General features: G+C 49.3%; 5 protein-coding genes and 1 pseudogene across 10 annotated transcripts; 4 read left to right on the top strand and 2 right to left on the bottom strand.

Annotated features, from left to right (window-relative positions):
- Positions 1-11,606: 11,606 nt before the first annotated feature.
- Positions 11,607-12,579, top strand: LOC116408360 (probable E3 ubiquitin-protein ligase TRIM8; the record flags this gene model as incomplete). The annotated part of the gene is made up of 1 exon (XM_031895132.1): positions 11,607-12,579. A coding segment is annotated over exon 1 (933 nt), but the record flags the coding sequence as incomplete, so codon positions are not given.
- Positions 12,580-25,155: 12,576 nt separating this feature from the next.
- On the top strand, positions 25,156-26,864 carry LOC116408359 (annotated as a pseudogene).
- A 25,319-nt stretch (positions 26,865-52,183) lies between these two features.
- LOC116408358 (probable E3 ubiquitin-protein ligase TRIM8) lies at positions 52,184-53,187 on the top strand (the record flags this gene model as incomplete). Its single annotated transcript, XM_031895131.1, has 1 exon — positions 52,184-53,187. A coding segment is annotated over exon 1 (936 nt), but the record flags the coding sequence as incomplete, so codon positions are not given.
- Positions 53,188-56,216: 3,029 nt separating this feature from the next.
- LOC116412604 (protein unc-13 homolog B-like) lies at positions 56,217-103,813 on the bottom strand. The gene is made up of 11 exons (XM_031906798.1): positions 103,704-103,813; positions 102,805-102,938; positions 102,335-102,391; positions 101,916-101,949; positions 97,997-98,120; positions 66,499-66,555; positions 61,896-61,976; positions 61,660-61,807; positions 59,396-59,488; positions 58,242-58,401; positions 56,217-57,457 (listed from the first exon to the last, which is right to left on the bottom strand). Exons 1-11 carry the CDS (start codon positions 103,811-103,813, stop codon positions 57,172-57,174), a joined length of 1,284 nt encoding a protein of 427 aa, XP_031762658.1. The 3' UTR covers positions 56,217-57,171.
- Positions 103,814-123,675: 19,862 nt separating this feature from the next.
- LOC116408230 (E3 ubiquitin-protein ligase TRIM7-like) lies at positions 123,676-125,291 on the top strand. The gene has a single exon (XM_031894976.1). It carries the CDS (start codon positions 123,699-123,701, stop codon positions 125,289-125,291), a length of 1,593 nt encoding a protein of 530 aa, XP_031750836.1. The 5' UTR covers positions 123,676-123,698.
- A 3,569-nt stretch (positions 125,292-128,860) lies between these two features.
- Positions 128,861-287,295, bottom strand: LOC100489443 (protein unc-13 homolog B). Of its 6 annotated transcripts, XM_031894975.1 has the most exons (42): positions 286,806-287,295; positions 282,889-282,977; positions 264,892-264,921; positions 261,421-261,520; positions 254,937-255,054; positions 252,138-252,261; positions 247,180-247,253; positions 242,789-242,846; positions 230,963-231,182; positions 226,846-226,971; positions 214,297-214,590; positions 212,790-212,880; positions 193,448-193,494; positions 190,244-190,322; positions 186,292-186,366; positions 185,819-186,038; positions 180,926-181,153; positions 179,581-179,722; positions 172,246-172,415; positions 170,074-170,189; positions 169,151-169,314; positions 166,304-166,454; positions 166,130-166,198; positions 163,698-163,787; positions 161,067-161,201; positions 159,670-159,803; positions 157,339-157,424; positions 150,648-150,774; positions 150,408-150,504; positions 146,536-146,679; positions 146,344-146,421; positions 145,696-145,773; positions 145,065-145,153; positions 144,022-144,174; positions 142,316-142,439; positions 139,430-139,486; positions 135,262-135,342; positions 135,026-135,173; positions 134,604-134,660; positions 131,783-131,875; positions 131,009-131,168; positions 128,861-130,066 (listed from the first exon to the last, which is right to left on the bottom strand). In XM_031894975.1, the coding sequence occupies exons 2-42, from the start codon at positions 282,908-282,910 to the stop codon at positions 129,781-129,783; spliced, it is 4,935 nt and encodes a 1,644-aa protein (XP_031750835.1). In that variant the 5' UTR covers positions 282,911-282,977; positions 286,806-287,295; the 3' UTR covers positions 128,861-129,780. The 6 variants fall into 6 exon arrangements, with proteins under 6 accessions (XP_031750835.1, XP_031750833.1, XP_031750832.1 ...); XM_031894973.1 differs by lacking the exon at positions 134,604-134,660 and having other exon boundaries at positions 286,806-287,294; XM_031894972.1 differs by lacking the exons at positions 134,604-134,660; positions 226,846-226,971 and adding an exon at positions 189,335-189,340 and having other exon boundaries at positions 286,806-287,294.
- Between the last annotated feature and the right edge of the window lie 1,063 nt (positions 287,296-288,358).

Below are 288,358 nucleotides of genomic sequence, written 5' to 3'. Positions count from 1 at the left end.
GAAGTCTTTTTTTGTGAGGTTCGCTACATCTCTACCTACCCACGCAAAGGAGTCTCGGTCTTCTCTGGAATGTAACTTCAGACACATTTACGAGATGAGGTCCTGTCAACTGTCAATAGCCTTTACGATCCCCTAGGCTTAGTAACACAAGTTACCGTCCAAGGGTGATCCATACTTCATCAGCTTACCTTGAGAGTGATAGATTGGGATGCTTCTTTGCCAGTAGACCTACTGCCTAAATGGGAAAAATGGAGAAACTCCTTGAAGGTTCTGGAAGAACTTAACATCCCACGCTACTATTCACCCACTTCACTTTCAAGAAGTAAGAGGAAAGAGATTCACATCTTTTGTGATGCATCCACAGAGGCTATAGCAGCCGTGGCTTATCTCAAGATCATAGATCCCTCCGGAAGATCCCGTGTCAGTTTCCTAATAGGAAGAGCCAAGTTAGCTCCAAAACCTGCTCACACGATTCCAAGATTAGAATTGTGTGGTGCAACCCTAGCTGCTGAAGTTGCAGAATTCCTACAAAGTGAAATGGACACTAAAATTGATCGGCTACATATGCAACAGTGTAAGAAGGTTCTACGTGTATGTGGATAACAGGGTAGAACGAATAAGAAGAATCAGTAGACCTAAACAATGGAACTATGTCCCTTCTGGTTTGAATCCCGCAGACATCGCCACAAGGTCAGTGCCAGCAGTTGTCCTCACGCAAACCATTTGGTTTGCAGGACCCAAGTTTTTAACAGACCAGTCTTCTATAGACTCTGTTAAATATTGGGTATTGGAAAATAAGTTGTATCCCAGGCCTGAATGGGTTAACATGGTTCAAATGTGCACACTGACGACAATTCACAGTAACCCTCACATATAGCATTGTTCCTTAAGTCTGGAATGTGATTGACAGGAAACATATGGTCTTAGGGGTAATACAGTGGGGGAGGGTTTTCCAACAGGGATATATATCAGCAACAAAAGGCTGGTTACACAGATATACAGACACACACACCCTTACACACTCACACACGCTCTCACTTACACACATTCACTTTAACACATATGCATACATTGTTACTATTTTAAATTAATACATACATACTTTGTATTGTATTGGGCAGCTGTCAATATTGTTTGTGTCTGGCTTAATCATTGGTAATTTGTATGTAACTTCTGTAACTCTTTTCCACACATTAAATATACTTTAAATATCACCTTGGTGAGTGGTGTTTGTTGACCATAGTACTTACACAAATATATTAGAGAAAAGATAATTATAACAGATGGTGAGTCCAACCAAAATATAGACCTGGACACTACATATATACACACTCTGTCAGCTTCAAAGGGGGACAGGAGGGTGTAGCTGAACTGAAGCTTCCAGATGTCTATATGAGTAAAAGAACCTAGAAGTAACTTGTGTAAGTATTAATAGCGGGCGCAGGAGGAATATTCTGCTTTCCGGTGAGTATGGATTTTCTTGATAATTTGGCTAGGAAAAGCAAATTTGAGTTTAAAATCCCTCATAGCATTATGTCTGATGCAGAGATATGGTCAGATCTGTATAGTCAGTGTGTGGGGGCAAATGTAAAGTTAGAGGAAGGAATGTCATTTTCTAAAATGAAGCACAAAATTAACAATGTTATGTTAATGGTAAAAACATTTAATATGTTGATGTGCTCAGGTAGGGAGGGAAATGATGTAGGAAAGACTAATTCTCATTCTGGTGAGGGAAAAGTGGAATGTGACAGTTAGTACTGACTGTCTGGCTAAGGGGATTGCTCAGCATGAACTGAGATTGGCAGCAGTAGAATCAGTTTTGCAAAGGAATAACCAGGTTTCGGTTATTACAAAAGAACAGAGATCTATGTTTATTCCGGATCTCAGTGATCCAGAATTAGATTATGACAGGGCAAAACTGCAATTAAAAGTTAATAAACAACTTTTAAAAATTGTGAAAAACATTCCACATTTTAATGCAAATAAGAGTGTTTTAATGAATTGTGATCTGTTCGAGTCTCATATAGAGAGATATGATTTAAGTGAAGAACAGAAGAATAAAGCATTTAAGCTGTGGGTGCCAGTGCGTATTTCTCAGAGGTTATCAATCCCTGTGAGTGCTCCTGGCACTGATACAGATGGGAATCTAATACATGGCACAAGGAAGGGACAGGCTATTAATGCTTAATTATATAATTAATGGTGAAAATATGCTTGATATAGAGGTGCTTAATAATCTCCAGACCTCTATAGATGATGACCCCTTTACATTTCTGGTTTTGTTTGAGCAGCTTACAGACTGGTTATGGGTATTGGAGAAGATCAAGTTACACAGCAAATGATAAAAGCTTTTGTAAACAAGTTTAAATATCTAGATCCTGTAGCTAATATTTTTGCTTGCAGTCTGGATACTCTTCAGAAAGCAGCCTCACATATAGATAAGTACAGGAGACAGCTTATACTGCAGAACTCAGGCCCCTCAAACATTCACGTGATAAGGGAAATATGCCAATCAAATAAAGCAAAGATAAAGGCATATACCCATGCAATCTGCCATTTTTGCAGAAAGCCAGGTCACTTCTTTAAGAGATGTTTTAAGAGATGTAATTTAATCAAAAAGCAAATTAAAAATGATAAAGATTCTGAAATGATGCATGAGCAAGCTCAGGTCTGTACTGTTACACAGGCAAGGAAACCTGATGCACAGAATGGCCACTCCCAGGGTCCCATGAACAGACCAGTCTGTCGGTATAAAAGACCCAGGACTGAAGAGAAAAGGAGTTACTCATTGTTACTGAGAAAAGGAATAATCACATTATAGGGTTAGTGCTAAAGAAATGTTAGTACTTAATTCTTAAAGGTTTGTAAACATTGTGTAATTTAATATAATTGGGTATACCTATTGAGAAAAACTTTTACATGGAAATATGTAGCAGTGTTATTGTGATTGTAATGTTTTTTCATTGAACTGCAGAAGCAGGAAAGTTTAATGTGTGTTAAAAGTTTTATACTGTAGAATTGCTGCAAATGATAACCCCTATTTAGCCAAATGCCAAGTTAGGTTTGTTGAAAAGCTATTTTGGCAGTGGAATCATAAACATCAGAATTGTATTGTTATTTGTAGCATAAAGTGTCTCTGTATGCTTATGGGTTCTGAAGCCATATACTGCCTGTAGCCTGAATGTCAGGAAATGATTCTTGAGATTATGTAGCCCAGATATTATAATGGGTATAAGGGAGACAGGGAATATTTTAGGGAATGATGTCACCCAAAAGTTGTGGAGCAGAATTTATTAATCTATTATTCAAAGTTTGCTTGGGATGATCAAATAAAGGAGGTTTGGTGTTGATTGGTTCAGATTTCTAAGGCTGGGTGAATGACTTATTTTTAAGATTCAGTGTAGTTAAAAGGTATCAGCACTGTTTTCCTATTTAAACAAGGCTCTCAGGAATATTGTACCAACCCCCATGCCAGAGTGATATGTTTTTCTAGTCTGTTTTACTAGAACCAGGAGAATATTGTGTTTCCACTGACTAATATGTTAGAAAGATATTGTCTCTAACAAAATCCGAGGTGATTTGAAGAAGCATATGCCCAGTGATTGATTGACATTATGGGGCTGGATAGTCTTGAAACATATAATACAATGTATATGGCAGGCACATTGTGGATTCAGAGGGGGAAGGTAGGCATGGAGCATGATCTTTGATGGATGTGGGGGCCCAGAAAGTGTTAAGACTTTGTCTAGTTTCCATTTGTTTTTTCAGCTGTTGGGGCCCCTAACTCAGGCCCTGGGAACCCTTTTGTGTGTACATCCTCTGTCTTCATTGTGTTGTTTCATCTGGTTCTCCAAAATGCCATACGGTCATTCCCATTCATACAGGGGCCTTATTATAGCAGACTTTGGTTCCAAGGGGCACACTGGTAACATTCAGGTTACACCAGGGAGTGATGTGTAGAATTGCTCAGTCATAGGTATTGTGCTCATATAATGAGCATACTTCTACTGTATAAAAGTTGGGACAGTTAAACAAAGCTTATTTTGTGAAGATTGCATTGTATTTCCATGTAAATTGTTTCATAAACGGAGGGAAATTATTATTATAGGAAATTTTGGCATATTTGCCAATAAGGGAATTATTTCACTAACCTTTACCAAATAAGTACAGGAACAAGAGAGTAGATACATTTCTAATCTATAATTGCATTAGTACAATTTTTGGTTTGTATTTAGATAAAGGGTAACAGGGAAAGATGGGAAAAAGCTTGAATACACTAACATCTGCGAGGGGGATTCACAGAGAGTAAAAGGAAGGCTTAGGCCCTGAGTGATACATAAGGAGAGTAAAAGTTAAACAGATGAATTTACTGAAGGTGTAAAGAATGTTAGGACCTTGTAAATTAGTAAAATGAAAGCATACTAAGTTATATATTGTTTACTAATTGTGAAATTTGCCAAGTTTTTGTGATTTTTTCAGATGGGTTTCTTCCTCTACTGAACAGACCAAGGATAATAAAGGAAATGTGTTGTCTTCTGGTAGTCAATGGATAGACAATGCATGCAGTGTGGTTTTATGTGATGATTGTTTAAGGAACTTTATAAGGACTGTCTGTCAATCCTTTGTCTCATAAGTTTGTTATATGTTTGTTTGTAGTAACTAACAGGAGCATGATTGCACGCTTCCAATGCAGGGAAATCCTAATTAACATTGATTAATCTGCTCTCTGTTAACTACAATGTACTGGATCCAAGTAATTTTTATGTGTTTAAATTTGAAATTTAAAGGTGCACATACTGACGTCCTGCGCAGGTTAATAAATTGTTTTTTTTTATATAAATTATTATTGATAACGTACGTTTTTAATCCATTGATATTATGAATATGTTGGAAGAGTACTCTATATACATCTTATGGACCTTTGATGGTTTGGATTATCATATGACCTGGCCAGTTATGTGATGACATGTTTAAACCTATCAAAGATGATTATAAGATGTATATGTTTAATAACTATGAAAGTTATGATTGTGGATCCGATATTTTTTCTTGCAAGATCATCAACTGTATATACATATGTTTTAGTTTTGTTTGGAGGTATAAAGTCATACTCAGTGTTAATTTTTTTATACATGTAATGTAAAATATGGTGTCCAGCAAAGTTTAAATTGCACAGGTTAATTAGTTTAATCTGTATGGGGTTAGTCAAACTATTGAACTGGTTTCCAGTAGAGAGGTGCATTATTGCAAGAGGTTAACTAACTTAATATAAATAAGAAATGTTATCTAGATACTATTTCTAAATCGATGAAAGAAGATGTCATTATAGAAATGTTACTATGGACCACATATTAAGATATGATGCAGGAATGATGACCAACTTTAATGCAGGCAGGAATTATTAAGGCATGAGGCAACTGCTGGGATGGATAGGATTATGTTTTTTAAGGTCTCAAATAATGGTCTTTTTGACTATGTAAGTTTATTTGTTTTAACATGGAGTCTGGTTAAATTGGTTGAGAACCTTGGTTTTTAAGGGTCTTTGAAACAGATGGGCTTTGGTATCCTATTACACAAGGACACATGTGATTCCATACTATACACACATACTACTGATCTATATATTATATAGTTAATACAGGGTATAAAGTGTATGTGTTAGGAGTTTGATTTTGTTTTTTCTCAATAGTTATATTAACACTAATGAAAAACAAAAGACCATAAGAAACCAGTGACAAATACATTTCCCAGCAAAGAACAAAGAACTCATTCTTGTTTTAACAACATGTATATGTGGTAGCATTATTTGTATAAATAAGAGTAAAGTGTGTCATGGCTAATGGGCCAGCTCAGCAAAATAAAGCAAAGTTGGGGATTTAACATTTCATTGTACAGGTAATACATCTTATACACTCATCTGGATGAGAAGAAACATCTGAATAACATCAACTGCTGAAATATTTCTTTTATATTTCATAGGAAATATTAAATGTGTTGATCATGGGGAAAAGTATCACATGGATAAAAACATCCTGCGATAGATAACAGATTATACAGTTTAAGAATGTTTTCCTTAATATGCAATTATGTTGGGACCATGAAAATAGTTATTACTTACACCATTTTAAAAGGTTAAAGTAATGAATGGACAATAATGATTTTTATGTCTATGCCTGAAACACATGTTTGTTAAGAACTGGGAAGAAAGCATAATTTTTATATGTTTTCATTTTTATTTATAATTTTTTCCCATTTATTTTTTCCTTGCATTTTCATAAGATATTTATGATTTTCAATAGGAAGGACATTATTAATCATGAAATGCATAACATCATATTCAAGAGAATGGCATGGTAATACAGTGATAGAATTTTAGATTAGTATTAATGTGCAGTTTAGCAGTAGCTATAGGCCGCGCTGGACAAGACTCTGCAAAACAACAGAAGAGGAACAACATCCTTTGAAGAGAAGTGCTGGTTTTGGTGTGAAGTGATTTACAACACAGACTGTGACTCAGGGTGAAATTATACTTGAAAGATAACATTCATAAGGGTTACCGGAGAAATTATTTGATTCTGAACTTTATGAACTGTTCACAAAGTGACTGTCTTATCCCTCCTGATTCTGTGTGTGTCTGGTTCAGTCTCTAACAGACTGTTTTTCTAAGATCCTGCTAAAGACTGTGTTATTACTGCTTATTCAAGTCCCACCTTCCTTTCATTGGGTACGGCCTATGTTATGGCTGCAAAAATGCCAAGAACCCCAGAGGGGCATTGGTGATGCCGGTACTGGTACAACTCCCTGATTCTATACAGGTGCTTAGTGGCTGATCTGCTATAAGAGCCAAGGCTTAAATCCATTGGGCCCTACAGGACAAAGGGTTGCAGGGTGCCGGGGATTTACCCAAGCTACAGGGAGCCCATCTGGATTCATTCACAGGGAAAATGTTTGATGAATATGGAGTAACAGAATGTAACAAGGAATGCCAGAGACTGTAACTTGGTATAACTGACTGCCATAATTGAGTACCGTACTTTTATTTGCCACTTTTGATGTTTGCTGACACTTTAATGCAAGACCATGAAAGGTGTGGTAAGAAATTCACCGGCAATTGCAGTGAAACACAGGGCTATGAGCAAAGACTGTAATGGAAGATTTTTAAAGTCAAACCAGGAAACCGTGAATGGATGAGCAGAGGATGGAACCGCCTATAGATAATAGATTATTTTAATTCTTCTAAATTATCACTGTTTACCATCTCATTACATAATATTACATCAGTTGTCATTTGTACAATGAACATTTGGTGCATTGCAAAGAATTCCTGGAAATTTGTAGACTGGGTTTTCAAGGACTCTCTCTTCAAAGTTCTTTTCCAGTTTGTGTACAAATATTATGTTCTTGTCAAGTCAGTGTGCAAAGGGGGAAATGTTAAATATTGGGTATTGGAAAATAAGTTATACCCCAGGCCTGAATGGGTTAACATGGTTCAAATGTGCACACTGACGACAATTCACAGTAACCCTCACATATAGCATTGTTCCTTAAGTCTGGAATGTGATTGACAGGAAACATATGGTCTTAGGGGTAATACAGTGGGGGAGGGTTTTCCAACAGGGATATATATCAGCAACAAAAGGCTGGTTACACAGATATACAGACACACACACCCTTACACACTCACACACGCTCTCACTTACACACATTCACTTTAACACATATGCATACATTGTTACTATTTTAAATTAATACATACATACTTTGTATTGTATTGGGAAGCTGTCAATATTGTTTGTGACTGGCTTAATCATTGGTAATTTGTATGTAACTTCTGTAACTCTTTTCCACACATTAAATATACTTTAAATATCACCTTGGTGAGTGGTGTTTGTTGACCATAGTACTTACACAAATATATTAGAGAAAAGATAATTATAACAGACTCCGAAGAAGACATCGATTTCCACCTGGTGGATCCAGATACTGATCCAGAAATCTGACCAGAGGTTAAAACATTGAGTTCCAACATCTGCTCAAGAAGAAACTTGGAGGTGAGACATTTTGAACGTTTCTCTTCTTGGAAAAGATTGGTGAAGACTATTGCAAGATTGAGTCATATTGCACAGAGTTTCTGCAAGTCCAGTCAGATGTCATCTTGTCATGCATGGCATACCTGCAAAGAGTCACCTAATGCATTAGCCTTGAGAAGGCTAGATAGCATTTTACTGCTTGCAATGTTATTAGTATGTTAAAGGAAAATAATTGTGTAATGGTATCTCACAATACCAGGCGGGGAGTGTTTTGCCATGCAGCTTCTTACTGCCTAGCAGTTGTTATTACATGTTATGTTATAATGTTATTTGGTATCATCCTTTCGCCCCTGCTGTTTCTTGCCAGATAGTTGCTCCCGCCCTCCATTTTCTTGCTGTAACTCCCCTTTGGTTAGTGTGTTATGAAGAGACTGCAGTGTGTGTAAGCTGTGTAACTCTATTAGAAATTTACCTATGGAAAAGTCTCTATGTTTATACCTTTGCTACCTTGAAGCATAAAGAAGCATTGGAAAACACTTCTGAGTCTTTATTCATTGCGTAAAGGTGATCATTCAACCTGCTGCATTCATCCTCACAGACTGGGCCTACACTGAGCTTGTGGCAGGTACAACCGATGCTGAGACAGAACACTCAGGTAGGAAGAAAAATGATGTAGGAAAGACAAAGTGTGAACCCAGTTAGCGCTGACTCTCTGGCTAAGGAGATTGCTGAGCATGAACTTAGATTGTCAGAAGTAGAATCAATTTTTCAACATAATAATCAGTTTTTTGTTGTTGTTACAAAGTAACAGAGATCTATGTTTGTTCCAGATCTCAGTGACCCAACTTTAGGTTATGATAGGGCAAAATTGCAATTAAAAATTAATAAACAGCTTTTAAAGTTTGTAGAAATGATCCCATATTCTAACCCAAATAAGAATGTTTCCATGAATTCTGATACATTTGAGTCTCATATAGAGAAATATGAGTTATGTGAGGAACAGAAGAATAAAGCATTTAAACTGTGGGTGTCAGCACGTATTTCCCGGAGGTTATCAATACCTGTCAGTGCTCCATTAACTAATACAGATAAACATGATTCATGATAAACAAATCTGTCCCATTTCACTTCACTAAAAAATTTATGACGAAAAATTAGCAAAACATGAAAAAAAAATTTACGGTCATCATTTTTTCCCACAACCAATTTTTGTGCCCACTTCACAAAAAAATCTGTAAATGGTGAAACACTGAAATTCATGGCAAATCCATGCCTGTCGAATCATTTTGCCCATCACTAATGGGAAATGTAATACATGGCACAAGAAGGGACAGGATTTTATAGCTTAATTATATCATTAATGGGGGAAATGTGCTTGATATAGAGGTGCTTAATAATCTTCAGATCTCTATAGATAATGACCCCTTGACATTTCTGGTTTTGTTTGAGCAGCTTACAGACTGGTTATGGGTATTGGAGAAGATCCAGTTCCCCAGTAATGATAAAAACTTTTGTAAATAAATAGATCCTGTAGCTAATATTTTCACTTGTAATCTTGATAGTCTTGAGGAAGCAGCCTCACATATAGATAAGTACAGGAGACAGCTTGTACTGCAGAACTCAGGCCCCTCAAACAGTCACGTGATAAGGGAAATATGCCAATCAAAAAAAGCAAATAGAAAGGAGTATAAAAATGCATTGAGCCATTTCTGTAGTCGGGTGGGGCACTTTGTTGAAAAATGTTTCAGTAAAAAAATAAACAGAAAGGATATCATATTACTGAGAACCCTGAAATGATGCATGAGCAAGCTCAGGTCTGTGCTGTTACACAGGCAAGGGAACCTGATGCACAGAATGGCCGCTCCCAGGGTCCCATGAACAGACCAGTCTGTTGGTATAAAAGACCCAGGACTGAAGAGAAAAGGAGTTACTACTTGTTAATGGAAATAGGAATCATCACAGAATAGGGTTAATTAATAGTGAGATGTTTTTCTTACTTGGTAAAGGTTTGTATCAGTTTGTGTAAATGAATAAGGTTGGGTACAAAAAATATGCAAAGTGTTACTGTGATTGTAATGTACTTTACTGAACTGCAGAAGCAGGAAAGTTTATTGTGTAATAAATGTTTTATACTGTAGAATTTCTGCAAATAATAAATGATAACAAATGCCAGGTTAGTTTTATTGAAAAGTTATTTTGGCAGTTTAATTATAAACATCAGAATTGTATCTTGTTTTATTTGTCTATCTGTAGCCTCAATGTCAGAAAATTATTCTTGAGATCACTCCTCAGCCCCTCACTCCTCTGCCCCTCACTTCACTTAACCTCATTACTCTGCCCCTCACTCCTCTACCCCTTACTTCTCTGCCCCTCACTCCTCTGCCCCTCACTCCTCTGCCCCTCACTTCACTTAACCTCATTACTCTGCCCCTCACTCCTCTACCCCTTACTTCTCTGCCCCTCACTCCTCTGCCCCTCACTCCTCTGCACCTCACTCATCTTAACCTCACTCCTCTGCTCCTTACTTCTCTTAACCTCATTCTTCTGCCACTCACCTCTCTCCTCCTCACTCCTCTGCTTTTCATTCCTCTGTCCCTCACTTGTCTGCCCCTCACTCCTCTGCCCCTCACGCCTCTTAACTTCACTCCTCTGCCCCTCACTGCTCTGCTCCCCACTCCTCTGTCCTTCACTCCTCTGTTCCTCACTTCTCTGCTCCCCACTCCTCTGCCCCTCACTCCTCTGTCCCTCACTCCTCTGTCCCTCACTTCTCTACTCCTCTTAACCTCACTCCTCTGTTCTTCACTCTTCTGCCCCTTGCTCATCTCCTCCTCACTCCTCTGCCCCTCATTTCTCTCCTCCTCATTCCTCTGCCCCTCACTTCTCTCCTCCTCATTCCTCTGCCCCTTACTCCTCTCCTTCTCACTCCTCTGCCCCTCACTCCTCCTCTCCTCCTCACTCCTCTGTCCCTCACTTCTCTCCTCCTCACTAGTGATGAGAATTTTCTTTCAACAGGCATTGATTCGCAGCAAATTTTAAAATTTCACCATTGGCAAATTGTTTTGCGAAGCTTCTGTGAAAATTTGTCACGTGTCAAAAAAAGTCATGGTCGCGTCAAAATGGGCACGGTCGTGTCAACTCAACACTATTTCACAAATTTTCTTGTCGTTTTCAGAATTTTATGGCAAAGCAAAATGGGACAGATTCGCTTATCACCCTTCTCACTCCTCTGCCCCTCACTCCTCTGCTTCTCACTCCTCAGGAGGGTGCAGAGGCCCCAGCATTACCAGAAGGTACAGGGAGAGACCCAGCCTGTGTCTGTCAGTGAGAGAAGCGCTAATGCTGATGGGCCGGTAACTGGCAGAGCTGGCACTTTGGCTCTCTAGGGAGTGTGTGTTCTGTGCCTGCTGGGAAATAATTAACTGTGTAATCACCCCACATTAATTTTTTGTGGGAGTTTCATTAATGGTGATAAACAAATGGAAATTTGAATGGTTAACAGGAATCAAAAGTCCAAGTGATAAACTTGCCCTTCCCTGTGTGAGAAGGGGAGATAAACCCACTGGTTATAGGGAGAGAGAGGAAAGTTCAGTTTGGTTTCTTGTTCCTGATTTCAGCGATGGCGGCTGCTGATCTGAGAGACGAGCTGAGCTGCTCCATCTGCCTGAGCATTTATACTGATCCGGTATCCCTGCCCTGTGGCCATAACTTCTGCCAGGGCTGCGTTGGGAAAACATGGGACTGGCAGGAGGGGATAGAGGAAGATCCTTCTTGCCCTGAATGTAGACAGAGATTTAAAAGGAGACCTGAACTGACAATAGACTGGAAGCTGCGTGGCATGGTGGAGAGGTTCTGTCCGACTGAGACAGAGCTGGGGGAGACTGGGATTCCCTGCTCCTACTGTCTCCTCTCTCCTGTACCTGCTGCTAAATCCTGTCTCCTGTGTGAGGCTTCTCTGTGTGATACCCACCTGAGGGGGCACTGCCAGTCAGCAGAACATGTACTCACTGAGCCCACTGATTCCATTATGGGGAGAAAATGTTCTGTACATCACAAGGTTCTGGAGTATCACTGCTGTGAGGACTCTGCCTGTATCTGTGTGTCCTGCTGCCTGGCCGGGGAGCACCGGGGCCACAGGGTGGATCTGCTGAGTGAGGCCTCTGAGAAGAAGAAAGAGAAACTGAGGAAAGTTCTGGAGAAACTGAGCCCAGAGAGAGAGGAGACTGAGAGAGGAGCCCAGAGGCTGCAGGAGCGCAGGAGAGAAGTGGCAGAAGTGGCAGCCGGTGAGACAGAAAAAGTCACTGCCCTGTTTAGGGGCATCAGGGAAGAGCTGGAAGCCCTAGAGAAGCGAATCCTGAGTGACATCTCCAGGCAGAAAGAGAAGCTTTGCCTCCAACTGACTGAGCTGATCCAACAGCTGGAAATAAAGAAGGACGAGCTGTCCAGGAAGATCTGTCACATTGAGGAGCTGTGCAACATGGCAGATCCACTCACTGTCCTACAGGAACAATGGGAATCCCATGGAGCTGCCTTTTGTGGGGCTGAGGGGGCAGATAATGAGGTCAGAGAGAGAGAGAATACTGAGGGGGCAGATAATGAAGGCAGAGAGAGAAAGGATACTGAGGGGGCAGATACTGAGGGCAGAGAGAGAGAGGGTACTGAGGGGGCAGAGAATGAGGGCAGAGAGAGAAAGGGTACTGAGGGGGCAGATAATGAGGGCAGAGGGAGAGAGGCTATAAAGGTCCCGGCTGTAGGGGATCTGGATGTGGGTCGGATCTCAGAGACATTACTCACAGGCTTAGCTGGGATTGTGACTGGGGTAAAGGGAAGGGTGATCCCTGGGCAGGAGGCTACAGAGCTGGTACTGGATATAAACACGGCTGGGAATGAAGTATCTGTATCAGGGGATGGGAAATCTGCTTCCTACTCACTTACAGACCAGCGTCGCCCACAAACCCCAGAGAGATTTCAGATTTATCAAGCTTTAAGCACCAGGAGTTTCCCCTCAGGGCGACATTACTGGGAAGTGGAGGGCAGTGAATCAGGGGGCTGGGGGTAGGGGTGGCCTATCCCAGTATAGAGAGGGCGGGGGCTCAGTCCTACATTGGACAGAATAACAAGTCCTGGTGTTTGTACAAATGGAATAATAACTATACAGTGAGGCATGACAGGAAAGACACACAGTTACCCCACGCCCCTTCCTGCAGGAGAATCAGGATCTCATTGGACTATGAGGCCGGATGCCTGTCCTTTTATGAGCTGAGTGAGCCAATCAGGCACTTACACACCTTCACTGCCTCCTTCACTGAGCCCCTTCATGCTGCATTCTGGGTACTGGGGGATCGTGCATGTGTGAGAATCATTAGTTAGGGCCCCACCCACTGCCCAGAAGGGAACCTACTCTCGGAGCTGCCCTTAGCCCTGTGATGCCAGGAAAGAAAGGAAATGTGGGCACCATGTTAAAATTTTGATACGATTAGTCTGTTAAATACGGATATTAAAATCTATGTGAAAGTGTTAACTTTGAGATTACAACATATTCTTCCAACACTGATACATATTGATCAGGTTGGGTTTATGAAGGGACGCCAGGCTCCAGATGCCACTAGGAGATGTGTGGATCTTATACAGATATTAAAGAAAAATCGGACACATCTTTGCTTTTGTCTCTGGATGCAGACAAGGTGTTCAATAGAGTAAATTGGTTATATCTATCAAAGGTATTAGAGATTTTTGGTTTTGGTTTACCACTGGCATTTCGACAGGCTGTTTTGGCATTGTATAATTCTCCATCGGCAATAGTTAAATACAGAGGTTTTTTGTCACAAAAATTTAAGATTACGAATGGTACGAGGCAGGGGTGTCCTCTATCCCCTCTGATTTTTGTTGTGATAATTGAACCATTGGCCCAGGCAATAAGGGAAAATCCGCTAATTGAGGGAATACAGGTCGAGGAAATATAGCATAAAGTCGGTCTTTTTGCAGATGATGTAATAATCTATTTAACAAAGGCACAAAAGGCATTACCGGAGTTATATAAACTTCTGCAGATATTTGGTAAGCTATCATATTATAAGATAAATGAAGGTAAAACGCAGGCTTTGGGCATACATTTGGAGATGGAAGAAGTGGTTAGGCGGAAACAGAGTTATGAATTTGACTGGAAAGATAAATCTATACTTTATCTAGGAGTCCAGTTACCGAGCTCAATGCACTTATTTTATAAGTTTAACTTTATTCCTTTGAGAGATTGTATTAGAAATTAAATTTTGTCATGGAGGACCCAAAGCATTTCCTGGGTGGGCTGAATGAATGCTATTAAAATGTTAATTTTGCCAACGATTCTATATTTTGTACAAACATTACCAATTCAGTTACCAGAAACATACTTGCGTGATCTTAAAAAAATAATGTTAGATTTTATATGGAAAGGGAAATGACCGAGAACTGCTAGAAATATTTTGTTTCTGCCCAAAGAACAGGGGGGGTTTATTTCCCTAATATTACTCGCTATTATTGGGCAGTGGTGGTCGATCGAATGTTGGCATGGTATCTACCAAGGGGGGAGAAGCACTGGGTGGATATCGAGGCTTCATTTGTAAAACCAAATATGCTACCTCAAATTATGGGAGCAAAGGACCCAAATAAATATGTTGACTGTTTTTACACTTTATCAACTACTAAATCAGCATTGGATATATGGGCCAAATGTAGAAAGCAGGATGGAATGGCACCTTTCCCTTCATTTGCAGCACCAATAGTTTCAGCAGCTATTCCCTACTTATCGCTGAGGGATTGGCACCAGTCTAAAGAAACTTTTGTTGCCCAGTTATTGCAGGGCTCTAATATAAAGACTTTTGGGCAATTACAGGAGGAATTTGGTTGGCCTAAGAACTTTTTCTAGAAATATTTACAGTTCAGACACTTTTTAAAAGATAGTGGAATTTATAATAGAAGCGCTACAAAATTGGAGATGTGTATGCTACAATGCAAGTATACTAAGGGGGGATATCTATGGTATATAAAGTGTTGGGAGCGGAGGGCCAAGACCCTATGGGGCTGATTCACTAAAGTGCGATAACGCTTATCGCCATAGGCGGATTTTCAATAAGGCTAGAGGCCAAGCCTCCCCAAACCTGCTTGGCACATTAAAAAACAAACAAACAAAAAAAAACCTCTCTCGTTTCTGCACTGTCCTGGGAATCTTCTGTTTCTGCAAGCTCCGGTTCTGCTTTGCTCTGATTGGATCTTTCTTCTTGTGGATTCTCCAATCAGAGCACAGATTTCTTGACAGACAGTAAATTCACCAATCAAAGCACAGATGCAGACAGGGCTGGGGAGATATTACAAACTGAAGGCAGTGCAGAAATGAAGCCTGAAAAGAAGAATCTGCAGCTGTAACGGTTCTAAAGGCTGAATCACTAGCTGATATTAAATTGTTTTTTGCCTGACCTGACATCTACAATAATATATAATATATCCCCTACCCTAACAGATGGAGGGTAAGTTAACTCTTTCCCCCTGAATAAGCTCATTGAGCTTTTATATATTTGTTGTTGTTGTTTTTTGCACTTACTATTTTTTTGTCATTGTTTTGTTTATTTCTAGTTAGTTACATTGGAGCCAATGTTGTGTATCAGTGCCAGTGTTATAGTGTCAGGGCCTGAATATCTGCCATCTGTACCCACTGCCTCTCACTATATATAATGTGCTGGTTTTGTATATAAAGACTGCATCTCACTGTATATAATGTGCTGGTTTTGTAAATACAGACTGCGTCTCACTATATATAATGTGCTGGTTTTGTAAATACAGACTGTGTCTCACTGTATATAATGTGCTGGTTTTATAAATACAGACTGCCTCTCACTGTATATAATGTGCTGGTTTTGTAAATACAGACTGTGTCTCACTGTATATAATGTGCTGAGTTTGTAAATACAGACTGCGTCTCACTGTATATAATGTGCCTGGGGTGTCAGTACCCACTGCTTTTCTTGCTATAAAACTAACGTAAACACATCTAAAGGGGTGATTCACTTGTAAGTTAACTTTTAGTATGTTATAGAATGGCCTATTCCTAGCAACTTTGCAATTGGCCTTCCTAATTATTTTTTTTTATAGTTTTTGAATAATTTGCCTTTCGCTTCTGCCTCTTTCCAGATTTCAAATGGGGGCCAAAACTGTGTGCCTTAGCCCTCTGCATGCTGTATGCTGATTAACCCTTTGACTGCTGATAAGGAGGGTGTGTGTGTCAGTTCTTTACATTAACCCTTTCCCTACCAGTGTGCTTGGCATCTCTCATCGCCAGTGTAAGAAGTATGAGAGTGGGAGCAGCAAGTTGTGTATGAATGTGTGGGTGTTGGTTGGATTTTGGGGTGCTGTGCCGCTAGTCTGACCTGTGTGCCGGGTGTGTGAGACTGAGCAGGGGACCCACTAGACAACCACGCCTAAAGTCAAGTGCATCTAAAGTGGCGTAATTGTGATACCCCTTTTTAACAAAAGCACTTAAACTTGCCAGCAAATAATATAATGATTACTATAGCCTATGTGCAGTAGTTGGTGATTTGTATTATTAGACATATCAGAATTTATGTGCCACTGTGGTTTTTATGTGCCAGATTACTTTCCCCTATAGTTTGGACTGATTTACTGTATATAGCTACATTGTTCTGTAGTGAATGGTTAGTTAGGTGTCTGTATAGAAATTGGCAAATTATGTTTATAGGCATCAAAATGTTTGCCATGGCAGTTGCTATATCAGAATGGGTGCGGTTCACTTACCTTTGCTTTATAGTTAGGATGGTTTTATAACCGCCTCAGTTGTGTGTAGTAGAGGGCTGGTTAGGGCTGCATGTAGGAATTGGTCAATAGTTTTAATTACACATATAAAAATGTGCGTCACTTTGGTTTTCACATCTGAAAGTGTTTGGCCAGCTTACATTGGCTGTACAGTTAGGATTTTTTTATAATTGCCTCCATGGTGTCCAGTAAAGGACTAGTTAGGCCTATGTACAGCAGGTTGTGACTTCCATTTATTAGACATCAAAGTGTATGCCCATGGTGGATTTATTTTGGACTGGATGTGGCGAATTTGAGTTCTACAACAAACACATTTGTAGGTCAGCAGTGGTTTGTATTTATGTATTATGTATTTTATTTGTTATACCAGCCTTGTAGGCCTCATGATCAAGCAGTTAGCCCCCAAGTAGGAACATCTGTTGCTCCAAATGTCAGGCTTCTGGTTATTTGCCAATATGTTGTGCTGCTTGGGGCCCTTAAGGAACACAATGGCCTTAGCTCACCACTGGGCATGGAACCCTTATACATAGTCAGTGAATGCAGTCAGGCTTTAAAGTCCTGGAGTGGTGCCTCTTTTCCCCTCCCTAACTCTCATTACAGGTCCAATCCATACAAACATATTGCTCAGAACCATTCAGAACAGCAGGTTGCAGCATCAACAGGACAACAGTTGCAGCTACAAGCAAGTCCTCAGTCATTGGCAGGAGCAGAGTCACAAACACAGTAGGGCAAGTGAGAACCTTCAGTAACTGCTCAGTCGGGCAGAACAGCAGAGTATACAAAGGGCCGCACCAGAGAAGGGTGAGGTCAATGTGGGATTGCCTGAAATTGCTCTGCCCGATGGGTAAGTGTCAGATTTTGAGGGAGTCCTGCTGAGGAGAGGATTTTTGGAAATATTATCAAAATTGCCAACTTTAGGAAAGCTTTGCGGCTTGGTACTTTGGAGTAGAAAGACATGGGTACCCATTTTGAATTCAGGAGAATGTGTACTTTCCAAAAATATATGACTTTCTGGGGTGAATGTACTTTTTTGTAGCTTTATCCCACATATAATGATGCAAATGTGTTGATTTTGCAGGAGCTGAAATGACAGAAATGATAGATCATATGGGGGTATGTTCCCATTGGGGCCCCTACATGCCACATACTTAGCTAAACCTATACATATTGGGCATCAAACTGTTCAGGGGACCCCTGGCGTTCATATTTAGGGGGGTTTATCTGGTTACTTTATGGCCTCTAGGGGATAAGATACTATAGACTGGAAGCTTTGAAGCGATTTTTAAGAAATTTCACAAATGTTGATAAAAACCAATAACTTTAGGAAAGCATTGTGACTTGGTAGTTTGGAGCAGACAGACAGTTGTGCCTATTCTGGATTCCCCACAATCTGTTCTTTCTAAAAATGTACAATTTTCTGGGATAAACTTTCTGTTAGTGGAATTTTTGGCCTTGAAATCTAAAGTATGCAGCTTTCTGGAGCAGTGCTTTGGGAATTTGGTAGGTACTGCTGGGAGTTTGTGGCCTATACACGTGAGAAATCTCCATAAAACTATATATATTTGGTATTGGCACGTTCAGGAGACATGGGACTTTCCAAATCAGTTGTATTTTTGTGCATAAAATAATTTTTGTTTCTGGTGTATGTGTTTATATTATGGAATTTTTTTATTTTTTATTTTTAAGACATTTAGAAGCCTATATCTTGTTGCAGAATTGAAATTACACAAAGATTCTACCATATTTTGAAAGCTTAGGTTGTCCTGAAAAAAATGATATATAGTTTTCCTGGGTAAACTAAAAGTCCCCCCGAGGAAAAGCCCCTAAAGTGAAAGTGCAAAATGTTCAAAAACTGTCTGGCAATACAAGTTCCACTTTGTTCAAAACGGCTGGCAGTGAAAGGGTTAAAGGGCCAAAGGGCAAGAATCCTCACACAGTGAGAGTAGATCCAACAGTGTTAAAGATTAGAGCTGCTATAGCCGGGCTCTCTCATGTTTTTGTAATCACCTTTCTTTGTGTTCACTTGGGCCCTAAGTCCAAGAAGGCAGTTGTGAATATTTGTTTTGTGTCTTGGAGATTTCACAGGCGGCCATTGGGTTATACACAGGGGAGGAGAGGAAGAAGGAGATTCTCTGACTGAAAAGTTTTTCTGGTTTATGCTAATTACTAAAATAGAATCTAGAGCAGCTCCTTAATGTACTCAAATACTGATTTAATGCTTAATGTAATGTCTAGCCTTCTGGGAACAGAAATGCCCAGTGTAAGGGAGCAGAGAACTCTCTCCCCTGTTTCTCAGTCTGTGACATCATCCCGCCCGGCTACAGACTGGGGAGGAACCCGATTGGCTGGGAGCCCCAGTGCACTGTTGGGAGAGGAGGCGTGTCTAGGTTTGGAGCCAAAAATCAGGGGCGGGTCCAGCAGCTTATAAAGGGGCCCCTGTTATTTTGCCCGAGTTGAGACAGAGAGATCCAGTAAGCAGTGACTGTAATACTGTGCAGCTGTAAAAGAGATCTGCTATACTGGGTCACATGCCTTAACCCTGTGGATTGCAGTCAGGGATCCATCTGTGGAAAGGTATTGAAAGTCTTCTGTGTGTGTGGCCCTGTGTGAAGGCAGGTGTTTCTCAGGGCTGCTATGTGGGGGCAACTGCCTTGTCCAAAGGGAGATGTACTTTGGGGCAGGTAGTGCTACCTGGGGAATGAGCTCTGGGGGAGGGACTTTGGGGCAGGTAGTGCTACCTGGGGAATGAGCTCTGGGGGAGGGACTTTGGGGCAGGTAGCGCTACCTGGGGAATGAGCTCTGGGGGAGGGACTTTGGGGCAGGTAGCGCTACCTGGGGAATGAGCTCTGGGGAGGGACTTTGGGGCAGGTAGCGCTACCTGGGGAATGAGCTCTGGGGGAGGGACTTTGGGGCAGGTAGCGCTACCTGGGGAATGAGCTCTGGGGGAGGGACTTTGGGGCAGGTAGCGCTACCTGGGGAATGAGCTCTGGGGGAGGGACTTTGGGGCAGGTAGCGCTACCTGGGGAATGAGCTCTGGGGGAGGGACTTTGGGGCAGGTAGTGCTACCTGGGGAATGAGCTCTGGGGGAGGGACTTTGGGGCAGGTAGTGCTTCCTGGGGAATGAGCTCTGGGGGAGGTACTTTGGGGCAGGTAGCGCTACCTGGGGAATGAGCTCTGGGGGAGGGACTTTGGGGCAGGTAGCGCTACCTGGGGAATGAGCTCTGGGGGAGGGACTTTGCCAGGACTGAACTGGGAAAGGGTATTTCTCCCAGGAGTGTGGGACTGAGTCCCCAGAGAGACTGAGCCAGTAGTGGCTAAACCCACACAGGTTCCCAAAGCAGGGTTATTACTGTTTGCATGTTATAATTATTTTACCTTTACACCCAGTTATATAAAGTTGATATTAGCTGCAAACTGTGTGTGATTATTTCCTAGTGGAAATCCCCTTGAGGTGTGCTCCTCAGTGTCCACTAGGTGGCAGCACTGCGCTAAAATCCCAGTCCCAGTACCTTTTATCTGCAAAAGGAGACCAATTTCCTGTTTTAAGCAAATATACAGCCCAAAATAAGTGAGTGTGCCAAGAAAGGGTTACACTAGTGTAAATGCTATCTGCCCCCAGCGTTTGGCAATAAGGATCTGGGAACAGTAGTATGGTTTGATTTTACCATTTAAATCACAAAAAAAAAAGATTGGCAATCTTCAACCAACCTATCAGTTCTCCCAAGTCCTTCAAAAGTAAAACCTACAATAGAGTTGCTCTTAGGTAGAATGCAAAGCCCTTTCCCTAGCCTGCCAATCAGAAATCTGATAATTTGGGTGTAGTTCCCAAAGAAAAGGTGGGAAAATATAACCTCAATGTTACATAAAAGTGTAGCTCTGTAAATGACACTATTGAGGAGGAATTGGGAGTCATTTCAGTCATTTGACATGGCGGCTGTACAATTAAAAAAAACTAAGCAGGGAGCAGTTATGGCCCAGCCGCACACAGAGTCACTCTTTTGCCCCCACACCCAGGCAATTTTTACCATATAGGTTGTAAATTCAATGGAGGTTACTAGACTGACAAATCTTTACTGATGGGATGTTCTCGTGTTCATATTTCGAGACAATCAGTTCTTCTATACATTAGTGCCTGGAGCAGAGAGATAAAAGAGGGTGCAGGGCCCATTAATTGGATTATTTCATGTTAGTTGGCCCTTAGCTACTCAGCCATTTGCACTGAGAAAAGCTTTCTCTCTGAGTTACTGGGGAGTCAGGGGGGGCCCAGGGCAGAGGGTAAGTCAGTACAACCCCCTCCCATATTAACATGTATGAATAGAGATAGAGTTCCAGACTGGGTCTGTGTAGGTTACAGAGGGAAAACTGTAAAGTTAATGGGAGGTAATAAAAAAACAAAACAAAAAAACAAGGCTAAACTTAAAGGAGAATGCAAGTCAAAATGTAAAAAGCATACTGTCCCATAGCCCTCCTATTGTTTAGTAAAAATGCCACACTTTTGGCTCACCTAATCACATATTTAAAAGGTATTCTCCCTTCCTTTCCCTCCTTGCTTCATACTGCCCATGTGTTTCATTCCCTCCCCCCCTCCCCTCTGCCAGATCCACTTCTGATTGGCTGGTGGGCATGTGTAGCTCAGAACAGGAGACAGGATCAAGTCTAGGGGTGTAAGGCAGTTAGGGTTGGGCCCCCGTACCAGTACCACTCTAGGGGTGTAAGGCAGTTAGGGTTTGGCCCCTGTACCAGTACCACTCTAGGGGTGTAAGGCAGTTAGGGCTGAGCCCCCGTACCAGTACCACTCTAGGGGTGTAAGGCAGTTAGGGCTGAGCCCCCGTACCAGTACCACTCTAGGGGTGTAAGGCAGTTAGGGTTGGGCCCCCGTACCAGTACCACTCTAGGGGTGTAAGGCAGTTAGGGTTGGGCCCCCGTACCAGTACCACTCTAGGGGTGTAAGGCAGTTAGGGTTGGGCCCCCGTACCAGTACCGCTCTAGGGGTGTAAGGCAGTTAGGGTTGGGCCCCCGTACCAGTACCGCTCTAGGGGTGTAAGGCAGTTAGGGTTGGGCCCCCGTACCAGTACCACTCTAGGGGTGTAAGGCAGTTAGGGTTGGGCCCCCGTACCAGTACCACTCTAGGGGTGTAAGGCAGTTAGGGTTGGGCCCCCGTACCAGTACCACTCTAGGGGTGTAAGGCAGTTAGGGTTGGGCCCCCGTACCAGTAGCACTCTAGGGGTGTAAGGCAGTTAGGGTTGAGCCCCCGTACCAGTACCACTCTAGGGGTGTAAGGCAGTTAGGGTTGGGCCCCCGTACCAGTACCACTCTAGGGGTGTAAGGCAGTTAGGGTTGGGCCCCCGTACCAGTACCACTCTAGGAGTGTAAGGCAGTTAGGGTTGGGCCCCGTACCAGTACCACTCTAGGAGTGTAAGGCAGTTAGGGTTGGGCCCCCGTACCAGTACCACTCTAGGAGTGTAAGGCAGTTAGGGTTGGGCCCCCATACCAGTACCACTCTAGGGGTGTAAGGCAGTTAGGGTTGGGCCCCCATACCAGTACCACTCTAGGGGTGTAAGGCAGTTAGGGTTGGGCCCCGTACCAGTACCACTCTAGGGGTGTAAGGCAGTTAGGGTTGGGCCCCCGTACCAGTACCACTCTAGGGGTGTAAGGCAGTTAGGGTTGGGCCCCCATACCAGTACCACTCTAGGGGTGTAAGGCAGTTAGGGCTGAGCCCCCGTACCAGTACCACTCTAGGGGTGTAAGGCAGTTAGGGTTGGGCCCCCGTACCAGTACCACTCTAGGGGTGTAAGGCAGTTAGGGCTGGGCCCCCGTACCAGTACCACTCTAGGGGTGTAAGGCAGTTAGGGCTGGGCCCCCGTACCAGTACCACTCTAGGGGTGTAAGGCAGTTAGGGTAAAGCTAGAATGAGCAGCATTGAGCTCCTGCATAGGATTTGCAGTTTTTCTGGAGATAGTTCTCCCAGGCCACATTGCCTGTAGTGTAGGGATCCAAGTGAATAGGGAATCAGGATAGAGAATTCCCTGAGGGATCCACTACAGGGTGTGTCACAGAGGTGAAGGGAGATTCCTGCCAGTCTGCCCGCAGGAGAGTGTGAGTAAACCCTGTGGATGTTCAATAAACACTTATCATTTTGTTATTTGCAAGAACCTCTGGCGCCCTCTGTTTTCATTTTTCTGCATAGCAGCAAGAGAGGTGTAGTTGCACAACCCCCTCACCTTCCTCTTCCACTTAGCGAAGGCCCATTCTGGGTGAGAGAGTACAGTGTAACCCATGTTCTACTGGTACTAGCCCGGGAAGGCAGCTATTGAGCTGAAATAGAGGTTACATTTACAAAATGATTTAATGACCCGGCCAGTGGTGCAGAGACCCCTTTGTTAGTATGTCAGGAGGAATCACCCCTAACAGTAGAATAACTACAGTCATTTAGGGTGGGAGCAGCAAAAAAATACTGCTGCCAAGAATGGGGCATCTGAGTCGCAGATAAAGGGTTGGGGCATTAGTGCTCAGGCAGTTTTTATATCCTACATCGGGCATTAGTTTGGTATTTTAAGAATTTCTATAGCATTTCTATAGCATCCTTTTATATTGTCTTAAGAAAAAGGAATTCTGACCTGGGGGTGGCGCTGTGATACCTGACAAGTAACCACAGAGAGGACAAGAAATGAATCAGTCAGTGAGGAGGCTCGTTTGTTCTGGTTGGGGTTTCTCAAAAAAATAAAAAATATCATGAGAGTTTAGTCCCTGGATTGTATGAGGTTGATGAGTTGGTGCCCACCTTTTAGAATTAGAGGGATTTATTTATCCCAAACATCAGGGAGCATGTGATAAAAAACTTGGAGGTTACGTATAGGCGTTAGTTTGTTTTGCCAAACTCCTCTCTGTTGGTGGCGGCAATGCGGGCCCCATATGGGGGTTGGCAGGCCCTGGAACTGTGTGGGGGCAACTGCTGGGAATCCACCTGGCACAGACTCTGCTTTCTGGCCTTGGGGATAAACCAAACAAAGCCCATATTTAACGGAGGGGCAACCACTGAGGGGCTCACTGGCACTGGTTCTGCTTCCAGGCAGGAATCCCTACAGGAGAAGCCCATATATACTGACAGCTGGGGGTGGGCCTGCCTATTTGTAACTTTGCAAATTGTGTTCTCCCTTAAATGGGAATGATTTGGGGCCCGCATTTTATTTGGTGAATTTATAGTTAAAATTTTTAATAAACATGACCTCCCCCTTCTTTCCAAAAACTAATGATGTTGTCTGAGTGGTTATTATGATTATGATGGAAGTTGGTTGTTGGGGGTTTAGTGACAGGAGACCAATTACACGCTACAGACCTTATGGAGACCCCAGAAACCCATATATTTTCTGAAAGCACAAATTCTGCCGATGTGATTTTATCTATAGTTGTTTAAATACACTTTTCTACTGCAAACTAACAAACTGCAAAACTGTGCTAAACATAGTGAGTTTTATTTACATTTCTGAAAATTGTCACAAAGCTTGAATTTTACCCCATTATATACCCCACATTTTGTAATGTACCAACATCAAACATTCTTAATAATAACGCCAGGGGCCTACTGAATAGTTTGTTGCCCAATATGCATAGAGTTACCGAACTATGTGGGGTACAGGGGCACCCAAATGAAAATAGTGCATACGAATTTTCCCATCTGATGATCTGCCTGCCGCAATATAAGTACCTGGTATGTGAATTATGTGCCATAAGACCCCCTAGGAGTACAGAGACCCTGGAAAACCTATTTTCCAAAGGTACACATTCTGACAAAGCTACTAAACTATAAAGTTTTGCTAAATGTAGTGATTTTTATGAAACTTCTGAAAATTGTCACAAAGGAGTTCTTCTGCCCCTTACCCCTCTCCTCCTCATTTCTCTGCCCCATACCCCTCTCCTTCTCACTCCTCTGCCCCTTACCCCTCTCCTCCTCACTCCTCTGCCCCTTACCCCTCTCCTCCTCACTCCTCAGGAGGGTGCAGAGGCCCCAGCATTACTATAAGGTACAGGGAGAGACCCAGCCTGTGTCTGGCAGTGAGAGAAGCGCTAATGCTGATGGGCCTGTAACTGGCAGAGCTGGCACTTTGGCTCTCTAGGGAGTGTGTGTGTGCTGTGCCTGCTGGGAAATAATTAACTGTGTAATCACCCCACATTCATTTCCTGTGGGAGTTTCATTAATGGCGATAAATAAATGGGAACTTAAATAGTTAACAGGAATCTAAAGTCCAGGTAATAACCTTGCCCTTCCCTTCTGTGCAAGAAGAGGAGATAAACCCACTGGTTATAGAGAGATAATAAGAGAGAGGAAAGTTCAGTTTGGTTTCTTGTTCCTGATTTCAGGGATGGCGGCTGCTGATCTGAGAGACGAGCTGAGCTGCTCCATCTGCCTTAGCATTTATACTGATCCGGTATCCCTGCCCTGTGGCCATAACTTCTGCCGGGGCTGCATTGGGAGAACATGGGACTGGCAGAAGAGCATAGGGGAAAAACCTTCCTGCCCTGAATGCAGACAGAGATTTAAAAGGAAACCTGAACTGACAACAGACTGGAAGCTGCGTGGCCTGGTGGAGCGGTTCCGTCCGACTGAGACAGAGCCGGGGGGAAACTGGGATCTTCTGCACTTACTGTCTCCTCTCTCCTGTACCTGCTGCTAAATCCTGTCTCCTGTGTGAGGCTTCTCTGTGTGATACCCACCTGAGGGGGCACTGCCAGTCAGCAGAACATGTACTCACTGAGCCCACCGCTTCCTTTATGGGGAGAAAATGTTCTGTACATCACAAGGTTCTGGAGTATCACTGCTGTGAGGACTCTGTCTGTATCTGTGTGTATTGCTGCCTGGCCGGGGGGCACCGGGGCCACAGGGTGGAGCTGCTGAGTGAGGCCTCTGAGAAGAAGAAAGAGAAACTGAGGAAAGTTCTGGAGAAACTGAGCCCAGAGAGAGAGGAGACTGAGAGAGGAGCCCAGAGGCTGCAGGAGCGCAGGAGAGAAGGGGCAGAAGTGGCAGCCGGTGAGACAGAGAGAGTCACTGCCCTGTTTAGGGGCATCAGGGAAGAGCTGGAAGCCCTAGAGAAGCGACTCCTGAGTGACATCTCCAGGCAGAAAGAGGAGCTCTCACTCACACTCACTGAGCTGATCCAACAGCTGGAAATAAAGAAGGACGAGCTGTCCAGGGAGATCCGTCACATTGAGGAGCTGTGCAACATGGCAGATCCACTCACTGTCCTACAGGAACAATGGGAATCCCATGGAGCTGCCTTTTGTGGGGCTGAGGGGGCAGATACTGAGGGCAGAGAGAGAGAGGGTACTGAGGGGGCAGATAATGAGGGCAGAGAGAGAGAGGATACTGAGGGGGCAGATACTGAGGGCAGAGAGAGAGTGGGTATAAAGGTCCCGGCTGTAGGGGATCTGGATGTGGGTCGGATCTCAGAGACATTACTCACAGGCTTAGCTGGGATTGTGACTGGGGTAGAGGGAAGGATCCCTGGGCAGGAGGCTACAGAGCTGGTACTGGATATAAACACGGCTGGGAATCGTGTATCTGTATCAGGGGACGGGAAATCTGCTTCCTACTCACATACAGACCAGCGTCGCCCACAAACCCCAGAGAGATTTCAGGATGAGCTTCAGGCTTTAAGCACCAGGAGTTTCCCCTCAGGGCGACATTACTGGGAAGTGGAGGGCAGTGAATCAGGGTACTGGAGGGTAGGGGCGGCCTATCCCAGTATAGAGAGGGGAGGGGTTCAGTCTCTCATTGGGAATAATAATAAGTCCTGGGGTTTGTACAGATGGGATAATAACTATACAGTGAGACATGACAGGAAAGACACACAGTTACCCCACGTCCCTTCCTGCAGGAGAATCAGGATCTCATTGGACTATGAGGCCGGACGCCTGTCCTTTTATGAGCTGAGTGAGCCAATCAGGCACTTACACACCTTCACTGCCTCCTTCACTGAGCCCCTTCATGCTGCATTCTGGGTAGGGGGGGGAGGTGCCTGTGTGAGAATCATTAGTTAGGGCCCCGCCCACTGCCCAGCAGGAACCCCATTCCCAGAGCTGCCCTTAGCCCTGTGATGCCCCTCTCCATCTCTATTTTAGCTGCCTGATCGCCTTTATTGGCCTCTTTGTACCTAATGAAAGTCCCAGCTGCTTTTCTTCCCAATTTCCCAACAATCCATTTTCCTTCTGTGTTTAACCCCATGAGAAGCCTTTCCCAGCTGACACATTGCAGAGATGCCCTTATACTGGCACAGTGACAGCAAAATGAATGAAACAATGATATTTACACTTTAGCACTAGTCACACAGTAGCCTATAGGCATCATTTATAAAGCAATAGAGTATTATAGCGGAGTATCATTTCCAGTAAACAGTGGACATCTGACCCTGGACTGGCCGTCTATACACAATAAACAAAAACAGTGGGTGCGGCATCTTCACACCCAACACAATATTCTCCAATATATTCTCCAATATATTCTCCAATGTTACCCCCACCCTGAGTGGGGGAGTACACTCTAGATTATTATACAGCAATATAGGAGGGATCATCAGTTGGTTCTGATAGGTCCCCCTGTTACAGGCGGAGTTAGCTTGCTCAGGTTGTGATGTTTGATTGGTTCAGGGTACCCAAGAAATGAGCTTGCACAGGGCTGTTTAGCCAGAAACCCACCCAGGACTGAAGAGAAGAATCCCACCCAGGACTCTGAAGCAGCATTTTTATGTTTGTTTTATTTGCTGTAGTACTGTAGCATTGTGAGTATTGTTTTGGATTGCTTGTTGGTTGCCATTTTGTTTAGTAAAGTTGTGTGTGTTATAAGCCATAGTGTGTGGGTGTTTATTTCCCTGACATATTACTGCAACTTACCATATATACTCGAGTATAAGCCGATCCGAATATAAGCCGAGGTACCTAATTTTACCTAAGAAAACTGGAAAACCTTATTGACTCGAGTATAAGCCTAGGGTGGGAAATGCAGCCGCTACTGCTAAGTTTCAATAATGAAATAAATAATAAAGGACACTCAGCGTGACCCCATGTGAACTCTTCATAAATATAAATGTTGGCAGCTGCAGATTAGGGAAAGGTGGATGGTGTCACACAACGTATGACGTATGAGCCACTAGCACAATCAGGGAAATACCACACGTGCCACAGGGGTTGTTTCACAGGGGTTTATTACAACCAAACGTAGATAAACAGGGAAAGGGCAATACGCATGGAAGGTCCACAAGTCCAAATCACTTCAAATCCTCCTTCAGGGAGTCTTCAGGGCAACCCCCCTCTGCCCAGTCTCCAGGGAACAAAGGCAGAGTCTCCCAGCCCAACCCCCAATACACAAAGGTGTCCCACCCAGACAGTCCACAATTACCTGGGTAGCCTCCCCAGGCAGTTCCAATGGGAATAAACAAAGTTCCTTTTTGGGTAGTTCCACAGAAACACACTACCTTGGTTCCAGGGGCAAACAGTCCCCCTGCAGGGGAGAGGGAAATCCAGTTGGAGGGAATCTTCCTGCCAGAGCTAGGGTGGATTCCAAGGGACCGCAGTTGAGGGTGTCCTGCCGTAGCGAGGTTGCACCCCAGACCAACAAAAGCTCCTTCTCCACCCCCAACCTCTGTTTTTTCTACCCTGCTGCTGGTACCTCCCCTCTTTTCCACACCCCCTAGGATTGATTGGTTGGGAGGCTGACCTTGCTTCTGCTTAACCCAACCCTAGCAGGTCCAATTGGCAGGGTCCCCTGCAGCATCATTAGGGGAGGGGTTTAACCTAGGAGAGACTTGCCCAGCTCCTCTGGAGGGGACTTCTGGGAGCTTCTTTGTTTAAAACCCTTTCGGTGGGAAAACAGAACAATGGACTGCCACCATCTTGGCTAGATCATGCACTGGCTAAAAATGGGGCCAGTATAAGGGTTTTTGGTCACACTTCTCCCCCCTGGTGCAGGTGGTTTCCCTGGGGCTCCCCTTTCTTAGGGAGGGCCTCAGGAACCACCGCTGGTCTGTTAGTCCTCCTGGCGTGAGAGTCCATCTGCATTGTGATGCTCTTTTTCCCTTTCGGTGTTGAATGGTGAAGTTATACTGTTGAGGCAGGAGGCTTCATCTTAGAAGCTTTCCATTGTCTCCTGAGACCCTCTGTAACCAACTGAGGGGGTTGTGATCTGTCACAACAGTGAATTCTCTGCCATACAGATAGGGCTGCAGTTTTTGTAAAGCCCATACAATTGCCAGGCACTCCTTTTCAATGGTGTCATAGGCAGCCTCTCGGGGTAACAGTTTCCTACTCAGGTAGGCAACGGGGTGCTCCTCGCCATAGGTATTAACTTGGGAAAGTACTGCTCCAAGGCCAAAATTGGAAGCATCAGTCTGCAAAATGAAGCGCCGGGAGAAATCTGGGGCCGCCAGCACAGGGGAACTAGCCAGAGCTTGCTTTAGAGCGTTCATGGCTCACATTCTGGGGTCCACACAATGGTTCGAGAACGTTGGCGACTTGTCAGATCTGTCAAGGGTTTGGCAACAGTACTATAGTTAGGGATAAATTTCCGATAATAACCTGAAGTTCCTAAGAAGGCTAATACCTGTTTCTGAGTTTTGGGTATAGGCCACTGACAAATTGCCTCAACTTTAGCAGGGTCAGGGCGAAGCTGTCCACCCCCAACTCTATGCCCCAAGTATTGTACCTCGGCCATGGCTAAGTGGCACTTTTCTGGCTTAAGGGTAAGCCCAGCATCCTGAATTTGAGCAAACACTCGCTGGAGGTGCTGGAGATGCTCCTCCCCAGTCTGTCTAAAGACAGCTATGTCATCCAGATAGGCCTGAGCAAAGTCCTGCATTCCCTCCAGCAGCCTGTTCACCAGGCGTTGGAAAGTTGCGGGCGCGTTTCTCATACCAAAGGGCATTACCGTAATCTGGTATAAACCAAAGGGGGTGAGGAAGGCTGAGTTTTCCTGGGCACTAGGGGCAAGGGGAATCTGCCAGTAACCATGGCTGAGATCAAGGGTAGTCAAATATTTTGCATTTCCCAGCTGGTCTCATCTACCCTGGGCATTGGGTAGGCATCAGTGGTGGTCACATCATTAAGTCTTCTATAGTCCACACGGAATCGGGTACTACCATCTTTTTTGGGCACCAGCACCACAGGTGAAGCCCATGGGCTATGGGAGGGAGTAATAACCCCAAAGGCCAACATCTCATCTATCTGACTTTTCATCTTTGGCCGAACTGCTTCGGCCACTCGGTAAGCAGGGCTACGTATAGGTAACTGAGTTCCTGTATCAACTTTATGTTCAGCCCAGTGGGTGCGCCCTGGGTTCACCGAAAACATGTGAGAATAGGAATGTAAAATTTTACGAAGTTGGTCTTGTTGAGATAGGTGAAGGTGGTCACTTATGGTAACTGCATCTATTCCCCTGGCTGGAGTGGCCTCCTCAATAAGGTTGGGGAGTGGAGGATCATCAGTACCTTCAACTGGTGCACTGCATATGGCATTAACAATGTCCTCTCTGATGTGATAAGGCTTCATCATATTTATGTGGACAGTCTTGTAGTGAGATGGGTCCTCAGGGGGAGTTACCACATAGATTGTATCATGAAGCTTATGAGTAACCACATAGGGTCCTTCCCATGCAGCCTGGAGCTTGTCATGACGTGTGGGAACTAGGAGAAGCACCTTGTCTCCTTCCATAAACCTGCGTTCCCTGGCTTTGCGGTCATACCACACTTTCTGCCTTTGCTGAGCTGCGGAGAGGTGATCATGTGCCAGGCTGGTCATTTGTTCCAGACACTGGCGGAACTTTAATACATAGGGGATTATGGGGACTTCTTGTGATTGTGGGGCCCCTTCCCAATATTCACATAGTAAATCTAAGGGGCCTCGGACCCTTCGACCATACAACAGTTCAAAGGGAGAGAATCCTGTGGACTCTTGGGGAACTTCTCGATGGGCAAATAGCAAATGGGGCAAATAACGCTCCCAGTCCTTCTCGCCAGATACCACAAATGTCCATAACATAGTCTTTAGTGTCCCATTAAATCTCTCACAAAGACCATTTGTCTGGGGGTGGTATGGGGATGAGTGGATCGCCCGGACCCCACAACGCTGCCACAGGCATTGCAGTAGTTGGGATGTGAACTGGGGTCCCTGGTCTGACAATATTTCACTAGGAAAGCCCACCCAGCTGAAAATCTGGATAAGGGCATCAGCCACTGTGGGGGCATCAATTTTATGCAATGCTACAGCTTCTGGGTACCGGGTGGCATAATCCATTACAGTGAGGATATACTGTTTTCCAGAACGGCTTGGCCGGCTAAGGGGCCCAATAAGATCAACTGCCACCCGTTGGAAGGGCTCACTGATGATGGGCAAGGGGCAGAGGGGAAACTTGGGTTTATCATTGGCCCTGCCAGTCCTCTGACAGCTGTCACATGTGCGGCAGTACCGGGTCACCTCCTGTGAGATGCCAGGCCAGTAAAAATTTTGGGTCAATCGTTGTTGAGTACAGGTAACCCCCTGGGGTCCAGCTAAAGGGATCTCATGGGCATGTGAAGAAGCTGAGCCTGGTAACTCAGGGGTACTATAAGTTGTCGGGAACACTTCCAGGGCTGGTTGGGGTTCCCCTTCACAACCCTATAGATTAGCCCCCGCTCCCAAACAATCTGTTCTCCTCGCTCATTTGGGGGTTTCCCTGCCTTCATTCGTATACATTCTAAGGTAGGGTCAGTGTGCTGAGCTTCCCTAAAGATGGTGGGGTGGAGCAAGTCAGGGGTAGGGGGACTGTCACAGTCAGCTGCAGGTTCTCTTACCCCTTGTGGTGCATCCATGGAGACAGCGCTGGCTTCATTAGTATCTCGGGAGAGGCTGCATTCAATATGGCCTACATCGTTGCCCTGGAGGATCTCAGCAGGCAGTTGTCGCAGTATGCCAACTCGATGAGTAAACGGACCATGTCCTAGATCCAAGGTGACCTGGGCTATGGGAATAACTTGCTTGTGCCCCCCAGCCAGAACAATGCGGGCAGTTTTGCCAGGAATCACTGCATCTGCAGAGACAATATGGGGCTCCACTAGGGTAATAAATGATCCTGAGTCTAAGAACCCCTCCACCTGCCTAACATTGATCCTGACAGGAAGTACATGTTTTCTGGGCTGTCCACAGTTGTCCCAGCCCATCCCCAAGACAACATATTCCTCTATTACATCCTCTCTTGGGCTGGGAGGGGCAACCGCTGGGTCTGTGGTAAGCTGCCGTACTGTCTGGATAACCTGCTGACGAATATTGGGTCCTGGTGAAGACACAGCAGCAACCTGCCGAGGTGCAGAGAGCCTCCCTGTGGGCCCTGGCGGGGCAGGACGTAGATTTAAAGGGCAGGCTGGAGATAAATGGCCAGAGATCCACAACGGAAACAGGTCCGGGGTGTGGCTGCGGGAGTAGGTGCTGAGAGGGTGCGGTTAGGTATATGGTTTAACCGGGAGGCTGGGGGCAGTCCAGACCACGGGCGTTGACCATAGTACCTGAAGCAAGGGTAAGGGGGCGGGCCTGGGAGCGGTTCTCAATATACTCATCCGCTAGCTGGGTGGCCTCCTCTAGGGTGCCTGGCTTACGGTCACTTACCCACTCCCGTACCTCAGTGGGGCATCATTCAAGGAATTGTTCCTTAAGGATAAGCTGGCATAAGTCTTCCAGAGTGTGGGTCTTGTTGCCGCGTATCCAGTGGCGAAATGCCCTTTGTAGTTTCCCACCAAAGTTCTGGTAGGTAGGGATGTAGCGAACCTCACAAAAAAAGTTCGTGAACCTGTTCGCGAACTTCCGCCAAAAAGTGCGAACTTTTGCGAACTTTGCGAACCCCATAGACTTCAATGAGAAGGCGAACTTTAAAGCCTAGAAAAGCCATTTCTGGCCAGAAAACTGATTTTAAAGTTGATTAAAGGGTGCCATGACCTGGGCAGTGACATGCAGGAGGGGGATCAAGGGCAAAAATCTGAGGATATGGGATTTCCTGATAAACTTCATTAGCTTTACCTGTGAGCTTACCCGCCAGGATAAGCACCCACTCCTCCTGAGGGACTCGGTGGTCCTCACACAAACCTTCAATGGAGCGGAGGAAACCGTCTATGCTCTGCTTAGATTCATCAAATGTGGGGAAAGCAGCATGAGTTAATTTCACCACTCGCCGCTGAGCATTGGGTGACCCCACAGCAGGCCCAGAGCTCAAGGGCCCAGGCTGATTGGCCTGCAAAGTTAGGCGCTATACCTCTAGCCGTTCTGCTGGGGACAGGCCTGGGCCAATAGCAGCTAAGTGTTTATGGAACATAGTGAGAGTGCTGTCCTCACCTCCCTCTGCTGCATCTTGATGCAAGTTACACATCTCTTCTCCCTCCTCAGGAGTCTCCGGGTCCCCCTGGGTGTCGCCTTCTTGGGTAGGCTGAGCATGGGGAGTGAGTAGCTCCATCAGCTCGTGTCTCCGCTTCCCCTCTGTGTCAATACCCCACCGGTGGAAAAGCCGTTGCAGCGTGGGGAGCCGGAGCTCGGAGAGCTCATGAGCTGTAAGGTCCAAGTAGTTCCCTGATGTGCTAGCATCCATATCCCACTGCTGCCACCAGAAAATGTCACACAACGTATGGCGTATGAGCCGCTAGCACAATCAGGGAAATACCACACGTGCCACAGGGGTTGTTTCACAGGGGTTTATTACAACCAAACGTAGATAAACAGGGAAAGGGCAATACGCATGGAAGGTCCACAAGTCCCAATCACATCAATCCTCCTTCAGGGAGTCTTCAGGGCAACCCCCCTCTGCACAGTCTCCCGGCCCAACCCCCAATACACAAAGGTGTCCCACCCAGACAGCCACAATTACCTGGGTAGCCTCCGCAGGCAGTTCCAATGGGAATAAACAAAGTTCCTTTTTGGGTAGTTCCACAGAAACACACTACCTTGGTTCCAGGGCAAACAGTCCTTCCACAGGGGTTAGGGTAATCCAGTTGGAGGGAATCTTCCTGCCTGAGCTAGGGTGGATTCCAAGGGACCACAGGGGAGGGTGTCCTGCCGTAGCGAGGTTGCACCCAGACGAACAAAAGCTCCTTCTCCACCCCCAACCTCTGGTTTTTCTACCCTGCTGCTGGTACCTCCCCTCTTTTCCACACCCCCTAGGATTGATTGGTTAGGAGGCTGACCCTGCTTCTGCTTAACCCAACCCTAGCAGCTCCAATTGGCAGGGGCCCCTGCAGCATCATTAGGGGAGGGGTTTAACCTAGGAGGGACTTGCCCAGCTCCTCTGGAGGGGACTTCTGGGAGCTTCTTTGTTTAAAACCCTTTCGGCGGGAAAACAGAACAATGGGCTGCCACCATCTTGGCTAGATCATGCACTGGCTAAACATGGGGCCAGTATAAGGGTTTTTGGTCACAGATGGAGCCTAAAATAATTTTACTCACTCCCATCTGGAAGGCTCAGGAATTAATACCATGAAGATGGATCCTTCAGGTGATTCTGTTCTGAATGACAATTGATCTTAGACTCCCTACCTGGTGAATGGGACAATCTCATCACTGGAAATGGGTTTTTGCCTCTTCACAATAATGTCACTATTGGCACTTCCAGACTCACTGAGACTATTTCAGCTGCCATTTTGCACTTTCAATGTTATTAACAATATATATTAATGTATTTATATAACACTTATGTATTGACACTACTGTACTCAGGGCCGCCATCAGGGGGGCACAGGGGGTACAGTCGTCCCGGGCCCGGACGATTTTAACTTTAAAAGGGGGCCCGGCCGTGCTACAGTTTTCTTATCTCGGGCCCCCTTTAATCTACTCTGGGCCCCTGTCATTGGAGGTCAGCGGGTGATCCTATTGGTCGCGCCCCGTGCGTACATGCACGTCAGTACGCACGGGGCGCAACCTTATAAAAGGGCCTGGCGTCGTTCAGCACTCAGAAGTGCAGTGCTGTTGGGAACGAAGAACCTCGCTGCCGGAGGAGCCGCACAAGACAAGGAGGGTTGTGCTGTGCTGGCTACCAATGTACTAGGGGGGTTTGCTGGCTACCAATGTACTAGGGGGGTTTGCTGGCTACCAATGCACTAGGGGGGCACTGCTGGCTACCAATGCACTAGGGGGGTTTGCTGGCTACCAATATACTGGGGCGGGGCCCTGCTGGCTACCAATGTATTAGGGGGGGGCACTGCTGGCTACCAGTGTATTAGGGGGGCCCTGCTGGCTACCAGTGTATTAGGGGGGGCCCTGCTGGCTACCAATGTATTAGGGGGGGCCCTGCTGGCTACCAATGTATTAGGGGGGGCCCTGCTGGCTACCAATGTATTAGGGGGATCCCTGCTGGCTACCAATGTACTAGGGGGGCCTGCTGGCTACCAATGTACTAGGGGGGCCCTGCTGGCTACCAATGTACTAGGGGGGCACTGCTGGCTACCAATGTACTAGGGGGGGCCTGCTGGCTACTAATGTCTCATGTCTGTGAGTCCTTTGTATTTGTGGGAGGGGGGCCCAGAAATTTTTTTTTGTGAGGGGCCCCGTGATTTCTGATGGCGGCCCTGACTGTACTTGTGTTCATTATAACAATATGAACGTATTTTATTATCTGTAAACATATCATATGCTATACTATGGGAACAGAGCTTTTGGAAATATTTAAAAAGTTTTTGTAAGAGTATATACTGTATATCCTCTTTTTAAAGAAAAAAGTTTCCTTTGATATAATAAAAAAGATTTTTGACAGAAAATGTTCTGTCCCCAATATTTAGATATGGTGTGAAACTTTCACTAGGTGGAATAATATACATTGTGTATTGTTAATGTTATTGGTAACTGCTAGGAGTTGTATTTTTGTATAAAGTATTTGTATGGCAGCCTTGTTGTGAGTTAGTTAGAAACTATGTTTTCAGCTTTTTTCGACATGCGCCAGTTTTTGGGGGGTTTTGCCTGCGACTATTCTTATGCACCACTTCTGACTAGCGACTATTCTTATGCACCACTTCTGACTAGCGACTATTCTTATGCACCACTTCTGACTAGCGACTATTCTTATGCACCACTTCTGACTAGCGACTATTCTTATGCACCACTTCTGACTAGCGACTATTCTTATGCACCACTTCTGACTAGCGACTATTCTGGTATGTGACAATTTTTTACCATGTCTTTAATGCTGAAATCAGCAGAAATGACAACAGAAGTGACATCACTCGCTTTATTCGCGCGCTTGCAGTACCAAACGAGGGGTGCCCTATGGGTAGTTAAACTTGCATAGAATGCCTGCACATCACAATCCCCTTAACAAACGTCTGAGTTCCGAAACATTGGGGTTTTCTCAATCCACACGTGGCTGCTTTTTCTGTTTTATTACATTTTGTCCAACTGGTGGTATGTATATAATGCACTGTAATTGTATTTACTGTTTTGTGAGTATTTACCATATAGAGCATTATATGTTAAACATACCATTTGCTGCCTTTATTGTGGTTAGTAGGTGCATTGAGTAATTGATTGATTTGTATTCAGGGTCGGACTGGGGGGTGCAGGGCCCACCGGGGCTCCCGACCCAGGGGCCCTGCAGGTGCCCCAGCCAGTCATGTCCCCTACCCCCCCAGGGGCCCCCCTACCCGACGTCCTCCCCCAAGTGCATATAAATTGAACATGTCAGGGGAGGAACAGTCAGTTGGGGGAGCGCCGGCAAGGGTCGGACTGGGCCACCAGGGCCCACTGGGATTTTTCCCGGTGTTGCGGCGGCCCAGTCCAACCCTGTTTGTACTAATATTCTGTTTGCCCCTATGTGGGCTCGGGGATCAGATTCTCATTTGCACCTTTTTTCTTCCTTTTGCTGTCTTTGTTTTACAGCGGCTATTTCTGCTTTAGCAATAGTGCTGTGCCCCCCAAACTATTTGTCTGAATGGCTATAAGGGGTCCCCAGCTCAGCCTTGCACACACTTTGCACTCAGGCTGGAATTTTTCTGGTCCTGTCGGCAAGAGGAAACAAATGGGATTGTTCTGCCTCTCCATTTTAAGCATTGCAAGTGTGATCTCTATAACTTATCAAGTTGCCTTGAGAGAGCAATGACTTACAACCTCAGTAGTGCCGGCAGGCAGTTGACTCAATCAGAATGGCACTTTGTAGATCATTGAGAAGTTTATTCCAAACTGTGAAGATCTTGACAACAGGGAACACTCAGATAGGTCATATTTAGCAAAAGGCACAAGTACATCCCCAGAGGACCTAGCGCTTAACGCGTTTCGTGGCCTCCCGCCACTTCCTCAGAAGCATCAAGGCCATGAAACGCGTTAAGCGCTAGGTCCTCTGGGGATGTACTTGTGCCTTTTACTAAACATGGAATAAAAGATTGTTTTTTATCTTGGTGGTGCTCCGCTACTGATTTTCCTTATATACCGGATCCTGGATCCATCTAGGTATAGGTAGAACTATAACTCCCCTCCCTGGGAAACTCAGTGATGTCTTCCTTGGATCAGGACTCCCAGCAACTCCCGGTACCTTGCCCTCCCCTAGGGGTAGCTGCTTACCAGGCAGTTGAAGATCCTCAATATACAAACAGCCAAGACACCGGTTATGATGATGAACCAGATGAACCTGTTTTTTGTTGACGCAGGCAGAACATTCAGAGGATGTCACACAGACGGCTCAAGTCACACACTCTCTCTTTGGGCTACCCCCGGTACTCCCACCAGATGATCCCACCTAGGAACTCACCCCGGTCCACGCGTGGGGCCCCTTCACTGGGAACACTCCCAGGTGCTGACTTGGCTCCCCTTACTACACACTACAGGACCTGAACTCCAGCCATGAGTGCTGGGGGGTCTTAACCCATCTCTCTCCTGTTGGGGCTATCACTGCCCGTTCTCTCTAGCCTGCCTGTCACTCCTAGAGTGACCTGTTACAGTACCTCCTGTACTAGAACACAAGCCTGTTGTTGAGAGGGGTCCCAGGCAGAAAGACCTTCACAAAATGGGTGTCAGCCCTTTTTATATTGCAGCACACTGCCACCTAGTTACATAGTTACATAGTTACATAGTTACATAGGGTTGAAAAAAGACCAGTGTCCATCAAGTTCAACCCATCCAAGTAAACCCAGCACACCTAACCCACACCTACCAATCTATACACTCACATACATAAACTATAAATACACCCACTAGTACTAACTGTAGATATTAGTATCACAATAGCCTTTGATATTCTGATTGATCAAGAACTCATCCAGGCCCCTCTTATAGGCATTAACAGAATCTGCCATTACCACATCACTAGGAAGGGCATTCCATAACCTCACTGCCCTCACCGTGAAAAACCACCTACGCTGCTTCAAATGGAAACTCCTTTCCTCTAATCTAAAGGGGTGACCTCTGGTGCGTTGATTGTTTTTATGGGAAAAAAGAACATCCCCCAACTGCCTATAATCCCCTCTAATGTACTTGTACAGAGTAATCATGTCCCCTCGCAAGCGCCTCTTTTCCAGAGAAAACAACCCCAAGCCTGACAGTCTCACCTCATAGCTTAAATCTTCCATCCCCTTAACCAGTTTAGTTGCACGTCTCTGTACTCTCTCCAGCTCATTAATATCCTTCTTAAGGACTGGAGCCCAAAACTGCACTGCATACTCACTGTAACTGCCCCCCATACTCACTGTTACTGCCCCCCATACTCACTGTTACTGCCCCCCATACTCACTGTTACTGCCCCCCATACTCACTGTTACTGCCCCCCATACTCACTGTTACTGCCCCCCATACTCACTGTTACTGCCCCCCATACTCACTGTTACTGCCCCCCATACTCACTGTAACTGCCCCCCATACTCAAGGTGAGGCCTTACCAGGGACCTATAAAGGGGCAAAATTATGTTCTCATCCCTTGAGTCAATGCCCTTTTTTATACAAGACAGCACTTTATTTGCTTTAGTAGCCACAGAATGACACTGCCTGGCATTAGACAACTTGTTATCAACAAAAACCCCTAGATCCTTCTCCATTAAGGATCCCCCCAACACACTACCATTCAGTAGATAGTTTGCGTTTATATTATTTCTACCAAAGTGCATAACTTTGCACTTATCAACATTGAACCTCATTTCCCAGTTTGCTGCCCAGTTTTCTAATTTTGTCAAATCGCTCTGCAAAGCGGCACATCCTGCATGGAACTTATAGTTTTGCACAATTTTGTGTCATCAGCAAAAATAGACACAGTACTGTCTATGCCCACCTCCAGGGCATTAATAAACAAGTTAAACAGCAAAGGCCCAAGGACTGACCCCTGCGGTACTCCACTAACCACACTGGTCCAATTAGAAAATGTTCCATTTACAACCACTCTTTGTACTCTATCCTTCAGCCAGTTCTCTATCCAATTACAAATATTATGTTCTAGGCCAATATTCCTCAATTTGATTATTAACCTTCTGTGAGGTACTGTATCAAACGCTTTAGCAAAGTCCAAGTAGATGACATCAACTGCCATTCCAGCATCGAGGTTCCTACTCACCTCCTCATAAAAGGCGACTAAATTAGTCTGGCAAGATCTGTTACACATAAAACCATGCTGGCACAAACTAATAGTATTGTGAACTGCAATGTATTCAACTATCCTATCCCTTATTACCCCTTCCAAAAGTTTTCCTACTACTGATGTCAGACTAACAGGCCTATAGTTTTCAGGCTGAGAACGGGATCCCTTTTTAAATAACGGCACCACATTAGCAATCCGCCAGTCTCTTGGCACCATGCCAGACCTCAATGAATCCTGAAAAATTAAGTGAAGAGGTTTGGCAATCACAGCGCTCAGCTCATTTAATACCCTGGGATGAATCCCATCCGGCCCTGGACCTTTGTTTACCTTTACATGTTCAAGTCTCTTTTGAATTCCCCCCCGAGTGACCCACGCGTCAGTAGCTAAATTACTAGAACTGGGCATATTACAAGGGAAGCCTTCATTATCTGGCTCCTCAGATGTATAGACAGATGAAAAATAAGAGTTCAAAATTTCAGCTTTTTCCCCGTTCTCATCAACCAACGTACCCCCCCCTGATAATAAAGTTCCCACCCCTTCTTTCTTCATTTTTTTACTATTCACATATTTAAAAAATAATTTTGGATTCTTTTTACTCCTAGCAGCAATATCCCTTTCCATTTCTATTTTAGCTTGCTTGATAGCTTTTTTGCTGCTTTATTTGCCCCCCTGTACCTGATGAAAGCCCCAGCTGCCCCAGCTAACTTGAATGCCCTAAAAGCACGTTTTTTCTTACCAACCCCGACCCTAACACTTTTATTCAGCCATAAAGGTTTTGCTTTGCGATGCCTCTCCTTGCTTACAAGGGGGATATACTGTTGTGTATACCTACAAAGCAATGTTTTAAAGATGTTCCATTTTCCTTCTGTGCCTAACCCCATGAAAAGCCTTTCCCAGTTGACACATTGCAGAGATGCCCTTATACTGGCAAAGTCTGCACATCTAAAATTAAGCGTATTAGTTACTCCCTTATAGCGCTGTCTCTGCAGCATTATCTCAAAGGAGACCATGTTGTGATCACTGTTCCCCAAATGCTCACCCACACAAATGTTAGAGATAAGTTCATTATTATTAGAAATCACCAGGTCCAAAATAGAATCATTCCTAGTGGGTTCTTGAACTGCCTGAAATAAAAAGTTGTCATTTAGCATAGTTACAAACCTACTAGCTTTTTCTGACTTAGCCCCCCCATTACCCCAGTCAGTGCCGGATAATTAAAGTCCCCCATAATAACAACTTGACCCAGTTTTGAAGCCTCCTCCATTTGCAACAATAGCTGGGACTCATCCCCCTCATCTATACGGGGGGTTTATAGCATACACCAATGATCATTTTCTTTGTGACCTTCAGCCCTACAGAAATTTCTACCCAAAGAGATTCAACGTTTTCATTGGTAATGTTTTTATTACATGGCTTTAAGTCTGACTTTACGTAAAGACAAACCCCTCCACCCTTTTTAATCTCTCTGTCCCTCCTAAAAAGCGTATACCCATTTAAATTCACAGCCCAGTCGCATTTATCATCCCACCAGGTCTCAGTGATACCAATTAAATCATAATTTTCAATACATGCAATAGCTTGCAGCTCCCCTAATTTACCCGACAAGCTACGCGCATTACCCAGCATGCAGCGGAGATTATTACTTCTCCCTCTGATGTTACATTAGCTAAGGGAGAATTAGAGCTAAGGCAATTATGAGACTGCTTTCCTTGTAACGGAAGCTCCTTATCTGATAAACTATATGCCCCCCTCACTCCTCCCCCACAACCCTTTGCTAGTCCCCCTACCCCGTCTACACTAATTTTCCCATGGAATTCTAGCTCACCCACCCCCCCCTTGTCTAGTTTAAACACTCCTCCAACCTCTTAACCATTCTCTCCCCTAGCACAGCAGACCCCCTTCCATTGAGGTGCAATCCGTCAGGGCTGTATAGATTGTACCCCAAGGAAAAGTCAGCCCAGTGCTCTAGGAACCCAAACCCTTCCTTCCTACACCAAGACTTTAGCCACGCATTTAGCTCCCTAAGCTCCCGCTGTCTCCCTAAACTTGCACGCGGCACCGGCAAAATTTCCGAAAAAATGACATTGGAGGACCTTTGCCTAATCTTAGAGCCTAGATCCCTGAACTCACTCTTTAAAGTCCCCCACCTACCGTTCATTTTGTCGTTAGTACCGATATGTACCAAGACAGCCGGGTCATGCCCAGCCCCTCCCAATAATGTGTCAACCCGATCAACCACATGCCGAACCCTAGCACCAGGAAGGCAGCAAACTGTCCGGTTGAAGCGATCCGCTCGACAGATTACCCTGTCCACTTTCCTAATGATCGAATCCCCTATAACCACCATCTGTTTAGGCCTAGCTCTGCTCTCCTCCCCACCACTACTAGTGAAACTGGTCTCCCGGCTGTTAGAGAGATCAGCCTCACCTAGAACCGCCAATCCAGAGTTCTACTCCCATCTTCTTCACACAATCTGGCAAATCTGTTGGGATGCGCAAACCCTGGAGCAGCCTCCCTTTTCCTTTTCCCCACACTAGATTTTCTAACTGTCACCCAGCTTACTGCCCTATCATCCTTTTGCTGCTCCCCTCCCCCCCTACTATCTGACCCCACTAGTTCTTGTTCAGTTAACAAGAGACCCCTCTCAAGATTGTTGATTGAACGCAGTGTTGCGACGTGTTCCTCTAGGACTCTAACGCGAGCCTCTAAAGTGGCAATTCGCTCACATCCACAACAGAGGTGGCACTTTGGAACTGTTGTTCCACTTTGGAACTGTTGTTCCACAACTGCATACATGTGGCTGTGCACTGTGTCAGACCTTCAATGTTGCTACAACTCATACTCCCAGTTACAAGAACAGTTAAACAAAAAAAAGGTGTAAGGACTTGTAGTAAATACCTTGTTTTACCTTATTTTTAACTCCCTTAGTGTTTAACTCCTGAGTTTATAACTCCACTTACAGAGCCCCCACTAACTCCTGAGTTTATAACTCCACTTACAGACCCACTAACTCCCTGAGTATATAACTCCACTTACAGAGTCCCCACTAACTCCCTGAGTATATAACTCCACTTACAGAGTCCCCACTAACTCCCTGAGTATATAACTCCACTTACAGCCCCACTAACTCCTGTGTTTATAACCCCACTTACAGAGCCCCCACTAACTCTTGAGTTTATAACTCCACTTACAGAGCCCCCACTAACTCTTGAGTTTATAACTCCACTTACAGAGCCCCCACTAACTCCTGTGTTTATAACTCCACTTACAGCCCCACTAACTCCTGTGTTTATAACTCCACTTACAGAGCCCCCACTAACTCCTGAGTTTATAACTCCACTTACAGAGCCCCCACTAACTCCTGTGTTTATAACTCCACTTACAGCCCCACTAACTCCTGTGTTTATAACTCCACTTACAGAGCCCCCACTAACTCCTGAGTTTATAACTCCACTTACAGACCCACTAACTCCTGTGTTTATAACTCCACTTACAGACCCACTAACTCCTGTGTTTATAACTCCACTTACAGAGCCCCCACTAACTCCTGTGATTATAACTCCACTTACAGACCCACTAACTCCTGTGTTTATAACTCCACTTACAGACCCACTAACTCCTGTGTTTATAACTCCACTTACAGAGCCCCCACTAACTCCTGTGTTTATAACTCCACTTACAGACCCACTAACTCCTATGTTTATAACTCCACTTACAGACCCACTAACTCCTGTGTTTATAACTCCACTTACAGAGCCCCACTAACTCCTGAGTTTATAACTCCACTTACAGAGCCCCCACTAACTCCTGAGTTTATAACTCCACTTACAGACCCACTAACTCCTATGTTTATAACTCCACTTACAGACCCACTAACTCCTGTGTTTATAACTCCACTTACAGAGCCCCACTAACTCCTGAGTTTATAACTCCACTTACAGAGCCCCACTAACTCCTGAGTTTATAACTCCACTTACACAGCCCCCACTAACTCCTGTGTTTATAACTCCACTTACAGACCCACTAACTCCTATGTTTATAACTCCACTTACAGACCCACTAACTCCTGTGTTTATAACTCCACTTACAGAGCCCCACTAACTCCTGAGTTTATAACTCCACTTACAGAGCCCCCACTAACTCCTGAGTTTATAACTCCACTTACAGAGCCCCACTAACTCCTGAGTTTATAACTCCACTTACAGAGCCCCACTAACTCCTGAGTTTATAACTCCACTTACAGAGCCCCACTAACTCCTGAGTTTATAACTCCACTTACAGACCCACTAACTCCTGAGTTTATAACTCCACTTACAGAGCCCCCACTAACTCCCTGAGTTTATAACTCCACTTACAGAGCCCCCACTTCAAGAGCAATCACTTACAGAGCACCTACCACCAGAGCAAGCTCCACTGGAGTGCCAGTGGTTCTATTTATGCAGTCTGTAAAGGTGAACTAATCAAACCCCACCCTCCTCAAGCTGAGGGTAATTACAAGGGAATGTAACCTGCTGTAAGCCTATGGATCCCACAAACTTTGTAAATTAGCTCCAAAAACAACAATTACTTATGAAAAAAAAATAAATAAAACCCAACAGTTAAAAAAACACAATGGTTTTGATAAAGTTAGTAAAGAATACTTATCCCTTTTTAGTTGAAATGAAAGCAAGTTGATTCAACCAGCCACCAGCCTGTTAGTAAGAGGTAAGAGTAGTGGTTGCTGCTGAACAACAGGGAAACTCCCTTTTCACACATAAACAGCTAGGACCACCCTTAGGTGTCCATAACCCAAAAGGCCACCCTCTGGTGCTTGTCTAAAGGGGAACTCATCCTGAAGGGGCCCAATTCTTTGGGGTCCCTACATATATGTGTGTACATAAAATGGAGTCTAGAGATACTGCTGGGGGTGGAGTTAACCACACAGAAAACTGAGGAAACTACAGGGGAGAGATGGGAACAAATGAAATGAAAGGCAAAGCATGAAACAACAACACATGTGTAACCCTATCCACACCGCTCCTGGCACTGACAGAGTTACACTCCCTGAGTGGCGCTTACCTGAGGGCACGGGGCAAACCTGAATCACTCGGCAGTGGTATTGGGAGAGACTGGGTACCGGGTACTTATTAGCGCAGCGCCCCCTAGTGGGATCCGGGAGTGCACCTACGGGGGCCCCACTAGGAACAATAATAATGCACACACAGTACTTGATAAAGGAAATAACTTTTATCTGATATAAAGGGGAAACTAATACACATAACCCTCATATCAAAGTGGCAATAAGGGCCTTACTAACTGCCCCTGCCCGCGCAAGCTGTCTCACTAACTGTGTAACGTCCTTTAGCTCAGTCCAAAGGGAACAGTCTATATACTGTAACTCTTCCAGCGCTCCTTTATTACTGTCACTTTAATGATACTCACTCCAGGGATCACTTTGGGCGATTCACACAGAACCTGCAGGTGAGTCCGGCACCTACAGACCTGCAGTCCGACTACTAGTCCCTATAGGTACTCAGATGGGCTCCCCCTGCAGGCGAGTCTGGCACCTACAGACCTGCAGTGAGACTACTAGCCCCTTTAGCTACTCAGATGGGCTCCCCCTGCAGGCGAGTCCGGCACCTACAGACCTGCAGTGAGACTACTAGCCCCTTTAGCTACTCAGATGGGCTCCCCCTGCAGGCGAGTCTGGCACCTACAGACCTGCAGTGCGACTACTAGCCCCTTTAGCTACTCAGATGGGCTCCCCCTGCAGGCGAGTCCGGCACCTACAGACATGCAGTGAGACTACTAGCCCCTTTAGCTACTCAGATGGGCTCCCCCTGCAGGCGAGTCTGGCACCTACAGACCTGCAGTGCGACTACTAGCCCCTTTAGCTACTCAGATGGGCTCCCCCTGCAGGCGAGTCTGGCACCTACAGACCTGCAGTGCGACTACTAGCCCCTTTAGCTACTCAGATGGGCTCCCCCTGCAGGCGAGTCTGGCACCTACAGACCTGCAGTGCGACTACTAGCCCCTTTAGCTACTCAGATGGGCTCCCCCTGCAGGCGAGTCCGGCACCTACAGACATGCAGTGAGACTACTAGCCCCTTTAGCTACTCAGATGGGCTCCCCTGCAGGCGAGTCCGGCACCTACAGACCTGCAGTGAGACTACTAGCCCCTTTAGATACTCAGATGGGCTCCCCCTGCAGGCGAGTCCGGCACCTACAGACATGCAGTGAGACTACTAGCCCCTTTAGATACTCAGATGGGCTCCCCCTGCAGGCGAGTCCGGCACCTACAGACATGCAGTGAGACTACTAGCCCCTTTAGGTACTCAGATGGGCTCCCCCTGCAGGCGAGTCCGGCACCTACAGACATGCAGTGAGACTACTAGCCCCTTTAGCTACTCAGATGGGCTCCCCCTGCAGGCGAGTCCGGCACCTACAGACCTGCAGTGAGACTACCAGCCCCTTTAGCTACTCAGATGGGCTCCCCCTGCAGGCGAGTCCGGCACCTACAGACATGCAATGTGACTACTAGCCCCTTTAGCTACTCAGATGGGATCCCCCTGCAGGCGAGTCCGGCACCTACAGACATGCAGTGAGACTACCAGCCCCTTTAGCTACTCAGATGGGCTCCCCCTGCAGGTGAGTCCGGCACCTACAGACATGCAGTGAGACTACCAGCCCCTTTAGCTACTCAGATGGGCTCCCCCTGCAGGCGAGTCCGGCACCTACAGACATGCAGTGAGACTACCAGCCCCTTTAGCTACTCAGATGGGCTCCCCCTGCAGGCGAGTCCGGCACCTACAGACCTGCAATGTGACTACTAGCCCCTTTAGCTACTCAGATGGGATCCCCCTGCAGGCGAGTCCAGCAACTACAGACATGCAGTGAGACTACTAGCCCCTTTAGCTACTCAGATGGGATCCCCCTGCAGGCGAGTCCAGCAACTACAGACATGCAGTGAGACTACTAGCCCCTTTAGCTACTCAGATGGGATCCCCCTGCAGGCGAGTCCGGCACCTACAGACATGCAATGTGACTACTAGCCCCTTTAGCTACTCAGATGGGATCCCCCTGCAGGCGAGTCCAGCAACTACAGACATGCAGTGAGACTACTAGCCCCTTTAGCTACTCAGATGGGCTCCCCCTGCAAGGCAAGTCCGGCACCTACAGACATGCAATGTGACTACTAGCCCCTTTAGCTACTCAGATGGGCTCCCCCTGCAGGCGAGTTCCGGCACCTACAGACCTGCAGTGAGACTACTAGCCCCTTTAGCTACTCAGATGGGCTCCCCCTGCAGGCGAGTCCGGCACCTAGAGACCTGCAGTGCGACTACTAGCCCCTTTTTAGGTACTCAGATGGGCTCCCCCTGCAGGCGAGTCCGGCACCTAGAGACCTGCAGTGCGACTACTAGCCCCTTTAGGTACTCAGATGGGCTCCCCCTGCAGGCGAGTCCGGCACCTACAGACCTGCAGTGCGACTACTAGCCCCTTTAGGTACTCAGATGGGCTCCCCCTGCAGGCGAGTCCAGCACCTAGAGACCTGCAGTGCGACTACTAGCCCCTTTAGCTACTCAGATGGGCTCCCCCTGCAGGCGAGTCCGGCACCTACAGACATGCAGTGAGACTACTAGCCCCTTTAGCTACTCAGATGGGCTCCCCCTGCAGGTGGTTGTTCCCCCAGTCAGGACTCCTCACAGGATCTCTGTCTCTCCAGGTAGAGGATCTGCCTTCCCTGTACCAGCCTGTGCCAAAGGCCAGCTTCTCATTGTGCAGCTCCTCTCTCTGAGCCCACGTGCAGCTTCTGGAGCTCTGGGACTTTCTCTCTCCTCCCTCTGACTTCCTCTCCCAGGCTGCTTTGCAACTTCCGGCAGCCCTGAGCTTGCTGTTCAGCTTGTTGCTAGGCAGCAGCTCACAGCACAAAGTCTCAGTGCTGCCCCCTACAGGGAACAGCAGCAGGAGGGGGTAAGTGCAGGGACCCAGCACTACCTCCCTACACATGTGTCGCATGACAGAGATAAACTCCCAACTGATGCATTCTGGGATTAATATTGTGTCTATATTTTCATCTGACCTCCAATGACCTTAATGTTCTGACTTCATGTGACCTTCATGCCCTCTATGTCACCCCTACGTGGCCTTTCCCCAAATGGCTCTATTCAGCCAATCAGCTAGGGCTTAGATCAGGGGTCACAGGTTGCGGCTGGTTCTAGACCTTATTTACACATTCCTATTGGGATCAGTTTTCTGGTACTGACAGAATATTTATGGTAAAGCTTCTCTGGTTTAACAAACTGCAAGTGAGCTGAAAAGGGAGTTTAACAAGAGGAGCAACTAGGGATCAACTAGGGAGCAACTAGGGAAGCAACTAGGGAGCAACTAGGGAGCAACTAGGGAGCAACTAGGGATCAACTAGGGAGCAACTAGGGAGCAACTAGGGAAGCAACTAGGGAGCAACTAGGGAGCAACTAGGGAGCAACTAGGGAAGCAACTAGGGATCAACTAGGGATCAACTAGGGAGCAACTAGGGAGCAACTAGGGAAGCAACTAGGGAGCAACTAGGGAGCAACTAGCAACTAGGGAGCAACTAGGGATCAACTAGGGATCAACTAGGGATCAACTAGGGAAGCAACTAGGGAGCAACTAGGGAGCAACTAGGGAGCAACTAGGGAGCAACTAGGGAAGCAACTAGGGATCAACTAGGGATCAACTAGGGAAGCAACTAGGGAGCAACTAGGGAGCAACTAGGGAAGCAACTAGGGAGCAACTAGGGAGCAACTAGGGAGCAACTAGGGAAGCAACTAGGGAGCAACTAGGGATCAACTAGGAAGCAACTAGGGAGCAACTAGGGAGCAACTAGGGAGCAACTAGGGAAGCAACTAGGGAGCAACTAGGGAGCAACTAGGGATCAACTAGGGATCAACTAGGGAGCAACTAGGGAGCAACTAGGGAAGCAACTAGGGAAGCAACTAGGGATCAACTAGGGACCAACTAGGGATCAACTAGGGAGCAATGGGTGAAGACTCGGCAGCCTCTGTCTATGAGAGTTGGGACCCAGTTCCCAGGATATACTGACAGAATGTCACTGCTCTTATTAGTTTTATCTCTCATGTTTGTGCTTCCAAAGGTAACGCCTTCCCTTAGCCCCCGGCTGCCTGTCCCTACCCCATAGTAATATCTCCCTCTCTGCTCCATTCTACTCACTGCTGCTCTTATAATCTATATAACTTTTTGAAAAATCTAACACCTCCAACTAATACCTCACAAAAGCTTAAATTCAAATCATTCTCCCACCTCCTCTCCCTCTCCTTACTGCTCCCTATCTGCTATATACCTACCTGCCGTATCCCAATCTCCTATATACCTACCTGCCGTATCCCTATCTGCTATATACCTACCTGCCGTATCCCTATCTGCTATATACCTACCTGCCGTATCCCTATCTGCTATATACCTACCTGCCGTATCCCTATCTGCTATATACCTACCTGCCGTATCCCTATCTGCTATATACCTACCTGCCGTATCCCTATCTCCTATATACCTACCTGCCGTATCCCTATCTGCTATATACCTACCTGCCGTATCCCTATCTCCTATATACCTACCTGCCGTATCCCTATCTCCTATATACTTACCTGCCGTATCCCTATCTGCTATATACCTACCTGCCGTATCCCTATCTGCTATATACCTACCTGCTATATACCTACCTGCCGTATCCCTATCTCCTATATACCTACCTGCCGTATCCTTATCTCCTATATACCTACCTGCCGTATCCCTATCTCCTATATACCTACCTGCCGTATCCCTATCTCCTATATACCTACCTGCCGTATCCCTATCTGCTATATACCCACCTGCCGTATCCCTATCTGCTATATACCTACCTGCCGTATCCCTATCTCCTATATACCTACCTGCCGTATCCCTATCTGCTATATACCTACCTGCCGTATCCCTATCTCCTATATACCTACCTGCCGTATCCCTATCTCCTATATACCTACCTGCCGTATCCCTATCTCCTATATACCTACCTGCCGTATCCCTATCTCCTATATACCTACCTGCCGTATCCCTATCTACTATATACCTACCTGCCGTATCCCTATCTGCTATATACCTACCTGCCGTATCCCTATCTGCTATATACCTACCTGCCGTATCCCTATCTCCTATATACCTACCTGCCGTATCCCTATCTCCTATATACCTACCTGCCGTATCCCTATCTGCTATATACCTACCTGCCGTATCCCTGTCTGCTATATACCTACCTGCCGTATCCCTATCTCCTATATACCTACCTGCCGTATCCCTATCTCCTATATACCTACCTGCCGTATCCCTATCTGCTATTGCCCACACAATACTTCTCTCCTGGTGAGACCTTCCCAAACCACTAACCTTATTCACATTCCCACTCTCTCCCCTTCCCTTGTGCCCTTCTCAATCCCCCTCTGTAACTAACAAAGCCGCTTTAATTCATGATCTGTTTTGCCCCAAGCCCTTTCCCCTGTTTGCCCTAACAGAGACCCGGCTCTCTCAGAATGATAATGCTATTGGGGCAACTCTCCCTTATGGGGCCTTTCCTTCTCTCATACCCCCACATTACTGGCCGTGGGGGAGGAGGAGGGGTTCTGCTCTCCCCTCATTGCCGGGTTAAACTAATCCCTATACCCCCTACTTTCAGGTTTCCTTCTTTTGAGGTGCATGGGGTTCAGCTGTTCCACCCTCTCTCTGTGCGGGGGGGGGGGGCAGTTGGTTACAAACCTCCTTCTACAAAATCCTTGGCTAAATTCCTCTCTGAATACTCGCTCTATTTTTTTCTATGCTCCGACACCCCTTATTTCTTTTTTTGGTCTTAAATATCACTTATATGCAGATGCACCCAGATATATTTAGACCCCCCTGCACTAACTGCTGATGTTCAAACCCAGATTGGTAACTGCCCCCTGGCTATCTCCTCCTGGATGAACCGACGCCCCTCAAACATACCCTAAACCTGAGCTCAGGGCCTTCCCGCCCAAACCTGGCCCCCCTCCTCCTTTCACCATTACTATTGATGGCATGTCCATTAACCCTGTAAATTCTGCACACTGCCTTGGGGTTATCTTTGCCCAGTCTCTCTCCTTCTCTAACCATATTAATAACACTGCCAAAACCTGCCAATTTTTCCTCCGCAAGGACAGCTAAAACACTAATCCATGCCCTTATCCTTTCCCGCTTAGATTACTGCAATCTCCTACTAACCAGCCTCCCAGACTCCCACCTCTCTCCCCTGCAATCAATCTTAAACTCTGCTGCCAGGATCCTCCTGCTCTCTCCTAAGAGGGAACCTATTCAGCCTCCATTAAGCTCTCTAGCATGGCTGCCTGTTAAGAATCCTTCTGCTAACATTCACAGCCCTCCCCTCCTCTGCTCCTCACGCCATTCCCTCACTGGTCTCCCTGCTCCTCAGTCCATTCCCTCACTGGTCTCCCTGCTCCTCACTCCATTCCCTCACTGGTCTCCCTGCTCCTCACTCCATTCCCTCACTGGTCTCCCTGCTCCTCACTCCATTCCCTCACTGGTCTCCCTGCTCCTCACTCCATTCCCTCACTGGTCTCCCTGCTCCTCACTCCATTCCCTCACTGGTCTCCCTGCTCCTCACTCCATTCCATCACTGGTCTCCCTGCTCCTCACTCCATTCCCTCACTGGTCTCCCTGCTCCTCACTCCATTCCCTCACTGGTCTCTCTGCTCCTCACTCCATTCCCTCACTGGTCTCTCTGCTCCTCACTCCATTCCCTCACTGGTCTCCCGGCTCCTCACTCCATTCCCTCACTGGTCTCCCTGCTCCTCACTCCATTCCCTCACTGGTCTCTCTGCTCCTCACTCCATTCCATCACTGGTCTCCCTGCTCCTCACTCCATTCCCTCACTTGTCTCCCTGCTCCTCACTCCATTCCCTCACTGGTCTCTCTGCTCCTCACTCCATTCCCTCACTGGTCTCCCTGCTCCTCACTCCATTCCCTCACTGGTCTCTCTGCTCCTCACTCCATTCCCTCACTGGTCTCCCGGCTCCTCACTCCATTCCCTCACTGGTCTCCCTGCTCCTCACTCCATTCCCTCACTGGTCTCCCTACATGTTCCTGGTCGTCTCCTCCGCTCCTCTCAGAGCCTCCGTCTCTTTACACCATCCACACCCACTGAGCTCTTTCGTCTTAACCCTTTCTATCTCGCTGCTCCTTCCCTCTGGAACTCTATCCCTGAATCCCTCCATAGGGAAAACTCACCCACTCTCTTTAAGAAAAAGCTCAGCTGTTACCTTCTGGGGCACTAAAACATTATTTTGCCCAGTCCTGCGCTTAAGGGCAAATGCCCATACCTGGTGCCTCTTACCTTCCAGTTTGTGCCTGTATGTTACCCAACCACTTAGATTGTAAGCTCTACGGGGCAGGGACCTCCTTCCTACTGTGTCTCTTAACCCATGGCACTTACTCCCTGTGTATTTATACTTATTTATTGTATTTATTATAACTCTCCCTGTGTGTAATTGTGTATTCTGTAAGACTGTACAGAGCTGTGTACCCTTGTGGTGCTGTATAAATAAAGTTATAAATAAAGTCCAAATAAAAGTGTTTTGACATAACAGCTCTGTAACTGGCACTTTGGCTCCCTAGGGAGTGTGTTTGTGCTGTGCCTGCTGGGAAATACTCAATTAACTGTATAATCACCCCACATTCATTCCTGTAGGAGTCTTTTGAATTGGGATAAATGAATGGGAACTTAAAGGGTTAACAACCAAGCAATAAACTTGCCCCACCCTGTGTGAGAGGAGATAAAACAAGTCCAACTGGTTATAGAGAGAGAGGAAAGTTCAGTTTCATTTCTTGTTCCTGATTCCAGCGATGGCGGCTGCTGATCTGAGAGACGAGCTGAGCTGCTCCATCTGCCTGAGCATTTATACTGATCCGGTATCCCTGCCCTGTGGCCATAACTACTGCCGGGGCTGCATTGGGAGAACATGGGACACCCAGGTGGACACTTTCCATGAAAATCCTTCCTGCCCTGAATGCAGACAGAGATTTAAAAGGAAACCTGAACTGGCAAAAGCCTGGAAGCTGCGTAGCCTGGTGGAGCGGTTCCGTCTGACTGAGACAGAGCCGGGGGAGACTGGGATCTTCTGCACTTACTGTCTCCTCTCTCCTGTACCTGCTGCTAAATCCTGTCTCCTGTGTGAGGCTTCTCTGTGTGATACCCACCTGAGGGGGCACTGCCAGTCAGCAGAACATGTACTCACTGAGCCCACCGCTTCCTTTATGGGGAGAAAATGTTCTGTACATCACAAGGTTCTGGAGTATCACTGCTGTGAGGACTCTGCCTGTATCTGTGTGTCCTGCTGCCTGGCCGGGGAGCACCGGGGCCACAGGGTGGAGCTGCTGAGTGAGGCCTCTGAGAAGAAGAAAGAGAAACTGAGGAAAGTTCTGGAGAAACTGAGCCCAGAGAGAGAGGAGACTGAGAGAGAAGCCCAGAGGCTGCAGGAGCGCAGGAGAGAACTGGCAGAAGTGGCAGCCGGTGAGACAGAGAGAGTTACTGCCCTGTTTAGGGGCATCAGGGAAGAGCTGGAAGCCCTAGAGAAGCGACTCCTGAGTGACATCTCCAGGCAGAGAGAGGAGCTCACACTCACACTCACTGAGCTGATCCAACAGCTGGAAATAAAGAAGGACGAGCTGTCCAGGAAGATCCGGCACATTGAGGAGCTGTGCAACATGGCAGATCCACTCACTGTCCTACAGGAACAATGGGAATCCCATGGAGCTGCCTTTTGTGGGGCTGAGGGGGCAGATACTGAGGGCAGAGAGAGAGAGGGTATAAAGGACCCGGCTGTAGGGGATCTGGATGTGGGTCGGATCTCAGAGACATTACTCACAGGCTTAGCTGGGATTGTGACTGGGGTAGAGGGAAGGATCCCTGGGCAGGGGGCTACAGAGCTGGTACTGGATATAAACACGGCTGGGGATCATGTATCTGTATCAGGGGATGGGAAATCTGCTTCCTACTCACATACAGACCAGCGTCGCCCACAAACCCCAGAGAGATTTCAGGTTTCTCAGGCTTTAAGCAGCAGGAGTTTCCCCTCAGGGCGACATTACTGGGAAGTGGAGGGCAGTGAATCAGGGGACTGGGGGGTAGGGGTGGCCTATCCCAGTATAGAGAGGGGTGGCCTATCCCAGTATAGAGAGGGGAGGGGTGGCCTATCCCAGTATAGAGAGGGGAGGGGTGGCCTATCCCAGTATAGAGAGGGGAGGGGCGGCCTATCCCAGTATATGTGGAGAGGGGCGGCCTATCCCAGTATAGAGAGGGGAGGGGGTCAGCCCAGCATTGGGAATAATAACAAGTCCTGGTGTTTGTACAGAGGGTATAATAATAACTATACAGTGAGACATGACTGGGAAGTCACACAGTTACCCCACATCCCTTCCTGCAGGAGAATCAGGATCTCATTGGACTATGAGGCCGGACGTCTGTCCTTTTATGAGCTGAGTGAGCCAATCAGGCACTTACACACCTTCACTGCCTCCTTCACTGAGCCCCTTCATGCTGCATTCTGGGTAGGTTGGGATGGTGCCTGGGTGAGAATCATTAGTTAGGGCCCCGCCCACTGCCCAGCAGGAACCCCATTCCCAGAGCTGCCCTTAGCCCTGTGATGCCCCTCTCCATCTCTATTATAGCTGCCTGATCCCCTTTATTGGCCTCTTTGTACCTAATGAAAGTCCCAGCTGCTTTTCTTCCCAATTTCCCAACAATCCATTTTCTTTCTGTGCCTAACCCCTTGAAAAGCCTTTCCCAGCTGCCACATTGCAGAGATGCCCTTATACTGGCACAGTGACAGCAAAATGAATGGAACATTGATATTTACACTTTAGCACCAGTCACACAGTAGCCTATAGGCATCATTTATAAAGCAATAGGGAATCATAGCGGAGAATCATTCCCAGTAAACAGTGGACAACTGACCCTGGACTGGCCGTCTATACACAATAAACAAAAACAGTGGGTGGGGCATCTTCACACCCAACACAATATTCTCCAATATACCACAGACACGTAACCCCCACCCAGAACCTGTTTAAATCTTTCTCCCACTGAGTGGGGGAGTACACTCTAGATTATTATACAGGAATATAGGAGGGATCATCAGTTGGTTCTGATAGGTCCCCCTGTTACAGGCGGAGTTAGCTTGCTCAGGTTGTGATGTTTGATTGGTTCAGGGTACCCAAGAAATGAGCTTGCACAGGGCTGTTTAGCCAGAAACCCACCTAGGACTGAAGAGAAGAATCCCACCCAGGACTCAGAAAGTGCCTAAACACATAATCTTCCATTGAAGGGGGCTATTCTGAAGGCCATGGGGTTCCACCTTCGTGTAGAGGCTGCAGCTCTTCCAGAACCTCTATTGAACTTCACCCACTAAATGAAGCAGCATTTTTATGTTTGTTTTATTCCCTGTAGTACTGTAGCATTGTGTGTATTGTTTAGGATTGCTTGTTGGTTGCCATTTTGTTTAGTAAAGTTGTGTGTGTTATAAGCCATAGTGTGTGGGTGTTTGTTTCCCTGACATATTACTGCAACTTACAACTCGATACAGCCCTTAGCACTACCCCCCCTACTATTGAGGTGCAATCTGCCACAGCTTTATAGATTGTACCCCAAAGAAAATCCTAATGATTCCCTTACTTTTGCCCCACACAGAAGTTATTGGATGATTTTTTCAATAAATACAGGAGCAAATATAATCATTTTTGTTTCATTTGTTTCCCTCTACGTTTAGGACGACGTTGGGTCACATTTATATAATAGAATAGAAAATTTCAAAAGGTTTCACAAACGTTTGAGACTCACCGTAAGTGCGAAGTAAAGGAGTTTCCAGCAAACTTGCTGTCAGCTTTATGGCCCCCAAACTTCATTTAGCGCCTAAAACAGAAAAAAAATTGTAAAAAATGAAACTACAACAGTTAAATAAACTCCTGATATTTTTTGCAGCTTCTGTAAAATCTATTTTTTGCCTCAGATAAAAGAGAATAAAACTGTAGCTCACCTGGTCGGATCCAACAGCGAGACGTTCCTGTAGGAAAGGGGGAGATCTCACGTATTCAGGTTATTGGACCTTCACTTGGATCCATTTTTTCCCCCCATTCTTCATCCTGCCCCCTTTCTTGAAGCCCAACCCCCTCCATGACTGGCCAATCAGACTTTGACTTCTCTTGGTGCCCCCCCCCCACAGCGCCCCCGGCCCTATCTGTTCATCTTACCTGCAATTCTTTGTAAAACTGATACTTTACTTTCCGTTATATAGTTGTTTATTTGAAAATACAAATTATTATGAAGAAAGAAACCCCCGACTGTAGTACCAGTTTAAGCCCCTCCCACTAAGCCCCTCCCACTATCAGGAAACTCTCTTTGTGGTTGGCAGGGATCTATTTTTCCCAGATTGACAAGAAGATCTGGGCCCATTGGCCGCACATTTATTGAGCCCAACAATCAGATCAGACATTGGCGCCGGTTGATGAGGAACAAATCACTGACCTCGTCCAACTGGATTCTCTAATCTGTCCAGTGTTGGCCAGAGATTGGCCGGACAGACCCCACGCAGGCCCCATACACAGGCCAATAAGCTGCAGACCTGGGCTGGAGGGGCGGGGTTGGCCCGTGTATGTCCATCTATAGACAGGGAAATTGACATCATTTGATCTCTTTGACTGGATAAAGGGCTTGGGCAGCTTCCTTATAGAGTGTCAGCTCTTGTGCTCTGGCCAAGGTTCTGTAGAATTAGCCCGACCCCGCCTCGGATCAGAACAGACGTCAGGAAGCAAAGTAGCTGCTAAAAGATCATTTATTACAGGTTAAACTAAGTGTATTAGTGACAATGGCACTTAACGATGATCAGAAATCTATAGGATACAAAGTCTCCCCGTATTCTGCCTGTGAGATAATAATATGGGCGTGTCCCACCCGCTGCTAAGGAGGCGGGGCATCCGCGGGTCAGTATGGCAGTAATCAGACCTCTCCGCTGCCCGTATGTAACATGGGTTGTACTGCCCAACACTGCAGGAAAGCGAGGTTCAGGGCAGACGTAAGTCCCACAATTGCCCCCTCTGCTGATCTAGAACTGTTCTAGGTTCTGGGAGCAAAAACCAGCCGCACCGTCGCTCCCAACATTCACATTCAGGTGGAGGAGGGAGACTTGTGAAATAAATAGCAGCCTCCTGATTGGCTGTTACGTCTCTTGTGCAAATATATCTTCAGTTTCACATCATCCACAGAAAGATATAGGAATGTCGCCCACAAATCTGCGGGGTCACCCCCAAATCACTATCACACACGTTATGGCACTTTTGGGGCACAGCGCCCCCTTATTAATAGTAGCAATAATAATATTGGGTTTGTAACTGTGTAGAAAACACCTTGTATCAAGGGGAAACAATGGGAAATCGTTGGTAGGGTGCTGAGGATGCTGGGAAGTGTAGTTCAGCCGGGGGCGTGGCCGAGCACAGGGGTTACAGGTTCTGTAACAGTCACATCAACAGAATTCCGGAGCTCCGTAACCATGGAGACACAGATAAGATTCCCTTTTCAATAAATCATTGACAGTCGCGGAACCCCGGAACACTTTGCTTGGATACTAAAGGGGAAGTATCGCCTCTAAACATAAATAAATTCCTGTTAGAGCAGCAGCGAGATTCCCGCCATGCACTTCCTGGCTGGTGTTGGGGGTAGAATTGGCACAAGTTACCCCACTATGGGGCGGGAAGGGATCCTCCTGCCCCAGTTCAGCTCCCCTCCTCCGTGGAGCGAGTGTCCGACTTCAGCTTGACGAATTCCCGCGCCACCTCGTCGTTGGTTCTCTGGGAGAGGATCCGCAGTACGGTGAGGCCGGTGTCGTCCATGTGTATCCGGCGGCCCAGGGGGCACCAACAGGCGCAGCTGCCCTTATCCGCAATGTCGCGCAGCTGCATGACGGCGATGCCCAACACGCGGTCCTCTCTGGCGAAGCAGTAATCCTTCACGCACACCTGCAGCTCGTAGCAGTCCGGCCCGTCCTCGTTCCCCAGGATGCTGCAGGCATAGAGTAAGGATATGGGCTCATTAACTCTAACCCTTATATATCCCATCCCACCCCCCCACCTGAAATGGAACAGCCCACTGCCCTGTATTGGCCGATGCAGAAAGGGAATATATACGGGTCTAACTCCCCCCTGGGCTACTGAAATGGAACAGCCCACTGCCCTGTATTGGCCGATGCAGAAAGGGAATATATACGGGTCTAACTCCCCCCTGCGCTACTGAAATGGAACAGCCCACTGCCCTGTATTGGCCGATGCAGAAAGGGAATATATACGGGTCTAACTCCCCCCTGCGCTACTGAAATGGAACAGCCCACTGCCCTGTATTGGCCGATGCAGAAAGGGAATATATACGGGTCTAACTCCCCCTGCGCTACTGAAATGGAACAGCCCACTGCCCTGTATTGGCCGATGCAGAAAGGGAATATATACGGGTCTAACTCCCCCCTGCGCTACTGAAATGGAACAGCCCACTGCCCTGTATTGGCCGATGCAGAAAGGGAATATATACGGGTCTAACTCCCCCCTGCACTACTGAAATGGAACAGCCCACTGCCCTGTATTGGCCGATGCAGAAAGGGAATATATACGGGTCTAACTCCCCCCTGCGCTACTGAAATGGAACAACCCACTGCCCTGTATTGGCCAATGCAGAAAGGGAATATATACGGGTCTAACTCCCCCCTGCGCTACTGAAATGGAACAGCCCACTGCCCTGTATTGGCCAATGCAGAAAGGGAATATATACGGGTCTAACTCCCCCCTGCGCTACTCACAAGTGGAACGTCTCGTTGTACTTGGGCGCCCAGTTATTGCTCTTGGACTTGGTGGTGAACTTTCTCTTCTTGTCGCTCTGGTGGGGGCCGATCATTGTCACTTCCACGAAGGGTCGGAACATCCCCGTCGTCTGCCATTTTAGATCGTTTGCCGCCACCACTGGAAGAAAAGTGGAGAGAGGATGAACTTTCCAGCAGGGGAATGACTGGTTATTATAGAGTCACATGGGCTGTTTGTATTGGGATCTATTTACTGACTGATATGAGCGGCTCCTACATGAACTTTCCAGCAGGGGAATGACTGGTTATTATAGAGTCACATCAGCTGTTTGTATTGGGATCTATTTACTGACTGATATGAGCGGCTCCTACATGAACTTTCCAGCAGGGGAATGACTGGTTATTATAGAGTCACATCAGCTGTTTGTATTGGGATCTATTTACTGACTGATATGAGCGGCTCCTACATGAACTTTCCAGCAGGGGAATGACTGGTTATTATAGAGTCACATCAGCTATTTGTATTGGGATCTATTTACTGACTGATATGAGCGGCTCCTACATGAACTTTCCAGCAGGGGAATGACTGGTTATTATAGAGTCACATCAGCTGTTTGTATTGGGATCTATTTACTGACTGATATGAGCGGCTCCTACATGAACTTTCCAGCAGGGGAATGACTGGTTATTATAGAGTCACATCAGCTGTTTGTATTGGGATCTATTTACTGACTGATATGAGCGGCTCCTACATGAACTTTCCAGCAGGGGAATGACTGGTTATTATAGAGTCACATCAGCTGTTTGTATTGGGATCTATTTACTGACTGATATGAGCGGCTCCTACATGAACTTTCCAGCAGGGGAATGACTGGTTATTATAGAGTCACATCAGCTGTTTGTATTGGGATCTATTTACTGAATGATATGAGCGGCTCCTACATGAACTTTCCAGCAGGGGAATGACTGGTTATTATAGAGTCACATCAGCTGTTTGTATTGGGATCTATTGGGATCCATGTTTAGCAGAACCCTCAGGCTTTTCAATCCCAAGAGCTGACAGTTGTAACATATAAGGGGCCCATCGGCAGGGACCCAGATTCATTAGCCGAGGTGCCAATGTGACTGCCCAAGTGATGGAAAGAGAATCGCACCTTTCACTGTCACCTTCTGCTCCCCAGTCCCTGGGTGTGTGAACAGGTCAACCTGTATGGAAACTTCTCCCACTGGATCCTCCACACCAGAACCTGGAACATAAAGAGACACGTATCACTGGGCACCCAAGGCAGGGCCACCATATCTCTACTAGGGGCAACACCGAGCTCGGCTGGATCATCACTTCATTAGTTCATGCTCTCCAACCACGTCGTTAGCTTCTTTAATTACCCCAAAAGCTGTAGCATGATATGTAATAAGGTACAAATGTATCTTTTTTTTCATATGTACAGCCATGTGCCTTCTATCCCGGGTAGATAAAAACAGTAACATCTGTGGGAACATCTAGGGGGAGGAATCCAAGCAGGGTTTACATGGGTGAAGAATACATGCAGGGCTTGTGTTGGACAAGGATCTACATAGGGCCTGCAGGGGGGCAAGGGTCTACATAGGGCTTGGAGGGGGGAATGGGTCTACATAGGGCTTGGAGGGGGGCAAGGGTCTACATAGGGCTTGGAGGGGGGCATGGGTCTACATAGGGCTTGGAGGGGGGCAAGGGTCTACATAGGGCTTGGAGGGGAGCAAGGGTCTACATAGGGCTTGGAGGGGGGCAAGGGTCTACATAGGGCTTGGAGGGGAGCAAGGGTCTACATAGGGCTTGGAGGGGGGCATGGGTCTACATAGGGCTTGGAGGGGGGCATGGGTCTACATAGGGCTTGGAGGGGGGCAAGGGTCTACATAGGGCTTGGAGGGGAGCAAGGGTCTACATAGGGCTTGGAGGGGGGCAAGGGTCTACATAGGGCCTGGAGGGGAGCAAGGGTCTACATAGGGCTTGTGTTGGACAAGGGTCTACATAGGGCCTGCAGGGGGGCAAGGGTCTACATAGGGCTTGGAGGGGAGCAAGGGTCTACATAGGGCTTGGAGGGGAGCAAGGGTCTACATAGGGCTTGGAGGGGGGCAAGGGTCTACATAGGGCTTGGAGGGGAGCAAGGGTCTACATAGGGCTTGGAGGGGGGCAAGGGTCTACATAGGGCTTGGAGGGGGGCAGGGGTCTACATAGGACTTGGAGGGGGGCAAGGGTCTACATAGGACTTGGAGGGGGACAAGGGTCTACATAGGACTTGGAGGGGGGCAAGGGTCTACATAGGACTTGTAGGGGGGCAGGGGTCTACATAGGGCTTGGAGGGGGGCAAGGGTCTACATAGGACTTGGAGGGGGGCAAGGGTCTACATAGGACTTGGAGGGGGACAAGGGTCTACATAGAACTTGGAGGGGGGCAAGGGTCTACATAGGACTTGGAGGGGGGCAGGGGTATGTTAAGGACTATATGTAAATTTGGTTTATGCATAAAGTCATGTATTGAATCTTCCACCAATGTAAGTAATGTAGGGGGCAAACATATTCTGCAGAAAGAGGTGGAGCTGGAATCTATGCAGGTGTGGGACTGGGGTGGGAGCAGGACCTATCCAGGGACTGGGTGGGACCAGTTCATGCAGGTTATTGGTTGGGGTCGTGGGTAAGTGGGGCTCAGGTAGGGCTGGGGGTGAGACAGGGCAGGTTTCGGGGTTCAGTTGCAGTTGGTAGTTATGTGGGGCTCGGGCAGAGCTGGAGGTGAGACAGGGAAGGTTTCGGAGTTCAGTTGCAGTAGGTAGTTATGTGGGGCTCGGGCAGAGCTGGAGGTGAGACAGGGCAGGTTTCGGGGTTCAGTTGCAGTAGGTAGTTATGTGGGGCTCGGGCAGAGCTGGAGGTGAGACAGGGCAGGTTTCGGGGTTCAGTTGCAGTTGGTAGTTATGTGGGGCTCGGGTGGGGCTGGAATCTATTGCAACTTATACATCACATACCCTTGTCAGGAAGAATGTCCTCATTAGCCGTATACCTAATACCCTTCCCATCATGCACTGAGCCACGACACAAACAGAAAGCAAGAAGAGAGGAAGAAAAACAATTACAACAACAGATGAAGGACAACAGAACATAGAGGGACCCTGAAGTACAAGGGGGCTATTAAACATAAATACTATACACATAACTGCATTATACCCCTGTGTATCTGCCCTACGGTGCAACTGCAGGACTCAGCCTGGGTACTTGCTACCTCTATATTGTACTACGGTCAGGCTGTAGGGAGCGCTATGGCCCCAATGGGCAGTTACCATAGTGACAGTCCCAGGTTTCACTCAGTAGGGGGAGCTATTGTACAACAATGTGAGTGATTGGGCCCTGAGAATCCTCTGCACAGAGTTGTACAAGAGCTGACACTCACCCTGAGACGTCTGTGTTTGCACAAAGGTTTTGATGAGTGTGTCTGTGGTCTGTGTGTACAAGGACAAGGCGTAGCGCAGAGACTGGAGTTCTGAGCTTTTCTCCAGAAAGGTCTTCTTCAGGCCATTGCCACCGGCGTGGAAGTATTGCTGGAGGGACAGAGAGACCCGGCTGTCACAAACATGTAAGCTCTTGTGCTCACTAACAGTATCTGTGTCCAGTTACATCACAACCCACCTTGATGGTATCGAGAGCGAGGTCCATCACAGCGCACTGCTTGGGGGTCAGGCTGCGCGTCTCTTCTCTCACCATGTGATCCTGGCACAACAACGGCAAGAACATCAGTAACTGTGCGTCACACTGTATCTATGGCCACTTCCAACTCCGCCGGGTCGGAGAGCCCCACCAGTGCATCCCACCAGTCACCTGGTCAACCCCAACTGAAGTAACATGTCTGAGACACACACCAGTGCATCCCACCAGTCACCTGGTCAACTCCAACTGAAGTAACATGTCTGAGACACCCACCAGTGCATCCCACCAGTCACCTGGTCAACTCCAACTGAAGTAACATGTCTGAGACACCCACCAGTGCATCCCACCAGTCACCTGGTCAACCCCAACTGAAGTAACATGTCTGAGACACACACCAGTGCATCCCACCAGTCGCCTGGTCAACCCCAACTGAAGTAACATGTCTGAGACACACACCAGTGCATCCCACCAGTCACCTGGTCAACTCCAACTGAAGTAACATGTCTGAGACACCCACCAGTGCATCCCACCATTCACCTGGTCAACTCCAACTGAAGTAACATGTCTGAGACACCCACCAGTGTATCCCACCATTCACCTGGTCAACTCCAACTGATGAGACATGTCTAGAACCCTCTCCAGTGCATCTCACCATTAACATGGTCCAACATGTCTGAGAGCCCCACCAGTGCATTCCTCTACTCACACTGTCAACTGACATGTCTAGAACACCCTCCAGTGCATCAAATCTAACACAACAGTCTTGTGTGATGGACACTCTAGTATCTCAGCCATTTATAAAGCCACCTTCTTCAACTCAACTGTATATAGAGAGAACTTCCAATGCACCCAACTACTCGCAGGGCTCTCCCCAGCTCCATGACTGTCTCTCTGAGACTAACCAGCACAACCATCTATTCATACGCTCAACTCCAAGTGAAGAGACACAACTGAGAGACCTTCCAGAGCACCCAGCTGTTTCTATACAAGCTTGAGTCATGTCTGAGAGAATAAGGTAGAGAACTACCTCGCACTATAGCTTGCTCAATGGGTGCACTTGAATGTAGTAAATAAATGATTTAAAGATAAAAGAATAGTTCTGTTCTATCTCAGATATCTATTAGAATATTCTTTATATAAATACAATGAATCCGGAGAGGGCCCTAGGAATGGTTTGAGGCACTAGACATTCTCTCAGACATGATTTAGGTACAAAAGACAGACACACACTTAATCAAGGCACACCATATGGGAAGTTAAAACAATTATTTATTTCAATTACTTCTAAAAATTAGTTAATTTAAAATAGCAAATGGGGAAAACAGGAAAGGTTAAAAAGGGAAAGGCCCTATGTTTGTTGGAATTGAAACAATTTCACATTCTATATAGCAACATAATAGCACTGTAGCGACTTAGAATTTCTTGCTATAATTGCTATTCAGAGACAGCAGCTATTGGTATTCTCCAAACTGGAAGTAAAGTAATCGTACTGGTTCATAAGTCCAGAGTTTTTACAAATATTAGTGAGAGATCCCGATTTCCTAAGGTAGTAACAGGTATACTACAATAGTGCCTCTACCTTAGGTCATCTACATAAACCGTCTTTTTTAGTTCGAGTGGAAGTTTATGGGAGTTATAGTTCACATAGTTGCACGTTATTCATTGCTGTAGCATAAACAGAGTAGCTATCTATAATACCCAGATTATAATTGGAAAGTTGAGCAAAATTCAGCCTATCTGTTCGGGTATTGTCTTCACAGACAAATTAGATATCCTGTACATCAATTTAGTGCGTAAGGGTAGAGTTATATGTCACGGGGAGCTGGCTATGCCTTAATCTGACACATACGACGTTTAGGTATTTAGCGTTCGTTATGTTACTCGTGTATCGGCGAAATCAGGAGCAGTAAATTTATCTCGCTGTAGCGGCCCTCTAGTATACCCCAAGATCACTTTCAGTTGCTAGGAGCCGCCGCACCATTCAACAAGCTGCCCAGCACCATACAACAGACCGCCTAATACAGATGGCATCCGTGCTTACCTCGACATGTATAATACTGACTACATCAACATTAGCTGTCCCTATTAACTCTCGTGCCTACCATTACCATTGAATTAACCTCAACAGGAGGATCAACAAACAAAAGGGTTGTAACGCCGACGCGCGTTTCGCAAGAAATGCTTTCTCAATGGTAATGGTAGGCAACTATGTGAACTATAACTCCCATAAACTTCCACTCGAACTAAAAAAGACGGTTTATGTAGATGACCTAAGGTAGAGGCACTATTGTAGTATACCTGTTACTACCTTAGGAAATCGGGATCTCTCACTAATATTTGTAAAAACTCTGGACTTATGAACCAGTACGATTACTTTACTTCCAGTTTGGAGAATACCAATAGCTGCTATCTCTGAATAGCAATTATAGCAAGAAATTCTAAGTCGCTACAGTGCTATTATGTTGCTATATAGAATGTGAAATTGTTTCAATTCCAACAAACATAGGGCCTTTCCCTGTTTAACCTTTCCTGTTTTCCCCATTTGCTATTTTAAATTAACTAATTTTTAGAAGTAATTGAAATAAATAATTGTTTTAACTTCCCATATGGTGTGCCTTGATTAAGTGTGTGTCTGTCTTTTGTACCTAAATCATGTCTGAGAGAATGTCTAGTGCCTCAAACCATTCCTAGGGCCCTCTCCGGATTCATTGTATTTATATAAAGAATATTCTAATAGATATCTGAGATTGAACAGAACTATTCTTATGTCCAACTGTGTCTGAGGGACCTTCCAAGGCATCGACCAAAAACCTGCAGACCTGATCACTTCCGGCCAACTGATAACTCTGTCTGTGACAAACTACTAGTCAATGGAAATCCATGTGATTCATGGCTGGGACCATCTTCAACCAGTCAACAGTGTGTCTGGCAGAGGCTCATGGGGTAACTAACATTACTGTATCCAAGAACTACCCCTGTGTTACCAGCCATTGTTGGGAAACCCCCAGCAGCCCAGAACTATACCCCCTAACAACCACAGTCAGGGCATTAAAGGGAAAATAACCCCATCAATCACCTACATTTACCTACCTGCTCACTGGCTTCTGGGAGTTGTAATCCCTGCACCCCAACTGATGCACCCAGTCCCCCCTGTAATTATTCCGTCTCTCACCGACCCACATCAAAGCTCCAGTAATATCTGCCCAGGAGCCAATGGCATTTGCTTTCTCATGTTCCCATTTAGATAACGAGCTTTTCCCCTCACCATTAGGCTCCCAGAGCAGCGGGTGATACGGAACCCTGGGCCCAGCGGGACGCACAAGCAGAACCACTCGGGATCCGTTAGCTCAGAGCGTTTGGGTCACAGACACACTGGGTTACTGTTAGTACCAGACATCAGGGGGTGCCGGGGGGGGCAGAACAGCCGTTCTAATGTGAGGATTTGCTTAGCCAGGGTGGGGCAAGAATTGGTTTTATTCTCATGTATCACTTACTGGGGAATGTGACGGGAACCCCCCCATGGTTCCTATTATACATTACAGGGGCCCTAATGAGACTCATACTTCTATAGGGGCCCTATTGGGACTGGTACTTCTATAGGGGCCCTAATGGGACTGGTACTTCTATAGGGGCCCTAATGAGACTCGTACTTCAACAGGGGCCCTAATGGGACTGGTACTTCAATAGGGGCCCTAATGGGACTCGTACTTCTAAGGGGGCCCTAATGAGACTCATACTTCTAAGGGGGCCCTAATGGGACTTTTACTTCTATTGGGGCCCTAATGGGACTTTTACTTCTATGGGGGCCCTAATGGGACTTTTACTTCTATGGGGGCCCTAATGGGACTTTTACTTCTATGGGGGCCCTAATGGGACTTCAATAAAGAAGCAAACAGCATTATGGGAAGACATCAGTTGGCTTATGTTTTGTGCCGCTGAATGGGGAATGACTGCACATAAAGCAGCTGGGCACACGGGTTGGGTACGGGTTGGGTATGGGTTGGCTACTGGTTGGCACAGGGCCCCATGATTCCTGGCGGGCGTGGCGTTATTTCTCATCACCAAATGCGCAGTGACACACACGTAACTAAGCAAATCCTCAACTGCTAAAGGGGAACTTCACCTGAAAATACACTTTAGCATGCTGCAGACTGGAGATTTCTCGAAACACTTGCAACTTGTTGTTAGGGTCAGTGCACCTAGCAACCAGGCAGACAAAGAGATGAAGAAAATAAATTATAGCAACAGACAGTTTGCATCTAAATGATTCTGGTTGCTGGGTGTCACTGCCATAGCAACCAATAAAAATCACTTTCAACGGCAAGTTGCAGAGAGTTTGATTAGAAGGAATAACTACATTTACCCGTTGGCCCAGTAATGCCCAGTTGGCCTATACAGTCCGACTACAGGATACTAAATGGATTTTTGGGTGAAGGTTTAGGCAGAGGTTAGTGCTGTGGCAGCCAAAGCTGATAATGTCGGGGGGGGGGGGGCACCATAGAGTGTCGGGGGGCAAGCGGCCAATCCCAGTGCATCGGGCGCAGAGCACAAGCCACTGTACATGCAACACAGACACGAGCAGTACCTTCAGTTTGGATAAATGGCCCAACTCCTTGGCTGCACTGAAAATCATCTGAGTCCCCTGAGAGACCAGGGTGGGAGGGAAAGAGACAGACAGGGAGAGAGAGACAGAGAGAGAGACAGGGAGAGAGAGAGACAGAGGTTACAAGTTCAATAGGAACACGTTGGTTGGCAGCTGGTTAGGCTTCCAGTGGAACTCAATGGGTTCCATCACACAGACAAACATACTCCTGCAGTGCTTTGCTCCTGGGCTGCTCTCTTCCCCATGGTCAGTCAGTGGAATGGAACTCCCACCCTGCTGGACCATGGGAAAGAGAGCAGCCCAAGAGAAGGCAGTGAAGAATCACAGCAGCAGTACTGGATGTAATTTACCAGCCGCAGGTTTCATCGCCCCCTTGTGGGCACAACCTGTGCTGTATTATATGAATATTGGCCTATGGTTACAGGCTTGGGTTTGTCTCCTGTAAGGCCTGTAACCCCCAAGTTTAGCAACATCTGCTTGTTGTGAGGGGCTTCTGGGTAATGTAGTCACTTAGTACCTGAAAGATAATCTTGATCTATATATGAGCAACCTGTGGCACAGACTCCTACTTGGCACTGACGGGGTTACACCGACTGTTTGGGCAGAAGTGGCCAATCCCCATGGCCAATAACAAGTCAGGAATGAGACTGGGAGCCCAGTAAATCCTACAGAATCCCCCCATTCCAGGAGAGAGGACTGAGTGAGGGTCCGGCCTCCGGGCAATGTTAGGAGCTGAAATAGTAAGAGGGTCTCAGTAGCCGGTTAGATAGGCTTTACTGCCCTGCCCCGTGAGTATAAGCGAGTGTGAGTAGCCGGTTAGATAGGCTTTACTGCCCTGCCCTGTGAGTATAAGCGAGTGTGAGTAGCCGGTTAGATGGGCTTTACTGCTCTGCCCCGTGAGTATAAGTGAGTGTGAGTAGCCGGTTAGATAGGCTTTACTGCTCTGCCCCGTGAGTATAAGCGAGTGTGAGTAGCCGGTTAGATAGGCTTTACTGCCCTGCCCCGTGAGTATAAGTGAGTGTGAGTAGCCGGTTAGATGGGCTTTACTGCTCTGCCCCGTGAGTATAAGTGAGTGTGAGTAGCCGGTTAGATAGGCTTTACTGCCCTGCCCTGTGAGTATAAGTGAGTGTGAGTAGCCGGTTAGATGGGCTTTACTGCTCTGCCCCGTGAGTATAAGTGAGTGTGAGTAGCCGGTTAGTTGGGCTTTACTGCTCTGCCCCATGAGTATAAGTGAGTGTGAGTAGCCGGTTAGATAGGCTTTACTGCTCTGCCCCGTGAATATAAGTGAGTGTGAGTAGCCGGTTAGATAGGCTTTACTGCTCTGCCCCGTGAGTATAAGTGAGTGTGAGTAGCCGGTTAGATAGGCTTTACTGCTCTGCCCCGTGATATAAGTGAGTGTGAGTAGCCGGTTAGATAGGCTTTACTGCTCTGCCCCGTGAGTATAAGTGAGTGTGAGTAGCCGGTTAGATAGGCTTTACTGCTCTGCCCCGTGAGTATAAGTGAGTGTGAGTAGCCGGTTAGTTAGGCTTTACTGCTCTGCCCCGTGAGTATAAGTGAGTGTGAGTAGCCGGTTAGTTAGGCTTTACTGCTCTGCCCCGTGAGTATAAGTGAGTGTGAGTAGCCGGTTAGTTAGGCTTTACTGCTCTGCCCCGTGAGTATAAGTGAGTGTGAGTAGCCGGTTAGTTAGGCTTTACTGCTCTGCCCCGTGAGTATAAGTGAGTGTGAGTAGCCGGTTAGTTAGGCTTTACTGCTCTGCCCTGTGAGTATAAGTGAGTGTGAGTAGCCGGTTAGTTAGGCTTTACTGCTCTGCCCTGTGAGTATAAGTGAGTGTGAGTAGCCGGTTAGTTAGGCTTTACTGCTCTGCCCCGTGAGTATAAGTGAGTGTGAGTAGCTGGTTAGTTAGGCTTTACTGCTCTGCCCCGTGAGTATAAGTGAGTGTGAGTAGCCGGTTAGTTAGGCTTTACTGCTCTGCCCCGTGAGTATAAGTGAGTGTGAGTAGCCGGTTAGTTGGGGGGATACAAAGTAACGGGGGCTGGAGATGGGCACAGTGCAGGGGGATTCATATTCTGGAAATATCTGCTTGATCTGGAGCTTCCTGGGGGCGGAGCTGAGACAGTGACTAGTGGGGAAGTTGCAGCCGCATTGCCTGCAGGGAAGTCACAGCCCATCAAACAAATAAGGCGCTACGGGTGCCACACAGAACATCCCAGCAGCCAGCAGTTCCATGCAGGATGTGCCGCTTTGCAGAGAGATTTGGCTGGGAAACTGGGCAGCAAACTGGGAAATGAGGTTCAATGTTGATAAGTGCAAAGTTATGCCCTTTGGTAGGAATAATATAAACGCAAACTATGTACTGAATGGGAGTGAGTTGGGGGTTTCCTTAATGGAGAAGGATCATGGGGTTTTTGTTGATAACAAGTTGTCTAATTCCAGGCAGTGTCATTCTGTGGCTACTAAAGCAAATAAAGTGCTGTCTTGTATAAAAAAGGGCATTGACTCAAGGGATGAGAACATAATTTTGCCCCTTTATAGGTCCCTGGTAAGGCCTCACCTTGAGTATGGGGGGCAGTTACAGTGAGTATGGGGGGCAGTAACAGTGAGTATGGGGGGCAGTTACAGTGAGTATGGGGGACAGTGACTATGAGTATGGGGGACAGTGACTATGAGTATGGGGGACAGTGACTATGAGTATGGGGGGGCAGTAACAGTGAGTATGGGGGGGCAGTAACAGTGAGTATGGGGGGCAGTTATAGTGAGTATGGGGGGCAGTTATAGTGAGTATGGGGGCAGTGACAGTGAGTATGGGGGACAGTGACTGTTAGTATGGGGGCAGTTATAGTGAGTATGGGGGGGCAGTAACAGTGAGTATGGGGGGCAGTTACAGTGAGTATGGGGGGGCAGTAGCAGTGAGTATGGGGGGCAGTTACAGTGAGTATGGGGGGGCAGTAGCAGTGAGTATGGGGGGCAGTTATAGTGAGTATGGGGGGCAGTTATAGTGAGTATGGGGGCAGTGACAGTGAGTATGGGGGACAGTGACTGTTAGTATGGGGGCAGTTATAGTGAGTATGGGGGGGCAGTAACAGTGAGTATGGGGGCAGTGACAGTGAGTATGGGGGGGCAGTAACAGTGAGTATGGGGGGCAGTTACAGTGAGTATGGGGGGGCAGTAGCAGTGAGTATGGGGGGCAGTAACAGTGAGTATGGGGGGCAGTTTTGGGCTCCAGTCCTTAAGAAGGATATTAATGAGCTGGAGAGAGTGCAGAGACTGCAACTAAACTGGTAAAGGGGATGGAAGGGTTAAACTATGAGGTGAGACTGTCAGGGTTGGGGTTGTTTTCTCTGGAAAAGAGGCGCTTGCGAGGGGACATGATTACTCTGTACAAGTACATTAGAGGGGATTATAGGCAGTTGGGGGGGTTCTTTTTTCCCATAAAAACAATCAGCGCACCAGAGGCCCCCCCTTTAGATTAGAGGAACGGAGCTTCCATTTGAAGCAGCGTAGGGGGTTCCTCACGGTGAGGGCAGTGAGGGGGTTGGGGAATGCCCTGCCGGGGGATGTTGGGTAGGGGGTTCCTCACGGTGAGGGCAGTGAGGGGGTTGGGGAATGCCCTGCCGGGGGATGTTGGGTAGGGGGTTCCTCGCGGTGAGGGCAGTGAGGGGGTTGGGGAATGCCCTGCCGGGGGATGTTGGGTAGGGGGTTCCTCACGGTGAGGGCAGTGAGGGGGTTGGGGAATGCCCTGCCGGGGGATGTTGGGTAGGGGGTTCCTCACAGTGAGGGCAGTGAGGGGGTTGGGGAATGCCCTGCCGGGGGTGTTGGGTAGGGGGTTCCTCACGGTGAGGGCAGTGAGGGGGTTGGGGAATGCCCTGCCGGGGGGTGTTGGGTAGGGGGTTCCTCACGGTGAGGGCAGTGAGGGGGTTGGGGAATGCCCTGCCGGGGGGTGTTGGGTAGGGGGTTCCTCACGGTGAGGGCAGTGAGGTTGGGGAATGCCCTGCCGGGGGATGTTGGGTAGGGGGTTCCTCACGTTGAGGTCAGTGAGGGGGTTGGGGAATGCCCTGCCGGGGGATGTTGGGTAGGGGGTTCCTCACAGTGAGGGCAGTGAGGGGGTTGGGGAATGCCCTGCCGGGGGATGTTGGGTAGGGGGTTCCTCACGGTGAGGGCAGTGAGGGGGTTGGGGAATGCCCTGCCGGGGGATGTTGGGTAGGGGGTTCCTCACAGTGAGGGCAGTGAGGGGGTTGGGGAATGCCCTGCCGGGGGTGTTGGGTAGGGGGTTCCTCACGGTGAGGGCAGTGAGGGGGTTGGGGAATGCCCTGCCGGGGGATGTTGGGTAGGGGGTTCCTCACGGTGAGGGCAGTGAGGGGGTTGGGGAATGCCCTGCCGGGGGATGTTGGGTAGGGGGTTCCTCACAGTGAGGGGGTTGGGGAATGCCCTGCCGGGGGATGTTGGGTAGGGGGTTCCTCACGGTGAGGGCAGTGAGGGGGTTGGGGAATGCCCTGCCGGGGGATGTTGGGTAGGGGGTTCCTCACGGTGAGGGCAGTGAGGGGGTTGGGGAATGCCCTGCCGGGGGGTGTTGGGTAGGGGGTTCCTCACGGTGAGGGCAGTGAGGGGGTTGGGGAATGCCCTGCCGGGGGGTGTTGGGTAGGGGGTTCCTCACGGTGAGGGCAGTGAGGGGGTTGGGGAATGCCCTGCCGGGGGGTGTTGGGTAGGGGGTTCCTCACGGTGAGGGCAGTGAGGGGGTTGGGGAATGCCCTGCCGGGGGGTGTTGGGTAGGGGGTTCCTCACGGTGAGGGCAGTGAGGTTGGGGAATGCCCTGCCGGGGGATGTTGGGTAGGGGGTTCCTCACAGTGAGGGGGTTGGGGAATGCCCTGCCGGGGGATGTTGGGTAGGGGGTTCCTCACGGTGAGGGCAGTGAGGGGGTTGGGGAATGCCCTGCCGGGGGATGTTGGGTAGGGGGTTCCTCACGGTGAGGGCAGTGAGGGGGTTGGGGAATGCCCTGCCGGGGGGTGTTGGGTAGGGGGTTCCTCACGGTGAGGGCAGTGAGGGGGTTGGGGAATGCCCTGCCGGGGGGTGTTGGGTAGGGGGTTCCTCACGGTGAGGGCAGTGAGGGGGTTGGGGAATGCCCTGCCGGGGGGTGTTGGGTAGGGGGTTCCTCACGGTGAGGGCAGTGAGGTTGGGGAATGCCCTGCCGGGGGATGTTGGGTAGGGGGTTCCTCACGTTGAGGTCAGTGAGGGGGTTGGGGAATGCCCTGCCGGGGGATGTTGGGTAGGGGGTTCCTCACAGTGAGGGCAGTGAGGGGGTTGGGGAATGCCCTGCCGGGGGATGTTGGGTAGGGGGTTCCTCACGGTGAGGGCAGTGAGGGGGTTGGGGAATGCCCTGCCGGGGGATGTTGGGTAGGGGGTTCCTCACAGTGAGGGCAGTGAGGGGGTTGGGGAATGCCCTGCCGGGGGGTGGTTGGGTAGGGGGTTCCTCACGGTGAGGGCAGTGAGGGGGTTGGGGAATGCCCTGCCGGGGGATGTTGGGTAGGGGGTTCCTCACGGTGAGGGCAGTGAGGGGGTTGGGGAATGCCCTGCCGGGGGATGTTGGGTAGGGGGTTCCTCACAGTGAGGGGGTTGGGGAATGCCCTGCCGGGGGATGTTGGGTAGGGGGTTCCTCACGGTGAGGGCAGTGAGGGGGTTGGGGAATGCCCTGCCGGGGGATGTTGGGTAGGGGGTTCCTCACAGTGAGGGCAGTGAGGGGGTTGGGGAATGCCCTGCCGGGGGGTGTTGGGTAGGGGGTTCCTCACGGTGAGGGCAGTGAGGGGGTTGGGGAATGCCCTGCCGGGGGGTGTTGGGTAGGGGGTTCCTCACGGTGAGGGCAGTGAGGGGGTTGGGGAATGCCCTGCCGGGGGGTGTTGGGTAGGGGGTTCCTCACGGTGAGGGCAGTGAGGTTGGGGAATGCCCTGCCGGGGGATGTTGGGTAGGGGGTTCCTCACGTTGAGGTCAGTGAGGGGGTTGGGGAATGCCCTGCCGGGGGATGTTGGGTGGGGGGTTCCTCACAGTGAGGGCAGTGAGGGGGTTGGGGAATGCCCTGCCGGGGGATGTTGGGTAGGGGGTTCCTCACGGTGAGGGCAGTGAGGGGGTTGGGGAATGCCCTGCCGGGGGATGTTGGGTAGGGGGTTCCTCACAGTGAGGGCAGTGAGGGGGTTGGGGAATGCCCTGCCGGGGGTGTTGGGTAAGGGGTTCCTCACGGTGAGGGCAGTGAGGGGGTTGGGGAATGCCCTGCCGGGGGATGTTGGGTAGGGGGTTCCTCACAGTGAGGGCAGTGAGGGGGTTGGGGAATGCCCTGCCGGGGGATGTTGGGTAGGGGGTTCCTCACAGTGAGGGCAGTGAGGGGGTTGGGGAATGCCCTGCCGGGGGATGTTGGGTAGGGGGTTCCTCACGGTGAGGGCAGTGAGGGGGTTGGGGAATGCCCTGCCGGGGGATGTTGGGTAGGGGGTTCCTCACGGTGAGGGCAGTGAGGGGGTTGGGGAATGCCCTGCCGGGGGATGTTGGGTAGGGGGTTCCTCACGGTGAGGGCAGTGAGGGGGTTGGGGAATGCCCTGCCGGGGGATGTTGGGTAGGGGGTTCCTCACAGTGAGGGCAGTGAGGGGGTTGGGGAATGCCCTGCCGGGGGGTGTTGGGTAGGGGGTTCCTCACGGTGAGGGCAGTGAGGGGGTTGGGGAATGCCCTGCCGGGGGATGTTGGGTAGGGGGTTCCTCACAGTGAGGGGGTTGGGGAATGCCCTGCCGGGGGATGTTGGGTAGGGGGTTCCTCACGGTGAGGGCAGTGAGGGGGTTGGGGAATGCCCTGCCGGGGGATGTTGGGTAGGGGTTCCTCACAGTGAGGGCAGTGAGGGGGTTGGGGAATGCCCTGCCGGGGGGTGTTGGGTAGGGGGTTCCTCACGGTGAGGGCAGTGAGGGGGTTGGGGAATGCCCTGCCGGGGGGTGTTGCGTAGGGGGTTCCTCACGGTGAGGGCAGTGAGGGGGTTGGGGAATGCCCTGCCGGGGGATGTTGGGTAGGGGGTTCCTCACGGTGAGGGCAGTGAGGGGGTTGGGGAATGCCCTGCCGGGGGATGTTGGGTAGGGGGTTCCTCACGGTGAGGGCAGTGAGGGGGTTGGGGAATGCCCTGCCGGGGGATGTTGGGTAGGGGGTTCCTCACGGTGAGGGCAGTGAGGGGGTTGGGGAATGCCCTGCCGGGGGATGTTGGGTAGGGGGTTCCTCACGGTGAGGGCAGTGAGGGGGTTGGGGAATGCCCTGCCGGGGGATGTTGGGTAGGGGGTTCCTCACGGTGAGGGCAGTGAGGGGGTTGGGGAATGCCCTGCCGGGGGATGTTGGGTAGGGGGTTCCTCACGGTGAGGGCAGTGAGGTTGGGGAATGCCCTGCCGGGGGATGTTGGGTAGGGGGTTCCTCACGGTGAGGGCAGTGAGGGGGTTGGGGAATGCCCTGCCGGGGGATGTTGGGTAGGGGGTTCCTCACGGTGAGGGCAGTGAGGGGGTTGGGGAATGCCCTGCCGGGAGGTGTTGGGTAGGGGGTTCCTCACGGTGAGGGCAGTGAGGGGGTTGGGGAATGCCCTGCCGGGGGATGTTGGGTAGGGGGTTTTCACGGTGAGGGCAGTGAGGGGGTTGGGGAATGCCCTGCAGGGGGGTGTTGGGTAGGGGGTTCCTCACAGTGAGGGCAGTGAGGGGGTTGGGGAATGCCCTGCCGGAGGATGTTGGGTAGGGGGTTCCTCACGGTGAGGGCAGTGAGGGAGGTTGGGGAATGCCCTGCCGGAGGATGTTGGGTAGGGGGTTCCTCACGGTGAGGGCAGTGAGGAGGTTGGGGAATGCCCTGCCGGGGGATGTTGGGTAGGGGGTTCCTCACGGTGAGGGCAGTGAGGGGGTTGGGGAATGCCCTGCCGGGGGATGTTGGGTAGGGGGTTCCTCACGGTGAGGGCAGTGAGGGGGTTGGGGAATGCCCTGCTGGGGGATGTTGGGTAGGGGGTTCCTCACATTGAGGGCAGTGAGGGGGTTGGGGAATGCCCTGCCGGGGGATGTTGGGTAGGGGGTTCCTCACGGTGAGGGCAGTAAGGGGGTTGGGGAATGCCCTGCCGGGGGGTGTTGGGTAGGGGGTTCCTCACAGTGAGGGCAGTGAGGAGGTTGGGGAATGCCCTGCCGGGGGATGTTGGGTAGGGGGTTCCTCACGGTGAGGGCAGTGAGGAGGTTGGGGAATGCCCTGCCGGGGGATGTTGGGTAGGGGGTTCCTCACGGTGAGGGCAGTGAGGGGGTTGGGGAATACCCTGCCGGGGGATGTTGGGTAGGGGGTTTCTCACAGTGAGGGCAGTGAGGGGGTTGGGGAATGCCCTGCCGGGGGATGTTGGGTAGGGGGTTCCTCACGGTGAGGGCAGTGAGGGGGTTGGGGAATGCCCTGCCGGGGGATGTTGGGTAGGGGGTTCCTCACGGTGAGGGCAGTGAGGGGTTTGGGGAATGCCCTGCCGGGGGATGTTGGGTAGGGGGTTCCTCACGGTGAGGGCAGTGAGGGGGTTGGGGAATGCCCTGCCGGGGGATGTTGGGTAGGGGGTTCCTCACGGTGAGGGCAGTGAGGGAGGTTGGGGAATACCCTGCCGGGGGATGTTGGGTAGGGGGTTCCTCACGGTGAGGGCAGTGAGGGAGGTTGGGGAATACCCTGCCGGGGGTGTTGGGTAGGGGGTTCCTCACGGTGAGGGCAGTGAGGGGGTTGGGGAATGCCCTGCCGGGGGATGTTGGGTAGGGGGTTCCTCACGGTGAGGGCAGTGAGGGGGTTGGGGAATGCCCTGCCGGGGGTGTTGGGTGGGGGGTTTCTCACGGTGAGGGCAGTGAGGGGGTTGGGGAATGCCCTGCCGGGGGATGTTGGGTAGGGGGTTTCTCACGGTGAGGGCAGTGAGGGGGTTGGGGAATGCCCTGCCGGGGGATGTTGGGTAGGGGGTTCCTCACGGTGAGGGCAGTGAGGGGGTTGGGGAATGCCCTGCCGGGGGATGTTGGGTAGGTGGTTTTTCACGGTGAGGGCAGTGAGGGGGTTGGGGAATGCCCTGCCGGGGGATGTTGGGTAGGGGGTTCCTCACGGTGAGGGCAGTGAGGGGGTTGGGGAATGCCCTGCCGGGGGATGTTGGGTAGGGGGTTCCTCACAGTGAGGGGGTTGGGGAATGCCCTGCCGGGGGATGTTGGGTAGGGGGTTCCTCACAGTGAGGGCAGTGAGGGGGTTGGGGAATGCCCTGCCGGGGGATGTTGGGTAGGGGGTTCCTCACGGTGAGGGCAGTGAGGGGGTTGGGGAATGCCCTGCCGGGGGATGTTGGGTAGGGGGTTCCTCACGGTGAGGGCAGTGAGGGGGTTGGGGAATGCCCTGCCGGGGGATGTTGGGTAGGGGGTTCCTCACAGTGAGGGGGTTGGGGAATGCCCTGCCGGGGGATGTTGGGTAGGGGGTTCCTCACAGTGAGGGCAGTGAGGGGGTTGGGGAATGCCCTGCCGGGGGATGTTGGGTAGGGGGTTCCTCACGGTGAGGGCAGTGAGGGGGTTGGGGAATGCCCTGCCGGGGGATGTTGGGTAGGGGGTTCCTCACAGTGAGGGCAGTGAGGGGGTTGGGGAATGCCCTGCCGGGGGGTGTTGGGTAGGGGGTTCCTCACGGTGAGGGCAGTGAGGGGGTTGGGGGAATGCCCTGCCGGGGGGTGTTGGGTAGGGGGTTCCTCACAGTGAGGGCAGTGAGGGGGTTGGGGAATGCCCTGCCGGGGGATGTTGGGTAGGGGGTTCCTCACAGTGAGGGGGTTGGGGAATGCCCTGCCGGGGGATGTTGGGTAGGGGGTTCCTCACGGTGAGGGCAGTGAGGGGGTTGGGGAATGCCCTGCCGGGGGATGTTGGGTAGGGGGTTCCTCACAGTGAGGGGGTTGGGGAATGCCCTGCCGGGGGATGTTGGGTAGGGGGTTCCTCACGGTGAGGGCAGTGAGGGGGTTGGGGAATGCCCTGCCGGGGGATGTTGGGTAGGGGGTTCCTCACAGTGAGGGCAGTGAGGGGGTTGGGGAATGCCCTGCCGGGGGGTGTTGGGTAGGGGGTTCTCACGGTGAGGGCAGTGAGGGGGTTGGGGAATGCCCTGCCGGGGGGTGTTGGGTAGGGGGTTCCTCACGGTGAGGGCAGTGAGGGGGTTGGGGAATGCCCTGCCGGGGGGTGTTGGGTAGGGGGTTCCTCACGGTGAGGGCAGTGAGGTTGGGGAATGCCCTGCCGGGGATGTTGGGTAGGGGGTTCCTCACGTTGAGGTCAGTGAGGGGGTTGGGGAATGCCCTGCCGGGGGATGTTGGGTAGGGGGTTCCTCACAGTGAGGGCAGTGAGGGGGTTGGGGAATGCCCTGCCGGGGGATGTTGGGTAGGGGGTTCCTCACGGTGAGGGCAGTGAGGGGGTTGGGGAATGCCCTGCTGGGGGGTGTTGGGTAGGGGGTTCCTCACGGTGAGGGCAGTGAGGGGGTTGGGGAATGCCCTGCCGGGGGATGTTGGGTAGGGGGTTCCTCACAGTGAGGGCAGTGAGGGGGTTGGGGAATGCCCTGCCGGGGGATGTTGGGTAGGGGGTTCCTCACAGTGAGGGCAGTGAGGGGGTTGGGGAATGCCCTGCCGGGGGATGTTGGGTAGGGGGTTCCTCACGGTGAGGGCAGTGAGGGGGTTGGGGAATGCCCTGCCGGGGGATGTTGGGTAGGGGGGTTCCTCACGGTGAGGGCAGTGAGGGGGTTGGGGAATGCCCTGCCGGGGGATGTTGGGTAGGGGGTTCCTCACGGTGAGAGCAGTGAGGGGGTTGGGGAATGCCCTGCCGGGGGATGTTGGGTAGGGGGTTCCTCACAGTGAGGGCAGTGAGGGGGTTGGGGAATGCCCTGCCGGGGGGTGTTGGGTAGGGGGTTCCTCACGGTGAGGGCAGTGAGGGGGTTGGGGAATGCCCTGCCGGGGGTGTTGGGTAGGGGGTTCCTCAAGGTGAGGGCAGTGAGGGGGTTGGGGAATGCCCTGCCGGGGGATGTTGGGTAGGGGGTTCCTCACAGTGAGGGGGTTGGGGAATGCCCTGCCGGGGGATGTTGGGTAGGGGGTTCCTCACGGTGAGGGCAGTGAGGGGGTTGGGGAATGCCCTGCCGGGGGATGTTGGGTAGGGGGTTCCTCACAGTGAGGGCAGTGAGGGGGTTGGGGAATGCCCTGCCGGGGGGTGTTGGGTAGGGGGTTCCCTCACGGTGAGGGCAGTGAGGGGGTTGGGGAATGCCCTGCCGGGGGGTGTTGCGTAGGGGGTTCCTCACGGTGAGGGCAGTGAGGGGGTTGGGGAATGCCCTGCCGGGGGATGTTGGGTAGGGGGTTCCTCACGGTGAGGGCAGTGAGGGGGTTGGGGAATGCCCTGCCGGGGGATGTTGGGTAGGGGGTTCCTCAAGGTGAGGGCAGTGAGGGGGTTGGGGAATGCCCTGCCGGGGGATGTTGGGTAGGGGGTTCCTCACGGTGAGGGCAGTGAGGGGGTTGGGGAATGCCCTGCCGGGGGATGTTGGGTAGGGGGTTCCTCACGGTGAGGGCAGTGAGGGGTTGGGGAATGCCTGCCGGGGGATGTTGGGTAGGGGGTTCCTCACGGTGAGGGCAGTGAGGGGGTTGGGGAATGCCCTGCCGGGGGATGTTGGGTAGGGGGTTCCTCACGGTGAGGGCAGTGAGGGGGTTGGGGAATGCCCTGCCGGGGGAATGTTGGGTAGGGGGTTCCTCACGGTGAGGGCAGTGAGGGGGTTGGGGAATGCCCTGCCGGGGGATGTTGGGTAGGGGGGTTTCCTCACGGTGAGGGCAGTGAGGGGGTTGGGGAATGCCCTGCCGGGGGATGTTGGGTAGGGGGTTCCTCACGGTGAGGGCAGTGAGGGGGTTGGGGAATGCCCTGCCGGGGGATGTTGGGTAAGGGGGTTCCTCACGGTGAGGGCAGTGAGGGGGTTGGGGAATGCCCTGCCGGGGGATGTTGGGTAGGGGGTTCCTCACGGTGAGGGCAGTGAGGGGGTTGGGGAATGTCCCTGCCGGGGGATGTTGGGTAGGGGGTTCCTCACGGTGAGGGCAGTGAGGGGGTTGGGGAATGCCCTGCCGGGGGATGTTGGGGTAGGGGGTTCCTCACAGTGAGGGCAGTGAGGGGGTTTGGGGAATGCCCTGCCGGAGGATGTTGGGTAGGGGGTTCCTCACGGTGAGGGCAGTGAGGGAGGTTGGGGAATGCCCTGCCGGGGGATGTTGGGTAGGGGGTTCCTCACGGTGAGGGCAGTGAGGAGGTTGGGGAATGCCCTGCGGGGGATGTTGGGTAGGGGGTTCCTCACGGTGAGGGCAGTGAGGGGGTTGGGGAATGCCCTGCCGGGGGATGTTGGGTAGGGGGTTCCTCACGGTGAGGGCAGTGAGGGGGTTGGGGATTACCCTGCCGGGGGGATGTTGGGTAGGGGGTTTCCTCACGGTGAGGGCAGTGAGGGGGTTGGGGAATGCCCTGCCGGGGGATGTTGGGTAGGTGGTTTTTTCACGGTGAGGGCAGTGAGGGGGTTGGGGAATGCCCTGCCGGGGGGTGTTGGGTAGGGGGTTCCCACGGTGAGGGCAGTGAGGGGGTTGGGGAATGCCCTGCCGGGGGATGTTTGGGTAGGGGGTTCTCACAGTGAGGGGGTTGGGGAATGCCCCTGCCGGGGATGTTGGGTTAGGGGGTTCCTCACAGTGAGGGCAGTGAGGGGGTTGGGGAATGCCCTGCCGGGGGATGTTGGGTAGGGGGTTCCTCACGGTGAGGGCAGTGAGGGGGTTGGGGAATGCCCCTGCCGGGGGATGTTGGGTAGGGGGTTCCTCACGGTGAGGGCAGTGAGGGGGTTGGGGAATGCCCTGCCGGGGGATGTTGGGTAGGGGGTTCCTCACAGTGAGGGGGTTGGGGAATGCCCTGCCGGGGGATGTTGGGTAGGGGGTTCCTCACAGTGAGGGCAGTGAGGGGGTTGGGGAATGCCCTGCCGGGGGATGTTGGGTAGGGGGTTCCTCACGGTGAGGGCAGTGAGGGGGTTGGGGAATGCCCTGCCGGGGGATGTTGGGTAGGGGGTTCCTCACAGTGAGGGCAGTGAGGGGGTTGGGGAATGCCCTGCCGGGGGTGTTGGGTAGGGGGTTCCTCACGGTGAGGGCAGTGAGGGGTTGGGGGAATGCCCTGCCGGGGGTGTTGGGTAGGGGGTTCCTCACAGTGAGGGCAGTGAGGGGGTTGGGGAATGCCCTGCCGGGGGGATGTTGGGTAGGGGGTTCCTCACGGTGAGGGCAGTGAGGGGGTTGGGGAATGCCCTGCCGGGGGATGTTGGGTAGGGGGTTCCTCACGGTGAGGGCAGTGAGGGGGTTGGGGAATGCCCCTGCCCGGGGTATGTTGGGTAGGGGGTTCCTTCCACAGTGAGGGGGTTGGGGAATGCCCTGCCCGGGGATGTTGGGTAGGGGGTTCCTCAACGGTGAGGGCAGTGAGGGGTTGGGGAATGCCCTGCCGGGGATGTTGGGTAGGGGGTTCCTCACGTGAGGGCAGTGAGGGGGTTGGGGAATGCCCTGCCGGGGGATGTTGGGTAGGGGTTCCTCACAGTGAGGGCAGTGAGGGGGTTTGGGATGCCCCTGCCGGGGGGTGTTGGGTGGGGGTTCCTCACGGTGAGGGCAGTGAGGGGGTTGGGGAATGCCTGCGGGGGATGTTGGTAGGGGGTTCCTCACGGTGAGGGCAGTGAGGGGGTTGGGGATGCCCTGCCGGGGGATGTTTGGGTAGGGGTTCCTCACGGTGAGGGCAGTGAGGGGGTGGGGAATGCCCTGCGGGGAATGTTGGTAGGGGGTTCCTCACGGTGAGGGCAGTGAGGGGTTGGGGAATGCCCTGCCGGGGGATGTTGGGTAGGGGGTTCCTCACGGTGAGGGCAGTGAGGGGGTTGGGGAATGCCCTGCCGGGGATGTTGGGTAGGGGGTTCCTCACGGTGAGGGCAGTGAGGGGGTTGGGGGAATGCCCTGCCGGGGGATGTTGGGTAGGGGGTTCCTCACGGTGAGGGCAGTGAGGGGTTGGGGAATGCCCTGCCGGGGGATGTTGGGTAGGGGGTTCCTCAACGGTGAGGGCAGTGAGGGGGTTGGGGAATGCCCTGCCGGGGGATGTTGGTAGGGGGTTCCTCACGGTGGAGGGCAGTGAGGGGGTTGGGGAATGCCCTGCCGGGGGATGTTGGGTAGGGGGTTCCTCACGGTGAGGGCAGTGAGGGGGTTGGGGAATGCCCTGCCGGGGGATGTTGGGTAGGGGGTTCCTCACGGTGAGGGCAGTGAGGGGGTTGGGGAATGCCCTGCCGGGGGATGTTGGGTAGGGGGTTCCTCACGGTGAGGGCAGTGAGGGGGTTGGGGAATGCCCTGCCGGGGGATGTTGGGTAGGGGGTTCCTCACGGTGAGGGCAGTGAGGGGGTTGGGGAATGCCCTGCCGGGGGATGTTGGGTAGGGGGTTCCTCACGGTGAGGGCAGTGAGGGGTTTGGGGAATGCCCTGCCGGGGGATGTTGGGTAGGGGGTTCCTCACAGTGAGGGGGTTGGGGAATGCCTGCCGGGGATGTTGGGTAGGGGGTTCCTCACGGTGAGGGCAGTGAGGGGGTTGGGGAATGCCCTGCCGGGGGATGTTGGGTAGGGGGTTCCTCACGGTGAGGGCAGTGAGGGGGTTGGGGAATGCCCTGCCGGGGGATGTTGGGTAGGGGGTTCCTCACAGTGAGGGCAGTGAGGGGGTTGGGGAATGCCCTGCCGGGGGATGTTGGGTAGGGGGTTCCTCACGTGGAGGGCAGTGAGAGGGTTGGGGAATGCCCTGCCGGGGGTGTGGGTAAGGGGGTTCCTTCACATGTGAGGGCAGTGAGGGGGTTGGGGAATGCCCTGGCCGGGGGGTGTTGGGTAGGGGTTCCCTCACGGTGAGGGCAGTGAGGGGGTTGGGGAATGCCCTGCCCGGGGGATGTTGGGTAGGGGTTCCTCACGGTGAGGGCAGTGAGGGGTTGGGGAATGCCCTGCCGGGGGTAGTTGGGTAGGGGGTTCCCCACAGTGAGGGCAGGGGTTGGGGAATGCCCTGCCGGGGGATGTTGGGTGGGGGGTTCCCTCACGGTGAGGGCAGTGAGGGGGTTGGGGAATGCCCTGCGGGGGATGTTGGGTAGGGGGTTCCTCACGGTGAGGGCAGTGAGGGGGTTGGGGAATGCCCTGCCCGGGGGATGTTGGGTAGGGGGTTCCTCACGGTGAGGGCAGTGAGGGGGTTGGGGAATGCCCTGCCGGGGGATGTTGGGTAGGGGGTTCCTCACGGTGAGGGCAGTGAGGGGGTTGGGGAATGCCCTGCCGGGGGATGTTGGGTAGGGGGTTCCTCACGGTGAGGGCAGTGAGGGGGTTGGGGAATGCCCTGCCGGGGGATGTTGGGTAGGGGGTTCCTCACGGTGAGGGCAGTGAGGGGGTTGGGGAATGCCTGCCGGGGATGTTGGGTAGGGGGTTTCCTCACGGTGAGGGCAGTGAGGGGGTTGGGGAATGCCCTGCCGGGGGATGTTGGGTAGGGGGTTCCTCACGGTGAGGGCAGTGAGGGGTTGGGGAATGCCCTGCCGGGGGATGTTGGGTAGGGGGTTCCTCACGGTGAGGGCAGTGAGGGGTTGGGGAATGCCCTGCCGGGGGATGTTGGGTAGGGGGTTCCTCACGGTGAGGGCAGTGAGGTTGGGGAATGCCTGCCGGGGGATGTTGGGTAGGGGGTTCCTCACGGTGAGGGCAGTGAGGGGGTTGGGGAATGCCCTGCCGGGGGATGTTGGGTAGGGGGTTCCTCACGGTGAGGGCAGTGAGGGGGTTGGGGAATGCCCTGCCGGGGGATGTTGGGTAGGGGGTTCCTCACGGTGAGGGCAGTGAGGGGGTTGGGGAATGCCCTGCCGGGGGATGTTGGGTAGGGGGTTCCTCACGGTGAGGGCAGTGAGGGGGTTGGTGGAATGCCCTGCCGGGAGGTGTTGGGTAGGGGTTCCCTCACGGTGAGGGCAGTGAGGGGGTTGGGGAATGCCCTGCCGGGGGATGTTGGGTAGGGGGTTTTCACGGTGAGGGCAGTGAGGGGGTTGGGGAATGCCCTGCCGGGGGGTGTTGGGTAGGGGGTTCCTCACGGTGAGGGCAGTGAGGGGGTTGGGGAATGCCCTGCCGGGGGATGTTGGGTAGGGGGTTCCTCACGGTGAGGGCAGTGAGGGGGTTGGGGAATGCCCTGCCGGGGGATGTTGGGTAGGGGGTTCCTCACGGTGAGGGCAGTGAGGGAGGTTGGAGAATGCCCTGCCGGAGGATGTTGGGTAGGGGGTTCCTCACGGTGAGGGCAGTGAGGAGGTTGGGGAATGCCTGCCGGGGGATGTTGGGTAGGGGGTTCCTCACGGTGAGGGCAGTGAGGGGGTTGGGGAATGCCCTGCCGGGGGATGTTGGGTAGGGAGTTCCTCACGGTGAGGGCAGTGAGGGGGTTGGGGAATGCCCTGCCGGGGGATGTTGGGTAGGGGGTTCCTCACATTGAGGGCAGTGAGGGGGTTGGGGAATGCCCTGCCGGGGGATGTTGGGTAGGGGGTTCCTCACGGTGAGGGCAGTAAGGGGGTTGGGGAATGCCCTGCCGGGGGGTGTTGGGTAGGGGGTTCCTCACAGTGAGGGCAGTGAGGAGGTTGGGGAATGCCCTGCCGGGGGATGTTGGGTAGGGGGTTCCTCACGGTGAGGGCAGTGAGGAGGGTTGGGGAATGCCCTGCCGGGGGATGTTGGGTAGGGGGTTCCTCACGGTGAGGGCAGTGAGGGGGTTGGGGAATACCCTGCCGGGGGATGTTGGGTAGGGGGTTCCTCACGGTGAGGGCAGTGAGGGGGTTGGGGAATGCCCTGCCGGGGGGTGTTGGGTAGGGGGTTCCTCACAGTGAGGGCAGTGAGGAGGTTGGGGAATGCCCTGCCGGGGGATGTTGGGTAGGGGGTTCCTCACGGTGAGGGCAGTGAGGAGGTTGGGGAATGCCCTGCCGGGGGATGTTGGGTAGGGGGTTCCTCACGGTGAGGGCAGTGAGGGGGTTGGGGAATACCCTGCCGGGGGGTGTTGGGTAGGGGGTTCCTCACAGTGAGGGCAGTGAGGGGGTTAGGGAATGCCCTGCCGGGGGGTGTTGGGTAGGGGGTTCCTCACGGTGAGGGCAGTGAGGGGGTTGGGGAATGCCCTGCCGGGGGATGTTGGGTAGGGGGTTCCTCACGGTGAGGGCAGTGAGGGGGTTGGGGAATGCCCTGCCGGGGGTATGTTGGGTAGGGGGTTCCTCACAAGTGAGGGGGTTGGGGAATGCCCTGCCGGGGGATGTTGGGTAGGGGGTTCCTCACGGTGAGGGCAGTGAGGGGGTTGGGGAATGCCCTGCCGGGGGATGTTGGGTAGGGGGTTCCTCACAGTGAGGGCAGTGAGGGGGTTGGGGAATGCCCTGCCGGGGATGTTGGGTAGGGGGTTCCTCACGGTGAGGGCAGTGAGGGGGTTGGGGAATGCCCTGCCGGGGGATGTTGGGTAGGGGGTTCCTCACGGTGAGGGCAGTGAGGGGGTTGGGGAATGCCCTGCCGGGGGATGTTGGGTAGGGGGTTCCTCACGGTGAGGGCAGTGAGGGGGTTGGGGAATGCCCTGCCGGGGGATGTTGGGTAGGGGGTTCCTCACGGTGAGGGCAGTGAGGGGGTTGGGGAATGCCCTGCCGGGGGATGTTGGGTAGGGGGTTCCTCACGGTGAGGGCAGTGAGGGGGTTGGGGAATGCCCTGCCGGGGGATGTTGGGTAGGGGGTTCCTCACGGTGAGGGCAGTGAGGGGTTGGGGAATGCCCTGCCGGGGATGTTGGGTAGGGGGTTCCTCACGGTGAGGGCAGTGAGGGGGTTGGGGAATGCCCTGCCGGGGGATGTTGGGTAGGGGGTTCCTCACGGTGAGGGCAGTGAGGGTTGGGGAATGCCCTGCCGGGGGATGTTGGGTAGGGGGTTCCTCACGGTGAGGGCAGTGAGGGGGTTGGGGAATGCCCTGCCGGGGGATGTTGGGTAGGGGGTTCCTCACGGTGAGGGCAGTGAGGGGGTTGGGGAATGCCCTGCCGGGGGATGTTGGGTAGGGGGTTCCTCACGGTGAGGGCAGTGAGGGGGTTGGGGAATGCCCTGCCGGGGGATGTTGGGTAGGGGGTTCCTCACGGTGAGGGCAGTGAGGGGGTTGGGGAATGCCCTGCCGGGGGATGTTGGGTAGGGGGTTCCTCACGGTGAGGGCAGTGAGGGGGTTGGGGAATGCCCTGCCGGGGGATGTTGGGTAGGGGGTTCCTCACGGTGAGGGCAGTGAGGGGGTTGGGGAATGCCCTGCCGGGAGGTGTTGGGTAGGGGGTTCCTCACGGTGAGGGCAGTGAGGGGGTTGGGGAATGCCCTGCCGGGGGATGTTGGGTAGGGGGTTTTCACGGTGAGGGCAGTGAGGGGGTTGGGGAATGCCCTGCCGGGGGGTGTTGGGTAGGGGGTTCCTCACGGTGAGGGCAGTGAGGGGGTTGGGGAATGCCCTGCCGGGGGATGTTGGGTAGGGGGTTCCTCACGGTGAGGGCAGTGAGGGGGTTGGGGAATGCCCTGCCGGGGGATGTTGGGTAGGGGGTTCCTCACGGTGAGGGCAGTGAGGGAGGTTGGAGAATGCCCTGCCGGAGGATGTTGGGTAGGGGGTTCCTCACGGTGAGGGCAGTGAGGAGGTTGGGGAATGCCCTGCCGGGGGATGTTGGGTAGGGGGTTCCTCACGGTGAGGGCAGTGAGGGGGTTGGGGAATGCCCTGCCGGGGGATGTTGGGTAGGGAGTTCCTCACGGTGAGGGCAGTGAGGGGGTTGGGGAATGCCCTGCCGGGGGATGTTGGGTAGGGGGTTCCTCACATTGAGGGCAGTGAGGGGGTTGGGGAATGCCCTGCCGGGGGATGTTGGGTAGGGGGTTCCTCACGGTGAGGGCAGTAAGGGGGTTGGGGAATGCCCTGCCGGGGGTGTTGGGTAGGGGGTTCCTCACGGTGAGGGCAGTGAGGAGGTTGGGGAATGCCCTGCCGGGGGATGTTGGGTAGGGGGTTCTCACGGTGAGGGCAGTGAGGAGGTTGGGGAATGCCCTGCCGGGGGATGTTGGGTAGGGGGTTCCTCACGGTGAGGGCAGTGAGGGGGTTGGGGAATGCCCTGCCGGGGGATGTTGGGTAGGGGGTTCCTCACGGTGAGGGCAGTGAGGGTTGGGGAATGCCCTGCCGGGGGATGTTGGGTAGGGGGTTCCTCACGGTGAGGGCAGTGAGGGGGTTGGGGAATGCCCTGCCGGGGGATGTTGGGTAGGGGGTTCCTCACGGTGAGGGCAGTGAGGGGGTTGGGGAATGCCCTGCCGGGGGATGTTGGGTAGGGGGTTCCTCACGGTGAGGGCAGTGAGGGGGTTGGGGAATGCCCTGCCGGGGGATGTTGGGTAGGGGGTTCCTCACGGTGAGGGCAGTGAGGGGGTTGGGGAATGCCCTGCCGGGGGATGTTGGGTAGGGGGTTCCTCACGGTGAGGGCAGTGAGGGGGTTGGGGAATGCCCTGCCGGGGATGTTGGGTAGGGGGTTCCTCACGGTGAGGGCAGTGAGGGGGTTGGGGAATGCCCTGCCGGGGGGATGTTGGGTAGGGGGTTCCTCACGGTGAGGGCAGTGAGGGGGTTGGGGAATGCCCTGCCGGGGGATGTTGGGTAGGGGGTTCCTCACGGTGAGGGCAGTGAGGGGGTTGGGGAATGCCCTGCCGGGGGATGTTGGGTAGGGGGTTCCTCACGGTGAGGGCAGTGAGGAGGTTGGGGAATGCCCTGCCGGGGGATGTTGGGTAGGGGGTTCCTCACGGTGAGGGCAGTGAGGGGGTTGGGGAATGCCCTGCCGGGGGATGTTGGGTAGGGAGTTCCTCACGGTGAGGGCAGTGAGGGGGTTGGGGAATGCCCTGCCGGGGGATGTTGGGTAGGGGGTTCCTCACTTGAGGGCAGTGAGGGGGTTGGGGAATGCCCTGCCGGGGGATGTTGGGTAGGGGGTTCCTCACGGTGAGGGCAGTAAGGGGGTTGGGGAATGCCCTGCCGGGGGGTGTTGGGTAGGGGTTCCTCACAGTGAGGGCAGTGAGGAGGTTGGGGAATGCCCTGCCGGGGGATGTTGGGTAGGGGGTTCCTCACGGTGAGGGCAGTGAGGGGGTTGGGGAATACCCTGCCGGGGGATGTTGGGTAGGGGGTTTCTCACAGTGAGGGCAGTGAGGGGGTTGGGGAATGCCCTGCCGGGGGATGTTGGGTAGGGGGTTCCTCACGGTGAGGGCAGTGAGGGGGTTGGGGAATGCCCTGCCGGGGGATGTTGGGTAGGGGGTTTCTCACGGTGAGGGCAGTGAGGGGGTTGGGGAATGCCCTGCCGGGGGATGTTGGGTAGGGGGTTCCTCACGGTGAGGGGCAGTGAGGGGTTTGGGGAATGCCCTGCCGGGGGATGTTGGGTAGGGGGTTCCTCACGGTGAGGGCAGTGAGGGGGTTGGGGAATGCCCTGCCGGGGGATGTTGGGTAGGGGGTTCCTCACGGTGAGGGCAGTGAGGGGTTTGGGGAATGCCTGCCGGGGGATGTTGGGTAGGGGGTTCCTCACGGTGAGGGCAGTGAGGGAGGTTGGGGAATACCCTGCCGGGGGATGTTTGGGTAGGGGGTTTCTCACGGTGAGGGCAGTGAGGGGGTTGGGGAATGCCCTGCCGGGGGATGTTGGGTAGGGGGTTCCTCACGGTGAGGGCAGTGAGGGGGTTGGTGAATGCCCTGCCGGGGGATGTTGGGTAGGGGGTTCCTCATGGTGAGGGCAGTGAGGGGGTTGGGGAATACCCTGCCGGGGGATGTTGGGTAGGGGGTTTCTCACGGTGAGGGCAGTGAGGGGGTTGGGGAATGCCCTGCCGGGGGATGTTGGGTAGGTGGTTTTTCACGGTGAGGGCAGTGAGGGGGTTGGGGAATGCCCTGCCGGGGGATGTTGGGTAGGGGGTTCCTCACGGTGAGGGCAGTGAGGGGGTTGGGGAATGCCCTGCCGGGGGATGTTGGGTAGGGGGTTTCTCACGGTGAGGGCAGTGAGGGGGTTGGGGAATGCCCTGCCGGGGGATGTGGGTAGGGGGTTCCTCACGGTGAGGGCAGTAAGGGGGTTGGGGAATGCCCTGCCGGGGGGTGTTGGGTAGGGGGTTCCTCACAGTGAGGGCAGTGAGGAGGTTGGGGAATGCCCTGCCGGGGGATGTTGGGTAGGGGGTTCCTCACGGTGAGGGCAGTGAGGAGGTTGGGGAATGCCCTGCCGGGGGATGTTGGGTAGGGGGTTCCTCACGGTGAGGGCAGTGAGGGGGTTGGGGAATACCCTGCCGGGGGATGTTGGGTAGGGGGTTTCTCACAGTGAGGGCAGTGAGGGGGTTGGGGAATGCCCTGCCGGGGGATGTTGGGTAGGGGGTTCCTCACGGTGAGGGCAGTGAGGGGGTTGGGGAATGCCCTGCCGGGGGATGTTGGGTAGGGGGTTCCTCACGGTGAGGGCAGTGAGGGGTTTGGGGAATGCCCTACCGGGGGATGTTGGGTAGGGGGTTCCTCACGGTGAGGGCAGTGAGGGGGTTGGGGAATGCCCTGCCGGGGGATGTTGGGTAGGGGGTTCCTCACGGTGAGGGCAGTGAGGGAGGTTGGGGAATACCCTGCCGGGGGATGTTGGGTAGGGGGTTTCTCACGGTGAGGGCAGTGAGGGGGTTGGGGAATGCCCTGCCGGGGGATGTTGGGTAGGGGGTTCCTCACGGTGAGGGCAGTGAGGGGGTTGGGGAATGCCCTGCCGGGGGGTGTTGGGTGGGGGGTTTCTCACGGTGAGGGAAGTGAGGGGGTTGGGGAATGCCCTGCCGGGGGATGTTGGGTAGGGGGTTTCTCACGGTGAGGGCAGTGAGGGGGTTGGGGAATGCCCTGCCGGGGGATGTTGGGTAGGGGGTTCCTCACGGTGAGGGCAGTGAGGGGGTTGGGGAATACCCTGCCGGGGGATGTTGGGTAGGGGGTTTCTCACGGTGAGGGCAGTGAGGGGGTTGGGGAATGCCCTGCCGGGGGATGTTGGGTAGGTGGTTTTTAACGGTGAGGGCAGTGAGGGGGTTGGGGAATGCCCTGCCGGGGGATGTTGGGTAGGGGGTTCCTCACGGTGAGGGCAGTGAGGGGGTTGGGGAATGCCCTGCCGGGGGATGTTGGGTAGGGGGTTCCTCACAGTGAGGGGGTTGGGGAATGCCCTGCCGGGGGATGTTGGGTAGGGGGTTCCTCACAGTGAGGGCAGTGAGGGGGTTGGGGAATGCCCTGCCGGGGGATGTTGGGTAGGGGGTTCCTCACGATGAGGGCAGTGAGGGGGTTGGGGAATGCCCTGCCGGGGGATGTTGGGTAGGGGGTTCCTCACAGTGAGGGCAGTGAGGGGGTTGGGGAATGCCCTGCCGGGGGGTGTTGGGTAGGGGGTTCCTCACGGTGAGGGCAGTGAGGGGGTTGGGGAATGCCCTGCCGGGGGGTGTTCGGTAGGGGGTTCCTCACAGTGAGGGCAGTGAGGGGGTTGGGGAATGCCCTGCCGGGGGGTGTTGGGTAGGGGGTTCCTCACGGTGAGGGCAGTGAGGGGGTTGGGGAATGCCCTGCCGGGGGATGTTGGGTAGGGGGTTCCTCACGGTGAGGGCAGTGAGGGGGTTGGGGAATGCCCTGCCGGGGGATGTTGGGTAGGGGGTTCCTCACAGTGAGGGGGTTGGGGAATGCCCTGCCGGGGGATGTTGGGTAGGGGGTTCCTCACGGTGAGGGCAGTGAGGGGGTTGGGGAATGCCCTGCCGGGGGATGTTGGGTAGGGGGTTCCTCACAGTGAGGGCAGTGAGGGGGTTGGGGAATGCCCTGCCGGGGGATGTTGGGTAGGGGGTTCCTCACAGTGAGGGCAGTGAGGGGGTTGGGGAATGCCCTGCCGGGGGTGTTGGGTAGGGGGTTCCTCACGGTGAGGGCAGTGAGGGGGTTGGGGAATGCCCTGCCGGGGGATGTTGGGTAGGGGGTTCCTCACGGTGAGGGCAGTGAGGGGGTTGGGGAATGCCCTGCCGGGGGATGTTGGGTAGGGGGTTCCTCACGGTGAGGGCAGTGAGGGGGTTGGGGAATGCCCTGCCGGGGGATGTTGGGTAGGGGGTTCCTCACGGTGAGGGCAGTGAGGGGGTTGGGGAATGCCCTGCCGGGGGATGTTGGGTAGGGGGTTCCTCACGGTGAGGGCAGTGAGGGGGTTGGGGAATGCCCTGCCGGGGGATGTTGGGTAGGGGGTTCCTCACGGTGAGGGCAGTGAGGGGGTTGGGGAATGCCCTGCCGGGGGATGTTGGGTAGGGGGTTCCTCACGGTGAGGGCAGTGAGGTTGGGGAATGCCCTGCCGGGGGATGTTGGGTAGGGGGTTCCTCACGGTGAGGGCAGTGAGGGGGTTGGGGAATGCCCTGCCGGGGGATGTTGGGTAGGGGGTTCCTCACGGTGAGGGCAGTGAGGGGGTTGGGGAATGCCCTGCCGGGGGATGTTGGGTAGGGGGTTCCTCACGGTGAGGGCAGTGAGGGGGTTGGGGAATGCCCTGCCGGGGGATGTTGGGTAGGGGGTTCCTCACGGTGAGGGGCAGTGAGGGGGTTGGGGAATGCCCTGCCGGGAGGTGTTGGGTAGGGGGTTCCTCACGGTGAGGGCAGTGAGGGGGTTGGGGAATGCCCTGCCGGGGGATGTTGGGTAGGGGGTTTTCACGGTGAGGGCAGTGAGGGGGTTGGGGAATGCCCTGCCGGGGGGTGTTGGGTAGGGGGTTCCTCACGGTGAGGGCAGTGAGGGGGTTGGGGAATGCCCTGCCGGGGGATGTTGGGTAGGGGGTTTCTCACGGTGAGGGCAGTGAGGGGGTTGGGGAATGCCCTGCCGGGGGATGTTGGGTAGGGGGTTTCTCACGGTGAGGGCAGTGAGGGGGTTGGGGAATGCCCTGCCGGGGGATGTTGGGTAGGGGGTTTCTCACGGTGAGGGCAGTGAGGGGTTGGGGAATGCCCTGCCGGGGGATGTTGGGTAGGGGGTTTCTCACGGTGAGGGCAGTGAGGCGGTTGGGGAATGCCCTGCCGGGGGATGTTGGGTAGGGGGTTTCTCACGGTGAGGGCAGTGAGGGGGTTGGGGAATGCCCTGCCGGGGGATGTTGGGTAGGGGGTTCCTCACGGTGAGGGCAGTGAGGGAGGTTGGAGAATGCCCTGCCGGAGGATGTTGGGTAGGGGGTTCCTCACGGTGAGGGCAGTGAGGAGGTTGGGGAATGCCCTGCCGGAGGATGTTGGGTAGGGGGTTCCTCACGGTGAGGGCAGTGAGGAGGTTGGGGAATGCCCTGCCGGGGGATGTTGGGTAGGGGGTTCCTCACGGTGAGGGCAGTGAGGGGGTTGGGGAATGCCCTGCCGGGGGATGTTGGGTAGGGAGTTCCTCACGGTGAGGGCAGTGAGGGGGTTGGGGAATGCCCTGCCGGGGGATGTTGGGTAGGGGGTTCCTCACATTGAGGGCAGTGAGGGGGTTGGGGAATGCCCTGCCGGGGGATGTTGGGTAGGGGGTTCCTCACGGTGAGGGCAGTAAGGGGGTTGGGGAATGCCCTGCCGGGGGGTGTTGGGTAGGGGGTTCCTCACAGTGAGGGCAGTGAGGAGGTTGGGGAATGCCCTGCCGGGGGATGTTGGGTAGGGGGTTCCTCACGGTGAGGGCAGTGAGGAGGTTGGGGAATGCCCTGCCGGGGGATGTTGGGTAGGGGTTCCTCACGGTGAGGGCAGTGAGGGGGTTGGGGAATACCCTGCCGGGGGATGTTGGGTAGGGGGTTTCTCACAGTGAGGGCAGTGAGGGGGTTGGGGAATGCCCTGCCGGGGGATGTTGGGTAGGGGGTTCCTCACGGTGAGGGCAGTGAGGGGGTTGGGGAATGCCCTGCCGGGGGATGTTGGGTAGGGGGTTTCTCACGGTGAGGGCAGTGAGGGGGTTGGGGAATGCCCTGCCGGGGGATGTTGGGTAGGGGGTTCCTCACGGTGAGGGCAGTGAGGGGTTTGGGGAATGCCCTGCCGGGGGATGTTGGGTAGGGGGTTCCTCACGGTGAGGGCAGTGAGGGGGTTGGGGAATGCCCTGCCGGGGGATGTTGGGTAGGGGGTTCCTCACGGTGAGGGCAGTGAGGGGTTTGGGGAATGCCCTGCCGGGGGATGTTGGGTAGGGGGTTCCTCACGGTGAGGGCAGTGAGGGAGGTTGGGGAATACCCTGCCGGGGGATGTTGGGTAGGGGGTTTCTCACGGTGAGGGCAGTGAGGGGGTTGGGGAATGCCCTGCCGGGGGATGTTGGGTAGGGGGTTCCTCACGGTGAGGGCAGTGAGGGGGTTGGGGAATGCCCTGCCGGGGGGTGTTGGGTGGGGGGTTTCTCACGGTGAGGGCAGTGAGGGGGTTGGGGAATGCCCTGCCGGGGGATGTTGGGTAGGGGGTTTCTCACGGTGAGGGCAGTGAGGGGGTTGGGGAATGCCCTGCCGGGGGGATGTTGGGTAGGGGGTTCCTCACGGTGAGGGCAGTGAGGGGGTTGGGGAATGCCCTGCCGGGGGATGTTGGGTAGGGGGTTCCTCACGGTGAGGGCAGTGAGGGGGTTGGTGAATGCCCTGCCGGGGGATGTTGGGTAGGGGGTTCCTCACGGTGAGGGCAGTGAGGGGGTTGGGGAATGCCCTGCCGGGGGATGTTGGGTAGGGGGTTCCTCACGGTGAGGGCAGTGAGGGGGTTGGGGAATGCCCTGCCGGGGGATGTTGGGTAGGGGGTTCCTCACGGTGAGGGCAGTGAGGGGGTTGGGGAATGCCCTGCCGGGAGGTGTTGGGTAGGGGGTTCCTCACGGTGAGGGCAGTGAGGGGGTTGGGGAATGCCCTGCCGGGGGATGTTGGGTAGGGGGTTTTCACGGTGAGGGCAGTGAGGGGGTTGGGGAATGCCCTGCCGGGGGGTGTTGGGTAGGGGGTTCCTCACGGTGAGGGCAGTGAGGGGGTTGGGGAATGCCCTGCCGGGGGATGTTGGGTAGGGGGTTCCTCACGGTGAGGGCAGTGAGGGGGTTGGGGAATGCCCTGCCGGGGGATGTTGGGTAGGGGGTTCCTCACGGTGAGGGCAGTGAGGGAGGTTGGAGAAGGCCCTGCCGGAGGATGTTGGGTAGGGGGTTCCTCACGGTGAGGGCAGTGAGGAGGTTGGGGAATGCCCTGCCGGGGGATGTTGGGTAGGGGGTTCCTCACGGTGAGGGCAGTGAGGGGGTTGGGGAATGCCCTGCCGGGGGATGTTGGGTAGGGAGTTCCTCACGGTGAGGGCAGTGAGGGGGTTGGGGAATGCCCTGCCGGGGGATGTTGGGTAGGGGGTTCCTCACATTGAGGGCAGTGAGGGGGTTGGGGAATGCCCTGCCGGGGGATGTTGGGTAGGGGGTTCCTCACAGTGAGGGGGTTGGGGAATGCCCTGCCGGGGATGTTGGGTAGGGGGTTCCTCACAGTGAGGGCAGTGAGGGGGTTGGGGAATGCCCTGCTGGGGGATGTTGGGTAGGGGGTTCCTCACGGTGAGGGCAGTGAGGGGGTTGGGGAATGCCCTGCCGGGGGATGTTGGGTAGGGGGTTCCTCACGGTGAGGGCAGTGAGGGGGTTGGGGAATGCCCTGCCGGGGATGTTGGGTAGGGGGTTCCTCACAGTGAGGGGGTTGGGGAATGCCCTGCCGGGGGATGTTGGGTAGGGGGTTCCTCACAGTGAGGGCAGTGAGGGGGTTGGGGAATGCCCTGCCGGGGGATGTTGGGTAGGGGGTTCCTCACGGTGAGGGCAGTGAGGGGGTTGGGGAATGCCCTGCCGGGGGATGTTGGGTAGGGGGTTCCTCACGGTGAGGGCAGTGAGGGGGTTGGGGAATGCCCTGCCGGGGGTGTTGGGTAGGGGGTTCCTCACGGTGAGGGCAGTGAGGGGGTTGGGGAATGCCCTGCCGGGGGGTGTTGGGTAGGGGGTTCCTCACAGTGAGGGCAGTGAGGGGGTTGGGGAATGCCCTGCCGGGGGTGTTGGGTAGGGGGTTCCTCACGGTGAGGGCAGTGAGGGGGTTGGGGAATGCCCTGCCGGGGGATGTTGGGTAGGGGGTTCCTCACGGTGAGGGCAGTGAGGGGGTTGGGGAATGCCCTGCCGGGGGATGTTGGGTAGGGGGTTCCTCACAGTGAGGGGGTTGGGGAATGCCCTGCCAGGGGATGTTGGGTAGGGGGTTCCTCACGGTGAGGGCAGTGAGGGGGTTGGGGAATGCCCTGCCGGGGGATGTTGGGTAGGGGGTTCCTCACAGTGAGGGCAGTGAGGGGGTTGGGGAATGCCCTGCCGGGGGATGTTGGGTAGGGGGTTCCTCACAGTGAGGGCAGTGAGGGGTTGGGGAATGCCCTGCCGGGGGGTGTTGGGTAGGGGGTTCCTCACGGTGAGGGCAGTGAGGGGGTTGGGGAATGCCCTGCCGGGGGATGTTGGGTAGGGGGTTTCTCACGGTGAGGGCAGTGAGGGGGTTGGGGAATGCCCTGCCGGGGGATGTTGGGTAGGGGGTTCCTCACGGTGAGGGCAGTGAGGGGGTTGGGGAATGCCCTGCCGGGGGATGTTGGGTAGGGGGTTCCTCACGGTGAGGGCAGTGAGGGGGTTGGGGAATGCCCTGCCGGGGGATGTTGGGTAGGGGGTTCCTCACGGTGAGGGCAGTGAGGGGGTTGGGGAATGCCCTGCCGGGGGATGTTGGGTAGGGGGTTCCTCACGGTGAGGGCAGTGAGGGGGTTGGGGAATGCCCTGCCGGGGGATGTTGGGTAGGGGGTTCCTCACGGTGAGGGCAGTGAGGTTGGGGAATGCCCTGCCGGGGGATGTTGGGTAGGGGGTTCCTCACGGTGAGGGCAGTGAGGGGGTTGGGGAATGCCCTGCCGGGGGATGTTGGGTAGGGGGTTCCTCACGGTGAGGGCAGTGAGGGGGTTGGGGAATGCCCTGCCGGGGGATGTTGGGTAGGGGGTTCCTCACGGTGAGGGCAGTGAGGGGGTTGGGGAATGCCCTGCCGGGGGATGTTGGGTAGGGGGTTCCTCACGGTGAGGGCAGTGAGGGGGTTGGGGAATGCCCTGCCGGGAGGTGTTGGGTAGGGGGTTCCTCACGGTGAGGGCAGTGAGGGGGTTGGGGAATGCCCTGCCGGGGGATGTTGGGGTAGGGGGTTTTCACGGTGAGGGCAGTGAGGGGGTTGGGGAATGCCCTGCCGGGGGGTGTTGGGTAGGGGGTTCCTCACGGTGAGGGCAGTGAGGGGGTTGGGGAATGCCCTGCCGGGGGATGTTGGGTAGGGGGTTCCTCACGGTGAGGGCAGTGAGGGGGTTGGGGAATGCCCTGCCGGGGGATGTTGGGTAGGGGGTTCCTCACGGTGAGGGCAGTGAGGGAGGTTGGAGAATGCCCTGCCGGAGGATGTTGGGTAGGGGGTTCCTCACGGTGAGGGCAGTGAGGAGGTTGGGGAATGCCCTGCCGGGGGATGTTGGGTAGGGGGTTCCTCACGGTGAGGGCAGTGAGGGGGTTGGGGAATGCCCTGCCGGGGGATGTTGGGTAGGGAGTTCCTCACGGTGAGGGCAGTGAGGGGGTTGGGGAATGCCCTGCCGGGGGATGTTGGGTAGGGGGTTCCTCACATTGAGGGCAGTGAGGGGGTTGGGGAATGCCCTGCCGGGGGATGTTGGGTAGGGGGTTCCTCACGGTGAGGGCAGTAAGGGGGTTGGGGAATGCCCTGCCGGGGGGTGTTGGGTAGGGGGTTCCTCACAGTGAGGGCAGTGAGGAGGTTGGGGAATGCCCTGCCGGGGGATGTTGGGTAGGGGGTTCCTCACGGTGAGGGCAGTGAGGAGGTTGGGGAATGCCCTGCCGGGGGATGTTGGGTAGGGGGTTCCTCACGGTGAGGGCAGTGAGGGGGTTGGGGAATGCCCTGCCGGGGGATGTTGGGTAGGGGGTTCCTCACAGTGAGGGCAGTGAGGGGGTTGGGGAATGCCCTGCCGGGGGATGTTGGGTAGGGGGTTCCTCACGGTGAGGGCAGTGAGGGGGTTGGGGAATGCCCTGCCGGGGGATGTTGGGTAGGGGGTTTCTCACGGTGAGGGCAGTGAGGGGGTTGGGGAATGCCCTGCCGGGGGATGTTGGGTAGGGGGTTCCTCACGGTGAGGGCAGTTAGGGGTTTGGGGAATGCCCTGCCGGGGATGTTGGGTAGGGGGTTCCTCACGGTGAGGGCAGTGAGGGGGTTGGGGAATGCCCTGCCGGGGGATGTTGGGTAGGGGGTTCCTCACGGTGAGGGCAGTGAGGGGTTTGGGGAATGCCCTGCCGGGGGATGTTGGGTAGGGGGTTCCTCACGGTGAGGGCAGTGAGGGAGGTTGGGGAATACCCTGCCGGGGGATGTTGGGTAGGGGGTTTCTCACGGTGAGGGCAGTGAGGGGGTTGGGGAATGCCCTGCCGGGGGATGTTGGGTAGGGGGTTCCTCACGGTGAGGGCAGTGAGGGGGTTGGGGAATGCCCTGCCGGGGGGTGTTGGGTGGGGGGTTTCTCACGGTGAGGGCAGTGAGGGGGTTGGGGAATGCCCTGCCGGGGGATGTTGGGTAGGGGGTTTCTCACGGTGAGGGCAGTGAGGGGGTTGGGGAATGCCCTGCCGGGGGATGTTGGGTAGGGGGTTCCTCACGGTGAGGGCAGTGAGGGGGTTGGGGAATGCCCTGCCGGGGGATGTTGGGTAGGGGGTTCCTCACGGTGAGGGCAGTGAGGGGGTTGGTGAATGCCCTGCCGGGGGATGTTGGGTAGGGGGTTCCTCACGGTGAGGGCAGTGAGGGGGTTGGGGAATACCCTGCCGGGGGATGTTGGGTAGGGGGTTTCTCACGGTGAGGGCAGTGAGGGGGTTGGGGAATGCCCTGCCGGGGGATGTTGGGTAGGTGGTTTTTCACGGTGAGGGCAGTGAGGGGGTTGGGGAATGCCCTGCCGGGGGATGTTGGGTAGGGGGTTCCTCACGGTGAGGGCAGTGAGGGGGTTGGGGAATGCCCTGCCGGGGGATGTTGGGTAGGGGGTTTCTCACGGTGAGGGCAGTGAGGGGGTTGGGGAATGCCCTGCCGGGGGGTGTTGGGTGGGGGGTTTCTCACGGTGAGGGCAGTGAGGGGGTTGGGGAATGCCCTGCCGGGGATGTTGGGTAGGGGGTTTCTCACGGTGAGGGCAGTGAGGGGGTTGGGGAATGCCCTGCCGGGGGATGTTGGGTAGGGGGTTCCTCACGGTGAGGGCAGTGAGGGGGTTGGGGAATGCCCTGCCGGGGGATGTTGGGTAGGGGGTTCCTCACGGTGAGGGCAGTGAGGGGGTTGGTGAATGCCCTGCCGGGGGATGTTGGGTAGGGGGTTCCTCACGGTGAGGGCAGTGAGGGGGTTGGGGAATACCCTGCCGGGGGATGTTGGGTAGGGGGTTTCTCACGGTGAGGGCAGTGAGGGGGTTGGGGAATGCCCTGCCGGGGGATGTTGGGTAGGTGGTTTTTCACGGTGAGGGCAGTGAGGGGGTTGGGGAATGCCCTGCCGGGGGATGTTGGGTAGGGGGTTCCTCACGGTGAGGGCAGTGAGGGGGTTGGGGAATGCCCTGCCGGGGGATGTTGGGTAGGGGGTTTCTCACGGTGAGGGCAGTGAGGGGGTTGGGGAATGCCCTGCCGGGGGATGTTGGGTAGGGGGTTCCTCACGGTGAGGGCAGTGAGGGGGTTGGGGAATGCCCTGCCGGGGGATGTTGGGTAGGGGGTTCCTCACGATGAGGGCAGTGAGGGGGTTGGGGAATGCCCTGCCGGGGGATGTTGGGTAGGGGGTTCCTCACGGTGAGGGCAGTGAGGGGGTTGGGGAATGCCCTGCCGGGGGATGTTGGGTAGGTGGTTCCTCACGGTGAGGGCAGTGAGGGGGTTGGGGAATGCCCTGCCGGGGGATGTTGGGTAGGGGGTTCCCCAGGGTGAGGGCAGTGAGGGGGTTGGGGAATGCCCTGCCGGGGGATGTTGGGTAGGGGGTTCCTCACGGTGAGGGCAGTGAGGGGGTTGGGGAATGCCCTGCCGGGGGATGTTGGGTAGGGGGTTTCTCACGGTGAGGGCAGTGAGGGGGTTGGGGAATGCCCTGCCGGGGGATGTTGGGTAGGGGGTTCCTCACGGTGAGGGCAGTGAGGGGGTTGGGGAATGCCCTGCCGGGGGATGTTGGGTAGGGGGTTCCTCACGGTGAGGGCAGTGAGGGGGTTGGGGAATGCCCCTAGAGATGGGGTAATGGCAGATTCTGTTAATGCCTATAAGAGGGGCCTGGATGAGTTCTTGATCAATCAGAATACCCAAGGCTATTGTGATACTAATACCTACAGTTAGTACTAGTGGTTGTATTTATAGTTTATGTATGTGAGTGTATAGATTGGTAGGTGTGGGTTAGGTGTGCTGGGTTCACTTGGATGGGTTGAACTTGATGGACACTGGTCTTTTTTCAACCCTATGTAACTATGTAACTATAACTAACTTTGTTACTCTGTTCCCTAAGAAAATAGGGGGACAAATATTCAGTTTGGGTTAAAACTCACCGACTGGTCCGTAAGGGGCGGGAGCACAATCATCTTCTCCATGGTGTTCATTACTACTCGCCATAACTCCTTCAGCACTCGCTTCAGCACCGTCTTCTCACACACCGTGGCAAACAGGGTCAGACTGGTGGGAACCGCAGGGGGTTGGGGAGCAGGAAGGAGGCAGGGGGTTGGGCAGCAGGAGGGAGGCAGGGGGTTGGGCAGCAGGAGGGAGGCAGGGGGTTGGGCAGCAGGAGGGAGGCAGGGAGTTGGGGAGCAGGAGAGAGGCAGGGGGTTGGGGAGCAGGAGGGAGGCAGGGAGTTGGGGAGCAGGAGGGAGGCAGGGGGTTGGGGAGCAGGAGGGAGGCAGGGGGTTGGCGAGCAGGAGGGAGGCAGGGAGTTGGGGAGCAGGAGGGAGGCAGGGGGTTGGGGAGCAGGAGGGAGGCAGGGGGTTGGGGAGCAGGAGGGAGGCAGGGGGTTGGGGAGCAGGAGGGAGGCAGGGGGTTGGGGAGCAGGAGGGAGGCAGGGGGTTGGGGAGCAGGAGGGAGGCAGGGGGTTGGAGAGAGCAGAGAACAAGCAGGAAGGGAGAAAGAAGAAGAAGGAAGTAGAAGAGTCAAAACAAACAACTTCCTGTCCCTCTGCACATGGCAACTGTGATGCTTACAAGGTGCCGGGAGTGATGCCCAGAGTTATGCCCAGTGTTATGCCCAGTGTTATGCCCAGTGTTATGCCCAGTGTTATGCCCAGTGTTATGCCCAGAGTTATGCCCAGTAATGTTGAGAAGGAGAAGATTTCAAGGATTCGGCAAACTCTTTGATACTCTCTGTCATACGTTTTAGTGCCCACCACAAGCCTTATTTTAAAACCTGTCTTTAAAACAAAATAAAACAAAAACAAAACATAGGCCAAAGAAAAGATAGATTCCACCAAACCCTAATATGACTGTGCCCAATTTATTTGCGCTTATGAAGCTGCCTCGTTGAGCCTGCAGGAGGGGGAGCTGCGCTGGTAGAGCTTGTTGGCTCTGTTGGCTTTTGGCCCTGTTGCTGGAGGGCAGCAAGTTGTTGTTTTAGTAGGGAATTTTGTTCCACCAACAGAAACAAGTCTTAACACCAGCACACCCTTACCTGCTCCAGAAAGTTTTCAACTTGGTGCACGGCCCAGAGAGTCGGCACTCACTTAGGCTAATTATAGTGAATCGTGCGCTGCAACACAGACTTGAATAAATAACACTGTAAGTCCATATTTTATTGGCAAAAACTCATTTACTGTACTTTTCTATAATTTCTCGCCTGCCTGTAGTAGGAGTTAATTTTTGCATAGCTGAATGCGATATTTAGCGCGCATAAGTTATAGTGAATCATGCAATCGTATTCTTTTCAGCGCGGAAATTAATGCAAGCGCTAAACTAGTGCATACGGTCACACGGAAATTTCCGCATGCGATATGGCGACTTGCCGCATGCGGTAATGCTGTAGTGAATCGCGCGCTAATTGTCGTGACTTATTTAACGCAAAAAAGTGTGCGATAATTTTTAGTGAATCGGGCCCTATGGGTCTCCCTGGAGGGTTTACAGTGCTCTTATGAATTTTAGTGAACAACCTGTATTTGTGACCACTTACGATAATAATGCTGGATTGATTAAAAAATCTGTGTTAAAATATTGGGGTGTTTTGAAGGCAGATTCCAAGTTTGGAAAACTGTTTAATAATCCCCCGATGTTTTCTTACAGAAAAGGGAAAACTGTAGGTGAGTTGGTTAAAGCAAGAGCAATTAATAGAAAAATGAGAAATGAAGTAACAGAGAAGGGAGGTACCTATCCATGTGTTAATTGTAGCCATTGTAATGGCATTATACGCGGGGATAATGTAGTACACCCACATAATGGTTACAAATTGTCCATCAAAGGGACCTTTGATTGCACCAACAAAGCTGTGGTGTACTACATTAAGTGTCCTTGTGGATTAGGCTATGTCGGCCAGACGAGTCATGCAATACGGGTGCGACTGAATGAACATAAATCTATGATACGTAACTACAAACCCTTAGTCCCCATGGTTATGGAAAAGGGTAAGGCAAATGAACCGGATAAAAAATTGGGAAAGGAGAAAAGAGAAAAAAGAGAAACAACACTAGCCGGACATTTCTTTGAATATGGCCATCAAGTCTCGCAACTTAGGTGGCAAATACTGGAACAGGTTAAAGGAAGGGAAGATCATGATAAAAAAGACGCCTATTGCAAAGGGAATGTTATTGGATTTGGGCTTTAAAAACAAAGTATCCTAGAGGATTAAATGAAGAGTGTATCATGTCCTGCTTTTTATGAATTGTGCTGGTAGTATGTTCTAGTGAATTATATATATATTTTTCCTGCAGATAATTTATTATACAGTTGAGATATGCAGAGCTAAAGTGACAGGGAATCATTTCTTGCTTCAGGGTGAGTTTACATTTTTCGATCTGGTAATTTTTTGTAACCTTTTGTAGCCTTTGGTAATGAAACTTAAAGCCTGGAGGCTTAGGCTACATTGTATAAGGTTGCAGGGTGAAATGAGACCATATAATAACATTGTATAGGCTACAAGGTTAAATGAGACTTTGTAACAACAAGGAGTGTGTAGGATATAGAAAACTATGTAAGGGGATAATTGTTTTTAAGCAAGGTCTTTGGAACATGTTTTTATAGATTTTTATGTATTAGTTTTTGCAGATTTAATTACACTGTTGAATTGTGTCTATGGAGGTTTCACTTGTGAACACTGGATATTGGAAAGTATTGTGATTCATGTAAAATAATGTATATTAAAGCGGACCTGTCACCTTAAGAAATAATTTCAAATTGTTTTCTATTGTGTTTGTCAAGCAAAATAAACTTTACTTACACTATATAAATTATTTTAATCTTATTTTCTTCAACCTTGGAATTCACAATTGCAGCAAGCAGGCAGGGGCCATTTTGTGGCACTGTTATCAAAGCAGGCATTGTATCCTGCTAAAATCTTGTTTCTGTGCCAGTATGGGGGGGGGCTAATGCCCATGTCCATGCACTGGTTACACAATTACATGGTGAGGAGGGAGATTGAATGTGAGAAATGCTCTCTGAATTGAAAGTGAAAGTAACTCTCTGCCCCGCCCCTATGCCTAAGGCAGGCATTATATGATTGACAGCTGGGATTTTAAAATGCTTTTATAATGGGTTTGGATGTGGTAATAAAAAAATTATTTTGGGTTTCATGTTTAATTTGAAAAGGGCTTTTATTATACAGCTTTTTATGTCTGGGTGACAGGTCCCCTTTAATGATTTTGTGAACTTTGTATTGCACAATTGGGTTAAGTTTTTAAAGTGTTTTAATGGTTAATATACCAATTATATAATTATATATGCTAATGATGTGACTATTTAATCATGTGCACTGGTGTGTCTGTATGCTGATGAAGGGGTACGCCCCCGAAACATTGCTTTCTGAATAAACATGCAGGGACTATGCCCCACTTGCACTTTACTTGTTGTGCCGGCTGAAATAATTTTTGCTGTTCCACCAACAGAGTCACTTGTTGCCTTTTGAGCTCTACCTTCTCCTCCTTCAGGCTCAACATGTCGGCCTCATGTTGGGCCTTATGTGCCCTGTCTGCCTCATGGAGGCTTAGCATTTCTAAGTGCAACCTGGTGTGCCTGACCTTCATTGTAGGCCTGAGTGGCCACACACAAGTCGGTATGCACTAGATTGATTTTGCGCATCATCACTTTGTGGTGCTTTATTAGGGTTTGGTGGAACCTATCTTTTAGCTGTTCTCGTGCGGCCTGGGGTTGGAGCTGCTGCTGCTGGGGAACGTTGGCCGGCTCCTCATCTGAGAAGAAGGCCATGCCGCTGCCACCAACGTGTGACCCTCTCTCACTTGCCTCCCCACTAAAGGTTTCGCCTTGTATTGCAGGATGGCACCGTGGGGAGTGGAGCCCAGACAAGGAGCGTCCACCTTTGGAAAAAAAGAAGAAAAAAGTTTTTTACATTTTTTGTTATCTTCATGATGCAAAACCAACTTCATGGACGCAGATTTGTCAGTTTTGTTCAAACATGACCAAGTTTATTTGTACCCAAAAATTTGTGGAGATTGATTCATTCCAAATGAGGCAAAAAGGTACAATCAAGTTGAAAAGACTGACTGTCCAAAAGTAGAAGATGAACTGACTGCACCTAACCCAGCAAGGCACACTTGGCAAATAACCCCCCTATCTTATTAGCAATACACTGCACTTCTGGAATTGAAACAGTTGCAATATACACAGACACAATTCATTATTATGCCACTGCACAAGCCTGACACAAAACACAGGTCAAACCAAATTCGGTAAGAATAATACCTGGAATGGGAGCAGATGCCATTGGTCTGCGCCTGCTCGGCCCAGGTGGGGATGAATCTGTTGGAGAAAAGAATGTTTAACCTTAAAGAGATACTGACACCAGAAATGAAACCATTTTTACATCTGTCATAACATTGTCTTTGCTGCTATTTATAATTTTGCCATAAAAGTATTTGGCCAAGCTTTTACATTCCCTATCTGATCCCCCATGTTCCTCTATGAGGGGGCGGCCATATTTGTGCAGCAGGAGGCCGTTGGCATTAGAAGCTGTAACTGTCAGGCTGAAAAGGGACAGTCAGGCTGGGAAAACAGTCAGGTTTAGGGACTTCAAGTAACAATTACTTACAAAAGCAGCCCTATCTTTTTAATTAGATTTATATTTTAAAAAGGTTTTTTTTGTGGCAGTATAACTTTAATCTTAAGCTTCTCTGCAAGAATAAATACACTTGGATTACTGTCATTACACCTACCTTGGCCAACATTCCGGTCTGTATCGAAGGTTCCGGACACACCGCTCACGCTCTCCCGGTGTATATACGGCAGCAGCAGCTCCTCATAATGGGTATAATGCACCCGCTTGCTAGGCCCTCCTCCAGTACCTGATCTAAATAAAATATAGGAATGGTTTTATTGTGTTGCCTCCAATAAGCAAGCCATAACAGCGCAGTCACTTTTTGTTATTCATTGTTGCCCCAATCAATTGCCTTTACTTTCACGTGTAACAATACTAAGGCTCTGACACAAACCCTACTAACCTGCTACAAGTTGCTGCTAAGTGGCCTCACTAACTCCCAGGGCTCTCCCTTATACTCTCTCTGTATAACCAATGCTTAAACAATAATCCTCCTTGATAAAGGACAGTACAGGGCATTAAGGGGTCTGTTTACTAAAGTGCGTTTAAATTGGCTAAGAGTATAGTCTATGAACAGTCGCTAACTTTAAAGTAGAATATTTGTTAGCAAGAATAGTGGCAAAGTTTCTTTGGTTGCCATAATATTTGCCAATATAGAGGTGAATATTTAATCGCCATAATATTCGCCACTATAGCGGTGACTATTACAAAGTCGCGACAAATCGCACAAATACAATACTAATTATATTTTGGCGACAAATCGCACAAATACAATACTAATTATATTTTGGCGACTTTTTTTTGTCGTGACTTTATAATCTCATGTCACACGTGACTTCCGGCCATTAGGGGAGGGGTTTAACCTAGGAGGGACTTGCCCAGCTCCTCTGGAGGGGACTTCTGGGAGCTTCTTTGTTTAAAACCCTTTCGGCAGGAAAACAGAACAATGGGCTGCCACCATCTTGGCTAGATCATGCACTGGCTAAACATGGGGCCAGTATAAGGGTTTTTGGTCACACTTCTCCCCCCTGGCGCAGGTGGTTTCCCTGGGGCTCCCCTTTCTTAGGGAGGGCCTCAGGAACCACCGCTGGTCTGTTAGTCCTCCTGGCATGAGAGTCCATCTGCATTGTGATGCTCTTTTCCCTATCGGTGTTGAATGGTGCAGTTATACTGTTGAAGTAGGAGGCTCCATCTAAGAAGCTTCCCATTGTCTCCTGAGACCCTCTGTAACCAACTGAGGGGGTTGTGATCTGTCACAACAGTGAATTCTCTGCCATACAGATAGGGCTGCAGTTTTTGTAAAGCCCATACAATTGCCAGGCACTCCTTTTCAATGGCGTCATAGGCAGCCTCTCGGGGTAACAGTTTCCTGCTCAGGTAGGCAACGGGGTGCTCCTCACCATAGGTATTAACTTGGGAAAGTACTGCTCCAAGGCCAAAATTGGAAGCATCAGTCTGCAAAATGAAGCGCCGGGAGAAATCTGGGGTGGCCAGCACAGGGGAACTAGCCAGAGCTTGCTTTAGAGTGTTCATGGCTCACATTCTGGGGTCCACACAATGGTTCGAGAACGTTGGCGACTTGTCAGATCTGTCAAGGGTTTGGCAACAGTACTATAGTTAGGGATAAATTTCCGATAATAACCTGAAGTTCCTAAGGAGGGAGGCAGGAGGTTGGGCAGCAGGAGGGAGGCAGGGGGTTGGGCAGCAGGAGGGAGGCAGGGGGTTGGGGAGCAGGAGGGAGGCAGGGGGTTGGGGAGCAGGAGGGAGGCAGGGGGTTGGGGAGCAGGAGGGAGGCAGGGGGTTGGGGAGCAGGAGGGAGGCAGGGGATTGGGGAGCAGGAGAGGAGCAGGGGGTTGGGGAGCAGGAGGGAGGCAGGGGGTTGGGGAGCAGGAGGGAGGCAGGGAGTTGGAGAGCAGGAGGGAGGCAGGGAGTTGGAGAGCAGGAGGGAGGCAGGGAGTTGGAGAGAGCAGAGAACAAGCAGGAAGGGAGAAAGAAGAAGAAGGAAGTAGAAGAGCCAAAACAAACAACTTCCTGTCCCTCTGCACATGGCAACTGTGATGCTTACAAGGTGCCGGGAGTGATGCCCAGCGTTATGCCCAGTGTTATGCCCAGAGTTATGCCCAGAGTTATGCCCAGTGTTATGCCCAGAGTTATGCCCAGTGTGATGCCCAGAGTTATGCCCAGTGTTATGCCCAGAGTTATGCCCAGTAATGTTGAGAAGAAGAGGATTTACAGGATTCGCCAAACTCTTTGATACTCTCTGTCATACGTTTTAGTGCCCACCACAAGCCTTATTTTAAAACCTGTCTTTAAAACAAAATAAAACAAAAACAAAACATAGGCCAAAGAAAAGATAGGTTCCACCAAACCCTAATATGACTGTGCCCAATTTATTTGCGCTTATGAAGCTGCCTCGTTGAGCCTGCAGGAGGGGGAGCTGCGCTGGTAGAGCTTGTTGGCTCTGTTGGCTTTTGGCCCTGTTGCTGGAGGGCAGCAAGTTGTTGTTTTAGTAGGGAATTTTGTTCCACCAACAGAAACAAGTCTTAACACCAGCACACCCTTACCTGCTCCAGAAAGTTTTCAACTTGGTGCACGGCCCAGAGAGTCGGCACTCACTTAGGCTAATTATAGTGAATCGTGCGCTGCAACACAGACTGAATAAATAACACTGTAAGTCCATATTTTATTGGCAAAAACTCATTTACTGTACTTTTCTATAATTTCTCGCCTGCCTGTAGTAGGTGTTAATTTTTGCATAGCCCAATGCGATATTTAGCGCGCAAAAGTTATAGTGAATCATGCGATCGTATTCTTTTCAGCGCGGAAATTAATGCAAGTGCTAAACTAGTGCATACGGTCACACGGAAATTTCCGCATGCGATATGGCGACTTACCGCATGCGGTAATGCTGTAGTGAATCGCGCGCCAATTGTCGTGACTTATTTAACGCAAAAAAGTGTGCGATAATTTTTAGTGAATCGGGCCCTATGGGTCTCCCTGGAGGGTTTACAGTGCTCTTATGCATTTTAGTGAACAACCTGTATTTGTGACCACTTACGATAATAATGCTGGATTGATTAAAAAATCTGTGTTAAAATATTGGGATGTTTTGAAGGCAGATTCCAAGTTTGGAAAACTGTTTAATAATCCCCCGATGTTTTCTTACAGAAAAGGGAAAACTGTAGGTGAGTTGGTTAAAGCAAGAGCAATTAATAGAAAAATGAGAAATGAAGTAACAGAGAAGGGAGGTACCTATCCATGTGTTAATTGTAGCCATTGTAATGGCATTATACGTGGGGATAATGTAGTACACCCACATAATGGTTACAAATTGTCCATCAAAGGGACCTTTGATTGCACCAACAAAGCTGTGGTGTACTACATTAAGTGTCCTTGTGGATTAGGCTATGTCGGCCAGACGAGTCATGCAATACGGGTGCGACTGAATGAACATAAATCTATGATACGTAACTACAAACCCTTAGTCCCCATGGTTATGGAAAAGGGTAAGGCAAATGAACCGGATAAAAAATTTGGAAAGGAGAAAAGAGAAAAAAGAGAAACAACACTAGCCGGACATTTCTTTGAATATGGCCATCAAGTCTCGCAACTTAGGTGGCAAATACTGGAACAGGTTAAAGGAAGGGAAGATCATGATAAAAAAGACGCCTATTGCAAAGGGAATGTTATTGGATTTGGGCTTTAAAAACAAAGTATCCTAGAGGATTAAATGAAGAGTGTATCATGTCCTGCTTTTTATGAATTGTGCTGGTAGTATGTTCTAGTGAATTATATATTTTTCCTGCAGATAATTTATTATACAGTTGAGATATGCAGAGCTAAAGTGACAGGGAATCATTTCTTGCTTCAGGGTGAGTTTACATTTTTCAATCTGGTAATTTTTTGTAACCTTTTGTAGCCTTTGGTAATGAAACTTAAAGCCTGGAGGCTTAGGCTACATTGTATAAGGTTGCAGGGTGAAATGAGACCATATAATAACATTGTATAGGCTACAAGGTAAAATGAGACTTTGTAACAACAAGGAGTGTGAAGGATATAGAAAACTATGTAAGGGGATAATTGTTTTTAAGCAAGGTCTTTGGAACATGTTTTTATAGATTTTTATGTATTAGTTTTTGCAGATTTAATTACACTGTTGAATTGTGTCTATGGAGGTTTCACTTGTGAACACTGGATATTGGGAAGTATTGTGATTCATGTAAAATACTGTATATTAAAGCGGACCTGTCACCTTAAGAAATAATTTCAAATTGTTTTCTATTGTGTTTGTCAAGCAAAATAAACTTTACTTACACTATATAAATTATTTTAATCTTATTTTCTTCAACCTTGGAATTCACAATTGCAGCAAGCAGGCAGGGGCCATTTTGTGGCACTGTTATCAAAGCAGGCATTGCATCCTGCCAAAATCTTGTGTCTGTGCCAGTATGGGGGGGGGCTAATGCCGATATCCTTGCACTGGTTACACAATTACATGGTGAGGAGGGAGATTGAATGTGAGAAATGCTCTCTGAATTGAAAGTGAAAGTAACTCTCTGCCCCGCCCCTATGCCTAAGGCAGGCATGATATGATTGGCAGCTGGGATTTTAAAATGCTTTTATAATGGGTTTGGATGTGGTAATAAAAAAATTATTTTGGGTTTCATGTTTAATTTGAAAAGGGCTTTTATTATACAGCTTTTTATGTCTGGGTGACAGGTCCACTTTAATGATTTTGTGAACTTTGTATTGCACAATTGGGTTAAGTTTTTAAAGTGTTTTAATGGTTAATATACCAATTATATAATTATATATGCTAATGATGTGACTATTTAATCATGTGCACTGGTGTGTCTGTATGCTGATGAAGGGGTACGCCCCCGAAACATTGCTTTCTGAATAAACATGCAGGGACTATGCCCCACTTGCACTTTACTTGTTGTGCCGGCTGAAATAATTTTTGCTGTTCCACCAACAGAGTCACTTGTTGCCTTTTGAGCTCTACCTTCTCCTCCTTCAGGCTCAACATGTCGGCCTCATGTTGGGCCTTACGTGCCCTGTCTGCCTCATGGAGGCTTAGCATTTCTAAGTGCAACCTGGTGTGCCTGACCTTCATTGTAGGCCTGAGTGGCCACACACAAGTCGGTATGCACTAGATTGATTTTGCGCATCATCACTTTGTGGTGCTTTATTAGGGTTTGGTGGAACCTATCTTTTAGCTGTTCTCGTGCGGCCTGGGGTTGGAGCTGCTGCTGCTGGGGAACGTTGGCCGGCTCCTCATCTGAGAAGAAGGCCATGCCGCTGCCACCAACGTGTGACCCTCTCTCACTTGCCTCCCCACTAAAGGTTTCGCCTTGTATTGCAGGATCGCAGCGTGGGGAGTGGAGCCCAGACAAGGAGCGTCCACCTTTGGAAAAAAAGAAGAAAAAAGTTTTTTAAATTTTTTGTTATCTTCATGATGCAAAACCAACTTCATGGACGCAGATTTGTCAGTTTTGTTCAAACATGACCAAGTTTATTTGTACCCAAAAATTTGTGGAGATTGATTCATTCCAAATGTGGCAAAAAGGTACAATCAAGTTGAAAAGACTGACTGTCCAAAAGTAGAAGATGAACTGACTGCACCTAACCCAGCAAGGCACACTTGGCAAATAACCCCCCTATCTTATTAGCAATACACTGCACTTCTGGAATTGAAACAGTTGCAATATACACAGACACAATTCATTATTATGCCACTGCACAAGCCTAACACAAAACACAGGTCAAACCAAATTCGGTAAGAATAATACCTGGAATGGGAGCAGATGCCATTGGTCTGCGCCTGCTCGGCCCAGGTGGGGATGAATCTGTTGGAGAAAAGAATGTTTAACCTTAAAGAGATACTGACACCAGAAATGAAACCATTTTTACATCTGTCATAACATTGTCTTTGCTGCTATTTATAATTTTGCCATAAAAGTATTTGGCCAAGCTTTTACATTCCCTATCTGATCCCCCATGTTCCCCTATGAGGGGGCGGCCATATTTGTGCAGCAGGAGGCCGTTGGCATTAGAAGCTGTAACTGACAGGCTGAGAAGGGACAGTCAGGCTGGGAAAACAGTCAGGTTTAGGGACTTCAAGTAACAATTACTTACAAAAGCAGCCCTATCTTTTTAATTAGATTTATATTTTAAAAAGGTTTTTTTTGTGGCAGTATAACTTTAATCTTAAGCTTCTCTGCAAGAGCAAATACACTTGTATTACTGTCATTACACCTACCTTGGCCAACATTCCGGTCTGTATCGAAGGTTCCGGACACACTGCTCACGCTCTCCCGGTGTATATACGGCAGCAGCAGCTCCTCATAATGGGTATAATGCACCCGCTTGCTAGGCCCTCCTCCAGTACCTGATCTAAAGAAAATATAGGAATGGTTTTATTGTGTTGTCTCCAATAAGCAAGCCATAACAGCGCAGTGACTTTTTGTTACTCATTGTTGCCCCAATCAATTCCCTTTACTTTCAAGTGTAACAATACTAAGGCTCTGACACCAAAACCCTACTAAACTGTTGCAAGTTGCTGCTAAGGGGCCTCACTAACTCCCAGGGCTCTCCCTTATACTCTCTCTGTATAACCAATGCTTAAACAATAATCCTCCTTGATAAAGGACAGTACAGGGCATTAAGGGGTCTGTTTACTAAAGTGCGTTTAAATTGGCTAAGAGTATAGTCTATGAACAGTCACTAACTTTAAAGTAGAATATTTGTTAGCAAGAATAGTGGCAAAGTTTCTTTGGTCGCCATAATATTTGCCACTATAGCGGTGACTATTACAAAGTCGCGACAAATCGCACAAATACAATACTAATTATATTTTGGCGACTTTTTTTTGTCGTGACTTTGTAATCTCGTGTCACACATGACTTGCGGCCATTAGGGGAGGGGTTTAACCTAGGTGGGACTTGCCCAGCTCCTCTGGAGGGGACTTCTGGGAGCTTCTTTGTTTAAAACCCTTTCGGCGGGAAAACAGAACAATGGGCTGCCACCATCTTGGCTAGATCATGCACTGGCTAAACATGGGGCCAGTATAAGGGTTTTTGGTCACACTTCTCCCCCCTGGCGCAGGTGGTTTCCCTGGGGCTCCCCTTTATTAGGGAGGGCCTCAGGAACCACCGCTGGTCGGTTAGTCCTCCTGGCATGAGAGTCCATCTGCATTGTGATGCTCTTTTCCCTATCGGTGTTGAATGGTGCAGTTATACTGTTGAAGTAGGAGGCTCCATCTAAGAAGCTTCCCATTGTCTCCTGAGACCCTCTGTAACCAACTGAGGGGGTTGTGATCTGTCACAACAGTGAATTCTCTGCCATACAGATAGGGCTGCAGTTTTTGTAAAGCCCATACAATTGCCAGGCACTCCTTTTCAATGGTGGCATAGGCAGCCTCTCGGGGTAACAGTTTCCTGCTCAGGTAGGCAACGGGGTGCTCCTCACCATAGGTATTAACTTGGGAAAGTACTGCTCCAAGGCCAAAATTGGAAGCATCAGTCTGCAAAATGAAGCGCCGGGAGAAATCTGGGGCCGCCAGCACAGGGGAACTAGCCAGAGCTTGCTTTAGAGCGTTCATGGCTCACATTCTGGGGTCCACACAATGGTTCGAGAACGTTGGCGACTTGTCAGATCTGTCAAGGGTTTGGCAACAGTACTGTAGTTAGGGATAAATTTCCGATAATAACCTGAAGTTCCTAAGAAGGCTAATACCTGTTTCTGAGTTTTGGGTATAGGCCACTGACAAATTGCCTCAACTTTAGCAGGATCAGGGCGAAGCTGTCCACCCCCAACTCTATGTCCCAAGTATTGTACCTCGGCCATGGCTAAGTGGCACTTTTCTGGCTTAAGGGTAAGCCCAGCATCCTGAATCTGAGCAAACACTCGCTGGAGGTGCTCGAGATGCTCTTCCCCAGTCTGGCTAAAGACAGCTATGTCATCCAGATAGGCCTGAGCAAAGTCCTGCATTCCCTCAAGCAGCCTGTTCACCAGGCGTTGGAAAGTTGCGGGCGCGTTTCTCATACCAAAGGGCATTACCGTAATCTGATATAAACCAAAGGGGGTGAGGAAGGCTGACTTTTCCTGGGCACTAGGGGCAAGGGGAATCTGCCAGTAACCGCGGCTGAGATCAAGGGTAGTCAAATATTTTGCATTTCCCAGCCGGTCTAAGAGCTCATCTACCCTGGGCAGGGTAAGCATCAGTGGTGGTCACATCATTAAGTCGTCTATAGTCCACACAGAATCGGGTACTACCATCTTTTTTGGGCACCAGCACCACAGGTGAAGCCCATGGGCTATGGGAGGGAGTAATAACCCCAAAGGCCAACATCTCATCTATCTGACTTTTCATCTCTGGCCGAACTGCTTCGGCCACTCAGTAAGCAGGGCTACGTATAGGTAACTGAGTTCCTGTATCAACTTTATGTTCAGCCCAGTTAGTGTGCCCTGGGTTCACTGAAAACATTGGAGAATTGGAATGTAAAATTTTACGAAGTTGGTCTTGTTGAGATAGGTGAAGGTGGTCACTTATGGTAACTGCATCTATTCCCCTGGCTGGAGTGGCCTCCTCAATAAGGTTGGGGAGTGGAGGATCATCAGTACCTTCAACTGGTGCACTGCATACGGCACTAACAATGTCCTCTCTGATGTTATAAGGCTTCATCATATTTATGTGGACAGTCTTATAGTGAGATGGGTCCTCGGGGGGAGTTACCACATAGGTTGTATCATGAAGCTTATGAGTGACCACATAGGGTCCTTCCCATGCAGCCTGGAGCTTGTCATGATGTGTGGGAACTAGGAGAAGCACCTTGTCTCCTTCCATAAACCTGTGTTCCCTGGCCTTGCGGTCATACCACACTTTCTGCCTTTGCTGAGCTGCGGAGAGGTGATCATGTGCCAGGCTGGTCATTTGTTCCAGACGCTGGCGGAACTTTAATACATAGGGGATTATGGGGACTTCTTGTGATTGTGGGGCCCCTTCCCAATATTCACATAGTAAATCTAAGGGGCCTCGGACCCTTCGACCATACAACAGTTCAAAGGGAGAGAATCCTGTGGACTCTTGGGGAACTTCTCGATAGGCAAATAGCAAATGGGGCAAATAACGCTCCCAGTCCTTCTCACCAGATTCCACAAATGTCCGTAACATGGTCTTTAGTGTCCCATTAAATCTCTCACAAAGACCATTTGTCTGGGGGTGGTATGGGGATGAGTGGATTGCCCGGACCCCACAACGCTGCCACAGGCATTGCAGTAGTTGGGATGTGAACTGGGGTCCCTGGTCTGACAATATTTCACTAGGAAAGCCCACCCGGCTGAAAATCTGGATAAGGGCATCAAACACTGTGGGGGCATCAATTTTACGCAATGCTACAGCTTCTGGGTACCGGGTGGCATAATACATTACAGTGAGGATATACTGTTTTCCAGAAAGGCTTGGCTGGCTAAGGGGCCCAATAAGATCAACTGCCACCCGTTGGAAGGGCTCACTGATGATGGGCAAGGGGCAGAGGGGAAACTTGGGTTTATCATTGGCCCTGCCAGTCCTCTGACAGCTGTCACATGTGCGGCAGTACCGCGTCACCTCCTGTGAGATGCCAGGCCAGTAAAAATTTTGGGTCAATCGGTGTCGAGTACGGGTAACCCCCTTGTGTCCAGCTAAGGGGATCTCATGGGCCATGTGAAGAAGCTGAGCCTGGTAACTCAGGGGTACTATAAGTTGTCGGGAACACTTCCATGGCTGGTTGGGGTTCCCCTTCACAACCCTATAGAGTAGCCCCCGCTCCCAAACAATCTGTTCCCCTCGCTCATTTGGGGGTTTCCCTGCCTTAATTCGTATACATTCTAAGATAGGGTCAGTGTGCTGAGCTTCCCTAAAGGTAGTGGGGTGGAGCAAGTCAGGGGTAGGGGGACTGGCACAGTCAGCTGCAGGTTCTCTTACCCCTTGTGGTGCATCCATGGAGACAGTGTTGGCTTCATTAGTATTTCGGGAGAGGCTGCATTCAATATGGCCTACATCGTTTCCCAGGAGGATCTCAGCAGGCAGTTGTCGCAGTATGCCAACTCGATGAGTAAACGGCCCATGTCCTAGATCCAAGGTGACCTGGGCTATGGGAATATCTTGTTTGTGCACCCCAGCCAGAACAATGCGGGCAGTTTTGCCAGGAATCACTGTATCTGCAGAGACAATATGGGGCTCCACTAGGGTAATAAATGATCCTGAGTCTAAGAATCCCTCCACCTGCCTACCATTGATCCTGACAGGAAGTACATGTTTTCTGGGCGGTCCACTGTTGTCCCAGCCCATCCCCAAGACAACATATTCCTCTATTACATCCTCTCTCGGCCTGAGAGGGGCAACCGCTGGGTCTGTGGTAAGCTGCTGTACTGTCTGGATAACCTGCTGATGAATATTGGGTCCTGGTGAAGACACAGCAGCGACCTGCCGAGGTGCAGAGAGCCTCCCTGTGGGCCCTGGTGGGGCAGGACGTAGATTTAAAGGGCAGGCTGGAGATAAATGGGCCAGAGATCCACAACGGAAACAGGTCCGGGGTGTGGCTGTGCGAGTAGGTGCTGAGAGGGTGCGATTAGGTATATGGTTTAACCGCGGAGGCTGGGGGCGGTCCAGACCACGGGCGTTGACCATAGTACCTAAAGCAAGGGTAAGGGGGCGGGCCTAGGAGCGGTTCTCAATATACTCATCCGCTAGCTGGGTGGCCTCATCTAGGGTGCCTGGCTTGCGGTCACTTACCCACTCCCGTACCTCAGTGGGGCATCGCTCAAGGAATTGTTCCTTAAGGATAAGCTGGCATGTCTTCCAGAGTGTGGGTCTTGTTGCCGCGTATCCAGTGGCGAAATGCCCTTTGTAGTTTCCCACCAAAGTTCTGGTAGGTAGGGATGTAGCGAACCTCACAAAAAAAGGTTGTGAACCTGTTCGCGAACTTCCGCCAAAAAGTGCGAACGTTCGCGAACTTTGCGAACCCCATAGACTTCAATGAGAAGGCGAACTTTAAAACCTAGAAAAGCCATTTCTGGCCAGAAAACTGATTTTAAAGTTGATTAAAGGGTGCCACGACCTGGACAGTGACATGCAGGAGGGGGATCAAGGGCAAAAATCTGAGGATATGGGATTTCCTGATAAACTTCATTAGCTTTGCCTGTGAGCTTACCCGCCAGGATAAGCACCCACTCCTCCTGAGGGACTCGGTCCTCACACAAACCTTCAAAGAAGCGAAGGAAACCGTCTATGCTCTGCTTAGATTCATCAAATGTGGGGAAAGCAGCATGAGTTAATTTCACCACTCGCCGCTGAGCATTGGGTGACCCCACAGCAGGCCCAGAGCTCAAGGGCCCAGGCTGATTGGCCTGCAGAGTTAGGCGCCATACCTCTAGCTGTTCTGCTGGGGACAGGCCTGGGCCAATAGCAGCTAAGTGTTTATGGAACATAGTGAGAGTGCTGTCCTCACCTCCCTCCGCTGCATCTTGATGCAAGTTACAAATCTCTTCTCCCCCCTCAGGAGTCTCCGGGTCCCCCTGGGTGTCGCCTTCTTGGGTAGGCTGAGCATGGGGAGTGAGTAGCTCCATCAGCTCATGTCTCCGCTTCCCCTCTGGGTCAATACCCCACCGGTGGCAGAGCCGTTGCAGCGTGGGTAGCCGGAGCTCAGAGAGCTCATGAGCTGTAAGGTCCAAGTAGTTCCCTGATGTGCTAGCATCCATATCCGCACCACTGCCACCAGAAATGTCACACAACGTATGACGTATGAGCCGCTAGCACAATCAGGGAAATACCACACATGCCACAGGGGCTGTTTCACAGGGGTTTATTACAACCAAACGTAGATAAACAGGGAAAGGGCAATACGCATGGAAGGCCCACAAGTCCCAATCACATCAAATCCTCCTTCAGGGAGTCTTCAGGGCAACCCCCCTCTGCACAGTCTCCAGGGAACAAAGGCAGAGTCTCCCAGCCCAACCCCCACAACACAAAGGTTTCCCACCCAGACAGTCCACAATTACCTGGGTAGCCTCCCCAGGCAGTTCCAATGGGAATAAACAAAGTTCCTTTTTGGGTAGTTCCACAGAAACACACTACCTTGGTTCCAGGGCAAACAGTCCTTCCGCAGGGGTTAGGGTAATCCAGTTGGAGGGAATCTTCCTGCCAGAGCTAGGGTGGATTCCAAGGAACCGCAGGGGAGGGTGTCCTGCCAGAGCTAGGGTGGATTCCAAGGAACCGCAGGGGAGGGTGCCCTGCCAGAGCTAGGGTGGATTCCAAGGAACTGCAGGGGAGGGTGTCCTGTCACAGCTAGGGTGGATCCCAAGGAACCGCAGGGGAGGGTGTCCTGTCACAGCTAGGGTGGATTCCAAGGAACTGCAGGGGAGGGTGTCCTGTCACAGCTAGGGTGGATCCCAAGGAACTGCAGGGGAGGGTGCCCTGCAAGAGCTAGGGTGGATCCCAAGGAACTGCAGGGGAGGGTGTCCTGTCACAGCTAGGGTGGATCCCAAGGAACCGCAGGGGAGGGTGTCCTGCCAGAGCTAGGGTGGATCCCAAGGAACCGCAGGGGAGGGTGTCCTGTCACAGCTAGGGTGGATTCCAAGGAACCGCAGGGGAGGGTGTCCTGTCACAGCTAGGGTGGATCCCAAGGAACCGCAGGGGAGGGTGTCCTGCCAGAGCTAGGGTGGATCCCAAGGAACCGCAGGGGAGGGTGTCCTGCCAGAGCTAGGGTGGATCCCAAGGAACCGCAGGGGAGGGTGTCCTGCCAGAGCTAGGGTGGATCCCAAGGAACCGCAGGGGAGGGTGTCCTGCCGACGCGAGGTTACACCCAGACGAACAAAAGCTCCTTCTCCACCCCCAACCTCTGGGTTTTCTACCCTGCTGCTGGTACCTCCCCTCTTTTCCACACCCACTAGGATTGATTGGTTAGGAGGCTGACCCTGCTTCTGCTTAACCCAACCCTAGCAGCTCCAATTGGCAGGGTCCCCTGCAGCATCATTAGGGGAGGGGTTTAACCTAGGAGGGACTTGCCCAGCTCCTCTGGAGGGGACTTCTGGGAGCCTCTTTGTTTCAAACCCTTTCAGCGGGAAAACAGAACAATGGGCTGCCACCATCTTGGCTAGATCATGCACTGGCTAAACATGGGGCCAGTATAAGGGTTTTTGGTCACAGATGGAGCCTAAAATAATTTTACTCACTCCCATCTGGAAGGCTCAGGAATTAATACCATGAAGATGGATCCTTCAGATGATTCTGTTCTGAACGACAATTGATCTTAGACTCCCTACCTGGTGAATGGGACAATCTCATCACTGGAAATGGGTTTTTACCTCTTCACAATAATGTCACTATTGGCACTTCCAGACTCACTGAGACTATTTCAGCTGCCATTTTGCACTTTCAATGTTATTAACAATATATATTAATGTATTTATATGACACTTATGTATTGACACTACTGTACTCAGGGCCGCCATCAGGGGGGCACAGGGGGTACAGCCGTCCCGGGCCTGGACGATTTTAACTTTAAAAGGGGGCCCGGCTGTGGTACAGTTTTCTTAGCTCAGGCCCCCTTTAATCTATTCCGGGCCCCTGTCATTGGTGGTCAGCGGGTGATCCTATTGGTCGCGCCCCGTGCGTACATTTACGTCAGTACGCATGGGGCGCAACCTTATAAAAGGGCCTGTCTTCTTTCGGCACTCAGAAGTGCAGTGCTGTTGGGAACGAAGAACCTCGCCGCCGGAGGAGCCGCACAAGACAAGGAGGGTTGTGCTGTGCTGGCTACCAATGTACTAGGGGGGTTTGCTGGCTACCAATGTACTGGGGGGTTTGCTGGCTACCAATGTACTAGGGGGGTTTGCTGGCTACCAATGCACTAGGGGGGCACTGCTGGCTACCAATGCACTAGGGGGGTTTGCTGGCTACCAATATACTGGGGGGGGGGCCTGCAGGCTACCAATGTATTAGGGGGGGCCCTGCTGGCTACCAGTGTATTAGGGGGGGCCCTGCTGGCTACCAATGTATTAGGGGGGGCCCTGCTGGCTACCAGTGTATTAGGGGGGGGCCCTGCTGGCTACCAATGTATTAGGGGGGGCCCTGCTGGCTACCAATGTATTAGGGGGATCCCTGCTGGCTACCAATGTACTAGGGGGGCCTGCAGGCTACCAATGTACTAGGGGGGCCCTGCTGGCTACCAATGTACTAGGGGGGCACTGCTGGCTACCAATGTACTAGGGGGGCACTGCTGGCTACCAATGTACTAGGGGGGGGCCTGCTGGCTACCAATGTACTAGGGGGGGGCCTGCTGGCTACCAATGTCTCATGTCTGTGAGTCCTTTGTATTTGTGGGAGGGGGGCCCAGAAATTTTTTTTTGTGAGGGGCCCAGTGATTTCTGATGGCGGCCCTGACTGTACTTGTATTCATTATAACAATATGAACGTATTTTATTATCTGTAAACATATCATATGTTATACTATGGCAACAGAGCTTTTGGAACTATTTAAAAAGTTTTTGTAAGAGTATATACTGTATATCCTCTTTTTAAAGAAAAAAGTTTCCTTTGAGATATTAAAAAAGATTTTTGACTCTGTTGAAAATGTTCTGTCCCCAGTATTTAGATATTGTGTGTAACTTTCACTAGGTGGAATAATATACATTGTGTATAGTTAACTGCTAGGAGTATTTTTGTATAAAGTATTTGTATGGCAGCCTGTTGTGAGTTAGTTAGAAACTATGTTTTCAGCTTTTTTCGACATGCGCCAGTTTTTGGGGGGGTTTTGCCTGCGACTATTCTTATGCACCACTTCTGACTAGCGACTATTCTTATGCACCACTTCTGACTAGCGACTATTCTTATGCACCACTTCTGACTAGCGACTATTCTTATGCACCACTTCTGACTAGCGACTATTCTTATGCACCACTTCTGACTAGCGACTATTCTTATGCACCACTTCTGACTAGCGACTATTCTGGTTTTTACCATGTCTTTAATGCTGAAATCAGCAGAAATGACAACGGAAGTGACATCACTCGCTTTTTTCGCGCGCTTGCAGTACCAAACGAGGGGTGCCCTATGGGTAGTTAAACTTGCATAGAATGCCTGCACATCACAATCCCCTTAACAAACGACTGAGTTCCGAAACATTGGGGTTTTCTCAATCCACACGTGGCTGCTTTTTCTGTTTTATTACATTTTGTCCAACTGGTGGTATGTATATAATGCACTGTAATTGTATTTACTGTTTTGTGAGTATTTACCATATAGAGCATTATATGTTAAACATACCATTTGCTGCCTTTATTGTGGTTAGTAGGTGCATTGAGTAATTGATTGATTTGTATTCAGGGTCAGACTGGGGGGTGCAGGGCCCACCGGGGCTCCCAACCCAGGGGCCCTGCAGGTGCCCCAGCCAGTCGTGTCCCCTACCCCCCCAGGGGCCCCCCTAACCCCCCCACCCGACGTCCTCCCCCAAGTGTGTATAAATTGAACATGTCAAGGGAGGAACAGTCAGTTGGGGGAGCGCCGGCAAGGGTCGGACTGGGCCGCCGGGGCCCACTGGGATTTTTCCCGGTGTCGCGGTGGCCCAGTCCAACCCTGTTTGTATTAATATTCTGTTTGCCCCTATGTGGGCTTGGGGATCAGATTCTCATTTGCACCTTTTTTTCTTCTCTTTGCTGTCTTTGTTTTACAGCCGGCTATTTCTGCTTTAGCAATTGTGCTGTGCCCCCCAAACTATTTGTCTGAATGGCTATAAGGGGTCCCCAGCTCAGCCTTGCACACACTTTGCACACACTTTGCACACACTTTGCACACACTTTGCACACACTTTGCACTCAGGCTGGAATTTCCCTGGTCCTGTCGGCAAGAGGAAACAAATGGGATTGTTCTGCCTCTCCATTTTAAGCATTGCAAGTGAGATCTCTATAACTTATCAAGTTGCCTTGAGATAGCAATGACTTACAACCTCAGTAGTGCCGGCAGGCAGTTGACTCAATCAGAAGATCATTGTAGATCATTGAGAAGTTTATTCCAAACTGTTAAGATCTTGACAACAGTGAACACTCAGGTCATATTTAGCAAAAGGCACAAGTACATCCCCAGAGTACCTAGCGCTTAACGCGTTTTGTGGCCTCTGAGCATCTGAGGAAGTGGCGGGAGGCCACGAAACGCGTTAAGCGCTAGGTCCTCTGGGGATGTACATGTGCCTTTTACTAAACATGGAATAAAAGATTGTTTTTTATCTTGGTGGTGCTCCGCTACTGATTTTCCTTATATACCGGATCCTGGATCCATCTAGGTATAGGTAGAACTATAACTCCCCTCCCTGGGAAACTCTGTGATGTCTTCCTTGGACCAGGACTCCTAGCAACTCCCGGTACCTTGCCCCTCCCTTGGGGGAGCTGCTTACCAGGCAGTTGAGGATCCTCAATATACAAACAGCCAAGACACCGGTTATGATGATGAACCAGATGAACTTGCTTATTGTTGACGCAGGCAGAACATTCAGAGGATGTCACACAGACGGCTCAAGTCACACACTCTCTCTCTTTGGGCTACCCCCGGTACTCCCACCAGATGATCCCACCTATGAACTCACCCTGGCCCACGCGTAGGGCTCCTTTACTGGGAACACTCCCAGGTGCTGACTTGGCTCCCCTTACTACACACTACAGGTCCTGAACTCCAGCCATGAGTGCTGGGGGGTCTTAACCCCTCTCTCTCCTGTTGGAGCTATCTCTACCTGTTCTCTCTAGCCTGCCTGTCACTCCTAGAGTGACCTGTTACAGTACCTCCTGTACTAGAACACTAGCCTGTTGTTGAGAGGGGTCCCAGGCAGAAAGACCTTCACAAAATGGGTGTCAGCCCTTTTTATATAGCAGCACACTGCCACCTAGTGGTTGCAACTAGGGAGCAACTAGGGAGCAACTAGGGAAGCAACTAGGGAAGCAACTAGGGAAGCAACTAGGGAAGCAACTAGGGAAGCAACTAGGGAAGCAACTAGAGAGCAAATAGGGAAGCAACTAGGGAAGCAACTAGAGAGCAAATAGGGAAGCAACTAGGGAAGCAACTAGAGAGCAAATAGGGAAGCAACTAGGGAAGCAACTAGGGAAGCAACTAGAGAGCAAATAGGGAGCAACTAGGGAGCAACTAGGGATCAACTAGGGATCAACTAGGGATCAACTAGGGATCAACTAGGGAGCAACTAGGGAGCAACTAGGGAGCAACTAGGGATCAACTAGGGAGCAATGGGTGAAGACTCGGCAGCCTGTCTATGAGAGTTGGGACCCAGTTCCCAGGATATACTGACAGAATGTCACTGCTCTTATTAGTTTTATCTCTCATGTTTGTGCTTCCAAAGGTAACGCCTTCCCTTAGCCCCCGGCTGCCTGTCCCTACCCCATAGTAATATCTCCCTCTCTGCTCCATTCTACTCACTGCTGCTCTTATAATCTATATAACTTTCTGAAAAATCTAACACCTCCAACCAATACCTCACAAAAGCTTAAATTCAAATCACTCTCCCACCTCCTCTCCCTCTCCTTACTGCTCCCTATCTCCTACATACCTACCTGCCGTATCCCTATCTCCTACATACCTACCTGCCGTATCCCTATCTCCTATATACCTACCTGCCGTATCCTTATCTGCTATATACCTACCTGCCGTATCCCTATCTGCTATATACCTACCTGCCGTATCCCAATCTGCTATATACCTACCTGCCGTATCCCTATCTGCTATATACCTACCTGCCGTATCCCTATCTGCTATATACCTACCTGCCGTATCCCTATCTGCTATATACCTACCTGCCGTATCCCAATCTGCTATATACCTACCTGCCGTATCCCTATCTGCTATATACCTACCTGCCGTATCCCTATCTGCTATATACCTACCTGCCGTATCCCAATCTGCTATATACCTACCTGCCGTATCCCTATCTGCTATATACCTACCCGCCGTATCCCTATCTGCTATATACCTACCCGCCGTATCCCTATCTGCTATATACCTACCTGCCGTATCCCTGTCTGCTATATACAGTGGTGTGAAAAACTATTTGCCCCCTTCCTGATTTCTTATTCTTTTGCATGTTTGTCACACTTAAATGTTTCTGCTCATCAAAAACCGTTAACTATTAGTCAAAGATAACATAATTGAACACAAAATGCAGTTTTTAAATGAAGGTTTACGTTATTAAGGGAGAAAAAAAACTCCAAATCTACATGGCCCTGTGTGAAAAAGTGATTGTTAAAAAATAACAAGTGATTGTTAAAAAATAACTTAACTGTGGTTTATCAATTTCAATTTTCAATTTCAATATCAATTTGTGTAGTCACCCCCAGGCCTGATTACTGCCACACCTGTTTCAATCAAGAAATCACTTAAATAGGAGCTACCTGACACAGAGAAGTAGCCCAAAAGCACCTCAAAAGCTACACATCATGCCAAGATCCAAAGAAATTGAGGAACAAATGAGAACAAAAGTAATTGAGATCTATCAGTCTGGTAAAGGTTATAAAGCCATTTCTAAAGCTTTGGGACTCCAGCGAACCACAGTGAGAGCCATTATCCACAAATGGCAAAAACATGGAACAGTGGTGAACCTTCCCAGGAGTGGCCGGCCGACCAAAATTACCCCAAGAGCGCAGAGACAACTCATCCGAGAGGCCACAAAAGACCCCAGGACAAAATCTAAAGAACTGCAGGCCTCACTTGCCTCAATTAAGGTCAGTGTTCACGACTCCACCATAAGAAAGAGACTGGGCAAAAACGGCCTGCATGGCAGATTTCCAAGGCGCAAACCACTTTTAAGCAAAAAGAACATTATGGCTCGTCTCAATTTTGCTAAAAAACATCTCAATGATTGCCAAGACTTTTGGGAAAATATCTTGTGGACCGACGAGACAAAAGTTGAACTTTTTGGAAGGTGCGTGTCCTGTTACATCTGGCGTAAAAGTAACACAGCATTTCAGAAAAAGAACATCATACCAACAGTAAAATATGGTGGCGGTAGTGTGATGGTCTGGGGTTGTTTTGCTGCTTCAGGACCTGGAAGGCTTGCTGTGATAGATGGAACCATGAATTCTACTGTCTACCAAAAAATCCTGAAGGAGAATGTCCGGCCATCTGTTCGTCAACTCAAGCTGAAGCGATCTTGGGTGCTGCAGCAGGACAATGACCCAAAACACACCAGCAAATCCACCTCTGAATGGCTGAAGAAAAACAAAATGAAGACTTTGGAGTGGCCTAGTCAGAGTCCTGACCTGAATCCTATTGAGATGTTGTGGCATGACCTTAAAAAGGCGGTTCATGCTAGAAAACCCTCAAATAAAGCTGAATTACAACAATTCTGCAAAGATGAGTGGGCCAAAATTCCTCCAGAGAGCTGTAAAAGACTCGTTGCAAGTTATCGCAAACGCTTGATTGCAGTTATTGCTGCTAAGGGTGGCCCAACCAGTTATTAGGTTCAGGGGGCAATTACTTTTTCACACAGGGCCATGTAGGTTTGGATTTTTTTTCTCCCTAAATAATAAAAACCCTCATTTAAAAACTGCATTTTGTGTTTACTTGTGTTATCTTTGACTAATAGTTAAATGTGTTTGATGATCAGAAACATTTTGTGTGACAAACATGCAAAAGAATAAGAAATCAGGAAGGGGGCAAATAGTTTTTCACACCACTGTACCTACCTGCCGTATCCCTACCTGCCGTATACCTACCTGCCGTATCCCTATCTGCTATATACCTACCGTGCCGCCCCTAAACTTGTGCCGCCCTAGGCCCGGGCCTTTGTGGCCTTTCCACAAATCCAGGCCTATCTCCCTGCTCCTCACTCCATTCCCTCACTGGTCTCCCTGCTCCTCACTCCATTCCCTCACTGGTCTCCCTGCTCCTCACTCCATTCCCTCACTGGTCTCCCTGCTCCTCACTCCATTCCCTCACTGGTCTCCCTGCTCCTCACTCCATTTCCTCACTGGTCTCCCTGCTCCTCACTCCATTCCCTCACTGGTCTCCCTGCTCCTCACTCCATTCCCTCACTGGTCTCCCTGCCCCTCACTACATTCCCTCACTGGTCTCCCTGCTCCTCACTCCATTCCCTCACTGGTCTCCCTGCTCCTCACTCCATTCCCTCACTGGTCTCCCTGCCCCTCACTACATTCCCTCACTGGTCTCCCTGCTCCTCACTACATTCCCTCACTGGTCTCCCTACATGTTCCTGGTCATCTCCTCCTCCTCTCAGAGCCTCAGTCTTTTTACACCATCCACACCCACTGCGCTCTCTCAGCTTAACCCTTTCTATCTCGCTGCTCCTTCCCTCTGGAACTCTATCCCTGAATCCCTCCGTAGGGAACACTCACCCACTCTCTTTAAGAAAAAGCTCAGCTGTTACCTTCTGGGGCACTAAAACATTATTTTGCCCAGTCCTGCGCTTAAGGGCAAATGCCCATACCTGGTGCCTCTTACCTTCCAGTTTGTGCCTGTATGTGACCCAACCACTTAGACTGTAAGCTCTATGGGGCAGGGACCTGCTTCCTACTGTGTCTCTTACCCCATGGCACTTACTCCCTGTGTATTTATACTTATTTATTGTATTTATTATAACTCTCCCTGTGTGTAATTGTGTATATTGTAAGACTGTACAGCGCTGCGTACCCTTGTGGCACTTTATAAATAAAGTTATACATACAAGTCCAAATAAAAGTGTTTTGACATAACAGCTCTGTAACTGGCACTTTGGCTCCCTAGGGAGTGTGTATCTGCTGTGCCTGCTGGGAAATACTCAATTAACTGTATAATCACCCCACATTCATTCCTGTAGGAGTCTTTTGAATTGGGATAAATGAATGGGAACTTAAAGGGTTAACAAGAGTTTAAAGTCCAACCAATAAACTTGCCCCACCCTGTTTGTGAAGAGGAGATAAAACAAGTCCAACTGGTTATACAGAGAGAGAGAGTTTGGTTTCTTGTTCCTGATTTCAGCGATGGCGGCTGCTGATCTGAGAGACGAGCTGAGCTGCTCCATCTGCCTGAGCATTTATACTGATCCGGTATCCCTGCCCTGTGGCCATAACTTCTGCCGGGGCTGCATTGGGGGGGTGCTGGGTACCCAGGAGGGGTCTGGGCGTTATTCCTGCCCTGAATGCAGAGCTGAGTATCAGGAGCGCCCTGCCCTGCCCAGGAACAGAGCTCTGGGGAACATAGCAGAGAGGTTCCGTCCGACTGAGACAGAGCCGGGGGAGACTGGGATCTTCTGCACTTACTGTCTCCTCTCTCCTGTACCTGCTGCTAAATCCTGTCTCCTGTGTGAGGCTTCTCTGTGTGATACCCACCTGAGGGGGCACTGCCAGTCAGCAGAACATGTACTCACTGAGCCCACCGCTTCCTTTATGGGGAGAAAATGTTCTGTACATCACAAGGTTCTGGAGTATCACTGCTGTGAGGACTCTGCCTGTATCTGTGTGTCCTGCTGCCTGGCCGGGGGGCACCGGGGCCACAGGGTGGAGCTGCTGAGTGAGGCCTCTGAGAAGAAGAAAGAGAAACTGAGGAAAGTTCTGGAGAAACTGAGCCCAGAGAGAGAGGAGACTGAGAGAGGAACCCAGAGGCTGCAGGAGCGCAGGAGAGAAGTGGCAGAAGCGGCAGCCGGTGAGACAGAGAGAGTCACTGCCCTGTTTAGGGGCATCAGGGAAGAGCTGGAAGCCCTAGAGAAGCGTCTCCTGAGTGACATCTCCAGGCAGAAAGAGGAGCTCTCACTCACACTCACTGAGCTGATCCAACAGCTGGAAATAAAGAAGGACGAGCTGTCCAGGAAGATCCGGCACATTGAGGAGCTGTGCAACATGGCAGATCCACTCACTGTCCTACAGGAACAATGGGAATCCCATGGAGCTGCCTTTTGTGGGGCTGAGGGGGCAGATACTGAGGGCAGAGAGAGAGGGGGTATAAAGGACCCGGCTGTAGGGGATCTGGATGTGGGTCGGATCTCAGAGACATTACTCACAGGCTTAGCTGGGATTGTGACTGGGGTAGAGGGAAGGATCTATGGGCAGGAGGCTACAGAGCTGGTACTGGATATAAACACGGCTGGGACTGGTGTATCTGTATCAGGGGACGGGAAATCTGCTTCCTACTCACATACAGACCGGCGTCGCCCCCGAACCCCAGAGAGATTTCAGGTTCCTCAGGCTTTAAGCACCAGGAGTTTCCCCTCAGGGCGACATTACTGGGAAGTGGAGGGCAGTGAATCAGGGGGCTGGAGGGTAGGGGTGGCCTATCCCAGTATAGAGAGGGTAGGGGGTCAGTCCTGCATTGGGAATAATAACAAGTCCTGGTGTTTTTACAGATGGAATAATAATAACTATACAGTGACACATGACAGGAAAGACACACAGTTGCCCCACGCCCCTTCCTGCAGGAGAATCAGGATCTCATTGGACTATGAGGCCGGACGCCTGTCCTTTTATGAGCTGAGTGAGCCAATCAGGCACTTACACACCTTCACTGCCTCCTTCACTGAGCCCCTTCATGCTGCATTCTGTGTAGGGGGGGGAGGTACCTGTGTGAGAATCATTAGTTAGGGCCCCGCCCACTGCCCAGCAGAAACCCCATTCCCAGAGCTGCCCTTAGCCCTGTGATGCCCCTCTCCATCTCTATTTTAGCTGCCTGATCCCCTTTATTGGCCTCTTTGTACCTAATGAAAGTCCCAGCTGCTTTTCTTCCCAATTTCCCAACAATCCATTTTCCTTCTGTGCCTAACCTTATGAAAAGCCTTTCCCAGCTGCCACATTGCAGAGATGCCCTTATACTGGCACAGTGACAGCAAAATGAATGAAACAGTGATATTTACACTTTAGCACCAGTCACACAGTAGCCTATAGGCATTAATTTATAAAGCAATAGAGTATTATAGCGGAGTATCATTTCCAGTAAACAGTGGACAACTGACCCTGGACTGGCCGTCTATACACAATAAACAAAAACAGTGGGTGGGGCATCTTCACACCCAACACAATATTCTCCAATATACCACAGACATGTTACCCCCACCCAGAACCTGTTTAAACCTTTCTCCCACTGAGTGGGGGAGTACACTCTAGATTATTTTACAGGAATATAGGAGGGATCATCAGTTGGTTCTGATAGGTCCCCCTGTTACAGGCGGAGTTAGCTTGCTCAGGTTGTGATGTTTGATTGGTTCAGGGTACCCAAGAAATGAGCTTGCACAGGGCTGTTTAGCCAGAAACCCACCCAGGACTGAAGAGAAGAATCCCACCCAGGACTCAGAAAGTGCCTAAACACATAATCTTCCATTGAAGGGGGCTATTCTGAAGGCCATGGGGTTCCACCTTCGTGTAGAGGCTGCAGCTCTTCCAGAACCTCTATTGAACTTCACCCACTAAACAAAGCTAAGCATTTTTATGTTTGTTTTATTCGCTGTAGTACTGTAGCATTGTGAGTATTGTTTAGGATTGCTTGTTGGTTGCCATTTTGTTTAGTAAAGTTGTGTGTGTTATAAGCCATAGTGTGTGGGTGTTTGTTTCCCTGACATATTACTGCAACTTACAACTCGATACAGCCCTTAGCACTACCCCCCTACTATTGAGGTGCAATCCGTCAGGGCTGTATAGATTGTACCCCAAGGAAAAGTCAGCCCAGTGCTCTAGGAACCCAAACCCTTCCTTCCTACACCAAGACTTTAGCCTGGCATTTAGCTCCCTAAGTTCCCGTCTCCCTAAACTCCCACATGGCACCGGCAAAACTTCAGAAAAAAAGACATTGGCACCAGGGAGACGGCAAACTGTTCAACCAGGATGATCAGATTCCCCTTGCACTTTCCTAGTAATTACATCTCCTATAACCCCAATCTGTTTGGGTCTAGCTCTGCTCTCCTCCATAGAGGAACTGTTAGAGAGATCAGCCCCATCTAGAACCGCCAGTCCAGAGTTCTACTCCCGTCTTCTTCACACAATCTGGCAAATCTGTTGGGATGCACAAACCTCCATTTGACTTTTCCCCACACTAGATCTTCTATCACTCAGTTTACTGCCCCATCATTCTGCCCCTGCTCCCCTCCCCCCAAACTATGTGACCCCACTAGCTCCTGCTCAGTGTTGCAAGTTGTTGCTACAGGACTCTAACGCATGTTTCCTCACATGAACCACTCGCTTTAGGCCTTTCCACAACATTTCAGTCGGATTTAGCTCAGGTCTGTAACCAGTCTTTGGTACAACAACTTGTGTGTTTAGGGTGGGTGTCTCGCTGCGTGACCCACTGTCTCCTGAGGTTCAGTTCACGGACAGACATGTTCCTTAGAATTCTCTGGTATCGTCCCAATAATGATGGCAAGCCGGCCAGGCCCAGATGCAGCCCAATCCCACCATGTTTCACAGATACGGGGAGAAGGTTCTCTTTTAAGCGAAGAAGTTTTATTTTGGCTTCATCCGTCCACAAAACATTCTCCCAGTCTCCTTCTGGTTGGGCCACATGATCTTTAGCAAACTGTAGGGGCAATATTTCTGCCCCCCGGCCCTACACTCCACTGCTGCTCAGTTTCCCCTGATGGTGGGACTCATGAACATCAACGTTGGCCAATGTGAGACCTTCAATCGATTAGAAGTTCCCCCGGGTTCCTTTGTAACCTTTCCGACCCCCCTTGCAGTTGGAGTTATCTCTGATGGGCGACCACTTCTGGGCAGGGTAATAATGGGCTTGAATTTCCTCCATTTGTACCCAATCTGTCTGTTTATTGGTGGAGTCTAAACTCATTAACAACAGTCTTGTAACCTTCTCCAACTTTATCAACAACTCTTTTCCTGATCTCCCCAGACACCTCTTTTGTTGGAGCCACGATACCCATCAGCCTTTGCTGATTCCCCCCCTCCCCCCATTCTTTAAATAAAACAGGGTCTCACTCACACCGGATTATCATCCCATTGGCTGAAAAACACTTGACTCTGATTTCTCCTTCAAATTATATTCTAATCCTAATGATTCCCTTACTGATTCCCTTACTTTTGCCCCACACAGATGTTATTGGATGATTTTTTCAATAAATACAGGAGCAAATATAATCATTTTTGTTTCATTTGTTTCCCTCTACGTTTAGGATGACGTTGGGTCACATTTATATAATAGAATAGAAAATTTCAAAAGGTTTCACAAAGGTTTGAGACTCACCGTAAGTGCGAAGTAAAGGAGTTTCCGGCAAACTTGCTGTCAGCTTTATGGCCCCCAAACTTCATTTAGCGCCTAAAACAGAAAAAAAATTAAAAAATTCAACTAAAACAGTTAAATAAACTCCTGATATTTTTTGCAACTTCTATAAAATCTATTTTTTGCCTCAGATAAAAGAGAATAAAACTGTAGCTGACCTGGTCGGATCCAACAGCGAGACGTTCCTGTAGGAAAGGGGGGAGATCTCACGTATTCAGGTTATTGGACCTTCACTTGGATCCATTTTTTCCCCCCATTCTTCATCCTGCCCCCTTTCTTGAAGCCCAACCCCCTCCATGACTGGCCAATCAGACTTTGACTTCTCTTGGTGCCCCCCCACAGCGCCCCCGGCCCTATCTGTTCATCTTACCTGCAATTCTTTGTAAAACTGATACTTTACTTTCCGTTATATAGTTGTTTATTTGAAAATACAAATTATTATGAAGAAAGAAACCCCCCGACTGTAGTACCAGTTTAAGCCCCTCCCACTAAGCCCCTCCCACTATCAGGAAACTCTCTTTGTGGTTGGCAGGGATCTATTTTTCCAAGATTGACAAGAAGATCTGGGCCCATTGGCCGCACATTTATTGAGCCCAACAATCAGATCAGACATTGGCGCCAGTTGATGAGGAACAAATCACTGACCTCGTCCAACTAGATTCTCTAATCTGTCCAGTCTTGGCCAGAGATTGGCCGGACAGACCCCAGGCAGGCCCCATACACAGGCCAATAAGCTGCAGACCTGGGCTGGAGGGACTGGGTTGGCCTGTATATGTCCATCTATAGACAGGGAAATTGACATTATTTGATCTCTTTGACTGGATAAGGGGCTTGGGCAGCTTCCTTATAGAGTGTCAGCTCTTGTGCTCTGGCCAAGGTTCTGTAGAATTAGCCCGACCCTGCCTCGGATCAGAACAGACGTCAGGAAGCAAAGAAGGTGCTAAAAGATCATTTATTACAGGTTAAACTAAGTGTATTAGTGACAATGGCACTTAACGATGATCAGAAATCTATAGGATACAAAGTCTCCCCGTATTCTGCTAAGGAGGCGGGGCATCCGCGGGTCAGTATGGCAGTAATCAGGTATGGAGGCCTCCATGCTATGTAACATGGGTTGTACTGCCCAACACTGCAGGAAAGCAAGGTTCAGGGCAGATGTAAGTCCCACAATTGCCCCCTCTGCTGATCTAGCACTGTTCTAGGTTCTGGGAGCAAAAACCAGCCGCACCGTCGCTCCCAACATTCACATTCAGGTGGAGGAGGGAGACTTGTGAAATAAATAGCAGCCTCCTGATTGGCTGTTACGTCTCTTGTGCAAATATATCTTCAGTTTCACATCATCCACAGAAAGATATAGGAATGTCGCCCACAAATCTGCGGGGTCACCCCCAAATCACTATCACACACGTTATGGCACTTTTGGGGCACAGCGCCCCCTTATTAATAGTAGCAATAATAATATTGGGTTTGTAACTGTGTAGAAAACACCTTGTATCAAGGGGAAACAATGGGAAATCGTTGGTAGGGTGCTGAGGATGCTGGGAAGTGTAGTTCAGCCGGGGGCGTGGCCGAGCACAGGGGTTACAGGTTCTGTAACAGTCACATCAACAGAATTCCGGAGCTCCGTAACCATGGAGACACAGATAAGATTCCCTTTTCAATAAATCATTGACAGTCGCGGAACCCCGGAACACTTTGCTTGGATACTAAAGGGGAAGTATCGCCTCTAAACATAAATAAATTCCCGTTAGAGCAGCAGCGAGATTCCCGCCATCCACTTCCTGGCTGGCGTTGGGGGTAGAATTGGCACAAGTTACCCCACTATGGTGCGGGAAGGGATTCTCCTGCCCCAGTTCAGCTCCCCTCCTCCGTGGAGCGAGTGTCCGACTTCAGCTTGACGAATTCCCGCGCCACCTCGTCGTTGGTTCTCTGGGAGAGGATCCGCAGTACGGTGAGGCCGGTGTCGTCCATGTGTATCCGGCGCCCCAGGGGGCACCAACAGGCGCAGCTGCCCTTATCCGCAATGTCGCGCAGCTGCATGACGGCGATGCCCAACACGCGGTCCTCTCTGGCGAAGCAGTAATCCTTCACGCACACCTGCAGCTCGTAGCAGTCCGGCCCGTCCTCGTTCCCCAGGATGCTGCAGGCATAGAGTAAGGATATGGGCTCATTAACTCCAACCCTTATATATCCCATCCCCCCCGCTGCGCTACTGAAATGGAACAGCCCACTGCCCTGTATTGGCCGATGCAGAAAGGGAATATATACGGGTCTAACTCCCCCTGCGCTACTGAAATGGAACAGCCCACTGCCCTGTATTGGCCGATGCAGAAAGGGAATATATACGGGTCTAACTCCCCCTGCGCTACTGAAATGGAACAGCCCACTGCCCTGAATTGGCCGATGCAGAAAGGGAATATATACGGGTCTAACTCCCCCCTGCGCTACTGAAATGGAACAGCCCACTGCCCTGCATTGGCCGATGCAGAAAGGGAATATATACGGGTCTAACTCCCCCCTGCGCTACTGAAATGGAACAGCCCACCGCCCTGTATTGGCCGATGCAGAAAGGGAATATATACGAGTCTAACTCCCCCCTGCGCTACTGAAATGGAACAGCCCACTGCCCTGTATTGGCCGATGCAGAAAGGGAATATACACGAGTCTAACTCCCCCTGCGCTACTGAAATGGAACAGCCCACTGCCCTGTATTGGCCGATGCAGAAAGGGAATATATACGGGTCTAACTCCCCCCTGCGCTACTGAAATGGAACAGCCCACTGCCCTGTATTGGCCGATGCAGAAAGGGAATATATACGGGTCTAACTCCCCCTGCGCTACTGAAATGGAACAGCCCACTGCCCTGTATTGGCCGATGCAGAAAGGGAATATATACGGGTCTAACTCCCCCCTGCGCTACTGAAATGGAACAGCCCACTGCCCTGTATTGGCCGATGCAGAAAGAGAATATATACGGGTCTAACTCCCCCCTGCGCTACTGAAATGGAACAGCCCACTGCCCTGTATTGGCCGATGCAGAAAGGGAATATATACGGGTCTAACTCCCCCCTGGGCTACTCACAAGTGGAACGTCTCGTTGTACTTGGGCGCCCAGTTATTGCTCTTGGACTTGGTGGTGAACTTTCTCTTCTTGTCGCTCTGGTGGGGGCCGATCATTGTCACCTCCACGAAGGGTCGGAACATTCCCGTCGTCTGCCATTTTAGATCATTTGCCGCCACCACTGGAAGAAAAGTGGAGAGAGGATGAACTTTCCAGCAGGGGAATGACTGGTTATTATAGAGTCACATCAGCTGTTTGTATTGGGATCTATTTACTGACTGATATGAGCGGCTCCTACATGAACTTTCCAGCAGGGGAATGACTGGTTATTATAGAGTCACATCAGCTGTTTGTATTGGGATCTATTTACTGACTGATATGAGCGGCTCCTACATGAACTTTCCAGCAGGGGAATGACTGGTTATTATAGAGTCACATCAGCTGTTTGTATTGGGATCTATTTACTGACTGATATGAGCGGCTCCTACATGAACTTTCCAGCAGGGGAATGACTGGTTATTATAGAGTCACATCGGCTGTTTGTATTGGGATCTATTTACTGAATGATATGAGCGGCTCCTACATGAACTTTCCAGCAGGGGAATGACTGGTTATTATAGAGTCACATCAGCTGTTTGTATTGGGATCTATTGGAATCCATGTTTAGCAGAACCCTCAGACATTTCAATCCCAAGAGCTGACAGTTGTAACATATAAGGGGCCCATCAGCAGGGACCCAGATTCATTAGCCGAGGTGCCAATGTGACTGCCCAAGTGATGGAAAGAGAATCGCACCTTTCACTGTCACCTTCTGCTCCCCAGTCCCTGGGTGTGTGAACAAGTCAACCTGTATGGAAACTTCTCCCACTGGATCCTCCACACCAGAACCTGGAACATAAAGAGACACGTATCACTGGGCACCCAAGGCAGGGCCACCATATCTCTTCTATGGGCAACACCAACGAGCTTGGCTGGATATCACTTTGAAGTAGTTCAGTTCCTGCCCTCCAACCACAGCATCAGCGTCTTTAATTACCCCAAAAGCTGTAGCATGATATAATAATATACATATAATAAGCTACAAATGTATCTTTTCACTTGTTTCACTTGACATTTTGCATATGTACAGCCATGTGCCTTCAATCCTGGGCATATATAAACAGTAACATCTGAGGGAACATCTAGGGGGAGGAATCCAAGCAGGGTTTACATGGGTGAAGAATACATGCAGGGCTTGTGTGGGGCAAGGGTCTACACAGGGCTTGGAGGGGGGCAAGGGTCTACATAGGGCTTGGAGGGGGCAAGGGTCTACATAGGGCTTGGAGGGGGCAAGGGTCTACATAGGGCTTGGAGGGGGCAAGGGTCTACATAGGGCTTGGAGGGGGCAAGGGTCTACATAGGGCTTGGAGGGGGCAAGAGTCTACACAGGGCTTGGAGGGGGCAAGGGTCTACATAGGGCTTGGAGGGGACAAGAGTCTACATAGGGATTGGAGGGGGGCAAGGGTCTACACAGGGCTTGGAGGGGGGGAAGGGTCTACATAGGGATTGGAGGGGGCAAGGGTCTACACAGGGATTGGAGGGGGGCAAGGGTCTACATAGGGATTGGAGGGGGGGAAGGGTCTACATAGGGATTGGAGGGGGCAAGGGTCTACATAGGGATTGGAGGGGGGAAGGGTCTACATAGGGATTGGAGGGGGCAAGGGTCTACATAGGGATTGGAGGGGGCAAGGGTCTACATAGGGATTGGAGGGGACAAGGGTCTACATAGGGATTGGAGGGGACAAGGGTCTACATAGAGCTTGGAGGGGGCAAGGGTCTACATAGGGCTTGGAGGGGGGCAAGGGTCTACATAGGGCTTGGAGGGGGGCAAGGGTCTACATAGGGCTTGGAGGGGAGCAAGGGTCTACATAGGGCTTGGAGGGGAGCAAGGGTCTACATAGGGCTTGGAGGGGAGCAAGGGTCTACATAGGGCTTGGAGGGGAGCAAGGGTCTACATAGGGCTTGGAGGGGGCAAGGGTCTACATAGGGCTTGGAGGGGAGCAAGGGTCTACATAGGGCTTGGAGGGGAGCAAGGGTCTACATAGGGCTTGGAGGGGGCAAGGGTCTACATAGGGCTTGGAGGGGAGCAAGGGTCTACATAGGGCTTGGAGGGGAGCAAGGGTCTACATAGGGCTTGGAGGGGAGCAAGGGTCTACATAGGGCTTGGAGGGGGCAAGGGTCTACATAGGGCTTGGAGGGGAGCAAGGGTCTACATAGGGCTTGGAGGAGAGCAAGGGTCTACATAGGGCTTGGAGGGGAGCAAGGATCTACATAGGGCTTGGAGGGGAGCAAGGGTCTACATAGGGCTTGGAGGGGAGCAAGGGTCTACATAGGGCTTGGAGGGGGCAAGGGTCTACATAGGGCTTGGAGGGGAGCAAGGGTCTACATAGGGCTTGGAGGGGAGCAAGGGTCTACATAGGGCTTGGAGGAGAGCAAGGGTCTACATAGGGCTTGGAGGGGAGCAAGGATCTACATAGGGCTTGGAGGGGAGCAAGGATCTACATAGGGCTTGGAGGGGAGCAAGGATCTACATAGGGCTTGGAGGGGAGCAAGGATCTACATAGGGCTTGGAGGGGAGCAAGGGTCTACATAGGGCTTGGAGGAGAGCAAGGGTCTACATAGGGCTTGGAGGAGAGCAAGGGTCTACATAGGGCTTGGAGGGGAGCAAGGATCTACATAGGGCTTGGAGGGGAGCAAGGGTCTACATAGGGCTTGGAGGGGAGCAAGGGTCTACATAGGGCTTGGAGGGGGGCAAGGGTCTACATAGGGCTTGGAGGGGGGCAAGGGTATGTTAAGGGCTACATGTAAATTTGGTTTATGCACAAAGTCATGTCATGAATCTTCCACCAATGTAAGCAACGTAGGGGGCAAACATATTCTGCAGAAAGAGGTGGAGCTGGAATCTATGCAGGTGTGGGACTGGGGTGGGAGCAGGACCTATCCAGGGACTGGGTGGGACGAGTTCATGCAGGTTATTGGTTGGGGCCGTGGGTAAGTGGGGCTCGGGCAGAGCTGGAGGTGAGACAGGGCAGGTTTCGGGGTTCAGTTGCAGTAGGTAGTTATGTGGGGCTCGGGCAGAGCTGGAGGTGAGACAGGGCAGGTTTCGGGGTTCAGTTGCAGTTGGTAGTTATGTGGGGCTCGGGCAGAGCTGGAGGTGAGACAGGGCAGGTTTCGGGGTTCAGTTGCAGTTGGTAGTTATGTGGGGCTCGGGCAGAGCTGGAGGTGAGACAGGGCAGGTTTCGGGGTTCAGTTGCAGTTGGTAGTTATGTGGGGCTCGGGTGGAGCTGGAGGTGAGACAGGGCAGGTTTCGGGGTTCAGTTGCAGTAGGTAGTTATGTGGGGCTCGGGCAGAGCTGGAGGTGAGACAGGGCAGGTTTCGGGGTTCAGTTGCAGTTGGTAGTTATGTGGGGCTCGGGTGGAGCTGGAGGTGAGACAGGGCAGGTTTCGGGGTTCAGTTGCAGTAGGTAGTTATGTGGGGCTCGGGCAGAGCTGGAGGTGAGACAGGGCAGGTTTCGGGGTTCAGTTGCAGTTGGTAGTTATGTGGGGCTGGAATCTATTGCAGCTTATACATCACATACCCTTGTCAGGAAGAATGTCCTCATTAGCCGTATACCTAATACCCTTCCCATCATGCACTGAGCCACGACACAAACAGAAAGCAAGAAGAGAGGAAGAAAAACAATTACAACAACAGATGAAGGACAACAGAACATAGAGGGACCCTGAAGTACAAGGGGGCTATTAAACATAAATACTATACACATAATCGCATTATACCCCTGTGTATCTGCCCTACGGTGCAACTGCAGGACTCAGCCTGAGTACTTCCTACCTCTATACTGCACTACGGTCAGGCTGTAGGGAGCGTAACTGCCCCAATGGGCAGTTACCATAGTGACAGTCCCAGGTTTCACTCAGTAGGGGGAGCTATTGTACAACAATGTGAGTGATTGGGCCCTGAGAATCCTCTGCTCAGAGTTGTACAAGAGCTGACACTCACCCTGAGACGTCTGTGTTTGCACAAAGGTTTTGATGAGTGTGTCTGTGGTCTGTGTGTACAAGGACAAGGCGTAGCGCAGAGACTGGAGTTCTGAACTTTTCTCCAGAAAGGTCTTCTTCAGGCCATTGCCACCGGCGTGGAAGTATTGCTGGAGGAACAGAGAGACCGGGCTGTCACGAACATGTAAGCTCTTGTGCTCACTAATGGTATCTGTGCCCAGTTACATCACAACCTACCTTGATGGTATCGAGAGCGAGGTCCATCACAGCGCACTGCTTGGGGGTCAGGCTGCGCGTCTCTTCTCTCACCATGTGATCCTGGCACAACAACGGCAAGAACATCAGTAACTGTGCGTCACACTGTATCTATGGCCACTTCCAACTCCGCCGGGTCGGAGACACCCACCAGTGCATCCCACCAGTCACCTGGTCAACTCCAACTGAAGTAACATGTCCGAGACACCCACCAGTGCATCCCACCATTCCCAGGGTCAGCCCCAACTGATGGGACATGTCTAGAACCCTCTCCAGTGCATCCCACCATTCGCCTGGTCAACCCCAACTGAAGTAACATGTCTGAGACACCCACCAGTGTATCCCACCATTCACCTGGTCAACCCCAACTGAAGTAACATGTCTGAGACACCCACCAGTGTATCCCACCATTCGCCTGGTCAACCCCAACTGAAGTAACATGTCTGAGACACCCACCAGTGCATCCCACCATTCGCCTGGTCAACTCCAACTGAAGTAACATGTCTGAGACACCCACCAGTGTATCCCACCATTCGCCTGGTCAACTCCAACTGAAGTAACATGTCTGAGACACCCACCAGTGCATCCCACCATTCCCAGGGTCAGCCCCAACTGATGGGACATGTCTAGAACCCTCTCCAGTGCATCCCACCATTCGCCTGGTCAACCCCAACTGAAGTAACATGTCTGAGACACCCACCAGTGTATCCCACCATTCACCTGGTCAACCCCAACTGAAGTAACATGTCTGAGACACCCACCAGTGTATCCCACCATTCGCCTGGTCAACCTCAACTGAAGTAACATGTCTGAGACACCCACCAGTGTATCCCACCATTCGCCTGGTCAACTCCAACTGAAGTAACATGTCTGAGACACCCACCAGTGCATCCCACCATTCGCCTGGTCAACCCCAACTGAAGTAACATGTCTGAGACACCCACCAGTGCATCCCACCATTCGCCTGGTCAACTCCAACTGAAGTAACATGTCTGAGACACCCACCAGTGCATCCCACCATTCGCCTGGTCAACCCCAACTGAAGTAACATGTCTGAGACACCCACCAGTGCATCCCACCATTCGCCTGGTCAACTCCAACTGAAGTAACATGTCTGAGACACCCACCAGTGTATCCCACCATTAACATGGTCCAACATGTCCAGAAAAGTGTGAAGGAAGCGCATGTATAAAGTGAAACAAAAACAACTGATGTGTGATGATGTGTGATGTGTGATAACGTTTTGAAACTTTGTTCAAATAACTAAACCAATCACCTTATTGTGTGTTAAACAAATTATTATATCCACCAATTTGCCTGATTACTTTCTACAGTCTGTAAGTAGTTTTATGTTTAGCAGATATTTTATATTAAATGATTTTACACTATTTTGGCGTTTTTCCTCTCTCCGTTTGAACTGGGGATTTGCCTACATCTGATTTGGTCTTCTACTGTTGAGCTTGTCTCCATCGCCCTCTGGTGAGCCTTTTGAGTCACTACACACAGTGGTGGATATAATAATTTGTTTAACACACAATAAGGTGATTGGTTTAGTTATTTGAACAAAGTTTCAAAACGTTATCACACTATCAGTTGTTTTTGTTTCACTTTATACATGCGCTTCCTTCACACTTTTCTGGACACGTTCGAGACCCGGTCAAAGGGGTTATATTCGTAAGAGGAGCAGCAGTATTATAGCCATTACAATACTCCACTGGAATTTTATCTAAAGCGCTGAGGACCGTGGTATGTTTCATACCTTTGTGCATCAACATGGTCCAACATGTCTGAGAGCCCCACCAGTGCATTCCTCTACTCACACTGTCAACTGACATGTCTAGAACACCCTCCAGTGCATCAAATCTAACACAACAGTCTTGTGTGATGGACACTCTAGTATCTCAGCCATTTATAAAGCCACCTTCTTCAACTCAACTGTATATAGAGAGAACTTCCAATGCACCCAACTACTCGCAGGGCTCTCCCCAGCTCCATGACTGTCTCTCTGAGACTAACCAGCACAACCATCTATTCATACGCTCAACTCCAAGTGAAGAGACACAACTGAGAGACCTTCCAGAGCACCCAGCCGTTTATATACAAGCTTGAATCATGTCTGAGAGAATGTCTAGTGCCTCAAACCATTCCTAGGGCCCTCTCCGGATTCATTGTATTTATATAAAGAATATTCTAATAGATATCTGAGATTGAACAGAACTATTCTTATGTCCAACTGTGTCTGAGGGACATTCCAAGGCATCAACCAAAAATTTTCCGGCCAATTGACATCTCTGTCTGTGACAAACTACTAGTCAATGGAAGTTGACCATCTTCAACCAGTCAACAGTGTGTCTGGCAGAGGCTCATGGGGTAACTAACATTACTGTATCAAAGAACTACCCCTGTGTTACCAGCCATTGTTGGGAAACCCCCAGCAGCCCAGAACTATACCCCCTAACAACCACAGTCAGGGCATTAAAGGGAAAATAACCCCATCAATCACCTACATTTACCTACCTGCTCACTGGCTTCTGGGAGTTGTAATCCCTGCACCCCAACTGATGCACCCAGTCCCCCCTGTAATTATTCCGTCTCTCACCGACCCACATCAAAGCTCCAGTAATATCTGCCCAGGAGCCAATGGCATTTGCTTTCTCATGTTCCCATTTAGATAACGAGCTTTTCCCCTCACCATTAGGCTCCCAGAGCAGCGGGTGATACGGAACCCTGGGCCCAGCGGGACGCACAAGCAGAACCACTCGGGATTCGTCAGCTCAGAGCGTTTGGGTCACAGACACACTGGGTTACTGTTAGTACCAGACATCAGGGGGTGCCGGGGGGGCAGAACAGCAGTTCTAATATGAGGATTTGCTTAGCCAGGGTGGGGCAAGAATTGGTTTTATTCTCATGTATCACTTACTGGGGAATGTGACGGGAACCCCCCCATGGTTCCTATTATATATTATAGGGGCCCTAATGAGACTCATACTTCTATAGGGGCCCTAATGGGACTGGTACATCTACAGGGGCCCTAATGGGACTGGTACGTCTACAGGGGCCCTAATGGGACTGGTACGTCTACAGGGGCCCTAATGAGACTCATACTTCAACAGGGGCCCTACTGAGGCTCATACTTCTATAGGGGTCCAAATGGGACTGGTACTTCTACAGGGGCCCTAATTGGACTGGTACTTCTACAGGGGCCCTAATGAGACTCATACTTCTACGGGGGCCCTAATGAGACTCATACTTCTACGGGGGCCCTAATGGGACTTTTACTTCTATGGGGGCCCTAATGGGACTTTTACTTCTATGGGGGCCCTAATGGGACTTTTACTTCTATGGGGGCCCTAATGGGACTTTTACTTCTATGGGGGCCCTAATGGGACTTTTACTTCTATGGGGGCCCTAATGGGACTTTTACTTCTATGGGGGCCCTAATGGGACTTCAATAAAGAAGCAAACAGCATTATGGGAAGACATCAGTTGGCTTATGCTTTGTGCCGCTGAATGGGGAATGACTGCACATAAAGCAGCTGGGCACACGGGTTGGGTACGGGTTGGGTATGGGTTGGCTACTGGTTGGCACAGGGCCCCATGATTCCTGGCGGGCGTGGCGTTATTTCTCATCACCAAATGTGCAGTGACACACACGTAACTAAGCAAATCCTCAACTGCTAAAGGGGAACTTCACCTGAAAATACACTTTAGCATGCTGCAGACTGGAGATTTCTCGAAACACTTGCAACTTGTTGTTAGGGTCAGTGCACCTAGCAACCAGGCAGACAAAGAGATGAAGAAAATAAATTATAGCATCAGACAGTTTGCATCTAAATGATTCTGGTTGCTGGGTGTCACTGCCATAGCAACCAATAAAAATCACTTTCAACGGCAAGTTGCAGAGAGTTTGATTAGAAGGAATAACTACATTTACCCGTTGGCCCAGTAATGCCCAGTTGGCCTATACAGTCCGACTACAGGATACTAAATGGATTTTTGGGTGAAGGTTTAGGCAGAGGTTAGTGCTGTGGCAGCCAAAGCTGATAATGTCGGGGGGGCACCATAGAGTGTCGGGGGGCAAGCGGCCAATCCCAGTGCATCGGGCGCAGAGCACAAGCCACTGTACATGCAACACAGACACGAGCAGTACCTTCAGTTTGGATAAATGGCCCAACTCCTTGGCTGCACTGAAAATCATCTGAGTCCCCTGAGAGACCAGGGTGGGAGGGAAAGAGACAGACAGGGAGAGAGAGACAGAGAGAGAGACAGGGAGAGAGAGAGACAGAGGTTACAAGTTCAATAGGAACACGTTGGTTGGCAGCTGGTTAGGCTTCCAGTGGAACTCAATGGGTTCCATCACACAGACAAACATACTCCTGCAGTGCTTTGCTCCTGGGCTGCTCTCTTCCCCATGGTCAGTCAGTGGAATGGAACTCCCACCCTGCTGGACCATGGGAAAGAGAGCAGCCCAAGAGAAGGCAGTGAAGAATCACAGCAGCAGTACTGGATGTAATTTACCAGCCGCAGGTTTCATCGCCCCCTTGTGGGCACAACCTGTGCTGTATTATATGAATATTGGCCTATGGTTACAGGCTTGGGTTTGTCTCCTGTAAGGCCTGTAACCCCCAAGTTTAGCAACATCTGCTTGTTGTGAGGGGCTTCTGGGTAATGTAGTCACTTAGTACCTGAAAGATAATCTTGATCTATATATGAGCAACCTGTGGCACAGACTCCTACTTGGCACTGACGGGGTTACACCGACTGTTTGGGCAGAAGTGGCCAATCCCCATGGCCAATAACAAGTCAGGAATGAGACTGGGAGCCCAGTAAATCCTACAGAATCCCCCCATTCCAGGAGAGAGGACTGAGTGAGGGTCCGGCCTCCGGGCAATGTTAGGAGCTGAAATAGTAAGAGGGTCTCAGTAGCCGGTTAGATAGGCTTTACTGCCCTGCCCCGTGAGTATAAGCGAGTGTGAGTAGCCGGTTAGATAGGCTTTACTGCCCTGCCCCGTGAGTATAAGTGAGTGTGAGTAGCCGGTTAGATGGGCTTTACTGCTCTGCCCCGTGAGTATAAGTGAGTGTGAGTAGCCGGTTAGATAGGCTTTACTGCCCTGCCCTGTGAGTATAAGTGAGTGTGAGTAGCCGGTTAGATGGGCTTTACTGCTCTGCCCCGTGAGTATAAGTGAGTGTGAGTAGCCGGTTAGTTGGGCTTTACTGCTCTGCCCCATGAGTATAAGTGAGTGTGAGTAGCCGGTTAGATAGGCTTTACTGCTCTGCCCCGTGAATATAAGTGAGTGTGAGTAGCCGGTTAGATAGGCTTTACTGCTCTGCCCCGTGAGTATAAGTGAGTGTGAGTAGCCGGTTAGATAGGCTTTACTGCTCTGCCCCGTGAATATAAGTGAGTGTGAGTAGCCGGTTAGATAGGCTTTACTGCTCTGCCCCGTGAGTATAAGTGAGTGTGAGTAGCCGGTTAGATAGGCTTTACTGCTCTGCCCCGTGAGTATAAGTGAGTGTGAGTAGCCGGTTAGTTAGGCTTTACTGCTCTGCCCCGTGAGTATAAGTGAGTGTGAGTAGCCGGTTAGTTAGGCTTTACTGCTCTGCCCCGTGAGTATAAGTGAGTGTGAGTAGCCGGTTAGATAGGCTTTACTGCTCTGCCCCGTGAGTATAAGTGAGTGTGAGTAGCCGGTTAGTTAGGCTTTACTGCTCTGCCCCGTGAGTATAAGTGAGTGTGAGTAGCCGGTTAGATAGGCTTTACTGCTCTGCCCCGTGAGTATAAGTGAGTGTGAGTAGCCGGTTAGATAGGCTTTACTGCCCTGCCCCGTGAGTATAAGTGAGTGTGAGTAGCTGGTTAGATAGGCTTTACTGCTCTGCCCCGTGAGTATAAGTGAGTGTGAGTAGCCGGTTAGTTAGGCTTTACTGCTCTGCCCCGTGAGTATAAGTGAGAGTAGCCGGTTAGTTAGGCTTTACTGCCCTGCCCCGTGAGTATAAGTGAGTGTGAGTAGCTGGTTAGATAGGCTTTACTGCTCTGCCCCGTGAGTATAAGTGAGTGTGAGTAGCCGGTTAGATAGGCTTTACTGCCCTGCCCCGTGAGTATAAGTGAGTGTGAGTAGCTGGTTAGATAGGCTTTACTGCCCTGCCCCGTGAGTATAAGTGAGTGTGAGTAGCCGGTTAGATATACTCACGGGGCAGAGCAGTAAAGCCTATCTAACCGGCTACTCACACTCACTTATACTCACGGGGCAGGGCAGTAAAGCCTATCTAACCAGCTACTCACACTCACTTATACTCACGGGGCAGGGCAGTAAAGCCTATCTAACCGGCTACTCACACTCACTTATACTCACGGGGCAGAGCAGTAAAGCCTATCTAACCAGCTACTCACACTCACTTATACTCACAGGGCAGGGCAGTAAAGCCTATCTAACCAGCTACTCACACTCACTTATACTCACGGGGCAGGGCAGTAAAGCCTATCTAACCGGCTACTCACACTCACTTAAACTCACGGGGCAGAGCAGTAAAGCCTATCTAACCAGCTACTCACACTCACTTATACTCACGGGGCAGGGCAGTAAAGCCTAACTAACCGGCTACTCTCACTTATACTCACGGGGCAGAGCAGTAAAGCCTATCTAACCGGCTACTCACACTCACTTATACTCACGGGGCAGAGCAGTAAAGCCTAAGTGAGTGTGAGTAGCCGGTTAGATAGGCTTTACTGCTCTGCCCTGTGAGTATAAGTGAGTGTGAGTAGCCGGTTAGTTGGGGGGATACAAAGTAACGGGGGCTGGAGATGGGCACAGTGCAGGGGGATTCATATTCCGGAAATATCTGCTTGATCTGGAGCTTCCTGGGCGCGGAGCTGAGACAGTGACTGGTGGGGAAGTTGGGCCCCTGTGGCACCCGTAGCGCCTTATTCGTTTGATGGGCTGTGACTTCCCAGCAGGCAATGCGGCTGCCACACAGAACATCCCAGCAGCCACTCTGTTCCCTAAGAAAATAGGGGGACAAATATTCAGTTTGGGTTAAAACTCACCGACTGGTCCGTAAGGGGCGGGAGCACAATCATCTTCTCCATGGTGTTCATTACTACTCGCCATAACTCCTTCAGCACCCGCTTCAGCACCGTCTTCTCACACACCGTGGCAAACAGGGTCAGACTGGTGGGAACCGCAGGGGGTTGGGCAGCAGGAGGGAGGCAGGGGGTTGGGCAGCAGGAGGGAGGCAGGGGGTTGGGGAGCAGGAAGGAGGCAGGGGGTTGGGGAGCAGGAGGGAGGCAGGGGGTTGGGCAGCAGGAGGGAGGCAGGGGGTTGGGCAGCAGGAGGGAGGCAGGGGGTTGGGCAGCAGGAGGGAGGCAGGGGGTTGGGGAGCAGGGGGTTGGGGAGCAGGAGGGAGGCAGGGGGTTGGGGAGCAGGAGAGGAGCAGGGGGTTGGGCAGCAGGAGGGAGGCAGGGGGTTGGGGAGCAGGAGGGAGGCAGGGGGTTGGGGAGCAGGAGGGAGGCAGGGGGTTGGGGAGTAGGAGGGAGGCAGGGGGTTGGGGAGCAGGAGGGAGGCAGGGGGTTGGGGAGCAGGAGGGAGGCAGGGAGTTGGAGAGAGCAGAGAACAAGCAGGAAGGGAGAAAGAAGAAGAAGGAAGTAGAAGAGTCAAAACAAACAACTTCCTGTCCCTCTGCACATGGCAACTGTGATGCTTACAAGGTGCCGGGAGTGATGCCCAGCGTTATGCCCAGAGTTATGCCCAGTGTTATGCCCAGTGTGATGCCCAGTAATGTTGAGAAGGAGAGGATTTACAGGATTCGCCAAACTCTTTGATACTCTCTGTCATACGTTTTAGTGCCCACCACAAGCCTTATTTTAATTAAAGGGTAAGTAAACAATTTTTAAAAACAAGGTCTCTGAAATTTATGTTTCATTTGTTCTTTTGAACATTTCATAGGTGTAATAAAACTTTAAATTAACTGTTAGTATGATGTAGACATTAATATTCTGAGACAATTTGCATTTGGTCTTCATTTTTTATGATTTATTCAGTTATTTAACTTTTTATTCCGCAGCTTTCTAGTTTGGTTATTTCAATTTCGTTGCTAGGGTCTTGTTTACCTCTAGCAACCAGCAGTGGTCTGAGAGGGAGGCTGGAATATGAATAGGAAAGGGCCTGTATAGAAGGAAAAGTAACAATAACAATAAAACTGGAGCCTCACAGAGCAATAGGGTTTGGCTGCCGGGGTCAGTGACCCCCATTTGAAAGCTGGAAAGAGTTGCTAGGGTCCAAGTTACCTTAGCAACCAGGGAGTGGCTTGGATGAGAGACTGGTATATGAATAGGGGAGGGGCTGAATAGAAAGATAAGGAATAAAAAGTAACAATAACAATAAAACTGGAGCCTCACAGAGCAATAGGGTTTGGCTGCCGGGGTCAGTGACCCCCATTTGGAAGCTGCAAAGAGGCAGAAGAAGAAGGGAAATAATTTAAAAACTATAAAAATAAATAATGAAGACCAATTGCAAAGCTGCTAGGAATAGGCCATTCTATTACACAGTAAGTGTTAACCCTGTGGTGCTGTTTGATTGCAGCCAGTAAAAAACCCTTAACTGACGCGACAAAGCTACTAATTCTTGTCTTGTAAGTGCAATAACCTCTGTACAGAGCTGTCAGATCCCCCAGAGTAACGAGTGTTGGGGCACAATACACACACACACATACACATATATATATATATCCCGGCCCGTATCACTTTCCACTCACTTCCCATCCAGGAAATCCATCAGGGGCCTCAGTACATTATCTGCATCCTGGGCCACCGTGTTCCTGGCATTGGCTGCCACATTCCCTGTGCCCTTCACGTGTCCCAGGATCTCTGCCATCTGCTTTATACACTCGTCTATGCGGAACTGGAAGCTGGAGAGAGAGAGAGAGAGAGAGACAGAGAAAGAGCGTTAGACTGCCGATAATCACATACTCTATAGACTGACAGCCTCAAAGAGAAGTGCCAGCTTTTTCCACCAGAGGGCAGACTCCCCACAGGCAATAAACTCCATAAAATGGCACTGTGCATAGTGAAAAGGGGTGCAATGGGTTAAGGAGCAATAGGATATTAGGGAGGGGGAAGAGATGGGTTAATAACAGTGTGAGAAGGGTTAATAACAGTGTGAGAAGGGTTAATAACACCGTGAGAAGGGTTAATAACAGTGTGAGAAGGGGAGCTGGGAAGGGAGCGGGATTCACTTGTCTCAGCCTGAAAAATCTGAAACACAACCTATTCTGTGGTGTCTGTTGCGTCCAAAAAAACGCCAATGTAACGAAACCCAACTCTGAGTGCTCATGGGCACAGCGCATAATAAGGGAATCAATTAGCGGGTGCGTTTAGGCGCTCAAGTGTGAGTCTGATGCATAAACCCGCCCCCTAGTGTGTAAGAGCCAATAGAGGTGAGAGGGGTCACATGGCAATAAGGTGCTAATTAATGAGTATGCATGGAGAGTAACAGCAAGAGGCGTGGCTACGGCTGTGTGCCAAAGTACGGTATGTGAGCGCTAAAGTGCAATGTCAGCACATGAAAGGGTTAATCATATAACAGGCTGTAGAGGTAGCGCTGAATGTATCAGAGCTCTTCTTTTCATTGGTTACGGGCCCCTGAGCTCTTCTTTTCATTGGGTTATGGGCCCCTGAGCTCTTCTTTTCATTGGGTTATGGGCCCTACAGCAGCTACTGGCCAAGACAGAAGGAAATGTTGGCTAATGGTGGGGGTTAATGAGATTGGCAGGCTAGGCCACAGAGCTTGCACTCTCACCTGTTCCCAAACACAGTGCTCAGTTCATCCAATACGGTGTTGAGTTTGACCTGCAGTTCCTTCAGGGTGTCGCTGGCCTCGGGATCCAACTGGGGAAGGAACACAAGGTTTTAGGTGATCAGTCTGTCCCACTGGTAACCCCGACCCCCCGCACAGGGAAGGGTTAAATTCTCTGCACAAAACACAGCAGAACTGCATCTGGATAGGTACTGATCCATCTCTATACGGAAAAGGCTGCTGCAGAATGTGATTCGCTGAGGGGGTGGGAGGGGCCACACCTGCTTGTGTTAAGCAGAACCAAATGTTCTTCTGGAACAAAGGGAACGGCCAATAATAACTAGTGGCAGGAGAAACCCAGGCCCGGATCAGCAGGTACAGGGACAGGGCAGGAATGGTACCCTGAGGGGCATTGGGTAAAGCACTATATGGCATGTTATATGGGCGATAACCAGATTATGGGGGAGATGAGAAGGTAAAAAGATAGTAGGGTACTAAATCCATCAACTTCCCCTGCTGCCCCTACTATCTGCCCCAAGTCTTACCTTATCACTGTGTGAATGGGGGAATTCAGACACCACGGCAATCCCTGCCCCCACCCTGCCCCAGTGATCCCCCGTGCCCCCCTTTGTACCTCCTTCCCTCCCATGGCCTCAAACATCTTCTCCAGTTGGACTCTCAGTTGCTGCACGTTGTTCATCAGGATGCAGGGCTGTAAGAGAGACCAATGGGTTACACACAACCAAACCCTGAGCTGTACCGTATTATCTCCCCGACAGCCAATCACAAGATGCGGATCAAACCATACAGCTCACACCTTACTGGCAACCAACTGGGCTGTACCGGCTAAGGGACCCACCTCACCTAGGTGTTGGGAACTACAAGACCTCTATTGGCCAAACTTATTATAGGCAATAGATATGTCACAATGGAGACGTCAAGATGGAGACGCCACAATGGAGACGCCACAATGGAGACGCCACAATGGAGACGCCACAATGGAGACGCCACAATGGAGATGTTACAATAGAGACGCCACAATGGAGACGCCACAATAGAGACGCACATAAAGGCTGCAGAGTCCCAGTAACAGAAGAGGTCACGGTGCACAGTGGGACATTAGATGCACACGTGACCTCATGTGACTATAAACATGGCGGCTTTGAGAACACGGCTTAGTTTTTCCATCAGTAAGAAGACCCCATAAAATCCCTCGCCCCCCCATTCTCCCAGCTATTCAGTCCCCGGGTGGCCTCTCCAGACTGGCACGGTAGGGACTCACCAGTTTCTCCTTGAAGCAGTAAGACTGGAAACTCTTGGCGACGATCTCAGAGTACTGGAGCAGAACTTTATTGATGGTCTACAAAGAAATTTGGGTCACAAACTTGGAGCAAGATCCAATACTTCCGCGGGGCCAGCTATGCATTGTGGGAAATGTGGGCTATAATTATAGAGGTTATAGAGTGCCGCTCACCTTGGCAAACCTGCGCATATAATGCGCCACGATGACCGGGTCCGGACACTCCAACTTCTTAATGATCTCGAAGCTTTGGTTGAGTTGCGTGAAGACGTCCACCACCGAGCAAGAGAACAGGGCGTGTTCCGACGTCTGCTGGAACTGCCGGGGGGGGGGGCAAACACAGCGTAATGAATGTCTACCTGCCCCCCCATGGGTGCCCCAAGTTCAGCTCCCCATAGTGCTACCGGCACCGTTCTGGGTCTACCCAGAAAGCTTTGCGTCTTTCTCTGGGACGGGGGGGGGGGTTCACCCATAAGGTAATTTTATTTTGTTACAGAATGGCCTATTCTAAGCAACTTTGCAATTGGTCTTCGTCTTCTTTATCTATTTCTTATAGTTTCTGAATTATTTGCCTTCTTCTGACTCTTTTTTGCTTCCAAATGGGGGTCACTGACCCCGGCAGCCAAACCCTATTGCTCTGTGAGGCTCCAGTTTTATTGTTATTGTTACTTTTTATTCCTTATCTTTCTATTCAGCCCCTCACCTATTCATATACCAGCCTCTCATTCTAACTGCTCCCTGGTTGCTAAGGTAACTTGAACCCTAGCAACCAAATAGCTGCTGTAACTCCAGACTGGAGAGCTCCTGAACTGGAAATAAAATAACTAAAAATAAAAAATGAAGACCAACTGCAAATTGTCACAGTGGTGCAGTTCAGCAAGATGCCACGGGTACAATCAGTAGGTCTCTGGTTATTTACAGGTGTTGATAGACCAATGGAGGAGAAGCGATTCAGCCATAGGGATTAATGGAATAATGAATGTGTGGGTGGGACCCCGAGCCCTGGGTGGGGGCAGCGCTGGGCAATGTGCCACTAACGAGCTATAATATATAATAATGAGATAATGAGGCTGATAGAGGGCCAGATGGAGCCGTTAGTACTAATGATTTATCCCCTATTCTGATCCTCAGCTCTTCTGGCGCCCAAAGAGTTAAGCGGCGCAGTGGGGGGGCCGGGAAATCTCACTTTAGAGCCGCCATTCCTGCCGACTGCTCTCATTAGCAATTAATTACCCCCCACTGAGCTCTGTTCAGTTGGTTTAATGGCAAAGCTGCTTGTGCTCAGCACTCGCTAATGGAACGGCTCTTTATTAGCAGTTTGGGGGCAGTCGGGGGGGGTTGGACTGGGTCACTGGGCTCTTCAGTATCACTGACTCTATAGTCACTCCCACCATTAACTCCTGCCCCACTGCAATAAGCTCTGCCCCCCCAATAATCTGACCTCTGCCCCCCCCCCAATAACCTGAGCTCTGGCCTCCACCCCCCAAATAACCTGAGCTCTGGCCTTCACCCCCCAATAACCTGAGCTCTGGCCTCCACCCCCCAAATAACCTGAGCTCTGGCCTCCCCCCCCCCCAAATAACCTGAGCTCTGGCCTCCACCCCCCAATAACCTGAGCTCTGGCCTCCCCCCCCCAAATAACCTGAGCTCTGGCCTCCCCCCCCCAAATAACCTGAGCTCTGGCCTCCCCCCCCCCCCAAATAACCTGAGCTCTGGCCTCCACCCCCCCCCCCAAATAACCTGAGCTCTGGCCTCCACCCCCCCCCAAATAACCTGAGCTCTGGCCTCCACCCCCCAAATAACCTGAGCTCTGGCCTCCACCCCCCAAATAACCTGAGCTCTGGCCTCCCCCCCCCAAATAACCTGAGCTCTGGCCTCCCCCCCCCCCTCAAATAACCTGAGCTCTGGCCTCCACCCCCCAATAACCTGAGCTCTGGCCTCCCCCCCCCAAATAACCTGAGCTCTGGCCTCCCCCCCCCAAATAACCTGAGCTCTGGCCTCCCCCCCCCCCCAAATAACCTGAGCTCTGGCCTCCACCCCCCAAATAACCTGAGCTCTGACCATTACGCTGTATGGGAGCCGATACCATTATACTGTATGGGAGCCGATACCATTATACTGTATGGGAGCCGATACCATTACACAGTATGGGAGCCGATACCATTATACTGTATGGGAGCCGATACCATTATACTGTATGGGAGCCGATACCATTATACTGTATGGGAGCCGATACCATTATACTGTATGGGAGCCGATACCATTATACTGTATGGGAGCCGATACCATTATACTGTATGGGAGCCGATACCATTATACTGTATGGGAGCCGATACCATTACACAGTATGGGAGCCGATACCATTATACTGTATGGGAGCCGATACCATTACACAGTATGGGAGCCGATACCATTACACAGTATGGGAGCCGATACCATTATACTGTATGGGAGCCGATACCATTATACTGTATGGGAGCCGATACCATTATACTGTATGGGAGCCGATACCATTACACTGTATGGGAGCCGATACCATTATACTGTATGGGAGCCGATACCATTACACAGTATGGGAGCCGATACCATTACACTGTATGGGAGCCGATACCATTACACAGTATGGGAGCCGATACCATTATACTGTATGGGAGCCGATACCATTACACAGTATGGGAGCCGATACCATTATACTGTATGGGAGCCGATACCATTACACAGTATGGGAGCCGATACCATTATACTGTATGGGAGCCGATACCATTACACAGTATGGGAGCCGATACCATTATACTGTATGGGAGCCGATACCATTACACAGTATGGGAGCCGATACCATTATACTGTATGGGAGCCGATACCATTACACTGTATGGGAGCCGATACCATTATACTGTATGGGAGCCGATACCATTATACTGTATGGGAGCCGATACCATTACACAGTATGGGAGCCGATACCATTATACTGTATGGGAGCCGATACCATTATACTGTATGGGAGCCGATACCATTATACTGTATGGGAGCCGATACCATTATACTGTATGGGAGCCGATACCATTATACTGTATGGGAGCCGATACCATTACACAGTATGGGAGCCGATACCATTACACAGTATGGGAGCCGATACCATTACGCTGTATGGGGTACTGCTGGGGGCTGGGCCACTCCTGGCTCTGTTATAGGGAGTGAAGAAGTTATTTCTGATCTCCTTCTCTACTTCTCCCTCCCAATAACTCCCCAGTCAGAGAGAAGCCAGAAGGAACGTGATTGGGTGAAAAAAGTGATGTCAATGGGCCACTGGGCCTACCCAGCTTGGTAGAAAGGTTTGATAGGAGGCAGGTAAGTCGGACAGAGGGAAAATGTAGAAGTGAAACATATAGGGAGCAGCAGGGAGAAGATCCAAAGGCCCATTATGAACTTACAAACCAACAGACCTGGCTTAACCAGATGCCCCCAGAGACATGTTGCTGCCCCAGGCCTAGGGGTAATATTAAAGCACCCTGACAGGTGTATGTCACAGGTAACGCCAGTTACACCAGTGCCATTTCCCTGCCTGATACACGGGGACAAGTCAAACATGTTGGGTGACAATTAATGCCACCGCAGAGCCTTGTGTTCCTCTGTGAGTTGGTCCTGTCATATGAACCTATCTGCCCCCCAGTAACAGAGCTGAGCGGGGAGTCTGATGTAACTGGGACTGACAGGGGGCACCGGAGCAGAAGAAATAACATAAATGTGATGGAGACAAGATGGACCAAAAGGAGAAACAGAACTGTCCCACTGAGACAGGGATTGGCTGATCTGGTGTCCCACTGAGACAGGGATTGGCTGATCTGGTGTCCCACTGAGACTGGGATTGGCTGATCTGGTGTCCCACTGAGACAGGGATTGGCTGATCTGGTGAGGGCTGTTTCACTGGGACCTTCATATGGATTTGGAAAGGGGCCCAACAAAAGTTCCAGGGCCCCAGGGAGCCTTGGGATACATACAACTGGGCCATAGAGAGCTCTGTGACTGGTGCATTTGTGGGAACTTACCCCATCTTTCTTGTCTCGCTCCAAGGCGCCGTTCTGGAATTCTATGGACACCTCCTCGTTCTCATCCAACCACTGCATCACAAACTGCTCAAACCACCTGCGGCGACATATATACATTGGAACCTCCGCTTGGGGGCCCTGGGAACCCCCTCCATTGGGAGATACATACATTGCTGTTGGAACCTCCGTTTGGGGGCCCTGGGAACTCCCACCACTGTGGGGCAGGGGCCGAGTACTTACGCTGGGTATTCAGGCACTTTATCCTTCATGGCAGGCAGGTCCCGCACATACTCGTTGTACAACCACTTGACCTTGAAGTGAAGGTTCATGTAGTCGGCGCTCTTGCACATCCGGTGCTTCTCGTGCTCTGCAAAGGGCAATAAGTGACGTTAGCATAAGCACCAACAGTGGGGGAACGTGGGAAGTGACCTGTGATTGGTCTGTGGGAGAGAAGAACTGGAATCCATCAGTTTTTGTTGGGCGAAGCCTAGAGAATCTTGGGAGGTTCTACCTATGGGATGAGTCTAGGTCTAGGAGGTATAGAAGTCTTCTACTGAACTGGGCCTTGGTAAGAGGGTCTGCTTTTGGGATTGGGTGTGAGGCTTTTAAGATGTTTCAGCCTGTGGGACTAAAGGGTATTGGGGCAATACGTAGAGGATATAGGGCGACTCTGACTGTACACTGGGGGTACAGCTGTGTATTTGTTGGCCAAAGGGGAGAGCCATGGGCCTAGGATCATTGGTTTTGTGGGTTGGAACCATTCTCTGGTGATAAAATAAAATATTTAACGACCCAATCAGAAATGATGTTAAACTGGATCTCTAACAACCCCGAGTGCATTACTTATGTGCGTGTAGCAGCACCCCCGGCCAATAGCCATACCGTTATCTCATTTACTGTGTGTTGCAAATATAAAACTTTAGTACCTTACGATCAGTACTTCAATGGGTAAATTGGGGCACTAGGTGTAGGGGGGTGAGTTACAAACACTACAACAACTGTTGTAAGGCAGAAATCAAAATGGAAAACGAGGAACTGATTGCTTCACATACATTGACTCATCTCAAAATAATACATTATATATGAATATCAGCAGTAAAAAGGTGAGTTGCTTCTTCTCCTTATATACAATAAAAGAGGCAAAGTGTAGCAATAAAACTGCAACTCACACACATCGTTTGTGTAGATTTAACCATTTCAATGCCTTATATTTAAGCTCCACATGGAGTAAATATCCAGGCAACTTGCCCTTTGCCAGTGAATGGAGGGTACTGCCATTGTTTACTGCCTTAGAAGTAAAAGCGGGCACTGTAGAAGGGCACAGCTGCGAATGTTGATGGGCACAAAGTGGGAAGGTAGAAGTGCGTTTGTAACCAAGGCCGAGTTAGTTAGAATTTCACTTTGCAGTCAGTTTCCCCCTCGGGGGAGCGAGTAGTGATGCGCAGTTCCCAGCCTGCGTTGCTTACAGACAGCCTTGTGAGCGCCTCATTATCTCCAGGACTGACCTCTCTTGCTCCCTGTACTGGGCCCGAATGGGGGGCAGCGCTGCCAATTACAGGCAGAAAACATTTCTGGGGCTGATTACACTGGGATATAAAAGGGCTCAATCCGGGTCTGGCAATTAGAGCCTGCAAGATCCTTTGATCGAGGCCAAGTGGAACGGACTGCGGGTCACATGACTCACACAGGGGCTTTGGGTCGTGCCGGCCGGGGGGCACAGTATGTACAGATACAGAATAATAATAAGATGTGAATAGAAAGAACTTGTATGGAGCAAACGAGCTGCTTCAGTTTCAATCAGACCCTCTGTGGTTCTACAGTACCCGTGGGCCCAAAGTACCGGCACTTCATTTGCTTAGTGCCAAATCAGTTTATTGTGTGGCTGCATAAATGCCTGAATTCCAATATACATGGGGCAAAATATATATCCCCACCCCCCCCGTCATTACAATCTCACCAGTAAATGTTCTTGGAAGCTCGTTGGGAAAACAATATGGCAGCCCCCATCTACTTCTGACAGTAACAGTCTATGCCCTTGTACTTTATTGTCTCTCCTAAGACAAGATGGCCGCCCATGGCAAGATTCGCTCCTTGGGCGAGGTTGCCAAGCGAGCGGATCTTCTCCCGATATCATTTGGCAACGGCATAGTCACCATTGAATTGGGGACCGCAATAATGAGCCGATATGCTCCCCAATCCAATGGAAAGTTAAACCTGATTGATCAAGATCTGCCCAATTTTAGGCCAGATATCGGAGAGGCCCATTGGTGGTGCCAAATTGGTCTGAAGGACCAGAATCGGCAGCTAAAATCTGCCCATGTATGGCCACCTATAGATTTTCTATTGCCAGATGATAGCCAATCACCAATTGTCCCACCCTCTTCTGGAGAGTTGAGATTGGCTCAGCACAGGCCCAGGAAGTAAGGAGCTAAGTTTGTTTCTACCTAATGGCAGAAGTTCTATAACCGACCTTCTTCTGGAGAGTTTAGATTGGCTCAGCACGGACACAGGAAGTAAAGCAGTAGGAGGAGCTAAGATTGTTTCTACCTAATAGCAGAAGTTCTATAACCAGAAGCCAGCCAATTACTGACTGTCCCGCCCCATTCAGTAGAGCTGAGACCAGGAAGTAGAGCGACTGGCAGGGATAGAAAGCAGGTAAGTACTGCGGGCAAATCTGTACCCTATAGCTGCTGAAATATAGTCACAGTCGTGGAATCTCAGAAAATTCAGCCATTGTTTGCAAATCTAAATCACTAGGAGGCAAAGGGAATTATGGGTTGTGAGGGGGGCGGAGTAAGATGGTCCAAGGGCAGGGAAGGGACTAATCTATGAATAATTCAAGGTTCTGTTCTAAAGGGCAAGGCCCACAATCAGCTCTGTCAGCAGCTCAGAGAATCCCCGGGGCGGTCGGTACTTTCCTGCAGATCCAGTGGATCTCAGGGAGCAGATCTCTGCTGCCCCCAGTGGCGGCTCCAGTAACTGCAGTTGCATTTGTACACAGGTAGAGATACAGACAGGGGAGGATGGAATGGCACAGGGGCAGGTGAGCTACAAGGGCAATAATAGGGGGCAGAAGGGAAGACAATGAGAGATGATGCTCTTACCACCCAAGAAATAGACCATGCGTAGTCGGAAGATGGCAGGGGCTTGTGACAGAGGAGAAACATATAAATGTCAGCGAGAAGGACAGAACATGGGAAGTGACCGGATACAGAATGACATTTAGGGGGTATCAGGTGTCAATGAAAGGGTAGAACAGCTAAATACCCCCCCCCCACTCAGTGTATCTGCTGCTATCTACAGAGTCAGAATGTTAATAAACAGCTACAGTAAATAGGAATAAGCAAGACCAACTGCAACAGGAACCACATGAAGGTTCTTTCTATCTTAGATACCATTACAGCCCTACCAGGCAGATATTGTACCCTTAGTGCCACGTGGCGAGGCCACAGTGCTGCCATGGAGAGGAGGCATCACCGTCACATACTCATTACTAATATATGTGACATTACAATCACAGCGGAATTGAGTAGGAGTAATACATGACTATTAAAGAGACATCCCAATGCTCGTACAGTAGGAAAGAGACAGCGCTGAACAGTCAGATGTAGATACTGGGATTCCCAGAAAGCTAAATGCCATGGCAGTTGTATTATAAGATGGCTGCCTATTGGATCTGAGCGTGTAACTCACCAAACCAACACAGCTGAGAGTTGTAGTTCAACCCCCTGTGCTCTCTCCTGCCCAAGTTTGCATATTTGGTTGTATATTTTGGGGAAACTGAAGCTTTATTCAAAGGTGCTAGCCTGGGTGCTACCGTAAGTGCTAGTGTGGGTGCTACCGTAAGTGCTAGTGTGGGTGCTACCGTAAGTGCTAGTGTGGGTGCTACCGTAAGTGCTACCGTAAGTGCTAGTGTGGGTGCTACCGTAAGTGCTACCGTAAGTGCTACTGTGGGTGCTAGTGTGGGTGCTACTCTAAGTGCTACTGTGAGTGCTAACGTAGGTGCTACTGTGAGTGCTAACGTAGGTGCTACTGTGAGTGCTAGTGTGGGTGCTACCGTAAGTGCTACTGTGAGTGCTACCGTGGGTGCTAGTGTGGGTGCTACCATAAGTGCTAGTGTGGGTGCTACCGTAAGTGCTAGTGTGGGTGCTACCGTAAGTGCTACCGTAAGTGCTACTGTGGGTGCTAGTGTGGGTGCTACTCTAAGTGCTACTGTGAGTGCTAACGTAGGTGCTACTGTGAGTGCTAGTGTGGGTGCTACCGTAAGTGCTACTGTGAGTGCTACCGTGGGTGCTAGTGTGGGTGCTACTGTGAGTGCTAGTCTGGGTGCTACCGTGAGTGCTACCGTGGGTGCTAGTGTGGGTGCTAGTGTGGGTGCTACTGTGAGTGCTACTGTGAGTGCTACTGTGGGTGCTACTGTGGGTGCTACTGTGGGTGCTACCGTGAGTGCTAGTGTGGGTGCTACCGTGGGTGCTACCGTGGGTGCTAGTGTGAGTGCTAGCGTGGGTGCTAGTGTGCGTGCTAGTGTGAGTGCTAGCGTAGGTGCTAGTGTGAGTGCTAGCGTGGGTGCTAGTTTGGGTGCTACTGTGAGTGCTAGCGTGGGTGCTAGTTTGGGTGCTACTGTGAGTGCTAGCGTGGGTGCTAGTTTGGGTGCTACTGTGAGTGCTAGTGTGGGTGCTACCTGTGGCTACAGGGAGTGCTGGCGGCTGCCCAGTCTATGTGTAAAGCAAAAGCTATTGACTACATGAAGACACACAGAGCTACTAGTAGCAGCTACTTGTCTCGACTACTAAAACAGACAATGCTGATCATTTACTGATAATTGTCCCTATGTGTGTTTAGCAGAGGCAATTCTCATCATTATCTATGGCAGGGGATTTTCTGGCATTTAGTAGCCGTGACAAGTAGCTGCTACTAAGTAGCTCTGTGTGTCTTTACCCTAAGTGGCCTGGCTGGGGGGGGTGGGGGAATGCCCCAGTGGCAGGGGGGACACTTACCGCTCAGCCAGTGCAGGGAGCTTATTTTATCCAGAACTAGGACACAGTGGGGAGACAGAAAGATGAAGGGGTTAACAAGCGCAATGTGGCATTTCCTTGTTCAGTCCTGAACACCCTACACATCCTGTATGGTATCCGACCAATCAGCTTACAGCTCCGACTGACAGGGCTCATAAAAGGGGCTAAACACAGTGTAGGGGCTACGGGTACCAGAGAATACACAGGGCTTTGCCCACGAGCCATTTCTAACGGTGCAGCTCGGCCATGCAATAATACATATATAATACAGGCAATAAAGGGCACACTAACACGCAACACAAATATAAATATGAGGATCAGAAATAAGTTGCAATAAAGTCCAAAAACACCCCCATACAGGGCAGCGTAAAGGAGAGGGAAAGGTACAACCCCTTGGGTGCTGCTCTCAGTGCCCCCAAACCAGGGAGTTATTTTTGAATTCCTGACTTGGGGGCAAGTTTTGGTTGAATAAAAACAAGATTTAGTACCAAATAAAACCCCTGTAAGCTGATAGGGTGCATAGAGGCCCCTAATAGCCAATCACAGCCCTTATTTGGCTCCTCCATGAACTTTTATGGTGCTTGTGTTGCTCCCCAAGTCTTTTTATATTTGTGGCTCCCGAGTAAGAAAGTTTGGGGGGGCCCCTGAGGTAAGTGATTACAGTCACTGGGGAAGGGGGGGTACCTCACATTGTACCTTTCCTTCTCCTTTAAAATAACAGTTCAGTGTAAAAATTAAACTGGGTACAATAGACAGACAAATAATACATATTTGTAATATAATCAGTTACGCAAAAATGTCATCTATAAAGGCCGGAGGGGGCAGATGTCTAACATAATGGCCAGAACACTACTTCCTGCTTTCAGCTTCTCTAACCTCTTAGTTAGTCAGTGCTTTAGGGGGGGCCACATGGGATATAACTGCCAGTTAGTTTGTGAGCGCGCTGGTCAGATTCAAATGCAAACTAACAGTTATGTCCCATATGCCCCCCCACCCTTAAGTCTCTGATTGGCTACTGACTGCTAACAGCTTAGAGAGCTGTAAAGGAGGAAGTAGAGTTCTGGCTATTATGTTAGACAGCTGCCCACTCCAGCCTTTGTAGATGCCATTTTTGCCTGACTAACTCTATTACAAATATTTATTATTTTATCTGTTTTAATCAGTTTTTTACACTGAACTGTTCCCGTTATTTACCAGACTCTCTCCCCCTGCGGTGGGATTGCCGGGCCCGGCAATGACTAAATCACCGTAACTCCGTGCGCTTAATGAGCCGCAGTGTGGGCTGGAGATGAGAAGCCTCGTGTCCCTCAAACACGGAACATAATGAAGCCAAACTCCTATGGAGAAGACACAGATCCCCGCTCTGGGGGCAGTATAGGCCGGCATCAGCCCCCGCAGCTAAGCGCTGACTCAGGGGGGGCACAGACGGCAGCCCGGGGGCCAATCCCATGCCTGGCACTGAGCCTAGCCAGTACGGATCACTTCATGCAACATAGAGTCTCCTTCCTCCTGGGCAGTACAGGGTTAATTCCATCCCCTATCCTCGTTACTGCTATAGTCCAACCTCCCCGGCTCTAAATCTCCTACAATTATACAAATCCCTGTCTGGTGTAGTGAAGAGGCCCTTGGGCAAAACAGACTGTGTAGGGCCCCATTATCTACATAAACATGCCCAACCTCCAGTGTTCTGGTCTCCATTTTGCACTGCGATTGGCATCTTGCTGTACTGTAACCATCATGCACTTCTCATAGCAGCCAATCAGCAGTCTGAGGAAAACTAATTGCCGATTGGTTGCCATGCAAACTGCGCTTTTGTTAGTGAAAGAGACACACGGTCTCCATCCTGCCCCACTGCTGCCATCTTGCCTAAGCCCCCAACCTTAAGTGCCCCCCACTCCGGGCTTCCCTGTTCTTACCTTCCATGGCGTATTTCATGTCCTGGGCAAAAAGGTTCCACATGACCTCGGCACTGACCTTCCCGACACTCAGCTCCTGGGGAAATCTATGGAGAACAGAGAAGAGAATCCAATGGGAGGATCGGCCATCACATGGGGGTCCAGTTTGCCGTCTGTTGGACCACATCACCCACTATGGGTGGAAACAAGGTCAGACTGACCCACAGGGGTACCGGGTGGGCCAAACGGCTGGGGTCAGGGCCAATACTAGGGTTAGGGAGCCGTGTATTCCGTCTCCTACAGGTGTCAGAGTGCCCAATGGTGCACGTCAGTAGAAGAGAGGTTACAAAGTAGAAATGAATGGGGGGGGACAGGGACCCAAGTGGGCCCATCCTGAAGGTCAGATAGGGTGAAACTTAGGGAGAATGCCTACTGCTCTTATTGATATGACTAGATACCCACCTTGAAGATCACTTAGGGCAAAACTTAGGGTAACTAGATGTTTCTGGGCCCTACAGCAAATCCAATTTAGGGCCCCCTACACTCCAGGGCCCCCCTGCAACCACAGGGTCTGCTTCCTCTATAGTTCTGCCCCCGGGCAACATATATTAGATTTCCCGTTGACTAATGTTTTTCTTTATTTGTGCTATGGGCTAAGAGGGCAATGACCAAATGCTGAATGTTGAAAATCCCTGTAATAAAGATGAATATACGGCGAGGCCCCCTGGCTATATATTGTATTGGGATTAAGCCACACCCCCTCCCTGAACAGTGGGAGAAGAGCAGCCCAAGAGCAGAAAGTAGCACAGCTTTCCCTGTGGGTGGTGATCGGGGGGGGGGGGGGACAAGACACAGGGGTCCTGGTCTAAACCCCTGAGACCTGCAGCAAGTGAATCCCACAGGGGTCCCCAGGGTAAAGGGGCCCGGGCAGAGGTTCATGAGCCCAACAGTCACTGACTACTGAGCCAAAAGGGGTGCATTCACTTGGCTTGGGATACACCACATGCAATAATATTGGGGGCTATAGATATATACAGTATACATATATAGTATTTAGGGGCTGACATGTGACCCGGGCAGGGGTACTATTAAGGATAGGGGTGGGTATGATACAGGTAGGGTTGGTCTGTAAATGAACAATACAATAGGCAGGCAACCCCACGTGCTGACAGTCATGCACTCTATCCGTCTAGTTTGGACTCAATTGAATGTGATGGTTCCGGCTGAACCCCAAACCTGCACCCCAAGCTGTATGCGGTTATTGGGATTTAATGGGCGACTGATCTCTTGAAAATGCTTTCCCACTGGCAATAATGTCACTGGTGGGGAAACATAGGCGTCGTTGCTGGTTACCCAAGCAGCCCAAAGTTTCCCATGTAACCCCTCGGCGATTTAATTCATTCTCGGTGGGAGGGAAAGTCAGGGCATTATGGTGGTTGCTACAAATCGCCCCCCCTGTGCCACTGCCCGTAATGCAGATGTACCCGGTTTCCCTGTACATTGTTACTACATAATATATACCTGAAAATGTTATAGAATGGCTAATTCTGAGCAACTTTTCAATTGGTCATCATTATTTATTTTTCAGCCAAACCCTATTGCTCTGTGAGGCTCCAGTTTTATTGTTATTGTTACTTTTTATTCCTTAATCTTTCTATTCAGCCCCTCCCCTATTCATATACCAGTCTCTCATTCAAACCACTCCCTGGTTGCTAAGGTAATTTGGACCCTAGCAACCTGATAACTGCTGAAACTCAAAACTGGAGAGTTGCTGAACAAAAAGTGAAATAACTAAAAAACTACAAATAATAAAAAATGAAGACCAATTGCAAATTGTCTCAGAATATCACACTCTACATCACACTAACAGTTAACTCAAAGGTGACCAACCCTTTTAAAATGGAAAGGAATAGAGATTATCTTTAGTCGTCTATGTATCACCTCCTGTGAGAGAAACCAAAGGAAGACACAGCTGGATCTGATTGCCCCTAATTGGATAGAATTAGGAGTAGTCTGTTTATGGGGCATTCTCATTGGGTAGGTGGATGAGCCAAATTAATTCCTTTTTCAAACCCAGCTACTACTGTTGGATGGAATGCGCTCGCAGCAGCCGCAGCAGTATGGCATGCAATGCACAGGCAGTCAGGCTGCGTACAGCACTTTCTCTCACTCACCCTGTGCCCGGACACCACACAGTAAGGGCTCGCCCCTCGGCCGGTCTCAGAGTCACTTATACAACAAGAGACAAAGCAGACAGGGAGACAGACTGACAGGAGGTGACTTCTCTACAAAGCACACAGAGGTTAGAGAGGAGCAGAGACAGGTTGGTGCCACATGGCAGCGCCCGCTTACTGTTTCAGCACAGGGGTATAGGCGTTCTTATCTTCCTCAATGATGGAAACGATCAGCGTAATGAGTTTGGGCCAGAAATCCAAGTTCTTTATGCACGGTCCCTGCTCCTCGGGGGGCAGATCCTGTTTCTTAGTCTGCAGGGAAAGCACAATGTGACATCATAGCGTTAGTTATTGCATCACAGCCGAGGCAGCCAACGGTAGGACTGCCCAAACACGCAGCTAAATGATTGGCAGCAAGATGATCCCCAAAAAAGCTGATCTTTATACTAATCCAGGTCCTGTCTATGGCAAATTGTCTCACACAGGGTCACTCTGGCACGGCGGGGCATTAATGGGTTAAAGCACTGGGTTCTTAGACCAATAAATAAGGAAAAACCTCATTGGCTGAGAAGTAGGTTTGTCCTGTTAAAACATCAGGGAGTCGTGTGTATGAGAGAAAATCCATCTGACGTGTGGGTCGAGGGAGGAATGGGGGCAGATATGGGTCTCAGAGATGTCGGAACCACTGATAGAAAGATTCCTATTGGCCGCTGCTCTTGGGAATTCCAATGGATTGGTGGGGAAGTCTTGCATATTCTGTGTAACTAGATCAGCGCACATGATACCCACCGGATCAGCCCACATGATACCCACCGGATCAGCCCACAAATGATACCCACCGGATCAGCCCACAAATGATACCCACCGGATCAGCCCACATGATACCCACCGGATCAGCCCACAAATGATACCCACCGGATCAGCCCACAAATGATACCCACCGGATCAGCCCACATGATACCCACCGGATCAGCCCACAAATGATACCCACCGGATCAGCACACATGATACCCACCGGATCAGCCCACAAATGATACCCACCGGATCAGCCCACAAATGATACCCACCGGATCAGCCCACACATGATACCCACCGGATCAGCGCACATGATACCCACCGGATCAGCACACATGATACCCACCGGATCAGCCCACAAATGATACCCACCGGATAAGCCCACAAATGATACCCACCGGATCAGCCCACAAATGATACCCACCGGATCAGCCCACAAATGATACCCACCGGATCAGCCCACATGATACCCACCGGATCAGCCCACATGATACCCACCGGATCAGCCCACAAATGATACCCACCGGATCAGCCCACAAATGATACCCACCGGATAAGCGCACATGATACCCACCGGATCAGCCCACAAATGATACCCACCGGATCAGCCCACAAATGATACCCACCGGATCAGCGCACAAATGATACCCACCGGATCAGCCCACAAATGATACCCACCGGATCAGCACACATGATACCCACCGGATCAGCCCCCAAATGATACCCACCGGATCAGCGCACAAATGATACCCACCGGATCAGCGCACAAATGATACCCACCGGGTCTGCCTGGTACTCGCGGCTGTACAGCTCGTGGCAGTTGTTGAAGATGTACTCGTAGGTGGAATTCAGACAGGCCTTAACGCAGTCCCTCACCACTTGGCTGGCGCGCGGGGGGCTCTGCAGCTCTTGCACCTACAGGGGAACAGCAAGATGGAGAACAAGGAGTTTTACTCAAGGGGTTGTTATAGCACTAGGAAACCAGAGAACAGATCTCTGTGGGGCAACAGACAGGAATGGAAATACTAAAATCATTTTGTTTTTTTAGGGCTTGGGGGCAGAGGAAGATAAATTCTAATAAAAACAGCTCATAAGGAAATAGAAAGATTAGCAGCTTGTGGCTCTCACAGATTAGTGGGGTAACACATGACATTATTTCTATTTATCTGCAGGCACCCCAATATAAGGATGTTGTCTATTATATTTGACATCTATATATTGACTCAGGGGTAAAGGGAGGAAGACTATGCTCAGAATGCTGCTACACTGGGGTTTATAGATTATTATCTTTATTTAGCCCCCAGTGATTGCCCCCTGTGGTGCCCCCTGAGCTAAGCTGCATTATACCCCAGCTCTCTTGCTCCTGTACCTTTCCCAGAGTATCTGGGTGGCTTTCAATGTTCGAGAAGATTAAATACTGAAAAGGTCTAAATCCCATCGCTAATGCCCCCCTCCCACCCTGGCTACACGCAGAGTCTGACAGGGAACTCGGAGAGAGGCCCAGCGGTTCCATTCATTTGCCCAGAGCTTGGTGCCCCTGCGTGCCCGCTCCCTGGCACACAGCTAAATGCGGGGTGACACATACACAGCTGCCAGACACATCCAAGCCGATTCCTGCCCCCTCACTATTCTGCTTCTCTAATTGCCTCTGCCTTCTGAGCTGACAGCCCTGATCCGCTGCCATACTGCCGTCCCACTTAGCGACATTAGATAAGTACCCGGCCGTGTAACTGCTTCCTTCCCAATCAGAAAGGAATATGAAATCAAGGTGAAGCAGAGGGATCATCAGAAAGCCTGGCACCCCCCCCCCCCCCCCCCCCCCCGGCACCCATGAGTTTAATGAGACGATGCTGAGAAGTGACATTTTCTCTGCACTCTATAGAGACATATCAGTCAGATCCAACTGCAAGCGAGTAGAACCCAGTACCATCTGTTTCTCTCAGTTCCCTAGCCCTGGGGTAAATATTCACATCCCAGTGGCACAAGGGTCACAAGCAGAGTACGGACTGTGTACAAGGGGCCACACTGGGGGGTAATAATAGTTTATAATATACAATTTGGTCATTTTCCTATGGGACCAAACTGTAAATTATATCCTTATAATCAGAGCTTAGTGATGTCATCAGTTATAATCGGAGCTTAGTGATGTCATCAGTTATAATTGGCGCTTATTGAGCCACATGACTCACTAAAACTTGTATATTATAATAAACAAAGTATAAATAATATGAGGATATTAGAAGTCACCTTGGAGAGTATAAAAGTCATGGAACTCCTCAGTGACTTATAATATCCCTATATGTTACAATAGGGGGTACTTTATTCACTATATATTATAAGGAACTCCTCAGTGACTTATAATATCCCTATATGTTACAATAGAGGTTACTTTATTCACTATATATTATAAGGACTCCTCGGGGGCTTATAATATCCCTATATGTTACAGTAGGGGGCACTTTATTCACTATATATTATAAGGACTCCTCGGGGGCTTATAATATCCCTATATGTTACAGTAGGGGGCACTTTATTCACTATATATTATAAGGAACTCCTCGGGGGCTTATAATATCCCTATATGTTACAATAGGGGGCACTTTATTCACTATATATTATAAGGAACTCCTCGGTGACTTATAATATCCCTATATGTTACAATAGGGGGCACTTTATTCACTATATATTATAAGGAACTCCTCGGGGGCTTATAATATCCCTATATGTTACAATAGGGGGCACTTTATTCACTATATATTATAAGGAACTCCTCAGGGGCTAAACTTTATTCACTATATATTATAAGGAACCCCTCTGTGACTTATAATATCCCTATATGTTACAATAGGGGGTACTTTATTCACTATATATTATAAGGAACTCCTCTGTGACTTATAATATCCCTATATGTTACAATAGGGGGCACTTTATTCACTATATATTATAAGGAACTCCTCTGTGACTTATAATATCCCTATATGTTACAATAGGGGGTACTTTATTCACTATATATTATAAGGAACTCCTCGGGGGCTTATAATATCCCTATATGTTACAATAGGGGGTACTTTATTCACTATATATTATAAGGAACTCCTCTGTGACTTATAATATCCCTATATGTTACAATAGGGGGTACTTTATTCACTATATATTATAAGGAACCCCTCGGGGACTTATAATATCCCTATATGTTACAATAGGGGGTACTTTATTCACTATATATTATAAGGAACCCCTCGGGGGCTTATAATATCCCTATACGTTACAATAGGGGGTACTTTATTCACTATATATTATAAGGAACCCCTCTGTGACTTATAATATCCCTATATGTTACAACAGGGGGCACTTTATTTGCTTTATACGCAGGGCCCTATGCACAGGCAAAGACAGGAGTTCGGCACTTACCTTCATGCGGAAGAATGTGATACTTGTCAGTAGGTCCACGGTGGATTTCAAATCCTGTAGGCGATCCGGGCTGCTGGCTGGGAAATTGTTCTGAGAGGAAAAAAGGACACAATTAGGAATAAAGAGCAGGACATTGTGTAACAAAGCCGGGCAGCACAACTCTATGGCAGGGGAGACATTATGGTCATCAAGGTCTGTAGCGCGCCATTGTATGGTCAGAGTACCATGGAACTGGCACCACACAGCTAAGGGCGAGCAGGTGGGGTATAACTCCCAACTGAAGGCAGCCACTAACAGGCCGCACTGTATAATTTAGGATCCAGGCACAAGTTCTACTAACCCACAGGTTATTCTATAACTAATGCAAAGTAACCGGGTTACTAAGCCCAATGTAAAAAAGTCACCTTGGTACAAGGGCATAGTAAATGCTGTGCTGTGTATACAACTGGGCTTTATAGAGATACACAGGTGCAGCTGGTAGTGCTCAGGGCAGGTAATGCCCCCGCAGGTCGGGCAGGTAATGGCCCCTACATTAGTAAACTACCCCAGTATTATCACATGTACGCAGTCGGCTCCCTGTCTGTGTGGCCGTGTAGCGGTCAGTCTTCTGGAACAAACAGTGACATTTCTGCCACGGCTATCAGCACTAACGTTCTATGAAGGCTGGGGCAGTAACTCAGGAACCAGAGCCACAGGCTGCAGAACCTTAGCGTAAGGAAGGGGGAGAGGCAGCGGGACTGAGACGTGCCTGAAGCCATTGCCTGCCCTTTCCTACATACAGCCCTATGCCTCTATACCCACACACAGCTGTGCCCCCCCCCCCCCACATGAGGGAAGAAATAATATGGGGGATCATTCTCTATAGAATTTAATCCCGGCTGTCACAGCTCCGGCTCAGTAACCGGCTCAGCAGAGACAGGATTTGCATCGGGAGGAGAAAAAGCCGCTGCGCAGAATTCATTCCCAACCCACTGGTACCAACCCCGTGTATAGATACTGGCCCGGCTCTTACTGACCCCCACAGTACCGTGGCCTCTCCCACCGCTATCAGCTCTTACTGTACTCAAATAAACCTCATGTTATAATTACTCGGGTCTAATGAAGTGATGTTTATTAAGCCTTCCCTTAGCCTCTATATCACTGCTACTAATCCTATCTATCCAGCTGTGCACACTCACTCACCCTTGGGAAGCTCTGATTGGTTGCACTACTCGTGGCTTATGGGCGGCTGGACCCTCAGGCTGGATAGGGTTAATATGACTAAGGCCTCCATGCTTTATGACAATGCAGTTTTGCTGTACTTGATTAACTACAGGATGGGGTTAATATTGCAATAACACAGTGACAGTATCTCTTTATTGTATTAAGTGTATTCCCTGCAGCCACTTAGCTACGCTTCCCCCTCTCCCCTGTGGAGCCCAACCTGCCTAGGGATCAATCCCCCATCCTGTCGTTGCTATGGAAATACCATAGTACTGGCAGTATCACGAGGAGATAATCCCCTGCCAGCCCCACTGGAACGCTTATCCTTGGTGGCGACCGAGGGTAAATAAGATTGGGAGAATCTCAGGCTGTGGGCGGCTGAAGGGAAGCCTAAGTGGGTAATTCATTTGGAGATGCCTTATATAATGGTGTGCGGCCTAAAGTGGTCACTTACGTCAACCCATATTTGCTTGGGCGGTGTGGCCAATTTGAACCATACTGCCACTGTATTAAGGTGGCCATACCTGCTTGCTAAGGTCGCCCAGTGAGCAGATCTTCTCCAAATATCCCCATCTACGGGGGGGGGGCGATATTGGGCTTATTTGGATTAGAGCGGTTGGTATAGGCGTTGTCGGCTCGGGGACCACATTAACGAGCCAATGCGGCCCCCGATCTGACGGAGAAATCAAACCTGCCCAATCGAGATCAGGTCAGGGATGCCCATTGGTGCTGCCCATATACGGGTAGATATCGGCAGCTAGAATCGGACCGTGTATGCCCAGCTTTACATAGTGTGTGTGTATATATATATATATATATATATATATATATATATAAAATGAGGACTAAATTACGTATCCGCTCCCCACATTCTCCCAGTGCATTCAGATCCCCTAATTACACCCGGCTCTTCTTCTGTTCCAATCCCAAATAAAACAAAGGACACGTAATATTAATCATTACAATGTCCCGGGTGTGACTTGCCCCCCCGGGGCAGTTATTATCTCACCGAGGTGCTGTTTAAAGCCCTATAAAAAGCCCAAGTCCCCGCCCCTATAATCCCCTAACTAAATAGCGACATAATTAGATCCTTCCGTTCAGTAAGTAAGTGTTTGGCGAGGGAGACGGAGCATTATGGGACGTGTGATGGAAGCAGGGGAGATATTTATACCGTAGAGACATTCCCCCCCCAGCCGGCAATCAGCGCCATTGTGCGAGGGATCACTTACCCGGTACATAGACAGATCGATGCGCAGGGAGTTGTGCAGCTGGTCCAGGAGTTTGACGAATCTCTCTTTCTGCCAAAGCAAAAGGAAAGGGGCGATTACAGGGAGAAAACCCAGAATCCCCTGGGGGGGTCACCACATGAATATAATCCTTGGGCAACGCTCGCTGGCACTTACCCCAAAGTTGGAGGCAGAGAAGCGGTCGGAGGCAGAAACGTTGGTGGACGCCGTGGTGTGTGCATAGTAGGCATTTATATTGGCGAGTAAGGTGCTCATCACGGCCGGGACCCCCGGGCACATGTACTTGGATGAAAGGCAAGCAAAGTGTCTGCGGGAAGGAAAAGAAAACAGATCAGGGTTTATAGGGTTAAAGGTTACATTTTCTGGTCAAAGGGTGGGGTACTTTCTGCATAAATACCCCCACTGCCCCGGCCAAGTGTTACCCAGTGAGGAGGGTCACACGACTTTACCTTTGAGTTAACTGTTAGTAGGATGTAGAGAGTCATTTTCTGAGACAATTTGCAATTGGTCTTCATTTTTTATTATTTGTAGTTTTTTTTATATTTGTTAAACTTTTTGTCCAGCAGCTCTCCAGTTTGGAATTTCAGCAGCTACCTGGTTGCTAGGACCCATATTACCTTAGTAACCAAGGAGAAGTTTGAATGAGAGACTGGTATATGAATAGGGGAGGGGCTGAATAGAAAGATAAGGAATAAAAAGTAACAATAACAATAAAACTGGAGCCTCACAGAGCAATAGGGTTTGGCTGCCGGGGTCAGTGACCCCCATTTGAAAGCTGCAAAGAGTCAGAAGAAGAAGGCAAATGATTAAAAACTTAAAAATAATAATTAAAAATTAAGAAATAAATAATGAAGACCAAGTAGCGGATTTTGTATGAAAATGCATTCCTCTCCATCAGGCACATTTATCAACATTGGGCAAACTTGCCCATGGGCAGTAACCCATAGCAACTAATCAGTGATTGGCTTTTTCCAGTCAGCTGCAAGCAGAACAATAAATGCAACAATTTGATTGGTTGGCACCATTTGCCCAATGTTGATAAATGAACCCCAGAAGTCTGCCCGCCGGCCACCGCCACCAGAGCAGGAAGAGGAATGAGGCGCCAAGAAAACACAGATGGACAAACAGCCCCATGTAGTCCAACAGAATAGGGTAGAACCATCTGCTTCTCAGTGCTGTACCAGCTCCCAGCGTAGGCACCGGCTCTGGGCAAACCGGGGCAAAGATTTACAAACATAAAGAATTAAAGGGGAAGAGAAACAGCAAAGTTCAGCTCTATGAACAACACGCCGATCCAACGCTGCCCGACAGAACAACAGCACCAGGTCCAAACAACGGGGATACAGTTGAAAAGGGCAGAATACACATTTCATTAAACCCAGAGCCCCCAGTAACTCCCAGTAACCCCCAGTAACTCCCAGTAACCCCCAGTAACTCCCAGTAACGCCCAGCAAGCTCACATCATTCTGACAGCTGACAGGAATCCTCGCGGCTACACCAACAGCCAATCAGATTAGTTTCATTCGCTGAGCAAAACTGTTACCGTAAAATCATTATCTCCCGTCCCTTCCCAGCAATCCCCAGGTAAATTGGATTTGGATTGTAGCCAGTAGAAATGCTGATTAAATCTTTCCCATTATTGGTGTAACTTCGTTAACTCCAAATGACAAGTTAATGGTAGAACAGACGCGGGGTAATTAGCCAGAAAGCAACATGAGGCCCCCGGGGGCCACTCACACACACTATTTGCTCTGAAACAGCTGGATAAAGGGAAAGCTAAGCACCAGCTTGGGCTGAAAGAATCTGATGGCACCATCTTGATTGGCCAACATGACCGGCTCTAGGTTCTAGGACTTCACTGGGCTTGAGGGCTCATTTTAATTGGCTGTGAGTCCTATTGACCTTGGGCAGCCCCGTGTGGTCCCCAGGCCCTTGTGGTCCCCAGGTCAATGTGGCCCCCAGCCCGGTGTAGCCCCCCAGCCCGGTGTAGCCCCCCAGCCCCGTGTAGCCCCCCAGCCCCGTGTAGCCCCCCAGCCCCGTGTAGCCCCCCAGCCCCGTGTAGCCCCCCAGCCCCGTGTAGCTCCCCAGCCCCGTGTAGCCCCCCAGCCCCGTGTAGCCCCCCAGCCCCGTGTAGCCCCCCAGCCCCGTGTAGCCCCCCAGCCCCGTGTAGCCCCCCAGCCCCGTGTAGCCCCCCAGCACCGTGTAGCCCCCCAGCACCGTGTAGCCCCCCAGCACCGTGTAGCCCCCCAGCACCGTGTAGCCCCCCAGCACCGTGTAGCCCCCCAGCCCTGTGTAGCCCCCCAGCCCCGTGTAGTCAGCTGGCCAATTTCAGGCCAGGGGGCATGTTTACTAAGATTGGTGATAAATATCACTAGTGATGTTGCCCATAGCAACCAATCAGATCTTTGCTTTTGGTCTCTAACTTGTAGGTGATTGTTCAAATCTAATTGCTGATTGGTTGCTATAAGCAACATCACTGGCGATATTTATCTCCAGTCTTAGTAAACATGCCCCCAGATGCCAGTCGGGGAGGCCCATCGGTGCCGTATCAGTCTAAGGGAAATCAGCCCGTGTATGGCCCCTTTAAGAGGGATCCAGTCAGGCCATCGCTTTGCCTAAAGTGGTTAAACAGCCCCCATAGGCCGAAGCAGAATATCTGCCCTTATATAAACACGGGGTAATAATAATAATCGGCTGGGCACTACTGAGAGTTCCAGGAGAAGCACCCGTATGTTCTTGGGGGAATTTGGGAGGAAAAAAAGCACAAACTGCCCCCAGTATCTCTGTGCAGAGTTTATGGGAGCTGGCAGGAACAATAGGTGCCAATCAGCGGGTTGGGGGGACGCCTTGCCGGCACGCGGAGCTATAAGAACCCTCAGTGCTGGGATAATAAAGGCACTGATACCCCCAATCTGTATGTACAGAGAAGCTAACCCGTAACAATAGCCCAATAAGCACGGAGATGGCTGTCCCCGGCTCCCGGGGACCGTGGGAGGTACTCACGTCATGGCTTGGTAAATAGACTCTATGCCGTAGCGCATTGCAAACTCGTCCACTATCTCCTGGGCCGTCTCATCGAAGTAAACCTTCCAGGCGTCGTCCCCTTTGGCTTCTGGGATCTTCACAACCCCGCCTCCTTGTACGTCTGTCAGGTAATGGAACAGGTTCTACGGGGCAGAAAGTGAGAGATATAATAACTCTCCAGTATTAAACTGGGGCTTTTAACTGCAGAATTACGTTGATATTTACAGTCTACGTGATAGAACTGAACAGCCCCTCCTCCAAAAATGCTGTAACCCCGCCCACAAACAGCCCTGCCCCCTGTACCTGTCTCCCTAATGCAGAGTGGGGTTGTTATCTGCCATGTTCAGCTGCTTAACCCCAAACTGCTTGCTGGCCAGGAACATGGGCACTAGAAGCCAGTCTGGTTCTGGTTCTGGTACTACTGCACATGCTTCTGGCCAGCAATGGCTTTTGATGGGCAGAGTTTAAAGTAGGAGGGGGGGGGGGGGGGGGGGGGGGCTACAGAATGGCTAATTCTAAGCAACTTTTCAATAGGTCTTCATTATTTATTTGTTATAGTTTTTGAACTATTTATCTTCTTCTCCTCTCTCCGGTTTTCAAAAGGGGGTCACTGACCCCGGCAACCAAAAGACAAATGCCCTATAAGGCTACAATTTTATTGTCATTGCTACATTTTATTACTTGTTGTTATATTAAACCCCTCCCCTATTTGTATTCCAGCCCCTCATTTAAATCAGTGCCTGGTTGCTAAGGTAATTTGGACTCTAGCAACCAAATAGCTGCTGAAATTCCAAACTTGAGAGCTACTGAATATAAAGCTAAGTTACACAATAACCACAAATAATAAAAAATGAAGACCAATTGCAAATTGTCTCAGAATAGCGCTCTCCATAGGGACGTACCTCGTGCAGGCAGGTGTACTGGATATGGTAGGGCGCCACCTTCTCCTCTCCCTTAATCTCCACGCTGATCTGCAGCCGAATGGCGCCGGATACGGCCGACTTGTCTGTTCGCTTCTCTGAAATCATCGCACAGAAACATAAAGCTCCGATTGCTTCTGTAGCAGTGACAAGTAGCTGCTACTAAGTAGCTCTGTGTGTCTTTGCCCCTAGCTTTACACACGATGATGTTGTACTCATTTATACTCCTACCCCAGGTTGTGCTACAGGGGGGCATTACTGGGCTCTGTACCCATTTATACTCCTACCCCAGGTTGTGCTACAGGGGGGCATTACTGGGCTCTGTACCCATTTATACTCCTACCCCAGGTTGTGCTACAGGGGGGCATTACTGGGCTCTGTACCCATTTATACTCCTACCCCAGGTTGTGCTACAGGGGGGGCATTACTGGGCTCTGTACCCATTTCACTCCTACCCCAGGTTGTGCTACAGGGGGGCATTACTGGGCTCTGTACCCATTTATACTCCTACCCCAGGTTGTGCCACAGGGGGCATTACTGGGCTCTGTACCCATTTATACTCCTACCCCAGGTTGTGCCACAGAGGGGCATTACTGGGCTCTGTACTCATTTTACTCCTACCCCAGGTTGTGCCACAGGGGGGCATTACTGGGCTCTGTACCCATTTTACTCCTACCCCAGGTTGTGCTACAGGGGGGCATTACTGGACTCTGTACCCATTTATACTCCTACCCCAGGTTGTGCTACAGGGGGGGCATTACTGGGCTCTGTACCCATTTCACTCCTACCCCAGGTTGTGCTACAGGGGGGCATTACTGGGCTCTGTACCCATTTCACTCCTACCCCAGGTTGTGCTACAGGGGGGCATTACTGGGCTCTGTACCCATTTATACTCCTACCCCAGGTTGTGCTACAGGGGGGCATTACTGGGCTCTGTACCCATTTATACTCCTACCCCAGGTTGTGCTACAGGGGGGGCATTACTGGGCTCTGTACCCATTTCACTCCTACCCCAGGTTGTGCTACAGGGGGGCATTACTGGGCTCTGTACCCATTTATACTCCTACCCCAGGTTGTGCCACAGGGGGCATTACTGGGCTCTGTACCCATTTATACTCCTACCCCAGGTTGTGCTACAGGGGGGCATTACTGGGCTCTGTACCCATTTATACTCCTACCCCAGGTTGTGCTACAGGGGGGCATTACTGGGCTCTGTACCCATTTATACTCCTACCCCAGGTTGTGCTACAGGGGGGGCATTACTGGGCTCTGTACCCATTTCACTCCTACCCCAGGTTGTGCTACAGGGGGGCATTACTGGACTCTGTACCCATTTATACTCCTACCCCAGGTTGTGCTACAGGGGGCATTACTGGGCTCTGTACCCATTTATACTCCTACCCCAGGTTGTGCCACAGGGGGGCATTACTGGGCTCTGTACCCATTTATATTCCTACCCCAGGTTGTGCTACAGGGGGGCATTACTGGGCTCTGTACCCATTTTACTCCTACCCCAGGTTGTGCTACAGGGGGGCATTACTGGGCTCTGTACCCATTTATACTCCTACCCCAGGTTGTGCTACAGGGGGGGCATTACTGGGCTCTGTACCCATTTTACTCCTACCCCAGGTTGTGCTACAGGGGGGGCATTACTGGGCTCTGTACCCATTTCACTCCTACCCCAGGTTGTGCTACAGGGGGGCATTACTGGGCTCTGTACCCATTTCACTCCTACCCCAGGTTGTGCTACAGGGGGGCATTACTGGGCTCTGTACCCATTTTACTCCTACCCCAGGTTGTGCTACAGGGGGGCATTACTGGGCTCTGTACCCATTTATACTCCTACCCCAGGTTGTGCTACAGGGGGGCATTACTGGGCTCTGTACCCATTTCACTCCTACCCCAGGTTGTGCTACAGGGGGGCATTACTGGGCTCTGTACCCATTTATACTCCTACCCCAGGTTGTGCTACAGGGGGGCATTACTGGGCTCTGTACCCATTTATACTCCTACCCCAGGTTGTGCCACAGGGGGGCATTACTGGGCTCTGTACCCATTTATACTCCTACCCCAGGTTGTGCCACAGGGGGGCATTACTGGGCTCTGTACCTATTTATACTCCTACCCCAGGTTGTGCCACAGGGGGGCGCTCACCTAGGTTGTACCACACGTCCATCTCGCCGCTCAGTGTTCGAACTTCAATGATCGTCTGTCCCAGGAAGTCATCGGATTCGCGCTTCAGTCTCTGCTTCACGCGGGACTTGATGTCGTCATCTTCATCCCAAACCCGAACTTTAATGCGATCCGATGAGTTATGGCACTCGCTGCGGGGACAGAGCAAACCTTTAGCTGGGGGGCCGGGGGTCTTGTATTATCAGACTGCTTCCCCTGGCCCATAGCCTTTACAGAGAGATACCATAAAACTATGGCACATAGGGATTCCCCTGTACTAAGCACAATTCAGCAGGAACAGCCCCCCTAAGTTTGCCCATAGCCTGTACAGAGAGATACCATAAAACTATGGCACATAGGGATTCCCCTGTACTAAGCACAATTCAGCAGGAACAGCCCCCTAAGTTTGCCCATAGCCTGTACAGAGAGATACCATAAAACTATGGCACATAGGGATTCCCCTGTACTAAGCACAATTCAGCAGGAACAGCCCCCTAAGTTTGCTCATAGCCTGTACAGAGAGATACCATAAAACTATGGCACATAGGGATTCCCCTGTACTAAGCACAATTCAGCAGGAACAGCCCCCTAAGTTTGCCCATAGCCTGTACAGAGAGATACCATAAAACTATGGCACATAGGGATTCCCCTGCACTAAGCACAATTCAGCAGGAACAGCCCCCTAAGTTTGCCCATAGCCTGTACAGAGAGATACCATAAAACTATGGCACATAGGAATTCCCCTGTACTAAGCACAATTCAGCAGGAACAGCCCCCTAAGTTTGCCCATAGCCTGTACAGAGAGATACCATAAAACTATGGCACATAGGGATTCCCCTGTACTAAGCACAATTCAGCAGGAACAGCCCCCTAAGTTTGCCCATAGCCTGTACAGAGAGATACCATAAAACTATGGCACATAGGGATTCCCCTGTACTAAGCACAATTCAGCAGGAACAGCCCCCTAAGTTTGCTCATAGCCTGTACAGAGAGATACCATAAAACTATGGCAGCATAGGGATTCCCCTGTACTAAGCACAATTCAGCAGGAACAGCCCCCTAAGTTCGCTCATAGCCTGTACAGAGAGATACCATAAAACTATGGCAGCATAGGGATTCCCCTGTACTAAGCACAATTCAGCAGGAACAGCCCCCTAAGTTCGCTCATAGCCTGTACAGACAGACAGTGCAAGTCCCAGTACATAATGGAAGGACCTGGGGGGGTGGGGGGGTTCAGACCTGACAATCACCTCCTTCTCACGCTCCAAGCTGGATAGCTGTTGCTAGGCAACAGAAATAAAAGTATCTATGCAGAAATAGGGCAAAAGGAGGTATTTATTGCTCTAGGGAAGTGACAATTAGATGCATCATTAATCATCTACAAATTGCAGTAATTAACCACTTCCTTATCCGCCCTTCTCAGAACAGCCTGCGTGGGGCGCTAAGCAGGCCGGGAATGTAACACTCTGGGTGCTGGAACCTTATTAAGCAGTTCTGCCCCCACCCATGGCACCCTACTGAGCAAAAGGGATATACCCACAGCGGGTATGGGCTGGCACTACTGCCCCTTATCCACAAATACCTGGGGCAGGATAATAAAAGCCCATCTCGCTCCTGCCCCCTAGCTCCCACAGTCCCACAGTCCCCTAGCTCCCACAGTCCCACAGTCCCCTAGCTCCCACAGTCCCACAGTCCCCTAGCTCCCACAGTCCCACAGTGCCCCAGTCCCACAGTGCCCCAGTCCCACAGTGCCCCAGTCCCACAGTGCCCCAGTCCCACAGTGCCCCAGTCCCACAGTCCCACAGTGCCAGAGTGTTACATAGTTAGTTAGTTAGTTAGTTAGTTACATAGTTACATAGGGTTGAAAAAAGACCAGTGTCCATCAAGTTCAACCCATCCGAGTAAACCCAGCACACCTAACCCACACCTACCAATCTATACACTCACATACATAAACTATAAATACAACCACTAGTACTAACTGTAGATATTAGTATCACAATAGCCTGTGATTGGCTACAGCTAATAGAAATGGTTCTTTAACCAAAAGCCAACCAATCACTGACTGTGCCACCCCTTCAGGAGGATCGGAGATGGCCAATTACTGTATGTCCCACCCCTTCATCAGGAGCTGAGATGGCCAATCACTAACTGTCCCACCCCTTCAGGAGGATCTGAGATGACCAATCACTGACTGTCCCACCCTTTCAGGAGGAGTTGAGATGGCCAATCACTGACTGTCCCACCCATATGGGGAAGGTGAGATGGCCAATCACTGACTGTCCCACCCCTTCAGGGGGATCTGAGATGGCCAATCACTGACTGTGCCACCCATATGCGGAAGGTGAGATGGCCAATCACTGACTGTCCCACCCCTTCAGGGGGATCTGAGATGGCCAATCACTGACTGTCCCACCCATATGGGGGAGGTGAGATGGCCAATCACTGACTGTGCCACCCATATGGGGGAGGTGAGATGGCCAATCACTGACTGTGCCACCCATATGGGGGAGGTGAGATGGCCAATCACTGACTGTGCCACCCATATGGGGGAGGTGAGATGGCCAATCACTGACTGTCCCACCCATATGGGGGAGGTGAGATGGCCAATCACTGACTGTACCACCCATATGGGGGAGGTGAGATGGCCAATCACTGACTGTACCACCCATATGGGGGAGGTGAGATGGCCAATCACTGACTGTGCCACCCATATGGGGGAGGTGAGATGGCCAATCACTGACTGTGCCACCCATATGGGGGAGGTGAGATGGCCAATCACTGACTGTGCCACCCATATGGGGGAGGTGAGATGGCCAATCACTGACTGTCCCACCCATATGGGGGAGGTGAGATGGCCAATCACTGACTGTACCACCCATATGGGGGAGGTGAGATGGCCAATCACTGACTGTACCACCCATATGGGGGAGGTGAGATGGCCAATCACTGACTGTGCCACCCATATGGGGGAGGTGAGATGGCCAATCACTGACTGTGCCACCCATATGGGGGAGGTGAGATGGCCAATCACTGACTGTGCCACCCATATGGGGGAGGTGAGATGGCCAATCTCTGATGGTACCTGGCCCCATTATAGGTGAGATTGGCTCAAGTTTGAATTTTATCCTTATTTGCCTCAGTAAGTCAGGCGTATTTTCACAACACATCCCAAATTTACTAAAAATATTAGGTTTGTGTATATGTGGGAAATAGGCAGGAGGTAGCGTTGCTAATGAGATGCTAGTGAGATGCACAAGGCAAGTCCATGGCAGAACCAATGGGGACACAATGCTGACTTAATAGCAGGTCTCCATGTCCAATCAGAAGCAGCCAGTTGGCTTGGCACAATAATACTGCCCCCATGTGTCAGGAGGCCTGTGGCACTTGCCCCACCTATGTGCCACTATAGGGGGGAGGGGTACAAGCAGTGATTGCTGCAGGGCTGGAACATGGGGACACAGTGACCTACTTGCCAACTGTACATCAGCCACGGAGACTGCACTGGTGCCCGGGGGCCACATCTCCAACTATAACATCAATGTGATGCGCTCTATGCCCCATAAAGGTTCCTTACTCTCCAGCAGGAATGGAACAGTCTGTCTGTGCCCAGCGATTCCCTGGCATCATCCGGCCCTGGTACCATTCCCAGAATAGGGGATGTCTGTGTGCCAAGCCCCCCACCCTAAGCCCATTCTATGGAGCCCCATACAGAGTGCCAAGCCCCCCACCCTAAGCCCATTCTATGGAGCCCCATACAGAGTGCCAAGCCCCCCACCCTAAGCCCATTCTATGGAGCCCCATACAGAGTGCCAAGCCCCCCACCCTAAGCCCATTCTATGGAGCCCCATACAGAGTGCCAAGCCCCCCACCCTAAGCCCATTCTATGGAGCCCCATACAGAGTGCCAAGCCCCCCACCCTAAGCCCATTCTATGGAGCCCCATACAGAGTGCCAAGCCCCCCCCCCACCCTAAGCCCATTCTATGGAGCCCCATACAGAGTGCCAAGCCCCCCCACCCTAAGCCCATTTTATGGGGCCCCATACAGAGTGCCAAGCCCCCCACCCTAAGCCCATTCTATGGAGCCCCATACAGAGTGCCAAGCCCCCCACCCTAAGCCCATTCTATGGAGCCCCATACAGAGTGCCAAGCCCCCCACCCTAAGCCCATTCTATGGAGCCCCATACAGAGTGCCAAGCCCCCCACCCTAAGCCCATTCTATGGGGCCCCATACAGAGTGCCAAGCCCCCAAGCTGAGGGGAACCAAGAGGGCAGTGGCTGGAGCTGAGGGGAACCAAGAGGGCAGTGGCTGGAGCTGAGGGGACCCAAGAGGGCAGTGGCTGGAGCTGGGGGGACCCAACAGGGCAGTGGCTGGAGCTGGGGAGAACCAACAGGGCAGTGGCTGGTACTAGGGGACCCGAGAGGGCAGTGGCTGATGTTGGGGGGACCCCAGAGGAAGGTTGCTGGCGCTGGGGGGACCAAAGAGGGCAGTGGCTGGTACTGGGGGACACGAGAGGGCAGTGGCTGGCACTGGGGGACCCAATAGGGCAGTGGCTGGTACTGGGGGACCCAATAGGGCAGTGGCTGGTACTGGGGGACACGAGAGGGCAGTGGCTGGCACTGGGGGACCCAATAGGGCAGTGGCTGGTACTGGGGGACCCAATAGGGCAGTGGCTAACGCTAGGAGAGGGCAGTTTGAGCAGCGGTACAGCCAGCAGCACCAAAGAGCGCGGTTCCGCTGCCCCCTCTGTACAGTAGGTAGGTGTGTGGGCTCGTTGGCAAGCAGCCTGGACAGGAACATAAGCCTCCGTTCCAGCAGTGGGAATAATGAATTAACACCGCGCGTTCCATTAAAGCGGCCGCACTTGATCTTTATATTGAGAGAGGGGAGAGTGTTAGTAAGTGAATCATTAGCGCTAAATGTCAGCGCACAAATAATAGCCCCGCGGAGGGGAGAAAGGAAAATTACAGCTATTCAGCCGGCCCGGTGACAGCCATTGTACTTACTCAGCAGTGTGATGGGGCTCGGGCTGGCAAGGCTGTATTTATTGCCACTCTGTGCCCGCGTTTCATGCCAATTAATTGCGCAGGTACAATAATTACCTGTATAAGGGCGCGGTGTAATTAGCCCAGGGGCACAGACTGTATTACACAGCACGTACCCCCCTCCCTGATACCAACCCCCAGTCTCCCAGCTACTCGGGCACTGACTCCGGTGCAGCCTGGCTATGTTGGGTATTTGGGGGGGGGGTTTGCCACTCAGTGTGCCCCTATTTGTTATTCCTCTCTGGTCCTGTTTTGTCATTTCTTCCATCCTCCTCCTCCTCCAGTTTTGGGTAAAGGTTCAAGGATAAAAGTAAATTCAGTTACAGACGCTCAAACAGTACATTTCTTGCCTGAAGGGAATGACTAAGAGATTAATACTCAGCAAGAGCAGAATCTGAGCTCAGCGCCACCCAGACCCGATCCCTCAGCTCCGAAACCCCAAATCCTAAACTGCAGCTGAGCCCCCAGCACTCCATAGGCCAGAAACACACACAGCAATGTTCTGGGCATAGAATAAGCTACAGGTATGGGATACGTTATACGGAAACCCATTATCCAGAAAGCTCTGAATTATGGAAAGGCCGTCTCCCATAGACTCATATTTAACATTTTTCAAAATGATTCCCTTTTCCCTGTAATAATAAAATAGTACCTGTACTTGATCCCAACTAAGATATAATTACCCCTTATTGGGGCAGAACAGCCCTATTGGGTTTATTTAATGGTTAAATGATTCCCTTTTCTCTGTAATAATAAAACAATACCTGTACTTGATCCCAACTAAGATATAATTACCCCTTATTGGGGCAGAACAGCCCTATTGGGTTTATTTCATGGTTAAATGATTCCCTTTTCTCTGTAATAATAAAACAGTACCTGTACTTGATCCCAACTAAGATATAATTACCCCTTATTGGGGCAGAACAGCCCTATTGGGTTTATTTAATGGTTAAATGATTCCCTTTTCTCTGTAATAATAAAACAGTACCTGTACTTGATCCCAACTAAGATATAATTACCCCTTATTGGGGCAGAACAGCCCTATTGGGTTTATTTAATGGTTAAATGATTCCCTTTTCTCTGTAATAATAAAACAGTACCTGTACTTGATCCCAACTAAGATATAATTACCCCTTATTGGGGGCAGAAGAGCCCTATTGGGTTTATTTCATGGTTAAATGATTCCCTTTTCTCTGTAATAATAAAACAGTACCTGTACTTGATCCCAACTAAGATATAATTACCCCTTATTGGGGCAGAACAGCCCTATTGGGTTTATTTCATGGTTAAATACCAAAGAACCTGTTTACACAAAAGAAGACAAGAAATCCTGTTTCTTTTGACAGAGGACTCAGTGCAGCGTTTCTGTGAGTGCTTGTGGCTGTATTTACATAGACCTTTCTCATAATGTTTACTGAGTTTTTACTCAGCCGAGGGTTAATATTTGCAGACACATAACACAATAGGAAGGAGAGCGGCTATAGCAGAAGCAGACCCCACAGTAGTGGGGGGGGGGGGGTTAATGCTTCTCTATAGTTACCCCACTAAGTACAAATATGCAGAGAGGAAATGCTCTGGACACACGGTCGGAGGCTGGAAAATAACATTTTAATTTCAGACTGAATCTACGGAAATATAAAAAGAAGTCATTTTGTGTATGAGGCGGCCGGGAGCCCAGAAGCACAACCCCCCCCCCCCCATAATTAATTACACGCTGCTATAATTGTATAATTATCTGCCTGTTTCTTTGGCTGCTGTATAATTAATGATTGAAGTTGTAATTTCACATTTTCCTGCAGTCCGGCGGCACATTAGTGGCCCTGGGGGTCAGTACGGGGGTTACAGGGGCGGGAGAGAGACGGGAGAAGTACAGAGGAGATCATTCTGATTATAACTGGGGCAAATTACATAACGTGGGGCAATACTAGTGTCTCTCAGGCACAGTATCCCTGCTGCACATTCATATTCACCCCACACACGTAGCGGCTGTGTCCTGTGTGGGAGACTTTGGGCCCCTCAACACCCAAATAACAGAATAGGGTGCTTATGGGCACACAATCTAATTCTCTAATACAGAGCCCTCAGTATACAATCCTATACTGAGGGCTCTGTATTAGAGAATAATAATAATAATAGTATTGTATCAGTAGGCTAAAATGGACCCAAGTTGGGTTTAATTGCCCCCCCCCCATGGAGCAGTTGGCCCCTATATAAAGCCAAGGAGCAGAACATATAGCCCCCCCCCCCATTGGCAGCTACTGAGTTACTCACAAGTGGAATTTCTCCTCCCAGACAGGATTCAGGTTCCCGTAAATGGTTTTTGTTCTCTTCTTTGTCTTTCCCACCTGCACGGTGACGTAGGGGTCGGAGGAGCCGGTCTTATCCTTGGCCTGTAGGCCCTGAGCGCACAGCACTGCGGGGGGGTACAGTAACAAGTAAGACTGGGGGGCCCCGGGCAGTCACAACCCAGTAACATCCCAAAAAGCATTTATTTCAAGGGGAAATAGTATTGTAGGATAATATATTTTAGTAACAGTCAGTAAGGGAATAAAGGGTAAGTGTACCCTGGAATGTTATTTCCATACATACACTTGGGTGCCTTACCCACTAGTTCACATACAGTTGGATATCCCAATATTTAAGTTCCTAGCCCCACCAACCGGGGGCGCCAGTTTTGCTTCAGCGCTAGGGGCCCCATCTCCCCCTAATGAGCAGGAGAATGAGCGGCACAAACAGGCAGTCGCGCCACAGCCGCACACCAGGGAATGATATGAAGTGAGCGGCAGTAACAAGCTGCCCCCGGGGGGCGCCGGCTGCCACAACCTGTATGTAACGTGCCCTGACTGTACGGCCCCATCTGGCTTTCAGGCCCAATACACAAACGGGCAGTTAACTGGCATTTAATCTAATGGAGCTGATAAAGGCAGTGACCCTCACACACAGACTGGATAACTGGGGAAGCAAAGAATAAACTGAGCCTGACCAGTTGGTCCCTTACTGGGCTCATCATCCTTACTGGGCTCATCATTACTGGAAATTGTGCTGAGGAGCAAATCAATAATAATAACAATAATAATAAGTGGCTGGGAAAGGGGCTCCGTGCAGGTACAGCCAATATATTCACTTGGAGAAATCTGGGTGGGTGCGAGCGAGACAGGGTGGGTGCGAGCGAGACAGGGTGGGTGCGAGCGAGACAGGGTGGGTGCGAGCGAGACAGGGTGGGTGCGAGCGAGACGGGCGAGTGAGACAGGGTGGGTGTGAGTGAGACTGGTGGGTGAGACAGGGAGGGTGGGAGGGGCGAGTGAGACAGGGAGGGTGGGAGGGGCGAGTGAGACAGGGAGGGTGGGAGGGGCGAGTGAGACAGGGAGGGTGGGAGGGGCGAGTGAGACAGGGAGGGTGGGAGGGGCGAGCGAGACAGGGAGGGTGGGAGGGGCGAGCGAGACAGGGAGGGTGGGAGGGGCGAGCGAGACAGGGAGGGTGGGAGGGGCGAGCGAGACAGGGAGGGTGGGAGGGGCGAGTGAGACAGGGAGGGTGGGAGGGGCGAGCGAGACAGGGAGGGTGGGAGGGGCGAGTGAGACAGGGAGGGTGGGAGGGGCAAGTGAGACGGTGGAATTACCGGTGATCGTGATCTTCGCAGACCACTTTGAGGTCCCGTCCAACACGCTCTGCTTGACAGTTTTCATCTGCTGGGCATGGGCCACCTTCCCCACATCAAACACGTCCCTGATCACCTCAAATATCTCCGGCTTGTTCCTCTCCCGGATCTTCATCCGATCTTTCATGGCCATGATAATATTCTGGGTGCGATCCTCTGCTCCATGCTTGGAGCTCTTCTCCGCCGCCCCTGGGGGGGGACACAACAGCAAGTTAATGAACCTGGGAATAAGGAAAGCGGCGCCTCAACAGGGAACCTTCCTTGGGCCACTCAATACAGGCCCTGGGTACCCAAACTGGCACAGGGTATCATAATCATTTCCTGCTCCTGGGCTGTTCTCTTTCCCATGGCCAACTTCTTGGGCAGATATTAGATCCAGCTGAGCAAAGGGCTGACTGATGGAGGATCAGGCACTGAATGGAGCTCAAGGTTCATAAAATGTTTAACACTCCTTCAGCCGGCCCCTATGGCCTCTTCATTTGGGAACAAGCCCCGCTCCCTGTACATGACCATGGGAAAGAGAACATCCCAGGGGGGTAAGTTGGAGATTAAAGTGATTGTTCTCCTTTGAGCTAACTTTTAGTATGATGTAGAGAGTAAAATCTTTTGCAAATGGTCTTCATTTTTATTATTTTTAGTTTTCAAGTATTTCTCCAGTTTCAAATTTAAGCAGCTCTTAAAGGAACAGTAACACCAAAAAATTAAAGTGTATAAAAATAATTAATATATTATATACTATTGCCCTGCACTAGTAAAAGTTGTGTGTTTTCTTCATAAACACTACTACAGTTTATATAAATACTCTGCTGTGTAGCCATGGGGGCAGCCATTTAAATTGAAAAAAGGAGAAAAGGCACAGGTTACTAAGCAGATAACAGATAAGTAGCAGATTCCCATTGTATTCTACACAGTTATCTGTTATCTTCTTATGTAACCTGTGCCTTTTCTCCTTTTTTCAATTTAAATGGCTGCCCCCATGGCTACACAGCAGCTATTTCTATTAACTATAGTAGTCTTTCTGAAGCAAACACAAAACTTTTACCAGTGCAGGGCAACAGTACATTATATTTTAATTATTTTAAAACATTTTTATTTTTTAGTGTTACTGTTCCTTTAAGTTGCTAAGGTCCAAATTACCCTAGCAACCAGAGAGTGGTTTGAAAGAGAGACAGGAATATGAACAAACGAGGGCTTGAATAGAAAGATAAGGAATAAAAAGTAACAATAACCAGAGCCTCACAGAGCAATAGGGTTTGGCTGCCGGGGTCAGTGACCCCCATTTGAAAGCTGGAAAGTATCAGAAGAAGAAGGGAAATAATTCATAAACTATACAAAATAAATAATGAAGACCAATTGACAAGTTGCTCAGAATTGGCCGTTCTATAACCTACTAAAAGTTAATGTGAACCTCCCCTTTACGATTGCTCCAATACCTTGATGTTTTGTTTGGCCAATTAAAGTCAGGTGAGAACAAGCTCTAACGGCCACTACAAATGCCCTTTCCCAGGGTGCAGCTTGCATGATGGGAGCAGTAGTTCAGCAACTGGAGGGCTCTAGATTACACACTAAGTACAGCCTGTATAGGTTTGCTAGAAGATCCAGTTCCCATCAGAACCTAAGGGCTGAACTTGATGTCTCCTGTTCTACCAGTTGGACCCAGTCTTATAGCACATAAAATAACTGATTTTAGCATCTCTGCCAGGTTCCGACTGTCAGCAGCAAGTACCAAATGTCCTATAGATGTTTCTTTGTTGAGTTACAGTGAATATCCAAGACCCCCACCTCAGGAACCAGGTCTATTGGATCTGTGCCCAGCAGAACCTCTAGCTACAGCAGAACTGGGCATGTAAATAAGGCACCCAGGGAATAAGAGGCTCCATATGGCGGCCGGGAAATAAGCACAATATGCACATTACATGGGGAGCAGCTGAAGGTTCTTCAAGGGAACCCAGCAGGAGCGCGTCGGCACCAGATGTTCTGATGGTAACGGGCCAGACATTCAGCCTCGGGGCCCAGGGACGGGGGACTCGGCGCACATGCTCCCTCACACACAGACGCTTCCTTTGGCGTAACCTACAATTCTGGGGGTGCGTAGGAGTCAGACTCGTGGCCCCCACATCCCTCAGCCACTGTTCACGTGTTGCTAATCTGACAGGTTTATCTTTACAGGGTCTGTCTCTGGGGGGCTGTCGGGATATGATGAGACAGTTGGCTCTGCGCTATGCTCAGTGACTGGCTATGGATGGTGGGAGTTGCAGTTCAGTAGTACAGGGATACGGCCATTGCTTGTTCTCCAAGGGAATGAAAGGTTTTTCCAAGTACAAATCCCTAGCGAGTGCGCTGAGCCCTAATTATCACTGCCAGGAAGGCGAATTACTCGCTGCCCACAGACACACAAAGGCAAAGCGGGCACAGCCTGGCACAGCGTCGTCTGTACAGAACTGAAATGACTCCAGGTGAGAGGCATCATACAAGCAATACCAGCCTTCCCAGCCCCGCAATTTCCAGCCTGCTGGGCAGAAAGTGGCGTGGGTACTGCTGTGCCAGGCATGGGCGCAACCTTAACCCCTGCAGAGCTGCCCACGCGCCCAGATCCACAGGCTGCGAGTAGGGGGAGCAACTTCCCCACTGCCTACTCAGTGCTGCACTGAACATATAGGATAGAATACAAGCCAGGTTTATTATCAGACTGAGGGTACTGATACTAAAGGAGTAGTACTGCCGTGTTACTGGCAGAATGACAGGCTGAGGGTACTGATACTAAAGGAGTAGTACTGCTGCGTTACTGGCAGAATGACAGACTGAGGGTACTGATACTAAAGGAGTAGTACTGCCGTGTTACTGGCAGAATGACAGGCTGAGGGTACTGATACTATAGGAGTAGTACTGCTGCGTTACTGGCAGAATGACAGACTGAGGGTATTGATACTAAAGGAGTAGTACTGCTGTGTTACTGGCAGAATGACAGACTGAGGGTACTGATACTATAGGAGTAGTACTGCTGAGTTACTGGCAGAATGACAGACTGAGGGTATTGATACTAAAGGAGTAGTACTGCTGCGTTACTGGCAGAATGACAGACTGAGGGTATTGATACTAAAGGACTAGTACTGCTGCGTTACTGGCAGAATGACAGACTGAGGGTATTGATACTAAAGGAGTAGTACTGCTGTGTTACAGACTGAGGGTACTGATACTAAAGGAGTAGTACTGCTGCGTTACTGGCAGAATGACAGACTGAGGGTACTGATACTAAAGGAGTAGTACTGCTGCGTTACTGGCAGAATGACAGACTGAGGGTACTGATACTATAGGAGTAGTACTGCTGTGTTACTGGCAGAATGACAGACTGAGGGTATTGATACTAAAGGACTAGTACTGCTGCGTTACTGGCAGAATGACAGACTGAGGGTACTGATACTATAGGAGTAGTACTGCTGTGTTACTGGCAGAATGACAGACTGAGGGTACTGATACTAAAGGAGTAGTACTGCTGTGTTACAGACTGAGGGTACTGATACTAAAGGAGTAGTACTGCTGTGTTACAGACTGAGGGTATTGATTAGGTACATCCCTAAATGACAGACAAGGGGTATCGATACGGAAGGACTGGGTGACAGACTGAGGTACCGCAGTGTCAGTAGGAATGTGGGTTGGGAAGGCACTACAATGATGTTACTACAGCAGTAACCCGGCATCATTACTCCAGTACGGAGCTACTCACTCTGCAAGCAGTCGGCCCAATGTGGGTTGGGATTGGGAAGGCGTTACAATGATGTTACTACAGCAGTAACCCGGCATCATTACTCCAGTACGGAGCTACTCACTCTGCAAGCAGTCGGCCCAATGTGGGTTGGGATTGGGAAGGCGTTACAATGATGTTACTACAGCAGTAACCCGACATCATTACTCCAGTACGGAGCAATCACCTGCAAGCAGTCGGCCCAATGTGGGTTGGGATTGGGAAGGCGTTACAATGATGTTACTACAGCAGTAACCCGACATCATTACTCCAGTACGGAGCTACTCACTCTGCAAGCAGTCGGCCCAATGTGGGTTGGGATTGGGAAGGCGTTACAATGACGTTACTACAGCAGTAACCCGGCATCATTACTCCAGTACGGAGCTACTCACTCTGCAAGCAGTCGGCCCAATGTGGGTTGGGATTGGGAAGGGCGTTACAATGACGTTACTACAGCAGTAACCCGGACATCATTACTCCAGTACGGAGCTACTCACTCTGCAAGCAGTCGGCCCCAATGTGGGTTGGGATTGGGAAGGCGTTACAATGACGTTACTACAGCAGTAACCCGGCATCATTACTCCAGTACGGAGCTACTCACTCTGCAAGCAGTCGGCCAATGGGTTGGGATTGGGAAGGCGTTACAATGACGTTACTACAGCAGTAACCCAACATCATTACTCCAGTACGGAGCTACTCACTCTGCAGCAGTCGGCCCAATGTGGGTTGGGATTGGGAAGGCGTTACAATGACGTTACTACAGCAGTAACCCGACATCATTACTCCAGTACGGAGCTACTCACTCTGCAAGCAGTCGGCCCAATGTGGGTTGGGATTGGGAAGGCGTTACAATGACGTTACTACAGCAGTAACCCGGCATCATTACTCCAGTACGGAGCTACTCACTCTGCAAGCAGTCGGCCCAATGTGGGTTGGGATTGGGAAGGCGTTACAATGACGTTACTACAGCAGTAACCCGACATCATTACTCCAGTACGGAGCTACTCACTCTGCAAGCAGTCGGCCCAATGTGGGTTGGGATTGGGAAGGCGTTACAATGACGTTACTACAGCAGTAACCCGACATCATTACTCCAGTACGGAGCTACTCACGCTGCAAGCAGTCGGCATTGAGCAAGTCTTGGCACTTTTCGTGGCACTTGACGCCACACTCGGAGCAGCGCATCCCCTGGCGGGCAATACCCCACAGCAGCCCCTCACACTCGTAGCAGTAGGTGGGGGTCGTGGCCGTCCACACCTCAAAGTTGTGGGGGGTTGTGCAGGAGATGGGGTAGATCAGCGCCTGTAGCGTCTTCTTGTACACGTGGGTTTTCTGAAACAGAGTCAAAATGTCAGCAAAGGCTCAGTCTGCCCCGGGGGGCATTTCCCTGGATATAATATCCCAACATTTGCCTGATCCAACTGATCAGATTGTGTGCAATGTGGCCACACACAAACAGCCCAATTGTATTCCCAGCAATCTGATCTGTGAGAACATCACTCAGCCATGTACAGAGCTGGCCAACTGAGTTCAGCCGGACATGTTTTGATACATTCACACCACAAATGAGATCCTTGCAACCTACCAGGTCTTCATCCTTCAGAGACGTGCGGGTCGCCATGGCGGAGCTGATACCGGCTTTCCGTGACTGGACCAGCGACTAGAAGCACAAATAATAACATTATTATTAATGGGCCACATTATAACCCTCGCTAATAAAACACACAGGGAACTGGGCACAGACTGGGCAGAGAACAGAGAGGGTACAAGGAGTTCCCAGATACCCTTCTATTATACATACAAGTGTATATGTACCATAATGCATTGCTGCACACCTTCAAAATAAGAACTTATATTGAAATGAAACAGAAGGGGATATATTTATATATACAGTGGCTTACAAAAGTATTCGGCCCCCTTGAACTTTCCCACATTTTGTCACATTACAGCCACAAACATGAATCAATTTTATCGGAATTCCACGTGAAAGACCAATACAAAGTGGGGTACACGTGAGAAGTGGAAGGAAAATCATACACGATTCCAAACATTTTTTACAAATAAATAGCTGCAAAGTGGGGGGTGCGTAATTATTCAGCCCCCTGAGTCAATACTGTGTAGAACCACCTTTTGCTGCAATTCCAGCTGCCAGGCTTTAGGGTATGTCTCTACCCGCTTTGCCCATCTACAGACTGAAATCCTTGCCCATTCTTCTTTGCAAAACAGCTCCAGCTCAGTCAGATTAGATGGTCAGCCTTTGGGAACAGCAGTTTTCAGATCTTCCAACAGATTCTCCATTGGATTTAGATCTGGGCTGTGACTGGGCCAGTCTAACACATGGATATGTTTGGGTTTAACCCATTCCATTGTTGCCCTGGCTTTATCTTTAGGGTCTTTGCCCTGCTGGAAGGTGAACCTCCGCCCCAGTCTCAAGTCTTTTGCAGACTGCAAGAGGTTTTCTTCCAAGATTGCCCTGTATTTGGCTCCATCCATCTTCCCATCAACTCTGAGCAGCATTTGGGCTTCAAGGTGTTGTTGCTCCCAATATTCTCTTAGACACCCTCTGAGGCCGTCACAGAGCAGCTGTATGTGTACTGACATTAGATTACACACAGGGGCACTCTATTTAGTCATTAGCACTCATCAGGCAATGTCTATGGGCAACTGACTGCACTCAGACCAAAGGGGGCTGAATAATTACGCACTTTGCAGCTATTTATTTGTAAAAAATGTTTGGAATCATGTATGGTTTTCCTTCCACTTCTCACGTGTACCCCACTTTGTATTGGTCGTTCACGTGGAATTCCAATAAAAGCGATTCATGTTTGTGGCTGTAATGTGACAAAAGTTCAAGGGGGCCGAATACTTTTGCAAGCCACTGTATATATATATATATATACACACACACATCTCTCTCTCTCTCAATACTAAACAACAGGGCCGGGTTTGGAGAGGAGGAACCCCCAGGGTAGTTTTGGGGTGGGGTGCTGGGGTACTGGTACCATTACACAGTAGCTGGGGGGTATATATCTGGGTATATATATATATATATAGTGGGTATATATAGTGGGTATATATCTGGGTATATATATATATATATATAGTGGGTATATATAGTGGGTATATATCTGGGTATATATATATATATATATATATATATAGTGGGTATATATAGTGGGTATATATATATATATATATATATATAGTGGGTATATATAGTGGGTATATATATATATATATATAGTGGGTATATATATATATATATATATATATATATATATATATATATATAGTGGGTATATATCTGGGTATATATATATATAGTGGGTATATATCTGGGTATATATATAGTGGGTATATATAGTGGGTGTATATATATATATATATAGTGGGTATATATCTGGGTATATATATATATAGTGGGTATATATCTGGGTATATATATATATATATATAGTGGGTATATATAGTGGGTATATATCTGGGTATATATATAGCAGTTATTACAATTAGGGGTGCACTGAATCCAGGATTTGGTTAGGTATCCGGCCAGGATTCGGCATTTTTTGCCAGGGTTCGGTTCCGGACGAATCCACGGTCTGGGCCGAACCAAATCCGAATTTGCATAAATTAGCATATGGTAATTAGCATTAGGAAGGGTTAAACGTTAGGGGAAAAAAAATTCGATGCGCGTAACCCTTCCCGATCCTAATTGGCATTTGGTATTCGGCCGAATCTGTTGAGGTGGGTTCAGGGGTTCAGCCAAACCCAAAAAAGTGGGTTTGGTGCATCCCTAATTACAATATCATTTAACCCCGTGCATTTTGATCATTGGCCCCTGGGAAAGTGCCCCACCCTAAATCCGGCCCATTATCAGGAGCTACAGGGAAGGCAGCCCAACTGAAAATAAAAGGGTTATTATGGGATAGGGTGCAAGGGAATAGGGCTCAGGCCCCTGCAGTAAGGCCACACAATATGTACAGGGATTGGGGGGGGTTTAATCAGATCTGAATATGAAAGGGTCACATTCAGTCCCCATCACTGAATATAATGTAGGAGGAAATTGAACAAAAAACAATATTGGTGCCACCAATATACAGCAGGTCCCTGAAACAGCTCCCCCTACTGGCTGGGAAGCTTTAATGTAGGGCTGTTAGTGGGTTCCTTGGAAATGTCAGAATGGGCCGATTCTAATCACATCCCTATCAGGGAGGGAAGTCACATGGGTTGGCCGGTCAGGCTAGGCACGTTGGGCTCCCATAATGACTTTCTGTGGGGGTCTGTACAGGTTTATAGGGACTGGGCCGGTTCAGCCCAAGAAAGGAAGTCACAGACTGGGGGTCACAGCTGGGGGGGTCACAGACTGGGTTGGATGTGGATATATAGTGGGTTCTGGTGGTAATTACTGCTCGTAGTTCCTCTCCGCTAATAGCTCCAGTACAAATACAATATCTTCCCCTGGAGAGGGTAATAAAGCTCCTTTTAATTCCATTAAATCAGTGATGTACAAGGGGAAACGTCATAAAAATAAAAACTGCAGCAAACCCAAAATACAGCAACGGAGAAGGGAGAAAGGGCAGGGAGTACCCCGGAACCCCTGAGCCACTGGCTTGGGGGGCACCACTTACCATAGCCTGCAGAATGGGGAGACAGCAAATGGAAGGATAACAGAGATTAGTCCGATAGGAACATCAGCCTGACTTACCCATAATCCTCCAGTCTAACCAATCTGCCCGGGAACCAACCCCCGGGTATCCCCCCGACTGACCCCCTCCATATTTATATGATTTCTCTGCCCCATGGTGCCCTGTTCTACAGTAACCCCTCTATATGCACCGCTGGCTGCTACTTCACACCAACCAATTAGATGCTTGCTATGGGCTCATGTGATGGGCCAGACTTACCTGCACCAATAACCAGCCACCTTCACTGCAACTTACCCAATAGCCCTATTATCAACCTTCACCCCATCCAGGTGTAGAACTACAGTTCCCAGCATCCCTAGCAACTACAAACTGTAACCTTGGATATCCCCTGGGTAGATATGTCAGAAAAATAATGAATAGATGAATAATGAATAGAGTGTAAGCTCTTCAGGACAAGGATCTCCCCTTTATGGCCCTGTATATAAGGAAGGTCACTCTCAATTATATTTCTAGCATGGCTCTAAAATCCCCTGTCCCCCGGGCAGTGCAGATATAAACATGGAGACGCAGAGCCAAGAATCTTCATTAAATGGGACCTGTCGCCCAGACATTACTAACAGGGTCCACAAAATGGCGGCGCCCTGCTTGCTGTGATTGGGTAATTCCAAGACTGAAGGAAACAGTATGAACATTATTTATAGAGTGTAAGTGAAGTTAATTTTGCTAAACTAACATGATAGGAATAAACTTGGAATAATTTCTTAGGGTAACAGGTCCCCTTTAAACAATATCACATTATTATTATTATACAATAGGAAATCTACGTATTCAGTCTGGAATAAAAACCTGCTTCTCAGCTGAAAGGAGAAGGTCTGACAATGAAATACCCACCAAGTCGCTGACCAGAGGGATGGGCTTCTTCTTGCGCAGATCGGGCATACTGTCGATGCCATAGAGCCCTCCCGCCGGTCTGAAAATACAGCACATATTTAGTAAATGTGGTTCTATGGGGCGCCCAACTTGGGGGAGAATGGGTGGAATTGGCCCAACTTGGGGGAGAATGGGTGCAATCGGCCCAACTTGGGGGAGAACGGGTGGAATCGGCCCAACTTGGGGAAGAACGGGTGCAATCGGCCCAACTTGGGGAACAACGGGTGCAATCGGACCAACTTGGGGGAGAACGGGTGGAATTGGACCAACTTGGGGAAGAACGGGTGCAATCGGCCCAACTTGGGGAACAACGGGTGCAATCGGCCCAACTTGGGGAACAACGGGTGCAATCGGACCAACTTGGGGAAGAACAGGTGGAATTGGCCCAACTTGGGGGCGAATGGGTGCAATCGGCCCAACTTGGGGGCGAACGGGTGCAATCGGCCCAACTTGGGGGCGAACGGGTGCAATCGGCCCAACTTGGGGGAGAACGGGTGGAATCGGCCCAACTTGGGGATGAACGGGTGGAATCGGCCCAACTTGGGGGAGAATGGGTGGAATCGGCCCAACTTGGGGGCGAACGGGTGCAATCGGCCCAACTTGGGGGCGAATGGGTGCAATCGGCCCAACTTGGGGGCGAACGGGTGCAATCGGCCCAACTTGGGGGCGAACGGGTGCAATCGGCCCAACTTGGGGGCGAACGGGTGCAATCGGCCCAACTTGGGGGAGAACGGGTGGAATCGGCCCAACTTGGGGATGAACGGGTGGAATCGGCCCAACATGGGGGAGAATGGGTGGAATCGGCCCAACTTGGGGGTGAACGGGTGCAATCGGCCCAACTTGGGGGAGAACGGGTGGAATCGGCCCAACTTGGGGATGAACGGGTGGAATCGGCCCAACATGGGGGAGAATGGGTGGAATCGGCCCAACTTGGGGGTGAACGGGTGCAATCGGCCCAACATGGGGGAGAATGGGTGGAATCGGCCCAACTTGGGGGCGAACGGGTGCAATCGGCCCAACTTGGGGGCGAACGGGTGCAATCGGCCCAACTTGGGGGCGAACGGGTGCAATCGGCCCAACTTGGGGGAGAACGGGTGGAATCGGCCCAACTTGGGGATGAACGGGTGGAATCGGCCCAACATGGGGGAGAATGGGTGGAATCGGCCCAACTTGGGGGTGAACGGGTGCAATCGGCCCAACTTGGGGGAGAACGGGTGGAATCGGCCCAACTTGGGGGAGAACGGGTGGAATCGGCCCAACATGGGGGAGAATGGGTGGAATCGGCCCAACTTGGTGGTGAACGGGTGCAATCGGCCCAACTTGGGGGAGAACGGGTGGAATCGGCCCAACTTGGGGGAGAACGGGTGGAATCGGCCCAACATGGGGGAGAATGGGTGGAATCGGCCCAACTTGGGGGTGAACGGGTGCAATCGGCCCAACTTTGGGGCGAACGGGTGGAATCGGCCCAACTTGGGGGAGAAATGGACAGAAATATCCATGGAATTTGGTCTTCTCACTCAACACAGAGATGGTAGAATGGATAGAAATCATACTTGATCAGAAAGAGAGGATGGAATGTGTGGAATCTTCTCGATCAGAGAGGGAACAATAGATAGAATCAGTACAGAGAGGAGCAATAAATGGAATTAATTCTTCTAGATCGGTACAGAAAGGAAAGGAACTCACAGTAGGTAGAAGGGATAGAATTAATTTAATGTTTAATGAGTGCAGAGAGGGTAGAATGGAAGGAATTGGCTCCTAGAATGAGAGAAACTAATGACAATCACAACAGAGAGGGAAGAATGGATGGAATGAACTCCCTGGGAACAGGGAAGAATACATGAAACCGGCTGTTTTTGATCAGTGTATGGTTTGAGGAATCTCAATCCACTCAGAGAAGGTAGTACGGAAAGTTCTTCTTGATCAGCAGAGATGGTTGAACATACGGAGTTGGCTCTTCTCCATCAGTTCAGAGGGGTTATATATTAGATGGCTGTTGTTAGTTTAGGGCCCCCAAGGTCACAGAAATATCAGTCATTCCCATCCAGATCCAAAAACCTTTACCCCCAAACCTCTAGTTTAGGGCAAAAACAATAAAATAAAAACATAAAACCTACTATTTAACAAAAAATTATATTACCCCAAAAAACAGATAAGTGGCCACTATTTGCCCTCCCTCTCCCACCTGAGCAGCCCCGGTGCCCTCCCTCTCCTACCCGAGCAGCCCCGGTGCCCTCCCTCTCCTACCTGAGCAGCCCCGGTGCCCTCCCTCTCCTACCTGAGCAGCCCCGGTGCCCTCCCTCTCCTACCTGAGCAGCCCCGGTGCCCTCCCTCTCCTACCTGAGCAGCCCCGGTGCCCTCCCTCTCCTACCTGAGCAGCCCCGGTGCCCTCCCTCTCCTACCTGAGCAGCCCCGGTGCCCTCCCTCTCCTACCTGAGCAGCCCCGGTGCCCTCCCTCTCCTACCTGAGCAGCCCCGGTGCCCTCCCTCTCCTACCTGAGCAGCCCCGGTGCCCTCCCTCTCCTACCTGAGCAGCCCCGGTGCCCTCCCTCTCCTACCTGAGCAGCCCCGGTGCCCTCGCTCTCCCACATAGCTCTGATATTCCTGCCCACCACCCATTCCCTCTAATCTTTTTACTCCCAACTTAATGCAAATGATGGTCAGAGCATATTTAGGCCCCTATTAAACAGAAGATGAGGGGCATGTATCTTTATTTAACCTACGCCTACACAAACAGCCCCCCCACTTCTCACAGAAGCAGGCCTCCCCATAGGGAAGAGTTTCCAAACTCACAAAAAGAGCTGAATGGTAATTACTGTGAGGGCAGAGCTTCCCGTCAGTAGCTACATCTCTGCCGTCTGTTTTTGGCGGCTGATTATAAATACAGGCGCTGGATGCTTATCAAACACAGCATCAGACAAGCGGTGCCATATGGAGAATATCAAATGTACTCAAACGAAGAGGGCTCCAAACTAAACAGCAATTATAGCCTTTTCTGCATGGAAACATCTCCCAATTAGCGATCAAACAGACGGCACGGGGAGGCCAAAGCCAGACTCTTCCCACTGGGAGATTCCCGGGGAAACCCACAGCCGGTCCCTCTCCCCAGGAGACGGGCGGACAAACAGCAGTTCTACCTTCTGCAGGAACACAAAGAGTTACTTACCCTCCTTTAAACCACGGTGGCTTAGACGGATCCCCATCATCTTGTGTCTAAGAGCAACAAAGAAAGAGAAGTTAGGGGGGTTGGAGTGTGAGTGAGCACTTGGCTCCTGGAGGGAGAGAAACACAAGGTGAATATTACAGAATGACACAATGAGACAACACACACACTCCTGTTTCCAGAGGCACCAGTAGCACAAACAGCAGCAGGGCAGGTTGCACCAGTAACACCCATAGCCTGGGGGAGCGGGGCAGTAGGACAATGGCAGGGCAAGGGGCACCAACAGTGCCAATAACAGTGCCAACCAGGGCACGTGGCCCCAACAGATGCAGGGGAGATATGGAAGGAGTCAGTTCAGTGCCAGTGATGCCTACAAGGGGCAACTGTGCCATTTCTCAGGTCAAAATAAAATGCAACGACTTCATTTCTGGGAGGGGGCACTTTTCTGGTTTATCATTGGGGGGGGACTGCCTGGCATCCCCATAACCAGGCCAAACCAGTTCAGCAGCTTAAATCTGCCCGTGTATGGCCGCCTGTAGAATCAAGGCTTGTCTTTGGCTAGGAACTCAACGCAGCCAATGAATCGCTGACTTTCATTCTTGTAACTGTGATGGACTATTAAATGCTTACTGCTGATTGGTTGCTAGCGGTTACATAGCAGGAGCAAAAGTCTGACTTTTACTACAATGATCCTCTTGCAGAATGACTTCCTACCTGGGAACGTACCCGTGTGGCCCCCTCGGGCCATGTATTCATTGCTAACAGCCTTTTCGTAGGTGTAGGTTTATTTTATCAAGTCTGAACCTCAGGGGTCACTTGGCAATAGGTGGAGCAAAGGGCAAATGCACCTTTTAAATTACGTAACTACTATCAAGTTGCTAAGTCACTGACCATAGCGACCAGGCAGTGGTTTAAATGACTGAATAAAACAACAAGAGACAAGAGACCTAAAGATTGCCTTGTCATTGTTTGTAGGGGCACACACATTGGATCAGCGTACTGCAAGAGTAATTAGCATTTCGGGTGCAGGCTGAAGACTGTAACGGATTCTGTGCAGTCAGGCACTATGTAAGTAGCATGTACAATTCATAGAATTCAATATGGCAGCTCCCAGCACTGAACAGACTCTGGGAACAAAGATTTTGCCACCAGTAAGTCCTACAAGCACAGGGCATACTCAACAGCCAAGCCAAACGGCAACATGCCGGGACAAGGGGGGCCACAGACGCAGAGCGGGGGCCACACATGCGCACACACACACAACCGAGCACAGAAAATAACCTGATATTCTGCTCTACTCTCCTCTGAAAAGAAAGAGAAGGAAGGAGAGGAAAAGTTAAGAGTTAATGGAGCAGGTTTGGGCCCCGGGTAGTTGCAACTGCAATGGATGCAATGAGCTGAACACTCAGAGGAGGCCAAGAACTTGCAATCATCTCTGTGTGGCTAATAAATTAAATCCCATATGATGAATGGCCAATCAAAAAAAGGATATACATTTCCTGAACTCAGTAGGCCACCTAAGTGATGGCTGGTTGGGGAATAAAGTGTTAAACTGTAACTGTCCCCATGCTGGATGGTCGCGAGACCCTCCCTCAACAACATGGGAAGCAACACAAATCTCTAAGAGGCCCAGCATTGTAACAAACCTCTAACCTTCTTCCCTTCAAAATGGTCACAATCTTCTCACCCCTCAAACAGGATGATGAACCCCAACATAGGATGGTCACAACCATCTGAGCCTCTCGGCCCCAACATAGCATGGTCACAACCATCTGAGCATCTCGGCCCCAACATAGGATGGTCACAACCATCTGAGCCTCCCGGCCCCAACATAGGATGGTCACAACCTTCTGAGCCTCTCGGCCCCAACATAGGATGGTCACAACCATCTGAGCCTCCCGGCCCCAACATAGGATGGTCACAACCATCTGAGCCTCTCGGCCCCAACATAGGATGGTCACAACCATCTGAGCCTCCCGGCCCCAACATAGGATGGTCACAACCATCTGAGCCTCCCGGCCCCAACATAGGATGGTCACAACCATCTGAGCCTCCCGGCCCCAACATAGGATGGTCACAACCATCTGAGCCTCCCGGCCCCAACATAGGATGGTCACAACCTTCTGAGCCTCTCGGCCCCAACATAGGATGGTCACAACCTTCTGAGCCTCTCGGCCCCAACATAGGATGGTCACAACCATCTGAGCCTCTCGGCCCCAACATAGGATGGTCACAACCTTCTGAGCCTCTCGGCCCCAACATAGCATGGTCATAACCTTCTGAGCCTCTCAGCCCCAACATAGGATGGTCACAACCTTCTGAGCCTCTCGGCCCCAACATAGGATGGTCACAACCTTCTGAAAGTCCAACTGCCCCATAGCAAGACCAGCTATTCCATATAAAGTCCAACTGTCCCATAGCAAGACCAGCTATTCTATATAAAGTCCAACTGCCTCATAGCAAGACCAGCTATTCCATATAAAGTCCAACTGCCCCATAGCAAGACCAGCTATTCCATATAAAGTCCAACTGTCCCATAGCAAGACCAGCTATTCTATATAAAGTCCAACTGCCTCATAGCAAGACCAGCTATTCTATATAAAGTCCAACTGCCTCATAGCAAGACCAGCTATTCTATATAAAGTCCAACTGCCCCATAGCAAGACCAGCTATTCCATATAAAGTCCAACTGTCCCATAGCAAGACCAGCTATTCCATATAAAGTCCTACTGCCCCATAGCAAGACCAGCTATTCTATATAAAGTTCAACTGCCCCATAGCAAGACCAGCTATTCTATATAAAATCCAACTGTCCCATAGCAAGACCAGCTATTCTATATAAAGTCCAACTGCCCCATAGCAAGACCAGCTATTCTATATAAAGTCCAACTGTCCCATAGCAAGACCAGCTATTCTATATAAAGTCCTACTGCCCCATAGCAAGACCAGCTATTCTATATAAAGTCCTACTGCCCCATAGCAAGACCAGCTATTCTATATAAAGTCCAACTGCCCCATAGCAAGACCAGCTATTCTATATAAAGTCCAACTGTCCCATAGCAAGACCAGCTATTCTATATAAAGTCCAACTGTCCCATAGCAAGACCAGCTATTCTATATAAAGTCCATCTGTCCCATAGCAAGACCAGCTATTCTATATAAAGTCCAACTGCCCCATAGCAAGACCAGCTATTCTATATAAAGTCCAACTGTCCCATAGCAAGACCAGCTATTCTATATAAAGTCCATCTGTCCCATAGCAAGACCAGCTATTCTATATAAAGTCCAACTGCCCCATAGCAAGACCAGCTATTCTATATAAAGTCCAACTGCCCCATAGCAAGACCAGCTATTCTATATAAAGTCCAACTGCCCCATAGCAAGACCAGCTATTCTATATAAAGTCCAACTGCCCCATAGCAAGACCAGCTATTCTATATAAAGTCCAACTGCCCCATAGCAAGACCAGCTATTCTATATAAAGTCCAACTGCCCCATAGCAAGACCAGCTATTCTATATAAAGTCCAACTGCCCCATAGCAAGACCAGCTATTCTATATAAAGTCCATCTGTCCCATAGCAAGACCAGCTATTCCATATAAAGTCCAACTGCCCCATAGCAAGACCAGCTATTCTATATAAAGTCCATCTGTCCCATAGCAAGACCAGCTATTCTATATAAAGTCCATCTGTCCCATAGCAAGACCAGCTATTCTATATAAAGTCCTACTGCCCCATAGCAAGACCAGCTATTCTATATAAAGTCCATCTGTCCCATAGCAAGACCAGCTATTCTATATAAAGTCCAACTGCCCCATAGCAAGACCAGCTATTCTATATAAAGTCCAACTGCCCCATAGCAAGACCAGCTATTCTATATAAAGTCCAACTGCCCCATAGCAAGACCAGCTATTCTATATAAAGTCCATCTGTCCCATAGCAAGACCAGCTATTCTATATAAAGTCCAACTGCCCCATAGCAAGACCAGCTATTCTATATAAAGTCCAACTGCCCCATAGCAAGACCAGCTATTCTATATAAAGTCCTACTGCCCCATAGCAAGACCAGCTATTCTATATAAAGTCCTACTGCCCCATAGCAAGACCAGCTATTCTATATAAAGTCCAACTGCCCCATAGCAAGACCAGCTATTCTATATAAAGTCCAACTGCCCCATAGCAAGACCAGCTATTCTATATAAAGTCCAACTGCCCCATAGCAAGACCAGCTATTCTATATAAAGTCCAACTGCCCCATAGCAAGACCAGCTATTCTATATAAAGTCCAACTGCCCCATAGCAAGACCAGCTATTCTATATAAAGTCCAACTGCCCCATAGCAAGACCAGCTATTCTATATAAAGTCCTACTGCCCCATAGCAAGACCAGCTATTCTATATAAAGTCCTACTGCCCCATAGCAAGACCAGCTATTCTATACACTGCTACGAGACACATATAAAAGCCCAGTGCTGCATGGTTTGATAGGAACGTAGGTAGACACTAGTAAATAAACATGGCAGGCTTGGATTGGATTTTAATCTTGTTTCAAAGATAATAGGCAGCAACACCACATCCTCACTTACAGGGCGGGGGATTCACAGAACTGGCAAAAGGGTACTCGGGGCAGTTGCCATAGCAACTAACAAGCAATAAGCTCTTATGAAACAACTGCCGTAAAACCAATGAAATGGATATTCTGATGAGTTGCTATGGGTTACTGTGAGTAAATTGTGAGTAACTGCTGGAACCCCAGCGACTGCTTTTCTAGGTGGTTGGGGGTGTAGGTGTCCCCCAGCCTGCCTCCTCTCAGCCTCATATCACTGAATACAAAGTTGTTTGTTAGCCCCTCCTCTCATCAACCAGACCTCATATCCCATAATCCCCTTCTCCAACCATGTGACTAATGGCAATGAGATTCCCCTCAGCAGCCAGATCTCATCTCCCATAATCCCCTTCTCCAACCATGTGACTAATGGCAATGAGATTCCCCTCAGCAGCCAGATCCCATCTCCCATAATCCCCTTCTCCAACCATGTGACTAATGGCAATGAGATTCCCCTCAGCAGCCAGATCTCATCTCCCATAATCCCCTTCTCCAACCATGTGATTAATGGCAATGAGATTCCCCTCAGCAGCCAGATCCCATCTCCCATAATCCCCTTCTCCAACCATGTGATTAATGGCAATGAGGTTCCCCTCAGCAGCCAGATCCCATCTCCCATAATCCCCTTCTCCAACCATGTGACTAATAGCAGAGAAATTCCCCTCAACAGCCATCTTTTTTTTTTTATTTCCCATAATCCACTGCTCCAACCATGTGACTAACGACAAATATTCTCCTAACTACTAACAGGGATTTGTTTGTTTGTTTTTTTAAATATTTCCCCTTCTATTTATGTCATTAAAAAAAAACAGACTAAAGGGCAAATGCAATTTAAGTGATGAAAAGTCAGCCATGTTGGTATCTCTGCAGCTTTGGAAGCTGCTCCTGAGTTCATATCGTAATGCTAATGTTCCTATTAAGAATAATGTAAGCCTCCCTTATCAGCAGGAAAGCCACACGTGCATAGGTCTATCACTTGCTCATGGCTAACTTGCTAGGGATGCTGGGAGATGTACTGTACATTGGCCACAGAGCGGCAGGGTAGAAACCCCATGGGTAGATACTAAAACAACATTATTCTGAGTGCAGTAAATAAAGATCTCAGCCAGATCCCTCCGGGGACTTCAGGCCAGTGAGAATGACCAATACGGAGCTTAGTTACATATGAATCAATGTATCCCGTCGGGTTCCGCCACTCGCCCACACCAAGAGGCACGCGCTCACACCAATACAGATCAATGGAGCAATGGCCGAGACATCACAGTTCTGGATAATGTCACCAGATGTGACAAGTGTTCCCTCAGCCCATAGGCCCCGACATTCCGTTCCCCCAAAACGATTTAGGGGAGACATTTTGTGATGTTGTGTTCCACCCCCTATCATTCACATCCAGCGCCACTCTTTTCTACCCCTACTGATATATACTATATAATATATTGTCCCTATATAGAATGTATATAAATCCAATCCCAATGTTTACTGGACGTCTCTACATATTTACTATAAAAGTCACCGATATTTTTTAAATCCCCCATGAGCAGCAAGTTCTTGGCCCCCTGCTCAGATGAGCAAACTGGATCTATGTAGGAATTCGATTGCAGTTATACAAAGAACACCTAGTCATGCTGAACAACAAATGTTATCATCAATAAATCAGAAGCTGGATTTCATTAAAAACATATTTATGAGTACGGGAGAATAATATTGACATTATGTATCGGGGCTGCACCACAGAATACAGGGGTGCAAGAACTCATGACCCACAGAATGAAGTCCCCGAACCCCAGACAAGCACTAACCATTGGCAAGGACATGGAATCTACCTGAAGTCATTTCTTCTCCAGAGACCCAGAACGTCTCCTGCACAATGTCCTTCAGGAGCTTCCGTTGCATCTTCTTCTTCTCCTTCAGCACGTTCTTGAAGTTGTTGATGCACTTGTTCAGGTATATGGTCTCCGCGCACACCTGATCGAGTCTCATGGGTTTGGCTTCCTTCAGCTCTTCTGTCAGTTCGCTGGACTCCATGGTCTCGTCCGACTGTGACAGGGGCTGTGCAGAATTCAAGTCTACATCGGGGGAAAGGATCAAGGAAGGGATAGAAGTCTCATGAGGTAGAGAGGAGACCCTGTTGAGGACAAAATAGGCATCTTCCTTGAGATTGGAGCTGGAACTGTAGCTGTTGCTTCTGCTTGACTGAGTGGGGATACTGTCATTGAAGTGCCCGGTGCCCACACTGGCTAAACTGTCACAGTCATGCACTGGAAATCCACTCTCTTTGCTCTCCATAAAGACCTCAGGACTTTCGAGCTTATTGAAAACCACTTTTAGAGCAGATCTAAAATGATTAAGAGCTTTGCCCAGTTTATTAGCATAGAACTTTATATCTACTATATCAATGTTCTCATCAGGCTGATTGAGGAAATCCCTGAATACATGTCCGGTTTGATCTTGGGTGTCCAGGTCTATGTGGACCACTTCCTTCAAGGTTTCCGCCACAGTTCCATCGGAACGTTTGTCTACCGTGTCGTCAAAGCTTAGGGAAGTAAAACTCCCGGAAGGATCTTTGATAATCACATTTATCTTCTCGGTGCTTCTAAATTTTCTCCGCGAGTCGCAGGAAACCAGTTCGTTTTCTCCCTTAATTAACCCCTCGGTGTGCTCATCTACAACCGAGCAACATCTCTGTATTGCTATTTCTGCTTCATCTGCCTCAGAGGAGGCACTGAGGTGGCTGGAACGGGTTAAAAGACGGGCACACCTACAGTTGGCCTTGTCCATGGATGAAGGCTTGTTGGTAATGTGAAGGTTCTGTTGAGACTCCTGAGAGTCCAGGCGAATACACAGGTGGCTGACACTTTTCTCCAGTTCACAGTTCTCTTTGACCTGACACACTTGACTTCCAGTTGCCTCCAGCTCTGCTGTTAAGTTGCATTTTGTTGACGTTTGTGCAAACACAAACTCTTCCCCCGCGCACTGAGTCTCGGTGCTGGAATTCTTATATCGAATACGAAACGACTCAGTTTTCCAATCACCCCCAGAGTCATCGGGACGTACCACACCCTTATCAAGGCTCACAGAGCTCCACCGATTCTCCCTCAAACCTTGCTGGAGAACAGACATTGAATTAGCTCTATTCCGACTTTGTAGACCTTGAATGTTGTGCTCTTCAAATGGAACGATCCTCACTCCGGCACTCTGTAAACGCACGGAATTTTGTAAAATAAAGTCCCTCTGCTCACGGTGAGCCAGTCTAACTACTGTGGGTCTGGGGTCTAACAAACCGCTTGCCCCATTCCCCAGCCTATAGGCATCCTTTATGTATTCTTTGCTTTGAACGCCATTAAAGCAGTGGTGATCAGATAAGAAACAATGGATGGCATCCAACGTGTTCTCCCCCTCGTGTTCTGAGACACCATAGAAGTACAAAACGGTCTCTTCATTTTGAGAGTCTTTATAGAGCTCAGCACTTGAGGCCGTGCCAGGGCTTTTTACGCCAACTTGCAAGCCCTCAATCTCATTAAGGACACTATCAACACAAGTGGAAACCTCTTCCACTGACCCTTTAATCAAGCTCAAATGTTGCCTTAGTTCCGCAATCTCGGCCTGAATTCGGCTTATTCCTTGAAGCTCCTTGATGATGTATTCGACTACGTCCCCGGAACGGTCACTACTGCCGGTGCTTTCCCTGTCAGGGTCCAAAGGAATATTGGGACAAAACAGTGAATTGTGTTCAGAAATCTCTCTCCAGCTCATTGTGATACTAATGGCAGACATATCCTGCTTATCGGAGGGGAGGCCACTGCTTTGGCACGGGGATAGGACTTCACTGTCTTCCTCATTTGAGGAGTTGCCCTCGTCGTGGTCACAACTGTTTTGCTCGTCTGGCAATTTCAGACTTGGTGTTAAACATTCATCCGGTCCTTCAACACAAGTCTTATTTAACTCTTTGGGCTCTTCCTTCAGCTCCATATCGTCAACAGGTTTCTGAAATGCAATGTTTGGCGTTCTCTTTATCCCGCACACAAACAGGTCTTCATCGATCTCCACCGGGAAGATCTGATTATCATGGTTTGCTGAAATCTTATCGACAGGCCCTTGCAGTAATCGTTTCATCTTCTCCCGGAGGCACAGAGCTAGTTTTTGCCTTTTGGATTGTTTAAAAGGAAATATTTTTACCGAGGGTTTTCTGTGCCGGAAGGCAGTGCCATTTTCTTGCCTTTTCAGTTTGCTTCTGGCCAACATCATCAGCTGTAGCTCCTGCACCTTAGCATAATTCTACGAGTCAACGGGGAGGTTAAGGGAGTCTTGTCCTTCCAGTAAGGGGACTGGGCAGTAACGAGGATTTCATGTTGATGCTGTCACACAGGGAAACATTAAACAGAATGCCGTCAGCATTGGTACAAACACGACTGTATAATGGGACTAATAACCACGGATGCTTCCATTATATAAGGCACAACTAGGCCTTATGCCTAAAAGGCAGGATCCTAGACTGCTTTCCAAATGGCACGGTGGAATGCCCCAAATGGCACGGTGGAATGCCCCAAATGGCACGGTGGAATGCCCCAAATGGCACGGTGGAATGCCCCAAATGGCACGGTGGAATGCCCCAAATGGCACGGTGGAGTATTTATTGCTAAGCCGATTTGAATCATAACCAAGTAATGCAGATTGCGGTCATTCTAGGCCTGCTAGAAATAACAGCAAATTACTATGGAAACATAAAGCTGGAGATTTCCACCTTTGTAAGGGCAGTAAGTATGTGGTCTCTGACAACGCTATACCTACTGTTTTTTCTGGGCTACCAGAACTGGAGAGGAATTTAGATGCACAGACAATTTGCCCCATCCCAGACGGCCAGCTGAAATGGCTGTAGGTGTTATGGTGAGTTTTAGGTATTGGAGTGTCCCCGACAGCAATACATTTGTAACTGGGCTAATAGGGTCCTCCAGGTCTTGGGCAGACTAGGCAACATGAGGGACCCAGGGCACTTACAAAAGGCCTGCTGAGTTTGCCATTTAGTCATATGGGGCCCAAATAAGAAACTACTTCACTGAATTGAGATCTGGATTTGGCTGTTCTGGTGCAGCCTTAGCCACTTGGTGAGTCTTTGGAGAAGACTTGTCTTCCAGGCACTATCACCCCCGCGCTACAGGATGGAGAGGTTTAGGATGATGGGCAGTGTTGGCTTCTATGGCAAATATGGTGTTTGGTATAATAGCCAAAAAGCACAACCTCTGTCAAATCAAACTTGACAACCTCCTTTCAGCTGACTTGAAGAGTCAACTGTTTGCCTTCTACTAGTGTCTTGTGGCCACTTTCCCTTAAAGCTGCGACTGACAGAACCTGAGCGACAGTTTGCATCGTTTCCCTAATCTCAGCCTTTGAAGCTATTAACTCCTTCAGATTTAGGTCTCCTTGTGGCCCCCCAGACCAGTCTCCTCTGTGCCCGCTCACTCTCTTTTGGTGGCTGGCAGATTTATAGTCGTGCCATACTCTTTCCACTGCTTAAGGTTAAAGACACACAGAGAGCAACTAGTAGCAGCTACTTGTCACGGCTACTAAACACCAGAAAACCCCCTGCCATAGACAATGCTGAGAATTGCCTCTGCTAAACACACGTAGGGACAATTATCAGTAAATGATCACCATTGTCCATTTCAGTAGCCACGACAAGTAGCTGCTACTAGTAGCTCCGTGTGTCTTCACCCTAATGACTAATATAACTTTACCCCCAAGGGATATTCAGTGACTTGGAAACATTCTTGTATCCATCCCATAATTTGTGCTTCTGATGGAGTTACTGGGAGTGCCCTTTTACCCTTATGGGGTAAAACCCCCTTGCCTTCACACGGGGAATCACCATGGAATGAATGCTATGACTCCGGGAAAGAACTGGCTGCACCAATTTGAAAATGTAGGGGTGTCATATTAAAGGGGGTGTACACTTATGCAATCAGTTATTGTTTGTATTTTTATTAGGATTAAATTACTGGCATGAACGAGCTGATTTCTGCTGATCAGAGGCAATAACACATTTCCAAGGGGGCCGGATATTTTGTGTATTTTATATGGAATTGATTGAACCATGTGTTCTCCTTATGTGCCAGAGGTTCCTGGTTCCGAGCTTACAGCCAAGCAAGCATTTTGACGAAAGGGGGCGCTATTTTATTAGGGAAGGTATGAGAATGCAAGCAGTACAGCTGCCCAGACTCACGTACACATATAGAAATATAACCTGTCAGAATAGCCGACATTCCCTCACTCTGGTGAGTTATATAAACCAGAGAAGAGCCGACATTCCCTCACTCTGGTGAGTTATATAAACCAGGGAAGAGCCGACATTCCCTCACTCTGGTGAGTTATATAAACCAGGGAAGAGCCGACATTCCCTCACTCTGGTGAGTTATATAAACCAGGGAAGAGCCGACATTCCCTCACTCTGGTGAGTTATATAAACCAGGGAAGAGCCGACATTCCCTCACTCTGGTGAGTTATATAAACCAGGGAAGAGCCGACATTCCCTCACTCTGGTGAGTTATATAAACCAGGGAAGAGCCGACATTCCCTCACTCTGGTGAGTTATATAAATCAGAGAAGAGCCGACATTCCCTCACTCTGGTGAGTTATATAAACCAGGGAAGAGCCGACATTCCCTCACTCTGGTGAGTTATATAAACCAGGGAAGAGCCGACATTCCCTCACTCTGGTGAGTTATATAAACCAGAGAAGAGCCGACATTCCCTCACTCTGGTGAGTTATATAAATCAGAGAAGAGCCGACATTCCCTCACTCTGGTGAGTTATATAAACCAGGGAAGAGCCAACATTCCCTCACTCTGGTGAGTTATATAAACCAGGGAAGAGCCGACATTCCCTCACTCTGGTGAGTTATATAAACCAGGGAAGAGCCGACATTCCCTCACTCTGGTGAGTTATATAAACCAGGGAAGAGCCGACATTCCCTCACTCTGGTGAGTTATATAAACCAGAGAAGAGCCGACATTCCCTCACTCTGGTGAGTTATATAAACCAGGGAAGAGCCGACATTCCCTCACTCTGGTGAGTTATATAAACCAGGGAAGAGCCGACATTCCCTCACACTTTGGGGGATACAGGCGATTCCCTCACTAAGCTCTATATTGAGCGCAGACATTCCCAGACTCGAGGAATACAGTGAGTTATACCGGGGAGCGCTGATATTTAATCCTGAGAGACTCAGGGCAGTACAGACTAAAGGGGAAATAAAACATTAATTCCAGGGGAATGTGCAGTTTGTGAGTGAATGGCGCTCGGGTACAGAGAGTACAGGCCTGGGTGCTCGAGTCCCGGGGGACAATGGGAAAGAGAATGAGCACAATAATAAATACAATGGGATTCCCAGTAGGAACACAAGGTGCTGGGAAACATTCATAGAGACAATACTAAGGACCTTGACATAAGTAACGGGGGGGGGAGAGAAATGACTTGCTTGGCACAAAGCTGAACCAGTGGCCACACACTGACCTACCCATTTAGATATTTCCATGAGAATGTCAGTGGGACAGCCATACAGCAATACCCCCCCAGGGGTACATTCATAAAGGTCCCTGCTGGGAAGGGGCAGAAGGGGGCTGAAAGCAAAGCAGCTAAAGGGTAAGTATTAGGGAACCCCAATGCTACTCCGCTCCCCACGTCGGTTTAGGTGTGAGTAGAAGTTGGAGCAAATCATTGTTGCACACGGAGGCCAATTCCCAATATTGCCTGGCTCTACTATCCCTAGTCCCTGGCCAAGTTCCAGTTCTGATAGCCCAGGCTCGAGTTAGTGGGGCAGCAGGTACAGCGAGAGACAAGCACAACAAACTGGCACTAAATGTGTATATATAAATGTGTATATACAGTATAACTGTGTATATATAACTGTGTATATATATAAATGTGTATATACAATATAACGGTGTATATATAAATGTGTATATATAAATGTGTATATACAGTATAACTGTGTATATATAAATGTGTATATATAAATGTGTATATACAGTATAATTGTGTATATATAAATGTGTATATACAGTATAATTGTGTATATATAAATGTGTATATATAAATGTGTATATACAGTATAATTGTGTATATATAAATGTGTATATACAGTATAATTGTGTAATATAAATGTGTATATACCCTCTGGCCATACCCCCCAGCCATCACTCCCTGCCACAGGGGCACTTACCTTGGTGGCTCTGGGCACTGCTCCAAGGAGGCAGGGGGGGCAATTAAAAGGCAAAGTTTGGCTGCGGCAGAGCAGGCCGGTCCCGGCTACCAGTCGTTCCCTAGCCCCACACGGGATGAGCCCAACAAATCAATCAAAACCCCCCAATCCAGAAAGAGTAGGAAGAGTCGATGTGAAAGACCTGAAAGTCAATGCAAGTTCCTGTGGTACCGAGCACTAACGCCCCCCGGGCTCTCAGGCAGCACCAGCCCCCGGCCAATCAAATGGAAATCAGCAGCAGGACAAGCAGGATCCACAGATGAAACAGGTTCCGTGCAGCAGCAGCAGCAGCGCCGGCAGGTAACTGGGAACCAACCTACCAGCTGAGTGTCAGAGACTGAACCTTCCACTCCCCCTCCCCATCTGTGTCTCCTTATACTCCCTCCCCCAGCACTGCCCCCCGTACCCACAGCCTGTCAGCCCCCCGCGCAGCATCAACCCCAGGCTCCTAATCAGCCAAACCAACTGAGCTGTCAGCTCGCAATCCTCACGGGGGGGGGGGACTACGGGCAGCCGGGGGGCTCTGCCAACCCACCCACTGAGTATTAGCAGCCAGGGTATATTATTCATTCTTATTATATAACTACCCGGCATGATATAATTGTATTGTTACTGTTACCCCAATGTTTCTATATATCTGTAACCTTGTTATGGGCTAAGGGGGCCCAGCCTGAAGGCCAGTTAGGGGGGGATTTGGGGTGAGTGCTTATTTGTGCCCTGGGTACCCCTGGAACTATAGCAGGGTGACTGTTACCCCAATGTTTCTATATATCTGTAACCTTGTTATGGGCTAAGGGGCCTGAAGGCCAGTTAGGGGGGGATTTGGGGTGAGTGCTTATTTGTGCCCTGGGTACCCCTGGAACTATAGCGGGGTGACTGTTACCCCAATGTTTCTATATATCTGTAACCTTGTTATGGGCTAAGGGGGCCCAGCCTGAAGGCCAGTTAGGGGGGGATTTGGGGTGAGTGCTTATTTGTGCCCTGGGTACCCCTGGAACTATAGCGGGGTGACTGTTACCCCAATGTTTCTATATATCTGTAACCTTGTTATGGGCTAAGGGGGCCCAGCCTGAAGGCCAGTTAGGGGGGTATTTGGGGTGAGTGCTTATTTGTGCCCTGGGTACCCCTGGAACTATAGCGGGGTGACTGTTACCCCAATGTTTCTATATATCTGTAACCTTGTTATGGGCTAAGGGGGCCCAGCCTGAAGGCCAGTTAGGGGGGGATTTGGGGTGCTTATTTGTGCCCTGGGTACCCCTGGAACTATAGCGGGGTGACTGTTACCCCAATGTTTCTATATATCTGTAACCTTGTTATGGGCTAAGGGGGCCCAGCCTGAAGGGGGGGATCACAGCAGAAACTACATAACAGAAGAATCACTATGAACTAATACTTCCAGTGGGGGCCTCTCAGCTCCTCATACACAGCCAATCCCAGACAATTCCTTTACATATTGGCCTGTGTATGGGGAGAGAGAAAGCCTCCCCAAGTGGTGTAGCTGGGGCCATATACTTGAAAGGCTTTAAAATCCTATTGGGTAAGGATGATATTGGGCCACTGGATAAATAAGCAAAGCCACTGGCTAGCTGAACATTCTGCCCCTCTGTGACCCCCCTACAGAGACAAACACACTACATGCAGCCGTCTGTAGGTAGACAAAAATGAACTGCATTAAAGCACTGCCCATGGTAACTTTGTGCTCTAGCGCCATCTTCAGGAAACTGCAGCTTCCCACACACCTGATCTTTACATTGATGCTGCATTCCAGGAACCAAATATACAGAGAATCAGAGCTGCTGGGTACTGAGTAACAACTGTATTCACTTAACTACCTGACCATGGGAAAGAGAACAGCCCAGATGCAGGAAATACTGGGAGGAGACTGGGTTCACTTACCCAAGTGATACTTACCCTTAGAACATAACATTTATTTAATGCTTAAATGATTCCCTTTTCTCTGTAATAATAAAACAGTACCTGTACTTGATCCCAACTAAGATATAATTACCCCTTATTGGGGGCAGAACAGCCCTATTGGGTTTATTTCATGGTTAAATGATTCCCTTTTCTCTGTAATAATAAAACAGAACCTTTACTTGATCCCAACTAAGATATAATTACCCCTTATTGGGGGCAGAACAGCCCTATTGGGTTTATTTAATGGTTAAATGATTCCCTTTTCTCTGTAATAATAAAACAGAACCTTTACTTGATCCCAACTAAGATATAATTACCCCTTATTGGGGCAGAACAGCCCTATTGGGTTTATTTCATGGTTAAATGATTCCCTTTTCTCTGTAATAATAAAACAGTACCTGTACTTGATCCCAACTAAGATATAATTACCCCTTATTGGGGCAGAACAGCCCTATTGGGTTTATTTAATGGTTAAATGATTCCCTTTTCTCTGTAATAATAAAACAGTACCTGTACTTGATCCCAACTAAGATATAATTACCCCTTATTGGGGCAGAACAGCCCTATTGGGTTTATTTAATGTTAAATAATTTGGATAAAGTTGATATAAACGTATTACTATAGCAGCAGAGGTTGATAAAGGCATAAGCCCAGGGAGTAATTGCTAGCTTGCTTGGGTGCACTCCCCTAATACTGTGCCTTTAGTGAGAGAAGGAATGTTCCCCGGCCCAGAGGGGCTTCTGGGTAGGGCTCTGCAGGACACGGCGAGGATTAGAATAGGGATATGTGGGGGGGCAGGACGCACACGTGGATTACACACAATTCCGTATCACTGTTTCTCAGAGGGAATTGAATTCACTTCAAACAGTTGTAACACTAACGTGGGCACAGTGGGGAGGTTAAAGGGCAACAAAGACTGCGCTTTTATCCAGAGGGGTCACATTATCCTTCCCTCATATAACGGGGAATGAGGGGTATAATGGGCTGAAATCTGCCCTCTATACAGTGACTGCTCCAGAGAGACATCTGCCGGCATCTCATTCATGCTGAGAATTCTCATTAAATCTGAATCCCTTAGACAGTACAGTATGGGGGTACAGCTTATTGTGTGCCCAGAACATTCCTTCTCTGTATATTTGTATTTATACATATGGGTAGGGGGTGCCATAGTGTTTCCCTTAGACAGTACAGTATGGGGGTACAGCTTATTGTGTGCCCAGAACATTCCTTCTCTGTATATTTGTATTTATACATATGGGTAGGGGGTGCCATAGTGTTTCCCTTAGACAGTACAGTATGGGGGTACAGCTTATTGTGTGCCCAGAACATTCCTTCTCTGTATATTTGTATTTATACATATGGGTAGGGGGTGCCATAGTGTTTCCCTTAGACAGTACAGTATGGGGGTACAGCTTATTGTGTGCCCAGAACATTCCCTCTCTGTATATTTGTATTTATACATATGGGTAGGGGGTGCCATAGTGTTTCCCTTAGACAGTACAGTATGGGGGTACAGCTTATTGTGTGCCCAGAACATTCCTTCTCTGTATATTTGTATTTATACATATGGGTAGGAGGTGCCATAGTGTTTCCCTTAGACAGTACAGTATGGGGGTACAGCTTATTGTGTGCCCAGAACATTCCTTCTCTGTATATTTGTATTTATACATATGGGTAGGGGGTGCCATAGTGTTTCCCTTAGACAGTACAGTATGGGGGTACAGCTTATTGTGTGCCCAGAACATTCCTTCTCTGTATATTTGTATTTATACATATGGGTAGGGGGTGCCATAGTGTTTCCCTTAGACAGTACAGTATGGGGGTACAGCTTATTGTGTGCCCAGAACATTCCTTCTCTGTATATATGTATTTATACATCTAATTATGGCAGAGACAAGCAAGATATGTATTTTCAGAAAACAGGTGATACTTCCCCTTTAATTGTATGTTAAGATAAACAACCCGTTAGAACACAAGCCCGACTGTGTCCCTGTAGTTCCTGTGCTGATACCCTGCTGAGAGCAGTCAGTCTATTGATAGCCTGATATAAATACTATATATATAATAAGCTGAGAGTATTAGCAGTGGGCAGGGGATGGTAAAGGGCAATAACAAACCCCTAGGAACCAACATGAACATGATCTGCTGGGAGCAGTGAGAGCGAGCGCCGCCCCACTGGGATCTCGGATCGTTACAAATAAAGTTCTATGCACAATGTTCCTGCCCTGCTGTGAATATTCCCGATACGTTGGCGGCAGTTACAGAAACAATATCTGATAATTCTGCGTATTTACGGCAGCCATCTTGTATCCAACATGGCCGCTGAGGGGGATACCGGCCCCTATTCCGTTCCAGTAGAACAATGAGTGAATAACTGGTGCCCCCGGGGGCAGAGCTTATTATCTGCGCTTGTGTGTGGCACAGAGATACCGAGGCTCCGGCGCTTGGCATTTACACAGCGTTGGGCTATTACTGGCCCCCGGCACTATCTGAGCTGCACGGCACCCCCCGACCCACGTTCTGCAACATCAATACCAAGGGCAACACCCGATGCGTCATGGAAATCACACACGGTGACACATGGGTAAATGTTAATGTGCGCGTGGCATTTCCCTGTCAGGTACGGTCTTTATCAGCCCTGTAACATTCCCATTCCCATGTGACCTGTGCTCTGATAAACTTCAGGCACACTTTACTGCTGCGCTGCAAGTTGGAGTGATATGCCCCCCCCCTCACCCCCAGCAGCCGATCAGCAGAACAATGGGAAGGGAGCAAGATAGCAGCTCCCAGTAGGTATCAGAATAGCACTCAATAGTAAGAAATCCAAGTCCGGCTTGGGACTCCTCCAGTTACATGGGAGTAGGAGAAACAATAGGTTAGCTGAAAGCAGTTCTAATGTGTAGCGCTGGCTGAAAGCTCAGACTCAGGCACACTTTACTGCTGCGCTGCAAGTTGGAGTGATATCCCCCCCCCCCTCACCCCCAGCAGCCGATCAGCAGAACAATGGGAAGGGAGCAAGATAGCAGCTCCCAGTAGGTATCAGAATAGCACTCAATAGTAAGAAATCCAAGTCCGGCTTGGGACTCCTCCAGTTACATGGGAGTAGGAGAAACAATAGGTTAGCTGAAAGCAGTTCTAATGGGTAGCGCTGGCTGAAAGCTCAGACTCAGGCACACTTTACTGCTGCGCTGCAAGTTGGAGTGATATCCCCCCCCCCCCTCACCCCCAGCAGTCGATCAGCAGAACAATGGGAAGGGAGCAAGATAGCAGCTCCCAGAACTGCCAGAGTGACTGCCATAGAGCTGCATGTAGGAAATGGGAAAGAAGAGAGGGAAAATGCACTTGATGACAATTCTAAATAAAGTCAAATTAAGCTCACTGTACATATTACACACATCCCGCAGCATCCCAGGAGCAGTTTGGGGCCCCTCTAGGGCAGAGGATTCCACCGGTCTATTTTATGGCCAGCCAATAGTTACCAGCAGGGTGGCGGCCTGATAGCACCGTTCCAACAAGCCTACTCCTTCTCAGCATCATCCCTGCCCAATCCACTCTTTTCCCATGATGCACCTGTCCATGGCTGTGCTGCACACATATACAGAGAGCAAAGCGAGTGCATGGAAACAGGAGTCACATTCAGGTACCACATTGTTACCCACTCCCTGTACCTTTCATTCAGCCAGTAACATGGGGGGGGGGGGGTGTAGAACAGGGGGTTACACAGTGTATCAGAGCACATACAGTCAGAGATCCAGGTAACCTCTCTTGTCCCATAATATATTCCTTCCCCCTCTGTGTACCTACCCTTGTATCCCCCCATTATTGCCCCATTCCAGGGGACATTTGCTTAAACCCAGGTTTTATCTGTGCCCTTTGTCCTTTAATATTGAATATGCCTTGGTATATACAGTGAATAATCAAACATACTTACGGTGAATTGGGCAATCAGAGCAACCTAGAACCCTATATTTATTCTGCAGAAAGCTTTACCTGCCTGAGTAACAGCCCTTGAAGCTCCCTCTGTTGAAGATAGCAGCAGCCATTTTAGCTCGGTCTCAGTAGCTTCCTGCTGCAGCTCTGGCTGCTGGGAGATCAGATTACACAGAGTTGGGAGGGGGAGCAAATTCTGATGGGAGGGGGAGAGAGGAGCAAACTGAGCAGACTCGTGCCCGTGCTCGGAAGGATATTTTTGAGAGCAGGAAGTCTGACACAGAAGACAAGAAGTCCTGTGCAGCGTTTCTGTGAGTGCTTATGGCTGTATTTATATAGACCTTACTGATAAAGCTTACTGAGTTTGTACCTTTTGTGAATTAAAACAAAATTCCAAGTAAGTGTAGCCAAAGTGCCAACTGGTATAGTGTGCATCAACAGTAAAGCATTTATACAGCACATATACGGCACATATAGAGCACATATATTATACAACGTATGTACAGACCCTCAGATATACGGCACATATACAGACGCTCAGACATACAGAACATTACAGAACATATACAGCGTATGTACAACTGATATCTGCCATATGTTTCTATTGAGCCATAATAGGCCGGGTACCATTTGTTCCTACCTCTTGGATCTGGGTTCGCACTTTGTTGATAGCTCGGAGCCAATGAGCTCTTGCAGGGGAAAACGGTGGCGGCCCAATGTCTTCATGGAAGCTGGAAGCAGAACATAATGGCACTTAGGAATGTGGTTTCTGAATGTCTGATGGTTCCCAAGCTGGAAGTACTGAGTAAAGGAACCATAATGTGAATAAGGTGCCAGTCAGCCCCCCCAGTAGGCACAGGGTCTGCTTCCTCTATAGCAGGGATCCCCAACCAGTGTCTCAGGGGCAACATGTTGCTCCCCAACCCCTTGGATGTTGCTCTCAGTGCCCCCAAACCAGGGAGTTATTTTTGAATTCCTGACTTGGGGGCAAGTTTTGGTTGAATAAAAACAAGATTTAGTACCCAATAAAGCCCCCTGTAAGCTGATTGGCTATTAGGGGCCTCTATGCACCCTATCACAGCCCTTATTTGGCTCCTCCATGAACTTGTGTTGCTCCCCAAGTCTTTTTACATTTGACTGTGGCTCCCGGGTAAGAAAGGTTGGGGACCCCTACTCTATAGTTATGACCCTGCAATAAGCCATTGGGTACAAGTGCCCCAGACCTGGGCCATACACACAGGCCTATATTACTCCATGATTGGTGTTTTCTGCCTCCTCCACACACTCCTGACCCTTATGGGGCCACAGCATTGCACCCACAAGGTCTCCTCCCTTAGTTGCCACCTCTCCAATGGAATAAACAATAACCAATCGTAAGGGAAACCATTCACCCCCCATCAGATTAGCTTTATTGTAGCTGCACCCCAGTTCTTTCGATCTTGTTTGTATTGTACAATCTTGATTGTATTACAGGAGGTTTACAATCAGCTCTGCTATGTTCAGCCAGCTCTTGTCTGTCTTCTAAACCAGTGCTGCCCAACATATTACAGGTAGTGGGCCAATTATATCTCGTACACCAAGTTGGAGGGAAGTCTATGGAGCGTCTGAGCAGAATGGGGGCCATAAAAATCCTTTGGAGGGCCACACCCAGCCCGGGGGCCTGCCGGTGGACAGCCCTGCTTTAAACAAACCTCCAGCCCATTCTATTTTGCACAATGGATCTTTATATAAATGTTAAAGGAGAAGGAAAGCTTAAATCACATGACAGGTACCCCCAGTGACTGTAATCACTTACCTGATACCCCAGGTTGGTGCTTCTGTTAGCTGGAAATTGCACCGGCCCGGGGTACGTCTGTGTAAGTGATCCCTACCTTTCTTCCAAACCCTGGGGCCGACGCATTCGCAGTAGAGGGAAAAGACCGGCTTTGTGTTGCCAAGATGGGCCTTTCGCTCAACTGCCAACGCAGCTTTCCTTCTCCTTTAATTATGGCACGGAACAGAGAGCCTTATAGGACGTCATTTCAAATGTAATTATATTATTGTAATTGTAATTATATATTGTATTATATTCTTAGATAATTATTTACTAAAAAAATCTATATTTTATTTGGAATCATTTTAAAGCAGTTATATGTCAGTGTATGTACCTCTCTCTTTTCTCTATGACGATGTCTTCGGGCCGATCAGGTTCTGGAGTGACTTGGGTTGGGACTTTCTCCAGTATAACCTCATTGGCCGCTCTTTCTGCCTCGTGGTCACTGTACCATTCTGGCCCATTCTTCCTCACATTGGCCGCCGGGTGATAGGAATAATTTGATTCCCTGGGTTCATCTTCCAGCTCCAGGCACTGAAGGTTTTCGTGGTAATGGTCCGAGTCACTGAGTTGTGAACTTCCTTGGCTGACATTGCCCGAAGAGCCATATCGGCTACTGCTGGCCGGACTGTGAGGGAGAGAGAGGAGCGAGAACAGTCAGAGAAAGTACCAGCGCTACAATAGCAGTATAACATAGGGAAGGGACTAGGGGGCATCGGGATTCCCATGATATAGGGAAGGGACTAGAGGGCATCGGGATACCCATGATATGGGGAAGGGACTAGAGGGCATCGGGATTCCCATGATACAGGGAAGGGACTAGGGGGCATCGGGATACCCATGATACAGGGAAGGGACTAGAGGGCATCGGGATTCCCATGATACAGGGAAGGGACTAGGGGGCATCGGCATTCCCATGATACAGGGAAGGGACTAGAGGGCATGGGGATACCCATGATACAGGGAAGGGACTAGAGGGCATGGGGATACCCCTGATATAGGGAAAGGAATAGAGGGCATGGGGATACCCCTGATACAGGGAAGGGACTAGAGGGCATGGGGATACCCCTGATACAGGGAAGGGACTAGGGGGAATCGGGATACCCATGATACAGGGAAGGGACTAGGGGGCATTGGGATTCCCATGATACAGGGAAGGGACTAGGGGGCATCGGCATTCCCATGATACAGGGAAGGGACTAGAGGGCATGGGGATACCCCTGATACAGGGAAGGGACTAGAGGGCATCGGGATACCCCTGATACAGGGAAGGGACTAGAGGGCATGGGGATACCCATGATACAGGGAAGGGACTAGAGGGCATGGGGATACCCATGATACAGGGAAGGGACTAGAGGGCATGGGGATACCCCTGATATAGGGAAGGGACTAGAGGGCATGGGGATACCCATGATACAGGGAAGGGACTAGAGGGCATGGGGATACCCATGATACAGGGAAGGGACTAGAGGGCATTGGATACATTGCTACAACACCATTATTACATAGGGAAGATACTGGAGGGAACATATAACACAGGGAATATAAAACATAAGGAGCTGAACACTAATAAAAAGGAAACAGCAGAAAATTACGTATGTAGGTTCCAAGTAAATTGTTTTTTTGACATGAGCTCATTACGAACTTGCATAAATAAATGTGCATAAACACTATGCGAAATTCCAAAAATAAATAAAAATATATATATATATATATCCATATGGAAAGCAGAGGGGCTTTAACCCCCAGAATCCATGACTGCCCAATGGGACAGGGTTGGGGAGGCGGTTGTGTGACTGTGAGCCTATGGTGGGGTTGGGAAAGGAAGAGGCAGGTTACCATGATTTCCTTTTTGTCTGTGGAATCAGGTATTTCTGTGTATAACAATATATATTTTATTGGAAGATCAGGCGCGTTTGTATCTAAGACCAGCTGAATAAGCTTATGTCCGAGAGGGTTTTTTCCCCTTTAAAATAGGTGTTCTAGCACAAAATAAGACTTCTGGGTAGAAATTAACTTGTTACAGTGGTCACTTCACCTGTGAATAGTAAAAATCTATTTGAAAAGTCTAGTGGCCTTGAAACCCAAATGATGAATGTATGGAAATTGCTCCTATTGGGTCATTTCCGGAAACCACTAATACTTTAGCCTCCAGTCCCAGGGCTATAAAACTCAAGCCTTTTCCACCAATGGTAGCTTAATGGCCCAAGGAACATTACCGATTCAGGATACAAATAAAGGCAGCCAATAAAGTGGCTCCATTTGTCCCTATCTTCCTCTCCCAGGGCCGCCATGTTGAACTGGAAGATCTGGAGAAACTGACCAATGACTTCCACGAAGGCCAAATGTCCTAATTTCAACCCTAACTGTCAGTATTTGTGTATTTGAATGTAAGCAAGAAGGTTTCAGTGACTGTGAGAGAAGAAGCAGAGACAGAGGGAATGAGAATGGGGTGGGGATATCGGGTGAAGATCCACAAGCAACAAGCCCTAATCTCCCCTTGCCTTCATGCAGATGGACCATTCCCATTGGCTGCTGCCAATGGGAATAGTCCATCTGCATGAAGGCAAGGGGAGATTAGGGCTTGTTGCTTGTGTTCTACAATTCCTTGATACAGAAGGCTTATACATGAGCATAATTACACTATCAGTGCACTAATGAACTAATTATTGACTTCTCAAGGAGCCAGTATGGCCACAGCCAATGGTAGAAGGGGCTTGGTTTGCCCAACTGGACTCAAAGAAACTCTCAACTGTTGGTGCCAATAAAGCCAATGGGGCACAGAAAGAATGAGGATGGCTGAGATGATCAAAGGGAACTTGTCACCCTTAGAGATAATTCCCAATGTATTTCTGTCATGTTTTTAAAGCAAAATCACAGCCAGCAGGCAGCCGCCATTTTGTGGGCATGGTTATTAAGTCAAAGTTTTGTGTCACCCCAATATCTAGTGTATGCGTCAGAATGGGGGACCTGATGCCCATGTACTGGCTACACAATTATATGGGGAGGAGGGAGGGGGAAAGAGAGTGCTGAATGGAAATTAAATGCCTGCCCTCCCCCCATGTCTAAAGGTGCCCATACACGTGAAGATTCACTCGCTTGGCGAGATCACCAAGCGAGCGGATCTTCACCCGATATCCCCATCTATGGGTGGGCGATATCGGGGAATGTGTAGGTCAATTCGATCGTTTGGCCCAACGGGGCTCAAAGGGGCCAAACGATCGAATTATATTGGCGGCAATGGGGCAGTCGGGTTGGGGACCGAATCAAGGAGCCGATGTGGCCCCCGATCCGACTAGATTTTTTAACCTGCCCAATCGATATCTGGCTGATTTGAGGCTAGATATCGGTTGGGAAGACCCGTCGGTAGTGCCCATAGAGGGACCGATATCGGCAGCTAGAATCGGCCCGTTGTGGGGGACCGTAAGACACAGAGGCGGGGCAGGCAATATATGATTGACAGCTGGTATTTTTAAATGCCTTTATAATGGGTATGGATTAGGGTTTCATGTTTCATTGGAAAATAACTTATTATACAGCTTTTTATGTTTGGGTGACAAGTCCCCAAAACAGGGGGTACACACAAGTTTTCTGCTGATTTCCAGGGCTTATAGGGATTCTGGGTAGCGGAGCCATAGTTTGGCTTTCATAATATACAGAGCAGATCATGTCAGAGACAGAACAGACAGCGGGATTCAATATGCAGCAACTGAGCAGCAGTTATTATTTGTGCTCTGGTTTCTTACCACCCCAGCCAATGAGACAACAGCATTAAATCAGCAGGCCATGGCCGTATAGAACCTACAGTAACGTCAGTGCATATGGAATCCTCACATCAGTAGGAGCAGTGGAATCACAACATGGGTCTTTTATGGGTCCCTCGTGTACGTTTTTGATTTTGCTCATTCTGCAGACATTACACCAGAGAGGGTACTAAGAACGGCCATTGTATTCTATCCAGAACATCCCATAAATGATGGTTCAACCGAACATGAATTTTTGACTTGTTTTGGTTAAATCTCCCATAATACCCTGGTGTCCCAGTACCCTCTTGTAATGACAAACCATTATCCTTGGCAAGAACAAAATGCAAAAGCTTCGAAGCAGAGGTCTACTAAAACTACAAGTGATCATCTAGAAAGGTCTTCTCCTGAGGTGGAGAAAATGCTTGATGATCGGGTAAGATGGGGGGAGGGGTCAAAAGAACATCACAATAAGATAAATGACTACGGGGCATTTGCTTTGGAACTAACAAGCTGCTATACGTGTGGTTTCTACTGAAAGAAGTCTACACCCAGCCGGCTAAGGGAGAAAGGGGATGAACTATGGAATCAATACACAATGTCTACCAACGGTTCTAAGTCTGCATTATAAATGGACCTTACTCCATTTATTATGCTTTCACTATAAACTGGCCTTTTTGGTTTCCTAGGTTCCACTTGAGTCTTCTCTGAATTCCCCTGCGTACATGTGGGTGTACCTGTTCTAGAAGGAACAGCTAGCTCTCGTGGCTTTAGTTCTGGCTCATACTGATCATCTAAGGAGCTTCCAGGGCATTTTTCAAAAGCAGGTATGGGACTTGAGGCAGAAGAACCAATCGAATCTTCAGTGCTCAATGGCTTATCAATACTTGTTTTCAAGTGCTTCTTGGGTAATTTACAATCATCTGGCAGTTTAGAAGGACTTTCTTCAGCAGGCAATAAAGTATGACCTTCCTTAACAGGCAATGTAGAAGTAATGTCCTCAGCAGGCAATTCCAGAGAACGTCCCTCATTGGTCAAAGCTGTAGCAAATGGGTCCTCGCTTTGCTGAATTAAAGCTTTACTCTCCGGATGGAGGTATTCTTCATTTTTAGTAATCAGATTTTTAGGAGGAGACTGGTTCTCCAAAGTACTTTCAGATTGACTGTCTTTGGAGTCTTTTTGCCAAGGAAATGACAATTCGATCTTTCCAAAGACGGACGACTGGCTGTTATATTGTTTATTTGATTTGTTCTCATTTCCCATATCAAATAAGGAGGAAGAAAACTTCTTCAAAGAAGACATAAAACCAAGCTCTAGGGTATCGGAGGCTGGTGGAGGAGGAGGAGGAGGGTTTGTGGGTAACGGTATATTTCTTGCATCTTTCCCCAAAGCCTGAGAAACATGAGAAGTAGGGCTGATTTTTATACTTTGCACATTTAGACTAGATGAAAGGGAATCCTTTGTAGCATTCTCCGGTTCAGATAAAGGCACAATTTGTGCATTTATTTGCAAATCTGGGTTTGTATCAAACAGGTCAGATGGTTGATCTGCAACAGATACAGTTTGAGAGCTATTACCCGTTCCATATATGTGATTTCCAGTCTCCTCAGTTAGATTTACATTGCACAAATCGCTATCATGAACCAGGTCTTTGTTGTCCGACGGTAAATCTTCTTCGGGGCAAACTTTTTGCGTTACAACGACGTCTTCGGTTTTCAAATGAGTATCCTTCATACTTTCATCAAAAGCACCACCCTCGCAAATTTCAGCCTGTTTAACTAAATGCTTGTTTGTATGACCTACTGTTGACATGCTAGCTTTAGGAGCACCACTGTGCTTGGGGTCCTGCACCGGGGGTTCAGTCATTTTACTAGGCGTTGGACTTGGAGAAGTAAATATTCCAAACAAATCGGTAGAAAAGGCTTTATTTTGAGGTCCTGATGAAAAGTTGAACAACGAGTTTTTCTTTGGCAAAGAAGATGTAGCCTGAGGCGTGAAAGAAAAGCTAGCAGATGACTTTGGGGGCTCGCTGGAGAACACATTGATTTTCGACATGAAACTAGAAAACATTTCAACAGAGGAATCAAATACCGTTTTCTCTTGGATGGATTCTTTAGACTGATTTGCGGTTGCCGGATCATCTAAAGTTTTCTGTAAGGATACATTTTCTCTGGGAAGGTTAAAGCTGTTCTGTGAAGTGTTTGAGGTTAAGGTTTCCTTTGGCAAACTGCTATTTACGGTTGAAATATCTATATTCTCTTGTGTTATGGGCAAGCTTTCATCATCTGGAGCAAAGTTGCGCTGTGGATCAAAAATGTTACGACTTTCAGTAAATGGAGGATCTTTTTCACAGATAAAAGGTTTAGTGCCAACTTGAAGTTCTTCACTGTGTTCTGGAGGCTGGAAATGATCATAGTTATGATCTTCTAATTGTTCAGAAATGCTGTTGTCTAAATTAGAAAGAGTTTCATCTCCACTTAAAAAATGATTAGAAAACGTATCTTGATCGGAGATGGCGATAACCAAATTTGAAAGTGATTCTTTATCCCCTTCAAAATGATTTCCTGAGAATGTATCTGAACTATGGTTGTCCAAGTTAGGATCTGTTTGGTCATGATGGTCTGAGAAAGTATCTGCCAGTTGTGTCGAAACTCTGTGGTCCAAATTAGAATGTGTTTTCTTATCACTTACTGAAAAGGACACACCTAATTCACTCTTACTTGTTCTATCGACTTCATCCCTTCTTGCTCTATCGACTTCATCCCTTCTTGCTCTATCGACTTCATCCCTTCTTGCTCTATCGACTTCATCCCTTCTTGCTCTATCAACTTCATCCCTTCTTGCTCTATCAACTTCATCCCTTCTTGCTCTATCAACTTCATCCCTTCTTGCTCTATCAACTTCATCCCTTCTTGCTCTATCAACTTCATCCTGCACATCTTCACGATCCGGCCTTCTGTATGTGTTCTTATCTTCAGTTGATGTTCTTGAGGTGTCTGGGACATTCTGAGTTTTCTCATCAAAAATGGAGAATCCAAAGATACTAGAAAAGGAAGTACTATTCTGGGATGTACTTTGAGAGTTACTTGATGAGAATAATGATGGCAACTTAAAAAGACCCTGTGGCTGGGAATCCTGAGTCTGAGATGGCCTTTGCTGTGTTGCTGGTGCTGGCTGTGGTTTCTCGGGTCTGCTAAAGAAAGAGAAAATACTACTTGCCGTTTGTGACAAACTTTCAGCAATCGGGGCACTCTGCGGGGAGGATTTAGTTTGAGGCTCCTCATTCCATAACGGTTTCGATTGAATTTTCTCTGCTAGAACTGGCTTTGTTTGATTGACACGCGTAGATGATTGGCCAGAATCTTCTTGGTGGAACTTTTCACTGCCAGCATTTGAGAAATTCTCTGCAAATTCACTATGTACATTTGAATTCAGGGGCGTTGTGCTTTCTCCATACAATCTGGTCGCTGGATGGGAGTTCAGACCAATGTCTCTAATGGTCCCCTGTTTTTTTAAACATTTAGTCCTTGTTTTAAATGATTGTTGTGCTTCTGTAAACGCTATGTCTTTTTGGCAGGGCTCTGGATCATGACCGACTTCGCTTATGGTCCCCTGATGTTTCAGTTTTCTTGCTGGATCTGCATTGGATGACACAACTTGCTTATTCTCATTAACCCCAAAGCTTACTTTCATGTCACTCTGAGGGGAGACTTTTATATCAACTGGATGCTTTGTAGGTGTTTCAGCTTTAAAAATTTCTCCTAGGGAACCAAATATAGAAGTGATGCCTGAAGACTCGGTATTTCCCTTTGGAACGTTAGTGTCGTGTTTATCCGAGACATTAGTGATTGTACCGCATTGAGGATGAGACAAAGGTTTCATATTTTCTGAACCTTTTGTAGGGCTTGTTTCCGTTTTGAAGAGGTCACCTATGGAGCCAAATATGGAGGAAATAGCGGATGATTCCTTGGAAGCCGTCTCTTTATATTGTTCCGTATTTAGGGTACCGGCGTTGCTTGTTGCTGTGGCCTCCTGCTGAAGTGGCGATGAGGATTTCATGTTGTTATCTGTACTCTTTGTAGAAATCGTTTCAGTTTTAAAGATTTCTCCAATGGAGCCAAACAGAGAACCAATTCCTGATGATTCTTTAGCTTCATTGGAAGTTGTATCTTTAGGTTTTTCTGTATTTTCCATTAAATTGGTATTGGACTGGTGAGATTTTTCTGCACCTGTATCTGTTTGAGTCTTAAAAAACCTGAAGAATCCAGAAATATTACCCGTTTCATTACTTTCTTTAGCAGAATCTTTGTCATTTATGTTAAATATCTGCATTGCACTCTGAAATAAACTTTTCTCGGGCACATCTGGAGCGGGTTTAGCCTCACCGGCGCTACCGGGAAATTGCAGATCCCTTGCTTTTTCTTTATTCATATTATTGGTATTTACTTTGAGTGGTGCAGTTGTATCATTAACATTTTTATTCTGATAGTCTGTTTGTTGTGTCAAAGGCATGTTTAGCAGTGAATCACTCTGTAAATGCGGTCTTGGTGTATCATGAATATCGTAACCACTGAGGCGGTTGGTGGCCTTCATGCTTTCCTGGGATTGGTTTCTCACAAAGTGTTTGTTACCAGGTAAGAATTCCTTTGTTGCCTGTTTTGATGGACTGTCTATAGTCACAGAAGATTCCTTTGTATCTGCCGCTTTACCAAAGAGACTACCAAGGGAGGAAAACAATGATGACACGGGGTTGAACTGAGATTTGTCATTGTCTGAACTTGGTCTTTCCATAGACTGAACATGATCTTGGTTACTTGATTTCATAATGTTAAAACCTGGGATTCTAATGACTCCTTTGTCGAGGACACCAGTCGATTTACATTTCTTACTCATTGAATGGCTTTCCTCTAAGCTTGGAGGCAATTTGCGATGCTTCCGTAGATCAAGGCATACTGGATACTTTTCGGGGAAATGCATGTCGTTATCACTCCTTAAATCGACCTTAACTTTTTTAAGTTTACGACTTGAAAAATCTAAAGGCTGGTCTATTTGACTGTGTATGGATTCTTCAAACATGTTGGAGAAAGTCTCCAAATTCATGTTCATTAACTGATCATTCCTGTTTAAAGCTAAATCAAGGGGGTAGTTTTCCATGTCATGTTCAATTTGCTCCTCCATCATAAACAGAGAAGGTATCCCGTCATTTAGAGGGACTTTGAATCCACAAACAATAACATCGTCTGCTTGAGAGTAATCACCTTGTAAAAGATCTTCATAGTCTAAATAAGCATATGTGTCAGGGGTGCAGACATAAACATATTCCCCCGTGGGATCAGTTAGGAGTGAATATATATATTGACCATCGCTGTACATATAATAACCACAATCTCCTTCTTCCGAGGGCCACCAGAGACCAAACTCAAGCAATGCCAGCCACTCAAAATAATCATCACTGTATAAAGTGCTTTCATCGCTGTATAATATACTTTCATCCAGATTTAGTGACTCTTGGTCAATCAAGGTCCAAAGGTTACTGTCACAGTTTGACGAATAACTCAAATCCATTGGCAATCCTTCACTGGTGGAGTCATCTACAATCGATGCAACGTTGATGCCCTCTTCACAAGACACATCTAATGTCCAGACGTCGGCCGGGTCAAGGTTTCGTTCTTCAATTTGAATAAACGATACCCAGTCTAAATTGGCGTTGTTGTCCCTTTGGCATAAATTAATGACTGTATCGTTTGATTCGGTTGAATTGATTGTTTGACTGGAAAGGTAATTCTGATTGGCAACTAAATGTGCAGGACATTGATCAGGCTGCCAACCAGTAGTATCATATTCCCACTCAAAACTTGACTGGCTTCTGCAGTCGTCCCCCCATTTAGGTTTGTGAGAAATGTCTGGAATATTATTTAGGATGAAAGAAGGATTTTTTTCTGGAATTTTCTCATAATCATCAATCCAACACAATCCACTGTCTTCGAAGTCATTATCAAACTGGACAGATACATCCCTTGATAGTGATTCTGATTTATGACGGCCGTTAGTTTCATCTTGGAAAGCCACCTTTTGTTCTTCATTGACGACCTCAACTTTTTGATAAACCTCTGGTTGATCAGGGTTACTTATATTCTCTTCCTGTTTGGGCAAAAGATTTTTAATTTTACTGAAAAAACCACCTTCCTCCTTGTCACTGACTCTCCCCGCATTAAAGGGAAAGGTTCCTTGAGCCGAAGCTTTTACTTGTGTGTCATAAAGAGAATTTGTCGGGCTTTGTTTTATGTTATCGGAGGAGGCGAATTTAAATAACCCAGAGAAGAATCCAGAAGACCTACCCGTCTGGCCCCCTTCTTTTGGTTTGAAGGTATTTTCCTTAGTTGTAGATAGATTTTCTGTGGAAGCAAACTTCAGTTTTGAAATAAATGTTTTTGTACTTCCTTCGTCCTCTATGTTTTGATTTGATTTAATTGTATCATTGAAAGGTTTTCTACTCCCACCGTTAAACGATGCCTCAGTACAAAGACTGTTCATGTTTTTACAGTTCTCTGCCTCTCTGGCATTGGCCATTTCCCAGAGTGGTTGGGTATATATATTGTTACGCTTGGATTCAACACCGGCATCATTTTGATCCATGCAGTCTTTCTTGATGGTTGGAGTTTGTTGTAGAGAGATCTGTTTCTGCGATTGGTCTATGTTAGGTGATTGGTAGAGGCAATCTTTCTTACTTGCATTGGTTGGGATCTCCCTTTCAGAAGAAACAAGATTACTATTCTTTTTAGCCCCTGAATCAGAAGAACTGGAAGAATTAAAAAATGGAATTTGGATTTTTTTCCCTATTGAAAAAAAGTCATTTTTATTGAGATCGTTCTCCGATTTATAGACCCTTGCTTTTGCCAGGTTTTCTTGCTTGCCTGCTTGGCTTTCTGATAAACTGAAAAGTTGACTAATGGATTTTCTCAGTGGATTTAAAAATTCTGCACTGGCTTTCTGTGGGTCATTTGGAGCACTTTTACCCCCTGGTTGAGTATGGATTTTGGGCAAAACCTCATTAAGTTGGATTTCATTTTCATTACTTTTTTCAACCACATTCTTCTCTAGATCAATCTTATTTAAGTCTGAAGGAGCATTATAAGTATTTGTTTGTTCTTCCGTTGTCAACAATGTCTTCTCCATCGGCTTCCTATCACACAACTTTGCATCACGCAGCAATAACGGAGTGCCATGACGTGTTTGTGTTGGTATAGCATCACTTGTGTTAGCTCTTTTTATCTTATGTTCTTTACTTGGTAGATTATGAGATTCTGGTTCCTCTGAATCTGTGATTTTAGATATTGAAGATCTGCCTGGGCTCCTACTCATCATATTACAACTATTGTTTATGGCTGATTGATGCCGACTCACTTTGTTTTCACAATTTACTGGTGCTTTGTCACTGCTTGAAGTTGGAATATGTTGATTCAGGGTTAGGTCCTCCCGATGACCATTTTTTACATTGGAAAGATTAGGGCTAGCCACAGATCGACTGCTGAATATTTTTGAAATCCCACCGGTTATAGGGTTTTCTGATTTCTCTGGAGAGGAAGAAACAATTTTCTCCACCGAGGCTGAAATTTGCTTTGCCCCTGAGCCTACTTTCTGCGAAAATGAACTAAAGAAACCGTTGACGGTATTTTTGATGCCGGACAAATCTGTAAGAGATTCTTGCTGTGCTGTTTTCTTGTTCCCTTCCTCTACATTCAAAGGGACATTCTCAATTACATCTCTTGGAACCTGTTTATTTGCGAAATTAGTAGAGTTCAGATTATTTCCCGTCAAATTGTGGAATTTGTTTATTTCTTCTTCCTTTTCAGCCAAATATTCTGAAACAGATTCTACCAAGCACTGCAACTCGTCCATTGTATCCACAAACTCTTCTTTAGGTTCTTCTACAGGAGACAGTTTCAGATTTCTCATTGAGGATGCACATCTTTTGGGTTTTGTCCTAGCGGCCATTTTGTCATTAAGGATATTTTCTCTATTACTAACTGACCTTTCGTGGAAAGCATCAAGGGACAGCCTACTGGCATACAGCAAATCATGGCCATTGTAAGCCTGAGATAGTAAAGCCAGTTCTTCTAAATCATCATCAGAAACGGGTGAATATGGCTGAGTGTCTGAAGCACTGCTATCATTCTCTTCAAGAGTATCCAAAGGAGAACTGTGCCCTAGAACGGTTGGCTTTTTCCCTACAAATACCTCAGAGTCTTCCTTCTGAACTGCATCTTTTTGCCATTGACAGTCAACATTGGAGATCCTTCCACTCTTAACCAACAACCCGTTTTTGTAAGGTCGTAAAACTGGGTAAAATGAAAGCATGGGTCCATATGTAGAGGCCTCAGACAAGATCGTGTCCTCTTCATTTTCAGCTTCTAAACAACAAGCCTGTGAGGATTTTTGACCAGTGCTTTGGTCATTGCCCATATCGCCATTGAGTTTTGGGTAGGTCGACTTCTTTGTTCTCCTTCTATCGATCGTGTCGTATTTCTTTGGATAACTTGGAACATCGGAAGACTTTGAAACCAAGTTATCGATTGGAATTGACTGATTGTGTTTGTCTGAACTGCCCTTTGTTCTCCTTCCTACGTTTTCCTCTTGCCAAAGTCTCTGGCTTTCTTTCAGAAAGTCTTCTATCAGTCTCTTCCCTAGCGCCACACATTTCTCATCTTCCAAAAGTTTCTCAGGAGCTTCGGTTTCAAAAGGAATAATCCTAATTTTATCTTTCCTATCTAAAGAGCCATCCCCACTATGTGATATATAAATACAAGGGGAAACAAAAGAAGAGAAAATAAAAGACATTTAGAGTTGGTGATGCCAACCGTCATGATCCACAGTTTGAAAAAACTTAAAAATGATCAGCACAGGCGGAGTTCTAGCATTCATGTATATATTCATTCTATAATCTGATATAGTGATCTGATTGAAAACACCATGTAACAAAACACATCTTCTACATTTGACAGACTTTCCTTTTTGTTCACAATTGGACAAGGAGTACGGGGCAACAATGCAAATGAAATTAACTGCACCCAGGGACAAACACTTACAGCACAGTATAAGACAGCGGCACGAGTGGAACCAACAAGCAGAGGGTAACCTACCTATCGGACAGATCTAGAGAATGCCTGCTTTCTAGCGAGTAATGGCGGCTTGTCAGCTGACTAGATTCAGATGCAGACTCTAGATCGTTGCGTCCATTCGCAGAAGGATCTATGCTATCATACCTCCTTTAAAGGAAAAGAAAATTAAGAGTAGAAAGAGCATGTAATAATGTCAAAATCAAAATAGACAACTGAAGTGGAGCAGAAACAAAGACAGAGATGAATGATAGGCAGCTGGGCCCTGATGTTACCCAATGAAATGAAAAAGGAAAAGCAGAGATGCCTGAAGAGCAGCTGAATGTGTTGCAAGGTAGGAGGTAGAAAGAACACTAGTTCTCATAGCCATATTAGGTTAAGGACCCACAGAGACCGCTCCGAAATGCCTTTCCACTGGCAACAACAGGAGTCACCAGTGGAAAGGCTATGGCTTCGGTACTCTGAAGGCAACTTCACGCGACTGCCAAAACTGAAGGGAAGCAAAGGGCTTTCCACCGGCGACTTCTTTTGTTGCTGATGGAAAGCCATTTCAGAGCGGTTAGACACCCACGATACCAGAGATCTATCGCGGGAGACTGAACCACTCAGTGGCCTAATGAATCTGACTAGTATTGAAAAACCCATTTCTCTTCTCCAAGAGCACATCTCAGAGGAACTGGGACACAGTCATGGTTTAAAATAACCAGCTTAAGTGGAGAACTACAAGGGAACAAGCCTTTGACTGACACCTTGTATTTAATCTATGTTCTAATCCGCCCCTTGCATTGATCTCCAGGGGAAGCCAACGTAACTGGAGCAGTCTGGGAGTCTGCCCATTTAACTCCTAGATTCTCTGAATAACAAACTAGCAGTAGATATGAGCAGTTCTGAAGTCACAGTCGGACATCAATTCCTTTTCTGGGTTTACTAATGAGTCAAGTTTATAATCCCAAGCAGAACTTAACTCGGGAAATCGTGATAACAGATGGTAGGTAAGTATTTAGCGTTGGGCTCTGGGGGGCAAAATTTGATCTACATTCTTCTGTAAGTTTATTCACCTTGGACTTTAGGGTCAAAAAAACGTGCAAATCCACCATGTAGCTTGTATCCTTCTGTACTCATAGAAGAATGTACAAGTCTTGCAGCTTTATACTGGAGAGATTTGTGCACTCCCCGATAAATACAGCACTGAATTCCCTTCCAGAAGAGCAATTTAGGGAGTGCAGAAATGCACGGGCGCAAGCAGGCCCTGTACTTACCTCCTACCCAATGATGGCAGATGTAGGAAAGGGGCTGTCATCCTCGTTCCACACTTTGTGCCTTATTTTATTTACACTGGTGCGAGGTACAGAGTGCAGCTCCTATTGGTGCTCTTGCACTCCTGCCCAGGATTTGTGTAAGTTACTACCTGTGTGCATTCCCTATAAACCTGCCAAGCCATCTCTGTGTGGCCTGAAGAAGGGACCTAAAAGGCTTACAAGCCTGCAGTAGTAATTTAAGGTGGCCATACATGCTAAGATCCGGTTGCTTGGCGAGGTCATCGATATCACCACCTGTAGGTGGGGATATCGGCGACCTCGCCAAGCGAGCAGATATCTGGCTAACTCGGATGTTTGACCCTGGGGCCAAATGATCAAATTAAAGCGACGGGTATGTGGTCCCCGAACTGTTCGGGGACCAAATCAATGAGCCGATGTGTTCCCCGATCAGACTTAAAATCAAACCTGCCTGATCGAGATCTGCTCGATTTCAGGCCAGATGTTGGTCGGGCAGCCTGTCATTAGAGCCCATACACGGCCCGATAAGCTGCCAAATCGATCTAAGGGACGGATATCGGCAGCTAGCATTGGCCCGTGTATGGGCACCCTTTACTGGCACCTCCTGGCTGCGACTACATACTGCACAGAACATGAGCATTTTTGTTCTACTTTTTAGCATTTTTTTAATGAATTTATCAGAATATTAAGCAGTACCGTCCCTTTAAAGAACTCCTTGGTTCCCACCTTTTCACTTGACTTAACCCATTGACCTCAGAAGTGCATACTAATTGCTGCTTCTTGTGAGCGAGTAATTAGCACTCTGTTCCCGATACATAGCTCCTCTTTTCAAGCTTGACATTAATTTTTGTTAATTACATCTTATCCATGGAGCCATGCCAGGAGAGGGGAAAACCAGTTGGATTGTGTAACCCTCACATGCCAAGAGGGGAATTCAATATTTCAGTATATAATTACAATAAATATTTTTTTTTTTTTTAATTATTTGCCTATTTTGCCTTCTGACTCTTTGCAGCTTTCAAATGGGGGTCACTGACCCCGGCAGCCAAACCCTATTGCTCTGTGAGGCTCCAGTTTGATTGTTATTGTTACTTTTTATTCCTTATCCTTCTATGCGGGCCCTCCCCTATTCATAGTCCCATCTCTCATCCAAACCACTGCCTGGTCGCTAGGTTAAATAAGACCCTAGCAACCAGATAGCTGCTAAAATACCAAATGGAGAGCTGCTGAACAAAAAGCTAAATAACTGAAAACCCGTACAAAACTAAAAATGAAGACCAATTGCAAATTGCCTCAGAATGTTAATGTCTATTACTGTATATACTCGAGTATAAGCCTAGTTTTTCAGCACCCAAAATGTGCTCAAAAAGTCACCCTTGGCTTATGCTCGAGTCGGGTGCCATGGGTCCCTCCAAACTAGCACCCTCTGTCGTTTGTGTGCAAATTAGGCCACCCGCAACCAGACCCTCCAGTGCCCTGGCCGCTCCCAAATTTATCTTCATCTACCATCCTCACCTGTCCCATTCTGCACTAGACATTTCACTTTATATTCTATATAAACTACAGTATATATACGGTAGTTTTGAAGGATTTTAACTCTTTGTGTTTTAGCTTGGTTGCTGAGTACTCTTAAATTATCATTGTTGATAAAACAATTGTTTTTGTTGACCCTCCACTTACAGAGCTAGTTAACAGGTTTTACTTGAAATAAATATTTACCCAATTGATGCCTCATTTAATGTAATTTTATTGGTATTTATTTTGATGAAACTTAGCAGTAGCGGCTGCATTTCCCACCCTAGGCTTATACTCGAGTCAATAAGTTTTTCCAGTTTTCTTAGGTAAAATTAGGTACCTCGGCTTATATTCGGATCGGCTTATACTCGAGTATATACGGTATATTAAAAGTTAATTTCAAGGTGAACTTCCCCTTTAGGGGTTTTAGAGAAAGCTACACAGTGAGTGAAGACAGGATTAGACAATGGGATTTCCCCATTTATACTTTGACTGACTCTTTGCAATGAAAAGTACCAGTGACAAGAGGCCGGGGGACTCGCCATTAACATAGGACGAGATTCTTTACTCTAAGAGCAGGCAAGTTAGAACGTTCCCTACCAGCACAGGTAATAATAAAGGTGGCCATACACCTTCAGATCCGCTCGCTTGGATCTCGGATCTTCTACCAATATCCCCCACCTACGGGAGAATCCAGGCTAACCCAGGGCCAAACGATCGAATTATAACGATGTAGGTATAGGCAAAGTGGGTTCGGGGACCGCATCAACGAGTCAATGCAGTCCCTGATGCGACTAGATTTTTTACCCTGCCCGATTTCAGGCCAGATATCGGTCGGGCAGGCCTGTCGGTAGTGCCCCTACACGGGCCAATTAGCTGCCGAATCGGTATAAGGGACCCATATCGGCAGCTAGAATTGGCCCATGTATGGGAACCTTAAGGGATTCACTGGTGCCGAGCACACTGTTTATGATTATCTAGACCAGTGGTTCTCAACCTGTGGGTCGCGACCCCTTTGGGGGGTCGAATGACCCTTTCACAGGGGTCGCCTAAGACCATCGGAAAACACATATTTCCGATGGTCTTAGGAATAATCTTATGGTTGGGGGTCACCACAACATGAGGAACTGTATTAAAGGGTCGCAGCATTAGGAAGGTTGAGAACCACTGATCTAGAAGAACAGGCTGAGGTTTCTTAGTATTCTAAACATATTTATCCTATTTATTTTCCATTTTTTCCATGGTTCCAACCATGGTCCTTCAGCCACAACTGAAGTCAACGCCAACACTACAGAAGTCTAAATCGTCATTCTGCGCCGAGGCCACGCACACACAGAAGCCAAGAGTACCTCATTGTTCTTTCCCGGAAATCCAGATCATAGCCGTGCATGGAGTCTACGTAGGATTCCCGAGTGCCGCCCTGCTGCTGGATGCGAGACTGCACGGGGAACTGGTGTATGGAGGCATTGGGTTGGGAGGTGGTGTGATAGGGAGGTGGAATACTGTTGCTCGTTTCACTGCGGTAATCGCTGTCCCGGTCATCCACTGCGCTGTCAGGGTCTTCAAGGGCTGAGAGAACAAAAGGTGACGGTCAGAAATAGTCATTACAACAATCTAAGCATGAGAACATCGGGCTCCTTCAAAAGGAGAACCTTCAAGAATCTGTTGTACCCAACCCAATGGGTCATCCATGTTGTTGGCAGAGCATTAATAGCTTAACCTTAAAAATATGTGAGTAAATCAAGTATTAACATATTCCATTTGATGTTCAGAGGCCATAGATCTTGATGGTAAGACTGGTAGAATGGTGCATTGGCCAACACATCTGTCTCATCTCGATCCAACCTTCAAAGAGTTCTACTCTACTACTGTTTTACTCTGCTTCTTAGGTGAAGAGTATTAATGGCTTAATCTTAATAATATGTGAGTAAATCAAGTATTAAGATATTTCATTTGATGTTTAGAGGTCAAAAATCTTGATGGCAAGACTTGTAGAATGGTGCATTGGCCAACACATCTGACTGTTCTACCCTACCACTGTTCTACCCTACCACTGTTCTACCCTACCACTGTTCTACCTCTTAGCTGAAGAGCCACAAGTTGCCCATAATGAGCATTTATACCGCTCCCCCAAACTCATATGGTGTGGCTTGGGGTAATAGAGAGGGTATCTGCTGGATACTAATGAAACACAGCTAAGCAAATGTAAGGGGCTGCACTAGTATTAATCATCTTGTATAATTATCTTCTCATCCTTATTCCTCTCTCTCTACATCTGCCATGCTTTCGAGCCGCACTTCTCGTTTCCATGACAATTACTCCCTCTTGTAATAAATGAAAAGCAGAAATTTTACCAGCTGCCTTTAGAGTTCAAACAAATAACCAACGGCAGAAACACAAAGAACATCGGACAATCAGATCTCTACTTGGGATAATAATAAATGCAGTACAATGTTGTGTGCACAAGAGGCGCTTGGTTGCACAGGGCCACTAAGCGCCACAGAGCACAAAGGTTATTGGATTGTCCCGGGGTTCCCAACTCTTGCTTATTCATAAGGCTTTTATAGATAAATTTGCATTACCACAGATTTGAGGGTTTGCCACAAACAACCCAATTTTTATTGTATAACGCAATTGTCTCCGGCTTTCACGCAAGAACAGATAACGGTGAAGCCTTCTGAACCAGCACCTCGGTTGGATAGATATGGAGATAAGGGTAAATAGATGGCGTTTATAACAAGCACAGGGTGGCTTCTCCTTCCCGCGTTATCGACTGTCTGGGAAAGAGGATTAAGAGGCTGAAGAGCAAGCTTTGGCGGCTGCCGTGTCACAAACAAGGCGGATTGATCCTGCTGATTTACTGCAGGGATTGATCGGCGCTGAGATCAGAGCCGAGAGGCGCCGTGCCGATATTAATGGGATTGTGACACGTAGAAGCTCCAGCACAAAGTGTGACTGACAGCCCTGTGTAGTACGGACTGGGGAATAGGCTTAAAGGCTTACGCTTGGGCTGCTACTACATTTCTGCTTCTGTCCCTGGAAAATGAACATGAGATGATGAAGGAACATGGACTTATTAAGCGACATGCGGTGCAAACATGAGGAACACACAAACCTGGAAAGTCCCAGTTTGTTTGTGACTATGAAGATTTTCATTCATCAAGGTCATGGTATGTACTCTTCCACTCATCCAATCACAATGGCACTTGGCAAGATGCCACCTTTCTGAAGAGTTACAAAGTGCCACTGTGATTGGATGAGTGGAAGAGTACATATGCTGAGGGCTTCCCATACCAGTCAGTTGAACTGAAGAAGCTGCTCGGATGAGCAGTGAAACGTCTTCAATGATTACTTAACACGTCCAGTTGCTTTAGTTTGTTTGAGGGTCCCCCCCCTATGAATGACTATTCTAACCTTCTACCCAGGACTAATCTGCCTCTTCTGTAAGGAAAAAAGAGGGGGTCTTGGCTGGGAAGAGAAGCCATTTTCATCCCAAACCCACAGAAGAAATAGCTTGGAAATGAAGAAAGATGGCGCCCTTCCTCAGCCCCATTTCAGTATGTGTGTGTGGGTATTCTATAGACGAGGCATATTCCTATAGGAATGAACAGAAAGTAGGTGATCTCTTTGTGGTGAGCTCTAGTCTCACATTTTGATAAATCTGCCCCTAAAGGTTAGAGTTTGAGTCATGATAGGTTGGGGGGTCAAAGACATAAATCTGGTGGATGTAGGGGAGACCAATGACTGCGAATGCAATGGATACAAGGGGATTGGGGGCTTACTAAGCAGGGCCGTGCAAGAAGCCACAGTGTGCTGGGTATAAACCAAGTGGGACACGAGGCAATACCCCCCCACAAATACATTCCCTTTAGTCTAACACAATAAGCACCATGCACAAACACAACACAAAGCAACGTTATCTGCATAGAACATGTTGTGACAATGGCAACTCCTCTGTTCTATAATTGGCTGATAATGTGGGGGCAGCGCCAGGCTCGGCCGTGTAACAGTGGGATATTCATGCATACAACTGACCCACTGACCAGTAGCTGCCATTAGCACAGGGCAGACCTGCTGGCCCAAAGAGCTAGTACAACTACAACTAGTGCAGGAGTTATCCCCCATTGTGTGGGAGTTAGGTGCCAATGTGCCAGTGTCTATCAGGGGGGAAGCTGAGGGTATCAGGATACACTTTAGGAACAAGGTTAGTGTGGGAGTTAGGTGCCAATGTGCCCGTGTCTATCAGGGGGGAAGCTGAGGGTATCAGGATACACTTTAGGAACAAGGTTAGTGTGGGAGTTAGGTGCCAATGTGCCCGTGTCTATCAGGGGGGAAGCTGAGGGTATCAGGATACACTTTAGGAACAAGGTTAGTGTGGGAGTTAGGTGCCAATGTGCCCGTGTCTATCGGGGGGGGGGGGCTGAGGGTATCAGGATACACTTTAGGAACAAGGTTAGTGTGGGAGTTAGGTGCCAATGTGCCCGTGTCTATCAGGGGGGAAGCCGAGGGTATCAGGATACACTTTAGGAACAAGGTTAGTGTGGGAGTTAGGTGCCAATGTGCCCGTGTCTATCAGGGGGGGGGCTGAGGGTATCAGGATACACTTTAGGAACAAGGTTAGTGAGGGAGTTAGGTGCCAATGTGCCCGTGTCTATCAGGGGGGGGGGGGCTGAGGGTATCAGGATACACCTCCCATTGTAGGAGGAGTCAAATTAATGAGACATTAGAAGAACAGTTACCTCTTGCTGTTACGTGAATTTCTCACCATGAGGTTTCCAGTGGAAGGTTTTATCAAGTGACCCCTTTGTTTCAGGGGCCAGTGGATAAATGCCCATTCTGCCCCAGTGGTGGGCACAGCAGCCGTGTATGCATGAATACCCACCTGTTATCACATTCAGGGCATGCTGCGTGGGACAAGGGGAGAGCAATAAACAGTTACATACTCTGGTTTTCTCCCCATCCGATATAACTCCAATTGCCTGGGAGCATTAGAGAAGGCGGCAAGGAAGGGGAGGGGAAAAAGAAGACTTCAGCATAAAGGGTTAAATGCAAACTGTTTCTACTGATGATCCGTGAGTAATGGACAGCGCCGGTTCCCTGGCACAGCATGCAGCACACACAAAGGCAATGTTTCTCATAGAAAGACAAGCAAGAGTTAATGTTATATAGAGCCCAAGGTGACAGACATTAGCCCAAGGTGACAGACATTAGCCCAGGGTGGCGGGGACAGGGCACGGGGACAGGGCACGGGGTCAGGGCACGGGTACATGCAGGGGCACGGCAATGATTCCCACACACATACACATTCCCTCAAGCAACACTCTAGCCTTGTGTTGTACATGAATGAAGCCACTGGGCACTTGGCATCACCGGCCCAATGACCAGTCTAAAGGCGGCCTAGGCTGCACAGCTTGCCATCCACCAACATGACACTCTGTGGCATCAGCATTTAATGCCTTGGCTAATCCAATGGCTGCAGCACTATATTATGTTTATATAGACACTAGGAGATACAGGGCTCTATGGCCCGTAGACTGGGCTTCCCTATGAGACATCGGCCTTTGGGCACTTGAGGCTCACCCAACCCACTTGAGGCTCACCCACCTCACCTGAGGCTCACCCACCTCACCCAACCCACCTGAGGCTCACCCACCTCACCCAACCCACCTGAGGCTCACCCACCTCACCCAACCCACCTGAGGCTCACCCAACCCACTTGAGGCTCACCCACCTCACCTGAGGCTCACCCAACCCACCTGAGGCTCACCCACCACACCTGAGGCTCACCCAAACTACTTGAGGCTCACCCACCTCACCTGAGGCTCACCCAAACCACCTGAAGCTCACCCAAACCACCTGAAGCTCACCCAAACCACCTGAGGCTCACCCAAACCACCTGAGGCTCACCCAAACCACCTGAGGCTCACCCACCTCACCTGAGGCTCACCCAACCCACTTGAGGCTCACCCACCTCACCTGAGGCTCACCCAACCCACCTGAGGCTCACCCAACCCTCTTGAGGCTCACCCAACCCACTTGAGGCTCACCCAACCCACCTGAGGCTCACCCAACCCACTTGAGGCTCACCCACCTCACCTGAGGCTCACCCAAACCACCTGAAGCTCACCCAACACACTTGAGGCTCACCCACCTAACCTGAGGCTCACCCAAACCACTTGGGGCTCACCCAAACCACAAAGGTTCTTCTAAAGGGGAATTAGCATGGCTACTCCACATGGCTCACACATGGGGCACCCTGCCAGGCCACAGCACACAGAGACATGGCGGGACTAATGGCTAAACTAAGTCTGCCCCATCTCTGCGCCATGTCTGACAAATCTACAGCACTAACCAATGACCAGAGAACAAAATGTTCACAATTCCTTTAATGGCTTTAACCTTAATGTGGGTATAAATAATGATATATATGATATCCAATGCCCCTAAGAAAGCATATTCAGAGAAATGATTATATATCTGCACACCCAGTGGCCACCCTGCCCATATATATCAAGCTCCAGGACACGCTCTGATTGGTGCTAAGATATTTTGCCCCAGACAGTGGCACAAGGTAAAAAGTGAGCTGGGGGAGAATAACAGGCGGGTATGTAAGAATAAACAAAGAATAAACAACCCCCCCCCCGGCACTATAATTACACGGGAATTGGTACAAGAGCAGCGAATCAAAAGAAGTAAAAAAAAATTAGAACTTCTGGATAAGGACTCGATAAGTCTTCGAGCAGCGACTTACTGCGTCCCCATAGCAACCGAAAGACCCTAGTTACCGGAACCCTCTTCAGTTTCCCATATTAACTCTTGCCGTGCTGCTCCACCTGATGCCTGGCGTAATAGGAAAGCAGGGAAAAGCTCACTCTGATATTAACCCTTTGTCTGCCCTCACACAGTGATGCTCCCACAGGGAAGGAAGAGGGTGCCAAAGACATAGTGATTGGCTATATAGAGTCTGTATATATGTATATACTCCCAGCAACCATGTGAGCAGCTCGTGCCAGTTCTTATGGAAACAGAAGGCTCAGAGTTACAGCATGTAAACATAGCCTGGGGGGCAACCGCCACCTGGGGAGAATATACATCTATATTTATAGCTATCTATCGATATATATATTTAATAAAGTACCCCCTATTGTAACACATAGGGATATTATAAGCCCCTGAGGAGTTCCTTATAATATCCCTATATGTTACAATAGGGGGCACTTTATTCACTATATATTATAAGGAACCCCTCGGGGGCTTATAATATCCCTATATGTTACAATAGGGGGCACTTTATTCACTATATATTATAAGGAACTCCTCGGGGGCTTATAATATCCCTATATGTTACAATAGGGGGTACTTTATTCACTATAAATTATAAGGAACTCCTCGGGGGCTTATAATATCCCTATATGTTACAATAGGGGGCACTTTATTCACTATATATTATAAGGAACCCCTCTGTGCCTTATAATATCCCTATATGTTACAATAGGGGGCACTTTATTCACTATAAATTATAAGGAACCCCTCGGGGGCTTATAATATCCCTATATGTTACAATAGGGGGCACTTTATTCACTATATATTATAAGGAACTCCTCGGGGGCTTATAATATCCCTATATGTTACAATAGGGGGCACTTTATTCACTATAAATTATAAGGAACTCCTCGGGGGCTTATAATATCCCTATATGTTACAATAGGGGGCACTTTATTCACTATATATTATAAGGAACCCCTCTGTGCCTTATAATATCCCTATATGTTTCAATAGGGGGCACTTTATTCACTATATATTATAAGGAACTCCTCTGTGACTTATAATATCCCTATATGTTACAATAGGGGGCACTTTATTCACTATATATTATAAGGAACCCCTCGGGGGCTTATAATATCCCTATATACTACAATAGGGGGTACTTTATTCACTATATATTACAAGGACTCCTCGGGGGCTTATAATATCCCTATATGTTACAATAGGGGGCACTTTATTCACTATATATTATAAGGAACCCCTCGGGGGCTTATAATATCCCTATATGTTACAATAGGGGGCACATTATTCACTATATATTATAAGGAACTCCTCGGGGGCTTATAATATCCCTATATGTTACAATAGGGGGTACTTTATTCACTATATATTATAAGGAACCCCTCGGGGGCTTATAATATCCCTATATGTTACAATAGGGGACACTTTATTCACTATATATTATAAGGAACTCCTCGGGGGCTTATAATATCCCTATATGTTACAATAGGGGGTACTTTATTCACTATATATTATAAGGAACCCCTCGGGGACTTATAATATCCCTATATGTTACAATAGGGGACACTTTATTCACTATATATTATAAGGAACTCCTCGGGGGCTTATAATAGCCCTATATGTTACAATAGGGGGTACTTTATTCACTATATATTATAAGGAACCCCTCGGGGACTTATAATATCCCTATATGTTACAATAGGGGGTACTTTATTCACTATATATTATAAGGAACTCCTTGGGGGCTTATAATATCCCTATATGTTACAATAGGGGGTACTTTATTCACTATATATTATAAGGAACTCCTCGGGGGCTTATAATATCCCTATATGTTACAATAGGGGGTACTTTATTCACTATATATTATAAGGAACCCCTCGGGGGCTTATAATATCCCTATATGTTACAATAGGGGGCACTTTATTCACTATATATTATAAGGAACTCCTTGGGGGCTTATAATATCCCTATATGTTACAATAGGGGGTACTTTATTCACTATATATTATAAGGAACTCCTCGGGGGCTTATAATATCCCTATATGTTACAATAGGGGGTACTTTATTCACTATATATTATAAGGAACTCCTCTGTGGCACCCCCTACCCATATGTATAAATACAAATATACAGAGAAGGAATGCTGTGGGCCTTTATAAATTAATATCTATTTCAGAGGAAAGCAGTAGGAGATAATACACACTATAAATAGGGGATAGTGATTAATAAGGTGGGGGACTGGGTACGGTGGAACTATAACTGTCGGGGGCAGATAATCACATGAAGAGTTGGTACCAATTTATCTGCAATACAAACTGATCATTATGATCCCGCTCTCCAGTTCTACTGTCAGTGACAGCCCATTGCCAGGGGATAATATCAGGGGAATGATGTCAGGCAGACAATGGCGACTCCGTACGAGCGAGTGCATGGTGTCATTATTACCCCCCAGGGGGCAAACAACTAGGCAGGGCCAGTAGTGGCTGCACTGGGAGAGGAATAAATGTAGTAAAATGAATTGGTTTTGTTTTGCCCCTAATTGGGCATAGCTATAATGGCTGCTCATTTGGATTCACTGGTGGCATTAGATATTGTGCAGCCAATCAGAAACTAGCTTAGATCAGTCTATAGCAAGCCAGACAATGAAAACTCATTTCTGACTGGCTGCTACTACACCAGCGAAATGGCCATATACAGGTCAATCCGGACTAAGCTATTCTCAATAAACATAGGGGTTATTTCCAACAGGTGCTATGAGGGCAGTTGGAGGGTGCAGGGAGCTCAACATCGGGGGGGGGGGGGGGGGGGGGGGGGGGGGTAGGTAACACTGAATTAAAGAGAATGCAAACCCAAAATAAAATGACAGAACATGTAATTCTGGAATCATTTTATGTGCAAATGTGATTGGCATCACTATTCGCTGGTCTTGGATCTGATGGTCCCTCTGTTAATCAGCTGGCTTCTGCTACATAGCACTGAGAGTCGGAACCAGCAGTGCAGAGAACAAAAATATGCAGCAAGTGCATATTCACCCAGCAATCTGCGCCGCTGTAGCGTTTGCTACATTCAGTAGGCCAGTTCTTTCTATGGTGTAACTAACAGGGATGCACCAAAGCCACAATCATGGGATTTGGACAAACCCCGAATCCTCCATGAAAGATTCGGCTGAATAAAGAACCGAACCCGAATTTGCATCTGCAGATTAGGTAATGGAAGGTGCGAACGGTTACAAACATTAAGCTTCTGTTTATATGAAGAAAAGTCACGTGATCTGGATTCGGTTTGGACAGGCACATAGATTCAGATGAACCCCAATCCCCCTCCCCATACGTTCTGCGCCGCCTGTGGGAAAGAGCAATAAATAGCCCTGAAATTGTGCTCTTTCTCCATGACAACAGTGTTGTGGTATCTCTAATAACAGGGTGCTGTCACCCCTCTCGCCCCACGGAGCTGCCATCTGTGCCGCCATTAAACCATCACACTAATTACTACGCTGGGGGTGGGAACGTCTCCCCCCGGCTTCTCCGCTGATATTTACTCTCACAATGTCACTTTTTCCTGGAATTCCTTTCTGGGTTTTGCCATAATGCTCCAATCATAATCATACATTGTAAGCTCACTGGGGCAGGGACTGATGGGAATGGGATAGGGACCTTAGATTGTAAGCTCACTGGGGCAGGGACTGATGGGAATGGGATAGGGACCTTAGATTGTAAGCTCACTGGGGCAGGGACTGATGGGAATGGGATAGGGACCTTAGATTGTAAGCTCACTGGGGCAGCGGCTGATGGGAATGGGATAGGGACCTTAGATTGTAAGCTCACTGGGGCAGGGACTGATTGGAATGGGATAGGGACCTTAGATTGTAAGCTCACTGGGGCAGGGGCTGATGGGAATGTGATAGGGACCTTAGATTGTAAGCTCACTGGGGAAGGGACTGATGGGAATGGGATAGGGACCTTAGATTGTAAGCTCACTGGGGCAGGGGCTGATGGGAATGTGATAGGGACCTTAGATTGTAAGCTCACTGGGGCAGGGACTGATGGGAATGGGATAGGGACCTTAGATTGTAAGCTCACTGGGGCAGGGACTGATGGGAATGTGATAGGGACCTTAGATTGTAAGCTCACTGGGGCAGGGACTGATGGGAATGGGATAGGGGCCTTAGATTGTAAGCTCACTGGGGCAGGGACTGATGGGAATGGGATAGGGACCTTAGATTGTAAGCTCACTGGGGCAGGGACTGATGGGAATGTGATAGGGACCTTAGATTGTAAGCTCACTTACAATCTACATAGGAGATAACAGATAAATTCCGTAGAATACAATGGTGTATTATCTGTTATTTGCTATGAAACCTGTGCCTTTTCTTATTTTTCCAGCTTGAATGGCTGCCGCAGTGCAATATTTGCAGAAAGGGAAAAGTGTCTGAGTAATGACATAAAGGGCAGGGCCATAAGGGGGTGGAGCCATGATAGAGGGGTGGGGATTGGTAGTTAGGGGGTTACAGAGGTATCAGTGAGACAGGGACAGGCGGGTCGGGGGCAGGACAACTGGGGATTAGAGTGCCAGACATCCTGCTTTTGAGCACTTCTGTGACCTTCCCTCATCCTTTTTGGGGTCAGTATATAAAGAATTCTATAAATGACCTTAATTATACTTAATCATCCCAGCCATGTCCCAGAAATGACCAACTGTAGCACTGTCTCCAAATGCCTGGGTGCCAGTATGGGGGAGTAGCAGTTTATTTTATATAAATATACACACTTAGTGTCCCCCCTCGTTGCACCGCAGCACGGCCCAGGGAGCTGCACACACTGCTTATGGTTATTTGGAAGGGCTTCAGTGTTGGTCTTTATGGTTCTTAACCCTATTAGGCCAAATTTGTGCATCTTTTAGTGATGCAGGTAATGTGGAACTAAAAACCTCTAGTGCCCCCTGCAGGTAGGAAGTGGCAGTACAGTGTGGAAGTGGTAGGTACAGGTAGATAGGCGCTAGGTGAAAGCTCTTTGGGGCAGGTACCTCATTCCAACTGTGTAATGAAACTCCTACCACTTGTGTATTTATGTTTCCTGTTTATTTTTTACTAACTGTCCCCTTGTTAGTGTTCATGCTCTGCACTCGTGGTTCTATCAGTGCCGGCAAATGGGAGGTGTGGCCTCAGACAAGCCTGGCCGCGCCTCCATTCTCATCACCATCACATCACTATGCCATCAGTGACCTGGGGGGCATAATAGAAAGCCAAATGAGAGGTAGGCTGGTAGCCGATGTCCCTAGCAACCTCTTTGGCACATTCTTACTCTACATACCCCTAGTTCTGGCCCTTGGTACTAGTGACCCGACCCTAACCCGCCCGCTCCCAACCTGAACCCTGGCCAACCCAGCTTCTACCCTCTATTTATAGACCCGCCCTGCCAATGACATCACAAAAGTGGCAGGGCAGCACACACAGGGGCCAATGGGATTCAGTTCAGACTGTGTTTGCTCTCTGACATTAATTAATATATATAAAGACATCATTATTAAACACAGAAATGGCCCAGAAATATGATCTCTATTAGTGTCAGTGACCACAGCAAAGAGACTGCAGACAGAAAAATGATTTAACTTTCCCTTTAGTCCCTTGTCATTTATTTTGTAGTCATTCAGTTTGTTAGGTCACCTGAGAAACCAGGGAGCAGGGAAAACACAAAACATATATATATTAAACCCCATGAAGAGTGTAGGTAAGTACCCCTGTCTGCCCAATGTTACGGGTTTATATTAGGGATACACTGAATCCACTATTTTGTGATTTGGCCGAACCTTGATTCCTTCATGAAAGATTCGGCTGAACACCGAACTGAATCAGAATTAGGTTTCTGTGCCCCCAAAGATTCCCCCAATAGCCCCCCACCTTCCTTTCTGCCGATTCCCAGCACGTGCTCTGGGCTGCTGTAGCATCAGTTTCATTGGCAAATGTAAGTTACCCCCCCCCCCCAAGCTTAGCTTCTAAACAGCAGCCCAGAGCACACTGAGCATGTGCAGTGCCACCGACTCTCACAAGAACTTTAATCTTTAAGCCACTGGGTTCCCTGATGAAGGGAAATTGTTACCATATTACCAATGCTGAAATAAAGAGACAGATTAGAAATACCCTTAGTCTACAGACTACAGGAAAGCAGTAAATCACACAGGCAAATGATGCACAGCAAAATAATGCACAGTAAATTAAAATTTGCAGTAATTGACAGAAAGCAAAACCACACAGAATTATTTACACTCCAGGGCCCCCTTTAGTTCATGCCACACAGGCGCTTTATACTGACAGACAGCAGGGACAGTATTCTCAGACAAAACCATTGACCACAAAAAACAGAGCCCCCCCTTTTCCCACGTTCACTTACAGCACTGGGACGCAGCGATGGGCAGCGGCTTCTTGTGGTCGACATCATCGTATGGATACTAACAAGCAAGGAGAAACTGTCATTCCCATGATAACTATACATTCATATACACTTACAGTCATACTTAGTATATATATATATACAGTGGCTTACAAAAGTATTCAGCCCCCTTGAACTTTCCCACATTTTGTCACATTACAGCCACAAACATGAATCAATTTTATTGGAATTCCACGTGAAAGCCCAATACAAAGTGGGGTACACGTGAGAAGTGGAAGGAAAATCATACATGATTCCAAACATTTTTTACAAATAAATAACTGCAAAGTGGGGTGTGCGTAATTATTCAGCCCCCTTTGGTCTGAGTGCAGTCAGTTGCCCATAGACATTGCCTGATGAGTGCTAATGACTAAATAGAGTGCCCCTGTGTGTAATCTAATGTCAGTACACATACAGCTGCTCTGTGACGGCCTCAGAGGTTGCTAAGGGAATATTGGGAGCAACAACACCTTGAAGCCCAAAGAACCCACCAGACAGGTCAGGGATAAAGTTATTGAGAAATATAAAGCAGGCTTAGGCTACAAACAGATTCCCAAAGCCTTGAACCTCCCACGGAGCCCTGTTCCACCGATCATTCAGAAATGGAAGGAGTATGGCACAACTGTAACCCTACCAAGGCACGGCCGTCACCCTAAACTCACAGGCCCAACAAGCGCTGATCAGAAATGCAGCCAAGAGGCCCATGGTGACTCTGGGGGGGCTGCAGAGACCTACAGCTCAGGGGGGGAATCTGTCCATAGGCAACTATTAGTCGGGCACTGCACAAAGTTGGCCTTTATGGGAGAGGGGCAAGAAGAAAGCCATTGTTAACAGAAAACCATAAGAAGTCCCGTTTGCAGTTTGCCACAAGCCATGTGGGGGGGGGGGGGCAGCAAACATGTGGGAGAAGGGGCTCTGGTCAGATGAGACCAAAATGGAACTTTTTGGCCAAAATGCAAAATGCTATGTGTGGCGGAAACTAACCCTGCCCAACACTCTGAACCCACCATCCCCACTGTCACATATGGGGGGGCAGCATCATGCTCTGGGGGGGCTTCTCTTCAGCAGGGACAGGGAAGCTGCTCAGAGTTGATGGGAAGATGGATGGAGCCAAATACAGGGCAATCTTGGAAGAAAACCTCTTGCAGTCTGCAAAAGACTTGAGACTGGGGCGGAGGTTCACCTTCCAGCAGGGCAAAGACCCTAAAGATAAAGCCAGGGCAACAATGGAATGGGTTAAACCCAAACATATCCATGTGTTAGACTGGCCCAGTCACAGCCCAGATCTAAATCCAATGGAGAATCTGTTGGAAGATCTGAAAACTGCTGTTCCCAAAGGCTGACCATCTAATCTGACTGAGCTGGAGCTGTTTTGCAAAGAAGAATGGGCAAGGATTTCAGTCTGTAGATGGGCAAAGCGGGTAGAGACATACCCTAAAGCCTGGCAGCTGGAATTGCAGCAAAAGGGGGTTCTACAAAGTATTGACTCAGGGGGCTGAATAATTACGCACACCCCACTTTGCAGCTATTTATTTGTAAAAAATGTTTGGAATCATGTATGATTTTCCTTCCACTTCTCACGTGTACCCCACTTTGTATTGGTCTTTCACGTGGAATTCCGATAAAATTGATTCATGTTTGTGGCTGTAATGTGACAAAATGTGGAAAAGTTCAAGGGGGCTGAATACTTTTGCACGCCACTGTAGATAGATAAGAACATTCCAACATATTTATTTGCATAGGCAGTGCGTAACTACACCTCTCTACCTGACTCCATGTGTAACTACAGTAAAATGCTCTTCCCCATCATTTGCTGATCATATGACACATTATCTCAATGTCTGGAAGTGAGAGCCTAATGATAATTAGCTGCTTGTCAGGCTGACAGAGGCCTATAGCAATTTCCTACCCTCGTTACGGAACGTCTGATTAGAGCGCAGCGAGATGTTGGGCCAATACAAGCCGCTTTGGGCCCACGTTCCCCATTGTATTTAGCTACGTACTGACAGAGTGAATAGGCTGCTGCTCTCTCTATGGTTCCCCCTGCGCGCGGCGCGTGGGAGGGTAATTGTCGGAGCGCAGGGTAAGGTGGGATTCCTTTCACTCATCTCACTAATATTTACTGCTTCAAGGCTTCACTGTATGGGGAATGGAATAATCCTGTGGCCCCAGCTCCAATCTACTCACTCAGGGTTAAATAAACACAAGGGATTCTGGGAACTAAGCCCAAAGAGTTCCATTTACATGGGTTTATCCTATAGGCTAGTGGCAATTTCCTCCAAATAAAATTCTTTTGTTTAGACTGCAAGCTCTGCAGCACAGAATATGGTTTAGCCGTGGTCTTGATACCCCGATAGGGTTGTCTGTCCCCTAATAAAGTGCTGCTCAGTCTGGTGCTGTCCTTGGCTGCTTTAGTTCTGCCCGCTGAAATGCCCCGCGGAATATCTGACTCCATGTAATGTTTATTTGATATGAAGGAAGAATCTGTATAAATGTTTAAGCAGCTGAAACACATAGGGAAGGATAATAAATGATTTATGAATATATCTCTATAGAAACAAAGGAAATGTATAAATAGATCATCACAAGAGACACTGGATCTAAAGCAAATAATGACGTTGCGAAGAGCCCCAGACGCTGATACCGGTTCATTGTGAGATCATTCTCAGAAGCCCGGAGAGACTTTAGTTCTATAATACTCAGCCGAGATTCTTTATTTGCCTGAGGCTGTGATGGGAAGGGCTTCTGGGAAACTACACTGCACTGTCATCAGAAAGGTGCAGCCTTGTGCCTTTATATGGGGGGCACAGAACCCCTCAGTGACTGCTAATATCCTTATCATTTACAGTAGGGGGTACATTATCCCTTATAATACATGAGTGATACTCAGAGTTCCCTGTATAACTCAGCCTGCAGCCTTGTGCCTTTATATGGGGGGCACAGAACCCCTCAGTGACTGTTAATATCCTTATCATTTACAGTAGGGGGTACATTATCCCTTATAATACATGAGTGATACTCAGAGTTCCCTGTATAACTCAGCCTGCAGCCTTGTGCCTTTATATGGGGGGCACAGAACCCCTCAGTGACTGTTAATATCCTTATCATTTACAATAGGGGGTACATTATCCCTTATAATACATGAGTGATACTCAGAGTTCCCTGTATAACTCAGCCTGCAGCCTTGTGCCTTTATATGGGGGGCACAGAACCCCTCAGTGACTGCTAATATCCTTATCATTTACAGTAGGGGGTACATTATCCCTTATAATACATGAGTGATACTCAGAGTTCCCTGTATAACTCAGCCTGCAGCCTTGTGCCTTTATATGGGGGGCACAGAACCCCTCAGTGACTGCTAATATCCTTATCATTTACAGTAGGGGGTACATTATCCCTTATAATACATGAGTGATACTCAGAGTTCCCTGTATAACTCAGCCTGCAGCCTTGTGCCTTTATATGGGCACAGAACCCCTCAGTGACTGCTAATATCCTTATCATTTACAGTAGGGGGTACATTATCCCTTATAATACATGAGTGATACTCAGTGTTCCCTGTATAACTCAGCCTGCAGCCTTGTGCCTTTATATGGGGGGCACAGAACCCCTCAGTGACTGCTAATATCCTTATCATTTACAGTAGGGGGTACATTATCCCTTATAATACATGAGTGATACTCAGAGTTCCCTGTATAACTCAGCCTGCAGCCTTGTGCCTTTATATGGGGGGCACAGAACCCCTCAGTGACTGCTAATATCCTTATCATTTACAGTAGGGGGTACATTATCCCTTATAATACATGAGTGATACTCAGAGTTCCCTGTATAACTCAGCCTGCAGCCTTGTGCCTTTATATGGGGGGCACAGAACCCCTCAGTGACTGCTAATATCCTTATCATTTACAGTAGGGGGTACATTATCCCTTATAATACATGAGTGATACTCAGAGTTCCCTGTATAACTCAGCCTGCAGCCTTGTGCCTTTATATGGGGGGCACAGAACCCCTCAGTGACTGCTAATATTCTTATTGCATTACTAAATGTAAAAAAGCTCTGTATACCATATGGAGTTACAATGGGCAAATCTTACAATCTAAGGGGCAATATAATAAATGGTGTTACATTTAAAACTTGTGTAGTAACTTATTGCAACCAATCAGGCAGCATTTACTGTTCAGCTATGTAAAAAAAAAAATATCTGATTGGCTGTTATGGGTTACTAGACGAGGGCAGTCTTAAGACTTTGACAAAAAAAACATCAGGGATCTGCCCGATGCTGTATCTCTCCATTGATTCCCACTCCATAATAAACTCCGGAGCCCCCCCAAACAGAGACAAGAACACCCACCTCCTCCGGCTCCTCTGAGGTGTCCTCTGGTATCAGCTTCCTAGTCCAGTACCGGGCCTCTTCCTCTGGGATATCTATGGGAGGATGGAAGGGATACGGTTACCACTCAGACTCATTTTCCTTCATAAATACATTTTATCCAATATTAATGAATTCTGCTAATGGGAAAAGATGCAGAAAGTGCTCAGAGCAGACCCAGATTATAGGATTATTGTAACAACAAGATAATATTGATGTGTATGTAAACACTTGTGGGGTAAATAGCCGATTATTGCCCCGTATCATGACAGAAGAACAGCAACTCAAACTCATAAAACCAAACCAAACCTGCTTAACTACATGGGAGATTTTGTGGGTCAGACTTTATCTGTACATCCGACCTGCAGAATCCAATCTGTTGATCCAGATAAACATGCATTATTATCCTTTATTTAAGGGGATGTTCACCTTTGAGTTAACTTTTAGTACGATGTAAAGAATAATATTCTGAGACAATTTGCAATTGGTCTTCATTTTTATTATTTATAGTTTTCTAATGATATAATTTTTTTTGTTCAGCAGCTCTCCAGTTTGGAGTTTCAGCAGCTATATGGTTGCTAGGGTCCAAATTGCCTTAGCAACCAGGTGGTGGTTTGGATGAGAGACTGGTATATGAATAGGGGAGGGGCTGAATAGAAAGATAAGGAATAAAAAGTAACAATAACAATAAAACTGGAGCCTCACAGAGCAATAGGGTTTGGCTGCCGGGGTCAGTGACCCCCATTTGAAAGCTGCAAAGAGTCAGAAGAAGAAGGCAAATAATTCAAAAAGATCAAAAATAAAGAAGACCAACTGAAAAGTTGCTCAGAACAGGCCATTCTATAACATACTAAAAGTTCCCTTAAAGGTGAACCTCCTTTTTAAAGGGGAAAGCTGGGCACAAACACACACACCTACCTGGGAGGATTCAGGTAACGCTGCAAGGAGAGAAGTGTGATTATGGGGGGCACATTAATGGGGGTCACATTAAAGTACATTACACACAGCACGGCAGCCATTTTGCACACACACATACCAACAGCGCCTGTATAATGGGGCAGGGTGAGCAGCTCCACCTGCGGAGACAGACGGGACACAAGCGCTTCTTTGTAGTGACGCCCGGGGCCCAAATAAAGGTTCTGCTTAGCCACTGACCAATAGCAACCGTTTTTATTTGGAAATTATTATTTCAGCAGCACGGGGGTTTCCTCCCACACTCCAAATACATACAGGCAGGGTAACTGGCTTCTGATCAAACTGGCCCTACTATGTGTAAATGTGATAGGGGCCTTAGATTGTAAGCTCACTGGGGCAGGGGCTGATGGGAATGTGATAGGGACCTTAGATTGTAATCTCACTGGGGCAGGGACTGATGGGAATGGGATAGGGACCTTAGATTGTAAGCTCACTGGGGCAGGGACTGATGGGAATGTGATAGGGACCTTAGATTGTAAGCTCACTGGGGCAGGGGCTGATGGAAATGTGATAGGGAACCTTAGATTGTAAGCTTCACTGGGGCAGGGACTGATGGGAATGTGATAGGGACCTTAGATTGTAATCTCACTGGGGCAGGGACTGATGGGAATGTGATAGGGACTTAGATTGTAAGCTCACTGGGGCGGGCTGATGGGAATGTGATAGGGACCTTAGATTGTAATCTCACTGGAGCAGGGACTGATGGGAATGGGATAGGGACCTTAGATTGTAAGCTCACTGGGGCAGGGACTGATGGGAATGTGATAGGGACCTTAGATTGTAAGCTCACTGGGGCAGGGGCTGATGGGAATGGGATAGGGACATTAGATTGTAAGCTCACTGGGGCAGGGGCTGATGGGAATGTGATAGGGACCTTAGATTGTAAGCTCACTGGGGCAGGGACTGATGGGGATGTGATAGGGACCTTAGATTGTAAGCTCACTGGGGCAGGATGGGAATGTGATAGGGACCTTAGATTGTAATCTCAGGGCTGCCATGGATAGGGACCTTAGATTGTAAGCTCACTGGGCAGGGACATGCGGTAAAGCTCACTGGGGCAGGGCTGATGGGAATGGGATAGGCTTAGATTGTAAGCTCACTGGGGCAGGGACTGATGGAGAATAATGTGATAGGGACCTTAGATTGTAAGCTCACTGGGGCAGGGACTGATGGGAATGGGATAGGGACCTTAGATTGTAAGCTCACTGGGGAGGGTCTGATGGGAATGTGATAGGGACCTTAGATTGTAAGCTCACTGGTGATCAGGGACTGATGGGAATGGGATAGGGACCTTAGATTGTAAGCTCACTGGCAGGGTCTGATGGGCAATGTGATAGGGACCTTAGATTGTAAGCTCACTGGTGCAGGGACTGATGGGAATGGGATAGGGACCTTAGATATGTAAGCCACTGGTGCAGGGACTGATGGGAATGGTGATAGGGACCTTAGATTGTAAGCTGGGGCAGGGGCTGATGGGAATGGGATAGTGGGACCTTAGATTGTAAGCTCACTGGGGCAGGGACTGATGGGAATGTGATAGGGACCTTAGATTGTAAGCTCACTGGGGCAGGGGCTGATGGGAATGGGATAGGGACCTTAGATTGTAAGCTCACTGGGGCAGGGGCTGATGGGAATGGGATAGGGACCTTAGAGTGTAAGCTCACTGGGGCAGGGACTGATGGGAATGTGATAGGGACCTTAGATTGTAAGCTCACTGGGGCAGGGACTGATGGGAATGGGATAGGGACCTTAGATTGTAAGCTCACTGGGGCAGGGACTGATGGGAATGTGATAGGGACCTTAGATTGTAAGCTCACTGGGGCAGGGGCTGATGGGAATGGGATAGGGACCTTAGAGTGTAAGCTCACTGGGGCAGGGACTGATGGGAATGTGATAGGGACCTTAGATTGTAAGCTCACTGGGGCAGGGGCTGATGGGAATGGGATAGGGACCTTAGATTGTAAGCTCACTGGGGCAGGGACTGATGGGAATGTGATAGGGCCCTTAGATTGTAAGCTCACTGGGGCAGGGGCTGATGGGAATGTGATAGGGCCCTTAGATAGTAAGCTCCTCTGCAGCAGGGACTGATGTATAACCTGAAAGCGTTGGCACTATATTACTAACAGGAAATAAATAAATGAGAATATTCATCTTTACAATAACTGTTAGTATGATGTAGAGAATGTTATTCTGATACAATTTGCAATTGGTCTTAATTTGTTTTTTATTATTTGCAGTTTTTTTTAATTATTAAGTTTTGTTTAAATAATTATTTGGCTTTTTGTTCAGCAGCTCTCCAGTTTGGAATTTCAGCACCTGGTTGCTAGGGCCCAATTTTATCTAGCAACCAGGTAGAGATGTGAAAGAGACAGGAATATGAATAGGGGAGGGGCCTCAATAAAAATATAAGTAATAAAAAGTAACAATAACAATAAAACTGGAGCCTCACAGAGCAATAGGGTTTGGCTGCCGGGGTCAGTGACCCCCATTTGAAAGCTGCAAAGAGTCTGAAGGAGGCAGATAGGTAAAAACCACACAAAAGACCAATTGAAAAGTTGCTAAGAATAGGCCATTCTATAGCATACTAAACGTTAACATGAAGGTTACATTTTTTAAAATGAGTGGGGCCCCCCCATCTGTCCCTCCTGCTATAACCTTCCCATCTCTGTAATGTTTCCTCTACAAAATGGGGCTTTTCCTGAGGAAACGAGCGAATGATTGGGCCAATCTGTGCAGATTTCATAAAAATCTCATTAAATATATCGACTGTCAGCGGCATGATAGGGGTGATAGGCACCTCCAGGTACCAAATATAGGGCCACATCCATTGGCTGAGAGACACTGTTTGTCCCACATCAAAGCTTTTATTTCCTGCTCAGAGTTACGTTGCGGGGATCAAGTTGGGGTAATTATATCTAAGTTGGGATCAAGTACAGGTACTGTTTTATTATTACAGAGAAAAGGGAATCATTTAACCATTAAATAAACCCAATAGGGCTGTTCTGCCCCCAATAAGGGGTAATTATATCTTAGTTGGGATCAAGTACAGGTACTGTTTTATTATTACAGAGAAAAGGGAATCATTTAACCATTAAATAAACCCAATAGGGCTGTTCTGCCCCCAATAAGGGGTAATTATATCTTAGTTGGGATCAAGTACAGGTACTGTTTTATTATTACAGAGAAAAGGGAATCATTTAACCATTAAATAAACCCAATAGGACTGTTCTGCCCCAATAAGGGGTAATTATATCTTAGTTGGGATCAAGTACAGGTACTGTTTTATTATTACAGAGAAAAGGGAATCATTTAACCATTAAATAAACCCAATAGGGCTGTTCTGCCCCAATAAGGGGTAATTATATCTTAGTTGGGATCAAGTACAGGTACTGTTTTATTATTACAGAGAAAAGGGAATCATTTAACCATTAAATAAACCCAATAGGGCTGTTCTGCCCCCAATAAGGGGTAATTATATCTATATATTATGTCTCCAGATAACGTATCCCATAAGGGTTCAAGGCAGAACCTGGGGGACAAGAGCTTAAGGAATTAAAAAAAAAAAAAAAAAACTATGGCCCTTTAGTGGTTGTTAAAACCTCCAACCCACCCCCCCTGCTGGCCAAAAGTTGTGGGTTCTCCATGGAATTTTTTTTTTTTTTTTACCCATAATCCATGCAGAACCCACCCTAGGAATCCCACAGTCTCACAGTCTATATCACGACACATTTGTCATTTTAACATACAACACATATACTAAATTGCCCCAGTGCAGTTACCAGCAGCAAGCAATCTGCATTGATTTTTAATCAGTCTACTGCTACATGTTACAAAATGAAAGCAAAGACATGATTGGTCGGTAGGGGTTACTGCCCCGGAGCAATATCAGTATCACTACTGGCTGTTTGTAACATTTATCGTTGGTGAATACGCAGTTATTTTGCCTATAAAGGCTCAATACTCACCAAAAGGCAATTCGAATCGTGTATCCAGTAGAATCCTATGGAGCGTTGGGTTCTGGGTACCACAGATCTCATCGTTCTTCATTAAGACTTCAGATTCTAGGGCAGCCCATTCCCCAGGCCCCTCCTGGCAAATCACAAAGAGAGAGAGAGTTCAGACCAGTATCATTTGTACTAATAACTCTCGTTTGTTGGTTACAGATGTATGCATTGCTGCACCCAGTCTTAAAGGGCAAGTCAACCCAGAATAGAATTTTTTACCTAATGAAAAAAACAGCCCTAGAAGCACCCTCTGTTTGTTTAAGATAGTAGCTGCCATTTTAGCTCGGTCTCAGTAGCTTTCTGCTGCAGCTCTGGCTGCTAGGAGCTCAGATTTCACAGGTTTGGGAGGGGGAGCAGGAGAAGGGAGGGGGAGAGAGGAGCAAACTGAGCAGACACGTGCCCTGAATGAATTTTCTGAGAGCTGAAAGTCCTGTGTACAAAAAAAGAAGACACAAAATCCTGTGTTTCTTTTGATAGAGGACTCAGTGCAGTGTTTCTGTGAGTGCTTATGGCTGTATTTACATCAACCTTTTGGCCTCTGCACTTGTAACCACTGGGGAGGAAGATATCTCCGTGCCTGGAAAAGATTCTTTTTACTTGGATTTTTAGGGGAATTTGTTCCATGGCATAATTAGAGCAGCTGAAGGGAATGGGCTCAGTTATGGGGAAAGGCTGGCCCAGTTGGGATTGGTTACACTGGGAAGGCAGTTAAGGGGGGGGTCACTATATATAAATATATAAGGGGGCAGTAATGAAATAGAGAAAGTACAGGGAAGAGCGACTAAGCTGAAAAGAATGGGCTCAGTTATGGGGAAAGGCTGGCCCAGTTGGGATTGGTTACACTGGGGAAGGGGCAGTTAAGGGGGGTCACTATATATAAATATATAAGGGGGGCAGTAATGAAATAGAGAAAGTACAGGGAAGAGCGACTAAGCTGATAAAGGGAATGGCTCAGTTATGGGGAAAGCTGGCCCAGTTGGGATTGGTTACACTGGGGGGGCAGTTAAGGGGGGGCACTATATATAAATATATAAGGGGCAGTAATGAAATAGAGAAAGTACAGGAAGAGCGACTAAGCTGATAAAGGAATGGGCTCAGTTATGGGGAAAGGCTGGCCCAGTTGGGATTGGTTACACTGGGGAAGGGCAGTTAAGGGGGGGGTCACTATATATAAATATATAAGGGGGGGCAGTAATGAAATAGAGAAAGTACAGGGAAGAGCGACTAAGCTGATAAAGGGAATGGGCTCAGTTATGGGGAAAGGCTGGCCCAGTTGGGATTGGTTACACTGGGGAAGGGGGCAGTTAAGGGGGGGTAGGATCACTATATATAAATATATAAGGGGGGGTAGGATCATATATAATGTATATTGGAAAGTTTCTTAGAATTTCGTTTTCTTTATTAGGCAAAAAAATAATATTCTGGGTTGACTTGTCCTTGATACAGGAAGTCCTCCTTGTGCCATTTTGCTCCAGGTCACACAGGAGACAGGTCAGAGGCACACAGGAGACAGGTCGGTGGCACACAGGAGACAGGTCGGAGGCACACAGGAGACAGGTGGGAGGCACACAGGAGACAGGTGGGAGGCACACAGGAGACAGGTGGGAGGCACACAGGAGACAGGTGGGAGGCACACAGGAGACAGGTGGGAGGCACACAGGAGACAGGTCGGAGGCACACAGGAGACAGGTGGGAGGCACACAGGAGACAGGTGGGAGGCACACAGGAGACAGGTGGGAGGCACACAGGAGACAGGTGGGAGGCACACAGGAGACAGGTCAGAGGCACACAGGAGACAGGTCAGAGGCACACAGGAGACAGGTCAGAGGCACACAGGAGACAGGTCAGAGGCACACAGGAGACAGGTCAGAGGCACACAGGAGACAGGTCAGAGGCACACAGGAGACAGGTCAGAGGCACACAGGAGACAGGTCAGAGGCACACAGGTGACAGGTCGGAGGCACACAGGTGACAGGTCGGAGGCACACAGGAGACAGGTCGGAGGCACATAGGAGGCACATAGGAGACACATAGGAGGCACATAGGAGACAGGTTGGAGGCACATAGGAGGCACATAGGAGACACATAGGAGGCACATAGGAGACAGGTTGGAGGCACATAGGAGACAGGTTGGAGGCACATAGGAGGCAGATAGGAGACAGGTCGGAGGCACACAGGAGACAGGTCGGAGGCACATAGGAGGCAGATAGGAGACAGGTCGGAGGCACACAGGAGACAGGTCGGAGGCACATAGGAGGCACACAGGAGACAGGTGGGAGGCACACAGGAGACAGGTGGGAGGCACATAGGAGGCACATAGGAGACAGGTCGGAGGCACACAGGAGACAGGTCGGAGGCACATAGGAGGCACATAGGAGACACATAGGAGGCACATAGGAGACAGGTTGGAGGCACATAGGAGACAGGTTGGAGGCACATAGGAGGCAGATAGGAGACAGGTCGGAGGCACACAGGAGACAGGTCGGAGGCACATAGGAGGCAGATAGGAGACAGGTCGGAGGCACACAGGAGACAGGTCGGAGGCACATAGGAGGCACACAGGAGACAGGTGGGAGGCACACAGGAGACAGGTGGGAGGCACATAGGAGGCACATAGGAGACAGGTCGGAGGCACACAGGAGACAGGTCGGAGGCACATAGGAGGCACACAGGAGACAGGTCGGAGGCACATAGGAGACAGGTCGGAGGCTACAGAGGAAGTTTCTCATTATATTCTGCATAAAGTGAAGCGACTCTCACCTCTTCCGACTGCCTGACTGTCTGTAATGGAATCCACACGGTTCCCACCATTGTGTCCCAGATGAGCCCCTTATTCCACATCTCCACCACCAGCCCCAGGTCCAGCCGACTGATCTCACTGCAAGGAGAAAGGCTCAGACTCAGCACATTACGGTTACATTATATATATATATATATTTGCATCAAGGAGTAGGGATTTGAATGGGTATAAGGAATATCAGTGGGTATCAGATATCAATTGCCCCTACGTGTGTTTAGCAGGGGCAATTCTCAGTACTGTCTATGGCAGGGGATTTTAGTAGCCGTGAGAAGTAGCTGCTACTAAGTAGCTCTGTGTGTCTTCACCCTTATAGTTTTCTAATTCTTTGCAGCTTTTAAATGGGGGTCAACAAGCTGCATTCAGCACCTGATGTATTATAGGGGGGGTCTCAGGATGCCCCTATAATACATCAGGTGCTGGGGGGTCAATGACCCCAGAAAAAAAAAATATTACTCCGTGAGGCTCCAGTTTTATTGTTATTGTTACTTTATATTCCTTATCTTTCTATTCAGCCCCTCCCCTATTCATATACCTGGCTGTCATTCAAACAACTCCCTGGTTGCTAAGATTATTTGATTCCTAGCAACCATTGTTTCAACAGTCAGAACTGGCAACACGCAAATACAAACACGGAAGGTATGAGCATATAAAATACAGGTATGGGACCTGTTATCCAGAATGCTTGCGACATGGGGTGGGGGGGATGCTTGCAACATGTATTGGGGGGTGTGGGGGGCAACGTGTATTGGGGGGTGTGGGGGGCAACGTGTTTTGGGGAGTGTGGGGGCAACGTGTATTGGGGGAGTGTGGGGGCAACGTGTATTGGGGGGGTGTGGGGAGCAACGTGTATTGGGGGGGTGTGGGGAGCAACGTGTATTGGGGAGTGTGGGGGGCAACGTGTATTGGGGAGTGTGGGGGGCAACGTGTATTGGGGGGTGGGGGGGGGCAACATGTATTGGGGGAGTGTGGGGGCAACGTGTATTGGGGGAGTGTGGGGAGCAACGTGTATTGGGGAGTGTGGGGAGCAACGTGTATTGGGGAGTGTGGGGGGCAACGTGTATTGGGGGGGGTGTGGGGAGCAACGTGTATTGGGGAGTGTGGGGGGCAACGTGTATTGGGGGTGGGGGGTGGGGGGCAACGTGTATTGGGGGTGGGGGGTGGGGGCAACGTGTATTGGGGGTGGGGGGTGGGGAGCAACGTGTATTGGGGAGTGTGGGGGGCAACGTGTATTGGGGGGTGGGGAGCAACGTGTATTGGGGAGTGTGGGGAGCAACGTGTATTGGGGGGGAGCAACGTGTATTGGGGGGGAGCAACGTGTATTGGGGGGGGTGTGGGGAGCAACGTGTATTGGGGAGTGGGGGGCAACGTGTATTGGGGGGGTGTGGGGAGCAACGTGTATTGGGGAGGGTGGGGGGCAACGTGTATTGGGGGGGTGTGGGGAGCAACGTGTATTGGGGAGGGTGGGGGGCAACGTGTATTGGGGGGGTGTGGGGGGCAACGTGTATTGGGGAGTGTGGGGGGCAACATGTATTGGAGAGTGTGGGGGGCAACGTGTATTGGGGAGTGTGGGGGGCAACATGTATTGGAGAGAGTGGGGGGCAACGTGTATTGGGGGGGTGTGGGGGGCAACGTGTATTGGGGAGTGTGGGGGGCAACATGTATTGGAGAGTGTGGGGGGCAACGTGTATTGGGGAGGTGTGGGGGGCAACGTGTATTGGGGGGTGTGGGGAGCAACGTGTATTGGGGAGGTGTGGGGGGCAACGTGTATTGGGGAGTGTGGGGGGCAACGTGTATTGGGGAGTGTGGGGGGCAACGTGTATTGGAGAGTGTGGGGGGCAACGTGTATTGGGGAGTGTGGGGGCAACGTGTATTGGAGAGTGGGGGGCAACGTGTATTGGGGAGGTGTGGGGGGCAATGTGTATTGGGGAGGTGTGGGGGGCAATGTGTATTGGGGGGGCAGAATGGAAGCTGGAAAAAGACCCGGGATGAGCACAAAATCTACACAATAGGGCACATGTACTTGTTTTTTCCCACAATGCACTTTATTCCCCCCGCAATTCTAGGGTTAATATGGACACAAATGGCCCCACAACAGGTTTCAAGGGGACCCGTCACCCACATATTAACTGTATAATAATAGTCCTATTTTTAATTCAATCATCCATACCGGTTATACATGTATTTAAAAATCTGAGCTGTCAATCATATATTGCCTGCCCCGCCTCTATGCCGGAGGCAACTCTCTGTGCCCCAGGACAAGTCCATTAATCTCCCAGTTTCCCAGCATGCTTAGTGTGCCTGTAATGGCTGCCTGACTTGCAGTAAATACGCTGTATAGATAATCCCCCTGGGTTTGGTTGTACAGATGAATTCCTGCTTCAGCAGCGCCCCCTGATGGTGACAGTCAGCCCAAACAGTAACCGGCACTTTCTCCTCTGGGTGTATATGGCACAGACATTCCCCTCAGCCCCTGCCCCTACTGAGCTTACAATCTAATCTCCCAACTTGGTCCATTTAAATCAGAAGTCAATATTCCCTCCTACCTATCAGCTTGTGTCTGGGCAGGTACATGGGAGGCAGGTGAACCCAGCGATACAGTGGCCCCTGGGCCGGCCGGTATGGATCATAATTGGCCAACTCTTAGCTACTGTAGGTCCAGAAACTGATCTAAACTAAGGTCATTCCTATAATGATACAGAGTATTCCTGTCTATCCGCAGCCGCTTCCCTGTGTTATTCTGCGAGTAAGAGCTTATACATTATATATTATATCCTTATCATTTACAGTAGGGGGTACATTATCCCTTATAATACATGAGTGATACTCAGAGTTCCCTGTATAACTCAGCCTGCAGCCTTGTGCCTTTATATGGGGGGCACAGAACCCCTCAGTGACTGCTAATATCCTTATCATTTACAGTAGGGGGTACATTATCCCTTATAATACATGAGTGATACTCAGAGTTCCCTGTATAACTCAGCCTGCAGCCTTGTGCCTTTATATGGGGGGCACAGAACCCCTCAGTGACTGCTAATATCCTTATCATTTACAGTAGGGGGTACATTATCCCTTATAATACATGAGTGATACTCAGAGTTCCCTGTATAACTCAGCCTGCAGCCTTGTGCCTTTATATGGGCACAGAACCCCTCAGTGACTGCTAATATCCTTATCATTTACAGTAGGGGGTACATTATCCCTTATAATACATGAGTGATACTCAGAGTTCCCTGTATAACTCAGCCTGCAGCCTTGTGCCTTTATATGGGCACAGAACCCCTCAGTGACTGCTAATATCCTTATCGTTTACAGTAGGGGGTACATTATCCCTTATGGGAGGGGGGTGCTGCCAGGGATTGGGGGGAGTCAGGTTTAGAGCATATTTCAGGTTAATGACAGAGATATTTGGGGGCACAATGCCATAGAGAGTGCAGAGAGCCCCCCAGGCGGGGGGATTTCCATACAAATAAAGCTGCAGCGCGGGAGCTGCCAGGCTGCCAGTCTGCGTGGGAGGAGGGCTCCGGCTGTGTGGGCGCCTCGCTCCCATTCGTGGGAATTAGAGGGATAATTAGGTGCCACCTGGGCATAAGCCGCTTCCCATGATTCCTACTCAGCAAACCAAACGCCAACACAGAGAATTAATCCGGTTAAAGAGTCAGAAATCAGCACAAACATGAGGGAAAGTTCAGCAGTCGCGTGTGAGCGGATTAACCTGATTGCTGTAAGTCTGAGCTTAGTGGGACCGCGAGCTGCCCGTTATCATTAGGCCCCAGAACGAGCGTCAGCTTAGGGGCCCGGCTAAGGCAGGTCGGGGGGGTTACCCATGGGACCCTCATTGTGGGACCCTCAACTGGTATTGTGAAATGGGCTGGGACTGGGGGGCAGTGTGTATAGTAAGGCAAGCTGGTATTGTGAAATGGGCTGTGACTGGGGGGCAGTGTGTATAGTAAGGCAAGCTGGTATTGTGAAATGGGCTGTGACTGGGGGGCAGTGTGTATAGTAAGGCAAGCTGGTATTGTGAAATGGGCTATGACTGGGGGGCAGTGTGTATAGTAAGGCAAGCTGGTATTGTGAAATGGGCTGGGACTGGGGGGCAGTGTGTATAGTAAGGCAAGCTGGTATTGTGAAATGGGCTATGACTGGGGGGCAGTGTGTATAGTAAGGCAAGCTGGTATTGTGAAATGGGCTGCGACTGGGGGGCAGTGTGTATAGTAAGGCAAGCTGGTATTGTGAAATGGGCTGCGACTGGGGGGCAGTGTGTATAGTAAGGCAAGCTGGTATTGTGAAATGGGCTGCGACTGGGGGGCAGTGTGTATAGTAAGGCAAGCTGGTATTGTGAAATGGGCTGGGACTGGGGGGCAGTGTGTATAGTAAGGCAAGCTGGTATTGTGAAATGGGCTATGACTGGGGGGCAGTGTGTATAGTAAGGCAAGCTGGTATTGTGAAATGGGCTGCGACTGGGGGGCAGTGTGTATAGTAAGGCAAGCTGGTATTGTGAAATGGGCTGTGACTGGGGGGCAGTGTGTATAGTAAGGCAAGCTGGTATTGTGAAATGGGCTGCGACTGGGGGGCAGTGTGTATAGTAAGGCAAGCTGGTATTGTGAAATGGGCTGTGACTGGGGGGCAGTGTGTATAGTAAGGCAAGCTGGTATTGTGAAATGGGCTGCGACTGGGGGGCAGTGTGTATAGTAAGGCAAGCTGGTATTGTGAAATGGGCTGGGACTGGGGGGCAGTGTGTATAGTAAGGCAAGCTGGTATTGTGAAATGGGCTGTGACTGGGGGGCAGTGTGTATAGTAAGGCAAGCTGGTATTGTGAAATGGGCTGCGACTGTGGGGCAGTGTGTATAGTAAGGCAAGCTGGTATTGTGAAATGGGCTATGACTGTGGGGCAGTGTGTATAGTAAGGCAAGCTGGTATTGTGAAATGGGCTATGACTGTGGGGCAGTGTGTATAGTAAGGCAAGCTGGTATTGTGAAATGGGCTGCGACTGGGGGGCAGTGTGTATAGTAAGGCAAGCTGGTATTGTGAAATGGGCTGAGACTGTGGGGCAGTGTGTATAGTAAGGCAAGCTGGTATTGTGAAATGGGCTGAGACTGTGGGGCAGTGTGTATAGTAAGGCAAGCTGGTATTGTGAAATTAGCTGCGACTGTTGGGCAGTGTGTATAGTAAGGCAAGCTGGTATTGTGAAATGGGCTGCGACTGGGGGGCAGTGTGTATAGTAAGGCAAGCTGGTATTGTGAAATGGGCTGTGACTGGGGGGCAGTGTGTATAGTAAGGCAAGCTGGTATTGTGAAATGGGCTGTGACTGTGGGGCAGTGTGTATAGTAAGGCAAGCTGGTATTGTGAAATGGGCTGTGACTGGGGGGCAGTGTGTATAGTAAGGCAAGCTGGTATTGTGAAATGGGCTGTGACTGGGGGCAGTGTGTATAGTAAGGCAAGCTGGTATTGTGAAATGGGCTGTGACTGGGGGGCAGTGTGTATAGTAAGGCAAGCTGGTATTGTGAAATGGGCTGTGACTGGGGGGCAGTGTGTATAGTAAGGCAAGCTGGTATTGCGAAATGGGCTATGACTGTGGGGCAGTGTGTAAAGTAAGACAAGCTGGTATTGTGAAATGGGCTGTGACTGGGGGGCAGTGTGTATAGTAAGGCAAGCTGGTATTGCGAAATGGGCTGTGACTGGGGGGCAGTGTGTATAGTAAGGCAAGGTATCAATTTTATTAAATAAGCTTACTGGATAATGGGGTATCAGATCCCCTGAGCACAAGCTCATTATCTGCCCGCGCGTTACAGCCCGACACTTAAATCAATGAACCTTTTCCTTCCACTAGATGGCGCTCCAACATAACCAGAAATGCTCATACTGCTGGTACAGCCCAAGTGAAGCCTCCTGTGTGTGTATAGTCAGAGCTGCTGCTGTGAGGCTGGAGGCGCAGGGAAACCTCTCTGAATTAGTTCTGAAACCCTGAAGCACTAATACAGTTTGGTATTTCAGCAGCAAATTGGTTGCTAGAGTCTTATTTACCCTAGCAACCAGCGGTTTGAACAAGAGATCTGAATACGTGTAGTAGAGGGATAATAATATAAACAATGAAAAGTAACAATAACAATATAATTGTAGCAATAGTGACCCTGGTTTAAAATCTTGAAAAGGGTCAGAAGGGGAAATAAAACAACTACACAAAATAAAGAAAACCAACTGCAAAGTTGCTGGGAATAAGCTATTCTATAGCCTACTGAAAGTTTCCATATGGGCAACGGCTCAATGTGCTCTTCTATCCCAAACATCCTAGCCATAAATAGATGTATTTGGGGTATGGGGGCAGGTAAGGAAGCTCTGGGCCGGCAGAGAGAGAACAATGGAGTCCCGGGCAAAGCTGAAAGGGTTCAATAACACAGAGCAGGACAGAGACACTCTACACCCAATGAGGGAAAGGGCAGAACTTACAACATGAAGTCTTGCTCCCAGCAGGGTTGGTCCCCCCGCACCGCCACCGTCGTGCTCTTCACATTTTGCACTTTCAAGGTCACGTAAGTGTTAAACTTATCTACAGAAGGAAAGAAACACATTATTATTATTATTATTATTATTATTATTAATAAGCACCCACACATATAAACTCAATAATGTCCTCTGCAGATTTAACATAAAACCCCATTTCTTTTCTGTATCTGCTATAAAGGTATTTCAAAATCTGAGCTGTCAATCATATATTGGCTGCCCCGCCTCTATACCCCAGGCAGTTACTTTCACTTTCCATTCTGCACCTTCTGCCCCCTATTGGAATAGGGGAGGCAGTTACATATTGTTTGCACCCCCCCCCCCCAGGGTACAAACAATATGTAACTGCCTCCCCTATTCCAATAGGAAGCACCCCTGCCTGATACCCCTTACATGGCAGGGGGGGGGGTAATTAGTACAGCAATGAATTGAGGGGCCCAGGTAACCCCAACAAATACAGCCCTGAGCCTGTCGATATAGGGACACGGGGGGGCACCTCTGTGACTGACGGCTCTGGGCATTGGCAGTTATACGGGCAAACTACCTGCCAACATTTAGTCACGAAGCTGAGATCACAGTATAAGCTCCTCCCTTTGTCGCATTAGAAATTCAGTTTGGATACATTATATATATATTTAGTTGGCAAAGTGGATATTGAGGTTCCAGATTTAAGGGGAGCCCCGTCACCCATGGAAATAATTACAGATTCTTTTCTATGGCCTTAGCTGAGCAAAATACATTTTATTTACACTGTATAAATCCCTATATATATATATATAAATATAAATCCCTATATATATAAATCATGTAAAATGTTGTTCCCTTCAGTCTTGGAATTCACAATCACCATTTTTCTATCACCCCAAATTCCAGAATTGGGGGCGCTGACTCCCTTACCCACACTATACAGCTATAGGCAGCGAGTAAAGAGGGGGGCAGAAGTGCAGAATGGAAAGTGAAAGTAACTGCCTGAGGTATAGAGGCGGGGCAGCCAATATATGATTGACAGCTCTGATTTTGAAATACCTTTATAGCAGATACAGATGTAATAAAGATAAAAGAAATAGGTTTTATGTTAAATCTGTACGTTATTGAGCTTTATACGTGTGGGTGCCGTTTAAGGGCAAGTTAACACCCCTGCCTTGTGACTCTCCAGATTCCTTCTGAGCTCCGATTCCCACGCACTCAGTAAATCCATCTGTCGCTGAGATTCCCGGGGATTAGGGCACGGCTGCCTGGCACTGTTGGCCAAGGTTAATAGGTTACCAGCTGCTCCCGCTGGAGCGCGAATGTCAGTGGGTACCAGTTTACTTCCCCTTTAACATGCCAGTGGGTACCAGTTTACTTCCCCTTTAACATGTCAGTGGGTACCAGTTTACTTCCCCTTTAACATGCCAGTGGGTACCAGTTTACTTCCCCTTTAACATGTCAGTGGGTACCAGTTTACTTCCCCTTTAACATGCCAGTGGGTACCAGTTTACTTCCCCTTTAACATGTCAGTGGGTACCAGTTTACTTCCCCTTTAACATGTCAGTGGGTACCAGTTTACTTCCCCTTTAACATGTCAGTGGGTACCAGTTTACTTCCCCTTTAACATGTCAGTGGGTACCAGTTTACTTCCCCTTTAACATGTCAGTGGGTACCAGTTTACTTCCCCTTTAACATGCCAGTGGGTACCAGTTTACTTCCCCTTTAACATGCCAGTGGGTACCAGTTTACTTCCCCTTTAACATGTCAGTGGGTACCAGTTTACTTCCCCTTTAACATGTCAGTGGGTACCAGTTTACTTCCCCTTTAACATGTCAGTGGGTACCAGTTTACTTCCCCTTTAACTTGCTGAGGGCACCAATGTGCTGGGACCTGGGACAGGTTTAGGGTAGGAAAGAAAGAGCCAATGGGATCCTTAGTACAAGAATGCCCAGGCTGTGATTCTCAAGCAGTTGTGTAACTGTAACTCTCAGCTGCTGGGAGTTGTAATCCAACAATAGCTTCCGAGCCACAGGTTTTATATATTTGATTTCTATAGTGCCCCTGCCTCCCGGTGATTATAAGGGTTAAACAGATAGAGGCAGCGGCAGAAGGAAGGCAGGGGGGGCCGGGGATTAAAGCATTAGTGGGAGGCGGCACATCCCGGGGTCATTCAGCAACAGAACAAATCAAGTCTCTGGGCTGCAACAAATACCAATAAATGAATTGCACTCATTCCCCGTTACAGGGAATAGAGGCACTCGGGGTGAGAAATGTATGTACAGCCGCTGCAACATGGCAGCTCCACCTGTATGAGGAAAAGCAATATTCACTGGAATAATATTAGCAGTAAGGGAGGATGAAATTTGTGGTGTTTTTTCAACCTCATCTACTATACAAGTAATACCCCGGCAGCTTGATTCCCGTATCTTCACTATAACTGCCCCTAGTAAGTGTCTGCAAAACTCAGTTTGGGATTCAAGTCCGGCTTGGGACTCCTCCAGTTACATGGGAGTAGGAGAAACAATAGGTTAGCTGAAAGCAGTTCTAATGTGTAGCGCTGGCTGAAAGCTCAGACTCAGGCACACTTTACTGCTGCGCTGCAAGTTGGAGTGATATCCCCCCTCCTCCCCCCCAGCAGCCGATCAGCAGAACAATGGGAAGGGAGCAAGATAGCAGCTCCCAGTAGGTATCAGAATAGCACTCAATAGTAAGAAATCCAAGTCCGGCTTGGGACTCCTCCAGTTACATGGGAGTAGGAGAAACAATAGGTTAGCTGAAAGCAGTTCTAATGTGTAGCGCTGGCTGAAAGCTCAGACTCAGGCACACTTTACTGCTGCGCTGCAAGTTGGAGTGATATCCCCCCCCCCCTCACCCCCAGCAGCCAATCAGCAGAACAATGGGAAGGGAGCAAGATAGCAGCTCCCAGTAGGTATCAGAATAGCACTCAATAGTAAGAAATCCAAGTCTGGTTTGGGACTCCTCCAGTTACATGGGAGTAGGAGAAACAATAGGTTAGCTGAAAGCAGTTCTAATGTGTAGCGCTGGCTGAAAGCTCAGACTCAGGCACACTTTACTGCTGCGCTGCAAGTTGGAGTGATATCCCCCCTCCTCCCCCCCAGCAGCCAATCAGCAGAACAATGGGAAGGGAGCAAGATAGCAGCTCCCAGTAGGTATCAGAATAGCACTCAATAGTAACATGGGAGTAGGAGAAATGTCACTTTCCTAGGCCCCCAACAAGGCAAGTTATTGTGACCCCCTCCAACCACACCCACAAGCAAGTAGGAGGTTGCTGGGGGAAAGTGAGTCTGTTCTAGGACTCCTCTCCCCTCTGTGCTCGTAGGCTAAGCTGATATTACACTTACATGCCGAAACTACCCAATGAGCTCGGCAGCCCCTGATCCCCATGTTTCCAACATCCCATTAGAGAAAAAATAATAAGTACTGTACCTGGGGGTCCTTGAAGTTTGGCCTTTTTAACTGTAAATGAAAAAAAGAGAAAAAAAGACACATTAGATCTGGAGATTAGAATGAGATTTTACAGAAAAAGCACAGAAACCCCTTGGAGGGTCATTTGGGGCTGTTAGTGATGAGGGGGCATTAGGGGGTCAACACCCTGCATGGGAGACACACTGGGGCTCATTTATCAAAACTGGGCAAATTTGCCCATGGGCAGTAACCCATAGCAACCAATCAGGGACTGGAAATTTTCAGCCAAGAATTCAAGAATGAATGGGACAATTTGATTGGCTGCCATGGGTTACTGCCCATGGGCAAATTTGCCCTGTGTTGATAAATTACCCCCGCTATGTAAGATGCAGTCTGCAGCTCTTCCTTCCTTAGGGTGCTAAACCTTACATAGATCCATCCGGCCATTTGGGTTTCTGTTAGAGAAAAGGTTGGATCGAACGGCAGGTTCCTTCAGAAGATGCAGGGAGTTGCAGTACAACAAGCTCGACATAGACAGCTCCTGTTTCAGACTATTCCCCAATAGGAGGTGCTTCCCCGCGGCACCCCACTATCAGGGGACCCAGGGTATTCCTACATGGCTGTACCTCCATCTTCTACCCACTCTGATTTATCAACGGGGAATGGAACTGCCCCGCCCCAAGGTTATTTTCCCCCCCTCGGGATATACTGTATATATCACATGGGGGGCAGTAATTCCAATACAGTTCCTTTCTGGAGTATCTTTTCTCACACAGAGCCCCAATAACTTGTAAAATAGTAAAATTATAGTAAAAATAAAGTGCTAATAAGTAATTGGGGGTCAGTGGAATTTATATGGAAGTTTCTTTAAAAGTAACGTAAGTTTTTGCACAATAAATTGCGTGTCGGGGCCAATGATGTGGCTGTGGGGCCCAATAGCCTGTCGTTTCCCTGCTGGAACTGCATGTAGGAGTAATAATCAGTTCCTAGAAATAGTTACAATTATTAATAAATGTGCTAATAAGTCCGTCAGTTCATTGGGGGGAGTAGAATTTGCCTTAAATTGTTTCATTTGTTAGTGGAGGGTGGAGTTTTCCCCTAACTCTGCCCCCTAACTCTGCCCCCTAACTCTGCCCCCTAACTCTGCCTTCTTTTGCTTGTAAGTTACCCACGTTTCTAGGCAAGTTAACCACGTTTCTAGGCAAGTTACCCACGTTTCTAGGCAAGTTAACCACGTTTCTAGGCAAGTTACCCACGTTTCTAGGCAAGTTACCCACGTTTCTAGGCAAGTGACCCACGTTTCTAGGCAAGTGACCCACGTTTCTAGGCAAGTGACCTACGTTTCTAGGCAAGTTACTTACGTTTCTAGGCAAGTTACTTACGTTTCTAGGCAAGTTACTTACGTTTCTAGGCAAGTTACCCACGTTTCTAGGCAAGTTACCCACGTTTCTAGGCAAGTTACCCACGTTTCTAGGCAAGTGACCCACGTTTCTAGGCAAGTGACCCACGTTTCTAGGCAAGTGACCTATGTTTCTAGGCAAGTGACCCACGTTTCTAGGCAAGTGACCTACGTTTCTAGGCAAGTTACCCACGTTTCTAGGCAAGTGACCTACGTTTCTAGGCAAGTTACTTACGTTTCTAGGCAAGTTACCTACATTTCTAGGCAAGGGGCCAAGCACAACAGTACCCTCTCTCTCCCCCACTGATGGCGGCCCTGGTAGTGCCTCCCCTGAACCAACATTGCCCCCCCTCCCCCCAACAGCAGCCCTGTGGTTACCTCACAGGAAAATTTCTCCTCACTTTGCTGCAAGTACTTCCCGGTTACCCCACGGGACACTTTCCCCTCACTCACTGATTTGCTGCAAGTACTTCCCGGTTACCCCACGGGACACTTTCCCCTCACTCACTGATTTGCTGCAAGTACTTCCTGGTTACCTCACGGGACACTTTCCCCTCACTCACTGATTTGCTGCAAGTACTTCCCGGTTACCTCACGGGACACAACAGTACAAACACCATTGTTACTGGCCAGGTGGCAACCCTAGCTACCCCTGTGCTGCTTCCCCTCTGCCTACCAACTGCCCGCAGGTGGCTGTGTGCCCTGGCACGGACTATGGCAAGGCCTAGTTGCTACAATGGCTGCCTACTGATGTTACAGATGATTATGACTAGGCGACTGACTGAGCATGGCTTTAGCCCCTGGGACATAGTTGTAGCCGGATACTGGCCTTAGGGTACTAGTAGGGGCTAGAGCACAGACTAACCTATAGGGATCCTTGTGATGACACCATAAATCCCTAAATAAATAGAAAATGGTAATTTTAGGGTCACAAAGCCAACGGCTATGGCTTAATTTGGGTCCCCTGCTCCAGTCAAGTAACGTAGGGCCCTTTAAATGAGCTTTTCCCCTAAGCTACCGGCAAATACACATTTTAACCCAGCGGTTCCAAGAAAGACAATGTGCAGTGGAAAGTGTGCAAGTGTCTGTGCGGGCCTGCATAACTAAGTGCAGCTACAGAGCAGAAGCAACATGGCAGCTTGGGGTGGCAGAGAGAGTGTGAGGCAAGCTTAGCAGTACTGTGCCGCTGCCCCGGCTTTCTATAAGGAGGAATCTAATGCCATCAAACGTTACTTGTGATTAAATCAACTGAAAGCAAACAGGAGAAGGACATTGCTCATTACAGCCATAGAGAGAGGGAGAATTATGTGCAACAATAGGAGGGACTATGAAGCTCGAGCCCCTACAGGCACACAGGGGTTAATAGAAACCGAGCGCTCCCCTGTAATAATACCCCGCGGCTCTGCCTTATACAGCGCCCCCTGAACAGACACAAATAGACATTGGCTTTGCTTGATGCTGCACTAAACACTCTCGCTGCCGGCGCCTGTGGGGATGTGTGAGCCCAAACACCATTAGCCCCAGTGTTCTGGATCTATTGCTGCGCCGCTCTGGGCTGCACATTGTACCAGCTCTGGGAGATCCACAACCTGCCGGGTCCCCGGCGCATTATCAAAATGTGCAGTATTTAGGGCCCGACAGGGACTCTACACTGTAAGTAACAGCAAATGGTAAAATGCCCGTTTCTTTATGAAAATAATGTCCTCCTTACACTGCATGGATAATAACTAGAAGGAAAAAGTCTCAGAAGAGCAAGAAAATGAATTAAGGGAATGGATTATGTTCAGTGTCGGACTGGGACCCCAGGGGCCACCAGAAAACCTTAGCCCATAGGCCCACTAACTATTACCCCTCCTTCCCTCACCCAAACTCTTTATTCTCCGAGTCTCTTATTTACACGCAAGCATCGATTATTCCATCTATTTCTCTTCCTCTTCATTCAGAAGTAGGGAATGACCATGAAGCAGGCCAAATGGCCAGGAGGGCCCCCCGACACCTGGGCCCACCGGGAGTTTCCCTGGTACCTGGTGGGCCAGTCCAACACTGAGTATCTTACATAAGCTGCCAGATTGAAAGAGAAGTGGTTCTTTGCCCAACTTGGGCCTCCCAAGTGCTGGACCAGTGCAGATAGATCCTAACGTCAGGCTGCAGGGCCTATTCAAGTAGCCATGAAATTGCCCATGGTAATGCAGGCATTAAAGGGGAACTAGTTTAAATACCTAATATCTAATTAGATACATTTTCTGTTCAGAATCTCTATAACTGCCCCCTAGCAACCCCCAACTGGATGAACCAACCCCACAAACACTGAACCTATCATCTTTCCTTAAACCTGTTCCTACTCCCCCCTTAACTATTTCATCTGATGGCATGCTTATTAACCCCGTCAGCTCAGCATGTTCTCTGGGGTTGATGTTTAGCTCCTCCCTCTCTGGGCATGTCTAGAGTTAATGCAGTATTCTGCATCCATTTTCTGCAGTGATCTTACTGGCATGTCTGGGGTTAATATGCTGCTTTGAATCCCTTTTCCACTGTTGTCTTACTGGCAAATCTGTGTTTAATGCAGGGCTCTGTATTTTCTGCAGTGAACTTGTCTGCAGAAAAAGGGATCAGAGAAGTATTTTAACCCCAGACACACCTGTACAGATCACTGCAGAAAAGGATTCACAACACTGAATTTAGCCCAGTGAGCTCAATTGCATGTCAACATGTTTACACAGTGCTTTACACCCCTTTTCTACAGTAATCTCACTAGCAGGTCTGGTTTTTAATAAACAGATTTCAATCAATTGTCTGCAGTGATCTTACTAGCATGTCTAGAGTTAATGCTGTGCTCCAAATCCATTTTCTTCAGTGATCTTACCGGCATGTCCATGTTAACATACTTAGCAACCCAATAATCTGTACCATACACAGGGGCAGGTTTACTAATTCTTTCTAAATTTTTTAAAATTTTCATATTCAATTCCTTATCCGGAAACCGGTATCCAGAAAGTTCTGAATTACAGAAAGGCCATGTCCCATAGACTTCATTATAAGCACATTCCTTTTCTCGGTTATAATAAAACAGTACGTGTACTTGATCCCAACTAAGATATAATTACCCCTTATTGGGGCAGAACAGCCCTATTGGGTTTATTTAATGGTTAAATGATTCCCTTTTCTCTGTAATAATAAAACAGTACCTGTACTTGATCCCAACTAAGATATAATTACCCCTTATTGGGGCAGAACAGCCCTATTGGGTTTATTTCATGGTTAAATGATTCCCTTTTCTCTGTAATAATAAAACAGTACCTGTACTTGATCCCAACTAAGATATAATTACCCCTTATTGGGGCAGAACAGCCCTATTGAGTTTATTTAATGGTTAAATGATTCCCTTTTCTCTGTAATAATAAAACAGTACCTGTACTTGATCCCAACTAAGATATAATTACCCCTTATTGGGGGCAGAACAGCCCTATTGGGTTTATTTAATGGTTAAATGATTCCCTTTTCTCTGTAATAATAAAACAGTACCTGTACTTGATCCCAACTAAGATATAATTACCCCTTATTGGGGGCAGAACAGCCCTATTGGGTTTATTTAATGGTTAAATGATTCCCTTTTCTCTGTAATAATAAAACAGTACCTGTACTTGATCCCAACTAAGATATAATTACCCCTTATTGGGGGCAGAACGGCCCTATTGAGTTTATTCAACATTTAAATGATTTTTAGCAGACTTAAGGTTCGGAGATCCAAATCACGGAAAGATCTTTCGGTCCCGAGCATTCTGGGTAACAGGTCCCATACCTGTAAATGCCCCCCCGGGCAGGCAATGCCAGTGTGCCAAGGAAAGCCTTGCTATTTACACAGCATTTGAGTTCAGCAAACAGCCAATGGGCCCAACAGGAAAGGCGCGGCGCTGCAAGGCCCATAAAGTAGGGCAGCAATTCAAACACAAAACAAAGGAGAGGAACCTAATGAGATTCTCAATTACAGCTGACGTTTAGACAATTATCGTTATTCTAAAAGGTCAGTTCTGACTGCCAGATATCGGTGCCAGCTTTACGTAAGCCAACAAATGCCCAAAGCTATCATCGTATTATTTGCTAACGGTAATTAAAAGGGAAAAATATATATCCCTGGGATCATTAGCTGGCAAGGGCGGGCCGTATCCATGAGAACCTGCCCAGTGCCACGCCCCTATATTTGTGCCTGGCAATAACACAACATAATATATAATACCCAGGTGGGAACCTGGCACCCATGCCCCACAGGAGCCTTTAGCTAATGCCACACAGGGTGTTTCCTTGCCCTGCATATAAGCGCAGGCAGAGAAACTACCCCTGCTCCAATCTGCTCTATGGCGTTCCTGTGCCCACTTACGCCGCACAGGCCTGGGTTCCAACACAAAGAACTGATTTTAGTGCTGAAACGTATAACTATGCAGTGTCTCGGGGTGCTTTCTGTTTAGCAGCACTGCAGTTGGGAAATTCAGCAGATGTCTCGTTGCTAGCATCCAATTTACCCTAGCAACTGAGTATAAGTGTGAATGAGAGAGTTGAAGATTATGAATAGGAGAGGCCTGACTAGAATACCAATGAAAATAAAGTTACAGTAACAGTAGAATGACAGAGGTTTATTTGGCTGCTGGGGTCACTGACCCCATTTAAAAGCTGGGAAGATACTGACTAGAGAAGGTAAGTTAAAGGCAAACTACTCCTTTATATATCCCAGAGCAGGTAGTCAAACCACATTCTTCTGCTGTTCTCTAGAATTCCAGTCCTGTATTCTAACTATGCAGAGCATCCCATTGTGTCCTGTAACAGAACCAAGTTTGGATCCAGGCAATACCAGAACCCGGGCACAATGACCCTGCGGCTCACAAACAGGGGAGCCCACCCGATAGTCTCCTCGTCCCTAGGAAATGCTATGGCCGCTATTTCCCTAAGCACCTCTCCCTAGAATAGTCTCTGACTGGGTGTGTCTTCTCTGTCATTAAAGGGAATATTAACCCAAAACTATATGCAGCATAATGAAAACAATGTAATTCTGTGCAACTCCCCAATATCCATTCATTCCTCATTCTCACTGGGTTTATAGTTATGTGTAACTGTCACTGTGTCTGTCCCTTTCCCTTCCCTGCACTGCTGGTTCTGACTCCTGATACAACTCCCCAATATCCATTCATTCCTCATTCTCACTGGGTTTATAGTTATGTGTAACTGTCACTGTGTCTGTCCCTTTCCCTTCCCTGCACTGCTGGTTCTGACTCCTGATACAACTCCCCAATATCCATTCATTCCTCATTCTCACTGGGTTTATAGTTATGTGTAACTGTCACTGTGTCTGTCCCTTTCCCTTCCCTGCACTGCTGGTTCTGACTCCTGATACAACTCCCCAATATCCATTCATCCCTCATTCTCACTGGGTTTATAGTTATGTGTAACTGTCACTGTGTCTGTCCCTTTCCCTTCTCTGCACTGCTGGTTCTGACTCCTGAAACAAAACAATTTCATATATCAGCCCCCATGTATATTTTCTCAGCTGGGCAGTCTATATGGCAGTCTAATGACAGAGCCCAGATGATGCATCTTGTGCCGGTGACAATATTAAAGCTGCGCCTCCGGGGGCTGCGGCACAAAATCGCAGTGACGGGTGCAGAATGGAATGGGCACGGTGCCAGGCACATATCTGCCCCTCAGACAGGCAGTATAATTATTTGAGACATCTCGACTGGGTACCTGTCATTCACAGGACATGTATGGGAGCCCCAGTGGGACACGGCTCTCCCCCCGCACAATGGGCATAGGCTTATTATATTGCCCGTGTCACCCCCAATCATCTTGTGGCGCTTGAAAAGCAATTACCTGCCTTCCCTGGGTTTATAGAGAAAGCGCAGGCTGCCCAGGGGGGCCCTCACTCCCCATCACAGTCCCACCATAATGAATGTGAGTGGGACCCCCCCCCTACATTATAGTAGCCAATAAATGTACAGGGAGAGGCAAACAGAGGGCAATAGTAATTTATAATAATCCGCCCAGACTTGGCCACCCCATGGGCTATTGGTGTTACTGGTCCTTTAATAGCTTTCTCCAGCCAAATGCTATGAGTGAGTACAATAAATATTTGGTCAAAATTGTGAGTGACGGATAGGCCTGAATCATGGGGAGGAGCACAGGGAGTTACCCACAAGCGTGAAAAACAAATAAAGGAAGGGGAGGAGCTTACGTACCCCACCTGCCCCCACCTCAGATTCGGGAGAAGCCTCCACCTAATGGTCTGTGGTTTCCCCTTCGTTGGAATTGTGAGTGTGACACAAGGGGAGTATTGTGAGATGTACAGTGTTTGTTTAGATGATCTATTTGGCCACTACATGTGTCAGGCTGGCACGGGCTCCATTGTTCTCTATCGGGCCATATTATCTCCCTCCTTAGCCCCCCTGCTTTAGCACGTAACCAGAGAGCCCCCTAAGTTTGCTCATAGCCTGTACAGAGAGATACCATAAAACTATGGCACATAGGGATTCCCCTGTACTAAGCACAATTCAGCAGGAACAGCCCCCTAAGTTTGCTCATAGCCTGTACAGAGAGATACCATAAAACTATGGCACATAGGGATTCCCCTGTACTAAGCACAATTCAGCAGGAACAGCCCCCTAAGTTTGCTCATAGCCTGTACAGAGAGATACCATAAAAATATGGCACATAGGGATTCCCCTGTACTAAGCACAATTCAGCAGGAACAGCACCCTAAGTTTGCTCATAGCCTGTACAGAGAGATACCATAAAACTATGGCACATAGGGATTCCCCTGTACTAAGCACAATTCAGCAGGAACAGCCCCCTAAGTTTGCTCATAGCCTGTACAGAGAGATACCATAAAACTATGGCACATAGGGATTCCCCTGTACTAAGCACAATTCAGCAGGAACAGCCCCCTAAGTTTGCTCATAGCCTGTACAGAGAGATACCATAAAAATATGGCACATAGGGATTCCCCTGTACTAAGCACAATTCAGCAGGAACAGCACCCTAAGTTTGCCCATAGCCTGTACAGAGAGATACCATAAAACTATGGCACATAGGGATTCCCCTGTACTAAGCACAATTCAGCAGGAACAGCCCCCTAAGTTTGCTCATAGCCTGTACAGAGAGATACCATAAAAATATGGCAGCATAGTTTATGTCAAACTGAGTTTGTATAAGCCCGTTAAAAAGATGAACAGATTTATCATGCACTAATCTCCTTTCAAAGAATATAATTATGTCCCTCACATGCAATTTGCATTTACAGAATGCTCTATATAAAAGATTATACAGATAGCTAGAATCTCAGCCATAAAGCAGGGCAGGACTGCTGCTTACAATGGGGGGATCAGATAGGATCTGTGCCACTGTGACAGAATGCTCTGTTATACAGATAGCTAGAATCTCAGCCATAAAGCAGGGCAGGACTGCTGCTTACAATGGGGGGATCAGATAGGATCTGTGCCACTGTGACAGAATGCTCTGTTATACAGATAGCTAGAATCTCAGCCATAAAGCAGGGCAGGACTGCTGCTTACAATGGGGGGGATCAGATAGGATCTGTGCCACTGTGACAGAATGCTCTGTTATACAGATAGCTAGAATCTCAGCCATAAAGCAGGGCAGGACTGCTGCTTACAATGGGGGGGGGATCAGATAGGATCTGTGCCACTGTGACAGAATGCTCTGTTATACAGATAGCTAGAATCTCTGCCATAAAGCAGGGCAGGACTGCTGCTTACAATGGGGGGGATCAGATAGGATCTGTGCCACTGTGACAGAATGCTCTGTTATACAGATAGCTAGAATCTCAGCCATAAAGCAGGGCAGGACTGCTGCTTACAATGGGGGGGATCAGATAGGATCTGTGCCACTGTGACAGAATGCTCTGTTATACAGATAGCTAGAATCTCAGCCATAAAGCAGGGCAGGACTGCTGCTTACAATGGGGGGGGGATCAGATAGGATCTGTGCCACTGTGACAGAATGCTCTGTTATACAGATAGCTAGAATCTCAGCCATAAAGCAGGGCAGGACTGCTGCTTACAATGGGGGGATCAGATAGGATCTGTGCCACTGTGACAGAATGCTCTGTTATACAGATAGCTAGAATCTCAGCCATAAAGCAGGGCAGGACTGCTGCTTACAATGGGGGGATCAGATAGGATCTGTGCCACTGTGACAGAATGCTCTGTTATACAGATAGCTAGAATCTCAGCCATAAAGCAGGGCAGGACTGCTGCTTACAATGGGGGGATAAGATAGGATCTGTGCCACTGTGACAGAATGCTCTGTTATACAGATAGCTAGAATCTCAGCCATAAAGCAGGGCAGGACTGCTGCTTACAATGGGGGGATCAGATAGGATCTGTGCCACTATGACAGAATGCTCTGTTATACAGATAGCTAGAATCTCAGCCATAAAGCAGGGCAGGACTACTGCTTACAATGGGGGGGATCAGATAGGATCTGTGCCACTGTGACAGAATGCTCTGTTATACAGATAGCTAGAATCTCAGCCATAAAGCAGGGCAGGACTGCTGCTTACAATGGGGGGGGGATCAGATAGGATCTGTGCCACTGTGACAGAATGCTCTGTTATACAGATAGCTAGAATCTCAGCCATAAAGCAGGGCAGGACTGCTGCTTACAATGGGGGGGATCAGATAGGATCTGTGCCACTGTGACAGAATGCTCTGTTATACAGATAGCTAGAATCTCAGCCATAAAGCAGGGCAGGACTGCTGCTTACAATGGGAGGGATCAGATAGGATCTGTGCCACTGTGACAGAATGCTCTGTTATACAGATAGCTAGAATCTCAGCCATAAAGCAGGGCAGGACTGCTGCTTACAATGGGGGGATCAGATAGGATCTGTGCCACTGTGACAGAATGCTCTGTTATACAGATAGCTAGAATCTCAGCCATAAAGCAGGGCAGGACTGCTGCTTACAATGGGGGGATCAGATAGGATCTGTGCCACTGTGACAGAATGCTCTGTTATACAGATAGCTAGAATCTCAGCCATAAAGCAGGGCAGGACTGCTGCTTACAATGGGGGGGATCAGATAGGATCTGTGCCACTGTGACAGAATGCTCTGTTATACAGATAGCTAGAATCTCAGCCATAAAGCAGGGCAGGACTGCTGCTTACAATGGGGGGGGATCAGATAGGATCTGTGCCACTGTGACAGAATGCTCTGTTATACAGATAGCTAGAATCTCAGCCATAAAGCAGGGCAGGACTGCTGCTTACAATGGGGGGGATCAGATAGGATCTGTGCCACTGTGACAGAATGCTCTGTTATACAGATAGCTAGAATCTCAGCCATAAAGCAGGGCAGGACTGCTGCTTACAATGGGGGGGATCAGATAGGATCTGTGCCACTGTGACAGAATGCTCTGTTATACAGATAGCTAGAATCTCAGCCATAAAGCAGGGCAGGACTGCTGCTTACAATGGGGGGATCAGATAGGATCTCTGCCACTATGACAGAATGCTCTGTTATACAGATAGCTAGAATCTCAGCCATAAAGCAGGGCAGGACTGCTGCTTACAATGGGGGGGATCAGATAGGATCTGTGCCACTGTGACAGAATGCTCTGTTATACAGATAGCTAGAATCTCAGCCATAAAGCAGGGCAGGGCTGCTGCTTACAATGGGGGGATCAGATAGGATCTGTGCCACTGTGACAGAATGCTCTGTTATACAGATAGCTAGAATCTCAGCCATAAAGCAGGGCAGGACTGCTGCTTACAATGGGAGGGATCAGATAGGATCTGTGCCACTGTGACAGAATGCTCTGTTATACAGATAGCTAGAATCTCAGCCATAAAGCAGGGCAGGACTGCTGCTTACAATGGGGGGGATCAGATAGGATCTGTGCCACTGTGACAGAATGCCGTGTTTCCTTGGGGCAGGAAAGTGCAAAGTGCAGTAAATACAATGCAAGCAGAATATACAGGCAGAAGTGTTGGCGCACCCCCTGTACCTATAAACTAATGGCTATAAAGATTTACATTCTCATAAAGTGAGTCCCACACACACTATATAGGGAGTGAAGCAGATGTTGCAGTGGGTATGGCAGCTCCCACACTGTACATAAATACAAATAATCACCAACAAGGACTCCCCTGCACCCAGTGAAAGCGGCCATTGCCGTGCACATCCCGCCCCCCCGGCCACCTGAGGGGATTCTGCACCGTTAGAATCCCATTACTATCTGTATCACAGGGGGGGATTGTGCTGTTTGCACCTTTGTAGCTGCAGTGATTCCATGTGGCCAGTGGGGGGAGCTACACTATTCTGCCCTTACTTACCTGTCTATAGGTGGCCATTCACGGGGCAATAAAAGCTGCCGATGGACTGGGTCAGTAGGTTATTGGCCTGTGTAGGGGGCCCTCCGATATACCAGTATCTCATCCAAACCACTCCCTGGTTGCTAAGGTAATTTGGACCCTAGCAACCAGATAGCTGCTAAACTATAAACTAGAACAAAAAGATAAATAACTAACAAACTATAATAAAAAATGAAGACCAACTGCAAATTGTCTCATAATATTACATTCTACATTATACTAAACGTCAACTCAAAGGTGAACATCCCCTTTAACAATGAAGTGGGCAGGATTCAGCCCACAAGCATAAAGTAGTACAGGTAGAAGGTAACATTGCTCGTTTGCCCACATTCAGAGAGGGGAGAGAAGGCAATGAGAAACAGACAATGATTGGCTCCAGACTACATATTAATTAGCATCTGCAATAAATGAAATATTTCCCACACGTGTCGGGGACAGGGCCCGGGGCCAAGTCACATTTTCCCCGTTTTATTTACAGTGTCAACAGGACAGTGTGCAACACAGTAACTGAATGGCAACACAAACTCCCCCCCCCCCCCCCCCCATGAGTGCGCGGCATCTGCGCTACCCCCTACGGACTGTATGTACCGGGTACACTGCCCCCCCGTCCCAATCCTGCGTCATTACAGCAAATTCCTCTCCCCCCCCACCCCCGGGCACCTTCCCTGCCTTTTGTTCTGCCGCCTCCTAAATCTCTATGGCCAATCGGTTTCCCGGGAAGCAACAAAGTCATCCAAAAGCCCCTGAGTCATCCAGACGCATTGGGGGCCACACAGGGAGCCAGGGGCCGAAACATAACATCCATACATGTAATCACGCCCAACAGTAACTCATTAGATTGCAAGCTCCCAGGTGCAGGACCAATAGAACAATGCTAAATGTCACCCCAATGTTTCTATATATCTGTAACCTTGTTATGGGCTAAGGGGGCCCAGCCTGAAGGCCAGTTAGGGGGGGATTTGGGGTGAGTGCTTATTTGTGCCCTGGGTACCCCTGGAACTATAGCGGGGTGACTGTTACCCCAATGTTTCTATATATCTGTAACCTTGTTATGGCCTAAGGGGGCCCAGCCTGAAGGCCAGTTAGGGGGGGATTTGGGGTGAGTGCTTATTTGTGCCCTGGGTACCCCTGGAACTATAGCGGGGTGACTGTTACCCCAATGTTTCTATATATCTGTAACCTTGTTATGGCCTAAGGGGGCCCAGCCTGAAGGACAGTTAGGGGGGGATTTGGGGTGAGTGCTTATTTGTGCCCCGGGTACCCCTGGAACTATAGCGGGGTGACTGTTACCCCAATGTTTCTATATATCTGTAACCTTGTTATGGGCTAAGGGGGCCCAGCCTGAAGGCCAGTTAGGGGGGGATTTGGGGTGAGTGCTTATTTGTGCCCTGGGTACCCCTGGAACTATAGCGGGGTGACTGTTACCCCAATGTTTCTATATATCTGTAACCTTGTTATGGGCTAAGGGGGCCCAGCCTGAAGGCCAGTTAGGGGGGGATTTGGGGTGAGTGCTTATTTGTGCCCTGGGTACCCCTGGAACTATAGCGGGGTGACTGTTACCCCAATGTTTCTATATATCTGTAACCTTGTTATGGGCTAAGGGGGCCCAGCCTGAAGGCCAGTTAGGGGGGGATTTGGGGTGAGTGCTTATTTGTGCCCTGGGTACCCCTGGAACTATAGCAGGGTGACTGTTACCCCAATGTTTCTATATATCTGTATCCTTGTTATGGGACAAGGGGACGCTGATAGATCCCCGTGTGGCACGTTACTGTTTCCAAGTAAACACCAGGGTTTCTATGGTAACCCCTTACGGCGGCTGAGGGCCACTTCCTGGTCGGCAGAGCCAAAACAAGCAGAGCACGGGAGTTCATTCCCAGCGCTGACGTTACCAAACAATGAGTGGAACGGCTCTTTCTAAGGAACAAGGGATTGCGATTCCCTGAATTACAGGGCTGTGGGTGCCAATGGGCACACTGGGCACATACACTACATCCCACCAGAGCAGGAAGAGGAAAAAATAAATAATTTATTATCTTTATTTATACAAACCTCCTGCAGACAGGACCCTGGAACTGAACCCAGGACTCCAGACACCATTGGATCTACTGCACCACCCAGCTGCCCGCTTCCCATCTATTTGCTATACATGGGATTTCTTAAAATGTGCCTAAAGGGCCACCATACTTGTACTTTTTTTTTATTCAAAATCAAAAGTAGTCAAAGATGGCTGGATAAGAACAGATTAGAAATGTCCCTAGCATTATCAGTTTGTTTAAGGAGGCACCATAATACTATGGCAGCATAGGGATTCCCCTGTACTAAGCACAATTCAGCAGGAACAGCCCCCTAAGTTTGCCCATAGCCTGTACAGAGAGATACCATAAAACTATGGCACATAGGGATTCCCCTGTACTAAGCACAATTCAGCAGGAACAGCCCCCTAAGTTTGCTCATAGCCTGTACAGAGAGATACCATAAAACTATGGCACATAGGGATTCCCCTGTACTAAGCACAATTCAGCAGGAACAGCCCCCTAAGTTTGCTCATAGCCTGTACAGAGAGATACCATAAAACTATGGCACATAGGGATTCCCCTGTACTAAGCACAATTCAGCAGGAACAGCCCCCTAAGTTTGCTCATAGCCTGTACAGAGAGATAACATAAAACTATGGCACATAGGGATTTCCCTGTACTATGCACAATTCAGCAGGAACAGCCCCCTAAGTTTGCTCATAGCCTGTACAGAGAGATACCATAAAAATATGGCACATAGGGATTTCCCTGTACTAAGCACAATTCAGCAGGAACAGCCCCCTAAGTTTGCTCATAGCCTGTACAGAGAGATACCATAAAACTATGGCACATAGGGATTCCCCTGTACTAAGCACAATTCAGCAGGAACAGCCCCCTAAGTTTGCTCATAGCCTGTACAGAGAGATAACATAAAACTATGGCACATAGGGATTTCCCTGTACTATGCACAATTCAGCAGGAACAGCCCCCTAAGTTTGCTCATAGCCTGTACAGAGAGATAACATAAAACTATGGCACATAGGGATTTCCCTGTACTATGCACAATTCAGCAGGAACAGCCCCCTAAGTTTGCTCATAGCCTGTACAGAGAGATACTATAAAACTATGGCAGCATAGGGATTCCCCTGCTCAATTCAGCAGGAACAGTCTGTTTGTGAGTGACAAACATGTAATTAGTGACATTAGAGACATTACATTTAGTTTCTCCTGCAGCCAATGGATCAGTGCAGTGTTAGTGCTCTGGGCACACACAATAAAGAGCCACGTGACTAACGGACAAGGGAAAACAGGTCGGACCAGAAAGTGCCGGATCCAGAGAACACAGACCCGGCTCTCAGATTGTTCCCTGAATCTCAGGGCTCAGTGCAGCTGCCCATAGGGCATGGATACAGGAGGTGGCCCCGGGCCCTAAGCTGTGAGTGGAAGAGCAAAGATGGATTCCTGAGCATTCCTGGCACGTGGTCGTGCCTCTTATGGCTCCTTATCCTGAGCTCCTGTGAGAGGGGCCTGCCAGCCGCACACCCAGGCCGGGGATTAGGGGCACTACGTGGATGGGAATGGGCCGGCCAACACGTCACATGTTCAGATAATCCGCTTCTATTTTAGTCTGCCGCTGGCACGTCGCTGGGAAAACCCTCTCATCCCAGAGAATTAGCAGCGACAATCTGCTGCCCGGACCTCCCGGTACTGGAAATCTCTCCCCCCCCCACACCCAGCTGTGGTGCAGCCAAACCGGCGACTGCTAGCTTATTGGGTTTATTTAATGGTTAAATGATTCCCTTTTCTCTGTAATAATAAAACAGTACCTGTACTTGATCCCAACTAAGATATAATTACCCCTTATTGGGGCAGAACAGCCCTATTGGGTTTATTTAATGGTTAAATGATTCCCTTTTCTCTGTAATAATAAAACAGTACCTGTACTTGATCCCAACTAAGATATAATTACCCCTTATTGGGGCAGAACAGCCCTATTGGGTTTATTTAATGGTTAAATAATTCCCTTTTCTCTGTAATAATAAAACAGTACCTGTACTTGATCCCAACTAAGATATAATTACCCCTTATTGGGGCAGAACAGCCCTATTGGGTTTATTTAATGGTTAAATAATTCCCTTTTCTCTGTAATAATAAAACAGTACCTGTACTTGATCCCAACTAAGATATAATTACCCCTTATTGGGGCAGAACAGCCCTATTGGGTTTATTTAATGGTTGTGGGCACAGCAGCCGCTGAGAGGGGCAGTGGTACAGAGAGACTGGCACAGAGAGACTGGCACAGAGAGACTGGCACAGGTACAGAGAGACTGGCACAGGCACAGAGAGACTGGCACAGAGAGACTGGATGCAAAATTCTACCATATAACTGGAAATCCGGAATATCTTGCCCACCTCCCAATAAAAGGATTGGGTTCTGGGACAGACAATATGTGGCTATGCCCTAGTGGGGCCAGTGAGTCAGAAGCCACGCGGTGCCGCTGGAGGGGCCACTACTGGCAGAGACAGTGCAGCCATAATCCCTAACTCTACCCCATACTGTTAGAATGGGCTGAACTACCCCCGTCCCATTTACCTTGTGGTTCTGCTCAGCTCTGCGCAATGAGGCCCACACCCTGGACTTCTGAACCACTGAGGCAGAATTCTATGGTTTTTATGCCAGAACCCACTGCTCTCCTTACCCTTTCACTGCAAGAGAGGGAAAACGGACAGCCTAGGCCCTACAGCGAGAACCCACTACCCACAGAGCAGCGAGAACCCCCCCTGGCCCATATTCTCCTGGGCCCACCAAGCACCCTCCAGGTGTGCCCCCACTCACCTCACTAAATGCCCAGCATTTTGGGGAGACTGCCAACATTCCATGCAATTCCCTACAATATCTAGCTGCAGCCAATGGAAACCCGCGAGACAATGAGATTTCCACTGATATTTCCACTGGGCAGACAGCACAGACAGCAGCCAACAGAACCAACTTGTTCCTCTATGTCTGCGACCCCCTGACTGGTAGTGGCAAATTGACAAAGTACTCAGAGTAATCTCCCTTCCACCTTGGTTATTGTGCAAATACAGTGAATTTTCCAAACAATTGCACCGAGTACCCAAACTGCCCCAACAGCACCTTCCAGAACTATTCCTACCCACGACCCAGTCTCACAGGGCTGCGAGTGTCCTGGAACCTTCCATTCTTCCTCCTGTTTTACCAAGATACCCAGGCCCTGACAGCCCCCCTCCAATCTGTAGGGGCTGTCAGATTTGTGGAACACATTTTCCTTTAAATTCTGCCCCAAATCCCACTGAGCACGTGCAGTGCCACTGACACAAAATATTAACAAGTAACAAAATCCAATATTAGAAGCTGCTGGGGGCCTGGAACATTACTGTAAATGAGCTGCTGCCCCTCTGGGCTGGTACAGTAAGTTCAGTATATAAAATACAGAATTTGTAGTCATATTATATCCTTTTTAAGCTTTAGTTCTCCTTTAGGTCACAGTAACCTTCTGTGAATTAGAACGATGAGTGGCCCTCAGTGTGTTTGAGGCCTGTGCCCCTGTGCCCTCGCCACAGCCTGCCTTTACCACAGCCTGCCTACCCTCGCCACAGCCTGCCTTTACCACAGCCTGCCTACCCTCGCCACAGCCTGCCTTTACCACAGCCTGCCTACCCTCGCCACAGCCTGCCTTTACCACAGCCTGCCTACCCTCGCCACAGCCTGCCTTTACCACAGCCTGCCCGCCCTCGCCAGAGCTTGCCAGCATTCATTGCTTGTATGGTATATGTACCCGGCTGGCACTGCCCATATACCATTATAGCTGCAGGGGCTCAGCACTCCTATATGAATCACAGTTTCAGGCTATAACTTTTTTTTTTAATTTATTCTGTTTTCCAGGATTTTTTCCAGGACCCAAAGTAAATGCAAACACTGCAGTGAGCAGCAGCCCTGCCTTGGGGAGTTCAGTAACATGACTTATCCCCCCCCCCCGGCTCTATTAAAGGCTACAGGATGCTTCAGTACCAGCCCGTAGAGCCCGGTACCAGAGCCACACTTGGCAGCGATACGGGTGGGACACTGGGGCATTCGGGGTCCAGACTAGCACATAAGTGGGTTACAAACCATACAGAGACCCATCCTTGGGGGGTCCCAGAGCTTCTCTAACCCCCTAACAGGGGCCCCTGGGGGGAAAAGCAAGAAGAAAGAAATAGGCACTCACCTCGCACACACAGGAGCGACATGGCTGCAGCAGAAGGGGGGCACTCCTGGGGGCATGGGGTGACAAGGTGGGTGCAGAGACGGCACTAGCTGAAAGTAACAGGAGAGTTGTATGAGCGTTAGGTAGGCAGTGCCAGGAGCAGGGGGTGATGGGCACAGAATGGGGGCAGCCCCAGTGTGACTGACACAGGGTATGAAAGGATGGAGAGCAGGGGGTGATGGGCACAGAATGGGGGCAGCCCCAGTGTGACTGGCACAGGGTATGAAAGGATGGAGAGCAGGGGGTGATGGGCACAGAATGGGGCAGCCCCGTGTGACTGGCACAGGGTATGAAAGGATGGAGAGCAGGGGGTGATGGGCACAGTATGGGGGCAGCCCCAGTATGACTGGCACAGGGTATGAAAGGATGGAGAGCAGGGGGTGATGGGCACAGTATGGGGGCAGCCCCAGTGTGACTGGCACAGGGTATGAAAGGATGGAGAGCAGGGGGTGATGGGCACAGTATGGGGGCAGCCCCAGTGTGACTGGCACAGGGTATGAAAGGATGGAGAGCAGGGGGTGATGGGCACAGTATGGGGGCAGCCCCAGTGTGACTGGCACAGGGTATGAAAGGATGGAGAGCAGGGGGTGATGGGCACAGAATGGGGGCAGCCCCAGTGTGACTGGCACAGGGTATGAAAGGATGGAGAGCAGGGGGTGATGGGCACAGAATGGGGGCAGCCCCAGTGTGACTGGCACAGGGTATGAAAGAATGGAGAGCAGGGGGTGATGGGCACAGAATGGGGGCAGCCCCAGTGTGACTGGCACAGGGTATGAAAGAATGGAGAGCAGGGGGTGATGGGCACAGAATGGGGGCAGCCCCAGTGTGACTGGCACAGGGTATGAAAGGATGGAGAGCAGGGGGTGATGGGCACAGTATGGGGGCAGCCCCAGTGTGACTGGCACAGGGTATGAAAGGATGGAGAGCAGGGGGTGATGGGCACAGTATGGGGGCAGCCCCAGTGTGACTGGCACAGGGTATGAAAGGATGGAGAGCAGGGGGTGATGGGCACAGAATGGGGGCAGCCCCAGTGTGACTGGCACAGGGTATGAAAGGATGGAGAGCAGGGGGTGATGGGCACAGTATGGGGGCAGCCCCAGTGTGACTGGCACAGGGTATGAAAGGATGGAGAGCAGGGGGTGATGGGCACAGAATGGGGGCAGCCCCAGTGTGACTGGCACAGGGTATGAAAGAATGGAGAGCAGGGGGTGATGGGCACAGAATGGGGGCAGCCCCAGTGTGACTGGCACAGGGTATGAAAGGATGGAGAGCAGGGGGTGATGGGCACAGTATGGGGGCAGCCCCAGTGTGACTGGCACAGGGTATGAAAGGATGGAGAGCAGGGGGTGATGGGCACAGTATGGGGGCAGCCCCAGTGTGACTGGCACAGGGTATGAAAGGATGGAGAGCAGGGGGTGATGGGCACAGAATGGGGGCAGCCCCAGTGTGACTGGCACAGGGTATGAAAGGATGGAGAGCAGGGGGTGATGGGCACAGTATGGGGGCAGCCCCAGTGTGACTGGCACAGGGTATGAAAGGATGGAGAGCAGGGGGTGATGGGCACAGAATGGGGGCAGCCCCAGTGTGACTGGCACATGGTATGAAAGAATGGAGAGCAGGGGGTGATGGGCACAGTATGGGGGCAGCCCCAGTGTGACTGGCACAGGGTATGAAAGGATGGAGAGCAGGGGGTGATGGGCACAGAATGGGGGCAGCCCCAGTGTGACTGGCACAGGGTATGAAAGAATGGAGAGCAGGGGGTGATGGGCACAGAATGGGGGCAGCCCCAGTGTGACTGGCACAGGGTATGAAAGGATGGAGAGCAGGGGGGTGATGGGCACAGAATGGGGGCAGCCCCAGTGTGACTGGCACAGGGTATGAAAGGATGGAGAGCAGGGGGTGATGGGCACAGAATGGGGGCAGCCCCAGTGTGACTGGCACAGGGTATGAAAGGATGGAGAGCAGGGGGTGATGGGCACAGAATGGGGCAGCCCCAGTGTGACTGGCACAGGGTATGAAAGGATGGAGAGCAGGGGGTGATGGGCACAGTATGGGGGCAGCCCCAGTGTGACTGGCACAGGGTATGAAAGGATGGAGAGCAGGGGGTGATGGGCACAGTATGGGGGCAGCCCCAGTGTGACTGGCACAGGGTATGAAAGGATGGAGAGCAGGGGGTGATGGGCACAGTATGGGGGCAGCCCCAGTGTGACTGGCACAGGGTATGAAAGGATGGAGAGCAGGGGGTGATGGGCACAGAATGGGGGCAGCCCCAGTGTGACTGGCACAGGGTATGAAAGGATGGGGGGGGGGCAGGAAAAGGAATCACAGGAGACACAAAACAAAATACCACAGGAATGAAATGGTTACAAATAGGTGTAAAGGGTAAAGCTAAGGGGGGCTACTGAGTGGCAAAGGGGGGGCAGGAGCAGAAAGTAGCGAAGGGGACATGGATGGGGGGGGCAGGAGCAGAAAGTAGCGAAGGGGACATGGATGGGGGGGCAGGAGCGAAGGGGACATGGGGGGGGCAGGAGCAGAAAGTAGCGAAGGGGACATGGACATGGATGGGGGGCAGGAGCGAAGGGGACATGGATGGGGGGCAGGAGCGAAGGGGACATGGATGGGGGGGCAGGAGCGAAGGGGACATGGATGGGGGGGGCAGGAGCGAAGGGGACATGGATGGGGGGGCAGGAGCGAAGGGGACATGGATGGGGGGGGCAGGAGCGAAGGGGACATGGACGGGGGGGCAGGAGCAGAAAGTAGCGAAGGGGACATGGATGGGGGGGTGCAGGAGCGAAGGGGACATGGGGGGGGGCAGGAGCGAAGGGGACATGGGGGGGCAGGAGCGAAGGGGACATGGGGGGGGCAGGAGCGAAGGGGACATGGATGGGGGGGGGCTGGAGCGAAGGAACACAAATACTCAGGGATAACAAACAGGCAGAAGGGGCAGGTGCAGAAGACTGTGGGGTTTTTGGAGTGGGGAAGGGGGAGGGGGCAAATGTGTAAACAGCTGGGGGGTCTGATAGAGAGAACAGGGGGGGAGTAGGCAGCCAGGAGCCCAGTGGGGGGAGTAACGCTGCACAGTCAGATGGGGGCACAAGAGAGCACAGGGGGGTAGAGGGAAGTGTTGAAATCAGAGGGAGCAGAAGGCAGTGCAGAAGGGGCGGCAGGTAGCACAGATGGGGGGAAATGAGATGGGGGGGCAGACAGCACAGAATGGGGCAAATGAGATGGGGGGGCAGACAGCACAGAATGGGGGAAATGAGATGGGGGGGCAGATAGCACAGAATGGGGGAAATGAGATGGGGGGGCAGACAGCACAGAATGGGGCAAATGAGATGGGGGGGCAGAAAGCACAGAATGGGGGAAATGAGATGGGGGGCAGATAGCACAGAATGGGGCAAATGAGATGGGGGGGCAGACAGTACAGAATGGGGCAAATGAGATGGGGGGGCAGATAGTACAGAGGGGGCAGATATTAGATGGGGGGGCAGACAGCACAGAATGGGGGCAATGAGACTGGGGCAGATAGCACAGAGGGGGGCAAATGAGACTGGGGCAGATAGCACAGAGGGGGGCAAATGAGACTGGGGCAGATAGCACAGAGGGGGGCAATGAGACTGGGGCAGATATTAGATGGGGGGGGCAGATAGCACAGAATGGGGGCAAATGAGACTGGGGCAGATATACAAGCAGTTTGCAGCTGGGCACCACAGAGTAAAGGGGCAATACTATCACAGCCAGGGTTACAGGGAAGCAGCCCCAGTGCCCGGATCAGTATGGGGGGGGGGGGGGGGGCAGAGTGAGATTAAAGGGGAAGTTGTAGCGGAAGTGATGAGCCTGACAGGCAAATCCAATTGGCAGCGCCAGATGGTACCCACTGTCTCCTGGGGCAGGGAATCCTCACACCCGCCGGGCACCCATTCCTCACGGCTCCTCACACCAACGGGTTCCAAGTTCTCAGCTCAGGGGGGTTCCAAGTTCTCAGCTCAGGGGGGTTCCAAGTTCTCAGCTGGGGGGGTTCCAAGTTCTCAGCTCAGGGGGGGGGTCACCATACAGCAAATCTCCGGGGTGAGTAGGAAGTTCCCAGCGCCAGTGGAAAGGAATCCCCTGATAAGAAGCCACCTGCCCGGCCCTTGCAGCGAGTGCTCCCAAGCCGGGTCCCGCCGGGCAGGCAGCCACCAAACACTATCTCGGCTGAGCGCTACTACCCCCGCTCCGCCTATTCTTGCCTATTCTGCACACACCCCTCTCCTCCCTACATGGTTCGGCTCACCTACAGCAGCCCCGCAGGGAGGCACAGCCCATCCATCAGCGGCAGGAGGGGGGTACGGACGGAGAAAAGGGGCGGGGGATAAAACACACACACACAGGTGACATGGATGATTGACGTGTCCCGGAACTACTGCCAATAAGAGCATAGAGGCGGGGACCCATGACAGGTGGGCGGAGTTAAATTCGACAGGTTGACAGTAGGTAACGCTCCGCAGGGCGGGGTGCGCCTGTTCCTATCCCTACGCCAAGTCCTGGAAACTTTACAAGATTCTTTAGATTCTCTGCCCGGAGAGGCTGGGGGCGGAGCCAGTGGTTTCTTCTGTCCCAGTGTGGTACGGTGCCAGCTCGCTGTGAATGCTGGGAAAGTTCTATAGGTGATGGGGAGCTACATGGTTGTATTGTATGTGGGGGGGCTGGGGTTACGGGGAAGTACCCCAGGGATACAGGGGGGGTGGGGTACAGAAATGATTGTGTGCCCCTACCTGTGGCGCTGCTATACTGCCCCCTATTGGGAACTGCGCAGCCGGGGCACAAAGCTATCAATATTCCCGTTGCTAACGCTGCGATTATATAGCAACCACCTTTGTGCATAGCAGTCGGCTGTACCTGAGGGGACGTTAAATATCTCCCTCAGCAGCACCCCTATAATGGCTATAGCAGCACCCCTATAATGCACAGCACATGGGCTATAGCAGCACCCCTATAATGGCACAGCACATGGGCTATAGCAGCACCCCTATAATGGCTATAGCAGCACCCCTATAATGCACAGCACATGGGCTATAGCAGCACCCCTATAATGCACAGCACATGGGCTATACCAGCACCCCTATAATGCACAGCACATGGGCTATACCAGCACCCCTATAATGCACAGCACATGGGCTATAGCAGCACCCCTATAATGGCTATAGCAGCACCCCTATAATGGCACAGCACATGGGCTATAGCAGCACCCCTATAATGGCACAGCACATGGGCTATAGCAGCACCCCTATAATGCACAGCACATGGGCTATAGCAGCACCCCTATAATGCACAGCACATGGGCTATAGCAGCACCCCTATAATGCACAGCACATGGGCTATACCAGCACCCCTATAATGCACAGCACATGGGCTATACCAGCACCCCTATAATGCACAGCACATGGGCTAT

Source organism: Xenopus tropicalis, chromosome 1 (assembly GCF_000004195.4).
Source record: "Xenopus tropicalis strain Nigerian chromosome 1, UCB_Xtro_10.0, whole genome shotgun sequence".
NCBI classification, from domain to species: Eukaryota; Metazoa; Chordata; class Amphibia; order Anura; family Pipidae; genus Xenopus; species Xenopus tropicalis.
Note: the sequence above shows the minus strand (reverse complement) of the source record. Positions and strands in the feature narration are given on the sequence as shown.

What these genes read in the sequence shown, in the direction of transcription:
- LOC116412604 (XM_031906798.1), bottom strand. Translation starts at nt 103,813, where the DNA reads ATGCAGATGGACTCTCATGCCAGGAGGACTAACAGACCAGCGGTGGTT. An exon ending in GCCATTTATCCAAACTGAAG is followed by an intron (nt 61,977 to 66,498) that starts GTACTGCTCGTG and finishes TTGTTGTGCCAG; the next exon opens with GATCACATGGTGAGAGAAGA. An exon ending in GCAAACACAGACGTCTCAGG is followed by an intron (nt 59,489 to 61,659) that starts GTGAGTGTCAGC and finishes TTTATGTTCCAG; the next exon opens with GTTCTGGTGTGGAGGATCCA.
- LOC116408230 (XM_031894976.1), top strand. Translation starts at nt 123,699, where the DNA reads ATGGCGGCTGCTGATCTGAGAGACGAGCTGAGCTGCTCCATCTGCCTG.
- LOC100489443 (XM_031894969.1), bottom strand. Translation starts at nt 202,294, where the DNA reads ATGATGTTGGCCAGAAGCAAACTGAAAAGGCAAGAAAATGGCACTGCC. An exon ending in TCGATCTGTCTATGTACCGG is followed by an intron (nt 163,788 to 166,129) that starts GTAAGTGATCCC and finishes TTTTCCTCTCAG; the next exon opens with AACAATTTCCCAGCCAGCAG. An exon ending in AAAGTGCCTGAATACCCAGC is followed by an intron (nt 150,505 to 150,647) that starts GTAAGTACTCGG and finishes ATGTCGCCGCAG; the next exon opens with GTGGTTTGAGCAGTTTGTGA.